This window comes from Rhamphochromis sp. 'chilingali' (assembly GCF_963969265.1).
Source record: "Rhamphochromis sp. 'chilingali' genome assembly, chromosome: 15".
In the NCBI taxonomy this organism is placed as follows: domain Eukaryota; kingdom Metazoa; phylum Chordata; class Actinopteri; order Cichliformes; family Cichlidae; genus Rhamphochromis; species Rhamphochromis sp. 'chilingali'.
This window is the reverse complement of record NC_137942.1, coordinates 24,851,734-25,113,056: the sequence shown is the minus strand read 5'-3', so window position 1 is coordinate 25,113,056 and position 261,323 is coordinate 24,851,734. Positions and strand designations below refer to the sequence as shown.

The 261,323-nt window shown below is 41.7% G+C and overlaps 9 protein-coding genes, 2 long non-coding RNA genes and 1 pseudogene across 15 annotated transcripts; 8 read left to right on the top strand and 4 right to left on the bottom strand.

Moving 5' to 3' along the window:
- Positions 1 to 2,127: 2,127 nt before the first annotated feature.
- On the bottom strand, positions 2,128 to 6,225 carry tob2 (transducer of ERBB2, 2). The gene is made up of 2 exons (XM_080905295.1): positions 6,048 to 6,225; positions 2,128 to 3,734 (listed from the first exon to the last, which is right to left on the bottom strand). Exon 2 carries the CDS (start codon positions 3,530 to 3,532, stop codon positions 2,321 to 2,323), a length of 1,212 nt encoding a protein of 403 aa, XP_080761421.1. The 5' UTR covers positions 3,533 to 3,734; positions 6,048 to 6,225; the 3' UTR covers positions 2,128 to 2,320.
- A 5,574-nt stretch (positions 6,226 to 11,799) lies between these two features.
- On the top strand, positions 11,800 to 17,226 carry znhit1 (zinc finger, HIT-type containing 1). The gene is made up of 6 exons (XM_080906522.1): positions 11,800 to 11,971; positions 14,835 to 14,932; positions 15,465 to 15,540; positions 16,072 to 16,151; positions 16,238 to 16,407; positions 16,797 to 17,226. The coding sequence occupies exons 1-6, from the start codon at positions 11,947 to 11,949 to the stop codon at positions 16,816 to 16,818; spliced, it is 471 nt and encodes a 156-aa protein (XP_080762648.1). The 5' UTR covers positions 11,800 to 11,946; the 3' UTR covers positions 16,819 to 17,226.
- Positions 17,227 to 18,598: 1,372 nt separating this feature from the next.
- Positions 18,599 to 20,298, top strand: LOC308411833 (zinc-binding protein A33-like; annotated as a pseudogene). The gene has a single exon. The product of its transcript is annotated as a zinc-binding protein A33-like (transcript).
- A 37,642-nt stretch (positions 20,299 to 57,940) lies between these two features.
- LOC308411850 lies at positions 57,941 to 59,564 on the bottom strand. Of its 2 annotated transcripts, XR_013974456.1 has the most exons (4): positions 59,405 to 59,564; positions 58,855 to 59,068; positions 58,618 to 58,726; positions 57,941 to 58,498 (listed from the first exon to the last, which is right to left on the bottom strand). It is a non-coding gene; the product is annotated as an uncharacterized lncRNA (long non-coding RNA). The 2 variants fall into 2 exon arrangements; XR_013974455.1 differs by having other exon boundaries at positions 58,618 to 59,068.
- A 33,624-nt stretch (positions 59,565 to 93,188) lies between these two features.
- Positions 93,189 to 134,540, top strand: arhgdig (Rho GDP dissociation inhibitor (GDI) gamma). Its single transcript, XM_080905551.1, has 6 exons — positions 93,189 to 93,770; positions 117,860 to 118,033; positions 118,693 to 118,776; positions 126,858 to 126,934; positions 131,501 to 131,564; positions 132,250 to 134,540. The coding sequence occupies exons 1-6, from the start codon at positions 93,698 to 93,700 to the stop codon at positions 132,444 to 132,446; spliced, it is 669 nt and encodes a 222-aa protein (XP_080761677.1). The 5' UTR covers positions 93,189 to 93,697; the 3' UTR covers positions 132,447 to 134,540.
- Positions 134,541 to 138,406: 3,866 nt separating this feature from the next.
- On the top strand, positions 138,407 to 226,896 carry LOC308410825. The gene is made up of 2 exons (XR_013974269.1): positions 138,407 to 138,702; positions 224,836 to 226,896. It is a non-coding gene; the product is annotated as an uncharacterized lncRNA (long non-coding RNA).
- On the top strand, positions 141,179 to 147,501 carry rpusd1 (RNA pseudouridine synthase domain containing 1). Of its 2 annotated transcripts, none has more exons than XM_080905168.1 (6): positions 141,179 to 141,266; positions 142,682 to 142,905; positions 142,990 to 143,113; positions 145,537 to 145,639; positions 145,793 to 145,894; positions 146,095 to 147,501. In XM_080905168.1, exons 2-6 carry the CDS (start codon positions 142,718 to 142,720, stop codon positions 146,511 to 146,513), a joined length of 936 nt encoding a protein of 311 aa, XP_080761294.1. In that variant the 5' UTR covers positions 141,179 to 141,266; positions 142,682 to 142,717; the 3' UTR covers positions 146,514 to 147,501. The 2 variants fall into 2 exon arrangements, with proteins under 2 accessions (XP_080761294.1, XP_080761295.1); XM_080905169.1 differs by having other exon boundaries at positions 141,185 to 141,266; positions 142,665 to 142,905.
- Positions 151,645 to 169,053, bottom strand: clcn7 (chloride channel 7). The gene is made up of 25 exons (XM_080904470.1): positions 168,808 to 169,053; positions 167,580 to 167,657; positions 163,362 to 163,427; positions 162,890 to 162,955; positions 162,616 to 162,748; positions 162,361 to 162,470; positions 161,884 to 161,964; positions 161,735 to 161,797; positions 161,527 to 161,610; positions 161,261 to 161,354; positions 160,325 to 160,389; positions 159,990 to 160,106; positions 159,841 to 159,895; positions 159,283 to 159,343; positions 157,879 to 158,020; positions 157,035 to 157,128; positions 156,782 to 156,954; positions 156,378 to 156,429; positions 156,145 to 156,272; positions 155,410 to 155,495; positions 155,161 to 155,293; positions 154,808 to 154,867; positions 154,546 to 154,722; positions 153,173 to 153,253; positions 151,645 to 153,034 (listed from the first exon to the last, which is right to left on the bottom strand). Exons 1-25 carry the CDS (start codon positions 168,919 to 168,921, stop codon positions 152,948 to 152,950), a joined length of 2,400 nt encoding a protein of 799 aa, XP_080760596.1. The 5' UTR covers positions 168,922 to 169,053; the 3' UTR covers positions 151,645 to 152,947.
- ptx4 (pentraxin 4, long) lies at positions 170,382 to 173,886 on the bottom strand (the record flags this gene model as incomplete). The annotated part of the gene is made up of 4 exons (XM_080905653.1): positions 170,382 to 171,064; positions 171,357 to 172,360; positions 172,583 to 172,761; positions 173,761 to 173,886. The coding sequence occupies 4 exons, from the start codon at positions 173,884 to 173,886 to the stop codon at positions 170,382 to 170,384; spliced, it is 1,992 nt and encodes a 663-aa protein (XP_080761779.1).
- On the top strand, positions 175,053 to 182,693 carry slc2a6 (solute carrier family 2 member 6; the record flags this gene model as incomplete). The annotated part of the gene is made up of 8 exons (XM_080905883.1): positions 175,053 to 175,168; positions 176,757 to 177,028; positions 179,309 to 179,405; positions 180,238 to 180,337; positions 180,534 to 180,727; positions 180,846 to 181,021; positions 181,198 to 181,493; positions 182,383 to 182,693. Exons 1-8 carry the CDS (start codon positions 175,124 to 175,126, stop codon positions 182,691 to 182,693), a joined length of 1,491 nt encoding a protein of 496 aa, XP_080762009.1. The 5' UTR covers positions 175,053 to 175,123.
- On the top strand, positions 190,775 to 195,530 carry LOC308411420 (uncharacterized protein). The gene is made up of 2 exons (XM_080905294.1): positions 190,775 to 195,184; positions 195,425 to 195,530. The coding sequence occupies exon 1, from the start codon at positions 190,962 to 190,964 to the stop codon at positions 194,952 to 194,954; it is 3,993 nt and encodes a 1,330-aa protein (XP_080761420.1). The 5' UTR covers positions 190,775 to 190,961; the 3' UTR covers positions 194,955 to 195,184; positions 195,425 to 195,530.
- litafd (LITAF domain containing) lies at positions 203,220 to 208,472 on the top strand. Of its 2 annotated transcripts, none has more exons than XM_080904468.1 (5): positions 203,220 to 203,362; positions 206,799 to 206,848; positions 206,949 to 207,038; positions 207,133 to 207,334; positions 207,590 to 208,472. In XM_080904468.1, the coding sequence occupies exons 2-5, from the start codon at positions 206,803 to 206,805 to the stop codon at positions 207,705 to 207,707; spliced, it is 456 nt and encodes a 151-aa protein (XP_080760594.1). In that variant the 5' UTR covers positions 203,220 to 203,362; positions 206,799 to 206,802; the 3' UTR covers positions 207,708 to 208,472. The 2 variants fall into 2 exon arrangements, with proteins under 2 accessions (XP_080760594.1, XP_080760595.1); XM_080904469.1 differs by having other exon boundaries at positions 203,225 to 203,362; positions 206,952 to 207,038.
- Positions 226,897 to 261,323: the final 34,427 nt, after the last annotated feature.

Genomic DNA, 261,323 nt, shown 5'->3' with positions numbered 1-261,323 from the left:
ATATGGTGTACAAGGTACAATAAACATTCAATACTTTATTCTGTACATCTTTATTTACATCTCAATTTGCATATATTCATGTTATTTTTCTGAAAAAATAACTTCAGCATGTAAGAAACTAAACAAAGAATCTCAACATAAGAACTTTTTATACACATATTCCTGGACTCTGCATGTCTTATACAAATGTTTTAGTGATCATTTTCAAAAACTAATATAAAAAAATAAAAAAAAATGGTGGAAATAGATTCAAGATCAAAAAGAAAAAGAAAAAAAAAAGCCTTTTCCCTCACAACTGTAACATTTACAGAGGTGTACACTTCACCCACTCATTCCCTCTGAAACAAAAACAACTAAAGCTTGCTGCATATGACAGTAATGCCACATTGCAAAACCAACATGAGGACAAGACAAGGGTCCTTCTAGTACAAAAATATCTATAGTCTGAAAAACATTAACAAAATAACAAAAAACTAAACTAAACAACCAGCCAACCAAGAGTGAGACTGACTGCATCTCTTTCCCGTTTGTGATGCAAATGTAGCTCATTGGAGTTTCCAAAGCATTTCATGACATCTGAATAAAATGTGCAACAGCCAAACGGAGGGCAAAGGAACGGTTCGGCATCGGGAGCCTGGTAATAAAGTGCTGGACCGCTGGACGTGGACATGTGGAGGTTACCCTTCTCTTTCAGGGACGAACCAACAATGACATCAGGCCCCGCTGTTAAACTGCACCAATACAAACATCAGATCTCTGACAAGCTATCCAGTGACATGACAGATGCCACAGAAGAACACTCCTCATTGCATCTCTGTTCGCATCACTGCAGCTGGGAAATAAATTTAAAAAAAAAAAAAAAAAAAAAGAAAGAAAGAAAAAGAAAATAAAGAGAGCAACCTGAACTGTACAATTCTGGTTTTTCCTTTGCAACAGCCGGAGGAGCAGAGATCGCTGGAGAATTTTAAGAGGACTGAGAGAATAGTGAGCCTTTGGCTTCAATACCATTTAAGCCCATCAGAAACGTGCTCTGGGTGTTAAAGCGTTGCTTTCTAAGCCAGTACACCCTGAATGGCACAGGGGGCAACAGAACCCTCTAGCTGCTTCTCTCTCTTACCGTCTCCCTCCCTCCCTCCTGTCCATGCAGAGGAAAGCCTCTCCTTCATAGTCAAAGTCATGCTAAGCCATTTATCACAATCCCTAATGCTGAGCTACTGCTGCATTCCCACCCCCCCACCCCCACCTCTCATCCTTCCTGCCTGTTCACCTTCATATGCTGCTGACTGGTGTATGTTTGAATATGTGTGAAACCATAATTTGCATCTTTATGTGCACAACTGGCCTAATCAGCAGATGGTTATCGCCTTAAAATTCAAAAGATTCATTTGTTTTCACATTCATAAAAAAAGGTACCTCCCCCACCCCCAAATCCATTTTGCTGACCTTCACAGCTGCAATTTCCCTTGACAGGTACAATACATTCAACTACATTACTCTTAGCGCCTCGATTCTCCCCTTAGCTGCCCTTGCTTCATTGAAACCCCGGTCACGTGCCCATTCCAGCTGATGATAACCTGCTTTCAACATGCGTCCACCAACAAGACTTGAAATATGCCCGTGCGTCAGGTTGTTTCAAAGGTAACAGGGCTTCACTGTGCAAGCAACGAGTCTCTCAATCACTCTGAACCACGACCAAACAGAAGCGAACTACATGCACAGAGAGCAGAGCCCCTCCACCAACCCCACCCCGTATTTGTGGCAAGTAGGGCAGAGCAGATTGCAGAGCAAAGTGCTGAGTTTTCCACAGCCGTCGTTCCCTGCAGGACTTGGCAAAGTCCTTTTTCACAGCATGACAGTGCAGTGCAAAATGGAGCTATACTAGAGTCCACTAGACTACAAGTCCCAAAAAACAAGAAGAAAAAAGGAAAAAAAAAAACTCACATTAGCATTCATTGCAAAATCATAAACATGAAATTGGAGACGGCAAAAAGGTGGACAAAAAAAACAACAACAAAAAAAAAACAACAACAAAAAAAACAAAAAAAAAAACAGAAGCACCCATTCCAAGCCAACACAAATACAAATAACGGGTAACAGCAATGGACACAGGAAGTAGGAGCAGGGTGGGGTTTGGGGCGGGTTATAGAGATACCAAACAAATCACACTAAATATTTAGTGGACATTGTAAATCTTTGTAGTAAAACTAATTCTTAACACACATTAGTATTAGAACAATTTGTTAGAAAAACTGAAAATATCAGGAGGGTCTTTGCCGTACACCCAACTGCTCCTGCAACAATTCTTATTACAAATGAAGGCTTAGTTGGCCAGCACGACAGGCTGGAAAGACTGGCTGGGATATTGCAGGTTGTAGCTTCCTAAACCCTCAACAAATGGTGGCTTCTCCATGTAAGAGATCCCTCCACTGCTGCCAATGATGCCCACGCTCTGGGCAGGAGGGCTGGAGAACGGATCAAATGGTGGGTGGGTGTTGATAGTGTGCGAGGGCTGGAAAGGGCTGGTAAGAGGCTGCATGGGCTGGGTGTCTGCATCAAAGTAAAGAGGGCCTGGAGATCCAGGGTAGACAAACTCTTTGGCGTTGGGGGAGAGCTGGCTGTGGATGGGACCCCCGAGGGAGTGCAAGGAGAGAGAGAGGGGCTTGTGCTTAAGCAGCTCTGGTGCTGAGATGGTGGTAGGAGAGCGGGAGAGTATCCTCTGAGATGGTGGTACGATGACACCAGAGCCTGCAGACCCTGACCCGGCCCCACTGCACTTCTTCATTTTGGTGGAGCCGAATTTGGTGGCGGCGAAGCTGGCAGTGGTGAAGGTGATTGGCTGTGGACGGGCAGCAGGAAGAGCAGCAGGTGGCTGCTGAGTGGAGAGGTAGGGCAGACCGCCGCTCGGAGGAGAAGGAGTAGATGTGTTGGAGGAATGGATGCTGGGATCGGTGGGTGTGCTGGAGCTGGGGTAGCTGAAGATTCCAGGGCAGGACTGGGCAGATAGGGGTGTGGGAGAACTGGAGAGGGATGGCATTAAGGAAGGAGATGCCTGACTTCCAACTGGTACAAACACTTGAGCATCTGGATTAAAGCCCAAGCTCTTGGCATCCTCCATCTCTGCATCTAATTTAGCCTCTCTGATGACCCCTTCGGCCGGCTCGCTGTCACAACCGAGGCCAGGGGGGGACTCCAGATAGAGCACTTTCACCGCACCCTTCTCTCCAATCTGGTAGGACACCTCATAAGGGTCAATCCACACGCTCAACTCTGCAGGAACATTTGCCCGCACCTCCTCCGTGTCCAGCCCACTTCTTTTGGCAGCCAACTCCACCACAGGGTCCCTCGGTGCACCCAGGTGAATGCAGCGGAAAGCAGAGCCCCTCAGTGGGGCCTCGGGGTACCAGTGACCCTCAAAACGAGAAACTAGTATCTTCTCCAGCTCCTCGCCAAACAGGTCGGCTCGTCGACGAGGCAGCTTGTTGTACAGGTAGGACACGATGAAGTTGAGCGCGACCTTCACTTCCAGATGCATGTCTGCACCGGGTTAGTGCCAGTGTGGGAACAAAGTGTTCAAAGGGGATGAGATGAAAGTGAGGCAATGCAGTGGCAACAAATCTTTTTGTCCCCCTCTGGCTTATTGTGCAGTGTTTGATTCTTTTAGTGTCACCATGGTAAAGGCACCTTGAAGGCAGAGGCTGCAGGTTACAGGCTGTTTTGTGTTGGCAGGTCCTCAACTATGAAGACAAGAAGAGAAGAGCAATATAACTTTGTGTGAAAATGAGGAATTTGTTTTTTCAGCTGATCTCTCACAACAGACAGTTAATGTGGTATTTTTGGAATACAGAAAGACGGGGCTACAGGGGGATTGTAATCAGAGTATTATTTTATAGTGAGCTTTAAAAAAAAAAAAACTCAAGTCTTACATACAAGACAATTACCCACACATAATGCATCACAAGAGAAGAAATTCCTGCCACTACTTTCGATACAAAAAAAAGAAAAAAAAAAAAAGCCAAAATCCTAATGGAGTCATAAGCTTCCAACAACACTGAAAAATGCATAATACATGCACCTGCCAACCAGTGCAAGCATCGGGATATCTATTCAAATGCCTACTGGTATTTTTTATTTTTTTTAATTACAGTAGTGATATGAAGTATAACTCCTGCATCCTGCAATCCTAAAATTTACCCTTTTATATTTCCTGTTTATCAGCCTCAGGGTGGATGTAACAGATGCTGTGCACTTCGTAAATCCTGCATAATCTGAATGCAATTGCATGAAGTGCTTCTTGCTTTAATACACAATCGTACAAGAGTCCACTCGTCACCATGCACATTCCCACTGAGAGCAACATTATATGCATATCATAATACAAAAGGATGTACCGGAGAAGATGTGTAAAATGGAAGGACAGTTAGCCGACTCCACAGAACACAGTTTCCCAGAATGCACTGAATGTGTTCAACACCACCCCATCTCCCTCCCTTCACCTCTCCTCCCCTCCTCCTTCCTACATGCACACAAACAATTCACTCACATTCACTTCCCTGCCAGATGGGGATTCGGAAGCTAAGATTAGAAAAATGCCTCAGATTAAAGGTAATTCTAATGTTGCTACAGATAAAGCTGCACAGCCTGCACGCAGGGCTGCAGGGGTGACACAAAACCACAGGTCTTGCATTTTTCCCCTTGCATAAAAAAGGGTGACATTGAAGGATAAGATGGGGGCTGTTAGGATGAGGCTATAAGTAGGGGCCCTGTTTTTGCATCATCTGAGGTGCAAATTCCTCACCTTAATAACGAGTTACACTGACAAAGAAAGGACTGCACCGGTCTTTTACCTGAAACAGCCATCATCAGTGTCTCCAAAAACCTTGAGTGCACAAACCTCTAAGCCACCTACTGCATTTCCAACCTCTCATTTAAAAAAAAAAGGGAAGCAAGCAGCAAGATACACAAGATCCAATGTCAAACAATGACATTAGAGAAACAGCTCAGCTGTTGTCCACAGATGTGTGGCTTTCAGAGTGAAATCTGAGGAATACAAACAAGACTCCAATCTTTCCACAGACACAAGCCCCACCACCTTGCATAACTGAAACATTTGCATTTTCACTGGCAGACTTGATTCTAGTCTTGTTTTCCTTCTCGTCAGGTCATCAGCAGAATCTGGGGTGGTATTTTTTGTTTACATGCAGGCATTAGTACAGCGCTGACACAGTACTACTAAACATCCACTATATACCAGACAAGCGGCACAGCTACACAATTTGCTATGAAAATAACAAAAACAAAAAACCGTGTATAAGGGCAGCAGAGGGAGGCCTGCATGATTGCCTAGAATAAGGATATGAATGTTGCAGGAATTTGTACTCGTGTCCCTCACTTACCAACAGAAATTAAACTGTCTGCTACTTTAATTTTCCTTACGTTTGGAATTTTGTGCACATGTGCCTCCTTAAAAAAGAGACAAACATGGACAAATGTCTTCAATGTTTGCAAGAACGCATTAAGGTCTACCTGGAGAAAGGATTAGTGACATTTGCGAGTCAAAAGGCAGTGGACCAGAGAAGACATTGGTTTAGCTGATGTGCAAGTGTTGAAGCCTTCCCTGGCAAATTGTCGCTGTAAATTAAATTATAAAGCTAATTAAGTGATGAGCAGCCTATCGACCAAGTATCTGAGGAACGAAGGCGGCAGCCCCCCCTCTCTCTCTCTCGGCATAAACACCCCCGCAAGCACAGCAGAAGGAAAATAAACGTGAGCTGAACACACTCCGGGAGGCTCGCTTTAGCTAATCTATAACGGGCTCGGGCAAAACAAAAGCTGTGTCTTTCCAGGGGCTCAACCCTGTGCACCTTCTCTAACGGACAGCTAAAGCTTCTAGAAGAACAATAACAGCAACATCCCGCTGTCAACAAATTTTATATATTTGTTTACATTTTTTACAGTCCTTGCATTATCAGGGACTGTAACATCCAGTCCTTTTTTATTGAACATAAAAGCAACCAATCCCGCGCACCGGCTGACGGTTAATTACTCACCTAGCTTCACTGATGTACTAGCTTGTCTTTGTTTTTTTTAAATTCCCTTATGAGGACTCCGATTTCATGTGTCGACTCACTGGTTCAGATGCGAAATAGTTTACATTTTTTTCACCATCATAAATATATATATTTTTTCTCCCCCACAGCTGCCCAAATAATTGAAAGCCTCTCCAAGGTTTCCCCACTTTGTCTTCAGCTGACAGTTTGCATGGAGGGTCCAGTAAACTTTGCTGTTTGACAACCCAGCGTATTTATACAGTGTGACTCGCCCACACCCCCGTGACGACAGGGACTACTTTCTTCCCATTATTATCTTTTCAACATAGCGGTTCTGACGCTCCTGTCGAAGCATAATGTGCTCCTGTCGCCACTATATTATTATCTGTATTTCATAGGTTTAGTTTATCCAAATTTAAGCTGATAAAAATAAAAGTGACTCCTTAATTTCTGCTCAAATAGCATGGTGTTGATTAATCAGTTTTCTCGAATAGCCAAAAAGCCAAACACCCCACTGTATAGTCGGGGAGTGCGCTTTTCCAGCTATTAGAACATTATAAATGACCCAGCGCGATCTAGTTTCTATGGTGGAGGGATATTTGTAGTTTCATATGGTGCTGAACAATTTACTAAAAATATAAGCAGTGACAGCAACAGAGTCCTAATTGGCGGAGATAGGGGAGGACCCTCACCTTATTGGACTACAGCCGCTAAAGCGACCAGACTTTCATCAAGGGCTTGTGGGAAATGGTGTTCATGTTGCAGAATTACGTGGTTAAGATAGCAGTAAAAATATTGCGCGTTTGTTGTTTTTCTCTTTCTCTTTTTCTTTTAAATTTCATTTAAACAATTATACAGTTATGTATATGTAATATTTTTTCATATAAATGACAAAAAAAACCCATAAACCGAAAACAAAGCTGAAAAGAGCAAAAATTAAAAATGAACAAACAAACAAAAAACAAATAAACAAATCAATATTATTAGTTCAAACATTTCTTTAAAATTATTTTACATTTAAATGTATTGAATTTAAATGTAAAATAATGCTATTGAGCATTTTAGTTCCCCACTGTGTGTGTGTGTGTGTGTGTGTGTATATATATATATATATATATATATATATATATATATATATATTTTATTCATTCATTTATTTATTTATTTTAAACCTTTTAGCTGGATGTCAAACAACACAAGACTCTTAAGCATATTTATTTAGCAAATTTCGCAATGGTATAAGCATCAGCAGTACGTTTAACTTGAGTAATGATGCTAGTAGAAAAAACTGTCAACTCATGTTTTTTAACAGATGACTTAAAACACTAAACTCTAATATCACTAGTTTATTTTAAGTTTATAAGAATATAAAAACTGGTAAGATGGTGAGTTTTTCTTCTCACTGCCGTGTGTTATGTTGTAGTATCCATTTATCGTGTATGCTACTTAAAAATGATTACAATGAAACAACTGTGAAAATGTTTCATTGTAATCATGAAATAAACCAGATTTTTACTGTCTGCATCTTTTACTGTTTTTCTGCTTTTGTTTACACCAACCTTAACAAAACCCACCGACATCCAGAGTTACCTCACTAACAACGTGGAGCAATAACAGTGTACTTAGCTACTTTTTTTCCCTAAACACAATCAGCTGACTGAGAGAAATGCCTGTAGCTCTCCACTTGGTCAGTGTGAACCTTGAAGATGTATTCCATAGACACCTTATACTTGTATTGCCTTCACTTACATCCGACACTACTATGTTCTATTTAAATCCAGGTTCCTTTTATAGTTTGCAGTAAAAAATTTTAAACCATTGCTCAACGGACCAGAAGTGCAAGTCACTCTTTACTGACACATTGTAGATAAGCTTGTTTTCGGACAACACAACTAACACCCTCACACACTCTTTCATTTAGAACTTCACATTCACTCTTTCATTTAAAACTGAGATTCTAAGATGTAAGCAGAAATGCTCAGCCAGGAGCATGTATCCCCACTTTCACAATCCTTCAAAAAAAGTAGCACAAAAAGATAACTGACTCAACAATGGTAAATAGAGCCACCCTAGGCTGATATTTAAGCCTCTGATTGAAGAAAAATGTGTTTAATAATTCAACAAATCTCCCACCTTCAACGCATGTACATTTAAATTTTGGAACAGGCTCAACATTGCTGTTGTTTAATGTTTTTTAGCTGCTCTCAAAAGTCATCTTATGGCTTTAATACTTCCAGCTGATAAGGACACTTACTGCATTTCAAATGAACGCCCAAAGGCTTTGAATATTCACTTTGTCTGTAATGACAGTATCAAGCTACAAAGCAGTGTTTTTACTAAAATTCAACATTTTCAGATGTCTGTGTTTTGTTTTTTGTTTTTATTTCACTGTAACAACCCCCAGAATGCAATTTTTTCCCCATTTTTTATATCTTGTGCTTTTGTAGTGAGGGTATCGTTGTCACTGTGTTTTGTACTACCAGCTGTTAAAAGAGCACATGGGGGGGAGCTCTGCTTTTACTTTGAGCAGTCTGTTTTTATTTTGTCTAGTGAGTGTGTATTTTCAAAGGAGATCTGCATCAGTTTGATTCTGTTAACACAAACTTCATGTGAAGTTCACAACAGAGATAAAGAGATTTAGAGTTCATTGTGTATCTAAGACATCCCTGCAGTTTAACCAATAAAAGTGGGTATCAATTGCATAGCAGTGAAAATCTCATATTAGGGTCCATAAACAGTCTTGAACTAGCAGAACAGGAATGATAAAATGGTAAATGGCCTGTATTTGTATAGCGCTTTACTTAGTCCCCAAGGACCCCAAAGAGCTTTACACTACATTCATTCACACACACGTGATGGCAAGCTACATTATAGCCACAGCTGCCCTGGGGCGCACTGACAGAGGCTGCCGGACACTGGCGCCACCGGGCCCTCTGACCACCACCAGTAGGCAACAGGTGAAGTGTCTTGCCCAAAGACACAACGACCGAGACTGTCCGGGGCTCGAATCGGCAACCTTCTGATGACAAGACGAACAGCCAACTTTTGAGCCACGATCGCCCCTGCAGGAAAAAAATGCAATACATCTGCACCTCTGTATCCATGCTAGTGCTGACCCACAATGCAATGGTTGTGCTCTTAGCTAAGCTCTGGTCATGTGACCATCACAAATTCTACCTCAACCAAACTTCACAGCACTTTGCACCTTATAACTTTTAACAAACACTTATTTTGTAATCACATATTTTAGACAGGTTTTCAATCAGTGCTGCCCTTTTTATTATCTTGTCTAATACATTTTAACTCTTTCCAACAAATAAATGAACTAAATTAAACATGAATCTATCACAGAAAAATAAACACCTTTATTTAACTGTCTCACAAAGTAGAATAACAGTGATTCTAATAACAGGAGTCACTGAGAGCCTGTACAGAGTCTGACTTTCATGAGTGTGTGAGTGTGCGTGCGTTTAGATATCTTTCTGGGAACCAAAAGTGGGAATGTTACTATACTGATGTGGACCAACAGCTTTTTATGGGGACAAAATTCTGGTCCCCGTGAGTTTGAAGACATGTTTGAGACTCAAAATGTGGTTTTAGTGTCAGGGTTACAGTTAGGTTATGTTTTTGATCAGGGGTGTGTGTGTGTGTGTGTGTGTGTGTGTGTGTGTGTGTGTGTGTGTGTGTGTGTTAATGAGAGCACACACAGGACACTAGACACTGATCTCTGAATTTTTTACTTCTCGCCTTTGGAAATTCCACCATAGGCATGAAGGAGAGATTGGAATTACAGATTGGACTTTGATTTGGTTTTATTTCTGTTCACCATCATCATCATTATCATCATAATTACTGTGTTGGATTATAATTCTGAGAAGGATTTCGACTTCCATTATTCTCAAGAAGATTCTCAAGACTTCCAAGGTTTTCTCAGCTGATTATAGCTTTGAGAGAAGTGGGATCAATCAAGGAATCCTGCTTTCCTGATTAATTCCATGAACACAGAGCACTGAGGTGGAACACATCTTCTCACCACCAGCCTCTCCCCCCCTAAAGACAAGAACAAAGTCAGAATTACCTCAGTGGGTTAATTAAATAAGTTGAATTGAGGTGATTTGATTATTCTTTATTATTCTTTTTATTTATTTTATTTTGCTTGGCTCCTGCCAAGCAGTTGTAATCAAATCCAAACTGTGGACATTCCCTTTTAAACCCTTGTAAAACAATAAACATATAAAGCTGGGTATAAATCTATATTAGCCCAAACAGCTCTAATAGGTTGCTCTAGCCTTTAGCTCTAACCATCTCAGATCAACAACTACCACGATTTAGAGAGGAGTGGCCATAATAGATATGATTAATAAGATTTGACCTGCAAGGCTTCTCGGGTTTCTTCATATCAGGGCAAGCAGGGAAGACACCTGGATGTCAAGGCAGTCAGGCTGGACGAGTCTCCTCAGTCCCCTCAGTACGAGGGAGAAAGGATAAACCGTTTTGAGCCGTGTGACGTATAAAGTGACGTTTAATGACCAGAAAAAAAATCGTCTTTTACGTTCCAGACCTGAGAGCAAAGCTGCACATGTTGGGGAGGTTGTCACAGGAAATTATGCTCCAGGCCCGAGAACGTCGGGAGTGCCTGTGCAACGGAGGGACGAGGCTTACTTCTCTTTAGTTTCTATATGAATCAGATCAGGTTTTCAATGCATGCAGACATAAGTGATGTAAGTCTCAGGTAAAACTACTGATATCTCTTAACTGCTGCATCATTTACAGAGCAAAGCTTAGCTGGACTCTCAGCATTAAGAAAACAGTGTCTGTGTCTTTTCCTCCAGGGCTCGGTCCTCATTAGAAGCGAATAAGTTACATTTAAAAGATCAAAACAGGTTTCCCAGGTAAAATATCTTACCTTTACTTTAGATGCCCCTCCCAAATATAAAACACAAGATAAATAAGTTATAACAATAAGCTAAAATACATTTAAACTTATCAGAGACTGTTTTTGTTTGCTGCACATACTTTTCTGGACTCTGTTTTTCTCACTTAAATTATTGTGAAACCTCTTGAAGCTTCCACAGTGATGATGATGTACAATCAGGCAATTCAAGGTTTGTGATGTTTTTATGAAATTAAATGTGAGTTTTACTAATTCACAGAACTTTACATAATGGCTGCGCAGTGACTTCAGCATGACCTCTTTCATTACATCTGACTCTTCTCTTTCCCTCCAGCCTGGCAGCTCCATCATTCACCACATCATTGTCCAATGAAACCACTATAACTGAGTACAATATATCATCTCCAGGTGGCAATTCTACTATGGTGGCCCTGAGAGGCCAAACAGACTGCAACTTAAGAAAACATCCGCAATAAGAAAAACACTGCAAAAGAACACAAAACACAACGGAAATAGGAAAAAACAAAACAGAAATAGGAAAAAACAGATTTCCAAAGGCACAAGGGAAGTGTTTCTGGGGAGACAATAACCTGACGGACCAGTTGCAGGAACCCAAAACATGCTAGGTGTGTTTTATCATGATTCATATAAAACTGATGACAGATTTTTAGGCTAATAGTTAGGCTTACACACTTACCTCTCGTCTTTTCTTTCCTCACAAAAACGGTAGATCCTCCACTTCTGTTGAGTGTCTCCCAGCGCAATTCTTAGCATATTTTGGTACAACAGACTGAAGAAAACGCTCAAACTTTATTTAAAATAACAAACATAAAACACTCACTTCAGAAAAAAGTAGAATTAGAATGAAGTAGAATGAAGATCAGCCATCAAAATCATCAAAAGTTGTCACCCTTTAATTGTCCTATCAGCGGTCAAGATGACAAACGCGCTTCGTTTGCTCTGACAGGGACTTACACGGCCGCCGTACAGAGGACGTGAACAAAGATGGTGCTGGAGAAGAAAGGTTCCGGTGAGTGTTGGTCTGTTTGAACTCTTCTTTTGAATATAAAACACTGTCATGCAGTCAGACGGTGTAAAAACACTTTAACAGAGAGCCCCTCTGTTGTTCTATCTTCTTTAACTTGGAGCTCACAGGGGAAACGTTGGTTTTAAACTCAACTCCGGTTTGCTGAGCGGTTCGTGTTGTTTACTGTTAATGTTATTATTACTGTTTTTATAGAGCTGCAGGGTTTTATTCTAACATATACATGTTAAAAAGGAATAGTCCAGTTATTTAAAAAAAACCCCAACTTATAGGAGAGGATCGACCGTAGGTGATGTTACTTTACGGTTTATTTAACCAGGACCACCTGAAGGATTTTGGGTGTTTCACTGAAGTAAAAGATGTTTTTTGGGCTCCAGCTGTGAGCCGAATTTAAGTTAAGTACTTAACTGGTTCAGATTTTGTTTGATGAGCTTCCAGACAATAATACGAGAACAGAATGAGATAAATTTAACGTTTTCACAGTGCGGTATGGTTTGATTGGAAGGAAACACTAAAACTACTAGTAAAGGGTAATTCAGGGACACACCAGCCAGCTTTTTCCAGTCCTAAATTGATAGCAGGCTTTTCTGCTGATAGTTTCTCCTTTCCCTGCTCTCAGTCTCACTGTGAGTGCATCTCCTCACACACGGAGTGGAGCAGAGAGCAGGGCTTGCAAAATCGCTAGCCCGACGTCCCGGGGCTAGCGATTTTTCCAGTCGGGCTACCAAAATCTATCTCTGCCCTGCCCGTCGGGCTATTGTAGGAAGGGAAAATATATGTCAATGCTTTTGCATTCTTTCGGAAATGTAGCTTGGTAATTATGTCATTGGCATCGGTGAGCCACTGTCAATATGTGACATATTGAAATCGCGTTTGAGTTTGCGCTTGTTTTTTTGCTTTCACTTTGCAATCGCGGGAACTGTGTATAGAGAGCGACAGCACTGATTGGTGAGTGATGATAATTTGTGCACCAATTCCTCTGACATTGTCTTATCAATCGTTAGCTTACTATGCAAACATGACAAGTGAAATCTCCCGCAGCAAGCTTAAACATATGAGAGGTTGATCGCACAGAGAATCGCTGACCTGTGTGTGTGTGTGTGTGTGTGTGTGTGTGTGTGTGTGTGTGTGTAAAAGCAGCAGGATATATATTTTAGTTCTGCTGAGCCAAATAAGACAGGTCAGGGTGAAGAAGTGACAGCCAAAGAAAAGCTTACCACCAGCCACCGTACAAATCAGACTATAAGGCAAAAAGAAAGTGCAGCTTTATGGTTTCATGGACAAAAGAATTTCTGTGGCTGCAATATGACGAGCTATATAACCGGGGCTGCACATAAGTGGTCCGCAGGTGCGCATTCGCTGTCAAAAAAACAAACAAACACAAGATATGAAGTTGCAACGCGTGTTTGCATACATAAGATTTTCTGGAGGACAGACATTTGTTTAAAACTCTTAAAGATGTCGAAGAAGCTCCTTTAAGCAATTACTTTGGTTTTCCTCCACCTCCAAACAAATGTCAGAAGGAGTCCGAACCACAAAAGAAGCGCGTATTCTCGGAAAAGTGGTTGCAGGAGGTGAGCTGGCTTCAAACAAATGATGAACGCACAGAGATGTGGTGCGGAATGTGCCATGAAAATCCCACTCTAGCGGACAAAAACAGCGCTTTTTATATGGACGCAAACGCACGTTGCAACTTCTTATCTGGTGCGCGTCTTTTATTTTGACAGCGAATGCGCACATGCGGACCACTTATGTGCACCCGTGTAAATAACATAATGTTCTGCCGGGTGTGTTGTTGGTTTTCTCTCGATTTCTGAGTCGATAAGCGCCTTTGTTACTGGGACCAGTCATTTTAAGAAAGGCCCCCATTAGAACCCATGAGAAATGCAAGAAATGCATTATTGCTCAGTCTGCAATATCTTTCCCAGAACAAACACCAATTGCAAATAACATACGAAAAATAAACCTGAAAAATCTGTTTAGAACAGCGTACTATGTTGCAAAGAGTGAACTACCACTGGCAAAATTTAGCAGTCTTTGCAAACTTCAAAAAGCAAATGGCCTAGATCTTGGTTCCACTTGCCTCTTACCCGTGACTTCAGTGGAAATTTTAAATTCAGGATCTGACACAGACGGATTCATGTCCTACACAGTTCTTACAAGTTCATAGAAATTTCTGTTCAATTAGAACCAAGTATTTGAGTTGATGATTGTAATTTTTATACAATGTTGTAATTTGTTTTTCAACAATTTTTTGATTAATGTTTTGTTTCCTTTACAATATTATACTTTAATGTATAATATTGTAAAGGAAACAAAACATCAATCAAAAAATTGCTCTCTTTTTTATTCGAACTACTTACATTTATTTTGGGCTACCAAAAACTGAAGAGTCCCTGCCTGAAGGGCTACCAGGGATTTTGAAATTTTGAGAGCCCTGGAGAGAGATTCTGAACATTATGTTGCTGTAAGTGCATCAAAGCTTCCTCCCAGGAGTCCCACTGAACGTGAAGAGAAGGTGAAGCCGACAGGGAAAACATCACCATCACTGGAGCTTTTCAGCATGGTCACACTCTGTGTTTAAAACTTTTGCAGACCCTTAAGCTGCTACTGTGGCAGGTTTGAAATCCCTTAAACTGCTGAGCCTTTGAGCTTTCAGCTGTTTTTTCCTGCTCAGAATGAACCTCTGTGAGGTGACTGTGTGCTGTATCACAATTAGCAGTCCTGATGATTTCCCTTTGGTTTACATGCTGGAAAAACTACACAGAACTTTATAGAAATGAGCTGAGTCGATGGGTCTTTTATCACTGATACCAACTGATGGAAACTGTGTGTTTGGATCCAACAGCTCGGGTGGAGGCTGGTCAGCGCAGAGTTTTGGATGAAGCCACCAGACAGAGGAGGCTGACCCGTCAGCTGGAGGCTCTGGAAAAAGACAACTTCCAGGTCCGTGTCTGTAATTTAAAGTTGACTGACAGCTTTTCTGCTCTCACTTCCCTCTAACATCCACACAGAGCTCCACTCTGTACACGGGGATCACTTCATCCACCTCGCATTCACATAGAAACAAGCACAGGTGGAGATTTTAAGCAGGACTTCTTTAGAAATCCTCTAACATTGAATTGTGCAGTTCGGGCGACTAATCAGAAGAAAGCTCAGAGCTCTCTCTGTGTATGTCACACATTATAGTAACCTGTAAGGCGCATGAGCTGCTTGATCACTGATGTTCTGCTTCTGTCAGGGTCAGAGGTCACAACCCTCTAACCCTCTTTCACCATCTCCAGCTGCTCGATGTGGCCTTAGAGAAACTAGAAGTGGTGAATGAACATAGGTAAACATGGTGTTGCTATAATGAAATACAATGATTTTAAACATGTCCACCTGTTAGTGATGCTGATTGGCTCATGTATGTCTGACGGGCTGTTAATAAACAGTCTGTATTATTGCTTAGCAATGACATCTTGTTTTGTGTTTCCAGGACGACCCTCTGTCCTCCCTTCCTCCCCCAGGTCCTACTGCCCGCCTACCTGCATTCAGTGAGTCTGAAGAACCAGGTGAGTTTTTCACCGTCCAATGTGCACATGAACCCTACACTTTTGACACTTTTTACACGGTAGCTGCTGAAATCTTTATTCCTTGAAACTTGAGTAGCTGTATATAGGCTGGTACTTATAAAATACTTTTCTACTCTAATTAAGTATTCAAAGCACTTTTCACATGGTTCACACAGCTCTGAGATTTCTTGTATTCACAAATTAAGGCATATTGGACAATTCGAGGTTCATCATCCTTCCTGATGATACTTTGGTATCCAAACTGGAGAAGCTGAGGTCTAAACCACTGACCTTCTGATGAGCCACTCTCCCTCCTGAGCCACAGCTGGCCCAACAGTAGTGATTAGAAGTGGAAAATTACAACCAGATCAAATCCTGTTTAAAAACCTGCAAATATTTTTCCATTGTCACCACACCGACCAATTTAAAAACTGAAAAGTCCATATTAGGAAACGTGTTTGTGATTAAAAAATCTTCCAAAAAATCCTCTAAACATTCTCTGTCCTCCTTCTTCTCTGTCTGTGCGTCCAGAGAAGAAGAAGAGAAAGACGAGGGGCGACCACTTCAAGCAGCGTTTCAGGAAGAACTTCACCACGCTGCTGGAGGAGGAGGTGAGTCAGACGCCCTCTCTCCTCTCTCTGATTGGCTGAAAGGTGGTCGTTAGCTGACCCACTGTCTCCTCTCTTTTGATTGATAGAATCTCTCAGAGAAGCCAGAGCCTAACTACCTGTCAGCGGCGGCCCCGCCCTCCTCGCTACCTGCACGCCACTTCTGCTGCGTCTGTGGGTTCCCGTCGCACTACACCTGCACCACCTGCGGGGGGCGCTACTGCAGCACCAAGTGTCTGTGCACACACAGAGAGACGAGGTAAACACACCACATGTTTTTTGGAGATCTGGTTGCTCAGGTTAGATAGATGCTCAGCATCAGTTACCATGACGATGTACCAGGTCAGAAGTTTACCTCATGTCAGCGAGTTACTTCTCCAAAAAAGGGCCGCCTCTTGTGACTGGATGGATTTGATTTTGATGGTCTTGGTTCAGTTTTGGAGGGTTGCTGTAAGAACTGGAACCACTAAAAGCAGAATGAGGACACCCATCTCTAAGATACGGAGATTATCTGCAGGATCAGGCTCATTGAAACAGACTTTAAACACTCTTTGACGCGCTGTGATGTCACCATCTGAAGAAACTGGAAAATCTCCTGACCAGAGTTCATGCTTAACAACATCTTTTTTCTCCTGTGTGTCTCTGCAGGTGTTTAAAGTGGACGCTCTAACTGCCACTGCCCTGGTGATGGAGGTGAGGGTTGCATATGGGATGCATGAAACTGCATCATAAAGAGAGTCTGAACCCTTTGTGCCTCTGCTGGCTGCTGTGAGAGCAGCTGGACAGAGACTGACATGTGCAGGTGGACAGGAGGCTTCTTGTGATGTCGCAGCATTGCAGATTCACTCGGGAGATTTGGCTGCTTCAGTATTTCTGTATATTTTTCTTTACTCTGTCAGTTCTTTGTTTACCTGTCATAACTTAGCTCTGGTGCAAATGAAGATACATGCACGCGTTTGTTGCATCATCATCATCATCATCTGAGTGGGCAGAATCAGATTAATTGTAAATATCTGTGTAACTTTAATGTTTTCTTCATATTTCAATAAATCAGATCTGATTTCTCACAGTCTCCTAATCCAGGACTCCTACTCGATCTACAGCATCCATCTGCAGTCATGTTTCTGTCTCTATGAGCCGCTCACATCACTAGAGATTTTTCTAAGTACAGGTCATTCCACATTATTTCATTAAACGCCTCCCACCTGACCATCAAACATCTGCCTGAAAAAAATTCCAGCAGAAAATTTTAAACAACATTTCTTACAAACTCAAATTGATTAAACTTTGCTTCAGAGAATAAAGAGGCAGACTTAAAGTCAAAGATTAAATTCCATCTAAGGCTTAGATATAATTTAATCTTTGACTTTAAGTCAAAGCTTAGATTCTAAGCTGTTGTTTGTGTCAGACAGAATTTGATGCTGGCGTTGGCCTGATGGAAGAGTTACAGTAACTCAGGGGTGGGCAACTCGAGGCCTCAAGGACCGGTGTCCTGCAGGTTTTAGATCCTTGATCCAACACAGCTGATTCAAATGGCTAAATTACCTCTTCAACATGTCCTGAAGTTCTCCAGAGGCCTGGTAGTGAACTAGTCATATGATTCAGGTGTGTTTACCCAGGGTGATGTCTAGAACCTGCAGGACACCGGTCCTTGAGGCCTGGAGTTGCCCACCCCTGCAGTAACTGCTGGTTGTTCAGTGAGAGGAGCCAAAAAACACACGTTTACAATCCATTTCACTTTTATATAAGTCTGAAACAAAAGCTGCCAAACACCTGCAACACTTTATTTTCTGAGCTTCAAAAAAGGTCTTTTGACCTGCAATAAACACCTGCACTCTGCTGTCACACTCACACATTTTTGGGATAAAATATCTTAATTTCAGGAGCAGGCGCACGCCTCCAAACATGCCCTTTTCAGTTCTTATCTATGTATATGATCCCTCAGCTCTACAAGCTGTTCGTTGTGGTTTTCCTGTCCCCCCTTCAGTCTTTTCACTTCTTCACCTCTCGGAAATAAATAAATAAATGGGGATCTGCCAGGCCCAGGAGCCGCCGCCAGTCCTCTCCGAGGCTTTCCCCAAATCACAAAAATACTGTCAAAACTAAAATGAGGATGTGGGCGCACCTGAGTGAAATAAGTGGAAGTTGAATGAAGCTCCACCCCCTCATGTCACACTTCTGAGAAGAACGAGGAATGAGGCTGTTCCACTTCTTTATTAAAGACAGACGCACAGACTATCAGACTGAGTTCAGAACAAACTAGCTTCTTCCTGTGAGTCAGCTACAGGAGAGAAAAGTGGAAAACTCCAACACTGCTGCTTCAAGCTGCTGAGGCTCCACACACTGAATGTGAGTTTGAGCAAAAACACGACTCAGTGAAGCAGAGGAGGGAGGGGAGCCAGGACTGACTGTACTTCCTGTCTGCTGTTTTCAGCTTCACTACAGACTCAATGGCTTCCAGATCAGAGGAGGATCTCTGCTGTCCGGCCTGTCAGGAGGTCTTCAGAGATCCTGTTCTTCTGTCATGTAGCCACAGCTTCTGTAAAGACTGTCTAAAGAGATGGTGGAGAGAGAGAACAACACGACTGTCCAGTTTGTAAGGAAATATCAGTGTATGAACCACCTTTAAACCTGGCTTTAAGAAAACCTGTGTGAGTTGTTCTTACAGGAGAAAGATCAGAGAGCTTCAGAGGCTCTCTGCTGTCTGCAGTCTGAGAAACTCAAACTGTTCTGTCTCGACCATCAGCAGCCAGCGTGTCTCGTCTGCAGAGACTCAGAAAAACACACCAAGCACAGATTCAGACCCATCGATGAAGCTGCACAACAACACAAGAAGGAATTTAAGGAAACTCTGGAGGCCTTAAAGAAGAAGTTAAAGGTTTGTGTAGAAGTTCAAGTGAAGTTTGATCAAACAGCAGAACACATTAAGGTCCAGGCCCGGCACACAGAGAAGCAGATTAAGGAGCAGTTTAAGAAGCTTCACCAGTTTCTAGCAGGCTGGCCGCACTGAGGGAGGAAGAGGAGCAGAAGAGTGGGATGATGAAGGAGATGATGGAGGTTCTGGGCAGAGCGATAGCAGCTCGTTCAGACACAGAGCCACAGAAGAGGAGCTGAGAGCTGAAGGTGGCTCATTCCTGCACAACTACAAGGCTGCAGTGGAAAAAGTCCAGCGCTGCCCCCTGCTGGATGATCCACAGCTGCCCTCAGGAGCTCTGATAGACTGAGCCAAACACCTGGGCAACCTGACCTTCAACATCTGGAACAACATGAAGGACATGGTCTCCTACACTCCTCTCATTCTGGACCCAAACACTGCTCATCCAGACCTTATCCTGTCTGAAGATCTGAACAGTGAGAGAAGGAGCGAGGCAGCGGCTTCCTGATAATCCAGAGAGGTTTGATTGGTTCTATTCTGTCATGAGCTCTGAGGGCTTTAACTCAGGGACTCACAGCTGGGATGTCGAGGTTGGAGACAGTACAAGCTGGATGCTTGGTGTGGTAGAAGAGTCTATCAAGAGGAAGGGAAACACAGAGTCTGGATTTTGGGGAGTAGTGGTCTGTTTAGGTCAATACTCAACACGCTCACCATCAGCTGGATTCACTGCTCTCTCGGTTCAGAAGAAGCTCCAGAGGATCAGAGTGAATCTGGACTGGAACAGAGGAAAGCTGTCGTTCTCTGGGCCCAATACTAACACACACATACACACCTTCACTCACTTTCGCTCACAGGATGTTTCCATTTATTCAAACTGGGGATGATGTGAAGGTGTTGCCGTTGAAGGTGTCAGTGGAGCAGATGAGTTGAGGATGATTATATTTCTCATGTTGTTTCCTGTCAGTGAGTTGAAGCTGTTAAACTGCAGCTGTCCTCCTGCTGCCTCTTGGTTCCAAAGCCCTTTGTTTCTTTTTTAGTTCTCACTGTTCCTGCTCTCCACCTTTTCACATTGAAAATCATTTCACTGTTTCTCACTGAATGACTCCCCAAACCAGATTTGAAATTCATCAAGTTTCTAATCATTACAAGTGGTTCATGTTTCTATTTGATGTGTGTAAATGGAGATGATTTAGTTTGCTGGGATATGGACTGACATGTGTTGAATGGGAGGAGCAGATTGTTGTTGTCTTCTTGTCTGTTTATGAAAACAAATATATTGTTGAAACAATGATTAATTTTTAACTCCACATATGAAATGTTTCTGATATTTGAATTCTGTTTGATTAGAGACTTTCATCATAACACAAATGAGATTTTAGTGTTTTACAGTTTTTCGCGATTGCTTAAACACATTTCTTGAAACTATGCCTCATATTCTCAAAACAGGATAGGGCGAGAGGCGGGGTACACCCTAGACAGGTTGCCAGTCTGACACATAGAGACTGACAACCATGCACTCACAATCATGGGCAATTTAAATTTTTCAATAACCTATCCCCCCCATGCAAGCTCCACACAGAAAGAGCCTGGCCTGATGGTGGAATTGAACTCAGGACCTTCTTTCTGTGCGGCAACAGTGCTAACCACCGTGCTGCCTGACATCGGTGCAATAAATTAAAAACAATATTTCCAAAACTGGCAAGTTATGTTGCTTGTGGTTCTTCCCCTCAATGTGGGCAGCACACACAGTGCTCTAATTTCTCCCCTGTACTTGTGCCAGTTTCCCACAAGTACATTTTTGTGAGTTAAAATCTAACAGGCAGAAGGCAAATGCATTTGGCACGATGTTGGTGCAGGCGACTATAAATCGCACTGTTCACACAAACACAAACCCTGAGGCTTCATGCATTAAAGAAATGCACATTTACATTCCATGTGTCAAAAAAGAAACAAAAAATCCAACTTAGTTTAAAAATACACAAAAAGGTGAAAAGTGTGTTTTGCTGCGTTAACTCAAGTGGAGAGTAAACATCAGCCGTCATTAAAATATGTTCAGAGTTTTGCAGACTGATAATGATGCATCTCCTAAATCATGACACATTGATATTTACTGCATTTGTAATGTGAATGTATCAGTATTGGTAGTACCAGTAGTAAATGTATATACTTGGTGTTGGATGGATATCAAAATTTGCAGTACGACACACCACTAACATTTAGTGGAGTCTGTGAATTATTTTAAAAGCAGTTTGGAACTTTTTTGTTCAAACATCCTTTCTGTTGATAATTTCACAGAACTTTCTGTTGTTGTTGTTGTTTATTTTTAAGCTACCTCTCCCTTATCCTGCTTCTGCCACAGGTTTCTTCCTGTTAAAAGGGAAATTATAGATTTTGCATCTCTGTCATAGATAGCATGGCCAATAAGGGCTGAAAGTCAAGATGTTTGGTCCTGAAGATGTTTCCCAAGTGACTCCTGAAAAACAGCAGCACAGAGAAACTTTCAGCACCTTTAGCAGCAATAACTTGAAGCAATGGTTTTCTGTTTGATTTTATTGCTGTCTCGCATCACTGTGGAGGAGGAATTTCGACCGACTCTTCTTTACAATGTTGCCTCAGTTTATTGAAGTTTGGGAGTATTTGTTTATGCACAGCTCTCTTAAGGCTGCACTAAAGGCTTTCCATCAGGTTGAAGTCTGAACTTTGTCTGGGTCATTGCATTGACTCTAGAACACTTTGGTATAAAGAGAAATTCATGGTGAACCCAATGACTGAAAGGAGCAGAGGTCCTGTGGATGTAAAACAAACCCAAATCATCACTCCTCCACCACCCTGATTGACAGTTGGCTTGTGTAGCTACCAACCATGGGGTGAACAATGGCTGATGTTTTTCTTCTTTGAGTTGTGTTAACAAACATCTTAAAGCTTTAGACCTGCAAAACCTTCTGTTTTTATAGACATGTTCAACACTAGCTGATGATAAGTCAATCTAGAGCATTTGCATTAACGTCTGTTTGCTTTTTACAACTTCAATTCTTTTTTCACTCAGTAGGTGGCAGCAAACTACAAACAATGGCTGCATTTTACGCTCATCCGTTTTCATTAGAGGCAGAACTCAGAAGCACATCCAGGTTTAGGTCTACTGCTTGGTGCTACACAAAAACAGGCTGAACAGACTGAAACTCACATGAACTTTGACAAATTGAAGTAAGAATGTCACTTCTGCTCTTCAGTTTTCTCAGAAATGCCTACACCTAAACCTAAACCTACGGATATGTTCGCGAACTTTTTCTCTTAGTCTGGAAATACTTAGTTAGCCCATTACTCAATTGAATTGATTATCATGACCCTCACTAATAGTCACTCAATAAGTTAAGAGTAATGTGCAAAACCCATTAACCAAAGCAGTATAAATATTTAAACTTTTAGCAAATCCAGCAGCTTAATTAAGTGATCATATGGTCAAACGGCTCGTCCATTTTTAATATATCCCACATAGGAGAAGAAGAGCAGTCATGGAGTTTTTGCTCCTCATGTTTTTTTAACAAGTCCAATAACCTGATAGATGTTTGCTGAACATTGTGGTTTACATCAGCACCTACATTAAAACATAAAAACCCTGTTTTGTGTGGGCTGCTCAATACCATAAAGCAAGACCTCTGAACATCTCAGTTTTTACACACACACACACACACACACACACACACACACACACACACACACACACACACACACACACACACACAGTGTTTTATGTGCTGTTGTCTGTACCGTTGCCTAAAATAGAAATGTTTAAAACTTCTACATGGATGTCACATGATACAGTTGTCAAGATGGCCGAGCGGTCTAAGGCGCTGCGTTCAGGTCGCAGTCACCCCTGGAGGCGTAGGTTAGAATCCCACTTCTGACATCATGCCTTTACCGATTTTCCCGGAGGAACCCACCCAAGTTCCTCTGCAGAGCTGTGCTACAGAGCAGAAGTTCTATCTAATCTAAGATTCTGTGTGGTGCAAAGCAAAAATAAAAAACTCCCTCCAGGCAGAAGCGCTCCATTTTTGTATGTGGGGAAAACAACACACACCGAAAAACCCAGGAGACAGGCTGGCACCAGAACACCAGGGATGTGCCCCGAGATGAGTGTGAAAATGTGATTATCAACAAGCCCACCTGGGCTTCAGGTAGGCCGCACGCTTGTCCAGAGTTCACTTTGTCTTCAAGCGTTTTAATTTAAAACATAAACTGAGGCCTACCCCAAGCTAAAAGAAGGCAGATTATGTTCTCAGACAAAGCAAGCAATGAGGGCGAAGCAGAGAAAGTACCTGCACAATACATTCACATAAATCAAAATGGAATTTCTTTGAGGACACAAACATCTGGGGAGTAAACAGCTGTTTCAATACCTAATCACAGATTGTGCTCTCTGTTGTACACATTTTTAGTAAGGCATAATTAACTAAAAGGCTAGAGAGATGAAAGGATGCCAAGCTGATACCAGGCCTCAGTCACATGGATTGTTTCTTAAATTCTGAAATTAAGTGGACATGCAAAAAGATCTGACACTTCATATATTAAACTGACGAGAGGCTGTGTTCACCCGAGAAAGCTCCCAGAAATTTGAGCAAATGTTGGCTGTGAAGTTTTTACTCAAACCAAATTGCAGGTCAGTTTAAAGCGGAAAATTGTGCAAGTAGTCCAAACTAAACCGTTCTTGAGATGCAGAAATGTTCTCACACACACAAAAAGCAGACGACTGTGCCTCCAAACAAATGCTTGTAACATAAATGATGAAAACAGTAACTGCAAAGTTGAGACTGAACAGTGTTACAGTTAAAGAGCTCCTTCAGTGACTGACTGCTGCATCCTACATGCATGAAGGAGCGTTTCCGCAGGTCCTTCCTCCCTGCAGCTGTCAGACTGTACAATCTGCTCCCAACAATCATAGATGTTTACATCTACGCTGTAACTGCAATAATTTAATCAACCGATTCGCACTACAACCTGGTTTACCTCTTATCTGTAGTTAATTTAATAACTGTACAGTACTCTAGTACTCTGTTTATAGTAACCATTGTCCTTGATGTAAATATGTAAGAAAAATTGTGTGTTTCTGTTCTGTGTCCTGTTTGTTGTATATGTGTCTTTCTGGCTGCTGTTACAACCAAATTTCCCCTTGTGGGACAATTAAAGGATTATTCTATTCTTCTATTCTATAGCCAACCATTCAGCTGACTCATTGGTGATTGCAGGTTTCATTATAGAAGAATTTCAAGGAGAAGACAGACGGCAGGGAGTCAGAAACGGGGGATGGAAATGCAAGATGTTGAGGACAACTTATGAGCCCAGGCGTCAGGTGTGAACAACAACAATAACTGGGCTGCATTTAGGTGTACAGATCACATGACCATCAAAAGAGCAGTGTAGGGGAGCTTTATGGACACAAACTGGGAGAGGTGGCATGCTCAGCTGACCAGTAGAATACCACACTAGACTTTCCTCCGGGAGGGTTGAGGACCCTGTTGTGGGTGCGAGGCTTGGGTCCCAGATGAGGCTCGTGGTTCTTCAGCTAAGTGTCATCAGGAAATGAGGATGGCGTGGGCTCAGGCTCCAAGGGTGCCGAGACAGCAGCCGCAGTGGCAGCGGGTGGCTCTTCCTTGACTGGTGCATCGGCTGGGGGTGTTGTTTCTTCTTTCGCCTCAGGCTGGCCAGCTTTGGCTTCAGGAGCTTGATGAACTGAAGCAAACACGCTGACATGTGATATCAAATTGGACACAGCCACCGTGACCTCACCCCCTGGTTATTGCACTCTGTGTTGTGTGTAGTGTGATGGACAGTGGCGTGTCTAGGAAATTTTTGTTGGGGGGGCCAGGTAGGGGCACAGATTTGGAGAAGGGTGGCAGATGTAATTGGCAGATAATGTTTAAAAAAAATTCTACCAACCGTTAACCATATTTCAATAACCCTGTAAACCTAATAACCGAACGTGCTTTTAACTCTTATTAGAATGAGATTTTAACCACTACGGTGCAAAGTTTTTAGATACTGCGTTGATAAAGTACAAGAGATACAATCAGTGCTTTGTCAGTGTTTACTCAGCATTCAAGGACAGCAATATTTGCATAGTATTTTTACTGACATATAGTGCACATATGTTTTGGGCAAAAACATTTTTGAATATTAAAATATGAACATTTGTAACAAACAATTGACAAATTAGCCAATGCAAAACTTTATCTGCCTGTTAAAAAAAGAAGATAATCTTCTCACAAACTGGTGTTTGATTTTGAAACAGGAAAAAAGTGGGGAAACAACTGAAAAGACTAACATTTGAATAAAACCTGAAAGCAAGTAAATACTTTCTATGCTGCCTTATGGTAAACTTTGGTAATATTGATAAAGAACAACACTGGCTGATGATGAAATACAGTCAGCTGGCATGGTGACACTGCAAGTATTAACCTGCAGGGCTGGACCGGGACAGAAAATCTGGCATTTTGACTAGAGACCGGCCCACCAGGTATTAAAGCCATAAAGACTTTGAATGAAAACAAACGCTGTTGTGACAGTGATGTACAGTCTTTTTGGTATATGTATGATTTCTATATATTTTACGTCAGATAAAAACTTTGATTGTAAGATTTAGATAATTATTTAATAAAAGCTAGATATTTTAAATGAGAATAAGAAAGAAAAGTATTTCTTTGTGCCCCCCTTTCCCTGTTAATGCCCTACCTGGCCCCCTGGCAACACTTTCCTAGACCCGTCCCTGCACAGTTACCAGCTGTCAGCTGCTTAGAAAAGGATCCTGGTGTTATTTGTCTCTCAGAAACAGTTCATAACTTCCCTTCAACTCATTCATGTCACCTAAAAGGTAAACCTGTTTCTCCATCACCTGTTCAACTCTGATGATTCAGTAAGGACATCTCCTGGTTTCATCTTCATGTTTCTCTCTCACCACATATCCAAACTGATATCATGACCAGCAGCTTTTACAGCTGTGGCTCCAGCAAACATCAGCTGATACTAGAAATTAATATTAAATAAATTCTAACAACAGCTGATCAAGCTTAAACGTGCTGCTGTTGTTTAGCGCGACATCTGCTGGTTTCCTGTTTCTGGCACAAAGTGGGCGATAAACAAACAAGAGAGAAAAGCTGATCAGCTGATCATTGATCAGTTTCATGATTGAAGTAGCAACAGGAGAGGGAGGGGGGAGAATGAGAGGAGGCAGCTGTGCAGCGTAATAACAGAATAACTCCAGCTTTGTGTCTTTTTTTCATTATAGCGAAAGTACGGGAGAAACTGCGTCTCTTCTCAGCTCAATACAAAACGTGTAATATTTTCTATCAATGAGGGACCATTCCATTTTTTTAAGGAGCCGTTGGCAACTATACTAACTAACCTTATGAATAAAATAAAGTTCACTATCAGTAACATCATAGCACCCACCCAACTGTATATAAACTCCGTCATGCTAGCTAGTAGCAGTACGAGTTATTGTAACTGACTGTAAAAAGTCAGCACAACGAAAATAAACTGCACCTAAATTTGGTTTATATCTGACCCAGATAGACTGCAGGTCATAACTTCTTACCTGAAGTTCAGTTCACCTGACACTCGGACCGGCGGCTGCCTCGGGGCTCTCCTGCCTCGGGGCTCTCCTGCCTCCCCTTCCCTCATCCACCTGCTGGCCTCTGTGGAAGCCCCGCCATAGCCACCACCAAACAACTGAGTTATTTTTACACATCGACCTGCATCTGGGCAATCCACCACCTCTCATTGTTCATGCCCTTACAAAAAAAAAAAAAAAAATAAGTCACCGGGCATATGCCCGGTATGCCCGATGGCCAGTTCAGGTATGTTAACCTGCAACCAAATCTGCAGCTCCATACAGCAATGTTACGACTTAGATTATATCTTATAACTCATAACTCTTATGTTAGCTGCCCTCAGTAGCATACTGTCTGAAATATTCAAAGGCTGCAATAATTCTTTAAGTGTTATTTTTTCCTTGGTATTCTAATTTCACCGAAGTTTACTAAACTCAACAAACTTAATATTACTTACCGGGACATTTATTCTGTCCTCATTTTCTTTCACCGAAAAATTGCCTCATGCGGTGCCATCTTTCGTGCTTGGCTCTCCTACCTTTGCTAACGTCATGCACATAGTGCAGAAGCCGATGCTGCATTCACTTACACTCGGATATCTGAGCTTCACCGTGAAAATCGTACATTTGATATTTGATTGCATTTTATTGTTTTACCTTTGGGGTGGCCTGGGGGGGCACAGGCCACCCCGCTGGACATGCCATTGGTGATGGACACCACCATGTTGATTTTTTTGGATCAAGAAGTGATCATAATTAGACAAGAGCATGGAGTACCAATTTATCATCTAAAGCCAGAAAGCTTGAGTTTATGTAAGACACCACAAGCCCTGCCATTTTCAAGTCCCGTTCACTAACAGAGGAGGGTTAAATCACATATTTGTTACGTTTAAGATCAAAGTGGAAATAATAAGCGTTTAAAAAAAAATAAAAAATGCAGGACGGAGGACAATTTATTGAGACTATCACACATTTTTATTGTTTGTATGGAGCTATATGCAGTAAAGCAGAGAAAATGCACAAATGAGAACATAAAAAGACCGAAAATTTGTTTTGTTTTTTCCCCTCTTTTTAACTGACTCATTAACTAACTTCCTAAACAACTAAATGCCATGTTGCCATATCATTTTTTGATTAGTCGACATTTATGGGCAGAAATCTGTGCCATCAGAAACTGAATTTGAATAAGTTCAATTTGAATTTGAATTGCTCAGATTGAATCTGAATTGTAACTTGAATAAATGCTTTTGAAAACTGAATTTGAATTAGTCTAATTTGAAATTGAATTTATGGTTTGAAAATGATCATCACTAAATTGAAATTGAATTTTATATTTTGAAAATGAATTGATTTGCTTTGAAACTGCATTTTATCCTTTAAAAATTCAGCTCTCGAATAATTTCAGTTTCATTTCTCACCATTCAGTTTCAGTTCTACAATTCAATTTCAGTTCCAAAATTCAGTTTTTTGGAACTTACATCCGGTTCCGGTTCAAGCGCAGATTAATAGAACTACGTTTTACTAGCGGACCGAAAGTGTTACCGACGGGAATCTACAGCGTCTTGAGCTGAATTAAGACTTCAGAAGTCATTCGTCATGTCGAATGACCAGCGGATAAACTCTCAGGTTGGTAATAAATGTATTACATGTATAAGAACAAGCGTCATGTTAACAAATGATAGCCGTACAGTAACTTTTATGCTTATTGTAGCTGTTAGCTAAAAACGCTAATTTAGCGTAGTTTGCCCTGAATTCAGCTTTGACAAACAAATATGATCGACTGTTTCTAGTAGAATTCCAAAGTTGTCATCTTGTACCCTCTCAGAGTACCCCCTCTGTATGCTTGCAGAGACCCCTACAGTAGGGAAACATGCAAAACGGTGCCCAAACCATTTTAGTTTTATTTATGTCTTACACAGCATCCCAACTCTTTAGCTAACTTAATAACTTTAGCTAAAGTGAATAGTTAGTGAGCTATGCCGCTTTGCTAGCTAAAATACCGGTGTTGGCACATAAGGACGCTGTCATAGCCTGTCAATGACGTTGATTAGTTGTGCATCATGTTTCACCCCCGTCTTTCACCCCCCTCTTCCTTTCTCCCTTTTCTTTTCCTCATTTAAGTCCGTCCCGTATCTAGCAAGTGAAAATAAAAAATAAATAAATAAAATAAACAATAAAATATGAATCAAATAGACCATTACGGCAAGGCTGGGATGGTCAATTTGGTAAAGTAAATCTGTTGGGCATCTTTTCTCGCCTTTAGACAATAATTCTGACGGCAAAAGAACCAAACGGGACAGGCAAAAAAAAAAAAAATCAATGCGAGGAACAACATCAATCCTTGCAGTATTGGATTGAGGGCCTATTGACATATAATACATAGCTAAAGGATCAAAATAAATTTAAGGATAAAACTGTGAAAGAATTAACAGATGAGAAAGATCAAATGGGCAAAGTAATAGACGACCAAAAGGCCCAGAATATGGAGATCAAACGGAAATTGTCATGATCTAAATCGCCGGCTGACATCGACCCTGCTGACAAGGAACAAACAAGCCTTTTCAGGAATAAGGTGGAAAAGGACGAGAGCTACATCAACAGTGTTCTGCAGCTGTGCAGAGTAAGATCCAAATGAATCCACAGCAGTCCACCTAGTCTTACTATGATGCATGCTGTCTGGTTGGAGTTTTGGGTTGATGCATGTTGGCGGGATGGTTGCTGGCTTTATGGATGGTTGGGTTAATGCAGGTTTGTTGGTTGGATTGATATTGAATGGATACATGTTGTTTATGGATGTTGTGTAGCCCAGGGTTACAAACAGATAAAAGTAGAAACCTTTTGTTAGAATTATTACACAAGTTGTTAATGCATTTAAGTTAAAACATTCAAAGCTAAAAGAGACGGAGAAAACTCTGGCTGAACTTAAAGAAAAACATGAGGAAGAAGTCGAAGTCCTGCAAGGACCGCTGGAAACAGAAAAAGAAAAGGTTGCACGTCAGGAATTTCACAACAGCCAAGTTGTTGAATTGTTATTGAAACGCCACAAAGAGGGAAAAAAAATAAGATGCAGCAATTTTACGACGAAAATACTAAAAAACTCGAAGACAAAGCTAATGCTGAAAAAACAAAGTTAGAAAAGGTCATAGAAATGTATGATAACCAAATAGAAAAGCTTGAGAGAAGAGTAAAAATTACTACAGGTGTGACCGCCAATGCAGTGAAAGAACGCGAGGAGGTTTTTTTTGCCCTTTATCCCCGTCCCTCTTCTCCACTGTTTCACCCCCCTCTTCCTTTCTCCCTTTTCTTTTCCTCATTCAAGTCAGTCCCATATCTAGCAAGTGAAAATAAATAAATAGCTTTTTGTTTACTTTTGTATTTTGTTGCAAAGGGACAAACTGCAGAAATTGTAGGTGTATAAATAAGTCTAGTGGTGTCTTCTGTATATCTTCCAGCTCTTTTGTGTGCTGCGTGTCATTGTGTGATGCTGACTATATGCCCTAGCTGTGTCCTTTTGGCTGCATTCTTCTGACCAAGCCAAGGCCTATTTACTTTTGTATTTGTTGTTTAAGCCACATAAACACTGGAACATCTTGTAAACACAGTTATAGTGGAGAAAAGAAGCTAGAAAAAAAAATTAATTTTATTTAATCTAAATAAATTATTATTATTTTTTCTGAAACATGAAGAAGGACTTGAATTTTGTGTTATTTAAAAACACGTATTTAATTATTATTCAGTGTTGTGTGTGCTAGCAAACTGCCAGCCTTAAACCTAAAAAAACCCCACGATTTTATAGAACTAGACAATGCATTTCCTGAAGAAAATTTCAATGTAATGATTATTTATCAATACATTTTGTATTTAGTATTTAGTATTATAAAGTAAATGCTGACCACACAAGTTTCCTTCTGGATTAATAAAGTTTAAAAAAATATCTGTAAAGTGTTATGAAATATAAAAATGTTTTTGTTGAGAATATGTCCACACAAAATAATTAAATAGGGCATTTTCTGTTAATTAATAGAGGTTTTCTGTTTTATAATTACACTGCAGTTTGGACGATGAGCTTCTGGAACGTTTTTAGGCATTTGTTCACATTTTGGAATTTAATCCCCAAGAAACATAAAGATTTTCTTCTTTTATTCCACCAGCACTCCATTATCATGTACACTGTAAAATCTAACATTGTGTTTAATTAAAAAATGTAAGGATATACTAAACTCAATTTTTTTCAGTTTGTTTAAATAAGTTACCAGTAGTTTTTATTCAAAAAGCTGATCAACCCAGTTTATTTGAGTTGTCTTGAATTGGAAAAACTAAGTAAGCTAGATATTTTGCTTCTCAGTGCAGGCTTTTAAAAGATATGGTTTGAAAATGCCATGTCACTGCTATCCTCCTCGCTTTGCACAGATTAGTCTGCATGTTCATGGCACCCACATTTTTTTATTGGATTAGTTTGAGCAAACCTGGGTTCTAGTGATGGGATTTCCGGCTCTTTTTAGAGATCCGGCTCTTTCGGTTCGGCCCCGAACCGGCTCTTCAGGTTGTTTTGTTGCTTTAATTAATTTATTATTAACAATAATATAAAATTATGCACAAAAGGAATTACTAATGTTAAAAAAAGTTTTATTTATATATGTTTATATATAAATATATGCGGTGGCCCCTAGAGACAAAACACGTACAAACTCCAACACACATTTCTAGCATGAACTGAACTTCCAAAGCAGAGCTACTAGATCACTTAAATTACACAATTGAAAGCATGCGTATGGAGTGCCAGGACTGCCATAATGAATTAATTAAATACACCATTAAATAATTAATTAAATGTGTCAATAATTAATTAAAATTGGAATTAATTAATTAAATAAATAGTTATGACACATGTAATTAATTAATTATTGACACATTTAATTAATTATTTATGTATTTCACATTTTAATTAATTATTGACACATTTAATTAATTAATTACTGACACATTTAATTAATTATTTATGTATTTCACATTTTAATTAATTATTGACACATTTAATTGATTATTTAATGATATATTTATTTATTTCATTTTGGCAGTCCTGGCGCCTGGCTCTCATCATGAAATAATTTTATCTGTCAGCCTCACCCATCAAACTCAGGGGGCGGGGTTAACGCTGCCCATGCAGCTTCTCTAACATTTGATTGGTTGCCGTGCAAAGTAAGTCAAAACAGGTCGATCCTAGATAATCGATTGCTTGTGTAGACTTGGGGCAGCCAGGTATCCCAGAATGCAGATCAAATCACAGGCAGCAATGGTGGTGGTGTAGTTTTAAAATACCCTGTTTTTCTGTCACCAACTACACTTTTAACAGTGTTTTAGCCGCGAATGTCGCGACGTATGTCTGGTCAGGTTGTCAACATAGAACATGTTTGCAAAAGTGCTCAGATGTTTTCAGAGATTTCACTAGCTCTGCTAACAATTAGCATGCAGAGTGCACCCAGGGGGTTACGTTAACCGGTTTGTTTACATATTCCACTCTCCGTGTTCCACATGTTGCATTCGCAGATTCTCATTTTCACCGAACGATCGTCTCTTTCCGCCTGGTCTTGTGTCTCTGTGCTTCTGTAACATAAAGAACGAGCTGACATTTTTCTCACGAAACCAGCGATCAGCTCAACAGATCCTCAGTTTACCTGCATGCATCCTCCTCCTCATCTGTCAGCTGTTTAACACCTGCTGCTAATTCAAGAAACACGCCTACGTTACCTGGTGATAGTCACAGTTTAACTGGGCAGCCGGTGCTCGATATAAAGCAATGTCAGCGCATTTTTCTGCACAAGATAAGTAAATATAGTGTTTTCCCCGAGCGCAGAGCTGCTGGAGCTTGTTTCCTTACAGAGCACTTTATAGGCGAACCAGCTTCATCAGCGACTGATGTCCAATCACCGGCACACAGCTTTGAAACCTCAGCTGAGTTTTAGCTCTCAGTGGTTAAACGCTGGACTTCATTCACTCAGGTTCTGTCTGTCGGGTCACGTTTACTTCGCTGTTTTATTTACAACTGAGCAAATCGGTTTGGCTGAGGTTAAAGTTACGTTTCATAACTGCATAGTTTCACAGACGTTTAACGGTTCACTGGCACATGTGTTAGACTGAACTATCATCTAAATATCATCTGTTTTTTAATAGTTATTCAACTGTATTCTAAGCACCAGCTGTCTGTTAGAATGTGATTTTTTTTTCTCTCTCTGTTGGCAGAGGTATAAAAATGCGCAGGAAATTCTGACGTGCATGGCGAACTTCACCGACGATATTTAGGGAGGAATAAACACACATCAAACATAAATGAACCATTTGCCTGTCTCCATAATTGAGAGCATTTTCTCTTCTTATGTCAACACTCTCTCTCTCTTTTTTTTTTTTTTTTGCTTTTTCGGTCATGTTATGTTTACCTGTCAAAGGCTTGTTACAAACTATGAAACACATCATGCAGACTTCAATTTTACATGTATGATCTTAAAACAGGACACAGCCACTATACGTGCTGGCCTCATATCAAATGTGAAGGCAGACTGAGTCTATGTTTGACGTTTGTTTATATCTAATCTTCCTTTTCAAACATTTAAACAGCAGCGAGTCTGCAGCTGAGGGAATACAAACTCAAATTGTCGGAACAGGTTTGCTCGTTTCTTGGATTCATTTGGTGATTTATTAAATGTATAACTGTTATTCTAAACTGCTGCTGAGTCTCTTACACTTTTCTTTATGCTGTATATTTTCACGTCTCTGGAATAGTTGGAAGTTAGATAGTCAGCTGGGAAACTTTGTGTTAACTCATGGAGCTGAGGATATCGTGGATATCGTGGATATGCTGACCTCGCTGCGTGGTGTACAGAGCGAGGTCAGCATGATTAATATTCACAATAAAAATATTAGCCGAACATCATGAAGTCTGTATGTGTTTCATAGTGTCGAACAACCTTTGTACAGTTAAAGCCAGCAGTTACTACATGACAGAAACACCAACGTTATCTCTTTTATGCGTTTATAGCTGATGCTGTGTAGAGGGTGTTCCTCTCGACTGTGCTGGCATATCTCTTCTTAAGATCTTGACTGATACGTTGCTTGATGTTTCTGACCAGCGCTGTGTCACCAATGTTGTCTTGGGTGTCGTGCAACAGCTGTGCTAGCAGCGGTGCTACGAGAGACAGAGTAGGATTCTTTTCCTCAGACATCACAGTAGTCGCGACTTGCATTGACTTCAAGGCCCGGACAATTTCTTCAGTGTTCCCAATATCCGTCTCGTTTAGAGTAAAGATATCTGTGCTACTCTTTCTGACTTCGGGAGACAGCAGCGCTGCACAAATCGCAGGTTGTTGTTCAAGGAAACGCTGGAGCATGTCATAAGCACTGTTCCATCTCGTGCAGACATCGGTCTTGAGCTTGTGAGTCGGGAGCTGTAACATTTTCTGTTTTTGCTCCAGAGCGTGGTTTGCCACTGTGCTTCTATTGAAAAACCCAGTTATGTGCCGCACTCTTCCCAAGACCCTGGCTACTGCAGGCAGGTTTAAGGCTCGTTGTGATGCCAGATTGAGCGTATGGGCGAAACACTTCACATGCAGGTATCCCGCTAGCTGAGTGGCAATTGTCATATTAGAAGCATTGTCGGTGACAACCACCAGATTTTTGTCGGCAATCCCCCATTCCTGTGCTGCATTTTGCAGGAGATTTGCAATGTTCGCTCCGGTGTGACTTTCATGTAATGTTCGAGTTTGGAGAACGTAAGACAGCAGTTGCCAGTCCGCTGTGAGATAATGAGCTGTTATAGTCACATATGAATCCACAGCCTGCGAGGTCCATGCGTCGCAAGTTAATGCAACCCTTTCTGCTGTGCTCAAACTTTCCTCAACTTTACGCTTCACATCTATGTAGAGATTGGGTACAGCTGTGTCCGCGAAAAAAACGTCGTGATGGTATCACATACCTGGGTTCCAGCATCTTGATCATGTAAGAAAAGCCCTCGTTTTCCACAATGTTGTAAGGACGCAGGTCTTTGCAGATGAAGTACGTGATAGATTGTGTTATTTTCTTAGCTCGCTCTGAATTGGGAGATAGCTTTGCTAAGCTAAGAGTGTCCAGCGTTGGTTGATTTTTCAGTGGAGCTGATTCAGAGCTAGCTTTCCCGTCCGCGGTTAATGCTATTTTTGGATGGTGCCGTGTAAGATGGGCCCTCATGTTCGTAGTATTCCCAGAGTACTTTATTTTCATACGACACACCTTGCAAATCCCGTGTGTCATATCCATCTCATTTGTTCCATCCTTGTTAAAAAATCCAAAGTACGTCCAGACATTTGATTTAAACGCAGATGGCGCTTTCCTGATCTCTTTTTCTTCCTCCATCTTTGTTTGATCTATTTTCCCATGTGCTGACCTAACCTCTGCTGACCTCACTAGAGAAAAAGCTCAACCGCACCATCTGGTGGACTGGAAGTTTTTGGAACAAAATATCGATATCTGCTGTCCCTGTATCGATACATTATTAGCAAACAAAATATCGCGATACTACGCTGTATCGATTTTTTCCCCCACCTCTACTGATTACTGATCAAAAACCCAAAGATCAGATGTTAAACAGATTTATTTGCTCTCTCTCCTCCTTAAACATGTTTTTAATGTTAGTTATAATTCAGAATTGGCGACTGAAACATGTAGGACACATAAGAACATCAGGAAATAAAACACCGATAAATATAACCTCAGTAAAAGAAGTCAGCGGGGGTTACTACAGCTGTGTACCGGGGCCTGCGCTTTGTCGGTGGGATTGCTTACGAGGCGAGCGGGTCTATCCCACGCTTTGCCGTGAGACTGCGCAGACATCTCCGAAATCATCGAAGCACTTTTGCAAAGAGGCTGTATCTTGACAAACCGACCAGACACATGAAGATTAAACCACTACATTCTTGGCTAAAAAAATATTAAAACGGTATTTGGTGACACACAAACAGGGTTTTTCAAAGTTCAGTTCTGTTAGCTTCCACATGCCGGTTGTTGTGTGCTAGAAACAATGGCCACCAGGCCAAAGTAATGGTTTTGACTCGATCAGCGTTAACCCCGCCCCCTGAGTTTGATGGGTGAGGCTGACAGATAAAATTATTTCATGATGAGAGCCAGGCGCCAGGACTGCCAAAATGAAATAAATAAATATATCATTAAATAATTAATTAAATGTGTCAATAATAAATTAAAATGTGAAATACACAAATAATTAATTAAATGTGTCAATAATTAATTAATTAAATGTGTCAATAATTAATTAAAATGTGAAATACATAAATAATTAATTAAATGTGTCAATAATTAATTAATTACATGTGTCATAACTATTTATTTAATTAATTAATTCCAATTTTAATTAATTATTGACACATTTAATTAATTATTTAATGGTGTATTTAATTAATTCATTATGGCAGTCCTGGCACTCCATACATGTGTGTATTGTTTGTGTATTTATACACAGGCACTCATATATATTCAAATAATTTAAAAAAAAGTTCATTTACCTGTTACTACCACACACCAAATCCGGTTGTTGGTACTTGCTGGCTTGTATAGCCACAAGATAACAAAAGCTCAACACTGCGCCCAGCATCCTGGAGCACTTCTGTTGTCTTTTGTACGTGTTGAGTTTTTACGTGCTTCTGAGTTTTTACGTGCTTCGGAGTTTGTACGTGTTTTGGAGTTTGTACGTGTTTTGGAGTTTGTACGTGTTTTGGAGTTTGTACATGCTTCAGAGTTCGTACGTGATTTGAAATTTGTATGTGCTTTGTCTCTAGGGGCCACGGTAAATATACTTTTATTTATTCACGCCACATAAAATGTAATAAATAAATCATATAATACAAAAATCAACTATTCACATTTCAACTTTTAACTATAAATTTTAAGCTTTTTTCGTTTACAAATTTAAAGTGAAACCAACACAAAAACCACAAACACAAACCACAACACAATTAAATATAAATTATAATATGAAAACAAAAAGAACATGCATATTCTCTGTCATATGGGCCCGCATGAATAAACTTTCTGAATCCTACCGAAAATCGTTATGGATGATTACTATCCGGTTGTTCAGTGATGACGCGACGAATCCTACTTCCGGGTCTAAAGTAGTCTGTGTTTAATATGGCTTTTGTGTTGTTAACATGTTTAATGTTATGTATTTTCTTCTATTTGATCTCAAAAAGCTCCTAAAACAGTCAGTGATCCCTGTTGACCTCCCTTGGCTTTTATTACCACTAATCATTTATTTAAGCTCAGTTTTTAAAACCTTAGGATGTAACTACAGCCCAGCCCATGCAGCAGTATATGAATGACTAACCTCGTATTGTGGATGGATTATCTCAGTTGTTCTCCTGGCTGAAGTTTGGTCCTTTTACAGCATCCTGCCATGCGATTATATTTGTTCCTGACCACCGAGAACACTCACGTTAACTTTTATCGAGTGGAAAAAAAGTTAGCTTGTTTATATTATGCTAACATAGCTGTGTCGGTAGCGGTCACGTAGCACATCATTATATACCAGCTAGCCCAACTTCAGTAACCCTACAAACGTCACTGCTGTTTAGTTTTCTGTCTTCATTTATGCTGGAAGTGATAGCAGAGCTGTACGTTTTAATTTGTTTCCAAAACCCCGCAGTCAGGACATGCTATATTGTATTTAGATAGAAGCTAGCGAGCTAACTCCCTGCTAACTTCTAACTCTGTTAAATGTCATAAATTCCGTTTTCATGGATGCCTGGATGTTAAACTCAATTGTTACACCTGGTAGAGCAGAACGCTGATCATTTTATTAAAGACGAAAGAGTTTTTCAACTCTCAGTAATGCCATAGTGATCGTTTGATATATCGTTAGCTTCATAGCATAAGTGCCTAAGTCATTTTTTGGTCAAATTGAGATTTTTGCCTAACTTTACTCCCCTACCACTGCTGCATCATCCTGTCCGTCTGCCTATGTCATTGGCCAAAAATGACTTAGGCAATTATGCTATCAAGCTAACGATATGGACCTGCAGTGGAGTTTAGACCCAGACACAGCTAGTGACGTCAGACTGAACAATCGGATACCTTTCTAATGTGACGTTGTTGTCCCTGGCTCTCTTTCTCTCTCTCTCCCTCTGGCTCTGTTCCTGTGCTACTGAGTGTAACTACCGCCCCTCCCCCCTCTACCCAGCGTAAAGCACAAGGCTCGCGTGCAGAGTGAAGCGGGGGAAAAAAAGTGCGAGAGGCTGAGAGAAAGAAAGAAAGAAAAAAAACCACGTGACGGCTCGCGATAAGGAACCGGCTCGCGTCTTAATGTCAAAGAGTTGGCTCTAAGAGCCATTTCGTTCGCGAACGACCCATCACTACTGGGTTCAGATGGAGCAGCTTGAGCTCAAGAGATAATTTCTGTGATTTTTTGCGTGATACTCTGGCTTGGAAGTAAACTGTTTTTGTACCTTCTTTCAGTTTAAAACCAGGTTTTGAACTTGCTAGCTAGCCAGCTTGTTAGCCTAGCATTAGCCTAGCATTGCTGCTGCTTCTCAGCTCATGTTACTTAGAAAATTAACCCCACAACTTTAAAATTCATTTAAAAATTGCTCAGTGACATTTTCTGTTGATTGTTTGAAATTGAAAAGTGAGCAGCTATTAGAGCAGCGGTCCCCAACCCCCGGGCCTCGGACCGGTAGCGGTCCGTGAGTCGTTTGGTACCGGGCCGCGAGAGTTTAGGCTCAGGTGTGAAATGTATAGTTTTCAGGGTTTTTATCGGTTTTCAGTGTTATTTTGTTATCGTTTTTATCGTTTACTCGGCTTTCCTTGGTCTTTTCACATGTGTTATGAATAAATCTTCTTTTTTTCGGTACCGGTACTAGTTTTATTTTGTTGTATTTATCTGCGACACCTTAAAGGCCGGTCCGTGAAAATATTGTCGGGCATAACCGGTCCGTGGCGCAAAAAAGGTTGGGGACCGCTGTATTAGAGGACAAAACTTTTTCGGAAGGTGCAGCCCTTAGGGGTAGGGACTTTTTTTCTATCCATATTTATGTTTGGCAATATGTAAAAAATTTCCAGCCGACATTCGTCAGTCCAAAAAAGGATAATAGGCGATATATTCGCTCCCGTGACCTTTTGATGGGTGAAGCAATGTAAAGGAAATTATGTCTTTTCTGTTTTTCTAATTTAAGCTTGAGTTGAATGTCTTTCACTCTAGATTTTAGATGACCTATCTCTTATACTTCATTGCCAGCCTTTTCAATAATTTGGTTCACTGGTCCAATGAGCTCCTGTCTTTGTTTGAATAAAGTGAAAGACTTTACCATACCATACCATTGTACTTCTTTTGAAACTATTCAAGCTCCTGTTTTTTTATCTAGTAAAGCTGTCTCTAGATATTTGCATCTGGTACATAGACAGTTCAGCTGTTTTTCAAGAAACTCCTTTGTTATTCCAACAAAGGGGATGCCTTCCACACCGTCTACGCATTTCTTTTTCAAGTTGAGGAACATATCTGTAAATTTCACCTTTTCTTTTCCCGGAAGTGAACTGCATTTGGAAATGCCTTTCCAAAGGACAAAATGCACTGTACAGTTCTTCTTGGAAGTAGTGCTCTTTCTTCTCCAGCCAATTAGCGTTGTGTATAAATTTTTCTCTTTGCTTTATTGTGGAGCACAGTTTCTCTTCGAGACCCACCTTTTCAGCCAGTGCCTGATTGTGTGCCGTTTTTACCTTATGCCTGTCCACTGCTGTCTTTCTGTGTTTTTCCTTTTCTGTGCATAGGGCCTTTATTAGGTCATTGCGCGATATGGCAGCCTCGCTTCTGTCAGTCTGTCCCAGGGCAGCTGTGGCTACAACCGTAGCTGCCTCCACCAGTGTGTGAATGTGAGAGTGAATGAATAGTGGCATTGTAAAGCGCTTTGGGTGCCTTGAAAAGCGCTATATAAATCCAATCCATTATTATTATTATTATTATTGCATTTTTCTTTTTCAAAGAAACAAGTTCATCTTCGACCATAGCCTTTATTTTCCTTTCAAATGCCAGAGCCCTAATGTTTCTCTGACATTTGCGTTTGATCTCCATATTGTTAGGGTTCCTGGGTCGGTGACCCAGTGTTTTGTGTTTTTGGTTATTTGATTTTGTTATCTCTTTATATTCTAGCTTTGCTTTACGGGTTTTTCTTAAGTTAAGGTCCTCTGGGTGGGGTTTGGTTAGAGTTTTAGTGTTTTGGTTTTCTGTCTGTGTTCCTTTGTTGCTGTCTTCCCTGTCTGCTGTATTTCCACGTCCAGTCAGTGTCGGTGTCTGCCCTGGTCCCACGTCTCTGTTCCCTTTGTTTTAGTGCTTGCCTGTGAGTCTGTGTTATGTTTCCTGTTTTACTTTGGAAGTCCATGTCTGATGTTAATGTGTCTGGTTTTGCTTCCCCTGGTCTCGTTAGGCCTGATTTGCCCCAGCTGTTTTTCCCTCCTCTTACTCATTCCCTGATTGCTCCCTCTGTATTTAAGCCCTGTGTTTCTCTGTGTCCATGTTGCGATCTACCGTTTATTTTGCTGTGTGTTTTGCCAGTCCACCGGTGTTAGTTTATTTTGAGTTTTTCCCAGTTATGTTATGTTTGCGTTCAGCATTAAAGCTGTTTTGGTTTAAGTTTGTCTCTGGAGTCTGCATCTTGGGTCCTATCCCTGTCCGCACACAGCCGTCACACAACACATATACTGGGCCTTTTGATCTTCTATTACTTTGCACATTTGATATTTCTCATCTGTTAACTCTTTCACAGTTTTATCCTTAAATTTATTTTGGTCCTTTAGCTATATATTATATGTCAATAGGCCCTCAATCCAATGCTGCGAGGATTAATGTTCCTCCTTGCGTTTTTTAACTGCATTCATGGTAACACTTTTACCAATTTTTATTTCATTCTCTAGCTTTTCTATATAATTATCATAAATTCCTATGACTGTTTTTAACTTTGTTTCTGCAGCATAAGCTTTGTTTTCGAGTTTTTTTTGTATTTTCATCATAAAACTGCTGCATCTGATTTTTCTCCTCTTTGTGGCTTTTCAATAGTAAGTCAACAATTTGGCTGCATCGTTGGTCCATAGAAGCGTGATCCGTTTCTTATTGATTGTATGTTGTTTTTGTTGTAGTATTCAAGTTCTGTTTTAAGCTTTTCAACTTCATCAATCATTGAATGGAGTCTTTGGTTGAACTGGCTGGCATATGTTTCTTTTTCTTTTTGACTTTTGCCTTTTAAACGGTTAACCTTTTTTTTTTTTTCCCCAAGATATCAACATCACCGTCTTTATATAATATATTTATATTTATCATAGAGCTGGGCGATATAAGATTTTTTCATATCACAATATGTTTTTTTTCCATTTCAGGCGATAACGATATCTATCACGATATAAGCCAAATAACTATATTTGTAAGATTTAAATGTGCCGTTGCTCACAAGTAAAATGTGAAATAATCAGCTTGTTTTGATTTAAATATTTATTTCCCATAATAAGTTCAACAGGGTAGATGTACTTAAGGAACATGAGACTTTTTCAGATAAATAAAGGCAAATATTGCAAACTACACAAAAGCAGCCGCTAAAGCGTTTAAGTTTCAAAATAGAACAAACGAAACAGACTACTAAATTGTCAATTCCACTTAGAAACAAAATATTAATTCTAAAAATAAATCTTAGTTTGTTTTACAGAAGATCAGACAAAATTGACTAACTTTTGTCAATATCAAATAAACTGAGAACTAAAAGGAAATTCTCAATCTCTCCTTGTTGTATAGCTGAGCTTTTCAAACAGTTTTAACAGTTACTTTAGTCTGACAAAAGGCGAATGACGAATTAGGGCTTCCAGTCAGAGATTGAGCATGCACCGCTTTATTGTATTTCCAGACTTGCTTTCGGCACAATTTACAGTGCGCGCTACTCTGTTTCTGTCAGACTTGAAATAGCCGAAATACCTTCACACTACGGAACTTCTATGGCTTTTCCGTTCGACAATCTCTCCGGCATTGGAACCATCATCTGTTTTCTCTTCGGTAACCTTCAGTCACGCTCGGTTGATTTTTCTCTAGTCAGTGGCTGTGTCCCAATTAAGAGACTGCACGCTTGAAGTACGCGCACTACGCGTACTACGTACGGTGCGTACTATAAGTACGAGAAGTGCGGAAGTGAGAGGCTTGTGAAATGGGACGGTATACGCTTCGTCGCGCTGTTCAGGTTGCCTAGCAACCATGATACTAACCGCGAGACACGTTACATACAGCTTTGTTTGACAGAAATGAAGGAGAAAAATGTTTTGTTGGTCATTCATTTTTGTCATGACATCACTTTAGTTGAGTATCTGAGGCTGAGACCACGGGACTGTAAAACATGATTGTTGGGCTTCATTCCTGTGCTGAACAGTCATTTAAGATTAGTTAGTAAATAACAATTAGTTAATGTTGTTCATGAGACTAAAGTCATCTCACTGTGGCAATGTAAATATAATATGGCCAATATTATAGTATTGTCAGATTATTATGATATATATATATATATATATATATATATATATATATACATATACATATATCACTGACTTTCAGCTTGTTGTGTTTGTGGATATATGACTGACTTTAATTATTACACATTCGCACATAAATAAGTGACGTCATATTCAGTACTTTTGACAGTTCACTCTTCGGCCGCTCCATCTTATTAGGGAAATTCCACATACATAAATGTAAATTTCAAAACTCAAACGACATTTTTAATGTCCGCGACACTTTTTACCTGAATAAATGAAAGCTGAATAAAAGTCACATCTGATGAAAGGAAGTTTCTTTTCGGATCAAAATGAATTGATCTCATTCATGAGAGAAACGTTTGACAGATTATATGACAGCAAGTCATTTACATCTGTTACCGTCAATTATTTTTTGGCAAATACCAGAAATCACTTTGGCAAACGATCACTTTTTGGCACAACACTGGGCACCGGTCATTAGAGAACATGAATGATTATTGAATATTTAGTATGCAAACAGAATGACATAAATCTCTAGCATTCTGCACTTTATTCAAGGAAGTTAAGTAATGTGTTGTCTTTTAAAAAGACAAAGGTGCGAGTGAATTAAAGTTGGATGTTATGTTTTGTTCACAGTGCCTGAATATATATCATGGTCAAGAAGGACTTCAAATGAGCCCTTTTGAGTCAGATAAATAATAATATAAGTAGTGATTTTTCAAAATAAAAGTCCTATGAAGGTTTTATGAATTTTCTCAGTCACCTTAAACAGTTGTCCAAACACACAGTGGAATATATCTATAATACACAGAAACACAAACTTGTGCAGAAATTACATTTTAATCATCAAAGTCACATGTGAACTATTTACAGAAAATCATATTGTGGGATTTTGACTTTTTGCCCATACGCAATGTCAATTTTTTCAAGTCCGTCTTCGTTGGTTGATGTCTCCACCATAGGACGATTCAGTCTCTCCCACAGCTTTTTTTTAGTGCTTCTCCCCAGCTCTAAACTGTAGGTATGTTTGCGGCCATTCTTGGACCTGCAAGAAGAAATTCAATCAAAATGATGCATGTGGTCAAAAACCATACTGTAACCATTTTAGAGCTGGCGATTTAAAAAAGTGACAGGACATTTGGAGACAAACGTACGTCAGCATGCTATCTACCACCTCATGGTAGACTCGCTGATAATCTTCCACTGAGAGGTTGTGGATTTTTAAAGGGCTGTCACTGGAGCTGGTTGGCTGGTGGTCGGTACTGCATGGCTCGGGTCTGGGGGGCAATTTTTTTGCCACTGGCAGGTCATCATGTGAGATTGCAGAGGGAGGCACTGGATGCTGGGCTTCGCTTCCTTTTCCGGGGCTGACTGACTGTTCTGTCACGGTGCCGGGGCCTCTGGGTTGAATTAACAACCTGGGGAAAGGTCAGAAGCACACAAGGGAATGTCAGTAGTTAATAGCGACCTCATTTTTTTCAAACAAGACAAAAATCTAAATTTGATGAACCACAATGAAGTCCAAACTCCAAAACCCTCAAATGATTCTGTTCCTGAAATTTTACACATCCAACCTGGTCCTTGCTGCAGCACGGTTGTTTCCTGCTGGCTCTGGGTTTCTTTGCATCACGGGCCTGGCATGCAGTGTTTCTCTTACAATAATTATGGTCTTTGAGGTGATCGGGCACAGTAAGCTGCAGGTATACACAAAAATGACAGTAATGCAGACATCAGTTAGTAGCTCATGAAACATTTAAAAAATAACAAACCCTTTCATATGTCCATAAACTACTTAAACCACTTGCATGGTTGAATAACTTGTCCACAGTGATTGTAACGACAAAAAATATCCAACATGTTCACATAAAATCATAAGAACTAAAACCAGGACAATGCATCAAGGTCAGTGTAATAAAAGACGTGTCAACTTATGGGCTCGTCGTGTTAGAGCTTCACTGCTGCATACCCCCAAATGACATGTCAAATAATAATTTGCATAAGCTAAACAAACACCAAAGTCCATGTTGTATTAAACTCTAATTTCTGTTATAATCATTGCTGCTTATTGCCGTTTTTGAACAATGCAGATGCACAAAATACCTTTGTAACTGGCTAAGCTTGGTCACGTGTGGCACTTATATGGTTTAAAATGACATGTAGGATATAAAGAAAAGCAAGCTACAATAATAGGAGAGCCCTGCCTTGTGTGTGGGGGGTAATGAGTTCAAGATCATCATTGGCTGTGGTGTAATGAGGGACCTCTACCCAGAGGTGACTGTCTTGTCAGGTGAATAATTGTAGCATAAGCCACAATGAAGAAGGAGATTAAAACTTTAGTTTAAAAAGCCCAAAAGCAGAAGCTTTGAGGATTTTAAAGATGATCACAGTTACATGTGGCTCCTGTAAACATGTGACAGTGTGTACATTTGAGAATTCAGATGATGCTGCAGAACATGGCTTGCATATTTGTAAATAAACATTTTGGGGATTAGCTTTTCTACAGTGAATAAAGTCTCAGTGTTTACTTGTTTTATTCCCTGATTTTAGTTTTAAATACAAAATAAAGGCCCCCAATCAGGAACATGCACAGCCCACCCCCCCAAAAAAAGCTAGAAACAGGCCTGGTGATCATTATGCACTTGAGTTAATTCGAGATGTAAGATACTCTACTTATTAGCAAAAACTGAAAATTTTTATCCCAGCTGCAAACTTTGGTGACATGTCTGCCACAAGATCATTTAATACACGCAAAAGAAAACGTTATTATAGGTAACATACTAGTTTAAATGACTTTATGCACAGTTTACCCGTTTACAGCTACAGTGCAACAGTCTAACATGCAAGTATAACTCCCACATGCACAGGCCTAAGTTTTAATGCTTTTTATCCACATTTATGTCGTCTATATTTTCATGTTGCCCTGTTGCAAAGTGAACTCTTTCTGGCCGTCGAGTAAATATTCAAAACTTATTGAAAATGGTCATAAAATCTCACATTTTTCCATGATGGATGATGGTTGCTGGGTCGCTTTCCTCCGTGACATGGGAGTTGGACACTTGTAAGGCTGCAAGAAGTCTTGAGCAGAAAGTTGTCTTACTTTTGCAGAAATTTGCAGAAATCCCTTGTAGCTTTGCACAACACGCCGAGTGAAATCTGTCTGAACTATATGGAACGCCAGGACTGCCATAATGAATTAATTAAATACACCATTAAATAATTAATTAAATGTGGCAATAATTAATTAAAATTGGAATTAATTAATTAAATAAATAGTTATGATATATGTAATTAATTAATTATTGACACATTTAATTAATTATTTATTTATTTCACGTTTTAATTAATTATTGACACATTTAATTAATTAATTATTGACATATTTAATTAATTATTTATGTATTTCACATTTTAATTAATTATTGACACATTTAATTAATTATTGACACATTTAATTAATTATTTAATGATATATTTATTTATTTCATTTTGGCAGTCCTGACGCCTGGCTCTCATCATGAAATAATTTTATCTGTCAGCCTCACCCATCAAACTCAGGGGGCGGGGTTAACGCTGATCGAGTCAAAACCATTGCTTTGGCCTGGTGGCCATTGTTTCTAGCACACAACAACCGGCATGTGGAAGCTAACAGAACTGAGCTTTGAAAAACCCTGTTTGTGTGTTACCAAATACCGTTTTAATATTTTTTTAGCCGAGAATGTAGTGGTTTAATCTTCATGTGTCTGGTCGGTTTGTCAAGATACAGCCTCTTTGCAAAAGTGCTTCGATGATTTCGGAGATGTCGTCCCAGTCTCACGGCAAAGCGTGGGATAGACCCGCTCGCCTCGCAAGCAATCCCACCGACAAAGCGCAGGCCCCGGTACACAGCTGTAGTAACCCCCGCTGACTTCTTTTACTGAGGTTATATTTATCGGTGTTTTATTTCCTGATGTTCTTATGTGTCCTACGTGTTTCAGTCGCCAATTCTGAATTATAACTAACATTAAAAACATGTTTAAGGAGGAGAGAGAGCAAATAAATCTGTTTAACATCTGATCTTTGGGTTTTTGTTCAGTAATCAGCGTGACCTGTGTATAAACACATAAAAGAGATAACGTTGGTGTTTCCGTCATGTAGTAACTGCTGGCTTTAACTGTACAAAGGTTGTTCGACACTATGAAACACATACAGACTTCATGATGTTCGGCTAATATTTTTATTGTGAATATTAATCATGCTGACCTCGCTCTGTACACCACGCAGCGAGGTCAGCATGTCCACGATATCCTCAGCTCCATGAGTTAACACAGAGTTTCCCAGCTGACTATCTAACTTCCAACTATTCCAGAGACGTGAAAATATACAGCATAAAGAAAAGTGTAAGAGACCCAGCAGCAGATTAGAATAACAGTTATACATTTAATAAATCACCAAATGAATCCAAGAAACGAGCAAACCTGTTCCGACAATTTGAGTTTGTATTCCCTCAGCTGCAGACTCGCTGCTGTTTAAATGTTTGAAAAGGAAGATTAGATATAAACAAACCTCAAACATAGACTCAGTCTGCCTTCACATTTGATATGAGGCCAGCACATATAGTGGCCTCAGCAGGCTATTACTGAAATACACGTGCTATATCATAAACTATGATATAAACAGGGAGGTCCTATTAACATGTTTAGTTTTAAAGGACACCTTCCTGCCTTTAGTCTCATTCATGAGCAGTATTAGTTTTCTTCTAACATCCAGAAGTCTGCACCATGTGTTTCATAGTTTGTAACAAGCCTTTGACAGGTAAACATAACATGACCGAAAAAGAAAAAAAAAAGAAAAAAAAAAGAGAGAGAGTGTTGAGATAAGAAGAGAAAATGCTCTCAATTATGGAGACAGACAAATGGTTCATTTATGTTTGATGTGTGTTTATTCCTCCCTAAATATCGTCGGTGAAGTTCGCCATGCATGTCAGATTTTCCTGCGCATTTTTATACCTCTGCCAACAGAGAGAGAAAAAAAATCACATTCTAACAGACAGCTGGTGCTTAGAATACAGTTGAATAACTATTAAAAAACAGATGATATTTAGATGATAGTTCAGTCTAACACATGTGCCAGTGAACCATTAAACGTCTGTGAAACTATGCAGTTATAAAACGTAACTTTAACCTCAGCCAAACCGATTTGCTCAGTTGTAAATAAAACAGCGAAGTAAACGTGACCCGACAGACAGAACCTGAGTGAATGAAGTCCAGCGTTTAACCACTGAGAGCTAAAACTCAGCTGAGGTTTCAAAGCTGTGTGCCGGTGATTGGACATCAGTCGCTGATGAAGCTGGTTCGCCTATAAAGTGCTCTGTAAGGAAACGAGCTCCAGCAGCTCTGCGCTCGGGGAAAACACTATATTTACTTATCTTGTGCAGAAAAATGCGCTGACATTGCGTTATATCGAGCACCGGCTGCCCAGTTAAACTGTGACTATCACCAGGTAACTAGGCGTGTTTCTTGAATTAGCAGCAGGTGTTAAACAGCTGACAGATGAGGAGGAGGATGCATGCAGGTAAACTGAGGGTCTGTTGAGCTGATCGCTGGTTTCGTGAGAAAAATGTCAGCTCGTTCTTTATGTTACAGAAGCACAGAGACACAAGACCAGGCGGAAAGAGACGATCGTTCGGTGAAAATGAGAATCTGCGAATGCAACATGTGGAACACGGAGAGTGGAATATGTAAACAAACCGGTTAACGTAACCCCCTCGGTGCACTCTGCATGCTAACTGTTAGCAGAGCTAGTGAAATCTCTGAAAACATCTGAGCACTTTTGCAAACATGTTCTATGTTGACAACCTGACCAGACATACGTCGCGACATTCGCGGCTAAAACACTGTTAAAAGTGTAGCTGGTGACAGAAAAACGGGGTATTTTAAAACTACACCACCACCATTGCTGCCTGTGATTTGATCTGCATTCTGGGATAACTGGCTGCCCCAAGTCTACACAAGCAATCGATTATCTAGGATCGACCTGTTTTGACTTACTTTGCACGGCAACCAATCAAATGTTAGAGAAGCTGCATGGGCAGCGTTAACCCCGCCCCCTGAGTTTGATGGGTGAGGCTGACAGATAAAATTATTTCATGACGAGAGCCAGGCGTCAGGACTGCCAAAATGAAATAAATAAATATATCATTAAATAATTAATTAAATGTGTCAATAATTAATTAAATGTGTCAATAATTAATTTAAATGTGAAATACATAAATAATTAATTAAATGTGTCAATAATTAATTAATTAAATGTGTCAATAATTAATTAAAATGTGAAATACATAAATAATTAATTAAATGTGTCAATAATTAATTAATTACATGTGTCATAACTATTTATTTAATTAATTAATTCCAATTTTAATTAATTATTGCCACATTTAATTAATTATTTAATGGTGTATTTAATTAATTCATTATGGCAGTCCTGGCGTTCCATAGAACTATACCAAAAGATGCAATGCAAATAGAACCTGGAGACGCATAGCAACCACGCAACCTGTCATGTTAAATCACGCATTTTTGTACCTACTGTTAAAAATCACTGTAACAATTGTTTTTAGTGAGTTTTTCCCTCAGTTCAACCTCACTTATGGCGGCTTTTTTAATATTTAGGCATCCACATAATTACTCCATCAAAGTGGTGCGTAATGATCATACGAAAATACGTCAAAACAGAGCAAAAGTGGTTTTATTTGCCACAGCATATCACAGCAGCTCATTGTATTTGAAAACTACTGGATTTCATAAGTTGTGCTTATTTTATAAATGGCCCGGAGAGTAGCAAATTCTCTCTTTCTACTCACTGTACTGAACCCGCTGCACTACCCACTTTCACCAATAGGTGTCACCCTTTTACCGTGGAACCAGCTATGTACAGCTCCAAAGTCAATCGCTAGAGAGATCTGTTGCAGTAATAACTTCTTTCCAAAAGGTGTCTGTATAAAAATCTCTGTTATGCTCTGTTAGTTTGCAGTGCCTTAGTCTGTGGTGACATTTTTGTTGGCTCATGCTCATGAGTCTGTCCCAGCCTCAGAAATGGATTTAAGATGTTTTAGTTTGATATATCGCCCTGTGGTCAGTTTTTGACATTCGTTTTGTTGCGGTCTTCAAAACAGAAAACAGTTACATCTGAAAGAAGATTTTAAATAAAACAAAAAGGGACAATTATATAATACATAATAATACATAAATGTAAATTGTCTGTTTTTTATACAGCACTTTTCTGCTCCACTTGCACACTCAGAGCACTTTATGAAACATGCCTCATTCACCCATTCACACACACATTCATACCCTTTTATAGTGTTTTTTAAATAACATTGACATGCATTCTCACTCTATACTGTTTATGGCATACAGTATCTGCTTTGTTGTTGCATCACTAAAAGAACTTTTTTTGGTTTATTTTTTTGGTTTATACATCTGAGTTTATTTCAGATTGTGGGGGGAAAGAAAATGAGAACACAAACCCCAGCTCATCAGGGGGTCTGAAACAGGGATTTTTTAAATATTATTTTATTTTAGTTGCTGAGAGGCCACAAATCAAATCATTGCACTGCTGACATTTGTGACATAGTTTTGACTTTTTTATTTGATTACATTTTGTATGATGGATTATGCAGAAAAAGTAGAATTGGGCTGAAAGGTCTATTGCTTTATTGCCTATTCAGGTTGTGTATCATGTTTTAAAAAAGTAACTGAGTAACTAACTACTTTTGAAGATAAGCAGTCAGTAAAGTAACGGGATTATGTTTTTTTGGAGAAGTAATCAGTAATTAGTTACTAATTATTTTTTTTCAAGTAACTTGACCAACACTGGTCATCATAACATCAAACAGGGGTAACTTAATGAAACCCTTGCATTAGAAAAATTTAAAAGATTGTTTAACTTTTAGAAATTAGTGAAATGTGTAGTATAAAGACGGTGACCTGTTTACTTAAAATTAGCAGCAGGTATTAGACATTGACCAGACAGATCTAAGGAGCCATGATATCTTTAAAACAAAACAAAACAAACAAAAAAAAAACAAACAAAAAAAACTCCAGAAAAACAAAAAAACCTCCTAATAAATAAATAAATAAATAAATAAATAAATAAACATAGAACATAGGTAAACAGGATATTTGATGTTGCCAGAACTTTGCATATCACTGTACAGTGATCCAGTGACAGATTTGACCCATTTATACATCATTTTATTTATTCATTTATTTTTTTGTGACCTTATAATAGTTTTATTATACTTAAATCACATATATTGGTGTTTACTTTTACTGTAAGTCTTATTACTGCTAAAATTAACGGAATAATTCAATATTTATAATTTATTTAGTTTTAATTGAGTTGCATACAAAAAATGTGCAGAAACCACCACTAGTTAGAAGGCTATTTGTCTACTTCTTGTTACATAGTTACAATTTCGATTTACTGTTCTTTCAAAAGTGGCTGACTGACTCAAAAATGTACTCCCTTTTGTTTTGGAGCTGTCTACTGTATTAGGATGTGCTCGATTCAGAGAATTAACTAGAATGAACTTAAATCTTTGAAAGGAAGTGTAAATGTTTAGCCACATTCTGTTATTACTGCATTATTATAGCAGCGTCATCAAGTACTGTAACACTAGGACGTGCTACAGTTTGATATGTAGTGAGTAGTGAGCTCTATCGGCTTAATCCTAAGCTTGAGAATGGTGTGTTGAGAGTGGGAGGTAGGCTTAGTAGAGCAGCTATGCCTGAAGATGCAAGGCATCCCGCAATTATAGCCAGGGATCTGCATATTTCTGACCTAATACTTCAACATGTACATCAGAAAATAGGGCATGGTGGACGTAACCACATGCTGTCCGAATTGCGGCAAAGGCATTGGGTTCCAGGTGCAAGCATTGCCATAAGGAGGATTTTGGCTAAATGCATAGTGTGTCGCAGACTTCATGCGGCATCAGGATGTCAGATGATGGCAGACCTTCCACAAGATCGCATCTCACCCGATGAACCTCCATTTTCTCGGGTTGGAGTGGATTGTTTCGGACCCTTTCAAGTTAAGCGTGGAAGGTGTGAAGTAAAGAGATATGGAATTATCTTTACATGCCTGGCAGTGAGAGCTGTGCATTTAGAGGTGTTGTCATCTTTGAGCACAGACTCTTTTATCAATGCGCTTCGTCGATTTATATCAAGGTGAGGTCAGGTATTGGAGATACGATCGGATAATGGTACAAACTTTGTGGGTGGTGAACGCGAGTTGAGAGAGGCAGTGGAAGGATGGAATCAGGCACAGATTCATGAGATGCTGCTGCAAAAGGGCATAAAGTGGATTTTTAATCCTCCTGCTGGTTCCCATCATGGCGGTGTTTGGGAACGTCTCATAAGGTCTGTCAGGAAGGTGTTAAATTCCATCTTGAAAGTGCAGGATTTGGACGAAGAAGGCCTTTGTACAGTTCTTTGTGAGGCAGAGGCTATTGTGAACAGTAGACCAATAACTAAAGCCTCTACTGATCCTAATGATTTGGAGGCCTTGACTCCTAACCATCTGTTGCTGCTTAAGACCAAGCCATTGATACCACCAGGAGTGTTTCAGAAGGGGGACGTGTATGGACGACGTCGATGGAGGCAAGTTCAGTACATGTCTGACCTCTTCTGGAAGCGCTGGGTTAAGGAGTACCTGCCCCAGTTTCAAGAGCGTCAGAAGTGGCAGAGAATCGGACGGAACTTCATTCCTGGGGATGTGGTTATTGTTGTCGATGATTCTGCGCCTCGTAACTCTTGGGTGACTGGAAGGATTGTGGAAGCAATTTCTGACAGTAAAGGACTTGTACGTCGGGTTCGTGTTAAAACAAAGACTGGTTATTTGGACAGGCCGATCACTAAAGTGTGTCTTCTACAGGAAGCAGAAGAGTCATGAAGATTGACTTTTTCCAAATGTCTATTTGTATTAATGTGTATTTGTTTATTTTGAATTTGTATCTTTGAATGTTTTGATAAAGGATAGATCATGTTTATCAATATGTCTCCTACCATGGTAAGTATGATGTAATTATTGCTCTAAAATAATTAGGGGCCGGTATGTAGGAGCCATATGAGTTGTTTCCGTCTGACTAAGTGGGTTGGTTTAAATGGACTCACTGTATTGGTGCATGGGTGTGGGGCGTGTCTCATGGGTGTGGTATAAGATAAATGTGGTTGCACTCACTAGTTCACAGCACCTGATGTGATGAGCAGAAGGTAGGGTGAGCACGAGGCAAAACTTTCTGTTGACCGCAACATGTTCGTAATATTATCGCAATATAAATGCAAATTGAACACAACGTGATCGCAACTTGAGCGCAACTTGAATGATTTGATATATTTGACTGTAACTTGATGGTGTTTAGGGCTGCCACAAACGATTATTTTGATAGTCGACTAGTCACCGATTATTTTTGCGATTAGTCGACTAATCAGATCATCATCCATTGGACGTACAGCATACAGCTTATTGCACCAGCAGCATCTGGTCTTATATAACTATCATTAGCTTACAGCTTGAAGTGTTTGTGCTAACTAAAAATAAAGACAAGATGGTAGTTTATTAATTTTTAATGAAATTTGCAGATTGTTTCGGTGAAGTTTAATAAACTCCTTGCTTTCTAAAATATAACAGGACACCGGAGTATATTATCCAGCGTCTCAAACTTCTGATGATCAGCTGTCTGCTTGAAGTTTATTTAGCTGTGCAAAAACTATAACTTTAATCTTAGCCAAACCGATTTACTCAGGAACAAATAAAATACTAAAGAAAGCCAAACAATAACATTTTAAGTTATCTAAGTGACTTATATATCATGTTTAACCTGAGTAGCGAAAGACAGTGGTGGGTTTGAAAACGATTTGCCGGGAGTCCGGTGTTCTCACGGCTCTAGTTAGCCTTGCCCCCGCCTAGCTAACGAGCTAGTGGGTAACAGACGTCTCCGAAAACGTCGGAGAGCTTTTGAAAATATGTGGTGTCTTGATAAACTGAGCAGATATTTGAGGTTTACACAGCTACATTCTCGCCTGAAAATATGTTAAACGTTTATTTTGTGACCCAGAAAGAATAATAAGAGTAAAGTTAAAACTAACTAGCTGCCGCCATTGTTGACAACTGCGCTGGGTTGCGCTATGAATTCTGGGACACAGCTTCTTCTTCTTCGGGGTTTAACGGCAGCTGGCATCCTTGTACATGCAGTGCTGCCATCTTCTGTTTCAGTCCGTTATTACACCCTTAAATCCTACTACTCATTCCTGCGTCCTTTGTGATCTTACAAAGCTTCAAACGATGCGTCGACTATTAAATTAGTCATCGACGATTTTAATAGTCGACATAATCGTGACTAGTCGACTAATCGTGGCAGCCCTAATGGTGTTTGTATATTTGAGTACTAATTGATGCCATAGACCAGGTTGTAATTTGACATAATAGTTAGTGCAGTTATTGATAAGTTGCAGTTATTTGTTTGTGCAATCTGTGCGTTTGTTTAGTAGATAATCCTATGTGCCGATATTGGACGGTTGCATGTGGAAATAAAGAAGCAAATGATACAGAAGTGTATGGTATGCGTTTATTGTTGCGCGTCATCAGGGTCCTCATGTTTAGCCTGCCGCGGCCATTGGTTGGAGTAGCCGCAACATAAGCTTTATCAAGTTATCACATATTTGCAAAAGTGCTCCGATGTTTTCAGAGACGTCTGTTATCCGTTAGCTTATCTGTTATCTGTTAGCTTGTAAAGACCTTATATACATTTCTGACATACAAAAACAAATCAGCGACCAGTATAGCCACCTTTCTTTGCAAGGACACTCAAAAGCCTGCCATCCATGGATTCTGTCAGTGTTTTGATCTGTTCACCATCAACATTGCGTGCAGCAGCAACCACAGCCTCCCAGACACTGTTCAGAGAGGTGTACTGTTTCCCCTCCTTGTAAATCTCACATTTGATGATGGACCACAGGTTCTCAATGGGGTTCAGATCAGGTGAACAAGGTGGCCATGTCATTAGTTTTTCTTCTTTTATACCCTTTCTTGTCAGCCACGCTGTGGAGTACTTGGACGCGTGTGATGGAGCATTGTCCTGCATGAAAATCATGTTTTTCTTGAAGAATGCAGACTTCTTCCTGTACCACTGCTTGAAGAAGGTGTCTTCCAGAAACTGGCAGTAGGACTGGGAGTTGAGCTTGACTCCATCCTCAACCTGAAAAGGCCCCACAAGCTCATCTTTGATGATACCAGCCCAAACCAGTACTCCACCTCCACCTTGCTGGCGTCTGAGTCGGACTGGAGCTCTCTGCCCTTTACCAATCCAGCCACGGGCCCATCCATCTGGCCCATCAAGACTCACTCTCATTTCATCAGTCCATAAAACCTTAGAAAAACCAGTCTTGAGATATTTCTTGGCCCAGTCTTGACGTTTCAGCTTGTGTGTCTTGTTCAGTGGTGGTCGACTTTCAGCCTTTCTTACCTTGGCCATGTCTCTGAGTATTGCACACCTTGTGCTTTTGGGCACTCCAGTGATGTTGCAGCTCTGAAATATGGCCAAACTGGTGTCAAGTGGCATCTTGGCAGCTGCACGCTTGACTTTTCTCAGTTCATGGGCAGTTATTTTGCGCCTTGGTTTTTCCACACGCTTCTTGCGACCCTGTTGACTATTTTGAATGAAACGCTTGATTGTTCGATGATCACGCTTCAAAGCTTTGCAATTTTGAGACTGCTGCATCCCTCTGCAAGATATCTCACTATTTTTGACTTTTCTGAGCCTGTCATGTCCTTCTTTTGACCCATTTTGCCAAAGGAAAGGACGTTGCCTAATAATTATGCACACCTGATATAGGGTGTTGATGTCATTAGACCACACCCCTTCTCATTACAGAGATGCACATCACCTAATATGCTTAATTGGTAGTAGGCTTTCGAGCCTATACAGCTTGGAGTAAGACAACATGCATGAAGAGGATGATGTGGACATAATACTCATTTGCCTAATAATTCTGCACTCCCTGTATGGAGAATCTTTTTTCCACAGGTGTTTGGGGAATATCACATGAATGATCTTGGTGATGTGTTATTGTGTAATGAATTTTGTACAGTAGCTATGGCTCCGATCTCAGACACAGGATGGGCCAGGTTGGGTATGTACGGTCTGTTTATGTGGGGCTTCAGCTTTTATATCACAGAGGCAAAATAAAGGAAGGTCAGGCACAAGTAGGGCTTTTTAAAGATAGTGTTTTTATTTGCCGTCATAGATCTATTATAACTGCACATGTGCATCATCAACTACAAACCTATAAATGTGTTGAACAGCCACACCCTGAGTGTGCTTGACTATGAGATCTTTGATACAGTTATTTTAACAGTTCTTTCTTTACGATACATACAAACAAAACTGAGTAGTCTTCTGATTCCTAATCTTCTTGTCATGCTACTTCATGAAGTGTTTGAGCTCACCTTGCTCAGGTTGTTCTCAATATTTGAGCCTGTATCTGGGACCAAGTCATCTTTGAACTGATCAGCCAGAGAGGCAGTCTCTGTAAAAGAAGTCACTGACTGACCTTCAAGGCCACTTTTCTCCAGGTATGTCTTCATACGGTGGCTGTAAAGGAGATAGAAATTGATGTGAGACTGAAATAATGAACATTTTCTTTTAAATGTCAATTCCACTGTAGCCGTTGCATTGAAATGTAGTTATTATGTGATTGCAATGTTCAAAATTTGGTGTTTAATCTGGATTCATGTTGTGTTATCGCCACCTACTGGTGGGCCTGAGTGTGGCGCTTTGTGGTGCGCATGCTTTGGGGTGATGCTCAATTAAGCGCACATTACACCAGAGACTGAAGGCTCGAGCCAGAAAGAGAATGCTGGCTTGTGTAAAAGGTGGAAATATAGAAGATATGGACTACAATTGCTCATGAATGTTCAGTAGAAAGGCGCACACTGTATGTTGGTGCATTTACTTTGTGTGTATGTTTTATTTGAGTTGTAATTTTTGTTCTGCTGATGTAATATCCGTGTTTTTCATTGATCATTTCACCATAGTTTTTCACGGTGTTTGCTGGTGAAAAGAAGATTAAAATACTGACTGAACATCAGCTGGAGCATGGCCCTTTATTCTACTTCGAACATGAAAAACCTTCAGGAGCAGTTACAGTAAAAAACGTGGCCTGTTATGGAGCGAGCAGCCAGAGCCCTGCACGCCATTCTTCCAAGACGGCAGCCCACGTGGAAGAGTAGACTGTGTGTTCTTACATCAGCGAAACATTTGAACTGCATAAAGAGATCTAAGAAAAGGCCAAAAAGAAAATTGTATGGTGTAGATATTGTACATTTGTTCATTTATTGAAAGTTTATTACTGTGCTGTTTGATATTTAAGGTAGTGTACTCTGGGTAAGTTTCCTTTTATTGTTCTAAGTTGTTGGTTCAAAACATTGTAATGGAGCAGAGTGCACAAGAAACTCATATCCTTGAGCAAATACTTATAGCCTTAGAAGATGAAAAGGCACAGTTAGAAAAGAAATTAGAAACTGAACTTGAAGATGCAGAAAGAGAAGAAGTTGAAGCACGCATAGGAGAAATTCATGGAGACCTTGAAATACACAAAGTAGGGCTGCCTCAGCCATCATCTAAACCTGACGCAGAGGTGAGACGGACAGACCGTCAAAGGCAACTAACAGAAAAAATGCGTGAGTTTAAACAGACAGAGATAACAAGCAAAGAAAGAAAGTTTATGTCAACATATGTAAACTTTAAGGCAGAAATTCAGCTCACTAGGTCCAAACTTAAAGAAGAATGTTCTAAAGCAAAATTAGCTGAAATGATCAAGTCAGTAGAAAAATGTGAGTTAGACCTACAGCAAGATTATGTGGCTTTACGTGCACTGACTACACCATCTCAAGATATGAGAAGAAAGATGGATAGCTGTACTTCAGTTTCTGCTGAGATGATGATACTTCTGAAAAGGCGTTACGCAGATGTTGACAAACCTACAAACCTATAAGTTTGATGCAGGAGCTGTAAAAGAATCACTCCTTCAGTTACTCCAAAGAGAAGGTGCAGAATCAATTTATGGCTCAACTGTGTCTAGAGCTGGAAGAAATAGCCAGCACAGCCATAGTCAAAAACACATTTGAAAAACCTGAGAAAGAACAAAAACGTCTGAAGGCCAGTGTCCTGGTGACATCAGCAAATGGGTCTAAAGATGTGAAGAACACAACTACAGTTCAGAGCAACAGAAAATCAAAACCCAACCCTTCCTCAACTCAGAAGAAACAGCAACTTGAATGTATCTGCTGCAAGAAAAATCATTTTACAGGGCTCTAGAGTGCGACCAATTTGGTCGCATTTGCGACCAATTTGGTCGCAAATGCGACCAAATTGAATTTTTTATTAATCTGCGACCAGCTTTGAATTTTTTAATAATATATATTTTGTTAATATTTTGGCTATGGTGTCTTGTTATGAAATGTAAAAGAGTAAAAGTGTTTTTAGCAGGTGCTTCAAAGCTAAGTTTGACTGGGAAACTCAAAGCTCAATTGGCTGTATCAACAGAAATTCACTGCAGCCTATGTAATATTTCATGCGTCATAATTTATTCTACTCTATCTTGCAAATACATATTTGTGTGGCAATGTCATGCACAACACACATAACTATTAGATCCTTAAGATCAAACCCGTGTCATTGTTTTGGTCCACTGCAGTGCAGTAGTCAAAAAAAAGAATAAGTGAAGTGTCCACAGATAGCCAGGATAGAGCCCAGAGTGTTAATGTTTAAAATGTATAAAAATATTATTGATTACAATTCTTTACTGTTAATATCAACAATAAGCTTTTTATTTTGAAATTACAAGTTTAAAAAAATGCTGTTACATTTACATTTAATGCTGTTTCACTGTAATCATTTATTATAAGTATGGACACAGAATCAAGTGAACAACATTTTGAAATAAGTTTAATTGGAATTTTGTACTATGCAAAAACAAAACAACAACAACAACAACAACATATTAAACAAACACAGCCAGTGCCTTCATTTGTCCATTACATGTCAAACATAGCACTGACCCTTAGCCCCTGATCATCAGCACATGCTTTCAAAAAGAGCTCCATGTCCTTTGCAAACTGAAAAACAAAGAGGAACAAGTCCCTTGCTCCAGTGTCTTCTTCCTCTGACATGTCTCTTAAGACCCTCTGCTGGTCCCCTTGATTTAAGGACAGATATTTGGGCATTGTTACATGTGCCTTATTTTGGACAGCCCACTGCACAGCAGGACGCAGATCTTCAACAACTGCTGGCTCCTGTGTCAGGCAAATGGGGATGAAAACATAGTTATTTCTCTGTTGCAGAACAGTTTTTTAACAGTTATTCAAATGTCACTAACCATGTAATTACACTACTGTTTAAAGTGAATACTGACCTGACTGACTTCCTGGAACTTGCGCTTTTTCAGTCTGAAAATGGGCACGTGTTGTCCTTCAAGCACAGCTTTGGCTTCCTCTCTCCAGTGTGCAAATAGCTTGCCAGAGCTACGAAGAGTAAGGCCACAGTGAGGGCATGTCATTTTCATGGACTTTCCATCAGCTGCAGTTTTATTGAACACAGAGGGTAGAGCTTATGAATGTTCTAACAAAGACTCAGAAAATGGTTCAGATACCGAAGACAAAACCTTGGGGGGGGGAGACGGGTCTCCTCGAAGAGTTCAGCGGGGAGCAGTCCTGATAATGGTGGCTGACTTGGCATTGAAGAATGCTGACAAGACAATAAATGCCTTGCCATATCCCCACGCCGTATGATTGTAATCTTACAGACAGGGCAGTGAAAGTGTCCTGTTGTCCTACAAGGCTGCCTGCACCGGCATATCATTTTATCTGTAAGAGAAAAAAACAAACAAACAAACAGATGTAATTTAAATGTAGTTGTATAGAATGCAATCAATTTGTCTAACAATCAGATTGTACATGTTAACAAAAACATCCAAGCCAACCTCAATAATGAAAGCAAAATGGTATGGATCACAAAAGTTATGTCAAGAAAAGTGGTGAAAAGTAAATAAAAATATATTTTATAAAAACACTATTTTTGTTGCAGATGAATGCACTGAACTGTACAATATCAACAGCAACTTTTAAGTCAACAAAGATACTGCAGAAGTGCTTAAAAAAGTGCATATTTATAACTATAAAGTATATTTAATACAAACATACCTTTTAAAGGCAAAGCATTTTTTATATGCACACTTAGATGCTCCTCAATCTTTGCCCTGACAGTAGGGCTGAAAGTGGGGCACAGAGGGCAGTGAAAGAGTCCTCTGCAACACGTGTTGCATTCCTGCAATTCTGGCTTTAAGCCTGAATTCCAGATTGATGTGTGCATCTAAAACACAGAGAGAAACAGATAAACACCATATACACATTTAAGTTAAGGTTTTAGCAGAAATAACAATTTACACTTGGCATGTAATAGATTTGGGAAGAAAATTCTTGAAAAAAAAACCCCAAATATTTTAAAAGACACTTTAATCTGTGAGATATGTTTCTATTGACATATAACAGTCAATTGAACAGAGGCTAACTAAAATCTGGGCAATAAAAAAGCTGTACAGAAAAGAATGACGAATAGAAGTATTGATAAATATATAAATCTGTTTGTGACGAAATTTGCAGTGTTGACGCTAACCAAAGGTGTCACAAGTACACACGTTCCTTACTACAGTTTAGATACCTCTGTTTAGAAAGCACTGGCTCGACTTTTTAGTCAAGTCGAAGTAAGAAGTACAGGGTCTAAAATATAATTTATGTACAAAATTTTGAAGTAATCTTGCGTCCAAAGCACGCGTGCTGATTTACAAATGTACGGATTACAAAGTACAGATACGCGTGCTAAAATGTGAGAAGTAGAAGTATAAAGAAGTATACAGTAGGCACAAAAAAGTACAGCAGTAAAGTAAAGATACCAGAAAATTCTACTTAAGTACAGTATTGAAGTATTCGTTATTTTGCATCTCTGACGCCAACAATAAATCATACTATAAATGTGCAAAGTTTACAGCAATGCCGCTTGAAGAAAAGAAACAGTTTATTAGGGACAACAATATGTGCTTTGCTTGTCTGCGAGTCGGCCACATTTCCAAAAACTGTCGACAGAGAGCAACATGTAATGTCTGCAGACGAAGCCACCATTCTCCTCTCCATGAAGATCCTCCACTGGGAGATGAACCTGAACCACCATCAGAAGAGGAGAATGCAGCTACCGTATCGTGCAGTGTGAGAGTGGGCAACAATGATTGCACTTCAATGATCGTTCCAGTGTGGCTTTCTTCATCAGCGAAGAATCAAGAGACATTGGTTTATGCTCTGCTAGACACCCAAAGCAGCAACACATTTATTGACCAAGATATTTGTGAAAAGATACAGGCAAGCAGGGAACCAGTGAAGCTAAAGCTGACAACAATGACTGACAGGTGTTCGATTGTACCTAGTCAAAGAGTGGATGGACTGAGGGTAAGAGGGTACAACTCAGAAAAGTACATTGACTTGCCACCAACTTACACTCAAGAGTACATTCCATTGGAGAAACACACTATTCCAACTCGAGAGACAACAAAAAAGTGGCCCCATCTGCTCAGCATTGCAAATGAAATGCCAGATCTCTTGGACTGTCCTATAGCTCTTCTCATTGGTTACGACTGAGCAAAGAGCTCTAAAACCAAGGGAAGTCATACCAGGAAATGATTATGATCCCTATGCAATAAAAACAGACTTAGGGTGGAGTATCGTGGGAGCCATTAAGCCATGGAAAAGTTCGATGGAAGCAGCAGGGATCTGTCATTGTGTCACAGTAAAGGAGCTGCCATCTGTCACACCTGCTTCTGTGATTAAAGCACTTGAAAATGACTTTCTGGACACAAACCATAAAGAAGGGAATGTATCTCAAGAGGACATTCAGTTTCTAGAGATGCTGAATGAGAACATTCACTACAATTGAGGAAGGCCATTTAGAAATGCCTCTGCCTTTTAGAGAACGCCCACAGCTTCCAAATAACAAGCAGCTTGCAATGTTTCGTTTGAAACGTTTAAAAGGAAAAATGGATAAGAACCCAAAGTACAAGGAAGACTACATCAAGTTCATGAATAGTGTCTTTAAAGATGGTGATGCAGAGGAAGCAGATGGCACATCAGGTAGTAACACATGGTACATTCCGCACCATGGCGTTTATCATCCCAGGAAGCTAGAGAAAATTCGAGTTGTTTTCGACTGCTCTGCTAAACACGAAGGCATCTCTTTAAATGACCACCTACTCACAGGCCCAGACTTGATTAATGCTCTGGCAGGGGTTTTGTGCAGATTTTGAGAGCATCAAATAGCAATTATGTGTGATGTGGAAAAAATTTTCATCGCTTCCATGTCAACCCAGAGGATCGAGACTTCTTAAGGTTTCTGTGGTGGAAGGACGGGAATACAGATACTGAGCCTAAGGAGTATCGCATGCAAGTGCGCATTTTTAGAGCGGCATCATCACCGGGATGTGCTAACTATGGCATGAAGTATCTCGCCAGGGAACAAGAAAAGGACTACCCACTGGCAGCCAGATTCATTCACAAAAACTTTTATGTGGATGACGGGCTAATCAGCATTGATTCAGTCAGGGAACCCAAGCAGCTGGTCTGTGAAGCACAAGAGGTCTGTGCAAAAGGGAAACTGCGCTTGCACAAATTTGCATGCAACAACAAGGAGGTCGTGAGCATTATCCCAGAAACAGAACGAGCCAGCAAGACCAAAGATGTAAACCTGAACTACTCTGTAATTCAAATGCAAAGTGTGCTGGGAGTAAAGTGGAACATAGAGGCTGACGTGTTCTCATTCAGTGTAGCCCTCAAAGAAAGGCCAGCCAACCCCCCCCCCCCCCAAAAAAAGGCCAGTCTCACTCCCAATTCTTCTAGTTGCATGCTGAAGCTCTACTTGCAACCTTGTTAAGTTCCAACCATGCAAAATATGATTTATTATTATTATTATTTTTTTTTTTACCATTTTTCAAGTGGTCTTAAACTTTTGATCGAGACCGCACTTGTTATTAATCTCTGGCTCTCTTTCACAGCATGTCCTTTGTCCTGTCTTCCTTCTCTCACCCCAACCGGTCGCAGCAGATCGCTGCCCCTCCTTGATACATGAAGATTGCCCCGGTGAGGTCGGCTGCCGTCACGACTGCTCCGACCACTTTTTCTTTGTCTTTGTTTTTTAAGTTAGTTTTCAGCGTTTCTAAATCGGCAAAATCATCACCATTGGGTACATTAGGTATGACAGTGACACTCTTGTTTCTATTGGTATACAATGTACTCACAATTCGAAGTTTTTAACTCCGGATCTGAGCTGGCCGAGTGAGATCTCGAGGGAGAACAAAGGGAAGCGGCGGCGGCCTAGAGGGAAGCGAGCCGGCGTCAGGAACAGGCTGAGAGCTCGTGCACACCGCACACCTCTGCCTAGCATACTGCTCGCCAACGTCCAGTCACTGGAGAACAAGCTTGACGACCTCAGGGCCAGGATAAAGTTCCAGAGAGACATTCGGGACTGCAATCTCCTCTGCTTCACCGAGACATGGCTGAACCCAGCAGTGCCGGACCACGCCATCCAGCCGGCCGAGTTCTTCTCGGTTCACCGCATGGACAGGACACGGGACTCGGGGAAGTCAAGGGGAGGCGGCGTGTGTTTAATGGTGAACAACAACTGGTGCAACAGTGCGAACGTTGTTCCTCTCACACGCTCCTGCACACCAAATCTGGAACTACTGTCCATCATGTGTCGTCCTTTTTATCTACCTCGGGAATTTACATCGGTCATTGTAAGTGCCGTTTATATTCCACCACAAGCGGACACGGTCACCGCCTTATGCGAGCTGCATGAGGCACTCACACAGCACCAGACACAACACCGGGACCCTGCGCTTATTGTGACGGGGGACTTTAATAGCGCCAACCTCAAACGCGCAGCGCCGAACTTTTATCAACACATCACCTGCCCCACCAGGGGTGAAAGGACACTGGACCACTGCTACACTACGGTCAAGGACGGCTACAAGGCACAATCCCGCCCTCCGTTTGGCAAATCTGATCACGCCGCCATCTTCCTCATGCCAAAATATAAACAAAGGCTGAAACAGGAAGTTCCGGTTCAGAGGAAGGTCGTGCGCTGGACGGATCAATCGGTGGCCGCGTTACAGGACGCACTCGATGACGCAGACTGGGGCATGTTCAGAAACAGCTCCGACGATGACGTCAACGTGTTTACGGAAGCGGTTGTGGGATTCATCGGGAAACTAGCGGATGATACCGTGGAGACAAAGACTATCACAACGTTTCCCAACCAGAAGCCGTGGGTGGATAAAACCATCCGCAACGCTCTGAGATCCCGCACTGCTGCCTACAACACGGGACTCACAACGGGGGACATGGACCCGTACAAAGCCGCGTCATATAACGTGCGGAGGGCGGTGAAAGAGGCGAAGCAGCGCTACGGGAGGAAACTAGAGTCACAACTCCAACAGAGTGACTCTAGGAGCCTGTGGCGGGGACTAAGGACAATAACGGACTATAAAGCACCAACAACCGGTATGACGAACGCGGCCGTGACTCTGGCAGACGAGCTGAACACTTTCTATGCTCGCTTCGAGGCTGCAGCTAAGGTCTCCAACAATGCTAGTGTTAGCGGCGCTAACGGCTGCAGACAGGAAGATACTGCCAGCACCGGAAACGTGCTCGTCATCTCCGAGCATGAAGTAAGGAGAGCCTTCAAAAGAGTGAACACCAGGAAAGCAGCAGGACCAGACGGCATCCCAGGTCGTATCCTAAGAGACTGCGCATACCAGCTAGCTCCTGTGTTCACTGAGATATTCAACATCTCTTTATCTCAGTCGGTGATCCCCACATGCTTCAAAGAGTCCATCATTGTTCCTGTCCCGAAGAAACCCCACCCTGCTTCTCTCAATGACTATCGCCCTGTAGCCCTCACCTCAGTAGTGATGAAGTGCTTTGAACGCCTGGTCAGAGACTTCATCATTTCTTCACTACCAGACACACTGGACCCACTACAGTTCGCTTACCGTCCAAATCGTTCCACAGACGATGCCATCTCTCATCTCCTCCACACATCACTCACTCACTTGGACACTAGAAGGGGGAATTATGTTAAAATGCTCTTCATAGACTACAGCTCTGCATTTAACACCATAATTCCCTCCACACTCACCACCAAGCTGGAGCATCTGGGACTCAGCTCATCTATGTGTCAGTGGATCTCCAACTTCCTAACTGGCAGACCACAGGCAGTAAGGATGGGCGGACATGTCTCAGCCTCCACCACTCTCAGCACTGGAGCCCCCCAGGGGTGTGTTCTGAGCCCCCTGCTGTACTCTTTGTACACATATGACTGTGTGGCCACTACCAGCTCCACCACCATCATCAAGTTTGCTGACGACACCGTCGTGGTGGGCCTGATCTCTGATAACAACGAGACGGCCTACCTGAAGGAGATTAGGAATCTGGAGAACTGGTGCCAGAGGAACAACCTCCTTCTAAACATCAGTAAGACAAAGGAGCTGATAGTGGACTTCAGCACTAAGCAGGAGAGGAACTACCAGACCCCCGTCATCAACGAGTGCCCAGTGGAGAGAGTGGACAGCTTCAAATACCTCGGAGTTCACATCACGCAGGACCTGTCATGGTCCTGTCACATCAACACCGTGGTGAAAAAGGCCCGACAGCGTCTCTACCACCTCAGACGCTTGAGAGACTTCCAACTGCCCTCCAAGGTGCTCAGGAACTTTTACTCGTGCACCATAGAGAGCATCCTGGCGGGAAACATCTTAACCTGGTTCGGGAACAGCACCATGCAGGACAGACGAGCTCTACAGAGGGTTGTGCGGTCAGCTGAGCGCACCATCCACTCCGAGCTCCCTGACCTGCACTCAATCTACAGCAGGCGGTGCCGGACCAAGGCCAGGAAGATTGTGAAGGACCTCAGCCATCCCAACAACAGACTGTTCTCTCTGCTGAGGTCAGGAAAGCGATTCCGCTCCCTGAAGACCAACACAGAGAGATTGAGGAGGAGCTTCTTCCCGCAGGCGATACGGTCTCTCAATCACACCACCACACAGTACTGACCCACACATATGGTTCTTACACACACACTGGACTTTCTGCACATTGTTTTTGCACACATTGTTTTTTTGCACAACACTGGTCACTATATTCTTCATTTCCGGTTAATACTTGTACAGTTGCTGTTATTGTGTATATATTTATTTATATTTAGATTTCTTCATACATTCTTATATAGTTCTATATTGTGTATTTTGTTGTACAGTTATTTTATTTTCAACTTTAATTTATATATTTTATCTTATTCCTTCCCAGTTGAATTTGCCCTTCATTCTAGTTTGTGTTGTGCAGTTATTTCATTTTTGACCTTAATTTATATTTTATTCCTTCTTAGTTAAATTTACCCTTTTTAATTTTTCATATTTATTTCCTATCTTATTCATAGCCTTTTCCTTTTTTGTTTTCTTTAGGTCACGAGCAGTTGTCCAAGCATTTCACTGCATATCGTACTGTGTATGACTGTGTACGTGACAAATAAAATTTGAATTTGAATTTGAGCCTCGTTCTTCCGGCGGTTTCTTCCTGTTAAAAGGGACTTTTTCCTTCCCACTGTCTATATGTTTTTCTGTATATGTATTATTGTAGGGTCCACCTTATAATATAAAGCGACTTGAGGCAGCCGTTGTTGTGAGTGGGCGCTGTATAAATAAAATTGAATTGAATTGAACAACTAACTTGAGCAAACTAATCCGTTTATCCTGCACTAATGTGCAGAGGATTTTCATGCAGTCTTTAAATAGCACATTTATTCTACATCAGTTTGTTTTACAGCCCGTTTCAAAATATATTCCAAAAAATATTGTCACATGTACAAATCCAATGTCTGGCTTAAGAACATGAGGACTTACATGTAAGCTTCAAATTGACAGTTTATCAAATTCCACTTACCTTTAAATCTAACCTCTCTTCTTTCTCTCCTGTCCTGTTTTTCTTGTCTTCCTCCGGTTGAGTCATCAGCACCTCTTTTTCTTGAGGACACTGAAGAAGAACCACCTGTCTAGAAGAGATGGACTGCAGAGTGAAGGGCCAACTAGTGCTCAGCATCTCTGGATCCCCTTTATGACTATTGGAAAACCATTTCAGGTGACAACATGAAGCTCATTGAGAGAATGTGCAAAGGAGTAATCGAAGCGAACGGGAGCTATTTTAATTAACTTAAAATATAAAACATGTTTAGAGTTATTTCACACTACATAATTCCATATGTGTTCATTCATAATTTTGATACTGTCACAACTGGGGCAGCAGCCGTGTGATGTGTGGAAGGAGGACTCAAATGCAGCACTTATTCAGATGTGAGGGTGATTTATTAAGAATATCAAACATAAAGTGGGGATGGCAAAACAGAACTATTAGTGATTGCCCGCTTGAAGCTGAAGCTCCGGTGCGTGTGTCAAAAAAACCAACACACTGCTTCAGAAGCACTGTGTCGAAGCTTGATTCGTTTGGCCAGAGTCACGTGATCAGTGACGTCCGAAGCTTCATTTAGAGCCTAACTGCTTCGGTATCTGATTCAATGGTTTATAAGGAAGCGAATCATTCCCAGGATTTGTGGAGTGTTTTGATGGTGACAGGAAACCACTGATCATTCCACTGAGAGATTTGGAGCTAGCGAGGAATAAAGGAGGTTCTGTTGTGTGGGAGAATTTTGAGTTGATTTTTGTCAATTGGGTGGGTTTTCCAGCTTTGTGTTCTGGCCGTTTGCTTTTGTTTTGTGCGTGTTTATTATATCTGAAAACGGGAAAAAGGTAAAATGTCAAAAATCTGCTTCCATAATATAAATATCATTAAATAACTTTAGAAAAACTTCCACTTGACTCTTTACATGTAATGTTGTAAAAATATATATATTATTGTTTAATTAATCTGAAAATGTTAGTCTGCCAAATGTGCAGCAATTGAATTTATTTATTCTCTTTATCTGATCGTTTGTGGGGCCCAGGTAGACTGTATAACTGCATCTCTACCAGTTTCTCTGCACTCCAGCCTCTTCTGTTCCATGTGAAGGGATTTTCCTTAAGGCAGGAGAAATTATCTCCACAAAAAGGAACAGGTTCAGCCATCGCACACTAGAACAAATTTTCTTTTTAAATAAAAATGGAAAAGGGTTACCTTAAATGCATCATGTTTTTAATTTGCAAGTTCATAAGCTGGACAGACCTGGTGCACCTAAACACGTAGTGAGTGTTAACTCAAAAGACACGACGTCGTACTCTCATTCACAGCGCTTTATTCGTTCCGCCATTTTACATACGGACCACAACAACAACACATCGCGGGCAACCGTACTCTCGCGATAAAACAGAAAATAACAAGTTAACAATCTCCCTCTTTCTTAAAAAAAATAAAATAGGAGTATAAACACACCCCAGTAAACATTTGTATACACACCCCTGTAAACATTTGTATACATATATGTATATATTTATATAAACAAAAAAAACATTTCAAAAGTGCTTAGCTTTACTTAAAGCATACTATCATTGCACACAATAAACAATGGTACATTTGAATGCAAAGACAACTTTGTAGACAAAGGATTACAGTATCCAGAGTCCTTCATCTAGCGCCTTTAGAAGGGTTAAAGGTGAAACTCCCTTTTTCGTCAGACAATCAGCAAGTTGAGATTTTGAATCTGACCAACAAACCTGTCTGATTTTCTTGGCTTGTATGAGCTCTTTAATGCTGCTCATTTCTAGCCTCAGTCTCTTCTCTGTAACCTGCTTAGTAGACTTGAGTGCATCAAACAAGGAATGATTATCAGTTACACAGATCAAAGGAAGAGCGTTTAGACCAGTGTTACCAGTTGTAAGCTCAGAAAAAAGTGTTGCCAGGAAGACAGCACTGTCTATTCCATCTGACATGGCAAGAGTTTCTCCTGCCAGTGTACTTCTGACCACGCGCCTGATTTTTTTAGACTGCCAGAAGAGAGGACAAAACTTTCCTCCTTTACCCATAAGGACGATTAATGCCCCTCCTTGAGTACCGCCATCAGGAAGGTTGCCAAATGAAGCATCACTGAAAACAACCAATGCCAAATCCTCACTGTTACCCAAGTGCTGAAACTTAAGAGTCACTTTCTCTGCCTTAAGTTTACGGATAACTTTGTTCACTTCATGAATAGACTGTACAGTTGCATCTTTGATATTAGATCCAAGGCTACATGTGTCAAACATAACATCAGGCCTTGTTTGTTTGGCAACCCACAAAATCTGTCCTATTTTTGACCTGAGTTGCTCACGTTCTGTTTCACTTAAGGGAGCCTCCCTCTGTACAGCCCGTGCTGCTTGTAGCTGAACCGGTTGTAGGTTGTCAATGTAAAGTTGTTGATGCACCTCTATTACATCATTAACTGTACAAATGTCCATACCAACATAAGAAAAGCTGTCATGTTCTTCACGGCCCACAAGGAAGGTAGATTTCAGTACAGGAATGATATGAGTTGCAAAGTGACTTGAACCAGCCCAAAGGAAATCATCAACGTGACATGCAAGCACTCCTGTAACCTCAGATTGTTCATTCTGCCAATAGAACACTGCAGGATCAACCTGTGATATTTTACCACCAGTTTTGAGCATAATGTCTTTGACCTTATTGTACCAATAAAGTGAAGCATCTGCAAGTCCATAAACACACTTTTTCAGTTTCCATAGAACATTGTCCTTGCCAGCTTCAGGTGGGGGACGAAGATAGATGTCTCTTGACAGTTGCATTCCCTGCAAGAAGGCAGATTTAATGTCCATTGAATTTACTCTCCACTTGTTTTGACATATCACAGCTAGCACCAGTCTGAGGGACTCAGACGCACACGTTGGAGAGTCTTTCTGTAGTTCTTTAGTATTTACCTCTTCAAACCCCCGTGCCACAAGTCGAGCCTTTGGGACAACACCATTAGTAGTTTCTTTGAGTGTACAGACCCATCTAGTAGACACACATTTTTGACCCAGGTCTTTCACTTCATCAAACACACCATTACTTTGCCAGCTCTCAATCTCCTGCTGCTTAGCAGAATCAAAGGAAATATCTTTTGTTATGAGTACATCTGCATCTCTGTTTTCAGCTTCAGTGCAAAGACCATCAACAAGTGACATGTCTACAGCTTTCTTTTCACCTTCACTACCATCATGCTCAAGATATTGCACATTGTACCAGTTTTTGTATTGCCCTTTTGCTTTTCCCGCTCTGCCTAGCACTCTGGCTGTGTGTTGAACACCGTTGTCTCTGTTGGTAAAAGCAATCAGCTGTCCTGATCTTAACTTTACATTTGCAGAGACATGATCAGTGGGTGTAGAGGGCTCATTTGCAGTTTGTGTGACAGACATGTTTTCTGTAGTGTTAGTTTCTCTGTCAATAGTGATGTCTTCTTCCTCACTAATACTCTGTTCCCCATCGGGTGTGTCAGTGTCATCATTTTCAACTGCGTCTTTGTTGTCATCATCAGTAGTACTGTGTGGTTTTTGTTTATCTCCAGTCTGTGAATCCACTTTAGTCAATCTTGACTGGTGTACTCTTACAAGAGTCCCCCCATGTCTTACAAATACAACAGTTCCATCCTGCCCAATAACTACACCTGGACCCTTCCACTCTGTACAGTCGACTCGTTTGTAGTATACTTTATCTCCTGCCTCATATTTGTCATCTGTAGGCCTAAGTTGTTTGCGTAGTGCTCTCCTGATCCTTTCTGAACACTCTGCCTCAGTAAATGCTTTTCTGGAAGCATGTAATGCTGAGATATGTTCAGCTACTCTTGCACTTACAGTTGTGCCCTCTAAGGCAGGTGGCTTATCCATCAACACAGAAGGAAGGTTGGGGTTTTGGCCAAACACAAGTTGATGTGGACTATAACCATGTACATTAAGCATACTGTTTTTGGCCATAAGGGCCCAGTCTAGCGCAGTGTGCCAGTCACATCCTCGTTCCTTTTTTACCTTCAGGAGGATTTCTGTAAGTGTCATGTTATGTCTCTCCAGTAGTCCGTTGCTCCAGGGACTATACCCCGCCGTTGTTTTTACCTCAATGTTGAAGTTTTCAGCCATGTCCCGAATGTCTGTGTTGTTGAACTCTCCGCCGTTGTCTGTGTAGAGCCGTCTGGGGGCACCGTGAATGCTTATCCAGGTGTGAATGAAGGAGTTGACGATCTCTGCAGCTTTCTTTGTCTTTACGATGCTGCCAGCACTGAAGCGTGTGAAGTGGTCGATGATGTGAAGGTACCACACATTGGGCTCCAGCTCATGTAGATCCATCGCTACTGTCTCATTATACTCAGAAGCCAGGGGTAGACCAACAGCAGGTCTCGGCTTGGTTTTGCAATATTTCTGACAAATGTCACAGTCACGAACTATCTCTTGTAGAATAACTGCACATTGTTTATCTGTATTGCCAGAGCTTTGGATGAGCCTCAATATCCTCTCTGCAGATGCATGACCAAACTGCTTATGAAGTTTCACAAGGACTTTCTGTTTCTCTTTTGTAGACATTTCAGCAGTTACCATGAGAACTTCATTTTCATTGCAGCTTTCTGTAGTATTTTCATCTCTAATGTCCACACAATAGTGTCCCGAACTAGTGAGCTCTAGGGGAACAGGCTGCTTGAACATGACAACACTGTCATTCTCCATGTCTAGAACAGTCCCTGCTTTCTTGAGAGACGTTTTGCTCAGTAGTAGTGGAATGTCAACAGGAACTACTTCACTTTCAATGTCACATTTTGTTTGTCCAATTTTTGCTGGAAGTTTCACTTTTCTGCTGGAATACACTACAATACCATCCCCAAAGCGAAATGGTCTGGAGCTGGGGGTTTCTGATTGCAACAGCTTGTTTACTTGGCCTTGGCTGAGGTCACGCATGTAACTATCTAGCCACTTCTGACCACAAACTGTACGTGTACATGCAGTATCAATAATGGCTGACCCCAGTGCCTCAGTCAGGAAGATTTCAGAGTCTGTCATTGAGGCTTTAGTGTACAAGGTAATGTTACACTCCTCCACTTTCCCATCTTCAGTTAGCTTTACTTGGTCACCATTACGATGAGGACAGTCTTTCGCCCAGTGGTAAGTGCTCTGACAAATAGCACATCTTGTTCGCTTGCCAAACTTGTCAAGTGGGTTGGTACCTTGTAGTGGTTGTCGCTGTCCACTCTGCGACGAAGTACCGTTGTTTCGTTTGTATTTGGGACCTTTTTGTTCCGTAAGGAAAACTGCTTCTTGGTTCAGTTGAATTCCGCTGAAAACTCCGGTTACTTTCCCTCCGAAAATCCGTTTCAGTGCAGACTTCATAGACGCAAACGTTAAGTCCGTGCACGCTGTCAGTGCAAGCTGTCGACTTTTCTCATCAAGACAAGCTGTATCTAGAAGCTTAAATGCTAGCACAGCGTCAGGCAGCGTCATGTTGTACTTTTTCATCCGGTTATAACGCTGTTCAAAGTCTATAATGTAGTCTGCCATGGACACGCTGTGGTTCTTTGCAATGGAGTCAAAACACGAGTAGGCTTCATAAGCGCGGTCTTTCTCTTCTCTCTGAAACACCGCGTCAAGTTTTGCAAGTAGTATTTCCATACCGTCATCTTTGTCTAAATCTTCCGCGGGTATCTCCATGGCCGTTTCTCTGGCTCTTCCCTCGAGGCCCAGCGCCACCGCGAGTGCCTGTTTCTTTTTATCCAGCTCCGTAACCCGTCTCCAGATATTGACTTCATTCTTCCAGCATTCGTATGGCCTGGCTTCATCAAGCTTTGGTGGTACTTTGTAATTGGAAACCATCCTCTGCTACCAATGTTAACTCAAAAGACACGACGTCGTACTCTCATTCACAGCGCTTTATTCGTTCCGCCATTTTACATACGGACCACAACAACAACACATCGCGGGCAACCGTACTCTCGCGATAAAACAGAAAATAACAAGTTAACAGTGAGGGTGTGCTGGGAACGTCTAGCAGAGGCCCCAGTCCGCGAGATCTTCAACGCACACCTCCGGCAGAGCTTCAACAGCATTCCGAGGGAGACCGGGGACATTGAGTCCGAATGGACCATGTTCAGCGTCTCCATTGCCGAAGCTGCTGCATTGAGCTGCGGCCGCAAGGTGGTGGGTGCCTGCCGTGGTGGTAATCCCCGAACCAAATGGTGGACACCAGAGGTGAAGGGAGCCACCAGGCTGAAGAAGGAGTCCTATCGGGCTTGGTTAGCCTGTGGGACTCCGGAGGCAGCCGACAGGTATCGACAGGCCAAGCGGAATGCGGCTCGGGCAGCGGCTGAAGCAAAAACTCGGGTGTGGGGGGAGTTCGGAGAGGCCATGGAAAAAGACTTTTGGACTGCCTCGAAGAGATTCTGGCAAACCGTCAGACGTCTCAGGAGGGGAAAGCGGTGCTCTACCTGCACTGTGTATAGTGCTGGCGGAGCGCTGCTGACGTCGACTGAGAAAATTGTCAGGCGGTGGAAGGAATACTTCAAGGACCTCCTTAATCCCACTGACACGTCTTCCGAGGAGGAAGCAGAGTCTGGGGATGAGGGGAATGACCCGCCAATTTCCGGGGGCGAGGTCACTGAGGCAGTTAAACAACTCCTTGGTGGCAGAGCCCCTGGTGTTGATGAGGTCCGCCCCGAGTTCCTGAAGGCTCTGGACGTTGTAGGGCTGTCCTGGTTGACACGCCTCTGCAATGTTGCGTGGAGATCAGGGGCAGTACCTGTGGACTGGCAGACCGGGGTGGTGGTCCCCATCTTTAAGAAAGGGGACCGGAGGGTGTGTTCCAACTACAGGGGGATCACACTCCTCAGCCTCCCTGGGAAAGTCTATGCCAGGGTGCTGGAAAGGAGAGTTCGTCCGTTAGTCGAACCTCGGATACAGGAGGAACAATGCGGTTTTCGTCCTGGTCGCGGAACACTGGACCAGCTCTTTATCCTCTCCAGGATACTTGAGGGTGCATGGGAGTTTGCCCAACCAGTCTACATGTGTTTTGTGGACTTGGAGAAGGCATTCGACCGTGTCCCTCGGGGTGTCCTGTGGGAGGTGTTGCGGGAATATGGGGTGTCTGGCCCATTGCTACGGGCCATTCGATCCCTATACAACCGTTGCAAGAGCTTGGTTCGCATTGCCGGCAATAAGTCGGACTCGTTCCCGGTGGGTGATGGGCTCCACCAGGGCTGCCCTTTGTCTCCGGTTCTGTTCATAATTTTTATGGACAGGATTTCTAGGCGCAGCCAAGTGGCGGAGGGCTTTCGCTTTGGTGGCCTCAGAATCTCATCTCTGATTTTTGCAGATGATGTGGTTCTGTTGGCTTCATCGGGTGAAGGCCTCCAGCTCGCACTGGAACGGTTCGCAGCCGAGTGTGAAGCAGCGGGAATGAGGATCAGCACCTCCAAATCTGAGGCCATGGTTCTCAGCCGGAAAAGGGTGGAGTGCCCACTCCGGGTCGGGGATGAGTTCCTGCCCCAAGTGGAGGAGTTCAAGTATCTCGGGGTCTTGTTCGCGAGTGATGGGAGAAGGGAGCCGGAGATCGACAGACGGATTGGGGTGCAGTAATGCGGACGTTGCACCGGTCCGTCGTGGTGAAGAGGGAGCTGAGTGTAAAAGCGAAGCTCTCAATTTACCGGTCGATCTACGTCCCTACCCTCACCTATGGCCACGAGCTGTGGGTAGTGACCGAAAGAACGAGATCGCGGATACAAGCGGCAGAAATGAGCTTCCTCCGAAGGGTGGCTGGCCTCTCCCTTAGAGATAGGGTGAGAGGTTCGGCCATCCGGGAGGGGCTCAGAGTAGAGCAGCTGCTGCTCCACATCGAAAGGAGCCAGCTGAGGTGGTTCGGGCATCTGACAAGGATGCCCCCTGGGCGCCTCCTGGGTGAGGTGTTCCAGGCATGTCCCACCGGGAGGAGGCCCCGGGGCAGACCCAGGACACGCTGGAGAGATTACATCTCTCGGCTGGCCTGGGAACGCCTTGGTATTCCCCCGGACAAGCTGGAGGAGGTGGCTGGGGAGAGGGAGGTCTGGGCCTCTTTGCTTAGGCTGCTGCCCCCGCGACCCGACCCCGGACAAAGCGGATGACGATGGATGGATGGATGGAAGTTCATAAGCATTTTCCTTTCTATTTTTCCTTTCTATTCTACCCCCAGGTCAAAAATATGTCTGGGGAAATTTCCCTAATATAATATTATTTATAAATACACCCGTCCACTGCCAGACTGCAACCGCACCTTATGTACATTCTGTAGTATTCATTCCACCTCATTTAATTTCTGTATTTTATGTATATAAGTTTAGATTAGTTATTTATATTTATATGTGTGTGTGTGTGTGTGTGTGTGTGTGTGTGTGTGATATTTACATTGCTGTGCTTGAGAGCCACCATCTACCGGAACCAAATTCCTTGTATGTGTCTGCACGTATACTTGGCCAATAAAGACGATTCTGATTCTGATTCTAGCGATTAATTGCATAAGTGCATGGAGGCAGGACCTCACAGCTGAAGCATACTCCATAATGTGTTGTACATTATTATATGTATATATTATATGTAACGTGGTATTTTTCAATTATTGTATTTACCAATATCAAGAAGTCACAAGCAAAGAAAGACCACACCATGGTGCATAACAAGGAGAGTTTACTGGTCAAAACTATTTATTAAACAAATAAAACACATTTTTTAACCACCAAAAAATACACGTTCAAAGCAACACAACGGTGGCCCAATATCAGACAGAATTCCACTCTGTAGAGTGGGCAATCTTAATGAAGCAGTTGGTTTTATTTTGTGGATTCAAGCTGCTCTTCATATTTTAGGCCACCAGATGTCACCAGAGAGGACTGTGTTGAAAAGCTTCGAGTAATGAACCATTTTTCAACACAAGCTTCAGTGCTTCAGAAAGCTTCATTTGACCATCATTAAGAACTACGGATGAACTAAACTGGGAGAAACTAAACCAAAGAGTAGCAAACCTGAACATGAAGGGAGGACAGCAGGGAGAGCACGCAGGGGATTCACAGAGTAATGCAGAGTACGCAGGGTAACACAGAGGATGAACACAGAGGACATGACGAGGAACTGAGGGAAACACACACTATAAATACACAGAGGGACACTGGGAAATCACACACAGGTGGGAGACACAGCTGGACCTGATTAAACTGACGAGACAGGGGAACACTAACACCAGGGACCAACAGAGGGAGCACAAACCCAGAAACTCAGTATCTAAAATCCCAAAACACAAATCATCCCAAGACAGCCCACAAATAATAATGAAAATAATAACAATAAATACACCAAACACAAAATCACTGAGTCATGGACTCAGGATCATGACAGATGCCTTGGGTGAGAATCTACAATATAAATAGTCATGAAAATAAAATGAGAAGGTGTGTCCAAACTTTTAACTGGTAGTGTAAGTAAAAATTTTAATAACAATGTACCATATTTTGTTTATAGGTTGGTATAACTTGCACTGCCAGACTGTACTCACACAGTTTATGTTTGGCAGAGTGGTCTTATAAAAAGTGGCCAGCTACTGTAACTGCTGATACACTGTTTTACTGGATATCTTCAGGACATTTGAAGAGATAAAAACTGTTGCAGCCAGTTTCCCAAGGTAAGGATTTCTGCAGAAGTTGGAGAGGAGGACTTGTCGCTTTGGAAGGGTAAGATCGGTGTGGACTAAATAATAATAATAATGGATTGGATTTATATAGCGCTTTACAATGCCACTATTCATTCACTCTCGCATTCACACACTGGTGGAGGCAGCTACAGTTGTAGCCACAGCTGCCCTGGAGCAGACTGACAGAAGCGAGGCTGCCATATCACGCCATCGGCCCCTCTGGCCAACACCAGTAGGCGGTAGGTGAAGTGTCTTGCCCAAGGACACAACGACCAGGACAGAGAGTACGGGGATCGAACCGGTGACCTTCCGGTTACAGATGCGCTTCCCAACCCCCTGACCCACGGTCGCCACCTGACGTGGTAATCCAAGTGTACCTGTTTTATTTAACTGATACAATGACAGTTGTAAAGCATTTTGTATGCTTGTACTTTGTGCTGATGCTAATTGAAAACTGTACAGATTTTAGCAATCAAAGTGGTGTGTCGTTTTATACTTCATTGTTGCCATATCTGTGTATTTAAAACACTGTGAGTCGAATTGGTGAGTCGAATTGTCATCTTGGTTAATCTTTTATTGTTACCTTTTTTCATGCGTTTATATTTAACAAAATGGATATTAAAAACTATGAAAGTTGGATGTAACTTCCTTTATTTTTGGATCTACAGTGCGTGTTCGATTGTTCTTTGCCAGATTTGTGATGACAAGATTGTAAGTCTGTGTGAAGATATAAAATGTTCATGTTTGAGGCAGGAAGGATTTAAATCAACAAGTAGAAATTTGTTTTTGTCACGGCTGAAAGGCAGAAGTAGGAAAACGGACTCAAATGCAGACTGAGACGGAGGCACTGAGAAACGTGATAACAATACTTTATTTACAAACTTGAAAAGTCAATGATGTACTGTGAGCACACACATACACACGCGCATATATATATATATATATATATATATATATATATATATATATATATATATATATATATATATATATATATATATATATATATATATATATATATATATATATATATATATATATATATATATATTAGGGGTGCAACGATACACAAAATTCACGGTTCGGTTCGGTTCGATACTTTGGTGTCACGGTTCGATATTTTTTCGATACAAAAAAAATGTTCATGCCTTTTTAATTTGTCATTTATTATAATTATAAATATATATTTTAACTCAAAAGTACAGTTTTTAAATTTAACCCTAACCCTTGTGCGCGTTTTTTATTTTGACAGCGAATGCGCACCTGCGGACCACTTACAGTGGGGCAAAAAAGTATTTAGTCAGCCACCGATTGTGCAAGTTCCCCCACCTAAAATGATGACAGAGGTCAGTAATTTGCACCAGAGGTACACTTCAACTGTGAGAGACAGAATGTGGAAAAAAAAATCCATGAATCCACATGGTAGGATTTGTAAAGAATTTATTTGTAAATCAGGGTGGAAAATAAGTATTTGGTCAATAACAAAAATACAACTCAATACTTTGTAACATAACCTTTGTTGGCAATAACAGAGGTCAAACGTTTACTATAGGTCTTTACCAGGTTTGCACACACAGTAGCTGGTATTTTGGCCCATTCCTCCATGCAGATCTTCTCGAGAGCAGTGATGTTTTGGGGCTGTCGCCGAGCAACACGGACTTTCAACTCCCGCCACAGATTTTCTATGGGGTTGAGGTCTGGAGACTGGCTAGGCCACTCCAGGACTTTCAAATGCTTCTTACGGAGCCACTCCTTTGTTGCCCGGGCGGTGTGTTTTGGATCATTGTCATGTTGGAAGACCCAGCCTCGTTTCATCTTCAAAGTTCTCACTGATGGAAGGAGGTTTTGGCTCAAAATCTCACGATACATGGCCCCATTCATTCTGTCCTTAACACGGATCAGTCGTCCTGTCCCCTTGGCAGAAAAACAGCCCCATAACATGATGTTTCCATCCCCATGCTTCACAGTAGGTATGGTGTTCTTGGGATGCAACTCAGTATTCTTCTTCCTCCAAACACGACGAGTTGAGTTTATACCAAAAAGTTCTACTTTGGTTTCATCTGACCACATGACATTCTCCCAATCCTCTGCTGTATCATCCATGTGCTCTCTGGCAAACTTCAGACGGGCCTGGACATGCACTGGCTTCAGCAGCGGGACACGTCTGGCACTGCGGGATTTGATTCCCTGCCGTTGTAGTGTGTTACTGATGGTGACCTTTGTTACTTTGGTCCCAGCTCTCTGCAGGTCATTCACCAGGTCCCCCCGTGTGGTTCTGGGATCTTTGCTCACCGTTCTCATGATCATTTTGACCCCACGGGATGAGATCTTGCGTGGAGCCCCAGATCGAGGGAGATTATCAGTGGTCTTGTATGTCTCCCATTTTCTGATGATTGCTCCCACAGTTGATTTTTTCACACCAAGCTGCTTGCCTATTGTAGATTCACTCTTCCCAGTCTGGTGCAGGTCTACAATACTTTTCCTGGTGTCCTTCGAAAGCTCTTTGGTCTTGGCCATGGCGGAGTTTGGAGTCTGACTGTTTGAGGCTGTGGACAGGTGTCTTTTATACAGATGATGAGTTCAAACAGGTGCCATTCATACAGGTAACGAGTGGGGGACAGAAAAGCTTCTTACAGAAGACGTTACAGGTCTGTGAGAGCCAGAGATTTTCCTTGTTTGAGGTGACCAAATACTTATTTTCCACCCTAATTTACGAATAAATTCTTTACAAATCCTACCATGTGGATTCATGGATTTTTTTTTCACATTCTGTCTCTCACAGTTGAAGTGTACCTCTGGTGCAAATTACTGACCTCTGTCATCATTTTAAGTGGGGGAACTTGCACAATCGGTGGCTGACTAAATACTTTTTTGCCCCACTGTATGTGCAGCCCTGGTTATTTAGCTCGTCATATTGCAGCCACAGAAATTCTTTTGTCCATGAAACCATAAAGCTGCACTTTCTTTTTGCCTTATAGTCTCATTTGTCATAACTTTTCCGTTTTGTGGTAAGCTTTTCTTTGGCTGTCACTTCTTCACCCTGACCTGTCTTATTTGGCTCAGCAGAACTAAAATATATATCTGTCTGTGAAGGTTCTCAGTCATCCAGGTCATCGTAGTCAAATATAAATCCTGCTGCTTTTACACACGCACTCACATAAGCTCAGCGATTCTCTGCGCGATCAACCTCTCACATGTTTAAGCTTGCTGCGGGAGATTTCACTTGTCATGTTTGCATAGTAAGCTAACGATTAATAAGACGATGTCAGAGGAATTGGTGCACAAATTATCATCACTCACAGATCAGTGCTGTCGCTCTCTATACACAGTTCGCACGATTGCAAAGTGAAAGCAAAAAAACAAGCGCAAATTCAAACGCGATTTCAATATGTCACATATTGACAGTGGCTCACCGATGCCAATGACATAATTACCCAGCTACATTTCTGAAAGAATGCAAAAGCATTGACATATATTTTTCCTTCCTACAATAGCCCGACAGGCAGGGTAGCCCGTCTGAAAAAAATCGCTACCCCCAGGACGTCGGGCTAGCGATTTTGCGAGCCCTGTATCTGATTGAGGAATCACTCATCTTTGGAAAAGAGAGTTTATTACAGAGAAATGCCTCTTTCCAAAATAAAAGCTATACTATCCGCTTCTTCTGGGCTATATTCTCAGCAGCATAAGGAGAATCATGTGCTAACAGCTGTCTAAATGACTCGGCTAAAGTTAGTAGCATGCTTGTTGTTTTTGTCTTTGCACTAGGATGATGTCAGCGTAAATGTGCAGTCATATTCGTTGTGTTCCCACTAGTGCTTTCAGGTTAATCTCGTTGAAATGACCTTAACGCCACAACACGGCAAATCTCCGTTAACGAGCTACCGCCGATCGCCCCGTGCATGGGGCTAGACGGCCAACACGTTAACGAGCTAACTGCGCTAACACACTAGTTCCCACCCATGTAATTGAGCATTGCATGGCACATCCAACATACTGTTTTACTTTAGTCCATGACTCGCTTACCTTCAGGGTCATACGTCACATGAAAACCAAAATAATTCCAAACGCCAGATCTGAATGAAAGTGGGGAACGTCCATGTTGCAAGGAGAGCTTAACTTCTGTCTTGCTAGCTTGCCCTGCGCTCTTCCTTCTGACTATGCTGTCTGTGTTGAGCGCTCAGTGAATCTGCGTTCGACTGCTCCGCCTAGGGTCGACAGTGCAGCCTAGGCGGAGTAGTCGAACGCAGATTCACTGAGCGCTCAACACAGACAGCATCGTCAGAAGGAAAGTTGATAAAATAAATTACAAATGTTGTATTGTTCGATACATATGCGTACCGAACCGAAAGCACTGTATCGAACGGTTCAATATCGATACGAATATCGTTGCACCCCTAATATATATATATATATATATATATATATATATATATATATATATATATATATATATATATATATATATATATATATATGTGTGTGTGTGTGTGTATATGTGTGTATATGTAGTTGGAGAGGGAAGATAGTCAGAACTGAGGGGATCGAACTACCAGAAGGCAACACTGCAGACATCGAGGACAGTTAGAAGTACCTGGGGATCCTACAGGCAAATGGAAACCATGAAGAGGCTGCTAAGAAAGCAACCACCAAGTACCTTCATTTTGTCACTCCTGGCTCTCCATACGTACATACATAAATACATACAGGACAGCCTCTTTCCTTGTTTTCTACAGTCATTGACTGCAGCGCAGAACAGTGGGTGGACACGCATAGTCATACTCACAGTGAGATGTGACGACATGTGTCGAGATGTGTCGCTCTTCCAAACATTTTTTTCTCGGTAGCAGAATTGTCGTGCTCTCTCTATACTGATAGAGAACAAACATGCTGGCAACAAGATGAAACTTTTTATGCTCTCTGGTTTGAGAGTCACAGTTTAATGACTAAATTAGCGCCTATCTGACCCGAGCGGATTGACGGATGCAGAAAGTAAAATTCAGACTGGATATAAACATCTTGATCCTCACTTACACATGCGCTCTTTGACAGCAAAGGGACAGCAAAGGGGCAAAGGGGCAACAATTACTGGTATATAAAACTCACCTCAGTCATTACTGTACAGTTGCGTCAAAAATATGAAAACTCCGGAGTTATTTCTGCCTTTTCCTTGTAACTGCCTCTACGAAAGGACATGAAAATGGTAAGAGACTAATCCTCAGTAGCCTAACTGCATTCAAATTTACTGATCGGAGAAATTTAAAATAAAAATCATAAATTGCACTTTCAGCTAAATGTATATACAGTGCTGTAAATCTAAATGTTACGAATGTGAAATTTAAACTTTATAAATCCAGAATATAAAAGATAATAATAATATGGGGGATCTGGATTACTCAGATTATTAGATACGACTGTTAAAGTGAGACTTCTTTCAGCTATTACCGACCTACATTGCCAGAAAGAGGAAGTTTATGATCTTCCACCGTAGTTCTTTTTTGCACCTACGGGTGGTGGTATTTCTGTGGACCAAAACGAAGTAAAGTCTGTACTACTTAAATTCACTCACAGTTTAACATTTCTTTTCAACCACAACGAAAACTGTAAGTCAGAAGAAGCAGCATATGTAAGAACAAACTATAACAGCTACTCAGCCACAACTTTAAATATGTTTGATTATATGGTTTCCCAAATTTCTTAGATCTCTTTAGTGTTTTAGGGAGAAAAGAGAGGACAGTGGCTCTTATTAGTGGTTCTTATTAATGATTCTTCTTCTTCTTATTAGTATTATCATTATTAGTTGTTGTAGTATTGGTAGTAGTTATAACAGAAGTATATACAACTGGAGAATTTAACAGTGAATTAAAGAGTTTACTGTATCAGTCCTGTGTATTTCCACTATAGAAAAATCCTTTCTGTTAGAGGAAGGATTAAATGCATCCCTTGGCCAGCGGAAACAAACAAACAAACAAACAAACACACAAACAAACAAACAAGCAACCAACCCGCTGCACTCAAGTCTGCTGTGTCCTGAGTGAGGGAGAACCACAGACACAAATGTCATATTACATATTTATACCACTGAGGCATGCTGGGTAACCAGTTGACTTATAAAAAAGAAAGAAGTGAAATTACATCAAACTGAAAAACACAAAAAGCATCTTTTTAAGGACCGAAGCAGCTGTAATGCTCTACATTTGCCCCAGATGTGTTGACCTTTTTTTTGAACATTATGAACATTATTCTGTCTCTGGATTTATTTGATTCGACGATTTTGTCAAAGTAACATTGCTGCACTCACTATTATTACTACTCAGTTACATGTTTCTTATATTTTATTATGTTACAGATTAAGTCATTTGTTCATACTTTGTTCTTTCTTTTCAGTCTTCATGTAGGTCAGGTGTGGGGAAAGGCTCGCCTAGCATTTCCTCATTTTAAAGTGCTGATGATGTCACACATGATATTAGCAGGTTGAACCAAGAGGAGGGGTTTCTTTTACTATAGAAATGCTTCCTTTTGTTTGTTTCCAGGTCCGAAGGGATTTGTTGAATCTTGTTTTTTTCCTTAATACAGCCATTTAGTTGGGTAAATGTGCTAATCAGAAGTGTGAGGAGGTTTTTGTCATTTTTAATCAACTATGTAGAGTTTTAGATCACTCAGCCCAAATGAGTGGCGCTGGCCGGACTAATTGAAGGGAAATTGCCGGCCCTATATATAGCCAGTCTCTGCAGATTCAGAAGAGAGAGGAGAGGTAATCTATGTTACCAAACCCATGTACTTTTGAGTTTTGTTTACTGAGTTACTTTGGGGGGAAGTTTTATTAAGTTTCATGTAGGATGGGGTCCGCTGTAAATAAATTGCTCACCTCTGGAAACCCAAAATGTCAGCTGAGTCTGCTCCCCTACCACCTTCCTTGATGTTCGAGTTTGACTACCTCACACTGCTCTTCGAGAGTAGATTTTAAGTTTTTATTCGATTTTGTGAAAATGTTTAAATTATTTTATTTTATTTTTTGGATTTTGTGACAACAAATTGAATCATTATTTTGAACTGTTTTATATTCAAAAACTGTTATTACCTTGGATCTGCGTTTTTACTTTTTAGACATTGGTCCAAGTTGTAGGTCTAATGAGTGACTTGTGTAAACAGAAGTAAAACACGCAATATTAAAAAGTGTAAAATGTGTGATGATTGTGACACACTGACCTGTCAAAACTAAACGAGTCTCGTGGTCATTTCACAAAGTATGACATGAGATCAGTGAATAAATCTTTTTCATATTTATAAACTGTGTTTTTAGAGTAATGGAGGTTACCTACATATGTTTTAGGACTATTAACTTACTTAAACACAAGGATTAAAATATGCTTCATCCTTCAGGGCGGGGAGTTGTCACAGTGGTGGTCCCAGAAGGAAGAGATGCCATCTTACCCTGCTCCCTCAGCACCAAGATGAGCCTTCAACATGAGGTCTTTGACTGGAAGAAAGATGGTCAGAAGGAGGTGTTCCTGTACTCTGCTCGCGACGAATACAATAACGGACGTCCGGGACAAGACGAGCAGTTCAAAGGTCGGGTCTCACATTTCTCAGAAGAGTTGAAGCTTGGTAACGCCTCCATAGTCATCAGAAACACCAAGCTGGTCGACAGTGGAGAATACTCCTGTATTATTCCACATCTTCACCCAAAGCAACAACGTTTCAACATTAAAGTCATCGCTGGTGAGTTTTTCAATTTTGAAAACATCCTGAAAACACGACTAATATTGCTGCTTTACGCACTCCAATAATGTAATAACAGAGTTCTGCATTTATGATGTGACCTGTGAAAAGTTTTAGAAACACAAAAATGGAGAACTATTCCTTTAATGCTGAGGTGGTTCTCACTGTTAGATTGTACAAATGTAACTACAAAGCAAACAGCAGGAGATAAGCTGATGATGCAGAGTGAAAACGTGTTGTTGTTGCCTTTTAGAACGTGTTTTTAAGGACCGATCAGGTGACGTCACAGGTGAGTGATGATGTCATTTATATCTGCGACGTGTGCTGCAGCTCTGCAGGCCTGAGCATCATTTGAGAATTGTTGATACTGAACAGCATAAACAGTTCAGTAAATCAGTGTCTGTGATGCTCTGCTGTTAAACACAGATCAGGAGAAATGGTGTTGAACCCTGTTTTTGATCCATGACCCCAGTGTGTGTAAAATGTGAATAAAAATAAAATACCACAACTGAATTAGACTTCATGACAAACATGTTGGTGAAACATCTGGACTGCATGCTTCCCACTTCAGCATCCAGACTCTACAACTATGAAGCCATGTTTTTTTTTAATAGATCCAGTATGCAGTTTAGGATCTTGGGGAAGTATAAGAGGCGTGTGACTGGACAATATGTTACTCTATTGAGGTCCTTTATCACTGTGACACATGAATTTGAAGCTTTATTCAGAGTTCTGTGTGTAAATGAGTGAATGGTGCACAGCCTCTGGGTGCAGAGTTGTAGCACACAGGCAGATGTAAACATCAGTGACATCGTCAGCCTGTTGATTTCTCCACCTCTGTCTTTACGTCTGAGACGCTGTGGATTACAGTCACATGACAACACTTGCCTGTAACAGCAGTGTACTATAGTACTGTTGTTTACAGCCAAGTGATCTCAGTCTTTATTACATTTGTATTATTTTGGTTTATCTGAGTGTGAGTTAGTTTTTTTATATTGAATAATTTATGTAAAATTTCATGAACTGGTTTTGTTTTAGGAGGAGGCCCCAGAGCAGACCCAGGGCACGCTGGAGAGATTATATGTCTCGGCTGACCTGGGAATGCCTTGGTGTTTCCCCCTGATAAGCTAGAGGAGGTGGCTGCGGAGAGGGAGGTCTGGGCTTCTCTGCTTAGGCTGCTGCCCCCGCAACCCGGCCCCGGATAAAGCGGAAGAAGATGGATGGATGGATGGATGGATGGATGGATGAGAGGACGCTTGGTGAGAAGGTCGGTGTGATTATTCATAAATGGAAGAAATATAAAACGACCATCAATCGGCCTTGTGTCCAGAGCATCATGCAAGATCTTGACTCAAGGGGTTAAATTATCATGAGAAAGGTGGAGGAATTTTACAAAATTACACAGGAGGAGCTTGTTAACCAGAAACACCACTGGTAACACACTACGCTGTATTGGATCCAAATCTTACAACACTCGTTTAAGTGCTTTCACAGTCAAGCTGAAAAGGGTAAACACCAACTAGCCCATTGGCTGGGCTGGATGTGCTTTACAGGTCTACTGCTCTACTGGTCTGCCCAGATCTGGTGTATATGACGGTTAAATCTCCCACGAGGCCTTTTTTGAACCTGTGAGGTGAATCTATTAAGTCACTGTGACTTTCACCTACACCATACCTACAGTTTGTTAATATGGTCACAACAAGTGAGAACAAAGAAAACAAAGAAAACAATCTGGAAGTGTGGGTTGGGTCTCGTATCAACAATTAGGGCACTAAAAGTAATCAAGAATAGTATTCTAAAGTAAGGGCAAGATAAGATAAGATAAGATAAGATAACCTTTATTAGTCCCACACGTGGGAAATTTGTTTTGTCACAGCAGGAAGTGGACAGTGCAAAAGTTATGAGGCAAAAATTAGAATCAAAAATTAGAAGTCTGGAGTTCATCATTATATACCCTATTAATGTGTAGATTTGTGCATCATTACAGCTCATACGACCCTCTTCTTCCTTTGAGAGGTTGCTATTCTCATCACCTGACCAAAAAAACCTCTGAGTCATTCCTCTGACAAGCTGGATTATCAGCCCTGATTACTTTCATACTTACTCAGTTACTACCAGTGTTGGTCAAGTTACTTGAAAAAAGTAATCAGTAACTAATTACCGATTACTTCCCTAAAAAAGAAATCCCGTTACTTTACTGATTACTTATTTTCAAAGATAATTAATTACTTAGTTACTTACTTACTTAGTTACTTAGTTACTTTTTAAAAACACAATTTACAACCTGAATAGGTGATAAAGCGATAGATCTTTCAGCCCAATTCTACTTTTCCTGCATAATCCATCATACAAAATGTAATCCAATGGAAAAAAAAACTTGTTTTATTAGTTTTAACCTTTTAACTTTATGCATCAAGCAAAAATTTAATTATATGCAAAATTCTCTGACTGGAAGAAAATTGTTTAACATTTAAACTTATTTTCTGCACATTCCAGCACATAATTATTATTTTTTTGTGTGTTTACACTCACTCTTTCAAATAGATGCAAGTAAAACACAGCAGAAAATAAATAACATCAAAGACTAGCGGTCCTGTTGCTCTATTTTCACCGGTAAAGCAGGAGTAGGGTAGGCGGAGGTTTACCCTGGTGCAGGTGTGGCGCAGTGGTCAGTGGAAGAATCCACGAGTTTCTCTATGAGTTTCCCATTACATGGTAGCGCACTCGGTGCTTGCTTAGAAGTTTAGGGTTTTTTTCGCTGTAAATAGAAGTTTTCTTCCCACGCACAACGGACACTAATGTTTTTGTCACTTTTTATGGAATCAAACTCAAAGTAAGGTCAGTACTTCCACGCTTTAAACGCTGAACGCTCATACTCTCTCCTGCACTCGATATATGATCCACTGTTGATCTGCACACAGCTGTTGTCACGAACGTCGCACTCGCTTATGTCACTGTCATGAAACATTCTCGCAAAAAAAAATCACAGTTTTAGTAACGCAGTAACACAGCGTTCCTACGGGAAAGTAACAGTAATCTAATTACCGTTTTTGCAATAGTAATCCCTTACTTTACTCGTTACCTGAAAAAAGTAATCAGATTACAGTAACGCGTTACTGCCCATCTCTGGTTACTTCTTTAAAAACACCTTTGTGCTGATTCATAGATTCTTTCCTGTCACATTCTTTTCCCTCCTGAAATTATTATTCAGAGAATTAACACTGGTGTTATTCACTCTCAGTCTGACTAAATCTGCTGCTGCTTATGGACGAATGAGCCTCAAATGAGACAGGTTATTCTTTCCACGCTAAAAAGAAAGAGATAAATGCCCCCTCACCAATATACTGTCGGAAAACCATTTAGACCCTGCTCATTCAGGCACCCCAAGAGTATAACGTACATAGTGTTTCTCTCTGTGTGAGAGAGAGATAGAGAGAGGCAGAAAGCAATTATTTCAGCTCATGTAGCCGCAGCGTAATGGAATAACTTGCCAAATCAAAGCAGATTACGCTTGCGAATCCATGTGATATCGGTTCGTGAATTCAATTTGAGGTGTGTTACACTGTGTGATAATTGCATTTTCTCATTTCTTTTAAATTACATTTGATTGTGATTTCATAAACAGCAAGAGGGATAACTAGGACTGTTTGCTGCAGGAAGAAACATTTATGTAGATCTGGGTTGTCCAAACAGGAAATTAAAACTTAAGACACAACAGCTTCTGACAAATTTTACACATGTTAGAAAGAGGAAAAGAAAAAGGAATCACCAAACTTACATTTACAGGAAATGCTCGATCAAAGTGTAAAACAAGTGATTTTAATCATGGCACCTATTTCCACGTGATTTAACCAAGTACAATAACCCATTTTTGACCATGTCAAACCAACACATTTGGCATTTGGTGGTTTAATGTAATCAGATTACGTTGTATCAACGAAGTATACTTTGTTAGTCAAGGCAATTACTGCTAGTCTTGCTTAATGAACCAATATGGGGGTTGACGATTTCATGGAGGCAAACAATCATTTGCACTTACATTCATGGGTAATTTAGAATCACCAATTAACCTAACTCTAATTGTGTGAATGCCATTAGGCATTCACACTATAGTGATCCTGTTTCTCTTTAAAGTTTATTCTACCTTATTGCAGTTGCTCAGACCTTTGCTGGTTAACTCCTCCCTCATTTTCAGCTGATTTTCACCATTCAAACTTTAAACTGTTCTGCGCCTTCTGCTAATGCCTGCTGTATCTTGAGACCAGGAGGCGCAGGTTCGAATCCTATCTGTGCCTCTTGCTGCACATCTTCTCTCCCTGAGTTCTTGACACTCTTCAGTGTAGGCTTTCAAATAAAGCAGTTTTCAGCAGACTTCAACACAGAGTTTTCAGCAGGTAGTTGTCCGTCTTCTGCTTTTTTCAGATTCCACTACACTGCATTCATGCAGGAAATGCAACTTTTTGTAGTTACACACTGCAAACCAGACAGATTGTGGATTTGAACCCTGGCTCTTCTTGCTGGGAGGCAACAGCACCAACCATCACGCCACCACGCTGTCAATCCAGGCTTACCAAAACTGGGAAAGCTATGACTACAAGGCTTGATGCAGAATTTTCTGTACGTTTTTGTCCTTGACAGGTTAAACCACAATAAATTGCGATAGCATAAATGTGGTGTGGGTGTAGTTGTCTGCCTCTTAAAACTCCAGCGATTTTCCTGCTGTTTGACATCTAATGTGATCTTGTGAGTCCAGGTAACTCACATGTGTCAAAGTCAAGCCCCGCGGGCCACATCCGGCCCGGCGTACATTTATATCCAGCCCGCAAGATCATTTTATATATATTTATTATTATTGTTATGCATGGCCCGGCGATATAAGGCGCTAATAAAACACAAACTACAGATCCCATAATGCAGCGCTGCGGCCTCCTTGCCAAATGCTAGGCTAACTGGGAACATTCCCGCGTCAATTAGCAAACTTCTGTTACCTAGCCCCTCACAATGGCGAAGAGAAAAGTTGATTCTGAAAACAGAGCCTTTCAGCACCGGCAGCGGGAGGCTGAATTTATGTTTACAGACATTGCTGGTAAACCTGTATCTTATTTGTGGAGCTAATGTGGCTGTAATTAAGGAATTTAATTTAAAACGGCACTACAAGACAAAACACAAGCTGAAAAACCGAAATGCAGAAACTACAGAAGGTAGGAGAGCTAAAGAAGAATCTGACATTTCAGCAGAGCAAAATCACAAAGTGAAGCTGTTGTGAAAGCAAGTTTTATTGTCAGGACGACAGGAAAATACATTTTTTAAAACGTATTTCAAAGTGTTGAAAGATTGAGCGCTGGTGTTGAGCAGGATGTAGGATCTAGTAAAGATGCAGGAGGAGAAATGTACCAGTCAGTTATCAGCATATTACTGCATCACACACCAGGAAACGCTGTGTGGTAAAGTCCTAAAAATGGAGCATGTAATGATCACCGTAACGCAAACCGTACATTTTATCTAAACTAAAGGTTTAAATCACCGTCAATTTCAGTCTTTTATGTGGGAAATAGATTCAGAGTTTGCCGACATTCCTTATCATACAGAGGTCCGTTGGCTGAGTTGGGGAAAAGTTCTCAATCGAGTTTTTGAGCTCAGCAAGGAAATCTGTCAGTTCATGGACATGGCATGTATTATGCGGTGAAGGCATTTCAAGTGAAGCTGTCACAAATACACCAGTGCAACTTGCCTCACTTTCCCTGTTGCCAAGTAATGTTAACATGAAATTATTTAGTTCTTTGTTTGTTTTGCAAGAAAAAATCTTCACCCCCCCCCCCGCACAGACACATCCTTCAACACCTGGTATTCCCAGACAGTCTCCCATCCAAGTACTAACCAAGTCCAACCCTGCTTAGCTTTGTGAGATCACATCCTTCAACCACACACACAAATTTTTTGTTTTTGGACTCCATTGTGGTTTATTTCACACCTCAAACATTTAGTAAACAATTAAACAAATAAAAGTAAACTGCAATAATTTACAGGTAGCAATAAAATAAACGACTAACTCTTTTACGCTACATCCACACCTACACGGATATTTTTGAAAACGCAGCTGTTTCTATGCGTTTGGGCCTTTCGTCCACACGTAAACAGCGTTTCAAATCACTGAAAACTCAGTTTGTGCGTTTATGTGTGGACGCGGAATACAGACTTCGTCACGCAACATCAAAGGTATGTGCCTTTTTTCACGTCACGCTGTGCGCCACATTGTTTACATGAGATGAATTTCTACAGTGGCTCTGTGCAAAATGAGTTTAAAAACATGATTTGGACAGGGGGAAGAAATTACGGCAGGATCAGCCTGATATTAGCGAGTGCTCCAGATGCAGGGAAATCTAATTATGTCGCACTTGGCACTTGTGCAGGTGAAGCCAAAGGGAAGATATGCTTCACCATATTTTCTAGTCTTTGACTTGGAAGGAAGTTGTTTTGGAAACATATTTGGCGATGCTTCATCTCCTGCTTTGCGTTTGTGTGGGAGCCCTGTCAAAAACCTGTCCATTATGCCAGCAGTGTCCAAGAGTTCCCTGTTTGATTTTTTTCTTTTCATACCACGCCCTCCCTGTAATAGCTCTGCTATTCCTGTTTGAGGTGAAATACGGTTACGCTAAACCCTGGGGGGCCCTTCCACCGACACACTCTTTATGACCTCATTCATGGCTGGCGTGTTCGAGCACACATTTTATAGATACCACTCGCCCCACTACTGCTGCTGATTTATTTTTCCATAAAGTGATATGAATATAATGAGTTTATGGAACAGCTTCTTTAGGACAGAGGCTCACCGCAGACACTGACGGGGGTGACTGTTCGGGCGAGGCGGTGGCATTAAATCAGATTTTACTGCTGTTAACCGTTTGAAAATGACAGATTTGCACAGACACGACAAACCTTAAGATGAAGTTTGATGGGATATTTTTCATGGAAGGAACAGCTTCAGTGAAATGTGAACTTAGTCACAGATCCAGGGACTTACGTTTGTCAAACATAGCCTGTTTGGGTGCATGCGTCTGGTTTTGTTCTAAAATCATATATAAAATAGACATTTTTTATAATGTGAATTTATTGTGTTGTGGGTGTTTTTGATTTTTTTCCCCACTGATTGTTGCTTGACTTTAAAGACTGGCTCTAATGGGAAAAACATGTAAGGGCTGGCATACAGACTGGAATTGTGCAATACAGTTAAATATATTTGGAGAATTGTCTAAATTTGAATTCCACAGCTTCTGTCTAAACAGTGTTTTTATTATTATATCATGCCCTCACCCCAGAATATAAGCTGTTGTCCCCTTACCAACCAGTCCGCAGCCTGAGATTGTCAGGAAGGAAACAACTTGCAAGAGAAAGTCCAGCTTTCTGCATCAATAAACCCTTTCAAGTTATTGTTGAAGACGTATTTTATAAGAATGTGTTTGTAACATTTCTTTTTAAAAATTTTATTCTTAACTTAGATTTTATTCTTAACTATTGAGTTATTCCTGTTGCTGTTTACTTGGTTTGTTTCAATCAACAACTTCTCTCAAGCTGAAAAATTAACTGCAGTTCCTCTAATGGCCACATGAGTATTGGCTCCCAGATACAGGAAGCATTAGACGTGCTTGTAGCTTCAGGTCTGAAAAATGAAACCAATACAGAAGTGTCTTAAACCTGCATTCTATCTAAAGACCACCAGATGGCGATAGCTGTGTTTGCAAAAAGGCTTCCAGTCCTATAGAAGTCTATGTGAAAACAGCTTTCTAACTTGAGCCCTCTAAAGACTTTCCTGATGAGTTTATGGGCTCAGTCATTAATTTTGGGTCAGTGAATTAAAAAGTTACATCTATTTTGTAAATTTTGGCCATACTATGTTTCAAATTGGAGGGCAAACTGCAGTCTCAAAGTGCTTTCTCATTAGCAAACCAGTCAATCATGAATCGATAGTCAAGCATTCAGTACCACAATCAGACCCAACTCTCCTCTCAAGATGGTGGAACAGCGAAAACGCTCATCTTGAGGCTTCAAAATGGCACTTTAGGTGACGTAACAATGACTATGTCCACCGGTTATACAGTCTACACTCGCAAAATAAGCAATTAGATTATCACTGTCTGCTGTTGTGACGACTGTATGAGAGTTTGTAATTTATTTATTCTTTTTTTTTTTTTTTTTAACTTTTCTATTTTGTTAAGGCTCATAGTTAGGGGTGTGGTCACTTTGATCGGCAGGTATTTCAAGAGTTGTAGCTAGCTGCTTTCTGCAAAGACCTCACATTCACTAATTCGAGTTACTAAATCATGTTGGTGTTGTTGGCCTCTTCCTAATCATTGTAATTGGCCTTCAGCTCATCCAAAAACTTTTCCTGAAATTTTTGCTGAGTGAAGTCCAGTGCCCTTTTGCTCTGTTATCACTAGCTTAGCACTAGCAAGCAACCGCTGATAGCTAGTGCTAAGGTGGCCAAAAACAGCAAAGCAATGATGCTTCAAAATGCCAAGTCCAGAAATCAGTTGCTGAAGTCATGGTGGCAAAATGCATGTTTGATGTACCATGTTTGATTTTACTCAGTTTTATTCCAGATGCCAGCCTCTGTATTCATGCATGACCACATGCAAAACACTTTGTAATGCTGGGTTTTGATAAGCGCCAAGCTAATAAACTTCCTTTTTTATTATTACTGTCATTCCTGATGACTTCAAACAACATCATGCAAACTGCTAGCAGACTCTGAGAGGGTGAGAAGCAGGGAAATAGAGAAGTTGCCTTCAGTAGTATGTTAGGTGACAGCTGGACAACCCCTGAATGACAAAATAAGAAGGCATGTGTGCGTAGACATGAGTGAAAAGGAGTGTGTCTGATTATCAAGTGGGGGAAGCAAATCCTTTTGTATTCTCCAGCACCACAACCTCCCTCGTGGCATCAGAGGTATCTGAAGAAAAGATAGGGAGCCAAAACAGTGATATATAAAAAAGACTGAAAGACAAAGAATGACAGTGACCGTCGTGATTGAAGCATGCCGCTGACAGGGCGTGGTCACTTAAAGCCAGAGGGAGATAAAGAACAAGATGAAGCTGAAGGAAAGGGGAAGTGAGATAAATAGGGAAACAGAGAGAGAGTTGGCTTGACACTGTGATACAAAGGTGAAGGAGGAGAGAGCGGACGCCACGTGAGAATTCGTAAAAGTAATGAAAAACGAAGAGGGGAATTGAAAGCATGAGAGAGTTGGAGGGGGCGCGAGGAGTGAGGTGTGGAAGAAAGGAAGGAGGGGATGCAAGGAAGAGCGGAGGAGGGAGGGGGAGAGTGTGTGTGTGTGTGTGTGTGTGGGGGGGGGGGGGGTAAAAGGATGAGCTCATTGCAGTCGCTGGGCTGATGGCATGAGGAGGGGAGGGAGGGATGCAGGAGGGGAGGGGTTCCATGCTTGTCTGCGAATCGATAGCCAGCGTCTGAGCACCGCACACACTCACACTCACACACACACTAAACTGCAGACAGCTCTGCCGGCTGAGCCAGCGTCTGCCTACCGCTGTTCTTCCAGCACCCTTACTGCATCCAGAAACAGCTGACAGCATCCTCAGCCTTTAGATCTCTTTTTTTCCTTTTGTCACTAAACTCTAGTGTATGTAAGACTAGAAGCAGCGCAGAAAGCCGGCTGCTTCTCACGTCTGCTGCTTCCCTTCCCTCGACCTCCCTCCACCCTCTCACTCTCTCTCTCTTCCTAGCTCACACACATCCTATCACATCCACACCCACATCCAAGGATACCTCCTTGCTTCCCTCTGCTGTTTCTCTCACGCCGGACCTCTTTCTCTTTAACCCTCTACACCTGTAAATACGTATTTCTTGTTATTTCCTCAGAGGAAGAGATGCTTGCCTGACCTCTTTTCTTTCTATTCAAACACTTCTGTGGATTCTTTTTTTTTTAATCGATCCCTGCTCTGCCACTTTGTTGCTACCTGTGGAGGTTCTCTGGTTCTACTTCAGCCTGCCGTCTCACAGAGTAAAGCCCCGCAGAGAGGCACCATGCTGGGATTGGATGTGTGTGAGTTTGGCGGTCAGGTGCTGGAGCTGCTCTGGCTAACTATGTGCTACAGAGGTGAGGCGATGAAGAAGTGCACGCGAGCGTGTGTGTGTGTGTCTTTGTGTGTGTGAATTAATGTAACTTCAGTGACTGAAGTTAATGTTGCTGCTAATCAGTTATCGATTTGTGCTGAATTTTCATGATTTAGAGATAAAATCTAATTTCTGTGTGTGTGTTTAAGAGATGTTCATATGTGTATGTGTGTGTGTATCTGTGAGTCTGTGTGCAATTTGTCTCCATTCTTCCGGGTGTGGACATTTTTATGTCTGACATGAAGCGCTGCCAAGACAAGCCAAAGGTGGCAGATCAATAGCTATTGATCACATCTTACAGTATCCTGCGCGTGTCTCTTTGTGTGCATGTGTGTGGCTTGTGTATGCATGCGCATGTCTTTATGTGCATCTGCATGCATGCTGCCAGCTTTTGACATTTTTTGTAAAAATGTGTCTGTTCATTAATGGGAATGGTGAGGGAAAAAGGTGTGTGCGTCAGTGTGTGGGTGTGTGTGCATTTAGAAGGTTACACAGAGTATGCAGGAGTCATATTACATCACCAACGTTCTGCATTACTTTTAACAGCATCTTCTGCATTTGCAAAACTATAATAAATGCAAGATAAAACTGTGCGAGCGTGTCTGTTACACTGCAGTATTGTTGAACCCTGGTGCAGTACCAGATGGTGGTAAAGCGCTGGGGTTTCCCTTCACACAGGTGTGTGTATAAGTGTGTGTTTTATAAGGTTTAGAAAAGAAAAACGAGCATGATTTAAGGACAGAGCCACAGGAGCGGTGAGAGTGAGGTCTCTTAAGTGGAGAAGTAATGTGCTTCAGAGCCAAGAAAGGCACAGATAATCTATTCTATTAACTGTATGAATTTCAAACAGCAGTTTGACATGATCGTGCCGCTCCAGGTGTGCAGCAGTGTTTCTCCTGCAGACTGAATGCTCAGTGCTTCAGTTTCGGGCGGCCTAAAGTTCAGCTGCTTTTCATTTCTCGAACTGAAGACAGTTTTTCTCTGTTAATCTACCTTTAATTAGGATTTTCAAAGTAAAATTACTCGCTCATGCTTCCATGCCTTCATTTAGATGCATTCATCATATCATGTCCAATATCCTTAAACATGCTACACTTACTAGTTCCTTACAATCAAAATCTGACTGTGGTAATCTTTGCATCGTTTCTTGTTGAAGATAAATGCAAAAAAAATCTGCACCCTGCATCCTCTGTACATTTTTTTCCCTGTGGATATGACACATCAAATATCGTCATTTGGCCAGGACAGAATTTTGAGGACGTGTAGGAGAATTTGATAGGAACGTGGGAGGTGACTGAGTTGGAAGATAAACGGCAAGACGAAGGAGCAAAATGATAAAGCTAGGATGAATGGGAAGCATATCAGTGGAGTTTGTGGTGGAAAGAGAGCGAAGAAACATAAGAGAGCAAAGAGGGAAGGTGGAAATGGTTAGAGCAGGTGAGGAAGAAACTGGGCAGAAGGAAGATGGGGATTTATTGTATTGGAAAAAAAAATAAACATCACCAGAAAACAAAGAAAGCAGAGGGATACCTTGAGATTGACGTGTTCTGTCAGCAGCTGTTACCTGGAAAGAAAAGGGAGCAGCTCACGATATTTTACAAAGAGTGTTGTGTGTATGTGTGGCAGATACAGAGAGAGACACTGGATGAGTGGGTGAGGCCCAAGTGGCTGAACGCTTTTCCTGAGCTGTCAATCAGCAAACACTGTCTCACACAGCGAGCAGCAGGCCTTGAAAATGCCTCATGGAAATCTCTTTTCTTTTCTAGTCCCTCTGCATTTTATAACCCACGTGATTCCCATGCTTGCTTCCCCCTCTTTTCTCGTTTATACTGTCACTTTTTTCCTTTTTTTCCATCTGAATAGAGCTGATGCTCCATACCTGCCTCCTTCTTCCTTCACGTCTGCCCCTCTTTTTCATCCAAATATTCTTTATTCTCTCTTTAGATTCAACAACATAACTTCCGCGTTTCCCTCCCTAATCCTTCCCCTGTCTTGCCGTCTCTTGCTCACTTCCACCACTCAGGTCTGCATGCACACATGCTGTCAGGTGCCAGATAAGAGATCTAAGAAAACCACTGTATCTAATAATAATAATGTGTATGTGTTAGTCCCCGTAGGGAAATTACTCCTCTGCATTTAACCCATTCACACAGTGAAGCGGTGGGCAGCCACCAATGCAGCGCCCGGGGAGCAGTGTGCTCAGGGTACCTCAGGGTAGCTGTTCAGTGGAGTCGTACCCCGACCTTCGATCATGGGGCAACCACTCTACCTACTGAGCTATCCCTGGTATCTGTTTACGTTCATCATCCCGCCTCCTTTTTTTTGTCCTATTAGTGATAAATGAGGTTTTTATGGGTGAACAGACACATATGAGGGCAATCAAGTCAGTCAATTAGACAACCTGCTGTCTCATCAAGGCTGACAGAGCAGCTGTGGACATATTACTGCGCCTGGGTGTCTGTGTGTGCGTGTGTGCCAAACATTAACAAAAGAGGATGATGATTAAAGGGTGCAGGTTCATTTCCCCAGTCTGCTCATATGACTAAATTTGCGAAAGCCAGTGGATAATCAAGCATAATGATACATTAGCTTGCAAGGTAAAGATGCCATTGCTGTGTTAGCAGTAATACAAGTTGGATTGGGAAGACAGACGCCCTCTCTGCTATTAGGATTCAAACTTTCCTTTTTGATAGAGCGTGTAGTTAGAGCTGGATCAGGTGACCCTGAATCTACCATTAGTTATGTTGCTATAGCTTCAGGCGGCTACTCGACCTGCTATGATGGACGGAACAGTTCTTCTGTAGTCCATATGTGTCCATATACCACAACTACATATTTAACATTTGCCATAATTAACACTATGTTAACATTTGTCTTCTCCCTTTTCTTTTCTCTTCTCTTTCTTTCTCATTCTCTTCATCCCAAACCGGTCGCAGCACATGGCCTCCCTGAGCTGGTTCACAGAGGCTTCTTCCTGTTAAAAGGGAGTTTTTCCTTCCCATTGTCGCCAAGTGCATGCTCATAGTTGGCCATCTGAACGTTGGGATTTCTCTCTTATATTGCAGGATCTTCACCTTACAATATAAAATGCCTTGAGGCAAGTGTCGCTGTGAAATGATGCTAAATAAATTAAACTGAACTGAACTGAAATAATAATCGTAATTGAACTACATTTAATTATCGCAACATTAAATATATGGCAAACCTTAGTTTGTGAATTTTCAAGAATACGGAGCTCAGCAGTCCTTCTGCAGTCCTTCTTTTTTTTTTTTTTTTTTTTTTTTTTCTAAATGACATCAGAAACAGCAGTATGCGACATTACGTGATGGCAGAGCTTCAGTTCATCCTTTGTCATTTTTTTTTTTTTAATAAATAGGACAGGGGGAATGAATGAGAGAGAGAGGGGGAGAGAAAGAAAGAAAACCAAAGGGGAGAAGAGACGGTGAGAAGGGGGGGGAAGAGAGAGAGAAAAAAAAAAAACTCCTGGGTCACCTGTATGGAGAAAAAACAAACAAACAAACAAACAAAAACAAACAGAGGAGACAGCAAACAACAAAGAGCAACATAATAATAGAGAAAACAAAGCACCATCACAATAAACTAGCTAGTCATAGATATCAGTATTTACTAAGTAATAAACGATATTGTGCAGCACGCAAGATAGACAGCGCACAGTGTGCTTTGAGGCAGCAGCCAAGAAAGCTTTAGTCCGCGTCTGTGAATACCCATGTGTGCATACCTGTGTGGATCAGCATGCTTGCATTCCAAAGGTTTCTCCATGTAATGATCTGCTAGGGAGTGTGGGGGGGCCACAGCCCCGTCCTCCAGGGTGTGAAGCGGGTATGGAGGAGATCAAAACTCCAGACATCCAGAGGCCCCCAGAACACAAGAGACCATGGAAGACCAACAGAGGGGCAGCCGCGCCACTGTCCCAGTAAGAGCTGAGGAGAGTCCCAGATGAGGGCTCGCCCAGCAGCCGCGGAGCAGAAGTCAGGGGGAGTTGCAGTGACGCGCCCGTGAGCTCCGCCGGCCCCCAGCTGCGCCTGAGTGACCGAGCCCTAGGCCGAGAGGCCGGGGGCACCCCACCTCCAAAGGGGCCCAAGCGAGCCCCAGGCCCCAGGCCCCGACAAGCGGCCGCCAAGGAGTGAGCCGGTGTGCACCCGGACGCCCACCCCCAGACACAAAGAACCACCAACACACCGACACCTGAGGGAGTCCGCCACCGGCAGGGGAAGTGGTGGTGGGTGGAGATAGGCCTCCAAACCTTGGAGGGCCTGAGGTGTCCCCAGAGAGGTGGCGTCTGATACCCAACCTGACATATAGACACAGACATACAGGCACACACAGACACAAACATCCATTCCCACCCTCATGCTCTCATATGCACTCACTCCACACTCAACCAACGTGGAGACAGACATAAAGAGACACTGTACACACAATCACACTCCCCAAGCGTACTCTACAAACCGGGTCTAGGTACCCTTGCCCCTGGAGGGGGGAGTTGCACCCAGACCCAGGTGGTGTTACCCTTTTCCCTGCGGTGGGGAGAGGCAGACCACCCCGACTCCGCAGCAGCAGGGAGGCCCCACACCCCAGACCGCAGTCGGACGGCCAACTCCTCCTACTAGCCCTCCCGCTCCAGCAGGCCGCAGAGAATGGGGGTGGGAGAAGACTCCAAACCTCCCTCCACCCGCTCATTGTAGTGTTGATGCATATGTGTTCTAAGGTGCAATTAAAACCCAGGAGGGCATGGAGCTACCTGCCAAGGAGCAGCAGGTAAGCGCATAGTCCCTCCTGCTAACCCTCAATGACTAAGTGTATTTAAAATTGAGAGGTGGGCAACGACGTCAGGGGTGAGGTATACACCCTGATGGTGATTTGGACTCCGTGATTGTGCCCACCCCCAAGATCCTATATGTATGTGTAATGAGAGTGTGAATAATGTGAATGTCTAAGTTGTGGGATAAAATTGAGGCAGAGGCAGCCAGAAGGGGACGGGGGGGGGGGGGGGGGGGTAGCCTCCTCTGCACCCTGGTGACATACCCCCACTCCAAGGCCCTGCATGTGTGGGTGGTTGTGGAGGAGCGGGAAGAGGGAGGCAGCTGGAGATGGGGAGGGAAGGAAGGGAGGGGCAGGTAACCCCTCCCTGGGGCCAGCTCCCCCGCTGACCCCAGTAGGCACTCCCACCCTCCGCGACCCGCCAGGGAAGGGGGGCCCAGGCCCATCAGACCGGGGCCCAGTGCAGTAGCGCCCCCCGGCTCCACAGAGCCCTGGACAGTCCACCCAACCCCACCACAGAGAAAACTGCACCCACCCCACCAACCACACATCTTCCAGACTACATAAGACGGTAAACGCCCAGGCTGAGATCTTCCTCCACCTCTCCTGTATCTCCCCCTCCTGCAGAGAGTTCCTGAGAGAAGAAAGCTCCTGCAAGATGTGACCATCCCCCCCACCAGTTGAAGAGCCCCCCAGGCGGCTCGATGCACCGGCGGCACTCTGCTCCAGGGCCGGGCCCCCATGCACCCACCCGCCCACAACCCCGGCAACACACCAACCAGGACCCGAGCCCCCGAGGCCCGGCCCGGGCCCCAGCCCAGAGACGGAGCGCCCCCAAAACCTCACGCCCATCCCGGACCCACCCAGGGGCAGCCAGGTTGCCAGGTCAGTAACCCACGTCCGTCAGCACAGACCCTCCCCTAGCCCCGCTGCACGCAGCCGCGAGGAAACAGTCACCTGAGAGCCAACAGAGCCCTCAACCGGACGTGACCGCTACCCCGGGTTGAGCCCCCCAAGGAAGATGCCTCCGGGGAACCCCCCGACGCCCTAAGCCTGTCCCTACCCCCTCACCAATCACAACAGTGAAGGCGGGACCAAACTATGACCCCCCACCCCCACTAGGTGATGGAGCTGATAAAAGGGGCCCAGAGCAATTGATCTAATGTGGTGGCAGAGGCTGTGTCAAGACTAATGTAATCTAATAGATAATTTCTATATTGGTTAGAATTAAGATTATTTTTATTTTTCCAGTTCATGAGGACTGTTTTCTTGGCTATGCATAGGGCAGTGAAGATCATATGGGCTATATTCTTTTCTGAAGTGACATTATCTAAGCTGCCCAACAAACACACTAAGGGGGAGGTTGGAATGTTACATTTCAGACATTTTGATAAGTCTTCACATATCTCGCGCCAAAACTTTTGCACTGGTGGACAGAACCAAAGAGCGTGGATGTAATTGTCTGGTGTATTGCCTTGACAGTGTGAGCAGTTGTTGGAAGATGTAAAGCCCATCTTGAACATCCGATGACCTGTATAGTGCACTCTATGAAGTATTTTGTATTGTATTAATTGCAGACTGGGATTTTTAATTAATTTAAAAGTTTTTAAGCAAATCTGAGACCAGAAGTTTTGGTCTAGGTTGACTGATAAATCTGCTTCCCACTTTGCAGTAGGAAGGGATATTGATTCATCTAATTTAGAAAGTGTTCTGTATATTTTAGATAATAATTTGGGGGATTTAAGAGTAAGAAAATGTGCCGCACTTAGTGGTGTTTGTAATTCAACTTGACTGAGGTTAAATTTCTTTTTTACTATGGATTTAATTTGTTGATATTCTAAAAACCTTGTCTTGTTGATCCCATATTGTTCAACTAGTCTGTCAAATGGAATAAATTCTGTTCCCTCTAATATATGTTCTAAGTATTTAATTCCTTTACAACTCCATTCTGGGAAATTAATCATATTATTGTTTTGTAATATGTCAGGGTTATTCCAGATAGGTGTACGTTTGCATGGGATTAATGAAGACTCCGTTATTTTTAGAAACTCCCACCATGCTGTTAGAGAAAAGCTGATGTTGATACTTTTAAAGCATTCATGTCTTTTGATGTTTGAGCTAATAAATGGTAGGTCTGAAATCTCTAGATCCTTGCATAGTGCCTGTTCAACATCTAGCCAGGGCTCAACTAAGAAGGTATGTTTTAACCATTCTGAGATGAACTGAAGCCTGTTGGCTAAGAAGTATTGGTGAAAATTAGGCAGATCTAATCCTCCTCTATCCTTGGTTCTTTGTAGCGTTTTTAAGCTAATACGCGGGGGTTTATCTTTCCAAAGGAATTTGGAAATATATGAATCCAGAGATCTGAACCAATCTTGTGATGGTTTGTTAGGGATCATCAAAAATAAGTAATTTATTTTTGGCAAGATCATCATTTTTATAGTGGCGACCCTTCCCATGAGTGATATGGGTAAAGATTTCCATCTAGTCAGATCGCCTTCTACTTTCTTTAGAAGTGGGATGTGGTTTAGTTTAGTTAAGTCTGAAAGCTTAGGAGAGATATTAATACCTAAATATTTAATATTTCCGGATTGCAGTGGGGCAGAGGAAGAATTATGGAAGGAGCAGTTAATGGGGAGAACTGTAGATTTTGGCCAGTTAATTGAATAATCTGAAACTCTTGAAAACCAGTTTATTAAAGTAATTACCTCAGAGAGGTTGGTTTGTGTGTTTTGCAGAAAAAGCAACACATCATCCGCATAGAGACTGATTTTATGTTCTATGTTCTTACATTTTATGCCCTTAATTGTTGTAGCCTGTCTAAATGCTGCTGCTAGAGGTTCGATAAAAATTGCAAAAAGTGAGGGGGAGAGTGGGCATCCCTGTCTGGTGCCCCTCAGGAGACAGAAGCTGGAGGATGTCTGGTCATTTGTTCTGATACGAGCCATTGGGGAATTGTATAATATTCTTATCCAGTTTATGAAAGAGTTTCCAAAACCAAATTTGTGTAAAGTTGCGAATAAAAATTTCCAATTAACTCTGTCAAATGCTTTTTCTGCATCTAGAGATAATATTATGGCTTCGATGTTTTTATCGTATGAGTAGTCTATTAAATTAAGTAATCTACGAGTGTTTGTTGAGGAGTGCCGACCTTTTATGAAACCAGTTTGGTCAGGATGAATTAAGAGGGGGGTCATTTTCTCTAATCTCTTTGAGAGAGCTTTGCAGATTATTTTAAGGTCTACATTTAAAAGAGAAATTGGACGATAGCTTGAGGGAAATAAAGGGCCTTTGCCTGGTTTTAGCAGGAGACTAATGTTGGCAGAATTCATATTTGGTGGTAGTCTGCCCTTTTCCTCGATTTCCTGCAACATGCTGTGGAATACTGGTGCCAAAATTGTCCAGAATTCTTTGTAGAATTCTGCAGGGAAGCCGTCTGGACCTGGAGCCTTATTATTGGGCATACTTATCAGGGCTTCCTGGAGTTCACTTGGCGTCAGTGGCGAATCCAGTTCCATTGCTTGACTGTCTAGTAATTTTGGAAGAGTTACGTTGTCAAGAAACAGATCAATTTCATTTTTAGATGGGTTTATTTGTGGTGAGTATAAAGTTTCATAGAAATCCCTAAAAATGTTGTTTATTCTTCCAGGATCATATATTGTGTTCCCCGATAAATCTTTAGCAGCACATATAGTTGTTTTTTCTTTATTTATTTTTAGCTGGTTAGCTAGAAATCGACCTGATTTGTTACTGTGTTCAAAATTCTGCAAGCGAAGTCTTTGTATAAGGAATTGTGTTTTTTTATTAATAGTTTCATTTAATTCTAGTTTTGTTTTGCATATTTTGTTCAATGTTTCCTGATCTTGGTGGGACGCGTAGGCTTCTTCTAGTGATTTGATGTTTTTTTCTAATTCCTGAATATTTTTGTTTTCTTCTTTCTTTTTGTGTGATGAGAAAGAAATTATTTTACCTCTCATCACAGCTTTCCCTGCTTCCCATAGAACAGAAGCAGATATTCCGGGAGTGTCATTAAAGTCTAAATATGAAGTCCATTCCTTTTTAAAGTATTTAATAAAGTCTTCATCTTTAAGTAGTGATATATTAAATCTCCAGTTTTTACTTGGCGTAGTATTATTCTTGTGCATTAGTGTTAAAGATACAGGAGCATGATCGCTGACAGCTATAGGATGAATCTCAGTGTCTGAAATGTCACACAGCAGTGAGCTGCTGACCAAAAAATAATCCAGACGAGAGTAAGAGTGATGAACATGCGAGAAAAAAGTATATTCCTTACTGGTGGGGTGAAGAGAGCGCCATGCATCGCAAAGACCAAAGTCGCTCATATACTGTTTGATTATATTTGTGGACTGCCAATTACGCTGAGTTCCTGTTGTGTTGAGCCTATCCATTTCTTCATTTAGTCCAAGGTTGAGGTCACCGCCAAGAATGAGTGTGCAATCAAGGTGTTCAGAGAGTGCACTAAAAAAACCGTGGAAGAATGAGGGTTCATCAACATTTGGACCATATATACTAACAATACATAGTTTTTTGTTCAATATTGATAGTTTAATAATTAGAAATCTACCCTCTGGATCTATAACTGTATCGAGTACTGTAAAATTAACATTTTTATGTATTAAAATTGCTACTCCCCGTTGTCTAGAATTATAACCGGCTGCAAACACGTTAGGAAACTCAGGTGTTTTAAGTTCATTTAAACCTGTGACAGGTTTGTGAGTTTCTTGTAATAAAACAACATCTGCCTGTAGTTTTTTAAGCTGGTTAAATATTTTTAACCTCTTTCCTCTGGTGCCAGCTCCATTTACATTCCATGTGACAAACCTCAGCATGCCCTTAATTGTGCGTGTATGTTTAATGATGTATGCTGGGTGTTTCGTTTAGACAGGTGGAGAGAATATGGAAACATCCCTTGTTTGTAAATAGAAAGAGAAAAAGAAGTGTGGTGAGAGACTCCATAAGTCTGACTATGTGTGTGAATATTCACTAATATGAACAAGCGTGGCTTGCTTATGTGTCCTGCAAGTCTGTGCGTGCTGTGAGGCTGTTGTGAATGTGCTGCCGTTGAGCTGATGTGTTTGCGTGATCGTGTTGTGAAAATATGGAGAAATAGAGGGTGTTGTTTGTAGGTGAGTGGGGGAGTAGGTGACCACAGCAGTGAAAGACAAGAGAAAGAAAGAAACCACCTGAACTGTGAGCAACAACAACAAAAAAGAAACGAAACGGAAACATTCCAATTAAAGCAATGACGGAGGGTGACGGTGTTATATCTGCTATGACATCCTACTGATATTACTAGGTTAAACACATTTTAAAGGAGAAAGTGTGAATGAATAAGAAAAGAGTGTAGCGGGTTCTTATCTGGAGTGCAGTCAGTATAACCACGGTGTGGTGCCGGGGTCGCGGTACAGCTGTCCGTCCACGTAGAGCCGGTCCACAGCGATGACAGCACGGGAGCCTTTCTGGATAAAGCTACGTCGAACTGGGAACAGGACCTTGCGTCGTTCCAGGATCTCTTTGGGGAACTTCTGCAGTCCTTCTGATGGTCAGCAGGGGGAGACAACAGAGGGAGAGCATCAGTATGACAAAAAGGGGCACCTGAATTTCGACTTTATTTATTAGAGGTTTGTTAAATTTCATTTTTGTTAAATTTATATGCAGTGAGTCAGGGTTTTTTTTGCTGAACAGCACCATGGTGTTATGACCACAAGCGTCTTGGAACTGGAGGATGACACATTGACTTTACTTTCTGGCAAAAGCCAGCACTGCTCTTTCTTGTTACTTTTTATTTACTTACTAAATTGAATGAGAATTGGATCACAGCCACTAGGGGGATATACTGCCTAATGTCAGAACAAATTGCATTAGTTGATTTCCACATTTATGTTTGGGTTCATTTAGAAGGTATGGTGAAAATGACATTTTCAACCTTTCAGCCTCTTTTGACTTGGCTCACATATAAGGAGGAATTTTCTTGATCCAGCAATCAGCCAATTTTGTCTCATAATAGAGATTTATTACTGATGCTGTCCTGCTTGAGATCTGGGTTTTGACAGAATAAGCGGGTTTACTGAAAAACTTTTGATGGCTGCAGATGGCGATGATATGAAGAAACCCCACATTATGATTGCAGTCAATTTTGATTTAGTTTAGGAAAACAGATGTAAACAATTTAGCATGCATGGTGTTCTTCTAATAACAATAGCACACTTTATAGTTTTTGTCATGAGTAAAAGAGAATTTTCAGAGGTTAAAGGAAGTTGAGCACTTTGCAAACTGCAGGTGAAAATCATACTGAATGATGTCTGCAGTGTCATTATGTTATTTCAAAGACGGACTGTCACTCGTGAATGTGCCAATATGACCAGCAGCTGGTCTCATTTATTTGTCATCTCAGCTTTTCATCAGCAGGGCAAAACGGGGACAGAGATTACAGTGCTTTGCTGGTTAGCATGATTAAGTGTTACGAGTGTCTCCAGTGTTGACAGGATGTCTGCATCACCCCTCTGAAATCGTAGAGGTGACGGATCAAGTGCAGTCATTTGTGGCAGGAGAGACCACACTCTGCCAGCAGCTCCACAGATGGAAACAAACCCTGCCTGCACAGTCTCCCGATATGCTTTTACAGCCTTTTTCAGTCATATTATAGCTGTTACTGGCTGTGCAGAGGCCTGTAAGCTTCCTTTTTATTTTCAGCTATGTGTGTCTTTTTGTATATACAGTGGGGCAAAAAAGTATTTAGTCAGCCACCGATTGTGCAAGTTTCCCCACTTAAAATGATGACAGAGGTCAGTAATTTGCACCAGAGGTACACTTCAACTGTGAGAGACAGAATGTGAAAAAAAAATCCATGAATCCACATGGTAGGATTTGTAAAGAATTTATTCGTAAATCAGGGTGGAAAATAAGTATTTGGTCAATAACAAAAATACAACTCAATACTTTGTAACATAACCTTTGTTGGCAATAACAGAGGTCAAACGTTTACTATAGGTCTTTACCAGGTTTGCACACACAGTAGCTGGTATTTTGGCCCATTCCTCCATGCAGATCTTCTCGAGAGCAGTGATGTTTTGGGGCTGTCGCCGAGCAACACGGACTTTCAACTCCCGCCACAGATTTTCTATGGGGTTGAGGTCTGGAGACTGGCTAGGCCACTCCAGGACTTTCAAATGCTTCTTACGGAGCCACTCCTTTGTTGCCCGGGCGGTGTGTTTTGGATCATTGTCATGTTGGAAGACCCAGCCTCGTTTCATCTTCAAAGTTCTCACTGATGGAAGGAGGTTTTGGCTCAAAATCTCACGATACATGGCCCCATTCATTCTGTCCTTAACACGGATCAGTCGTCCTGTCCCCTTGGCAGAAAAACAGCCCCATAGCATGATGTTTCCACCCCCATGCTTCACAGTAGGTATGGTGTTCTTGGGATGCAACTCAGTATTCTTCTTCCTCCAAACACGACGAGTTGAGTTTATACCAAAAAGTTCTACTTTGGTTTCATCTGACCACATGACATTCTCCCAATCCTCTGCTGTATCATCCATGTGCTCTCTGGCAAACTTCAGACGGGCCTGGACATGCACTGGCTTCAGCAGCGGAACACGTCTGGCACTGCGGGATTTGATTCCCTGCCGTTGTAGTGTGTTACTGATGGTGACCTTTGTTACTTTGGTCCCAGCTCTCTGCAGGTCATTCACCAGGTCCCCCCGTGTGGTTCTGGGATCTTTGCTCACCGTTCTCATGATCATTTTGACCCCACGGGATGAGATCTTGCGTGGAGCCCCAGATCGAGGGAGATTATCAGTGGTCTTGTATGTCTTCCATTTTCTGATGATTGCTCCCACAGTTGATTTTTTCACACCAAGCTGCTTGCCTATTGTAGATTCACTCTTCCCAGTCTGGTGCAGGTCTACAATACTTTTCCTGGTGTCCTTCGAAAGCTCTTTGGTCTTGGCCATGGCGGCGTTTGGAGTCTGACTGTTTGAGGCTGTGGACAGGTGTCTTTTATACAGATGATGAGTTCAAACAGGTGCCATTCATACAGGTAACGAGTGGGGGACAGAAAAGCTTCTTACAGAAGACGTTACAGGTCTGTGAGAGCCAGAGATTTTCCTTGTTTGAGGTGACCAAATACTTATTTTCCACCCTAATTTACGAATAAATTCTTTACAAATCCTACCATGTGAGTTCATGGATTTTTTTTTTCACATTCTGTCTCTCACAGTTGAAGTGTACCTCTGGTGCAAATTACTGACCTCTGTCATCATTTTAAGTGGGGGAACTTGCACAATCGGTGGCTGACTAAATACTTTTTTGCCCCACTGTAAGTCTGCGTGTGCATCCCAGAGGTCTCGTTATAGTATTAGAACAGAGCAGTGACAGAGTGTCTCAAAGGACTATAGACCCCCCCAGCACATCAACACTGAGGGCACACACGCTCTGTCACAGACGTACATCGAACACACAAAGAAGAATAAGTGTGTTTCTGACACAGTGAACAGTTATCTGGGTTAAGAGATGAGGGGGCAGACAGGAAGCAATTATGCAAACAGACGCAGGAACGTCGTGGACGTGAAACTTTGATTACTCACAATAAGGTTCCTTTTCCATTTACAAGACAATGCTCCATTTGCGATATGTTATTTTAAATAAATATCAAAAGAAGATTTATTTTTTTAACCTGGATTTTCATCCCAGAGCCTCCATTGTGTAGATGAACAGCTCATTTGTCCACAATCCACTCCAGCCTGCAGCTTTTTAAGAATAGCTAAGCTAAAACGAAAAACTGGAAATATTTTATATCGCAGGCCGTATTCAACCCACTTAGATCTTAAGTGGGTCAGACCAGTGAAACTCCCCCTTCTGTCAGTGTAAAGATGTTTTACTACGCATTTAATCGCTCACATATCTTTTTATAAGAAAAAAACGTTTCCACAGTAAGTTTCAGTTTTTCTACATGATAAAGAAATGCTGGTGTAGTAAATGGAAGAAATCTGTTAGCACTGTAAGTAACAGATGTGTGGTTTAAAAAAAATTCTACTGAGGACTCACTATAAAAATTACACATTTCTACTACATTATTCTACATAGTGAAAAACAGGAACTCTTCTCATGTTATTGTTTATTTACTATTTAGTTACTTTGGTTTAGTATAAATGGCCTTCAAGGAGGTTTTTATTGATAGGAAAAGTTGTAAACCTTATGAAAATGGAATTAAAAGTCAAAAATATTTGCTCTTCTTCACGTTTTCCAAAGCAGTCCAGTGTGATTGGGGTCTTCAGCAGGCCAGTTCTGGCCCTCTGGCCATATGTTTGACATAAATGGAGGTTGCCACATCACCCATTATTAGTTTGGAAGCCCAGAGTTTGGCATCTTGAAACCAGATGTCAGAAACACAAAGTCACTCACAGAGAAACCTGACGCTGTCATGTTAAATCAGCTGAGAAGTAATGTTTCTAATTGTTTTTATTGCTATTAATTTCTGCTAAACCTTTAAAAAATGATCCGAAGTATATCAACTATACTGTAGATTTGGTAGACATGCATCACCAAGGAACCAATGAAAGAACAACTTTAATGCGTGCACTCATGTTTGTGACTCATGCCTCCATTAGTATACATTTCAGCTCTCATGTGTTCAGTCCTCTCTGTATCCTCCTTCCCCTGAAGCCCCCTCTCCTCCGCCAAACAGATTGCTGTGTTGACTTTCACTAAACATGTTGGTTTAGCTGTAAATGCCGGCAGATGTGTCTTGTGATTCTACTTACATATGCAAGGCTTTAATTCTTCCTTTAAACACTATTAAACTTTGAGATTTGACTACTGGGTTTTTGCATTTTAAAAACTGAAATTTGCATTTATTTAAATAAAAACGAAGAAAATAAATAATGACAGAGTGACTTAAGTATCAATTTCTGTTTCTCAGACTGTAGCTAGAGGCACCTAGAAATTCGCATGAATAATAAATACCTACTCTGTGGAATAGCAATAAAGTTCATTTTAGGGGTGACGAGTATCTTTTGTTTCTTTGAAGCACTCTCTTCATCCTTTTTCTAAAAAACAAGACAAAAACAAACTGAAAACATACATTCGATACACCAAAATCTGTGATTTTAATATTTATTTTAAAGGGCTGGTTCTAACTTGTAGCGTTTAGCAGCGAGTATGTTCAGTGAAGCTGACGATAGTTTGGAAAGCAAGTGGGTTAATGATGCAGTTTTATGAGCATCAAAGAAAATCCACCAGTAAATACCACTTCACAGATGGGGGCTGAGACAGTTGGAGGACCACATGGACACACTCTGATTAACACAATATGGGAAGTTTATAGCTCTGCATGTTTAGATTTAATGAAGCTTCTGAATCACTTTTGGACAAAAACAGAGCTTTTCTTTCTGTAAGATTTTTATCTTTAGAAAACTTTGCATCTATGTATTTTGCAGCAATGTCACCATAAGAAACCAGATTAACTGGGACAGATTTAATATAACCTATGTCAAAATGTAACCTGTTCAAACAGAGGAGATATTTTGCTAAGCTTGACAAGTTTCCATCAAATGCTACAACTTCAAAAGGAATCCATGTTAAAACACTCAGGCTGTTTCACTGTGGACTATATCCTGCTTTTTAAAATAAATGGTAATTGATTCAGTTAGTGTGACAGGTCAGCAGTCTGGAGATCAAAGAGGAGCTCTCAGATGTCAGAGAGGAAACTGGTTTAAATAGCAGCTCAGAAACACGTTTGCCCTGCAGTGTGTGTTAATGTACGAGCACGTACACACTCACGTGCTGCTTGTACTGCAGGGTTTCATATGTAAATACAGGTGGCTGAATCATTCATGAAGACATGAACCATCCATATATTACATGCCACATGATTTTAAATGTAACTATGCAAGTAAGAGAGATTTTTACCAACAATGTAAAATGATTTACTTAGGTATTGTATTAAAATAAAACACTCTTCAACTAGAAAGTTTGCTTAGTCTCACTGAATGATGATGAAAATCATTGTTTGGGGGTCAGAAATGACTATATTTAGATTAAATATGGACAGCTAAGTTAACTTACCTCAGCTAGTTAGCCAGTTGCATCTATGGTACAAACCGTATGCCAGCTGTGTTTGGCCAGGGCAAGCAAGGCAAGACATACTTGCCTAGTGAATTTAAAAATAGCAATCATTAAAGCGTACTAAAGTGAAAGCAGTCGCTCTCCTTGCATCTCAAAGGTTTGTGCCATAAATCTTCCTTTTTGCATTCATCCTTTAAACTATTGCCATCTTGTGGCACATGCAGCTATTGTCTCTGGAAACAGGTTTAACTCTGCTTGACTTGGAGACAAAGAAATATGTCAGTTTTCTATTAAAGGGAGGACAGCTTTGTCCGGTTGAGCACATGCATTGTGAATAAATCTGTTATCTTTGGTGGGAGACTATTGAGAGACAGTAGTGCTAGATAAGCTGGTCCGGGTTCTGCTGAAAATAAAATCAGTCACTAGTAAAAATTTAAATGAAGAAAAACACATAACCATAATTTTTAATCTGTAAAAGTCATACCACTGTTATATGCTAATAAGTAACTAGATCAAACTAGATCATTAAAAGATTGAAGGGTCTGTTAATTAACCAAGCTAAGGTTCATTATTTGTTACATAATTGTATTATTATTATTATTATTATTTTTATTTTTTTGTGTGTCCCGTTTGGATCTTTAGCCATCAGAATTGTTGTCTTAAGGCCAAGAAAGATGCCAAGCGGATTTATTTTACCAAGTGGATCATCATGGCCTTGCCATATTGGTCCATTTGATTGACCTTTATTATAATTAGGAATTTATTTTATTTTCAGTTGCTACAAACGGGACAGACATGACTGGGGGATAGGACAGGGAGAAAGAATGAAAGAAAGAGAGGGAGAGAAAGAAAACCAAAGAGGAGAAGAGACGGTGAGAAGGGGGGGAAGAAAGAAAACAAACAAACAAACAAACAAACAAAACACCTGGATCACCTGTATGGAGAAAAAAAACAGAAGAGAAAGCAAACAACAAAGAGCAACATAATAAAAAAAACAGCACCATCACAATAAACTAGCTAGCAGTAGATAACAGTAGATACTAAATAATAAACGATATTGTGCAGCACGCAAGATAGACAGCGCACAATGTGCTTTGAGGCAGCAGCCAAGAAAGGTGTAGTCCGCGTCTGTGAACACCCGTGTGTACACCTGTGTGCATACCTGTGTGGATCAGCATGCTTGCATTCCAAAGGTTTCTCCATGTAACGATCTGCTAGGGAGTGTGGGGAGCCATAGCCCCGTCCTCCAGGGTATGAAGCAGGTATGGAGGAGATCCAGGCCCCAGATATCCAGAGGCCCCCAGAACACAAGAGACCAAGGAAGACCAACAGAGGGGCAGCCGCGCCACTGTCCCATACATAATTGTATTAAAATACTCCTGTAGGCACAAACACAGCCACGAGTTCTAGTTCAGTGAGTCAAATTAACTTTAAATTAGAGGTGACACAGGTACCGGCTCCACAAGTAGGTCAAAGAGGCCATGTCCCTAATAATGCATATCTTCAGGCCTTAGCACATTTTAAAAGGCAGTGTTATATAAAAAGAACCAAGGTAATTTAATCCAAATCTGGTATTGGACTAGGCTCTGTGCTTGTTTTTTATTCCAAGGTTGGGCATCTTAACATGGGAGTTTGACTTCAGCCTGAAATAGACATTTAAGGAACTGTAGTTTTGAGAACTCCACTTCTGTGTTAGTGTTGGCGACTGTTGCTGTCCTAGTCTATAATGCTTCACAGTATATGCATATTTAATGTTAAAATCCAGGAAAAGCTCTTGGCGGTTTGGGAAGTAAGAAATTGTACTAATTGATGTTGCCAGTTATTTAAAAGCATGGCAGTTACTCTTGAGTTTGACCTTGTGAGTAAACTTTCTTACGATGAAAAGTGTAATGACTGAATTTTTAGTGGCACATTTAGATAAAATGTTTTGATGTGCCTAAAGTCACCTGTGGTGCTTTGTGGCAGCTGTTTCTAGCCTCATTACAAGCCAATAGGCCAACAGCGGCCTGTGTGTGTAAACTTTATGTTGTTCTCGTCCCTGCGTGGGTTGTCTTTGCAGTTTAATTTTCCTGTCAATATAAACATGACTGGTTCTTTGTCTGTGTGTGTGTGTGTGTGTGTGTGTGTGTGTGTGTGTGTGTGTGTGTGTGTGTGTGTGTGTGTGTGTGTGTGTGTGTCAGGCCTGTGACTGACTGGCTGTCTGTCCACTCATTCAGTGTCAACTGGGATTGCCTCCAGCCCCCTGTGACACTGTTAAAAGGATAAGTGGGTACAGCAAATGGATGGCTTATTACTTACTCGCTTAATTAAACAACGATGACTAACTACAAATGAAGAAATCATGTGTCAAGTCAAGATCATTGCTTTTAGTGCTCCATAACTATTAACATTAGTGTGGTAAGTGATGATAGGGAATTAGCTGTCTAGCAATAACTTAACATGGGTTCAGGAAAAGAATATAACCATTAAACATCTCGTTTTACAAACATATGTGCAGTATTAAAGCTGATTCACGATGGCTCTCTTGCTGTATATATGGTCATATAAAAAAGATGCACTTTAAGGATGATGTCACTGAAAGCAGAGTTGAAAGTGTTGCCATGGTAATAGGTGAAGGCAGCCGTGTTTGGCCCTGACTGGGTGGGGTGCTACTGTAAGTAACAGACACGCATTCAAAGGACAGTGCACAGGTACCGCTCAGTTTGCGTGCATCTCTGTGTTTTGTGTGTAAGCAAGTGCGTTCGTTTGTGTACTCCCCCATATCATCCAATTACCTCTACACACAGCTCTGGGGTGATGTACACTGTGTCATCTCATTATGAACAGTAAAAACAGAACCAGAGGTTATTACACGGGGCTGTTACTGGGCACTAAATAGATGTGCGTGGCACAGTTTGTGTGCGTTTTCTCTTCTACATATAATTGGGGTCTAGAGGTATGCATTGTGCATCTGTGTCTCTAACCGTGTTATGTCTCTATGTAAGAAATTATCTTTCTTCTGTCTCAGTATGTTTGTGTGTGTGGGGGGTGGAAGTTAGAAAGAATGTGCTGCTAACTTCAATCATAAAATGTAATTTTTTAAAACAAGAGAGAGAGAGATTTTATTCCAGCATGTCCAATATGACTGATGGGCTGTGATGAAATATAAGCAGCATGAATAAAACGTTTGTCCATTAATGAGAAAATGTTTTATTGTCTTCAAAGCTACATTATTCTTTGTAAAGTGGTTACAAAGGATCAAGGATATCTGTATCAATCTAAAGGGGAAATTAATTTTTTTGTACAATCAGCAGAAATCACATAACCATCAAACAAAATGCAATAAAAAGGCAATGCAACATTAAGAATACAGGGATTCATTCAAAAGACAAATGTCAGCTGGGATGTATAGGTTTTTGAGTATATTTGTATATATTTGCACTTTGCCATATGTTATCTGCAGCCACACAGAGGCAACTTAAATCCTTTGATAAGGAGGGGCTTGTAGAGGTGGACTAAACAGGCACCCAGCAATATGATCAATATTATCAGAATACTTCACTGACTATGCGATATGACTGCGATTGTAATTTAAACCATTTTCTTCAACTCCAAATTATGTCAGTTGCCAATATCTGAGTATCCAATAAAAATGATGCCAGTTCAGTTATTTATTTGCTGCAAAATGAGATCAAATACACCAACACTGTCTCTAAAACCTGTCATTAATTTTGCCATAAGATGAAGTCAGTTTGCTATCAGTCTGTCATTGAATGGGCTCAAGTTCGCCATTAAATGCAGCGTGTTTCTGATTATAGAGCAATTTACTGAAATAAATCATTGAAAATCACCCATCGATTGCTCTCTACATGGACAGAAATTCACATTTAGCTATTACATTTGTACTCAGCAACCTTCCTGCTCTACAGGAACATAACCAGATTATAACCAGCTGGAAGAAAACTGAGCCAATTCCCCCAAGATGTGCTCATTGACAAAGACTCATTCAGACTGATGGCAATAGGTTGGCAATCTGTCTGCATTTATAACTTAGGCAGCAATTATGTGGAAACCTTCAACAATCTCTGAGAGTGACTGCAGTCAGTCCAAATCAAACTGGAACTGTTTGCAAGGTTGCCTCTATCAGGCAACCTGTGCAATCACCTTATGATCAAAAGTAGTTGTTAGTGAGCAACACACTCAATCGCTGGGAAACCCTTTAGTCACAATTAGTAGCAGAACATAAATAAATCCAGTGCGCTCATCAGGCAGTCAGTGTCCTAACCTTGCACAGGCAAGGAAGGTCTTTCAGGGTCACATCTGCAAGTTTGCTGCACATTGTACGTAGCTTGAAGTCTGTTTTTGTTTTTTAGGTTCAGTGACCCGCGACCAAAGAATGTCTCATAAAAGTGCTGTTGACATGAAAAAGAAAAGCTTGTGATAAAAGTATATGCACTAGCAGGCTACAGCATCCACCTGAAGCTCAAAGTCCAGCTTATAATCAGTTCAGACTCCACACATGTATCCTTTATCACCACAGGGGAGGTGGTTATAGGCTTCTTCCTAAAATCCACGATCATCTCCATAGTTTTTGATAAGTCCAAGAAGGACAATTGCACTCCCTACTTAAGAATATGGTACCTGGCTTTCACACTCATTAGTATAGAGCACAAACAAAATCATCAAAAGAACATGTTCCTGTGGTGGTCCAGTGGAGGAAAGAAGATTAGAGAAGATTGGATAAAATGCCATCAACCATCACATGCTATAACCAACATATCAAGTCAGGATCAATGATATGAATCCTCACAGGTCTCAAATAGAAATATAAGCTGAAGAAGAATTAAATTAAAAAAGGGTGCAAAGGTTTTTGCACCCTCTAAATGTGCCAGAATCATATTTAGTAGAGTGCCCAATACATCATGAAAATCCTGCCTGACCTACAGGCAAGCTGGAACACATTCAGATTTGTATGCACTGATATAGGAGATTTAAGAACTACAGGCTTGTAGTCATCAGTGACTGACAACAGGCCCGTAATGCCATCGGGGCTTTTCTTGCCCTTCTCAGCCCAGAAAAGTTTCACAACCTGCACACTGCTTTGCCCGGGAGCTACATGAAATCAGTTCATCAGGGCCCATTCTGATGATTCACCTGCATTAACAAGAGAGAAAAAGGGTGTAAAGTGCTTTAGAAACTTTTAAGTTCTGATCATTTTATCACATTCACTAATCTAAAGTTTATACATAAATGTTTATACATAAATGAGCTCAGGGACTTTGTGGTTCCTGTGAAAGTTCTGGGCTTAGTAACTAGTAGCATGATATAGTAGTTGTAAAGGCAAGTTGCCTCTTGTTTGTCAAACAATATTCTGTGTTCGGAGTATTTGTATGTGGAATTTTTTGCCTTCAAACCTAGAGCCTGATTGGGATAATTTAAAAATTTTAAAATTAAACTGAAACGTTGTTATAAATACCTAACTAGCGACAGGCAATCTAGTTTTGTTGTGGGGTGTTGCCTGGTTCATATAACACATGTGTCCCTATGTAAAAATAAACTAAACTTAAAAAAAATTAATTAATTGATATCTAATGTACAAAATTCTACAACCTGTTTTAGACGTTTTGTACATCCCTGTAAATATGAGCCAGTGCTGACAAGCTTTCATGTATGTGGCATTATCTGGTCACATCCTTTCATTTATATAACTATTCCGGCCCGCAAGCATCGCTCTCTGGAGGTGCACATGAGATGGAGATGCTGAAATGAAATTTTGGCTTGCAGAACACATTATCGAATGTCTGTAAATTTCAGTATTGAATCAAAATCCCTGATGAAATCAAACTCCGGATGGATGCAGCCAGCAGACTTATGTGGAGTAAAAGGCATCATATAGCTGACATGAAGCAATCCTGCCTGTGTTGCCTGAGAAATATAACAGAAATATTTACTGCAGAGGAAAGTTGCTGACAGGGTTGTTCTCCTTACTTGCAATTAGATGACTGTCAGGCAGACAGTTATAACTGGCTTCTTGATAGTATACAGGTGCTTGTCAAACCTAAGGTATTTTGTAGGTCGGTAATTAAGGGCTGAGTACGTTTCACATTTGATACCTGTACCAGTACTTGGAATTTAGTACTAATTACTTGTTTATTGGTACTTTACTTGTTTTAGAATGATAGAGTGCAAATTTTTGCTTACAAAGTAATTCCATATTGTCTGATAATGTCAGTGATGTTGATGCCATTGTCACAGTGTTTGCGTACAACAGTATTAAATAGTAATCTTAGACAACTATTGCTTACTGTATACTTAGGTTTTAGGCATACTATCTCACATATGGTTAACATGTTTAGCGTAACTAGCATGCTAATAAGAAATTTCAGTGCCGCTAATGTAAAAATGTTAACCACACATATTTCTGATAACAGCTTATTAGACTCCCTGGACAACATGTCAGTGCATGAATAAACATTTCTTCATCATCATGTGCTGTGGGTTCAACTTCTTAAAAGTTGGAAGGAGGCATGCTAACATTAGCTAACATTTGGCTACCAGGTTACCAAATACAATACACCCTTTAGCTTTTATTTATTTTGTACTTGACCAGGCGTTTCTTCAGATTAGATGTGTTGCCATGGACAGCATTGCGTTTTACACTACAAATGTTTCAGAAGTGCTCATCTGTGTCAAGTTTTGAAAATTGTAATCACAACTGAGATTGTGTTTAGCTTGCTACCGCTACCATTGCTCTGTTTGTTTGTTGCTATTCAGTATGTGGATAGCATGTGAACAGTATGCTCTACAATATGAGACAAATAAAAGGCTATATGTAAGCTTGTTTCTGCAACTGAAAGAAGGAAAAACATTTTTCCCCATCCACAAGTAAAAATTTCAACTTACTAATGTAAACTTTCTGGGAAAATGACTTGAAATTAACAAAATAATTTTAACCTCCTAAGACCCGAACTCTTTTATGACATGCATTTTTAATTTCCCTTTGCTATTTGGGGTGATTTGGACCTGATGAATGTAAAAACAAAGAATTACCTGATTTTTTTTTTTTTTTTACCTCATTTTTGTTTCTGAGAAAAATGAGATCCAAATAAGAGGCCACTGATTTTAAATTCTGTTAGAACAGTGGCAGTATAATGTCCTCGTAAGTGGATATCAGGCCAAATTTAGACAAAATTTAGACAACCTAAAATGTCACATATGTGGACGCCAGGTCCTAGGAGGTTAAAATCTAATAAGTTAAAATTTTGACATGGCAATGTTTGTTTTTTTTTAGTAGCAGAAACAAGCTTCCAAAATAAATGGATGAAATACTCAGCTAGAAAATATATAGCAGCTAGTTTGTGCTAATACGGTCTCTCAATCACACCACCACACAGTACTGACCCACACATACAGTTCTTACACACACACTGGACATTCTGGACATTGTTTTCACTTCATCACTTAAATCACTTTAAGCATATTTGCACTGCAGAAGACATAATGTGGATTGCACAACACTGGACATTATATTCTTCATTTCCAGTTAATACTTGTACAGCTGCTGTTATTGTGTATATATTTATTTATATTTCTTCATACATTCTTATATAGTTCTATATTGTGTATTTTGTTGTACAGTTATTTTATTTTCAACTTTAATTTATATATTTTATCTTATTCTTTCCCAGTTAAATTTACCCTTCATTCTAATTTGTGTTGTACAGTTATTTCCTTTTTAACTTTAATTTATATTTTATTCCTTCCTAGTAAAATTTACCCTTTTTAATTTTTCATATTTATTTCCCTTTTTAATTTTTCATATTTATTTCCTATCTTATTCATAGCCTTTTCCTTTTTTGTTTTCTTTAGGTCACGAGCAGTTGTCCAAGCATTTCACTGCATATCGTACTGTGTATGACTGTGTACGTGACAAATAAAATTTGAATTTGAATTTGAATTTTTATTCCTGCTAATGTAGTGCAACTGCAAGTAAACACATCTAAACATTAATAGTCCAAAGGTGTGAAGTGTAACAATATTCACTTTTTAAAAACAGCCTTTTTTAGTGTTAATGGTTTAAATATGAAAAAAAAAAATAACATGATGATGACAGTGAGTAAGTGGGGGTGGAAATGTACATGATATAAACACTGGTCCCACCCAGCCTGCAAACTGCAGGAAAATGTGCATCTGTAATATGATATTCTTTCTTCTTTCTCAAAGGTCTGATTGCTGAAAAGAATGACTTGCCCATCGAGGAGGAAGATGATGAGCGAAATCTCAACTACAACCCTCCAGCTCAAAAGTCCCTGCAGGAGATTCAGGAGCTGGACAAGGATGATGAAAGTCTGGTGAAGTACAAGCAGACCCTGCTGGGGCCAGAAGCAATGATGGCAGGTTGGTGTGTGTTTATTCTTTGGCCGTGGAAGAGGAAGATTCATGAATCACGCTGGTGCCCAGTCTTACTGCAGCTTTATACTTTAATACTATCCACTTACAACAACAATTTGTGATGCACAAACCTGCACATACACACACACACACTTCCTACGGACCTGCTTGTCTCAGCATCTCTAACCCAGCAGCCAGTGTTATGGCAGCTGATATCAGTACAGCTCTGACTCCCTCACTGCTGTAACTCAGCACCACCTCATCTACAGCTTAGTAGCATTGAATTCTGTAAGAAAGGCTATAATGAGACAATGGAAAAGCAGCAAAGAGAGGGGAAATGACTTTATCTTCGAAGAGAAGCTGTATGCTGAATACCGAAACTATCTCTAAATACAAGCTTGGGACAAGATGTTTTTCTAGTGCTTCTAAATGTTAGATACTGTATTTTAAGATGCCTTTTGATACTCCAGCATTAGTGCAATGGCCAGCCTCTGATTACAGATCAAATAAGTGGTATCTAATGTGGCCAGCTTGTTCATTTTCCCTGCTACTGTTCATGATGTGGAGCTCAGTCAATCAGGAAAAAAAGAAAAGATGAAAACTGAACAAACAAAAGCCAAGCAGGTACTTGAATTCTGCAATAATGGACTGTTTCTCCTCTTCAGACGCCTCTGGTCCTAATGTCAAGGTGACCAGATTGACCCTGCTGTGCGATGATGCACCTGAACCAATTACTATGGACCTGACAGGTACCCAGTGCCTCTGTTTTGTCACTTCTTCACTAAACTACTTTTTCTCTCTAACCTTGTCCAGCTGTGGATACGATATGGTGTTGCTGTTCACTTAAACAGTTTAGTGCTTTGCCCTGAAGCAAGGCATCCCATCCCACTGTGCTGCATTTTTTGTGCAGTAAGACTGCAGTGGGTGTGCCAGTGCTCGAGAGAGAGGAGACAGCTAGATGTTTGCTTAGTGGACATACTCTTTTTTTTTTTCTCCCTGTGGCAAACTAAGGACAGAGAGTGATCTTTCTCATATTTAATTACAGTGTGTGCATGTGTTGAATGGTAATTGTAAGTGTATGTCACTTCCTATAAGAGACATCTGTGTGTGTGTGTGTGTGTGTGTGTGTGTGTGTGTGTGTGTGTGTGTGTGTGTGTGTGTGTGTATTCACAAGTCTGATATGCATGCGCTGTATTTAAGTGCATGCCGGTTTGCTTTCCCACCCTGATGTGAGGATTTCCCTGCCTGTTACAATCACAGTCACTCATACATGCACATTCACACACAGCTAATAAGAAAAGTCACCTGGTTGCTAGGCAATGCTGATTTTGTACTGTGCAGTTCCCACTAATACAAATGCAGAGCGATGAAAAGCATCTAGGAGCACTTGTTTCAGAGTAAAAGGCTCTGCTGGACTGTATGGAGCTTGAAGAGCATGCTATGTTTCCACATCTAAAGTTTTCAAAATGAAAACCATTGGAGTAATCTTGGGCTAAGCTGCCCATTAAAAGAAACACTGCATTACAAAGTGGCAAAGATTTTTAAAGGACACGGCATTGATTATGTACAAGATGTTCAGATAGACTCAGCTATCCAATGACTAAAGCTGTTTAATGTCTACTGTGGCCTTGCAGGAGCTGAATGAAGTGTGGGGCTAAGGTGATGTCATAGTGAGTCATGAGTTTATTTCAGCGTGGGCTGTGGAAACCTTTATGACAACCTGCAGGTGTGGAATATGTATGAGTTTGTCAGGGAAACAGGCTTTAATGAGTGGTAATAACGCAAATTATGGAAAATGCAGGATACTGTGTTTACCAGGTCATAATTCCTGTACTTCTCCATAGAAGTGGAATTCAAACCTCTGGAAATATCTGGAGAACCATTTCAATACAAGTGAAGACTCGGGGAGTAAAGGTTCCTAAAAAATTATTTAATTCAAGCACTGCTCTGAAAGCTTTTGTTACAATAACATTTATGCTCATCATCATAGCAAGCGGACAAAAAAAACCTTAATAACTGATAATGGAGGCCTTGCTTTATTCATTCCATCCCAAATCTGTCGATTTCGAGAACGTTTGCAGATTTGCATAAAAATGTTTATAATGCAAAGATTGAACATATATAATGAATGCTGTGAAATTTTTAGCTTTATATATCAAATACTTTTAAAGTTATATTTGTTTTGAAAAATGGTCCAAAGACCCCCTTTCAATTTTGTTGGTTTTTTTTGCTGTGGAAATGTTTGAACATGTTGCAGTCTTTTATCCTGTCTTCTTTCTCTCACCCCAACCGGTCGCAGCAGATGGCCGTCACTCCCTGATCCTGGTTCATCCGGAGGTTTCTTCCTGTTAAAAGGGAGTTTTTCTTTCCCACTGTCGCCAAAGCGCTTGCTGCTATTTCCACTGGGGTCATGTGATTGTTGGGTTTTTCTCTGTATTATTGTAGGGTCTACCTTACAATATAAAGCGCCTTGAGGCGACTCTTGTTTTGATTTGGCACTGTATAAACAAAATTTAATTGAATTGAATGAATACCTCAAAACCATCTTCACTGATCTTTCTTGCCATCAAAATGAATCAGGATCTGTAATTTGGGACAAATGCATCAAAAAATGTCTGATAACTGGCTAGTTAATAATATATTAATATAATATAGTCCAGCACTAATAAAAAAAAGTCACTCAATGACAATAATTCGGAATCATGCTTATTTCAGTTTCACAGCACTGTAAAATAAACCACTTGGAATATTTTTCAAGATCAAAGTTACAACAATGGAAAAAAAGACATTTTCATTCAACTTCCACGCTGGATTGAGTAAATATGACAAACTGTACTACAAAAACAAAAATTTCCGTTCATAATGTAAAACCCGGGTCATTTTATCTCCATCTGTGTAAACTTTGGACAAACGTTGGATGATTGCTGTGGAATTTTAGCATTATATAACCTTTTCTTTATCTTTGTGACTAAGAATTTCATGGTAAAATTTCATTTTTCCACATGCTTTTGTTATTGTGAAATGTAACTATATACCAGAAATGAGTTCAAATATGGCATTTGAGTGCACACTGCTGGATTGAAAAAAATCTTTGAACTATCCAACACTTCAACATTTTTTAATGTACCAAATGACTGATTCTGATTCATTTTGATAGTAAGGAGGACCAGTGGATATATCAGTATTTAATCTTTGAGATATTCATGTTCATGTTTTGAACTAAAAAGAAGAAGAGAGATTGGCGAAAGCATGACTCTACAGAGTAGCTGCAGTATAATAACACTATAAGCCATGCTGGTATCATGTTGCAGTCAGATAGCTAAAACCACTTCAGTGGATGCATTAGAGATCCCATTTTGCACTCTAGGCTGTGTTTGTATATGCACGCGCGCGTGTGTGTGTGTCTGTGTGTGTATATGTGTGTGTGTGTGTGTATTGATGTTACAGAAATGGAGAGGGTTGGAAAAAATGTAGGGTGATATTGCACAATAGTAGAGTTTACTGACCTGACAGTGTGTGGGGAGAAGAGAAAGCAGACACTCAGCCTGACTGCACGCTTGACTGGTCATCCCATCAGGGACCTTTCACTTTTGGCAAGGTTACTTGGGTCCACATCCTAACCTTAACATCTGAAATCATAGCCGTCCCTTCATTCACCCAGAGGGTGTGAAATTTATCTCGTATATCAAAGTACCCAGTCTCTGTCACAACAACAAGGTGGGTGGAAAGCAGACTTTGCTCTGTGGTCCAGTTACATTATCTAATATATTATTCTATTCTAACAGGATCATATACAGTCATGTGAAAACTCTTTTTCATCTTTTTCAAAATCCTGTAGGAGAATGTCTGGCCTTCTGTTCATGTCCTAAGGCTAAAAAAAAACCCAAAACAAAATGAAGATCTTTGAGCATCCCAGTCAGCGTTAGGATTCTAATCTGACTGAGATGCTTTGGCATGACCTTCATGTTCAAAAACCCTCCAATGTGTCTTAATTAAAACAATTCTGCAAAGAAGAGTGGGCCAAAATTCCTCCACAGTGATTTGAAAGACTCATTGGCTTCTATCAGAAACACTTGATTACAGTTCTCCCTGTTAGGGGTGGCAAAACCAGTTATTAGGTTTAGGGGGCAATCGCTTTATCACACAGGGCCATGTAGGTTTGGATAACTTTTTCCTTCAATAAATGAATCCATTATTTAAAAACTGCATTTTGCATTGATGCTGGTTATCTTTGTGTGACGAAATGAAACATGTATATGTGACAAAAATGCAAAAAAGTAAAAAATCAGGAAGGGGAAGAGCTTTAGGTAAAACTGGCCTGTGTATTGAACATTGATTTTGTTTAATCACAACTAAATGAAAGGAATAATATAAATCAAAGAACGTGAATTGAAAACCACGTTCTTGCTCACATGCACTTATTTAATGTTTCTTATTTTGAATAAACCATCTTCTACTTATCCTGCCAGTCATCAACATCTCTTTACTGTTGCCATCCATTTCAGTTTTAATTGAATGACACTTCTTTGTATTTTTTTTTCGTCATTTCTAATTAGTTGAGTGAGCCTGGGTGTTAATGCACTGAAACACAAGAAATGCAATTGTTTCTGCACAAAAATAGCTTTTTAAGGGTTTTTTTTGTCTCAGTGGAAATAGCAGCAAGACTATCAGGTATATAGATAGAGATTTTTTTTTCCTGTGAAAAGTATAATGTTTAATAATAAATATCTTATAACCAAGTAGAAAAGTCTAACTTAAAGCTCTAATATATTGTATACCACATATTGCACTCTGTGTGGCCACACTGCACAAAGCAATATCCGTGACTTTGACATTTGGTGCTTTGGTGTCCTAAATGCAAGCACTGGCTTTGTTAAACTTTCATGTTCCCGGGGTTGTTTTGCTGAGCGTGCATGCTGCTGCGCATTTATTCAGACACACACTCGACACCAAGCAGCCTCTGCAACATTTATTATATTCTGTGTGTCTTATGTCAGTGATACTTCAAGGGTATATCCTTTATGTGTAATGCATATAATAAAGTCGACTGAGAGTGAACAGAAAACATGATGATTTATTCAAAAGAACTGGATGCTAGCCTGAATATTTTACCTCAGCTGTTTGAGCGTCAGAGGATGAAACAGAGGTGAAAGAGGATGAGCACTTTTACCACAAGCTGGTGTCTAATGTCCGAATGTTTGCTCTGCAACGTGTTACTGATTCGTTTTTCTGTGATTTGAGTGCTCCACAATTATCATATTGTCACATCTTATACTTATCATATCTATTAGCTAAGTAGCTGGCTCCTTATTTCTGAAGGGATGACTCGTTTACACCCTATATGACACAACCCCACCCCCCCATTTATCCAAGCTGGGGGCCAGCACAAGGAGGGTCCTAGCTTGTGAACCTGTGAAGCTGAGATTGTGTCTCTTTCTGGTCTTGAACTGCAGATGTTTTGCGTTTAAGATGAAGATGTTCGCCACATTGGCTTGAAAAGGTGCCAGGGCAAAAATGCAATTCTTAATAACAACATTTCAGGCCCCTACTGTCATTAGCTTGCTAATAAAAATGCTTTAAGGGATGAAGGTAAAACATTTTTAGACATTTTTTATAGCACTGCTTGATGTCAAATCCAATTTCACCCAGTAAATAGCAGGCACTGAATGAAATTTAGGCCATTTATTTTAAAACAAACACACTAAAAAAAAAAAAAAATTATATATATTATTATAATCTTTGGCCGCCATAAATAAAATGTTAATTTTCGTAATCCATCACTTTGTATTAACCTGGGTTACACTCCTCCACAGAGAAGCAGGAATTCACCATAAAAAGTGGTTTTCTAGATAATGCAGTTTTAAAATAACTGGAAAAAAACATCTAAAATGAATGATGAGGTGGGAAGTGTTTGATGAACTGACCCATTCAGAATAACCTTTGCTGCTAATGATAAACGAACCCTGGACTACACACAGAGGCATAATTGTGTAGGCAGTGTTAACAGATAGTGGTGTAATCAGTCAATTATAGCCCTGACTGACATGTATCAACAACCACTGGGTGGATGTTTCTCAAGTCAGCCCAGTGTGATCCTTTGACTCTTATGCAGCACCAGGATCGGGTCAAAATCATAACTTATGCAGCTGTTTTGACATTTTTCTCGCTGCTGTGCCGCTACACATCCGCCCAGCTGTTAACTACTAATGACTGCTTTGTATACGGCTGGTGAGTTTAATGTGCGCTAATGCATCATATTTAATATGAAGTGTGCATGAATTTTAAATGAATAACTAGTCTGAAGAATGTGACACAAGCACGTGTAGCTGTTAGATTAATGGAGTGGAATAAAAAAAGTAGAAGGCTTCTCTATAGTATGATGCTCATGTAGCACTGCTGTAATATCCATGTATTATTATTATTAAATAAAAGATATAGATATGATTAACCCTGCTACAGAATATAATTCTATAATTGACCTTTGAATTAGGTCAGCAACCAGAATGACTACTTAAAACTGACTAGACAAAGAAAATTACAAATTTGTGATTTTGTGGCATAAAAAATAACAAGCAGTGATCGCCATTGGTGCAATATGTGCAAAGTGTAAGGTTTAGGCTTGTGTGTGTGTGTGTGTGTATCCTTGCATGCATACTTGCTGGTGTTCATACCTGCTTGTGTTTTTTTTGCAAGAGAGAAGGGGGGGAGAACAGGTAGACAGCTTTCCACATTGACCTATTTTCTCAGTCAGACGCTCCCAAGGGTGGCCAGCTTCTTTTCTCTTCTCTCTGTCTCCTGAGACGAGAGTAGGGAGAGGAAGGAGGTGCACAGGAAGGTAGAAAGGAGGTTATATGAAAGGGAGGGTTACAGGCTGCAGTTCAGAGAGGGAGATGAGTCCAAAGAAATGAGACAGAAATAGAGATGGAGAAGCTACCGAGGTAAATGGCATGTTTGGTTTTTATCTGATGACTTTATCTCGCAGCAACAAGAAGCTCCCAAACCACAAGGGGATGTGCAGATTGTCAAAATTAAGACATAACCACATACTGTAGGAACAGTTAGGCGTTTATATTTATTTATTTATTGCGAATTTAAATGTACATCTACGTGGATTTTTAAGATGTCTTGCTTTGATTCTCTGACTGCCTCACTTCTTCCTCGCATCATATCACTGCTATCTGTTTTTTTTATTTGCCCCATTCTTCTATCTCTCCTTCATCTCCTCCTCCTTTGCTTCCTCTTTTGTTTCTCTTTGTCCATTAGGAAGCACTCAGGACTGATGGTTTGGTTTAAATTGACATATAAAGTGATTAGGCAGTGGATGCATTTCTGATTGCTCTGTGCTTTTTCAATGGGCCAGGATGCTTTGCCACCACTGCAGTATGAACTCATTCAACCACACCACACAACTGAGACACTTTTACTATACAAAGAAACCATACTGGTTTTACCCAGTAACAATAAATAACCAGTATGTCAGAGTTCCTTTAAAGGTACAGTCAGCAATTTTTTTCAGGTTATTTCATAATTTAAAAAACACAGTACATAAATTAGTCATCTTCCAAGAAATTGATGCGTTTTCATAGGTTATTTTATGGAAAGTGCCATGTTCCCTCCAGTCAACCTACAACTGACAGGTTATACAATACCAGCCAGTTATACAGTAAGCTAACAATATGCCTGATAATATTTGGATAGAGCGTCCTTAAAATCGCACTTTCTCCTTGATTATATTCTCACATCCTATAATAGTTTATTCATTAAGCATCAGAGTCCAACAAAGTTATATCGACTTCCAAGAAAGTTTCATTAATACCAGCTAGCAGCAGGTAACAGATGCTAACAGAGACTAACATATGCTAACAGAGGCTAATTGTTTTAAGTCACTTCTTAAAATCCACTTGTTTTGATTGGCCACAGTGTTTGACTGAGAGTTGTTTTTGTATTGTATAATGTATAATGTTAAGTACTATTCTAAAGTGCTTTATAACTAAAAGTTAGCTTGGTTTGGCTAACTATGGCAAAAACAGCAGCACCTGCTGACAGAAAAGTTCTCAACAACTCACCTCAATATTATTGTCATTTGTCAGAAGTGAGCTGCGCTGACTCTTTGACTTCTTTCACAAACTTTTACAGCATCCTCCCAAATAAACAGACATAGACGCTTCTAGCACTGATAGCTGAGGTAAACGGTGGACTGACAGCCTTTCACAGATAGTGGCAAAACTTAGCTTTGCTAAATACACTCAGAGATTTTATGGTGACTCTGGGGTTATAGTGTTAAATATTGCAAAATCATTAATGGATTATAAATGTGTTTTTTATTCCATGATTTATTAAAATATGTTGAAATATAGCATGTAAAAAAGTAGCGAAGCACTCTAACCAGCTGTGTCCGTGATGGGGCACATCTTTTTGGTTTTGGCTGCCAAAAACATGTTTGTCCTACATCAGCTACCATAGCTAGGATTATGTGCTTTAATTGGGAGGGACAATCTGCAATCTACTAACATCTCAAGGGGAAAATGTTATGCACTATAACTTTAAGCACATTTTCTTTTTAAATTTACTCATTCCGATTTAGCAGAAAACATGAGAAGACAATTCTGGGAATTCACTGGCATCCCTCTTTAAACAATTATATCATGGTGGTCATATTATGGTGCAATTCTCCAGTTGCTGTGCAAGTCAGTAAGCTACATTTCTGGATATGTAAGAAGCAATAAGAGGGTGACCCTTCTAGTCATTTTACATGTGGAGTGAGTGATGTCATACATGTCATGTGGTCCATTAGGGATGTTTTATTGTTTCTTTGTTGTTGATTGTGCAGGAGACCTGATCGCTCTGAAGGAGAAGAGCTTCTCCTTACAGGAGGGAGTGAAATACAGACTAAAGATACACTTCAAGGTAAGTTGGAAAGATACAGTCGCACAGGATATATTAAGGATGGCGAGCCTTAGTGTGGGTTACTGTGTGTGTGTGTGTGTGTGTGTGTGTGTGTGTGTGTGTGTGTGTGTGTGTGTGTGTGTGTGTGTGTGTGTGAGAGAGAGGGGTGGAAACAAACAGATGGGAAGGTATCTACTGGAAGTGATTAAGAGGTGGAAAGGGAGACACAGTGCTGAGTAAGCCACCACGTGCTATAAAATCAAACCACCAAAATCAAAGCAGACCATTATCTTTTTTTAATGGGCTTTTTCAGTGCTGCTTAATTTTATAGTGCTTGTAAAGCTTCATGCTGGAGATGAAACCCTTTTAATGCTGTGGAAATAAGACTCGGTGGGAGTTTTCACGTTATCAGCTGTCTTTGTTACGTGAACACTGAGAGGCCAAGGGCAGAACTGCAGAATATGGCAGTTTGCACCAAGACGTTTTTATACAGCCAGCTCACTGGAAGAGTCTGTCCATCTTGATTCTTTGCTGGCAGTGGATTAGAGGTCACTTAGGTGGAGCCATTGGAGGAGCACACTCAAGGTTGTGATCCACTCTGACACACTGAGGCTCAAAGGAAGGATACACACAATAATTTCTCAGGGAAGATTTGTCAGTTTCTTTTTCTCCGGAGCCCTTTCATTAGCTTCCTTTCTGTCACTGCACTGTGCTACACATTTAATGCTTTCGGGGGATTTTCCACTTCAACAAACTCTTCCAGTTTCATGTTTTTTTTCTGGGCTTTTATCTCTCTTGAACTATTTTCTCTTCTAACTGCATTAGCTGAATGTTCCTCTTTGTGGAAGCCCATTATGGTTTACCCAGACATATATGACACTAACAGCTCCATTTTCATATGTTTCCATCATATAAACCACATTTGAAGACATGCATCAGTCTCATAGTGACCTCTCCTCAGTTTTACTCTAATGCACAAAGACTATCAATACATATTGTAAGTCTTTTTGATTTATAATTTGTCTTTGCAAAGGGACAAGGTATCTGTCAGCCACAGTACAGGATACAGTGAGAACACTGTGTTCAAAGGATATCGTGCACAACTGACTACATCTCGTACTGTAAAATTATAAGGAGACAGAAACAGGTAGGGTAATTTTCCACAGCTGTCACTTCTCACACTGTGGGAAATTGTCCACTTCAGTAGCTTTTGTACTACTGGAAGTCCTCTGTGTGGTTTAGTGGAGGCAGCACACATAACCAAAATATTCTCCCACTGGCGCCTTCACACAGGTTTTGTGCTAGATAGCCGGCAGGCTAAGTTCGGAGTTGTGGTGTATGTGTGAAAGTGACTTTAATGATTGTGTTGATGTTGTAAATTCCCCTGAAAGGATAACGTTGCTATAAATGCTGCAAATGAACATTAAATTTTTATTTGAATGTGTTTCCGTGTTGCCAAGTGCATGCAGAACTTTTTTTCTACACTGAACAAAAATATAAACGCAACACTTTTGTTTTTGCTCCCATTCCCCATGGGATGGACGTAGAGACCTAAAATTCATTCCAGATACACAATATAACCATCCCTCCCAAACAGTGGTCACAAATCAGTCCAAATGTGTGGTAGTGGGCACATCTGCTATATTGAGATAATCCATCCCACCTCACAGGTGTGCCACATCAGGATGCTGATCTGACATCATGAGTAGTGCACAGGTGTACCTCAGACTGCCCACAACAAAAGGCCACCCTGGAATGTGCAGTTTTGTCTCACAGCAAAATGCCACAGATGCCACAAGCAATGAGGGAGCGTGCAATTGGCATGCTGACAGCAGGAATGTCAACCAGATCTGTCGCCCGTGCATTGAATGTTCATTTCTCAACCATAAGTCGTCTCCACAGGCGTTTCAAAGAATATGGCAGCACATCCAACCGGCCTCACAACCGCAGACCTCGTGTAACCACACCAGCCCAGGACCTCCACATCCAGCAGGTTCACCTCCAAGATCGTCTGAGACCAGCCACCCAGACAGCTGCTGGAACAATTGGTTTGCACAACCAAACAATTTCTGCACAAACTGTCAGAAACCGTCTCAGGGACGCTCAACTGCATGCCCGTCGTCCTCATCGGGGTCTTGACCTGACTCCAGCTCGTCGCCGTAACAGACTTGTGTGGGCAAATGCTCACATTCGATGGCGTCTGGCACGTTGGAGAGGTGTGCGCTTCACGGATGAATCGTGGTTCACATTGTTCAGGGCAGATGGCAGCTGAGAATGTCCCAGTTCTTGCATGGCCAGCATACTCACCGGACATGTCACCCATTGAGCATGTTCGGGATGTGCTTGACCGGCGTATACGACAGCGTGTACCAGTTCCCACGAATATCCAACAACCTCGCACAGCCATTGAAGTGGAGTGGACCAACATTCCACAGGCCACAATTGACAATCTGATAGACTCCATGCGACGATGTGTTGCACTGCATGAGGCAAATGGTGGTCACACCAGATACTGACCGGTTCTGGGTCCCCAGACCCCCAATAGCGCAAAAAACTGCACATTCCAGGGTGGCCTTTTGTTGTGGGCAGTCTGAGGTACACCTGTGCACTACTCATGATGTCAGATCAGCATCCTGATGTGGCACACCTGTGAGGTGGGATGGATTATCTCAATATAGCAGATGTGCCCACTACCACACATTTGGACTGATTTGTGACCACTGTTTGGGAGGGATGGTTATATTGTGTATCTGGAATGAATTTTAGGTCTCTACGTCCATCCCATGGGGAATGGGAGCAAAAACAAAAGTGTTGCGTTTATATTTTTGTTCAGTGTATATGTAAATGTAAAGAAAAAAGTAAATATCTAGTTAGTTATGTTTGCTCATCATGACACCAGTAACAAACCAAATTCCTCCTAGTTTATTTGTTATATTAATAAGCCTGATGATAGCAGTGATTTAATTCAATTCCTTTCCTCTGTCTCTTTTAATAATGTTCCTTTAATCATTCAAATGCTACCCCGCCCAGCCTCCACACTCTCCTCTCCTCTTCCCAGCATCATCATCCTTTCCTGCCTTTCTCTTGCCTCACTTCCCTGTTCTCTTCTTTTTCACTTCATGCTCTGCCATCCACACTTCCTCACACCTCTAATCTCTTCCTTCTTTTCTCTGTTACAAATAAACCCCTCAACGTTTAGCTGTCACATTCACAATAAACACCTGAGGTGATGAAAATGTTTTTGAAACCAAGTGAATTCCCCAGAGGGTAACTTCATTAATTATTTGCCACAGAAATAAGAAAAGGTCAGAACTCAATTGTAGTTTAGCTGAACTTCCCTTGAGTCAGTAGGGATAGTAGTTTATCGCATTTTTAAAATTCGGTGGAGCTGATTGTAAGACAACCAGGAGCCAGCTCATCTATAACCCTGCATAGGTCTCATTGTCTGAGAGTGCGGGGAATACTATTGACCTGGAGATGAAAGCTAAACATTGCTGTTATGATACAGAAGTAATTTGAATGAATCACCAGGAGCGAGTCACCCTATCACCTGGATCTTTATTGAAAAGCAAAGAGTAAGTAAGCCTAGAAAATAGGTCAGTGTATGTCTAAGTGTGAATGTGTGGAAGTACTGGGCTTGAGGAAGGACCCAAGAGACCTTGCCCTGAAGGAAAAGGTAGAGGTGGGTAGAATAGCCAAACAGCTCAGGGAATGAGCAGCTCAGCTGTGCTGCGAGGACACCTGCTGGGCAAAGATTATCACTGCAGTTTGCTGTTACATTTAACGATGGTTTACTTCATTGATTGAATGTTTAAGGTCCCACAGACCTTATGTGTGTGTAAGGGTATGTGTAGAAATAATGACAATCCCAGAATTTCTCTCTTTTTTCCTTGAGACTAGTATTTTTTTCTCACCTCATTAAAATGTAACGAATAAAGTGAAACTTATAACCCATTTTGTGAAATGGATAAAATACAAGCTAATCAACACAAATCTGCTTAAAAAAAACTACTTATGGGCTACTTATGAAAAAAATTATTTAATTTGCCAAAAGGATGCTGGATAGCAGTAAATATCCAGTAGCAGAAGCACTGTAATGATGGATGTATTGACTGAGGAAGGATGCTGCTACATATTACACGAAGCTGTTTTTTCCAGCTGTGGTCTCATCTGAATAAAAGGTAATTGTGTTTTAAGGCACTTTGCATAGTGAGTGATGAGCAATTGTAGTATCTCTGTTTGTGTCCCATGTTAGAAGATCTGGACTAAATTAGTCCACATAAGATTACAAATCTCAGATATGTACATTTTGTTTACGTGTCTGGTATTTTTTCTTTAATTACTTCATTTTCCTTTTGTACATAAAAATGTGTTTCCATTAATGTAGCAAAGATATCCTTAAGGTTGTGTGGAGATTTCTTTTTTACATCGGTTTATGCTGCATTATGCATTATGTGAATTAGACACTCTCACTTACCTTTTGCTCACTGAGTCAGTGTGAACTGATTTCTTTTTTGGGGGTGGGGGCAGCCTGGAAAGAGGAAATCACAAATTAATGAACATGTTTGAAACGATGTGTGTCTGCAGGTGAACAGAGAAATCGTTTCTGGCCTGAAGTACCGTCAAGTGACCTACAGAAAAGGAGTGAGAAGTAAGTTCAGTCATGAAAAAAAGTGCTGGAACACACGTCTTAACCTTTGAATCCAAGTTAAGAGGTGGATCCTATTGCCACAGGTGTGTAAAATCAAGCATCTAGCCATGCAGTCTGCCTTTACAAACATTTCTGAAAAATGGGTAATTCTAAAGGGCTCACTTAATTCAAGCATGGTGCACCAAGTCAGTTCATTAAATTCTATCCCTCCTAAATATGTGACGATCATCTAAAGTGGTATTATTGCAAAGTGGAACCATTAAGTAACCATAGCAACTCAGCCACAAAGTGTCAGACTATGTAGAGTTAACGATGGGGGTAACCAACACGCTGATGACTCAGCGACTGCAGAGATCCAAACCTCCCCGGGCATTAACATCAGCACAAAAACTTTGTGCAGGGAGCTTCATGGCTGAGCAGCTTCTGCATATTGTCCATATATTGTGTTTGAATGCAACTAAACATCCATCAACAAAGACACTGAACATCAGTCAGTGAAATGGACTTGTGTTTTTATTTTTTATGAACAAAATATTGTATGTCACATACATATTGTACAAAAATAAAAGTACAGAAGGGTGAAAATGGCACCTTTGAAATGTTTGCACTGAATGCACAGATAGATTGTTAGAATCAGAGAAAAGGTTGTTAGAGAGCTACATGCTCTGTTTGTGTCTCTTCACAGTGAACAAGGCGGTGTACATGGTAGGAAGTTACGGCCCACGCGCAGGGGAGCAGGAGTTTCTTTGCCCGATCGATGAGGCAACTAAAGGCGTGATGTCCCGTGGCCAGTATCAGATCAAGTCCTGCTTCACTGATGATGACAAGAACGTCTACTTATCCTGGGAGTGGAACCTCAATATCAGCAAGGACTGGAATTAATCGATTGGGAGTGTGTGTGTGTGTGAGAGAGAGAGAGAGAGAGAGAGAGTGTGTGTGTGTGTGTGTGTGTGTGTGTGTGTGTGTGTGTGTGTGTGTGTGTGTGTGAGAGAGAGAGAGAGAGAGAGAGAGAGAGAGAGAGAGAGTCTGTGTGTGTGTGTTAGAGAGAGAGTAATAATTCTGCTCTCTTTCCTTCTTTCACGTCTATTCTTCATCCCCTCTTGTCTCTGTCATCTTCCGCCACATTTCATGAGAGCTACCTTGCAGTGGCCAAAACAAGAAGTTTTCTAACTCTCCTCTTCCACCTTTTCCCTCCTTTTCTGTTTAGTGCACTACACGCAGGCCTCCAGAAAACCACGAGTGACTGAGACTTTTAGAAAAGAGAATGCCCTCTTTCTCTGCTATTGTTCAGAGTTAACCACATGCTGAAATCTCCCTTTCCGCTTGCTTTCAGTTCCTTCCTCATGGCGTGTGTAGGCAAGTAATGAAAGGGTGTTTAATCCGTTCAAGGCACAAATCCAATAAAATATAAACATGGCAAAATCATTTTTATAGCTGAAGGGAAACAAACTCCAGAGACTGCTGTTGTGTCCAGTAAGTAAGGTGGATTTATTCTTTTTTATTTTATCATTATAGAGTTAACTGGGACAAGATGTCCTGAACAGCTTGCAGCAAACATTAGAACAGGTTTTCTTTTATAGCAACATCACAACAACAGTCGCCTCTAAGTGCTTTATAGTGTAAGGTAAAGACACTACAATATTAGAAAGAAAATCACACCAATTAAACAACCCCTATGAGCAAGCACTTGGCCACAGTGGGGAAGAAGAAACTCACTTTTAACAGGAAGAAACCTCCCGCAGAACCAGCAGGAGAGATTTCGGATTCACACATCAGAGCATTTCAGGTTTAAAAAGCAGAGATACAGACAAAAGAAGATGAGAGGGGCAGGCACATGCCGGTGACAGGAAAGGTTGTTTGGTCCATTCACAGAGTGAACTCGGCAGCAGGGACAGCTCATCGAGGCAATTAAGCACCAGATTAGCTGAAAAAACCTCAAAGTCACAAAGTGCACCTGTGGTACACTTTCCTCCTTAAAATTAGGGAGACTTACACTTCAAGATTGTATCTCACATTTCTGCTGCAAATGGTTGAGAAGCAACTACAGAAATATAAACAACTCAGAACCAGTTTAGAGTTTTCATCTGTTTCTAAGTAATACAGCGGCTGATGTCTGGGTGTCACTGGGTGGGAGAGAATAGGTGTGCTTATAACATGCGGGTTATAACAGTGTTATATACCAGTGAGGGACAAGATCATTGTTTACCCTGTCCACCCCTGATTTAATAGAATAGAATAAACCTTTATTATCCCACGGATGAGAAATTTCGGTGTTCGGTGTTTAACATTGTAAGCTTTAAGGATAAGAGATTTTTAGGTAGTAACTTTCTTTCTTTCTTTCTTTCTTTCTTTCTTTCTTTCTTTCTTTCTTTCTTTCTTTCTTTCTTTCTTTCTTTCTTTCTTTCTTTCTTTCTTTCTTTCTTTCTTTCTTTCTTTCTTTCTTTCAAGTTTCAATTTTCAATTTTTTAATTTTTTGGGACCAACACAATTTTTAGTGCACATACAATTAGAGATAAAATTAGAGGTTTTAACAGATAAATACTATTTATAAGTCTAATGTTATTTGTAATTGCTACCAGGGATAGGGTGGGTTAGAAAATAGCATTGCCAATCTATTACATCTTTAAAAAAAAGAACACTGTTGGTTTTTAATCATTTTAAAGAAAAAGCCTGGGGAACTGAAAGAAGGATCGCCTGTGGTGTACCTGCAAATGTTTTTTAAATGCAGCCAACAAAGTTAAAAAAGGAACAATTCAGTTTCAAATCATTATTAAATTAATAATTAAATACCTTTAAAGGTTAGCTTATGGCAGATTAACCTGTAGAGACCGGAGCAGAATTAGCACGTGTGACAGACAATGTGCTCAGTTTTTTCTCATTTAGCTGAAAAATGTTCCCAATGATAGCTCAGTAAAATATAACATCAAACACTCACAAATATAGATCTTTGAACAGTTGGCTATGGTGGGGAGGAAGGAGGATGGCTGCATTAACGGGAAGAAACCTCTGCCGGAGGTTTCTTCCTGTTAATGCAGCCATCCACCAGGACCAGTTGGGAGTAGGAGAAAAGAAAGTAAGAACAGCACATATTTAGCATCACCCTTAAACATCTGTAATAATCTTGCACAAATGTAAATTGGCGCTATTTGTCGTGAACAAATGTGGGTACTTTGTATCAAAGTTTAGGAACTGTAGGTCCAAAATTTCGTGATTTTAAAGATACTGAAACAACAGGTGTCACAGCCGTACCTGCTCCCAACATACAGCAAACGTAATTGTGCCTCTGAACTGGCATCATACACTTAGAAACCCACAGGGCATTACTTGGAGTGAGAGACTGTGGCAGCAAAATAGGATACATTTTAATTAGGTGCATTTAGATCATTTAGATTCACTGAGACTGTATTTGCTGTCTTTCTTAACATCTCCGTTTTCTGTTTTCTCATATGTTTTTTTTCTGTTTTCTGTTATTGATTATAATAACTTTTCACATATTCTCTCTTCCCCTCATAATGGTGCGTCATCTCTCCTAAACCCAGATTACACTCCAACTAAAAAGGCCCGACCTTTTTGCCTTTGTTTTTCATACACATGCTGTTTTAACTTTTGTGTTTGCTATCGAAGCGCCAGTTCTCGCGAGACTTTGTGGCATGTTTTATTTGAAGGAGCAGACCAATGAACGACTGGAACTGAACTGTGTATATTGTAGAAAGAGATGCATGTAAGTCCTTAAGGATTTGATACGCTTATAAACTAAATTAAACCTTTCTAAACCTCTCTCTTATACCAAGGACGTAAGATGTGAATAATATTCAGCTTTCGAGCTTGAATGTGAGAGCAGTAAATCAAGGGATAAACTGGTGTCCCTTAAAAAATATGTACTATCATTATTGTGTCAAGTCTTTGGATATGATATTTTCATTGTAGCTGAACATATTGAACTCTGAAGTACCATTTGAGTGAATCATCGTGGTCTAAGACTAACTGTAAATGTTGGCTTGTTGGGTGTTGCATGGTTTAGCAAGAATCTCTCTTTCTTTTTTTAAGGATTTAATGTGATTAAAAGAAAAAAAAAATATTAGCGATGCGATATCCAGATGTCAGTAGTGGTCGTATACTGCGGATACAGTATTTACGGGAACCATTTGTAAGGCACAGATAGCAGAAAGGAAAAAAAAAGTTTTCTGGATCTGATGCCTCAGCCTGTAACAATCAAGTGCTGCATCTTTAAATATTGGTGTCAAATCTAGTATCCTGTATCTTTTAATAAAGGTAATTCAAACCGAGCTTTTTGTTTGTCTTAAACCCAAGTCTGCTTTGCAGAAATTGAATAGCAGGTAACTAAGTTGTTCTCGTGACACGCTCATGTATTTTCACGCGATCGTGTTGATTTTTTCCAAACATGGTGCTGTTCTTTATGGCCAAACATCTTCACTTTAGTGTCGTTTGCCTAAAGGACATTGTTCCAGAAGTATTGTGGTTTGTTCAGATGTAACTTTGCAAACATAAGTCAAGCTAAAATGTTGATTTTATTGGAGCTTTCTCCTGGCAACACTTCCAAACACGCCACATTTGTTCATTCTTTATCTAATTATACTGTCATGAACTTTTATATGCTAACTGTGGCCGGCAGAGATATAACTGTTGGATTTTTTGCAGGTTCCTCGAACATTTCACAGTCTAACCTTGGGAGGAATTTGCTGGGACACTCTTTGGAAGATTGTGGAATTGTCAATGGTCCAGACCAGCAAACTGCCAAAGCTTCTCCGTTCAGAGTTTCTCACACTTCCTGATGATCTGTGAATCAAGTGCATGTTATTAGCAGCACCTGGCTCCTACTTACTCCTTAATTTCTACAAAAACATTAAGGGTGTGAAACTCATTTTCACAGGACTGTAACAGGGTTGGGAAATTAGAACAAAACAGCCTTTTTTGTTCAGATTTAGCGCATTGCATTGATTTGCATATCATTTTATTATCAATTGGTCTTGAAAACACATGGCAAAGTTTAAAGAGAAAAAAAAGAAGCACAGGAACACATGCCTGATACCATTTTTAATATACATAGAGGGAACAACATGGCCAGTAGGACCTCCAGAAAGTACAGTGCTTCAACACAGCTACATACTTTTTTTCTTCTCTGAAACACAGGCGCTAAATGGCTCATTACAAACCCCTCCAAGTCTAAACGCACTTTAAATCCATCTTCAAGTATCCATGTCTCTGTTTCCTTACTGACACTTTACAGCTTCTTGATTTTTGTTGGGCAAAATGACAAGCAGTACAGTCCACACTATTTACATATGTAAGATGGCCTCGCTTGTCTGCTTATCCATTCATGAAGCTTCTGTCACGGTTCATCCCTGAATCAGTCAGTCACGGCGGTGGTGGTGTTGTTGCTGCTGAGGGCCTGCTCTAGCAGGGCTCGCTGGGCGGAGGCAGGCAGGTAGAGGAAGGAGTAGACCAGCGCCAGCAGCAGCAGAGCCAGCAGCAAAAGGAGACCCCAGTCCGACGTAATTATAGGCTCATCACAGCGAGCCTGCAAAAATGACTTATTATGCATGGTGGAGAGGCGGCTTAAAATACTCACGGCAGTCTCAGAAAGTAATCCTACAGAAATAAATGCAAGGTCAGAAAAATTACACCTCTCAGAGTTGGAAAAAAATGAATACCGCTTATATAAGCTGTGTCCTTCACGCTTTATCCAAATGATATAAAATAAACGGTATCTAGACAGCCTGCCTTGTCACGTCTCTGGGCAAAAAAAAAAAAAAATCAGTTTGAGAAAAGACCTGTAAAAATGTTCGTATTATGGCCGGCAAAGACTTTTGCACCAAACTCAAAGTGGTGCAGAAAAGATCAAAACAGTTCTAAAAAGAAAAAATACATCCAAGATAGAGAATGCTGGTTAGAAATTAAGCAAATCCAGAGCAACAAGGAATCTTTAGATATCTTTTTTCACACAATCCACAGTAAGGATGCTGAAAAACTTCCTCTTACAATATCAGTATTGATGCTTGCCTCCTGCACAGTATCTGCCAGCTCATCCTCTCTCTGACTGAAGCCTTTGTGTTAGTGCCACGTGCATCTGTGTGTAAGCATGTGTGCCTTCTTATCGGAGTGCATGATCTGCTATGACATGTTACGAAACAATAACCAGAAAAACAGCATCACAGCAGCACGACTGTATCCAATTCTCCAGCATTTGACTCAACGCACACACCAATTATATAATAAGTCTTCATCCTCTTAGCTCAACACACATTATTACCTGTCTGCGTTCAGGGATTACTCTCTGGAAGAGCCTGTGCTTTATTCAACCAATGTGTTTCAGCACGTAATGTTCCAAAGAGTCTTCACTTACTATATTAGCTTTGGACCCGTGAGGAGGTCAAAGCGTGACAAGATGGAGAAACGTTTTCTTCACCCCATCTCTGAATCTGAGCCCTTTGTCTTCGTCCTCTCGCACGTCCTTGCTCAGGTGCCCTCCAATGCCCCTGGATGTGCCGGGGCAGACTTGAACAAAGCGCATAAACAAAACGTGGCATTTCATTACCTCAGCTGCTCACAATACTGGATTGTCACATGGACCCATCAGATTAAAGTCCCGAGGTGAAGGTGAGGGATTATGAACATCACAGTAACTGTGGACTGACCTGAAACGGTACCACAGGGCAATAAATAAATAATAAAATGAGACAAATGCAATAAACATAATCCGCTCACTCCAGTCCAGATGACAAGCTGTTTGATAAGATAAGATAAGATAACCTTTATTAGTCCCACACGTGGGAAATTTGTTTTGTCACAGCAGGAAGTGGACAGTACAAAAGTTATGAGGCAAAAATTAGAATACAATAAGAATAAATACAGTACACAACTGTACAGAATAGAATAAAATAAAATACTATATACAGTAGAATAAAATAAAATAAATATACAATAAGATAAAAATAGAATACAAATACAAATACTATATACAACTGAGTAAAAATACAACGATGACAGAAAGGATTATTGCACTTAGTATTATTGCACATGTGTGGATGTGTGTGCTTGATCAGTTAAAGTCTTTATTATGGAGTCTGACAGCAGTGGGGAGGAAAGACCTGCGAAATCTCTCTGTCCCACACCGTGGGTGCCGCAGTCTCCCACTGAAGGAGCTGCTCAGTGCTGTCACAGTCCGCTGCATGGGGTGGGAGATGTTGTCCAACAGGGATGACAGCTTAGCCGCCGTTCTCCTGTCACTCACCACCTCCACTGGGTCCAGAGGGCATCCTAGAACAGAGCTGGCCCTTCGGATCACCCTGTTCAGTCTCTTCCTGTCCCCAGCAGAGATGCTGCCGCCCCAGCAGACCACACCATAAAAGATAGCAGAAGCCACAACAGAGTCATAGAAGGTCTTCAGGAGTGGGCCCTCCACTCCAAACAACCTGAGTCTCCGCAGCAGGTACAGCCTGCTCTGCCCTTTCCTGTAGAGGGCGTCTGAGTTATGAGTCCAGTCCAGTCTATTGTTCAGATGAACACCAAGGTACCTGTAGCTGTCCACAGCCTCAATGTCCATACCTTGGATGTTCAGTGGTTGCAGTGGAGAATGCTTGTGCCTGCGGAAGTCTACCACCAGTTCCTTGGTTTTACTGGCGTTGATCTGGAGGTAGTTCAGCTGGCACCAGTCCACAAAGTCTTGAGTCAGACCTCTGTACTCCTTGTCGTCCCCATCAGTGATGAGGCCGACTATTGCAGAGTCATCAGAGAACTTCTGCAGAAAGCACTGGGTGGAATTGTGGGAGAAGTCTGCAGTGTAGATGGTGAAGAGGAACGGAGCCAGAACCGTTCCCTGTGGGGCCCCCGTACTGCAGACGACCCTGTCCGACACACAGCCCTGAGTCCTCACATACTGTGGTCGGTCGGTGAGGTAGTCCAGGATCCAGGTAGTGAGGTGATGGTCCACTCCAGAGTTCACCAGCTTGTCCTTTAGAACCGATTTGATTTGATTTGTAACTGTTCAAAGTTTTCAATACAGTTGTCATAGGGCTAAAAACCAAACATCAGGAAGCTTCTTCCTCACTCTCTTCGCTTGGCTTGGTAATAAAATCACAGGTGAACCAACAGCGTGCCTATAAATAATATAGATGCTTTATCTAAAATACCACATCTTTAAATCCTCTGATGAAGGACAAGTATTTCCCATTCATTCTCTCTACTCTTTGTGCAGACGTCTTGAGCTATTCCTGATTTCTTTATAATTTATTTTACTTCCAGACTTTCTTATCATTTATTAAGGCAGTGGTTCCAAAACTTTTTTTGCTAGGGCCCCCTTTGTTTTACAAGAAAAATGTTTGTGCGCAACACATAATTTGTTCCCACCTCTGTATTTGATTCTTGGAAAAATACCAACGATAACACAATTTGACAGGAATAAAATATTATTTTTGCCCCAAAAAGCTGATTCACAAAGAGCTGTTAGCTGAAAACTTGACATATCCTGGCCATATGTGCAGTGGATCCTTGATAAATTTGAGGAAAGTGGACAAGTGACGGATGAGAAAAGCAACAGCGGGCTTCTAAAAAATATCTGCGCCAGCTGAACTGTATTTGAAAGTCATGTTCTTAGGAAATAGAAAGACATTCAGACCTGATTCGTGACCTGAGAAATCTGTCTGTTCACTTGAGCCATCTACTGTTCACTGAAGCCTCACCATGAATGGTCTCTATTAGAAGGGTGGCTATAAAGAAGCCATTTTTAAAGAAGCGAAACAGGGGAAAAAGTCTGAGGTAAAAACCCAGCACACTGGACTGGACTGAAAGAAAGCAGGTCTGAAGGAGTGATGAATCCAAACTGGAAATCTTTGGTTCAATATGTAGGTCAGGAGAGAGTAACAACAGGCAGTATCTACAGGATCTTGTTGAAATTATGAACACAGAAACGTATGGTCAGATATTGATCCACCACGCATCCATCTGGAAAGCATCTGATTGGCAACAGCTTCATCTTTCAGCATGACAATGATCGCAAACACACATACTGTGCGGTAAAGGCATACCTGGATAGAAAAAACACACAGTCGAACACTATCAGTCATGGATTTTCCTCCCCAGAGCCCGGACTTCAACATTATTGAAGGATTGTGTGATCATCTTGATAGAGAACAGAACAAAAGGCAAAAACATCCAAAGAAGAGCTTTGAATGTCCTTCAAGAAGCCTGGAGAACTATTCCTGAAGACTGCTTAAAGAAATTACAAGAACCCTGCCTAAGACAGTTAAAACTGTGTTGAACAATAAAGGTGGTATTATCAAATATGGAGTTTCACGCTTGTTACAATTGTATAAACTGATACATATCTCGTATACTGTATTTCTCTGTATGTTTTAAAAGGTCTCCTATTTCAAATTTTCCAAGCAAAATATGAAGAAATAAGGGGCGGTTCAAGACTATTGCACAATACTGGAGACTTTTAATCCTTGAACAAAGTAAACCAGCAACGAGGTGAATCATAAAATGTTTGTAAACGTAAATCGTTCATGTATGGTGAAATAAACACCGTCATACACGGGTGGTGGCGCTGTGCACCTTTTAAGCTAGTCTGACGACCCAAAACACGCACGAAGAAGATGAAGCGCATGCGCAGTGCAGTGCGTCACAAGCGGCTATGTTTACATCTGTTGAAAACATTTATCACTTTTTGGGTCCTTATTAACGGTAAGTTTTCCGGTTATATTAACTATGATAAGAAAGCCCTATAACCGGGCTTTCTTATTCAGAAAACATATTTTATCATACAACACAGGTTAGTTGTCTTATGCTAATAGCAAACCACTAGTTAGCAAACTAGTGGGCGCATGATTTACTGCCACACGCGCAGGTGGATGGGATGCTCTCACGGCCAAGGAAACGTCCTCGAATATAAGACAGGCTACGGCCACCGGTCTGTTCTCCTCACAGCCGTAAAGATGGTTTGGCGCACTGCGGTTGAGGCTCTGGAGGCTTTTTTGAAACTACATAAACGTTCAGGACCTTTCGACCTTTTAACTCCTCCATTCTGGGTCAAATCTGATCTTTTTTTTAAAAATTTGACAGCAGTAATAATAAATAATTAAACATGAATGTTATTGTTTTACCCTGAAATTCGACGCATTTTCCGAAAGTTACACAAAATACGCAAAATGAAAGTTGAATCCCAAAAATATTGTTGTACACCAAGTCTATTCAGGGTCAAAATTGAGCTGTTTCTTTTCAGATGAATTTCAGATCTAAACCTGGAAAACCGTACATGTCAGGTCTGTGTGTATTTCTTATGGGAGAGCGCTGACAGAGGTGAAGGCAGAAGCTTGATTCAGTCATGAGAACTGTCACATCTGCCCAGTTTCCCAGAGAGACAGGCACCTGCTGGTTTTTAAAGGATCGTGGAGGACTCTTCAAACAGTGTAATAGTAAAACACCATAATTTTGCACATAAGGAGTTCAAACATAGGGTGCCTTGAGAGATTGTACCTTGACACAGACACGAGCATGGTAGTAGGTTGATGAGCACTGTTGCATCAGAGCAAGGTTTCTGGTTTAACTCCTGCAGGGCTGTTCTGCATGGAGTTTGTATGCTTGACCAGCTCTAGAGGTACCTGGACTGAGTTTCCATCAGGTCCTCAAGCTTCCTTCCACAGTCCAGAAACATGCATGTCAAGATAATGTGCTGTATGAATGTGTACTTAAGATGTTAGAAGACCTTTGAGTGATCAGTAAGCCTAGAAAAGTGCTGCACGAGCACAGCTATGTTGCATATCTATGCTGGTACTTATGCTTTGCACCTGCAAGCACAAGTATGCATAATGTAACAACAAAAAACTTAAAATCCATTTATTCCGAGTTAAATGAGATTAAAGCAGAAATCAAAGAAAGTTGTGAGAAACACTTGTGCAAGACCCAAACATGCAAGGTTTCATTCCACTGCCTGCTAGTTTATACTAATCAAGTTTTATGCTCTATAATTTATTGACTGTTGAATTAATATAAGTGGCATCTATGAGGTTTTTTTATACTGGTGAGAGGAAAGTCTTTAGTACTGTACTTCAAATAAACCCTCAGTGACATGTGTCACGACAGCGACTTTGTCCCTGCAGGCCTGCAGCGCTTGTGCCAGTTAATCACTGCACACGATGAGCACGGAGCCCGCTAGCCTGGAGAGCCTGCGTGTACTGTATCACAGTGATGACTACATCGTGGTGGACAAACACTGGGACATCCGCATCGACAGCAAGATGTGGTACGAGACGAACACCGTACAGGCACAGCTTCGCCACCGCTTCCCTCAGCTGGCTGACCCACGCACCTACTATGGATTTCGGTCAGAATCCCTTTACTTCCTCTGCACTTGTCAGATGTTCTTGGTAGCAGGAGTAGTCTTATTGTTTTCCTCGTCTCTCACAAGGTTCTGTCATCAGTTGGATTTCTCCACAAGTGGAGCTCTTTGTGTTGCCCTGAATAAAGCTGCCGCTGGCCGGGCTTACCGCTGCTTCAAGGACCGCACCGTGACCAAATTCTACCTCGCTCTGGTATGGGCTGCAAATACAGTGAAACACATGCAATTGTGTTCTGACACTTTAATGAATTTAATGAGTTTTTAAGCGTTTTTTTGTTTGTTTGGCTGTTGTTGTTTTCTTGCTGTTAGAGTCCCTTAATCCATAGCATAATTACTGACAAAGATAAAATATTTTTTATCTTTCAGAATTTGATAAATAAAAATAGAGTAAAAAAAAAATGATAACAGGAAATAATATAATAAGAGTAAAAGAGATAAGGATACAGTAAGTCAGATGGCGCATGGGACATAGAAATGTACAAGATCTGCTGGATAAATTATAACGAGCTCATGTAAGCACTTATATGTGAGGAAGAATATTTTAAAATTGATCCTGTACTTCACAGGAAGCCAGTGCAACGATTTAAGAAGATGATCACGCTTCTGTGTGCCTGTCAGGGGTCTAGCAGTTGCATTTTGAAAGAGCTGCAGTTGTGTTATAAGTGTTTTGCAGTAATCCAATCTGGATGTAATAAAAACATGAATGACTTTTTCTAGTTCAGAATTAGAAAGAAATGGCTTAACAGCTGCTCTGATCTGTGCGTCTAATTTAAGAGAGGAATCAAACAGAACAATTAAGTTTTTTTTTTCTGAGGCTTAAGAAATGATGCCAGCGATCATTATCTGAAGTGATAGTGGAAACTAGGGCTGGGCCATATCATACCGTTCACTGTAACACCGGTATAATGTCGGGCAATGATAGGAAAATGAAATATCGCGATAGAATATGGGTAAAATGTGCATGCGCAGTGCCTTTGTTTTCATACGCACATGGCGGAAAAAGCATGGCGGCGACGGAGAATGAGAAGGGTGAAAGCCGATCGTTGAATTAAATGGATGAACCAGAACTGGTTTGTAAAATTGCTGCAACTTCAGTGGTGTGGAACTGGTTTACCTTTCGTCCGTCAGATACACAACAAAGCACTATTTTTGGTAGAGCGTGCTAGCGGGCCGTCGTTATTACCGTGTTTTTTTGGAAAATACGGCACACTTAAAATCAATCCTTTGATTTTTCTGAAAATCGACAGTGTACCTTATAATCCCGTGTGCCTTATGTATGAATTCTGGTTGTGTTTACTGACCTCGAAATGATTTTATGTACACGGCGCTCAAAAATCTGTCAAATGTTTTAGTATGACTTTGCTAAGCTACAAACCCGCACCGTCAGAGCATGACGGCTATCGTAGGCAGGAGCCTCGCGGAGTGATACGTACTGTGCTTCAACATAATAGTAGGGCTGTGCGATATGACCAAAATCTCATATCCCGATATAAGACATCTATCGTCCCATAACGATATAAATCACAAAAATTTAACATTTTCTGTAAATTCTGTGAATCTCGTGCAGCTCGACTTGCGTGAAGTGTTTCCAGCTGGGCGTCGTGTACCTGGAATTGAGTGTTTTAACCGATGCATGAAACGATACATTTAGACATAAGTTGTAACGGCAGCCGTTTTCTTTGTGAGTATTTATTAAACAGTGTACTGCAGGGAAAAGCCTGTTCTAACGTTTGAGTCTAAGGTCTATTTTTTAGCACCTGACGGCTCTTTTTTAATTCTCACCCGTAAATACTCGGCATACTGTTTCACTTGATTCAGTTTATTTTGAAAAGTCTCAACAGGATCTTGAGCTTTATTGTGAAAGGTTTATGTGGAAAATAACCTCTTTTTAAGTTTTGTGGATATTATACATGGTTATGCTGAGGATGTGTCGGCCAATTTCCACTGGAAATGCCTTTTGGTTAAACTGTCAGCAAGGAATTTGCATTTGCACGGTAAAATTTTTATATAACTTTAATGCACATAAAAACCAGCTGCTTGTTTAAGTGAAAATACGTTGATGGGGTTTTTTTTTTGCACTAATAAAGTTGTGGAGTTGTAAAGTAATTTGTCTAGTGTCAATTATATCGTCAGTTATATCGTTATCGCAAATTTTCAAAAGTATATCGTGATAAATATTTTTGGTCATATCGCCCTGCTCTAGTGGAAACTGTAACTGCCTGATGAATCACTAAAATTTCAGTTTTATTTTAAGGTAGATGTCAGACTTCGCAAAAGAAAACAAAAGAGGAAGAAGGCCTTGAACCGGCCACAGTGTGGGTCATCAGATTCAGGCTACTTCCCTAAACTATTATGAGTAAGCTAACTAATAGAACCAAAATTTCCAGCTCAATTAATGATTAATAGGACCTGACGAGTACTGCCGAGTTAAGGTAGAGCAGGCAGAGAGAGAGAAAGAGAGCTGACCTTCTGTTCTTTGACCAATCAGCACGAGGGATGAATGAGAGAGGAAGGAGAGCAGGTTAACAAGGATTGCAGAAAAGAACAATAACCAGATGATGGATGTGCGGGTGCTCTGAGACACGTGTCAGTGAAAATACACTTTTTACTTTCCAGATACGTGGGGCGGTCGAAGGAGAGACACACACTGTGGACTTCTCCATCGGCAAGAACTCCACGGAGGGAAAAACACATATGATGTGTGTTGAGGGAACAGAAGGTACTTAAACTTGGCTTGGTTTGAGTCTTGTGAGTGTGAACAACAATGAGTAGAGACTCTGACATTTATTCCATCTGGACATCGTGTTGAAAGTAAATCATTAATTTCCAGCAGTTGTTTGAATTATATTCTGTTCTTTCCTTCTGTGGTCAGGTTGTGAGAACCCCAAGCCTTGCCAGACTGAGCTCTTAGTGTTAGAATATGGGTTATATGACGGAGACCCTGTTACCAAGGTGCTGCTGCAGCCTCTCACTGGTAATTGCATTTGTTTCAAAGGAGAAATGAAGATTTTCTTCTTGCAGAGGAAAGCTTAGCTTCCATGTAAAGATGGCAGTGCCAGGCCTGGGTTTTTGTGTTTGTTTGTTTTTTTTAACTGTAACATTCATTTAGAAAGAGGCAAACACTTCCTAAAAAGTCACCCTCCCGCTGCCGCTCAATTTTCCTTTTCTTCTCAGGTCGAACCCACCAGTTAAGGGTCCACTGCAGCGCTTTAGGCCACCCTATTGTCGGGGACTTCACCTACAGCTCGGGAACAGACAACTCCCCGTACCGCATGATGCTGCACGCACACCTCCTCCACATTCCCCTCGAACCTCAGCCACTGCGCGTCACTGCCGGAGACCCTTTTGTCCCAGCGGTTGATCCCAAGTGGCTCCCGCAGTGCTCATTAAGGACACTAGATGCCACTGTGGAGGCCCTGATACACCGCAGGGAGGAGGAGGACAGGAAGATTAAAAAGGAAGAGCAAGAGAGAGCGAGAAAAGAAGAGGAGGATGAGAGGAGAAAACGAAGCAAGGAGCAGAGCACCGAGGAGGAGAGTGAGGAGCAGAGGAGACAGTGCCAGCAGTGGCTGAGTGAATGGGCTGGAGATTGATTTATTATTACTATTATTATCATTATTACTTTTCATGGGTTTCGCGTCTCCTCGTGCATGTTGAGCATGCATTTTATTTGAGTGTCCACATCTGTTTCATTTCAGCTGCATCTTGGTGGTTTAACTCCTTTACGTTCTCACAAACAAGTTAAGATCACAAAAAGGCATGTGTGAACATAGTTTATGCTGCACTACTGGAATGTCCACACTATACCCACTGCAAGCTGCGAAACAAGTGCCTTGCTCAAGGTCAAGTTAATAAGAGTTCCTTGTTGCTTATTTAATTTTAATGTGCCAACATTATAAGAAATTGGCCTTTTTCTGAACTACAAAAGCAGATGTTAGTTTCTCCCAGAAAAAAAACTGTTTTTAAACTCGTGTGATTGGTTATTTATGATACAAAGCACTCATGAAGTCCCACATGAAACATACTGTATCTGTAAACACTACTCAGCATCCTACCCAGGACTTTAATGTTTGTGGGCAGTTTTACAGCTTTATGTCTGTTTTAGTCCAGTACAAATACCCTCACTTGCCACTTTGTTAGGTACACCCATTCAGCTGCTCATTAATGCAAATATGGGATCAGCCAATCGCATGTCAGCAACCCAGTGCATTTAGGCACGTCAACATGGACAGAAAGACCTGCTGAAATGCAAACTGAGCATTGTAATGCTTTGGAAGCAAAAATGGGCCCAATCTGGTACTAGCAAGGTGTATCTAACAAAGTGGCCAGTGAGTGTACAGAGCACTGATGTGGTGTACAAAGTTCATCTGTCCACTATTTCTAATAATGGCATGAAAAATTTCTATTTTTCACACTATTATTCTACAATTTTGGGGGGATTTTCCCCCTTAAAATCCCATCAAGTACCACAAACAACATTTGAATTTCAAACTGGTATATATGATTAAAAACTTGGGATCAGCTATATTTATGACTTTGATTAAGAAGCAGGGTTTGAACATGCCAATAAAATGAATAAAGTACCTGGCTGCCTGATGTGTTTTTTTCCCCCTCACTTCATGTTTGGATCCTGCTGATCAAATATAATGAAGAGTTGTGTAATAGATGAAATCTAGAAGTGTAAAAATAACAACACTGCGGACTGAATTGTTAGATTTGCAAACCAACACAATTTCAATCAGTGAAAAACCGTGTTGTGACACAAATGCCCTTACACCCCGAGCTGTGGCGTCCTCAGTGGATCAGGCTCGTTCTGGTGCATTCCACGGATCCTGGACTGGCTTTCAATCTTGGAAGTTTGGAGGCTGGATCAACATCTTGGTTTACAGTCATGTTGCTCGAGCAGCTCATGAGTATGTTTTGCATGTAGTTGGGGACTGTCAGTATTTGGGAGTTTGCTTGGTCTGCAGCAGTGTTTGGGTAGGTGGTCCATGTCAATATTAGAAGCACATAAGACCCAGGACCCAAGGTTTCCCAACAAATTGCTGCTGAGGTAATTAAAAACTTCTTTTTAGTCCAACACAATTGTCCATCAAGTTAAAAAAACAAATTCCAATCAATGTGTCTGAAATAACAGAAAATGATGGTTATTATCAGTTGCAACCAGTGTTGGGGAGTAACGGAATACATGTACCGCCGTTACGTATTTAAAATACAAAATATGAGTAACTGTATTCCGTTACAGTTACCGTTTAAAAAGGTGGTATTCAGAATACAGTTACTTTGTTGAAATAAATGGATTACACTGCGGTACTTTCCTGTTTCATTTTGTCGCGGGTCAGGACTGTTTGGGTTTTGTTTGACAGCTACGTTCTGTTGTTCCAGGCAGCAGCGTTACGGTTGCCATGGTTACAGGGCAACGCTCTCTCTCTCTCTCTCTGCGACTGTGTGTTTCCTGGGTGAGAGAGCGCCTTTTCGTTGTTGTTGTTGTTGTGCTAAGCTAACAGGCAGAATGCTACAAGCATAGCTCTAAAGAATGTAGCATCATGGGCAGTGTAGTCCGTGTTGCAGGGAGAATGGACTGCCATACACGTTATGGGTCTGAGCGCGAGGAGGGAGAAAAAGGGGAGTGGAAAGGTACGAGTTGTCGTCGAGGAAAAACGGGAGCTGGAAGCATGTAAATATAATAATAACCACTGCAGTCAAGAAGAGTGCTTGACAAGCCCAGTTGTAAGCAAGCTATTAAGACTCGACTGTACACCGTGTTCGTGTTTTCCTCCGAAAACAATAAGTTCCGTTGGAGCAGTCTTTCAACGCCTCTCTCTGTCTCTCGCAAGAAAAGTTGACCCACACAACAAAGTAAAGCTATTTTTCGGCTACGAGCCGACAGGGACCCCGCCGTATTAGTCAGAGGTCCCTTTACTACAGTTCGGAGTCGCGGACCTTCAGTAATAGTAATAAATCACACAGCAATAGTACATTCACGTTGTTGTAAAAAGCATGATAATATATTAAGTAATCCAAAGTATTCAGAATACGTTACTGTCATTGAGTAACGTAACGGAATACGTTACAGAATACATTTTGGGGCATGTATTCTGTAATGGAATACATTTTAAAAGTAACCTTCCCAACACTGGTTGCAACTAATGGAAATCCTAAATAAGTAAATATAAAGGCACAGCTTGGGAGGAAGTGAGTCAGGGATTCTGCAGGAAGATGGTTGGACTGGACCTTTATCTTTCTTGTTACCTGATCTTTCTCACAGTTCTCAGCTTTATGAGATGTCATCAGTCCAGATTTTCTAAGGACACTTGTGATGTTTGGCTCTTGCAACGTACTTGGCACTATGTTTTTGTTATCAGTGTCTAGCAATGCTCACATGGAAATGAACTTTGATTGCATTACATTTAACTTTCACAAATATGCTCATTTGGGAAAAAAAGGTTTTAGTGAAAATAGTTGCAAAGCGTTTATGTGAGGGGCAGCTCCACCTAACAGTAACACCTCTGACTGCCTGAGACAATTTTCTCAAGCTAGTTTATATCTAGCTTTTCCCTTACACCTAGTGGACACAGACAGACGGGTGGTATATGTTTGAAAATGTAAAAAGAACTGTTTTGCGGGGCCACTTCAAAGGATCAGTAATGAACAAGTTCTTCTATACCCTCCCATCCTGCTGTACAAACTGAAAGAAGCCTCTTTTGTTGTTTTTTTATTTATTTACAGAAATGATAACACAGTTCAGTAACATAAGTTTATAAAGTGCAGTGCTAAAGAAAGGCCAGTTAAATCTAAATTTAACTGACTCCCCATAAGCGAGATCTGAATGACAAGAGAAGGGCTGCTGAGATTGTGGAGTAACCGGGAGGAGATCAAGACGTTCAAGCATTGATAGAGAATCTTCTCCAATGTTCCTGAAGAGGGTGGCCTCTGTCTGGAGTGCATTGGGTGCAGCAGAGGAGGCCAATAATGCAGATGAATTCATGAGAAGAAGGGTTGGTCTGATTTTCTTGAAGACCGGTGCAGAGGTTACCTGGTGAAAGGAATGACACTGAGGCTGAGTGGGCAAGGAGACGGCTTCACACTGATTCAGAAAAATCTATTTTCTGCTCCTCCTTTGAGAGCGACTTCCACTGTGAATAGAAGATCACAAGAACACACTGTCAGCTCGTATACACAGCCACACTGCTACTACACATGACTACAGGACAGCTGGTACACATGCACATTAAGAGATGCATAAATATATTCAGAGTTACACACTTACTCTCTCTCCCACAGCTGCATTCACAGCTGCACTGTTACTGATATTTAGCTCTGCTTTGACCTTTGGCCTCTGCTCTTTAAGGTACAGCATGAAGGCATTTGGGGGCTTCTTAATGTAAGCCTGGTCTGTACCCTGTTTGGTTTGATGCTTGCTGCTTCAACAGGAATAAAACCCAGAGTGAGAGCATGTGTTACCACCGTGTACAACTGTGAGGAAAGTACTTTAAAAACACGAGTAACGCTGTGAAACTGAATGTAAGGCGACACCATTAAAGGAGGCTGATTTTAATAATTCACACACACACCTGCAGATCAGTGAGAAAACGCAGCAGAGAAACTGACTTTGGAGCGCAGCTGTGGGGTGGAGGAGCTGGAAGAACAGCTGCTGTTGTTGCCGATGGGATGTTGTTTACAGGCAACTGATACAGTAGATTGTGTGGAGAGATGGAGAAGGACAAAAATCCATAATACTGACACTTAGTCCAGCATTTCAAAGACTAATAATGATAAACAGCACAGAAACATGCAAACTAAACTGTTTTTCTTTCATTAGCCTGAAGCATCCAACAGGTTCAAGCACCTTTATCAATAAAAATCTAACGACAACTGTCTGAGTGTCTCACCTGTCCTTGGCTAGCTGTGCCTGGCTGACTGTACATGTGAGATGGCTGCATGGTGATTGGAGCAACTATACATGAACGTTGGTGCTCAGACAGAAGAGCGGATCTCAGGAGGGTGTAGGTAACAGATCCTCTACTCTGCCTGCTGCTGGGTGAGGCAGGGCAGCTGGTCCAGCAGGGAAAGCAGGAGGAGGAGGTGGGGAAAAGGGAGTGGGAGGGTTGGATGTTTCCCCCAAAATATTAACAAACACATCTTCAAGAGTGCAAGGCACCCTTTCTGACTTCATTCTTTCCCAAATACGACCCAGCTCTTCCCTGATGTCCATTTTTGGGACAGAGGGTTTATGTGCTGCTGTTCTGTGTCTGGGATCCTGTGACAAACATTCGTAGAAATTTGATCCTCTTAGACTGGGACGGACATCTTATATAATACAGAACTAAACTAAGGACTAGTATTTTGTGCAAACAGTTGACTAGTAATTACTCGTTCATGTCAGGTGGGTGGTAATTACTACAAGTCACTGCAGTGAAAGCACAGATGCCCAACAATGATTATTGGCAGTAATTATTAAATTGTATCTTTTGGGCCAATTAATTGAAGTGAAATAATTTGCGATGGCACACTGGTATACTACTATGGCACAGTAGTTGAAAACCACCGGTCTATGGAGCTTGAAAAGAAAAGTGCCTGGACTCATTCTTAAATGTACAAAAGAGTTGTATGATAATAGTTAAAACTTTATTCATTCACAAAAAGGTTTATCCATAAAATAGAGCAACATTTGCATGTTTACATCTGGAAGGGTAAAAACAATAAAAGCCCAAAGAAATCGACAACACTGCTGACTGAAGTGTTAGAAATACAAACAGACACGATTACAATCAATAAGAAAAATGTGTTGTCAGGGTAGCAAAGAAGATATGTGGCACACTATTGTTTACATTCATACAGAGCTCCAATAGGGACACTCGTGGGAAGTCTTCAGTAGCAGGTCAAAGTGCAAACCTTCAGAGGTGGAAAAAGTACCTTTGAGTACCAATCTAAGTAGTACAATAAATAACAGCAGTCTTTCAGTGCAAAACTACACAAACACAGATATCATTGCAAACCTTCAGTGGTCGGTAGCTGTGCTTTAAACCAGCTCTTGAACACGACAACTCACAATCAGATTTTCTAAGCAAAACACTTCAAAGTATCCTGTAGCGCAGCAGCAGGAATATAAAATCTGAAGCACACAATCTGAAGCAAGTTACCATCCTGTACACCTGCATTTCCACAGCATCCAGCTACACAACCTCATGAAGGAACTAACATTTAACAGTTTATGAAAGTAGGGAGGCAGAATGGGACTAACAACAGTAGAAATGCACTAAGAAAATCCTTTGGGAGCTGATGGTTGGGGAGTGGGTTCTCAGGGGTGATCCGATGGGTTCCACGGATCCTTGACTGGATTAAAAACTTGGAAGTTTGGAGGCTGGGTCAACACCTCGGGTTATTTATCATGCTGCTCATGAGTATTTTTTCCATGTAGTCTGTTACAATGAGGGAGCATGCTCAGTCTGCAACAGTGTTTCCCAGCACAACGCTGCTGAGATGAGTGATTCACTTCATCCGTCACTGGTTTAAATGCTGTGGCTAACAATGCAAAATATTTTCCAAGTTAACAAAAATTAAACAGATTTGTTTAGAATATAAGCAAATTGATTTTCATTCTAACTGATCCAGTCCAACTTTATTTGGGGCCATTGACGTGCGTGTGTGTGTGTGTGTGTGTGTGTGTGTGTGTGTGTGTGTGTGTGTGTGTAAAACTCTGTAAAAGTGTGTGAAAAACTAAACAACCAAAACGATTAAGAATAAAAGACAAGAAAGTCAAGCATCATTTGTTGCCTCAGCGCAAAAATCTGGTGAATTATTAAATAAAATACAGTTCCTGGAATTATCCTGGAAAAACTATTAATTTGAATCCTTTAGAAGAAAATGCCGTCACTCAGCGTTAACAGAGGGGTGGATGTTTTTTAGAATTATTCAAAAAAGAGATCTTTGGCCCTTGAAGGCGTCCTTCTGGGCTGCCAAACGGATGGTCAACAGCTTCTGAGGCAACATGTGGTCAGTCTATGGGCGTGTGTATGTGGGCACACTATGTCTGGGCAAGCTGCAGCTCCTCCAGCCCATGTTTGCCCAGATGATATCTGGCCAAGTCCTTCCTTGTCACCAGTCCAATCACCTGCAGGAGGTGACAAACCAAAGAAAAAAAAAAAAAAACTAATCAGGACAATCATCATAGCAAAATAAATGTGAAGTATGTGGGGAAATACAACCAAACAAAAATCCTTTACACTGAAACATAAACACACCGTCTTACCCTGTTCACATCATCTGCCACCACCAGGTGTCTCAGTCCCAGGGCTCTGAACAGCTTAAACACACGGGGGAGTGATGTATCCTGCAGACAGAACGATTTGTTAAAGTTTGACTCAGGGCTGCTCAATTAATCGAATTTTAATCGAAATTACGATCTGGGCTTTCAACGATCATTAAAAATGACTGAGCCGATTATTAGCACCTCCCTCGTGCTTTACTCTCGCGCTGCTCCGTGTGGCAAATCGAGCGCACCTCTCGTTTCGAACACGCGTCGCAACAATTAAGAGGACCCGAGGGAAGCTCGGAAAGCTAAGCAGAAGTTATTTGGAGAGGAGAGGATATTTTTGCATCCCAGCCACAAGCGCCTCATCAGAAATAGTCTTCAGCACTGGTGGAAATGTTGTCAAGTGCCTGCGTGCATCCCTGAAGCCTGATCATGTCAATAAGCTGGCGTTTTTGGCTAAAAACCTTTGAGAGGTTGCAGGAACCATGTTTTGTTGAGCCGTTTTGAGATTGTATGGGACTTGGGCCTACTAGTTTTTATTTATTTCTTATAAAAGTTACTACTTTTAGTAAGTTAGTGTCCCTATTTTAAATTTGGTTCAATTTCTTATTTATGTACTTTATCTTTTAGCTATATCTGTTCTTAGTAACTTTGTTCTTATATTCCCTTTTATTGTTGTATAATTAGTGCCCTTAACCTAATGACATATGTGGTACTTTGTTAATAGTCTTTTATTTATTGTCTTAATTTTCCTGTTTTTATTGTAAAGCACTTTGGTGTACCACTGGTCTTTTAAATGTGCTATACAAATAAAGTTGTATTGTACTTTCAATGTTTTATTTTATTTGTGTTCAAGCAGCAACTTTAGTTGACATACCTCAGTGTCAGTTTGATACAATTGTGCATTGTGTGGCTACACAGCTTGCCTTGATGTTTGGTTATTTGTATGCATAAATATTATGCAGTATTTTGAAGTTCACTAAACATAGATGTTTACATTTTTCATTTATTTTTTATATTGCAAACATTTGCACCGTTATCAGTATTTGCACACTATTTTATATTATTTGTTTTGACAATCTTTAAAGCCATTATTCAATACATTGTTATTGTTAAATAAATATCGTCAAATAATCGAGATCTCAATTTCAGTGAAAATAATCGTGATGATCATTTTTGCCATAATCGAGCAGCCCTAGTTTGACTTCATTCAAACAAAACATCAAAAACCATCCTGAAAAGCATTTTAATGAAAGAATGAAAAGAAAACTGTAAACCCACAAATTTAACATTTTGCAGCAGCAGTCTCAACTTACAAGTCTAATCAAATTTGTTGGTGCTTGCACAACTGCAGTTACTGCATCTGTTACCTGTGGTACAGTGTAAGGTGTTGGATTCATAAACTCAGTGAGGTCCATCATGCATTCTCTCTCGTCCTGGGAGACATGGATGCTTTGGATTGGGGGAAAGCGGGGGTAGGCGTCTCTGAAGTCTTTCAGCTGGAGCTTCCTCTGAGACAGCCGGGACCGGGCCAACTCCACAAACACCTGGCAGGAAAGAAGATGGTGCAAACTGGCCTAACTGCAATCAGGTTTTACAGGCTCTCGTATCAGATCGCAGATCAGCTGTTACCTTGTGTTTGAGAAGAACAATCAGCTGAGAGCGCAGGATGAGACCGCAGAGTTTTGCTGGCTGAGTGAAGAGGAAGGTGTTAATAATCTCTTACACTGCAGGGCAACATGTCTCACATTTTTCTCCTGCGTCAACTCCAATCTGCTCTTAAAGTAGCTTATGTACTTTGCTAAAGTGGTGCCAAAAATTGACACAAAGAGACACAAAAACAACGCTTTCCACGGATTTGACTACAAACACCTTAACACGACCTTTTGTTAAGAAACAAAACCAACTACTTAGCAGCGAGCAACCCTTTAACACCTCAAACACAAACTTTCAACAGAAAAACAAACAAACATTCAAACAGTTACCTCATCACTATCCAAAACCTGCACGACAACAGGGAAGCCATTGTGATTTGTTGATGTGTTGCTAAGGACGTCCACGATTGTTCCCACCTTCTCTATCCTGTTGAAGCAGGTGACTGGAGAACTCATCACCTCTCTGGACAGCGAGGAGGACAATGGTGATAAGAAGGTAAACAACAAGAGTGCAAGTACTGATTATAAAATAAAAGAAACAGTGAGAAAAACAAACACAAGTTCATCCATCCATCCTACCTGGCAGTCAGCCAGTGGGAGGTGGCAGGAGCCTCCCAGTGCAGGAAGGGAACACTCTGCAACTTGATGTGAATGTCGTATAAACCCTAAAGCAGGAAAATAAGAGTGGTTAGAGATGCTGTCTGTGCCTTACTTTCCTATCATAAACTGTACACAGTAGATCCAACTGCAATTTCACCAGCAAGGACAACATCCTCAATTCAATCCGCAAGGTTTCTTGAAAGGTTACAGTGGTTGGATTCTACTCTCTAAGCCTGAGACTGAGGTTTTGTGGAAGGCCTCAGTGAGGACTTCCAGGCCGACCAAACCCCCGGGTACAAATGAGTCGTGTAAGAACTGAGAAAAGCGGGGGGAGGGTTGGGCACGAAAATGAGAACAAAAAGCCTACAGTGCAGGAAGCCAATGTATAGGTATGGAACCAGAAGGTAAGTGTCTGAGGCGTGGTCGTGACGTTCAGATAAATCTCCAATTATTCCAGCAGGTTAGGACAAAGTGTCTGCTGTCAGACAAACAAAAACTTTATTTTTTATCTCCTCTCAACAGAAAAGGAAAATATAGGTTTACAAAAGACTAATGTATTAAATGAAATTGAAATTTACGCTAAATGCATTTACTAAGCACTTGCATTCAGATAAAATACAGTAGCATTTATTATGCTGGGATCTGATCACCCTACACTGGACTAACTTCAGCAGTGTGGAGTGAGGAGTAGGTTGTGTCTGTGACTTCACTCACCTCCTGAAAGTAGTCTCCCACTATTTTGGCAATCATGAGAACGAGCATTATGGGAAGGCCGTATGTGACGTTTCCAGTTGCCTCCACCATGATGACAGTCAAACTGAGAGTCATTCTTACAATGCCACCTGCAGAGAGGAGGAAGTATGCAGCACATTGTAGAACAAATTTAAATATTTACAACAATATACATAAAATTACAAAAAATTTTTTTTAAAGTGACAGTTACTCACCTAACTGTGCTGCAGCTCCAATCAAAGCATATTTACCAGGATCAGCCCAAATCTATGAAAATACATGGAGCAAAGTCTTTAACACATGTTAATTGGCATATTAGCTTAATGTAACAATAATCTAGACAAATTAATAAAAATATGCATTTAACATGTTTCAGATAACACCTATTTCCCTATCCCATATTTTTAATAACACAATAATGCTAGCAAGTTTAGTAGGAAGGTTTGTGAAGTAATTAAAAGTTCTCTTTTTTTTTTTTTAAATAAAGACTATTTTCTTCCACTGCTTTGCTAATACTGTCCATGATACCGGTCATGTTAACTTGTTGGGTCAGCTCCATTAAATTTAGCTAGTTTTCAAAATGGGAACTAAAACAAATGTCACTGTGAGGAGCACCAACCGGGCTAGTGGGAGTGAAAGAGGCAAGCAGTATCCCACACAGCCTCCCCCAAGCTGCTCCTATTAGAAGAGACGGGATGAAGACACCAGCAGACACTGCCAGGCCGTATGTCCAACACGCCAGGAAGAAATAGGTCAGAGTAAACAAACCCAGTGTCATAGGGTTGTAACTTCCTTTAAAACACAAACAAAGAAAGTAATTAGTGAGAGTATAATGGTTTAAACAAAGTCACTACAATAGTGCACCATCTTACCCGGCTGATAGTGGAAGAGACTACGAACGCTTCTCTCAGGAGTGTTAAAAAATGCTGTAGCCATGGAATTATACTCGCCATCTGCACAAAACAACTAAACAGAGACAGAAAAATGATGCATGGCACAAAATACTCAAGAGCCACAAAATGAAGGGCTTAAGACAGAAACAGAAAAACTGCTTATCACGTCTGATTTTATTAGGAATCGGATGCCCACAGTGCCTAAATACAAACATGATGTCACAATTTTGCTACCCAATCAGAAGTGAAAAAAAAAAAAAAAATCTATAAAAGCATAAACTATTATAACATTTAAATCTGGTATTGCTTCCATCATCTGAGCTTCTAATCTACAGCTAGTCTCAGTCACAGTGCACTGAACCAAAACTGTTCCCGGACATTCTGTTTTCTAATTAGCAGCAAACATGGGAATGATTGAATATAAAAGAGACATCTGAATGTCTCAACCAATTTTCATGGTAATACATAAATTCTTAAAATGTTGCACTCTATGAGAGAAACATCCTGCATCCCCTTAGATCCCTTTAAAGTACCGTTTTTACGCCATGCTGGTAAACTTTATTGAAATGAAACTTTACTGTGAGGTTAAAAAGTAGGAAGTGCCAAGGATCATTATGAGCAGGGTCCTCTACAAATCTGCACGTGCTGGTCTTAATTTGCTTTGTCACACATTTCACCATCTCCCCGTCCATCTTAAAACTAATCCTGCCCGGCTCTGCTGTAACACTGTGACCCATATTTAGCGTTATTATGCATCATCATCTAAATCGAAAAAAGCAGCGAGAGAGTGTTTTCAGTCAAGTGGAAACGAATGTGGGTGTACCTGCAGTGAGTACTCCTCATTGCGCTCGGGCCCCAGAGGCTGACAGTCGTTGGAAAAATAAATCATGGTGAATGACACTGCTGCGGTCACAGCAGCCACCAACAAGGCCTCCATCACTTGCAAACATGGGCGATGCACATACCTAACACACAGACACATAAAATTTAGACATTTTCATGTACAACGCCACGCCCTAATCTGCTCTGCGCTAAAATGCTGACACATTGCTGATCTCTCAGTTTGGACTTTCCCAAATAAAAAAAAGCAGCTCTTAGTCCAATAAAAACAGATGAGAGGGAAACAAAGCTTCTTTGACTTTGTGTCTCTTCAGGCCATGTGACTGGAAATGTCGAGTGTAATTACTGCTCAGAAATGTGACAGAAATACAAACTTCCTTAGACTCAGACCAGAGGAGTTATTTTTAGAAACAAGACCGTCCAGCCAGGCAAATATTTTATTTTCAAGTTTATCTTTAAAGAAATATTAAAGATAAACTTTGTTTTGTTTTCAGACTGCTTCAATTAAGTCTTTCTTTTTTTGGTTGTTTTTTTAAAAGGATCCATTAGGCTTATTTGGAGGGTTAAGAGTTGCATATCAAAATTTTCCTCATTTATCTTATACTGGGCCTGTGCAGCACCTCAGTGCACTCACAGCCTCGAAACAAGCCATTAAGCAGTTTTAGCTCCTCACCACAAGTCATCTCTCGTCTTACTGGTTACTCTCGCACACAGAAGGAACAGCAGGTAAGTCGGGTTTCTGCGCTTACAGACAGAGCCGTGTGACTGACGTGACCAAATCGGGCATGCCTCCTCTCTCCCTTTCTCTTAATACAGACTTTCCACCGTGGAAAGAGTATAAAAATTGCAGATATGAAATCAAATCCTCAGACCACCTGTTTCCCCATTTCCTGTCAATTAATATTGTAAATAAACTGACACTCATTTATTAAAAATCTGGTGTCATGACAGTTGGATTTAATGTTTTGATTATGATTGAGAATGAATAAGCATTAGCAAACTACACACAGTGTGTATTATATTAAGATCTGAGTACATTTATATCAGCCAGCTCCAGAGCAGGAAGCCAGGAACACTTCTCAGTACGAGTCGTCTCCCACATTAGTCAGCCTCCCGGTGATCGTACCTGTTCTTATACTGAGGCTATTTTTACACATGTCAATCACAAACTTCCGAGAATCCATTTTAAGTCTTCTCTTAAAAAACCTCATCTCGCACCCCACCCAGTCTGTGTCAACCAACAACATTTTCAAGCTCTCCATGTGATGTTTTTGTTGGCACAATGCACACACATGCTCTTCTTTATTCACAACCTTTGCTGAAATATTTCCTTTCTGAGTTAATGACAGTTTGGTTTGCATTTGCTTGAGTCCTATCTAAACTTTACCTGATCCTGAAGATAGTCAGCCAGTAGTTGAGTGAATTAAAGAGCGCTCCCAACAACCCACCTGCACAGGACAGGAACGGAAACAAATTAATGAAATGAATAAACAGGAGCGATAGTGTAAGTGAAATAGAACAGTGGTATTGTCATCAGTCTGAGAAACATTTAGAAGTGACACCCACTGGGTGCAGGACTGATGATCGATTTGCAATATGCAACTCTCAGGAAAATAAGAAGAAAAGAAAAATATTGATCAAAGAAACTGGAAAGGTTGGATGCAAATGAGTGTGACTGATGAGTTGATGCGGAACTGGCAAAGAATTAGACGATGATTCTCATTCCTATTCAGTGTTTGGGGTCTCTGATTATGCAGTGAACTATTCCCGAGCAGCTCATGTTATGTGTTGGGGGGCACTGTGCTTCTAGGGAAGATTAGTGGCAGGAAATGCCACCTCTAGGCATCATTGGTTTTAGGTTGTAGCTGATAGTGTATACCAAAATGGACCACATGAAGAATTGTGCATATTTGTAGAAATTAAAAACAAAACAAAAAAACTTTACCTAAAGCTCCCATACACATGAACAAAGGAATCTCGTAGTAGTAATAGGCCACACTCTGAAAAGAGACAAAAGTCGGTGCTTTTACATTGACCACAAAAATTAATTAACCTCAAAAAGCACACTGTTTATGTTTAATGTAAGTCTCTTACATCACTTTCAAAGCGTCCAAAGTTAATGAGACCTGGATTGGAAAGGTCTCCTGGTTTGCCATGATAGATACTGAGGAAGAAGTTCAGTGTGAAGGTGGAGATCATGGAGGCAAAGAACTGCAGAGGAGGAGAGCAAGCATTTAGGAGATGTAGGAAATACTAAAACTTATCCACTTGTGTTTTAATCAATCTTTTAGCCAACTTTTTAATTTTGTTGTTTAAGCGACAATGACAGTAAAGATATTCAGTTCAATTTATTAGACTTCTGGATGAAATGCTGTTGATTCAACATATTGTGCTCACTAATAGGGGTTAATGCTCATTTCATGACTTACTATCCTCCATGTGAGCATCTGGTTCCAGAAAGAAGCTCCCTCCTCTAGAGAGAACAAAACTCCGCCTGTCGACCACAGAAAGAGAGTTTAGAAACCAGAATAGCATTACATTTTTATATATTCATTTTGTTTGTTTTTTCCTTCAGACTGAAAAAGTGACTTGGAGAAGTGACAAAACACACTTGTGTGCAGACCAAAACAACCACACAGAGACCCTTCGGAGGAGGTAGTGTCAGTTTGTTTATGGTGTGAACATGATCCAAGCCAACTACCAGGTGTATGTTAAAGTTTGAGCTTAAAAATGTCCCGTTGCCCTGTGTGCTTTGTATTCTCAACACAAGAAGGTGCTATAGATGTGCAAACGTCTGTACGGGTTAACAGCTAGCTGTTAAGTAAACATAAATTACTGGTTTTCTCACACAGCACCTTCTTCTTGTATTTAATTTTTATTAACCCTATTATTATTTTATTAACACATCTGGCAAATGAGTGGACTGAACATTCTCATGTGGTTTCCAGTGACACATTTCAGTTCACTTGGATTTTTCTGTGTGAAAACAAACCAAACCACAGGGTTAATCTACAAATTTTTACTCAGCTGATTCGGACCAGAGTAAACAAACTACAGGTGTGATAACACCCTTAAACTAATCCAGAGTTAGCAAGCGTGATCACAGCAGCACTCTTCACACGATAACCTGATCAACATGCACAAGGCAGCTTTATAATCACAGCAGGCAGTTATCAACAGACTAATAAGAGTATGTCAGAGGGTTTCTGTAGATCCCAGTGCATCAAATTTAAGACTTCTAAAGATCTTATTATGCAAACTATTATTTTTTGTTTGCTTTTAGTGTGGGCATATATAATCATACTGTTGTAGAGCTTAAAGCAGCTAAACTTCACACACAGCAAAAGCAGATTATGTGTTTTTACCAACTGGTGCCCCAAAAGCAGCAGAAACTCCAGCAGCAGCTCCAGCAGAAACAAAGTCCCTCTTTTCTGTGTCTCTCCGGAAGTATTCAAACATCTACACAAACACGCATATATTTCATATTATTAACCACTCCTATTGTCAAACACACACAAACTTAGTATATTATGATATATGGAGTTTGTCACAATGTCAATCGATGTGACACACTAAATATATACTGTGACCCACAAGCATGTTAGTGTTCAGGATCTCAACACACGCTTACCTTGAAGTCCCGTTTTAAGGAGGTGCTTCTGCCCTGTGAGACTCCCGCAGCTACAACACCACCAGAGTGAATCATGGGACCTTCCTGACGATCGTGGGCAAACAAGAGGACAGCTTTAAAAGCTTTTTTAAAAATGTGTTTCAAATGTGTTTAGAACACAGTTTGAGTGTATGTTTACAAAAAGATGAAGGATTTTAATATAGTTTACCTTTCCAACAGCAAGACCGCCAGCTACTGAACATATAACGCCAATCACTTTCACCACCAGCGTCTACAAAGAACAACGGGACATAAAGATGTAAAGGTGGATCTAGTGTAGCCATTATTCTAAGTTACTGGTATTTTACGTGGCCGTACCTTGAGCCGTACCACCCTGGGAATCTTGACTCCATTTAGGTAACATTTTATCTGAGGAATACCACTTCCAGCTGCTATTGGCTACAAGAGAAAGAACAGGAAAAGATACATGTGAAGACTCGTGGTACACACAGTGCCTCATCACATGCTAGTAAACCGCACTGTCACAAAAACAGAAACACATTTAGCTTAAATTATCAGTATTTCAAAGAAGGACTCAGACATTGACAGACGTGCTATTACTAACCAAAAATCTTCACTTCCACAACGATTTGAATAGTTTGTAGCTAAGGAATATGTAATAGAGCAACAAAAAAGGGGAAAAAAAGCAAAAGCTTTTATGTCACACTTCTCCAAAACCCATTCTTGCACTTGAGGAATGTTATTATTAAACCACACAAATGGGGAAGAAGTGGTTCCAATTCAAAATTTAGGCTAATCAGAAAAGGTCAAGAATATTTTTGCTTTCTGTCTTACCTCAAAAAACGCAACCATGATGCCCCCCACCAGGACGAAGGCACAGTTGAGAACGGCCCAGAGGATGAGAGAAATAGACAGCCCACCCACCTCTGTAAACTTTTCAATGTCTGTGAAGGCTCAGAGTCAAGGAAGTGTCCTTTTTTTCCTGAAATCACTTGAGTGATTTGGAGAAAAATTAAAGTTCCTTAAGCCTTGCATATTTACGTGGTACTAAAAAATAGGACTAAAAAGCTGTACACGTCTAAAGGATACTCTCTTTAATAACTTGATATTTGTACCCAGCCAGTTTCTCCACCATAATGTCTATAAAACAGGCGATGAGACCCGTTAGAATGCCAATCAGACCGCAGATTACCCAACGACTGATCTCCAGACAGCGGAAACCCTAAAAACACAAGATGAGAAGACAAGAAGTGATGCAGGATAAAGCAGCCAGACACAAGACTCGAGACAGAAAGAAAATAATGGAGTTCATACAGAGCCCAGGCAAACTACCATTTCTGCAAAAGATTCCTGCACCACTCACCATGGGACTCATTCTTCTCTCCTCTTCAAGAAAGAGCTGGTTTTCAATGTTGTCATAATCCAGACTCTACAATGAAACAGACAGATGAATACATTTCATTTAATCAAATACATCTGTAAAAAACAACAACACCCACACAAAAGCTCTTCCTGCTAGGTTCAATTGTATAATCTATTTAAAGAAACTGACATCCAAAAATCTGACCAATTTTTGTGTGCATTTTTTAGATGTATATACAAAATTTCAAAGACAATACAAAGCATATCTCCTGAAGTACTGACAGTTCCACTTTGCTTAAGAACATTACAAACAGTTGCATCTTTATAGCTGGCTCAGTCTTTAGTTTCTTCCTTAAGATGGCAAAAAAGGACATTTTCACTTCTTGTGAAAACATCAAAGTAACCAAGTGTAATCCAGCTTATTCAAGACTTATCAGAAACACAGGATTCTGATTGGTTAACAGCAGTTTTACCTCATATTTAAGTGACAGCAGCTTCTCGTTGTGTGGGATCTCTTTCGGTCGGCCCCTAATAGGGTCCTGCAGGGGGCGAGGAAAAAAAAGCATTAACGCATCACCTCTGACCTCAGTTATGTGGCTGGAAACTATTTTACTGCCATTAAAACATTTTACATACAGCAGCAGGGAGTGGAACAATGAATCACAAGCATCAGATGCATTTTTTCTTACTCAGAAGAAAATTAGGGGACAGGTTTGACAATCAAAAGTTTTCTTAACAACTCAATCCCAGCCAGTTTCTCCAGAAAGTCTACATCATAGCTGTAACCACAAACCCCTCTGAAACACTACAGTGTAACCTACGCCATAACCACACATGTACTTCTCAAGAAATGAAGCTACAATAATAATTGTAGCATCAATCATAATCTTAGCATCAATACAAGGAATCACAGATGACAGTAAATTCCTGGTGGATGAATTGCTGATGAATTGTAAAACGCGCAATGGCAGTGCCTTTGTTTTCATATGCACATGGCGGAAAAAGCGTGCCGGCGACAGAGAGTGAGAAGGGCGAAAGCGGATTGTTGAATGAAACGGATGAACCAGAATTGCTTTATAAAAATGCTGCAATTTCAGTGGTGATGAACTGGTTTAGCTTTCGTCCATCAGATACACAACAAAGCACTAATTTTGGTAGAGCATGCTAGCGGACCTTCGTTATTACCGCGTTTTTTGGAAAATACGGCACACTTAAAATCAATTCTTCGATTTTTCTGAAAATCGACAGTGCCCCTTATAATCCCGTGTGCCTTATGTATGAATTCTGGTTGTGTTTACTGACCTCGAAATGATTTTATGTACACGGCGCTCAAAAATCTGTCAAATGTTTTAGTACGACTTTGCTAAGCTACAAACCCGCACCGCTTGATGGATTGTCGGAGCATTACGGCTATCGTAGGCAGGAGCCTCGCGGAGTGATACGTACTGTGCTTCAGCATAGTATTACAGTATTGTGTGTGTATAACCTCTTTTTAAGTTTTGTGGATATTATACACGGTTATGCTGAGGATATGTCGGCCAATTTCCACTGGAAATGCCTTTGGAAATGCCATCAGGCAGCCTTCACACCTCCAACGGCCCCAACAATAGAGGCACTTTGGACACTAATTCCCCCACCTCTCCCCCCTCCATAGAGCCATCACCACCTTCAAACTGTTCACCTACAACACCCCCCTCCTCACCCCACACAAAAGAGGATTTCACACCACCTCCTCCCACCACAACTCTTCATATTCATGAAGCAGATGTGAGGAAGCAGTTTAAGAGTCTGAATGCTCGAAAAGCTCCCGGCCCAGACGGTGTGTCTCCTGCCACCCTCAGACACTGTGCAAACGAGCTGGCCCCAGTGTTTTCTGGCATTTTCAACTCCTCACTGCAGGCATGTCATGTGCCTGCCTGCTTCAAGTCCTCTACCATAATCCCTGTCCCCAAGAAACCTAGGATCACTGGACTAAATGACTACAGACCCGTGGCTCTGACATCTGTGGTCATGAAGTCATTTGAGCGCCTAGTTCTCTCCCATCTCAAGACCCTCACGGCCCCCCTCCTGGACCCCCTGCAGTTTGCATACAGAGCCAACAGGTCTGTAGATGACGCCATCAACATGGCCCTACACTTCATCCTGCAGCATCTGGACTCCCCAGGAACCTACGCCAGGATCCTGTTTGTGGACTTCAGCTCTGCCTTCAACACCATCCTTCCAGACCATCTCCGAGGCAAGCTTTCCCAGATGAATGTGCCTGATCCCATCTGCCGGTGGATCACTGACTTCCTGACGGACAGGAAGCAGCATGTGAGGCTGGGAAAGAATGTCTCAGACTCTCGGACCATCAGCACCGGCTCCCCTCAGGGCTGTGTTCTTTCTCCTCTGCTCTTCTCCATGTACACCAACTGCTGCACCTCCACCCACCAGTCTGTCAAGCTAATCAAGTTCGCAGATGACACCACCGTTATTGGGCTCATCTCGGACGGGAATGAGTCCGCCTACAGGAGGGAGGTTGAACGTCTGGTGTCCTGGTGCAGCCACAACAACCTGGTGCTGAATGCCCAGAAGACAGTGGAGATTATTGTGGACTTCAGGAAGCACACAGCCCCACTCCCCCCCATCATCCTGACTGACACCCCCATCACCTCTGTGGACTCATTCCGCTTCCTGGGTACCACCATCACCCAGGACCTGAAGTGGGAGCCCACCATCACCTCCGTCATCAAGAAAGCCCAGCAGAGGATGTACTTCCTGAGGCAGCTGAAGAAATTCAACCTGCCAACACGGACGATGATGCAGTTCTACACTGCAATCATCGAGTCCATCCTCACCTCCTCCATCACCGTGTGGTACGCTGGAGCCACTATCAGGGACAAACAGAGACTGCAGCGTGTTGTGCGCTCTGCTGAGAAGGTGATTGGCTGCAGACTCCCATCTCTGCAGGACCTGTACACGTCCAGGACACTGGGGCGTGCAGCTCGGATCTCAGCTGACCCTTCTCACCCTGGACACAGTCTGTTTGACCTGCTCCCCTCAGGCAGGAGGCTCCGGTCCATTCGCACCAGAACCTCTCGCCATAAGAACAGTTTCTTCCCCTCTGCTGTTGGACACATGAACAATAAACGTACGACTGTTCCCACCACTAACACATGACCCTACGCTGTGTTCACTGCATCATTCCATGTTTGGCACTGATCACCACCTGCACTCATGTATATATCTTTCTACGTAGCACTTTTAATTCTTATTCTCATGTATATATCTCATGTATATCTCATGCACATATCTTTCTACGTAGCACTTTTAATTCTTATTCTTACTTTTATTTTTTCATGTCTATTTAAGCGCAATTTATGACAGTATGTTTGCACTGAAGCACCGCAGCAATTTCCTAATGTTGTAAACCTGCTCAACATTTGGCAATAAAACCCTTTCTGATTCTGATTCTTTTGGTTAAACTTTCAGCAAGGAATTTGCATTTGCACTGTTAAATTTTTATATAACTTTAATGCACATAAAAAACAGCTGCTCGTTTAATTTGAAAATACCTTGATTTTTTTTTTTTTGCACAAATAAAGTTGTGGAGTTGTAAAGTATCTTGTCTAGTGTCAATTATATCGTCAGTTATATCGTTATCGCAAATTTTCAAATCTATATCGAGATAAATATTTTTGGTCATATCGCCATGCTCTAACCTGGATGATTGAGAACCTACACAGATGGGGTTTTTTTGGATATTCAGTGACCTCCACTGTCACTCCCTTCCCTATTCCAGCCCACTTGTTAGCTAATCAAACTCAGCAAATGCATACATCATCCGCTTCCCGCAGCGAGACGACAGGATCTTGTGAGGCTACACAAGAGCACATCTGCGATGTGTGAAAACCCCTCTCCCTGTCCAAATATAAACACGTAGGCAGAAGGACACATTTGCAGCACCATAAATTACGCTTTAGCTTGCCATCCATCTGTGCAGCATGCAACTAAGTAAAGAAATTACTTTCACAGAGCCACAAACAAGCTGGAAATAACATTTTGTTTATCATACTCAAGCAAATCACAAGCCTGAAATCATATTCCAGCCAGTCAGCCAATGAAAACATAACTGAATCAGATGGTTTGTGTGAAGAAGCAGAACAGATGGGACATCCTGTCGTGCTAACAGAGGCTCAAGTATCAGTATGTGGTCCTGTGTGTCAGAGTGTATGTATGAGGATTTCTTGTCCTGGTTTAAGTATCCTAAGCCTGCAAAGAAGTAGTTAAGTAAAATGTAATGAATGAATGTAATGAACATATATTCAAATGCATGGACTTGATCAATTTGCTATTTGCAGTGCCTCACAGTGGAAACCAGCAGACAGTTTCCAATCACGTTCCCCTAGTGAGTCAAGCATCACTGGACTATTCTGGCTGGTGAGCAACTAATTTCTGTGTAGGTTTTCCCAAATCATTCAGAGGGAAGCAGCTCAGTCTCAACCTTCAACTTTATCTCAGTCAAGGCATTGGCACAGTAAACAAATATGAGCATGTGGCTGAATTGCATTAGTCACAACTGCAGTGATTTGCTGGGGAATGCTGGGAAAGATTATCGTGGTCTAAGAGGCTAAAACAAGAACTGCTAATAAAGGGAAATAGAAGAGAAAAAGACAAAGAGAGAGCGGAGATGTTGGGAGCTCAAACTTTACCTCTTCTGATGTTATATCATCTTCCAAATCCACCGTGCTGAATCTGCCTATCCGAAATACACTGCCTGATCCGGACAGCTAAAGACATCACAGACAACAACATAAATATATGAGTATGGCCATGTGTAGGACTTTTCAGGATGATATGTTACATTGTTAACTGCTGGTATCCATTTAAGAAACTAACACAAGAGTCTTCTCCCCTCTCCTTGGAGACTAAAGTCTATTTTTGGACATCTTTTGATGTTGGACTCATATGAAATTATACATGTCAGGTAAGATTTTTAAGAGTAAGAAGCTCTCTATTGCTCCCTTTATTGAAGAAATATTCGACTTCAAAACAAACAAAAAATCTACAACAGAAAATGCACACAAAAAGCATGTTCTTTTCCATACCTGTACATTTTCTGATGCAAATGAGAAAACATCCATTTTTGGATGCGCATATTTGGAAGGGGATTAACGTGAGACTCTACTTTCATGTTGGCTAATGCCACACAGGCAGAAACGGTAACAGTAAAAAAGGAAGTTGGATTTTCCAGAATATTTCAGTATTACTCTGACAGGCAGACGTCTGCAGGTCTTGTAACTGGATCGTGCTGGGATAATCACACTTCCCAAAGCAGTCACATTACAGTTTACCTGTAGCCCAGGTAATCCAATTTGTCCCAGGATGTTTTCCAGCGTCAAACAGGTTAGGAAATAATGGAAGTAACAGCGAATGACTAGCAATAATCTGATTATTTTCCAGGAGGACTGAAACAAATTATGAGCATCAAGTACTTTATTTGAATAGGCCTAATTCTATTACTTTCGCCCTCTAAACCCAGTCACAAACAAAACTTGTGGTTGCATTTACCATCCAGAATTGCAAACCAAAACACACTCTGCATGTTTGGTGGTTTTCTCTTGTTTTGATGTGTACTCGCCGTCTTCGTGAATTCTTGCACACTTCCATCCTCAATTCATTTGACTTTATGCTCAAATGCACTCTGGGTCAAGTCATGTTGCTGCTATATGAGTAACAGTCACCAGACATCAACAACACCTCAGTAAAAACTGTGTGCGCGGCCGTGCATTAAAATGATTAAAAGCATTCATAGCCCATGCAGTATTTATAAACATGAGTCAACATAAGCTTAGGATAGCTAATAAAACATGACACAGCATCTTCTTAGGGAAGCAGCGGAGGTAATAGCTGTTAAGGTAAATTAGCCACCATGCTAACCTGTCTGGAAGGTTTCGGTATCTCAGAGCCGTTGAGTAACGGTGTCCCCTCCCCGGTCAAACCGGAGTCGTCGCCCCGGCTGGACCACGACACTTTCTTGGTGATGTTAGCCATGGTGGCTCCCCGCTAATACGCCGAGCTGTCAATAGTTCGCTTCATTAACGTCAGCCGTCGTTGCCTAACAACTATTATTCTCTCTCAACTCCCCATGATCATTTCTGCAACTCGTGACGCTTTGTAAGGTTCGCGTGCAGGGTCAAAAACAATCCTGGGGCGCGTTGGCTGCTGGGATTTGACGTTTTTCAGTATTTCAGACTCCAGAAAGTTATGGCAAAAAATTATATTATATTATATTATATTATATTATAAACAATAATTAGGTGACTAAAGACTGTATATGGAAGTAAACTGTATTATTTTCATCTGAACTCTAACGCAGCCAGACTTTACCATTTCAGAGGAAATGGGAGTGCCTTTAACTTGTTGCAGCTCCAAAGTTTGTTCCCTTCATTTTAAATATATATAATAATAATACTTGTTAGTTAACATGTCTACAAAGAACGTAGAGGTTATGCCTGTTATTAACACCTGTGCAGTGGTAAAGGGGTAAGATGCAAAAAATTGTTTTGAATCAAGAACCAGTTCGAGATTTTAAAATCCTGCATACCTCCAAGCATATCAGTTCCTTTTTATCAATTTTTTCTGCACTACAATTATTTCAAACTTACATGTAATGTAAATAGTTTTGATGAACCTGAAAAACTGTCACTCAAATTTTTTCCACATGGAAAACAAAGGAAAATAAATAAGAAGATTTTAAAAATACATAAAGCTAAAAAGTAATTAATAAGGAATAGGGGCATAAAAGAATTGCTAATGAAAAGGGTATCAGTTTGTGAAATACCATAAGCTTCATTGTTTCATTTGATTTAGCTATAACAATGTGACTTGCACTTGCAGAGGGAAAGCATTGGATTCATGGAGAGTCATGGAGAGCGGAGAGTTTTTATTCATAAGAACATTATTGATATTCACATAAGCTGCTAAAGTTCAGTTTGCTTGATACATTGGCTATTAGAAAAACAGGCAAGAAACAAGGTAAATAGTAATAAGTAATAATTATATGTGTAGCATGTATCATACTGTGTATAGATTTTAATTTTAGAGTAACACAGCAAAGGCAGCAGGCGTGAGTAGGCATATAAACTTAGTTACAGTCTCTTAGTTAGTTTGCGGCACTCGCTATTATAACGCTAGTTTTGAAAGTAGTTTTAACATTATAATTATATTATAGTTTGTTTCAGTAAGAATACTTTGAAATCTTTATCAAAGCATCCTTTATATTTGTGTAGCTATGATTATTATCACATAGAGTGGATTCTGGCATTCTCCAGCTGTCCTGGTCTCAGGCTTGACCCTGCTACAGAGTCCACGAATAATAATACTTCTATAAGTGCTGTAGTTAAAGTAGAAACTGATAGCACGGTAGTGTTTACATTCACAGACATAAACTTTACACAAAAAAAGAAAAGAAATTGCTTAAATGATCACTGCTTTTTTCCTTGATTAGATCATCAGCCACAGTACTCTAAACAATCACAGGCCACATGATGCACCGCCCCATGCACCTCCTTTATATCCTCCATGCCAAGCACCACTCCTCTGGGCACACCTCTTCCTGCCACTACTCCTTCTACCTCTGATGGGCTAAGCACCCGGTTCCATAACCTGAACCCAGCCATTTGCCCAGCAAAACCCTCTGCAGGATCAAACCCTCCACCAACAGAGTCCTGCTCCTGTCCCAGCACCACAGATCCACCTCCGGGAACCTCCCAGCCCTTCCTGAAGTCAGAGCCTGAGGAGGCGAGGAGGTGGTCATTGTAGTGCCAGAATCGACCGTGGATAGAGGACCAAAGGACACAGACATGATGCCAGTGAGTGTCCAGAAGCGGTGACACCTGGAGACGACGATACACGGGGTCTCTAATGACAAAGTCCAGAGAGGGTGAGGAAGAAGGTGAGGATGGAGAAGAAACAGAAAAGGGTGTAGACGAAGACGAGGACCTATGTCCGTAAAGAACTAACTGATTGTCACTGTCATCGGTGGCATAGGAGAGCAGCGTGCCAATATGTGGTGTCTCCACACGAAGCCACAGGCACAGAGAGAGTTCAAGAAGAGCTGGTAGACTCAGGGAGAAGGTGACATAGTTTTCTGCTGAGGCCGAAGGGAACAGCACCATGGAGTCCACGTTACAAACTGCAGACAGAGAAAGAAGACGCATTCGAATTCATCTAAACATGGTGCCAACACATACACATGAACAAACTGAACAGTGCATGGAAAAGCTAAAATGTTGTATGAATGCAACATCAAACTGAGCTAAACAGCAAAAACAGTTGCATGAGAGGCAGTACATGAAAGATAAAAGAGGGTTTACGCAAATCTATAAACAGTAAATGTGATGCTTTTCACTCGATGATAACATGATACAATTTTGAAATGTTTCTTTCTTTGACTTTTTCAGTATCTGAGTAGATACTTTACTTACTGGTTGCATCCCTCTTAGGAATTGGCTGTGCTGGGATCTTGTGCTTGAGAGGAATTTGCAGAAAGTTATGAATCATCGTGTGCCTTTTGTCCTCCTCTCCTTCATCCCATCCACTAACACTTGGCTTATAAGGCCGAAGAGCCTCCGGACTGGTCCTGTTCTGTATGTCTTCTGGTGTATAATGGTTTGGAACACGGGGCAGCATCCTAGAATGCTGTTCGGGGTCTTGTAAATGTGGGGTTTCCTCAGGATGTGAATGGGAATGGGATGGTTGCTGTACTTGGGGATCAGTCTGGCCCTGCAATTGAGACAGAGCCTGGTGGGTGGTGTTGATGCTGGGGAGAGTTAGCTGATGCTGATGCTGGGAAGGATAGGGCTGTGTCTGTGCCCAAGTTTGGATCTGGACCTGGGGCTGCGAAGGGTCTGGATGTGTTTTAGGATTTTCCTTTTGGACTTGTATTTGTAGATAAGACTCTGGCATCTGAGCTTTTGAATGTTTAGGCTGCCTTGCTGCATGGAGTTGGTCTGGCTTAGTTTCATGATCAGTGTCCGTCTGGATTTGGCTGCTTTCTTGCACTCTGGGTTGGATATGTCCTTCCAGAATCCTTCTACGCTTTCCTCCTCTATTTGTCTGACCTCTTCTGCATGGTTCATTGTATTCCTGAGGTGTGATGTTGGAGCTAACAGGCTCTCCCATCTTCTGCCTTCCATTCCCGTCTAGGACTTCACTGAGCCGGCCCTCGAGTTGGACCAAACGTGTTGCCTGGTTTTTCAGGGATTCCAGCAACCCTTTTAGTCCAATCAGCAACTCATCACGCTGGATTTGAAGAGCAGCCAGTCTCTCCTCTTGACTTCGGAGCTCTAGAGTGAGGTCGAAGAAGTCCTGATCAGGATCGGCTGTCATTTTTTCAGTCTGGTGGCAGTTCTCCCTTAACTTTCTTTCCATTGAAGTCAGGCGACCCATCAGCCGCTTATTCTTCTTCTCAAGCTTCCTGTTTGTCTCCCTGTGGTGACAGTGTGAGAAAATATTTGATTAGGTATTCTTGTGTTCTTGCTTCTCAAATCCAGCTTTTAGCATCAGACTAAGGATGAACTGCTACATTTTATCATGTATGGCATGTAAATAGCTGAATGACCTGAGAAATTACAGTTCAAAACTAATATTACTTCTCAGTGCAGCCCTTCCAGTCTCCCTGAACAGAACATTTACCCCTGGTTGCTCTGACCTGAGATCCTCTATCTCCTGTGTTGTGCTTTGCTTTAGGTGTTCCAGGTCCTGTGATACATGGTGGTAATGGTCGTTCAGGCCTTGAACACGCCGCTTTAGCGCCTGCAAGGAACTCCTGTTCTGGTTCAGGGCCAGCATGTTCAAACGGGCTCGAGTCAAAGCCTGGAACTGTTGGAACTATCAGGGAAAAAAACGTTTTCATGAGTCTTCCTGCAGATGTTTGCTCTCTGACCTCAAGGTCAGGAAAATACTGAAAATCTCCAGTAAATACTGAAAAACACGTGTCACATGGTCGTGACAACTGATCATCGGGTGCTGCAAGAGATTTTCCATGATTTCAGTGCTTTTACAGCATGACTAATAACATGTATGACAGCAGAAGAGAAACAGTATTGCGAAACAGATATTCAACTTTAATCTGATAGTGTCACATAAAAAGTAAACAAACTAATAAAAAGCAAATGTTTGTGTTTCTTTTTTAACCCTCTCGTGCATTTATTCAACAACATTCACCCCCAACTACTCGCAGCAGATTGCTGCTCGGTCCTGAGCCTGGTTCTGTTTCTTTCTTAAAGGTGAGTTTTTCCTTCCCGCTGTTGCCAAGTTCTTGCACATAAGTGGTCATCTGAGTTATTTTAGGGTCTTTACCTTGCACTATACAGTAAAGCACCTTGAGGTGACTGTTGCTGTGATGCTGAGTCATTCCTGTACAAAAATGTCAAATTCCGCGATGATGCTTTTTGATGCTGCAATGAAAGAAATGCCAAAACTAACATGGAAGAACATTTCACAAGTGAGGTGTTATTTTGATTTTGATTTATTTTTGGTCATATGGCTATAGTCCTATATTTCAAACCAAACTTTTTTGGATCAGCTGAAAATTATGATGATTTTCAGATTGTGTGGAGACCTCCCTATGGGCCCAGCTCCTTTACCTTCAGAACAGCCCTGATTCTTTGAAAACAAGAACATTTGTGGCCATATTGAAATGGTAGTACCACAGCTTTTGTGACTAGTGAACAGGGATGGATTTGAGTTAGCATAGGATATAACTAGCACATAAAAAGTCATTTAAAATAAGCCGCATGCATGCAAAGGCAAGTAAAAATGTGAGTTTATGATACTACAATAAGTACTACTGTATATTATTTGCAATATAGGTAATAAGGGACTGACCTGCTCATTAAGTCGTTGGAGTTTCTGGGAAACTGGATCAAATCCCTGCACCTTTGCAGTCTGAAGCTGCAGCAGAAGCGTGTAAACCAGGACCTGCATCCAGATGCCCACCACGAAGCTGCACATGGTGCTGGGCAGTGGAGCAAGGATAGATGCAAGCTGTCAGTCTTTGTCTGGGAATGTGTAGTTGAAGGAGAAGAGAACGACATAGCTGAAAAGGGTTGGTCTTGAAACACACTATGTGAAAACAACACTTTCCACAAAATCACTGGGGAGCTGGGAGGAAATGCAGATGGCTTCAGCGGGTGCTCTGCTTCTGTCTTTCTCCCTCTTTCACTGTCAAATACAAATTAATAAACACAAAAGAGAAATGAAGTGCCCGCAATAATCGGATACACAATATTTATTAAGTGTGTTATTATAAAAGCACATTTATTTTTATTTAAAGTGCTGGAAATGGTCATTCAGCTTTGGATATGAAGTTTAGATTTATTAAAAGCTTTCATGAACTTCCTCAAAACACAGCAATCTCAAAATATATTCTCATAAAAACATATTTTGGTTAACTGAAGTAAGTTCGCAGGCTTTTATGTGTGAACTTGTCTGTGTATGTAGCTGTAAAACTCATGATGTGTGGGCTGAGGGAGAAGCAGCTTGTACTTTCTTCTTCCCCTTGATTCTGCCTGGGGGGATCTGGCTCTCTTCATCTTCTGCTTTTTGTGCAAATGACCCAATCCAGGAATCCTTTTGCAGAGCCCTCCCTTCTGCTTTAATTCTTATGACTCAGTTGCAACACTGCAGCTTTAATCCGCAGTGCTAAACATGGAGAATCTCATTGCATTGATGCCAATATGCTACTTTAAATACACGCTCATGTTAAAGTGAAGTGTTCCATCAAAAGTTACACTGTTTTCCACATGTGAAAGTCTAGTGCAAACAGAGGTTTTACTTTCGCTTTCATTCTGACCTCCCACAAGTCCCACATGCAGCGTCAGTGCCTTTGTCATTTCATTGTCTCACCCTGGAAAGCCCTACACGGGCTCATTGGCCACCAGAAGATCGAGATAATGCTTTGATCAGACTAGATGCTGTGCCGTACTCTTTTTTAAACAGACTTGGCTGTACTTTTATTCAGCCCTTTTCGTCTCCTTTTAGGTTTGTTTTGTTGTTTTTTTAAGTCCTTTGTTGAAAGCTGGGCAGTGTATTTAGGCACACTGTGATAACGTTTTATCACACGGTGCTTTTGCGGATTTTTGTATCTGTTTTTTTTTCTTTTAAACAACAACTTCAGTTTCTTTCGTGTGGAGGATCATCAACGGTCAGAATCTTGAGTCCAGTTATAAAAACCTCCCATAAAGCAAACATGGATGAAGTGACTCCACTGCTGCCAAGACAATCAACATCCCAGGTCTGAGCTCACTGATTGTCATTTGAAATCCTATAAGCTTAAAAGATTTAATGCAGAAATAAGATCATGTCTACATCACTTTGTTTATGGTCTAACTCATTTCTCATTTCAGACAGACAGTATTTTTAAGCTGTGTTTATAGTGTGGGTGTCGAGCTGTTTTAAACTCTGAGTTTATGCAAATTATGTGAATAAACTAACCGTTCAGTGCAGCAGCTGAATGGAGATGTCTATCTGCAGCCTGACGGTTAACAGTCCAAATCTTTCTTTGTTTGACGGTAAAGTTGACATGTGTGAAAAATAAAAAGCATGATTTATTTTACAGTGTGATTCAAAACTCTGATGATAAATGAAAACTTGGCCTGAGTGAAAGAAATCCCACCTGTTACTATACTGATTTAACTTTCAATGAGCAACACAAACATCCCATCCTCTGACTTTGATTTGCTCATTGCCGAAATGTTGATTTCTCCATTCCAAGCAAACCGCTCATAGCTTTGTTTGTCTGACTGCAGTGTTGCATTTTAGGATGACCTCAACAGGAAAATGAAACAGAAGTCAAGAAGCTTGTGAACTCCAGACAACTTGCTTTATGTCACTTTCTTAACTGATTACTCGAGAATATTTCAAGGTGAATCCAGAGTTTCTTGTTTTGAATTTTTTTCCTCCACTTCTGGAAAACACCACAGAACTTTCGTTAACTAAGTTCAACTGGTTTGATTACTTTTTGCTATTTTTGCACATTTAAATACAGAAAATACACAAATCTGTGCGTGACTTCTCTTCTGTAAGTTAACTCATCACTTCCCACCTCCCTTTTCTGTCATGGTCTGTGAAGAGAGAATTGTTGAAGGCAAAAGAACTCAGACTCAAGATATCTTATACATGTGCACACATGGACGACTCCCCCTCATCGCCCGATCCATCCTGCAGCAACGTGTGCAGGACAGATATGAGCCAGATGGGTTTGGCTCAGTGTCCCATTTTTGTATGGCAGGGGCCTGATTGATGATAACTGAATACCAAAGCTTTCATTTTCTGCTTTTCAACCCTTTTGTTTCATGTGGTCACTTTTCTTCCCAAAAATCCAGCTGAGTTGCAACTCTTACTGGTATGTGACTTTTAATTAACCAAACTGCTTCACATAGGTTTGTTTTCCTATACCTAAACTCCTTCCATCTGTATTTTGTGAGACGCTCAATCTAAAATAGTTTCCACAATACTGCTTTCTAGTTATTCTACTGTCAATAGAAGAACTGTCACCAGTCATGCAGGCAATAATCTCATCCTTCATTTATCTTTGAAACTCAAAACATCAACCAAACAAATATAGTTTTTAAATATTAGATATATTTTTCATTATTCATTATTATTTATATTAATATTATATTATTTTTATTATTATATATAATCCCCCCCCCCTTTATATCTACTCTCTGGACAACATGCTGATTTTTAATTTATTTGGGATGACAAACCTCTCAGACACTTCCACACCTATCATTGATTCACTGAACATCCAGATCAGTTTCAACTATATATGTGCAGTTGATCTTGTGTTTGAACGTGTCCACACCTCTTTGTCTTAGATTAAAAACTCTGGACTGTACCTGGCCGCATTTGCAGCGGTCCTGGGGAACTTCAACTCTGGTTACTCCCTTGTCTACCCATCTCCCGTGCTGCCATATTTCCAGAGTCCCGACGCCGACCCTCGGCTCAGGATGAACACCGAGCAGGCCGCCTGGTTCGGATCTATCTACTCCCTAGGTGCTGCAGCCGGGGGGCTAGGGGCCATACTGCTCAATGACATGATTGGACGAAAGCTGAGTATTATGATGTCGGCGTTGCCCACAACTCTCGGGTTGGTCTCAGTCACAGCATACACAACACGAAGCCCTCTTTAACACTTTTAACAGACAGATTTGCATAGAACAGAATAGAAAAAATAGAAATGCTCTGTTATCATAGTACACATACAACAAAATTGTGAGTGCTCCACACAAACTGTGCAGGAATAAAATATAAATAGTATGACAGCAGAACAAGAGGAAGATTATAGCATATATTATAACATTGGTAATATTGTGTAAGTAGATCATTTATTTCTAAATTCTGTACTTTGATGCTATGACATCCAAACTTTAATAAACATTTAAAAACCTAAAATACCACTGAAAGCACATAATGCACTAAACTGGGATGAACTGGGAGCCAATGGAGCTGTTTAAGAACAGGTGTTATATGTTCAGTGGATCTAGTTCTGAAAATAATACGAGCAGCTGTATTTTGAACTAACTGCAATTTATGGAGGGATTTATGAGGTAGACCATAGAGAAGAGAATTACAGTAACCCAGACGAGATGTGACAAGAGCATTGACAAGTACGGTGGTACTGTGTGGTGTGAGTGAGGGACGAAGACGGTTAATATTACGGAGATGAAAGATTGGAACACCTCTATGAAAGCAGAAGAAGAAGAACACAATGCCACAACCATCCCAGGAGTGAATGTCTCAGCAGATTAACTCCACTGCTCAGAGAAACTGCAAAAAACCCAAGAGCTAAACCTCAGACAGGCCTCAGTCAGCATGTTAAATGAGCAGGGCTGAAAAATGATGGCTTATTTGGAAGGATTGCCAGGAGTAATCTTCTTGTCTTGGCAGCACTGCTTAGGTCTGCAAAGTTGCACCTGGTGATGTGTTTCATGAATATTACACTGTAGACTATTTATTTATTTATTTATTTATTTATTTATTTATTTATTTGTGTCCTGTTTGGATCTTTAGCCATCAGAATTGTTGTCTTAAGGCCAAGAAAGATGCCAAGCGGATTTATTTTACCAAGTGGATCATCATGGCCTTGCCATATTGGTCCATTTGATTGACTTTTATTATAAGTATGAATTTTAATTTTTTTTCAGTTGCTACAAACGGGACAGACATGACTGGGGGATAGGACAGGGAGAAAGAATGAAAGAAAGAGAGGGAGAGAAAGAAAACCAAAGGGGAGAAGAGACAGTGAGAAGGGGGGGGGAAGAAAGAAACAAAACAAAACAAAACAAAACAAAACAAAACAAAACAAAACAAAACAAAACAAAACAAAACAAACAAAACACCTGGATCACCTGTATGGAGAAAAAAAACAGAAGAGAAAGCAAACAACAAAGAGCAACATAATAAAACCAGCACCATCACAATAAACTAGCTAGCAGTAGATAACAGTAGATACTAAATAATAAATGATATTGTGCAGCACGCAAGATAGACAGCGCACAATGTGCTTTGAGGCAGCAGCCCAGAAAGGTGTAGTCCGAGTCTGTGAACACCCGTGTGTACACCTGTGTGCACACCTGTGTGGATCAGCATGCTTGTATTCCGACGGTTTCTCCATGTAACGATCTGCTAGGGAGTGTGGGGAGCCACAGCCCCGTCCACCAGAGTATGAAGCAGGTATGGAGGAGATCCAGGCCCCAGATATCCAGAGGCCCCAGAGTACAAGGACCTGAGGAGGACCACCAAAGGGGGGGGGGGGGGGGGGGGGACCGCGCCACCCTCCTGGGAAGAGCTGAGTAGAGCCCCAAAGGAGAGGTCACCCCGCAGCTACGGAGCAGAGGCCAGAGGGGGTTGCAGTGGCGTGCCTGCGGGCTCTGCCGGCAGCCAGCTGTGCCAGAGAGGACCGAGCTTCAGGCCCAGAGGCCAGAGGCCTGAGGGCATCCCACCCCCCGGAAGGAGCCCAGCCGGGCCACAGGCGCCCGGCCCCGCCAATCGGCCACCAGGAGTGAGCCGGTACATACATGAGCGCCCAGCCCCAGACGACAAGGACCACCAACACACCAACGTCTGAGGGCATCAGCCACCGGCAGGGAGTGTGGTGAGGGGAGATAGGCCTCCGTACTTTAGAGGGCCTGAGATGTACCCAGAGAGGTTGAGTCTAAGACCCAACCTGACATATAGACACAGACGAACAGGCACACGCGGACACAGACGTGCATTCCCACCCCATATGCACAACCAAATACTCGGCACTCACCCAACGTGTAGACAGACACAAATAGACACTGCACAGACAGTCGCACTCCCCAAACATACTCTATATCCCTAGATTATTTATTTTGAATGAATAAACTGTGTATGTGTGTCTCAGGTACATGCTGATGGGAGGAGCTATAAACTTGTCCATGCTCCAGGTCGGCCGTTTCCTAACTGGCGTTGCCGCAGGGATGACTGCAGCATCCATTCCTGTAGGTAACCATGGTTATTATAATTTTTTGTATTCTCTGAGTCCCTAATACGTATATGGATACCTGACTACAGCATCCTATAAAAATGTTGACAAAAGTGTTCAGTGTTCCCAGAAAAGTATTAAGAGATTGCAGTTAATTCATCCAGTTTTAAAAACACTGCATTAAAACTAGATAGACAGTCACTAAAATGAATAAATCATGTGTGAGAAAGCATGAACATAGTTTGTCTAACATGTCCCTCATTAATGGGATAAGCTACACCATTGGTTACTTTTATGACAAGTGCAGAACTGAAAAGACAAGTGAGCTTAAAGTAAATTTGCATCATCAGAGCAAACAGGTTTGTCAGGAAGGAAAAATCTAGTGTCCTGTAAAGCTGGAAATATTGTTAAGTTAAAAAAATGGAGTACGGAATCTCACCTAGACCCACAGAGCATGGATGCATGAGCTAAAACAACTTTGAGAATTTCCACATGCTAAAGAAACTAGATGTAACTATTATAATGGTAAGCGCCTCTTCTCTTCTCTTACATATTTAATTAAACACTTAAACTTTATGCACTTGATATAAACTGAATGTATATCAGTCAAGTAAATTTCACTGAATATTTTACATTTTACGTAACACAAATTACATGTGAACTTTACATGAATTCCAGAATTCCTTTTATGTTGAATAACTTATTTAGCAGGTGTGCTTGTACCGTCTTTGTGAGTCATCTCAGTGTAGTTGAGTTGCTTTTTGGAGACACTACTGGCATCTTTTGACTTACTCTCTGAATTTGTACTAGTTGACTTTATGCAACTGTGATATTATGTGTGTTTGCAGGTTTACATCTCAGAGATCTCCCACCAAAAAGTGAGAGGAGCTCTTGGCTCCTGCCCTCAGATCACAGCTGTAATTGGGGCCCTGGCGCTCTACGCTCTTGGTAGGAACAAACCAGTGCTGGTGCATACCTAGTTATGCCAGCTTTATACATAGTTAGCTGTCTTTGCTAAAATTGGTTGTGCATCTTACTTTTCTTGCTTTTAATGGTATTCTCATATAAAACCGTGTTGTGATGTTTTAAGTGGTGTATCTTAAAAAAGAAACTGCCTCTCTTTTTTTTTGTATACAATGGACAGGTCTGGTGGTGCCATGGAGGTGGCTGGCTGTGGCAGGCGAGGTGCCAGCTGTGTTGATGGTTGTGCTGCTGGCGTTCATGCCCTCCTCCCCCAGAAGGCTCCTCTCAATGGGCCGGCAGCAGCATGCTGAGAGGGTGCTCCGCTGGCTCAGGGGAAATCAGTATGACGTCCAGACTGAGCTCCTTGCCATACAGGTAAATAGGCAAGCAGTTGATTTACTGGGTTTCATTGGAGATGAATATGAGACACCTCAGTATACATCCTACAGGGTTCATAGACATTAACACATTTGTTGTAACTCCATTAATGCAGCACAGCATCGACACACAGCCCAAAATCACATGGTCTCAGCTGGGAACACCAACCTACTACAAGCCAATCCTGATCTCAGTGGGGATGCGTTTCCTGCAGCAGATGACAGGCATCACACCAATCCTGGTTTACCTGGAGCCCATCTTTAAAAAGAGCAATGTCCCCCTGCCACCCAGGTTGGTGGTTTATTTCCCATGTGGATTTTATTGTTTTTAGCCTTTTGTGCTTTAATGATAATAACACAAATGATACATCTAATTAATCATTTAAATTGACTTTGAAACTCAAGAATAATCACGAAACACGTCGAGTTCGTCTTTAAACTCCATATCTGTGTTTCTGTATCTGCCAGGTATGATGCTGCCATCGTGGGTTTGGTGCGCCTCGGCTCTATTGCCGTGGCAGCTTTTCTGATGGACAAAGCAGGACGCAAGGCTCTGCTGTACACATCGAGCATGCTGATGTTTTTGTCCTCTCTGACTCTCACCATGGTTTCTCACACCACACCTTGCCCTCCTGGCCCTGCTCCTCCAAACCACACCGCTCCGGACTACACCTCCCACAATGACTTTGGAAGCACTTTTATGAGCAATGCCCAAACTGCAGGGAGCGTCTTGCCGATCATTTGTACCGTTGTGTTTATATTTGGTGAGTTCTGAAAGCAACAGATATTTAATTATTTGTTTCTGGCAGTCAGTGACGTGGTAGTGAGAGGTGCCAAGGGGGAAGCTGCATCCATAAAGTATTTGAGTGCGTCACACAGACGTAGACTGCTTATCAGTGTTAAAAACTCGACCATGCAGAAAGTCATATTATCTGTAAGATTATACAGTGAAAGTACCTGAAAATCTGTTCTGCCAATATGGTTGAATTTGCTATGGCGGCGCCAATGACTGTATATCAAAGATGGACTTGAGCAGTTTGGGGTTTTTAGGTCGTTGTTTTTCTAGTGTCAGCCTCAAGTGGTCATTTAAGGAACTGCAGGTTTTGACACTTAAGCATCAGCTTTATTTTTCAGCAGCAGAGATTACTGTTTGGTAACAAACGCCATAAACAATTAAGTTAGCATTTAAACAAACACATGTATACTTTTATGGGTTGTAGAGGAGAAACTTAGTAACCTGTCAGGCATGTGCTTTGTGTAAATTACATCAGAGGTGTTAAATCATCAGCTCTGTTATATTTCGCTGTTGGAGCCTCATTAACAGACTATGACGTGTCAACATTATATCCTCATAAAAATATGATGGACAAATATGTTGTCACACCTGCTCAGCTGAGAAAACCCCCAATGATTTACATGTTGTAGCATTAGCATGCTGCAACATTAGCGTGCTTCTTCCCTTCAGGGGTTTTGTTTTCAGACGTCGTTAATCACACCTTAAAGAAATGTCCCAGTCTGAACATCCTAAAATATGCTGTCTCTGTGCTGTGACTGTGCCTGACAAAGGGCGTCTGCTGCTTTCATTGTCTCATGATGTCATCTTCTTTAATGTGGGCTGTTAGCTTTATTATCACATTGTTGGTTGTCTCCTAGGATACGCCATGGGATGGGGCCCAATCACATGGCTGCTAATGTCAGAGGTGCTTCCACTGGCTGCCAGGGGTAAAGCTTCTGGTGTGTGTGTCACCATCAGCTGGCTGACGGCCTTCGGGCTCACGCACGGCTTCACACACTTAGTGGACACGTACGGCCTGTATGCGCCCTACCTGCTTTTCACGGTGGTGTGCGTCGTCTCTCTGCTCTTCAATGCTGTGTGCATCCCAGAGACTCGCAAGCGCTCGCTGGAGGAAATAGAGAACTACTTCAGGACGGGACGCACGTTCACCATCAACCAGTCCAGTTGAGGCCTGCATCAGTCTCATTCACATGATGTACTTATATATGGGGTGCCGTTTGTAAAGTGAAACATGCTGAAATTAACGGCAACATTTTTCCACATTTAGCTCAAAACAAGTCATTTTTTACAACATTTAGTAAAATATTAGTAACTTTTCATATTTAAAACAGAATTTTAAATGTTAAATCTAAATGTTAAATATTCAATCTAAATGTTAAATGTTAAATCTAAATATTATATTTAAATCTAAATGTTAAATGTTAAATCTAAATATTATATTTAAATCTAAATGTTAAATGTTAAATCTAAATATTATATTTAAATCTAAATGTTAAATGTTAAATCTAAATATTATATTTAAATCTAAATGTTAAATGTTAAATCTAAATATTATATTTAAATCTAAATGTTAAATGTTAAATCTAAATCTAAATCTAAATGTTAAATCTAAATGCTAAATGTTAAATGTTAAACCTAAATGTTTAGGCTAATATGCAAATTTATTGTACGGATCAACGGAAATACCGAAATAAAAGCTTCCCGAAAACCTCCGGTGCAAAATTGTGTCTGCTCCCCCCCTCACTTCTCCCCGCCATGAGCTGCTTCACTTCTTGCCTACGAACATGTCCAGCGATTTTGCTGGACATGCGCTGCAGCGATTGTGAAGTGGAGACTGCAGCTGCTAAGAGTGCACTACTGCTGAACCTTTGGATGGCCGACAAAACGGATCTTCCGATGTTTTCAGCTAAATCGCCGGACGTGCTTTCTCATGGTCTGGTTATGGCTGAATTCCAGTGGAATGACGGTCCCGCCATAATAGACGTTCCAGCCATGTGTTCCAGCCCTAAACCAAACTTATCCCTAACTATAACTTTACTAGCAGTTAAATGACGTAAAATAGTGTTTTCCAACGCGATTTTTAGAAAATGAACGAACATGTGTAGATTGAGTCCAAACGGTTCTCATGTGCTCTCCTTTTTCCGATGCCGTAATTTAGGAACGTGTTGGGTACCCGAAAGCATAAAATGTTGACAATTTGTCACCTAGCGAAAATTATTACGCTTTGGGAGTGAGAACGTGTCTGACCACTACCGGCACACTTTTGCACCGGAGGTTTTCGGAAAGCTTTTATTTTGGTATTTCCGCTGATCAGTGCAATAAATTTGCATGTTAGCCTAAACATTTAGATTTAACATTTAACATTTAGCATTTAGATTTAACATTTAGATATAGATTTAAATATAATATTTAGATTTACCATTTAACATTTAGATGTTAATATAATATTTAGATTTAACATTTAACATTTAGATTTAACATTTAAAATTCTGTTTTAAATATGAAAAGTTACTAATATTTTACTAAATGTTGTAAAAAATGACTTGTTTTGAGCTAAATGTGGAAAAATGTTGCCGTTAATTTCAGCATGTTTCACTTTACAAACGGCGCCCCATACTTATAAAGCAGGCATGGGGGTCTTAGAAAAATGATCTGAGAGCTTGAGAGATTCCAATCAATCAAACTTAACCATCATTAAAGACTGATTTCAACTAGCTAAAAATAGTTATCACCAGCTCAAGTAGGTTCCCATTTAGCACCTTCATTAAAGGTCAGAGCAAATACACATAACTGACAATTTTAACAGCTACATTTTATCATATGATTACTTTATCATCTAATCATCTATTTTTCATCTAATTGTGGTAATAATTTTTATACACTAGTCTAGAATAATTACAAATTACAAATAATATACCTCTGATTGTTATTTTGTAGATTTATATATGTCAGACTTCCAGCACAGCTTGGAAGCACTACTGTATGATACACAGAGACGAAACTACTAACAAACAAAGCTCTAAACTAAACTTCCCAGAGGAAGTGGCCAGAGGGAGAGCACAGCAGTAGGTCCACAGAAACATTTAGTAGAAAAAAAAGACAATTTTCTACAAATGAAAAAAAAAAAAACCCTTCTGTTTTTAATTGCGGGACAGTCTGATGTGCTTTTTCTGTCATTTTACAAATGTATTTCTTACAATTTCAGCCCAAAGAGTAATGTTGACAGCAATGTTTGTCTTATCACTGGAATAATTTAGACATACTGTTGAAGATGCCCTTCTGTTTTCTTATTAAAAATATCTGAGGGATTAAATGTGCATTTAAACTTCTTTACATTGGCATGAACAGCGAGTTTAAGAGGTGCAGCCCACTTGAGATCAAAGCTGGCCTGCGATGTAAAATGAATTTGACATTCCTGATGTAAACCATGCATTTTATTTATTTGAACACATTTTGCCCCTCCCTTCTGTCAAGGGAAAATTGTATTTAGTAGTCAGTATAATCTTTTAGTGATATAAGTTTGCATATGGTAGAATACTGCATGTAGTTATTTGTATTAGAAAATATTCAACCATGTATACTTAGAGGCATATAATCAATTGTGTAGTGACAGGATGTGTGATTTTTAGCAGGCTTGGTTCACCCCCACATCCTGGGAGCATGGGAGAGTTCGTACCTTGTCTTATTGTTTTACGGTAGGATTAACGTAGCTATGCTTGTTTTAGTCCAAGTGCCTTTTGGCTGGACTTTGAGACCAGCAGGTTTAGGGAAGATTTTATGGGGCCACACACACACACACACACACACACACACACACACACACACACACACACACACACACACACACACACACACACACACACACACGCACACACACACACACACACACACACACACACCCAATGAAGTATAAAATAAAGACCGGGGCAGTTTCTCAGGTGCGAGTCTCAGAGACGTTCTGTGTGTTTCTTTTCTCTGAGTCTTTACTGAAGAAGTGTTTTAGAATATATTCCTTAACACCTTCCTTCCCTCCCCATCTCCGGCTGCCTCCCTCTTCCTGCTCCACCACAATCACCCACACATGCAGGGCCTTGGGGTAAAGGTGTATCACCTTGGTGCAGGGGAGGCATCCCCCCCTCTGTCCCCTTCTGGCTTCTTGTGCCACAATTTTATCTAACAACTTAGACATTCACATTACTCACACTCTCATAACACATACATATAGGATCTTGGGGGTGGGCACGCTAGACGGACTCCAAAAGACCATCAGGGTGTGCACCTCACCCCTGGCGTCGTTGCCCACCTCTCAATTTTAAATACACGTAGAGAATTTAGGGCTATCAGGAGGGACTATGCGCTTACCTGCTGCTCTCTGGCAGGTAGCTCCATGCCCTCCTGGGTTTTAAATGCACCTTAGAACACACATGCATCAACACTACAATGAGCGGGCAGAGGGAGGTTTTGGAGTCTTCTCTCACCCCCGTTCTCTGCGACCTGCTGGAGCGGGGGGGGCAGGAGGAGGAGTTGGCCATCCGACTGGGGTCCGGAATGTGGGGCCTCCCTGCTGCTGCGGAGTCGGGGCGGTCTGCCTCTCCCCACCGCAGGGAAAAAGGGTAACACCACCTGGGTCTGGGTGCATTTTCCCCCTCCAGGGGCAAGGGTACCTAGACCCAGTTCTTAGAGTACGCTTGGGGAGTGTGATTGTGTATACAGCGTCTCTTTATGTCTGTCTCCACGTTGGTTGAGTGTGGAGTAAGTGCATATGAGAGCATGAGGGTGGGAATGGATGTTTGTATCTGTGTGTGCCTGTATGTCTGTGTCTATATGTCAGGTTGGGTATCAGACACCACCTCTCTGGGGACATCTCAGGCCCTCCAAGGTTTGGAGGCCTATCTCCACCCACCACCACTTCCCCTGCCAATGGTGGACTCCCTCAGACATCGGTGCGTTGGTGGTTGATGGGCGTCCAGGTACACACCGGCTCACTCCTTGGCGGCCGCTTATCGGGGCCTGGATCTTGGGGATCGCTCGGGCCACTTCGGAGGTGGGGTGCCCCCGGCCTCTCGGCCTGGGGCTCAGTCACTCAGGCACAGCTGGCTGCCGGCGGAGCTCACGGGCATGTCACTGCAACTCCCCCTGGCTTCTGCTCCGCGGCTGCTGAGTGACCCCTCATCTGGGACTCTCCTCAGCTCTTTCTGGGACAGTGGCGCGGCTGCCCCTCTGTTGGTCTTCCTTGGTCTCTTGCGTTCTGGGGGCCTCTGGATGTCTGGAGTCTTGATCTCCTCCATACCTGCTTCATGCCCTGTAGGACGGAGCTGTGCCCCCCCCCCCCCCCCCCCCCCCCCCCCACACACACACACACACACCCTCTAGCAGATCATTACATGAAGGAACCTTTTAAAAACAAACGCGTCCATGCTCACAGGTGTACACACGGGTGCACACGACACCCTTTTTGGCTCCTACCTCAAAGCACACTGTGTGCTGTCGATCTTATGTGCCGCACAATAATGTTTAATATTTAGTATTTACTGTTATATTCCCATATATCATTGTGATGTTGTTTATTGTATTGCTCTCGTTTTCTTCTGCTTGTTTTCTTTTTTCTTTCTCAACAGGTGATCCAGGTGATTGATATATGTATTCTTTTTTGGTTTTTTGGTTTTTTTTGTCTGCTTATTTAGTTGGTTTTTGGGTTTTTTTTGCCCTTTATCCCCGTCCCTCTTCTCCACTGTTTCCCCCCCTCTTCCTTTCTCCCTTTTCTTTTCCTCATTCAAGTCTGTCCCGTATCTAGCAAGTGAAAATAAAATAAAGAAATAAATAAATAAATAAAATAAACAATAAAAGATGAATCAAATGGACCATTACGGCAAGGCTGGGATAGTCAATTTGGTAAAGTAAATCTGTTGGGCATCTTTCTTTGCCTTTAGACAATAATTCTGATGGCAAAAGAACCAAACGGGACAGGCAGAAAGAAAAGAAAAAAAAAAAAGAACACACTTTGGCTAAAAAAGTGTTGACCGGCAGAATGTCTGGCAAAGAAGAAGAGCACACTGCCACCTGGTTTAGTGCAGCAGTGGCAGGTGTGGTGCAGAGACATAGGGAAACATAGGGCAGGGACTCCACCTTAAAAAATTATTTTGTTCGTGGAAGAATCATTCTTGAAATCACACACACGGTCTGTTGGCACTTATAGAGCTCCGGCAAAGGCTTAAAGTAATAATAATAAGTGGGAGCATGTGCATGAAAACTTATTAATCAATGCATTGAAAAAGTGGGCTGTCAGCTAAGGGCAGAAAACGTTGGCATCAGGCTGGATGTGACTCAGCAGGCCGAGTCACATGCCGCAGGGCGCAGTCAGTGTTCAAGGTTTGGGTCTGACTCACCGTCCAGTGTCACCACATCCTCCCAGTTGTTTAGTAACATCACAGAAACGAACACACACGATGCTTTGCAAAAGTTTAAGGCGCTCTGAGTTAAGTGTGAACCTCTTCTGTGGAAGCTGTCTCAGTGTCTCCTCATGAAATCTCACATTGACCTCACTGTGTTAGGACCCAAACTCTAAGAGTGGGACACCATAGGTCACAGGGCTTCTTGTTCTTCTTGTCATGCTGCAGGGTGAAATGGGAGCAACCGGATGCTTCCATGAAGGTTGTCAAAGCATCTTAACTGCCTAACTTGAGTGACAAGCGATCAAAGAATGCTTGGGAGCGGTAGGGACACCTCGACACACGTGTGTGACACAGTGTGCGATTGTGTAGGGATGTTTAGAGACGTTAAACACCCACATTTGCGAGGAAGGTTACAGGTGTGTTTAATAACTGAGGTATTGTTTTTTCCAATGCGAATGAGTCCAATTAGGTGACACATGCGGTTTGCTCCTTATAAAATCAAAGAAAAGCTTTGTGGAAGCTGCTGTGTTGAATGGTGCGAATCTATTGATCTCATTTTTTACGTATAGATTGGAATTAAATCACTTATAGACAGATTTATAAGAGATGGCACACAGAAGGATTTCCAAGGACCAACCCTGTTATGTTACTGCTTAGTTAATTTCATGTTTTAAATGTTAGTAAGTGCGCCGCCCTGCGGTCCCTTTAAGTCGATATTTTGTGACAGTAGAAGAAGAGTTAGACAGGAAGTTCATGTTTGCTTGCGATGCTGCTTCAAGATGGCTGCTCCACATTCGTGTCCTTCTTTGGGTGTTTGTTAAAGCATTGTCTGTAAGTACTCAATGGTAAAGCAACGAGGCATTCAAAGTGCTGTCTTTATGTGTGATGGACCACAGTTAGCAAGTTTTCTATGTGCTAGTCATATGTAAATGAGATCGCCAGTTCATATGCTAATTAACGGTGCTAATCGTCATGTTAGCTCTTCGAATGCATTGTTAGATCATTGGTACATGTTGTTGTTAACAGTACAGATTATTAATGTACATTTCCACATATGTTTTATTGTTACAGTTTCACAAAATGAAAGAACCAGTAAACTTCTCAAGATCTCATCTATTGTCTGGAGTTCCTGGGTTCATGTTTAGCTGTGTGGATAGCTAGTCAGACTTCTAGCGAGGCCATTTACAGTGAAAAGACAGCACCACAGCAAACATCATAGCTACAGAAGCCACCGCCTGGAGCTACAACCATCCTATAAGCTAAGTAAAGTATACGGGCGGACACAATCAAAATACAACAAATCCAAAATGTCTGAAAGTAAATCCTCCAAAGCCGAGACAGAGTCAGTCCGTTCCCACAAACCACCATCAAGAGCAGGTTCGTCAGCTAGCATTGAACTGCTCAGAGCAAGAGCAAAGGCTGAAGCTGCCCAAACAAGAGCCTCATATACAAAGAAGGAAATAGAAATTAAAGTCGAGCAAGCACGCTTACAAGCTACTCTTGACGCGCTGAGAGCGGAACAAGAGAAGGAAGCTGCCATAGCAGAAGCTAATTCTTTAGAAGCTGGTCTACTTGAATTAGGCTTCGAAACACGCAGTGTAGCTTATGGGCCACCCCTATCTGAGAGCAAAGAAAAACGCACTGCGCAGTATGTTTTGGAACAAACAGCTATCAATGCAGCAGAATCAACAGCCCCAGTAAAAACTGAATACAAAGACCCTACACCCGCCTTTCAAGAAATTGCTATAAAAGAAGGAAACAAAGCAAACTGTGCTGCTACTCATAACGAACTGTACAAGCCCCCATCCACCAACTACAAAGAGTTTACACCTCTTGTTCAGACACCATATAAATCCAGTTATACTCAGGGCAATGAACATGCCCCGAGCCAACACACTTACGACCTCGCCAAATATCTAGCCCGCAGCCAGCTCATTACTACAGGCCTTACCAGCTTTGATGACCAACCCATGAGTTACTGGGCATGGAAATCATCTTTCAAAACCGCAATAGCAGGGTTAGACCTTTCACCAGGAGAAGAGCTGGATTTGCTGGTGCGCTACCTTGGTAAAGATTCAGCTAAACAAGCCAAACAAATGAGAGCTGTCAATATCAGATGCCCTGAAGTTGGTTTAGCTATGGCTTGGGACAGACTTGAAGAAATATATGGCTCCCCAGAAGCTGTAGAGCAAGCTCTCTTTCAAAAGGTCGACAGCTTCCCTAAAATCACACTTAAAGAGCCTTATAGACTCCGTGATCTTGCCGACCTAATGTTAGAGCTAGAGACAGCCAAGTTGGACGGTTACTTACCTGGCTTGACCTACTTAGACACATCAAGAGGGATCCAAGCGATAGTCGAAAAATTGCCGTACAATCTACAAGAAAGGTGGATGAATATTGGTTCAAGGTACAAGCACGATTATGGCGTCAGCTTTCCCCCCTTTACTGTGTTTGTCAACTTCATTCGCACTGAAGCCAGAACACGAACTGACCCTAGCTTCAGCGTCCACAGCCCTAACCAACCCATAACATCAGAACGAAGACACATGCACGAAAGGTTCTCCAAAGGACCCATATCTGTTCACAAAACTCAAGTACAGGACAAGGCAGATGCAGAAAAGTCTAAGTATGCTGTGAATCCAAATAAACAGTGCCCAATTCACAGCAAGCCTCATCCTCTGAAAAGGTGCAGAGGGTTCAGAGAGAAACCCTTGGAAGAGCGCAAACAGATCCTCAAAAAATTAAACGTCTGCTTTCGCTGCTGCTCATCTACTGACCATTTAGCCAAGAACTGTGAATCAGAAACCACGTGCACTGAGTGTGACAGCAAAAATCACGTTTCTGCCCTCCACCCAGGTCCAGCACCATGGGAGTCTAAATCGCCCCCTTCCCCACAGCAAGGCGGGGAGAGAGACAAAGCAGACACCCAAGAAGTCACGTCTCGGTGTACTGAGGTGTGTGGGGAAGGAGTGAGCGCCAGAGAATGTTCAAAAATCACACTAGTGAATGTATACCCTGCTGGACACAGAGATCAAACAAAGAAAATGTATGCAATCTTGGACGATCAGAGCAATCGATCGCTGGCACGTTCCCAGTTCTTTGATGTTTTTCAGGTCCAAGGAGAGAGTCGCCCGTACATGTTAAAGACGTGTGCCGGACTCACAGGAGTATCAGGGAGAAGTGCTTCTGGCTTTATAGTAGAGTCAGTGAATGGAAAGGCAAGTCTTCCTCTGCCAACACTCCTCGAATGTAACGAAATTCCAGATAACCGCTCTGAGATACCAACTCCAGAAGCTGCCCAACACCACGCCCATCTACGACAGATTGCCAACTTGATCCCGCCATTAGACCCAAATGCTGACATACTACTACTGCTGGGACGAGACATGCTTCGAGTTCACAAAGTCCGGGAGCAGATAAACGGCCCAGACGACGCCCCATTTGCTCAGAGACTCGACATGGGTTGGGTCGTGGTAGGTGACATCTGTCTCGATGGAGTGCACAGACCCCCACACGTGAATAAGACTTTCATACTGGAGAATGGCCGTGCAAGCCATTTTCAGCCATGCAACGGTCAAATAACTGTTAAAGAGACATTTACCAAAGCTCCTGAGCGCAGTCACAGCCTCCCAAGCCTTCCTGTGTCAGGATGTAATGTGGACAGCATTGGTCAGCAGGTCTTCACACGAACAGCGGATGATCACAAACTTGCACCATCAGTTGAGGATATGCAGTTTCTCCAAATAATGGACTCAGAGTTCTATCAGGGCAGCGACAATAGCTGGGTTGGTCCTCTGCCTTTTCGATCGCCTCGACAACGGCTCCCGAACAACAGACAACTAGCCTACGATCGCCTTATGTCACTCCGGCGCACTCTTGAAAAACGACCTGAAATGAAAACACACTTTCTGGAGTTTATGGAGAACATGCTTACCAGAGGACATGCTGAAGTGGCACCAGCTCTCAGTCAGAACCAGGAATGCTGGTACCTCCCTTTGTTTGGGGTTTACCATCCAAAGAAACCCGCCAAAATTAGGGTCGTGTTCGACTCAAGCGCCCCACATGAAGGAGTCTCTCTCAACGACGTGTTGCTAACAGGCCCCGACCTCAACAACAGTCTTGTTGGGGTGCTCATAAGATTCAGAAAGGAGCAGGTGGCCATAACGGCGGACATTGAACATATGTTCCACTGTTTTGTTGTCAAAGAGAGCCACAGAGACTTTCTCCGCTTCTTGTGGTACAAAGATAACGACATGTCATCTGAAGTTATAGAGTATCGCATGCGAGTGCACATTTTTGGGAACAGTCCCTCCCCCTCTGTCGCCATATATGGGTTGAAGAAAGCAGCAGCGACTGGTGAGCTAGATTTTGGGATTGAGGTGCGGACATTCATTGAGCGAGATTTCTATGTCGATGACGCTCTCAAGTCATTTCCTACTGAAGAAAAGGCCATACAAGTTCTCCAACAAGCTCAACGGGCTCTTGCTTCTTCAAACCTCAGACTACACAAAGTAATCTCCAACCGCCCTACAGTCCTAGAAGCTTTCCCACCAGAGGACAGGGCAAAAAACATTGGAAACTTAGACCTGTGTGCTCAAGACTCGCCAGTGCAACGCAGTTTGGGGCTGCTGTGGAATGTTGACACAGACACCTTCACATTCAAAGTTGACAATGAGCAAAAGGCCTTCACACGTAGAGGTGTCCTCTCTACTGTCAACAGTCTCTACGACCCTCTGGGGTTTCTCGCTCCAATCACAATTCAAGGCAGACTGATTCTTAGAGAACTTACCAGCTTGACGGACGACTGGGATGCAGCACTCCCAGACAACATGAAGGCAGAGTGGAGCAATTGGAAGGACTCACTTCAAGATTTAGAAGATCTCCAAATACCACGCCCCTACACTTCTCTCTCTACATCTGGCGCCCAAACCAAAACACTTTGTGTATTCGCTGATGCATCCGTGAAAGCCATTGCAGCTGTCGCTTACATCAAACTGTCTACTTCGAACAAAACAGAAATCGGCTTTGTGTTTGGAAAAACAAAGCTAGCTCCTCAAGCCGGCCTCACAATTCCAAGACTAGAGTTATGTGCTGCAGTGCTTGCAGTTGAAGTTGCGGAGCTGATAGTAGCAGAAATAGACATCATGTTTGACGACATTGAGTACTACACTGACAGTAAAGTCGTGCTAGGCTACATCCACAATCAGTCACGAAGGTTTTATGTGTACGTGCATAACAGGGTCCAACGCATCCTCCAATCAACATGCTCCAACCAGTGGAGGCACGTTCCATCCGAACTCAACCCAGCAGATCATGGGTCCCGCTCCGTTGCAGCAGCGCAACTGAGCAGCACAACATGGTTTAAAGGGCCAGCCTTTCTCCTCAAACCGTCCGCACAGTCGCAATCTCCAGTCACGTTTGACCTTGTGGATCCCACTCTTGATACAGAAATACGTCCGCTGGTGACAACAAATCTGACACAAATCGCAAGGTCAACAGTAAGTTCATCCCATCTTGAGAGGTTTTCCAACTACAGTCCTCTCCTCAGAGCAGTTGCCCGCTTGACCCACATTGCTCGTTCCTTTGGTCGATCCAACCAAGCATCCAGCTGTCGTGGTTGGCATCTCTGTCAACCCACAGTGGAAGAATTGGAAAATGCGAAGGTCTGTATCATAAAGAGCGTTCAGAGTGAGTGCTACGAAAAGGAAATAAAGTGTATTCAGGAAGGGATCCCTATTCCCCCCTCAAGCAGTCTTTGGAAACTGCATCCTATTCTAGATAGCAATGGACTCTTAAGAGTTGGAGGCCGAATCATACAATCTGAACTGGGTATCGACACCACTCACCCTCTCATCATCCCTGCCCGACACCACTTGGGAACGCTCTTAATACGGCACTATCACGAGACTGTGAAACACCAAGGAAGACATTTCACGGAAGGTGCCATTAGAGCTGCAGGATTCTGGATGGTAGGAGCCAAAAGGGCTATCAGCACAGTGCTTTTTAAGTGTGTCACATGCAAGAAATTGAGAGGAAAAGCGGAATGTCAGCAAATGGGAAACTTACCATCTGAACGAATGCAAGTTGCACCCCCCTTCACATATGTGGGTGTAGACGTGTTCGGGCCATGGGACATTGTAACCCGGCGCACGAGAGGAGGACAAGCTAGCTCTAAAAGGTGGGCCGTGATGTTCTCATGTCTGTCAACAAGAGCAGTCCATATCGAGTTGATCGAATCAATGAGCACAGACAGCTTTATAAATGCTTTAAGGCGACTTTTTGCAATCAGAGGCCCAGCAAGACAACTAAGATCGGATTGCGGTACGAACTTTATCGGCGCCTCTCGGGAACTGAAAATGGACGGATCGAACATGTCAGTCAAGGATGTCGAAGGCTACTTAAGCAAACAAAACTGTTCATGGATCTTCAACCCACCTCATGCATCCCATATGGGCGGTGCCTGGGAGCGGATGATTGGGATTGCGAGGCGTATCCTCGACTCTATGTTACAGGACTGCAAAAGAACACTACTAACACATGAACTGTTTTCAACATTCATGGCAGAAGTCTGTGCCATCATGAATGCTCGCCCCCTGATTCCTGTGTCCACCGATCCTGAGTCACCCCTCATCCTCACGCCGTCGATGCTGCTCACGATGAAACCAGACTCAGCAGCGCCACCCCCTGGTGACTTTGGAAAGGGGATATTTCTGAAAGAACAATGGAGAAGAGTACAAGGTCTCGCTGACATGTTCTGGTCCAAATGGAGACGGGAATACCTTCATACTCTTCAGTTGCGACACAAATGGCAGGACAAGAAACAAAGTCTCAAGGAAGGAGACATCGTTCTGCTCAAAGACATTCAGGTGAAGAGGGGCGATTGGCCCATGTGTATCATAACCAAGACTTTCCCAGGGAACGATGGACTTGTCCGGAAAGTCGAAGTAACTACTTCGCACTCAGGCGATAAGAAGACTTTCTGTCGTCCTGTAACAGAAGTGGTTTTGCTGCTGTCCCCCGAAAAGTTTAGTGACTGACAGTTTAATGTGGGATTGTTATAATCCCAGGCGGGGAGTGTTATGTTACTGCTTAGTTAATTTCATGTTTTAAATGTTAGTAAGTGCGCCGCCCTGCGGTCCCTTTAAGTCGATATTTTGTGACAGTAGAAGAAGAGTTAGACAGGAAGTTCATGTTTGCTTGCGATGCTGCTTCAAGATGGCTGCTCCACATTCGTGTCCTTCTTTGGGTGTTTGTTAAAGCATTGTCTGTAAGTACTCAATGGTAAAGCAACGAGGCATTCAAAGTGCTGTCTTTATGTGTGATGGACCACAGTTAGCAAGTTTTCTATGTGCTAGTCATATGTAAATGAGATCGCCAGTTCATATGCTAATTAACGGTGCTAATCGTCATGTTAGCTCTTCGAATGCATTGTTAGATCATTGGTACATGTTGTTGTTAACAGTACAGATTATTAATGTACATTTCCACATATGTTTTATTGTTACAGTTTCACAAAATGAAAGAACCAGTAAACTTCTCAAGATCTCATCTATTGTCTGGAGTTCCTGGGTTCATGTTTAGCTGTGTGGATAGCTAGTCAGACTTCTAGCGAGGCCATTTACAAACCCGTTGACCCTGATTCAACACCAGAACCAACACATGAGCTTGTTAGATGAGCATTCCTGGAAGAAATAGTTACAGCAACACTAAAGTCTTAACACACACAAACCACAAAAAGGTACAAGTTCCTCAAGATGAATGTCCTCTTCGACGGCCTTTTCTTGCCTGCAGCTGAGGCGTTTCTATCACATTGTTTAACGTAAAGCAATTCTATAATAGATTTCTTTATTATCCATATTTTGCATTTTATGAACTGTTTTTTGGACAAATATACACAAAATGAACAACAAAATAAACATTTTTGTAGCCCTGCAAAAGTATCTCATGCTTTCTTTTTGCACCAGTGTGTACTGTAGGTCTGAAACATGTGTAAGAATAATGGTGACGGTGTAGGGTTACATTTATTTGCTCCAGTCACCTTAGGCACTGTGAACCACCAGTAACAACGGAGCAATTTATATTCCCTGTCTGGTTGGCGAGTGGTTATTAGAGGTTGATGGACAAGCCTCGGTTACACAGGTCTAGAAACCAGTCAGAGACTTTCCTGGCAACCACCAGTCACTAGGGAAGAACATGTATTCCCCAATCAATTGGAGAAGGCTTCGTTGGGATTGCTTTGGTTGCTAGCAGATTGCCACGGTTGTATTTGGTTGTAGTGACTTTACTGCAAATATTCACCAGCTGTAAAACATGCAACGCAAACTGGAAACAGGGATCATTAACCTTTAAAGTAAAAGCTGCACCTTTTCAAACATGTTGGCAGCAGCGCTGTGGCACAACTTTTTTCCTGTTTCTAGTTTGCGTCACACTTTTTTACCTTTCATTACCACTCTGCAAGTCGTTAGTAGACAACTTTGCGTCTTTCATGCAAACTATGACAATCTGCTAGCAACCACAGCAATCGCAGGGAAGTTTAAATGTGTCTCACTTTCTTTTAAGACTTGCTGTACACTGGCGGCAGTAATATTATTTTAGGTTTTTACTATCATATGAAAATATATATATGTAATGGTATCTGTTGCTTTAACAAACTATGATTTAGACAAACTACAATTCTATGATTGTACATTTGGTAAAATATTTATTTGATCCCCAGCTGAATTTTTAAGTTTGCTCACTTACAAAGAAATCAACAGTCTCTACATTTTCTGATAGTTTCATATTTCTGGGGAGAGAAAGAATATCAACCAAAAATAAAATAAAGAAAACACTCATTGTATAAACATTAAGAATTCATTTGCATGTCACTGAGTGAAATTAAGACTTGATCCTCAAATAACCTTTTTGGTTGGGGGTGGTAAGACGTTTCTTATAGTTGGTCAAGTTCGCACACATTTTTTTTACTTGGCTGCCACTTGACAACTTGAACTTTCATCTCGCTCCACAGTTGCAGATGCTGTTTCAGATTGAGGTCTGAAGACCAAAACCTTAATGTAATTTTTCTTTAGACACTCTTGTTGCCTTGGCAGTATCTTTTGGGTTTTGTCATGGTATCCATCTTCAGTGTTGAGGGACTTTACTTGGAGTAATACGCAGCCCTTTTGTTCTTCCAAACATGCCAGGTCAAGTTGCTGTCAGAGAGTTTGATTTTGCTTTCATCTCACCACAGTACTTTCTCCCAACCTTCTTTCATTCATATATATGTTTATTGGCAAACATAAGTCAGGCCTGTACACGTGCTGTCTTGAGCAGGGGATCCTTGGGAGCTTGCAAGATTTCTGTCCACTATGGCCCAGTATGTTACCAGTGGTGCTCTCGGTGACTATGGTCCCAACTGCCTTCAGATCATTAACAGGCTCCTCCTGTGCAGTTTTGAAAGGTTTGGGATCATCCACCACCTTTCTCATGGTCATTCTTATCTCATGAAAAAGATCTTGGATGAAGTTCGATTGAGAGTGCAATTGGTGGTCATTTTAGATTCATTCCATTTCCAAATAATCACACCAATCTTCTTGCTGATGGTCTTGTATTCTAGCCTTGAGTAGTTGTACAGTTTTATCCCTGATGTCCTTTGAAACTTTTTGGTCTTGCCGGTGGTGGAGGAGAGGTGGAATGGAAGAAACCGATTCTGTGGACAGATGTACTTTATGATTGATTGATTGATTGATTGATTGATTGATTGATTCTTCCTGGGTGAGGTGTTCCAGGCATATGCCACTGGGAGGAAGGCACATCTTTGTCTTGGATCTCCTCGCTGGAGAGATTATATCTCTTGGCTGGCCTGGAAACACCTTGGTGTTGGATGGATGGATGGAGATTGTAATCGTTGTGCCTCATGGGCAGACAGCCCCTCTGTGGGAGGCAAAATTCTGTCTGGGTTATAAGAGATCAAATACTTATTTCACTCATTCATATGAAAATCAGTTTAACTTTTGTGTAATGTTTTTTTTTCTTAATTTTTGGCTAAAATTGTGTCTCCCTCCATTAAAATTAAACAACAAATAAACAATAAATATAAGATACTGTAATTTTTTTTCTATAAGTGAGCAAACTTACAAATTCAGCAGGGGTTCAAATAGTTATTTCCTACACTGTGATTCATAACCTGTTCTGAATTTCCCATTAGTTAGATCCCTGATTATTAGGCCGTCTACTTAAGACTGAAAACAAAAGACTAAAGGCTAAAACCTTGATAGCCTTGTTTTCTTTATCAGCAGATCTAAACTTTCTGGTACTAGCAGATTTACATCTCAAACCCACTTTAGATTATTCTCACTTTAAATGACCAGTTTTGTGAGTAATACTATAATACTAGGTCATACAAATTTTAATCAGCTCTAACTGACAGAGTTTACTTCCCTTTGTTCCCTGCAGTCTTCAGTTATAAAACTGGAATTGCAAAATGGGCTGTTACCATTATCATTGTCATTATTATCATCTTTAACATTGTGCCTGGCTAAAAGAAAGGATCAAATTGGATGAACCCCTGCCCGGGCATTTCCTGCTCTCAGTTTATATAAAACAGGGCAATAAACACAAACACAAATTATATTGGAAACCCATTCTTTCTAAGGAATGTCACACTCTTTGGGGATTGGTCAATCGCTGGAATGTTGCTCATCTGGCCCATCGAAACATACACACTCTCATTCACGTACAATTACCTCACCCACTTGTCATAATTCAGACACACCCAGCACTCTCACCCATACCTGTACGACTGACGTTCCAAACGACTGTTTTGGGATGAGGATGGGATAAACAAACCCAAATAAATATATGTAATAGTTTTAATGAAAACTCTGATATTGCATTGCAACCCAGGATTTCCTTTATAGTGCAGATTTTCCTCAGATTCCTCTCAATCCCAGGTGTTATCAGTGTTCCCCTTATAATTCATTTTCCCATGCTTCAAAACTGAAACATTTCACCATGTTCTACCTTTACATTTTCTATATTTTCAGCCTGTTTCATTAAAATTTCCTTGACCTACTTGTAGCATTTAGAATATGTGCTTCATTAGTCTACAGCGATGAAAGGTCAGCGGGGTCGACCCTGTCGAAATGGGTTTCTGTGTTGGGAAACAAGCTGTAAATCTCACACCACAGACATGTAAGGTGCACTCAGGTATGTCACTGAACCCCCAGGTGTACTCTGCAACCCAGTGACGAACATAAAAATGTGGTTAAACTGCTCTAAGGTGCTTTGGAAAAAAAAAATCAAATCTTTAAGAACATCTTGTAAGCTGAAATGACGCCAACATGAAAAAAAAACAAGAAAAAGAAAAAGAGGCAGTTCTTACCGAGCCCCCCAGGGGACATGGGAGAAAAAAAAATTACGGAGGAAAAAAAAAATTAGGGAGGAAAAAAAAAAAATTAGGGAGAAAAAAAAAATTAAGACGGACTTTTGCGAGCGCTCGCAATACTTATTGCGAGCGCTCGCAATACTTTTGCGAGATCTCGCAAAAGTCCGTCTTAATTTGTTTTTTCCTCCCTAATTTTTTTTTTTCCTCCCTAATTTTTTTTTTTTCCTCCGTAATTTTTTTTTCTCCCATGTCCCCTGGGGGGCTCCGTAAGTTCTCAGGTTTTCACCCGCATTACACAAAAGGCCCGCAGGGGGAGAAAAAAGTACTACATTTGCTGTGAGTCACTGAAGTGAGGGCACTTTTTTATTTATTTTTATTGGCAAACCCAACACCCCATCATTCATCCCCTTATGTTGCCTGCTAAAAACAACAAGCAGCTGAGCTGGAGGGTTTGAGTTTTTCTTTAATCTTTTCAGGTTTTTATATTAAAAAAACAACAAAATTCCATTTTTATCTAAAGAGTAACACTTGTAACACTACACGTGTGCGAAGAGTTGGAAGATAATATCAAAGCAGATCATATTTGTATTTAATGTATTTATTTGAGACTGGTGTATTTGTTTTTAACTTTTAATTTAAAGAATATTTTTTGTTGTTTGAAATACCTGAATCTACTCAAATTAGTAAGCCAACAAGACCACAATCACACTGACATCACTACAAAACTTTCACCGAGCTCCGAGGCCTCCAGCCCAAGTGCATGGATAAAAGCAGGGTCTGAGGTGACTTAACTTCTACCACTCAATACCATTAAACATATTTGCAACAGTAACTAGACTGTATCCTCTTTGTTCCAGTGTCTCCCAGTCTCAAGCTTCATTTATACACCATATGATCTACTGTGACGTCACTATCAGTTTATCCCACAGCTTTTCAGTCGGGTTGAGGTCTGGGCTGACCAGGTAATTGCAACTTCTTGACACTTTTTTGTTTTTCAGCCATTCTGTTGTAGATTTGCTGCTGCGCTTGGGATCACTGACCTGTGGCATGAACCAGTTTCAGCCAACCTGTAGCTGTTGGACAGAAGGTCCCATATTTGACTCTAGAGTAAGTTGGCATACGGAGGAGTTTATGGTCGACTCAATGAGTGCAAGGTGCCCAGGTCCTGTAATCTTTAACCTCCACCACCGTGCCTCATAGTTTGTCATGTTCTTTTTAGAAAGCAGATGCTTTCTTCTGGGAACTCTTCCAAACAAGTCATACTTGTTCAGTTTTTTCAGTCTTTCTAAATGTACTGTCAGGAACATTTTTAACATGTCTGATAAGTAGCTCTAGGGCTTTTTCTCTGAGCAATGCACAGTCTGAAATTTTGGGGAACTTGCTGGGTTGCTTTCTCCTGTGAAGATTGTGATATCATGTTCCCATACACCTGAATCCTTCAAATCAAATCAAATCAAATCAAATCACTTTTATTGTCACATCACATGTGCAGGTACATTGGTACAGCACATGTGAGTGAAATTCTTGTGTGCGAGCTTCACAAGCAACAGAGTTGTGCAAAATACAATAATGTAAACAAGCAAAATACAAGAATGGCTACATCTGAAACTAATAAATATATGTACAATATATAATAGTATATGCATTTCTGGATGTGTATACTAAATATTTTTCTACGTGTGTGTGTGTGTGTGTGTGTGTGTGTGTGTGTGTACACATATTTTACAAATTAAATAGAGTAAACAATGAATAGAATATATAAAATAAATAAAATAAAATATACAGAGTGAGACATGTGCAAAACAGTGGCATTACTGTACAGTATGGAGTGCATAATGTTAAAGTTCCAGTAGTGAAGCTGAGGTGTCTATGACGTGTTCAGCAGTCTGATGGCCTGATGGAAAAAGCTGTCTCTCAGTCTGCTGGTACGGGACCAGATGCTGCGGAACCTCCTTCCTGATGGAAGTAGTCTGAACAGTTTATGGCTGGGGTGACTGGAGTCCTTGATGATCCTCCCCGCTTTCCTCAGGCACCGCTCCCTGTAGATGTCTTGGAGGGAGGGAAGCTCACCTCCAATTATCCGTTCAGAGCACCGCACTACTCGCTGGAGAGCTTTGCAGTTGTAGGCGGTGCTGTTGCCATACCAGGTGGTGATGCATCCAGTGAGGATGCTCTCAATGGCACAGTGATAGAAGGTCCTGAGGATGCGGGGGCTCATGCCGAATCTTTTCAGTCTCCTGAGAAAGAAGAGGCGCTGCTGCGCCTTCTTCACTGTTTTGTTTGTGTGTACTGACCACGTAAGATCCTCAGCCAGGTGTACGCCAAGGAACCGGAAGCTGCTCACTCTCTCCACAGCAGCGCCGTTGATGGTGATGGGGGTGTGTACTTCTCTGCACCTCCGGAAGTCCACTATCAACTCCTTTGTCTTTGCGATGTTGAGGGTGAGATGGTTGTCTTGACACCAGTGGGTCAGGGCACTGACCTCCTCCCTGTAAGCCGTCTCATCACTGTTGGTGATAAGACCCACCACTGTAGTGTCGTCCGCAAACTTCACAATGATGTTGGAGCTGTTAGTGGCCGTGCAGTCGTAGGTGTAGAGTGAGTACAGGAGAGGGCTCAGTACACACCCCTGTGGAGCACCAGTGTTCAGTGTGACGGGGGATGAGGTGATGCTGCCCAGTCTGACCACTTGGCGTCTGTCAGACAGGAAGCTAAGGATCCAGCTGCAGAGGGAGCTGCTCAGTCCTAGATCCTGCAGTTTCCTGTCCAGCTTCGAGGGAACGATGGTATTGAATGCTGAGCTGTAATCTACAAACAGCATTCTCACATACGTGTCTCTCTTCTCCAGGTGTGACAGGGCAGTATGTAGTGTCAGGGCTATGGCATCATCAGTGGACCTGTTGTGGCGGTATGCGAACTGTAGAGGGTCCAGTGAGTCGGGTAGTGCAGAGCAGATGAAGTCCCTGACCAGCTTCTCGAAGCATTTGCTTACGATGGGGGTCAGGGCTACAGGTCGCCAGTCGTTCAATGAGGAGATGGTGGAGGATTTGGGTACAGGGACGACGGTGGCCATTTTGAAGCAGGCTGGGACTACAGACAGAGAGAGGGAAAGGTTGAAGATGTGTGTGAACACTCCAGCCAGCTGAGCCGCGCATGACTTGAGGACGCGGCCGGTCATGCGCGGCTCAACCAACCAAATCAACCAAATCTTCTGCTTTTACAGGCATTTTATTTTTTTTATTTCCTGTTAGGCCTACTGACTGGTCCTTTCAAAAGACTCCTAGAAATGCTCCTTACTACAGCCTCAGGCCTGGTTAGATTTCTTTATGGTCACAATCCTCCTGGATGCAGAGTGAGTACCAAGGGGAGGTCACTGGTGTAAGACTGTTTGAGTCTGTATGTTAAAATATCCTTGGACAAGAGCCTGGAATTGCCTTCTATACACCCATCAGTGTGAATGAATGATAAAAGGCACATGAGATAAAAAGCTGAATTAAAATGTTAGTCCAGCATAAGAACCCTGCCTCTTGCTCCATGAGAGCGAAGGGGCTCCAGCCAACCCTATGAGTCTTTTTGGCTGTCAGATAATAACCGATTCAGTGTTATTGATTGATGAAATAAAGTCTGTTAAACCTCTTAAGGTTTCTTTTGATCCTCATCTTCAACTTTTCTGTGTTTTTTAGCATTCTCTAAATTCTTGTAATATGTGTCACTTAGAGTTTGTTGATGGCCAACAGATCAAATTCCAGGACAAAAACAATTCTACAGCTCAGTCTGCCTTACAGGGAAACAGGTTAGTCTGACTAAAGTAACACACACACACACCCTCAATAATCTCACAGAAACAAAGAACATTTCAAAGATGACGACCAGTTCAGCCTTTGAAAGCTACAATCAAAACCATGGAGTGACTCATCACCACAGCATGTTCGTGGTTAAAATGGTGGAGGTGGAGCTTTGGGTGTGTTGGGAGAGGTTCACCTACAGGTAGAGGGACAGGTGGAGATCTTAACCAGAATCTGTCTGGACTCTGCATCAGCAACAAGCTCATCTCTGCATTTTGACAACAACCCAGCCAAGGTAAGTCTGCCAGACGTTTGTGTGTTATAGGAAGAGAACAACGAACTGTGTTCAGGCTGACGGAGTGGAGAATCGGGTTTGGTTATTTTAATGGGAAGGATTCAAAGAATTGAAAACTGAAGACATAAAAGGACACGACAAGAATAAGAAAGCCAGGTTTGGGATTTTCTGACAAGTGAATTTAAAGTGAGTTATATCGCACAAAAGACACCAATTGGAAATCAAATATCACATGATTAAAATTCAAACATTGCATAAATCACACAAGGGAACAGAAATACACAGGAGCCAATATTGATTTTTATTTATGCGCATGTTTCTGCTAATCTGCCAATGTTTTCTTGACTTTTTTGTTGTTACTTCAAAGACTGAGGTTGTGCAGCATAATGCAGCTATAAAGGTATGTTACACTGCACCTTTACAAAAAAAGGGTTCACTCTAAACGCTTTAATTCAGGATTTACCATGAACATTACTGTCTGACTGACTTACATTCTGGACCTGCAGGGACATTGAATTAGACTATAACTTAGCGCATTTGACAGAGACGGGGCCTGGTGTAGGATTCAAATCATCTTCATGGGTAAAATTTCAGGTGTTACGTTTTAGATTTCTTGACGTACTTCAGCTGGGTCTTGAAAAACCATCATAAGTAACTGATCCAGAGTGAGAGTGAGGACGGTCTTTGCAGCAGTTGCTATGGCTGACATGTAAACAATGTAAAAGATTGCATTTTGAATGCAGTGAAAGGACATGCATGTGCACATAGTGAAAAAGTTCCTTCATGTTGTTGTAAATAAATATATACATTTGTTCTGTATCCAAGTATTTCATTTTCAAATTGCTTTTAGGGGATTTCTGTGATTGTTTTGGCTGATTATCAAAGGTGAACTGAAAATCAAGGTCAGAGAATGTGATGATTGTTTAATCAGGGAATTTCCAGATTTAAACTGCCCACTGATTCATCAGCTGAATACTGAAATGCATCATGGAAAAAAAAGAAAAACAAAGTTCCCTCCCTCTCTCACATGGAGACACAGGTTTGACCAGCACCAGAGTCTCGGTGAAGCCACGCCTACAGCAGGGTGTTAACTCATATGTAACAAAAAGTTCTACTCTGCATCTCATTCAGTTTCACTGAACTCATCATAAGCCCAAGACTGCACTGCATATTTACCTAAAACCTACCTGCTTAATTTCCATGAATTTCCTTTTCCCCCCAAAAGCATACGTACATCCCATGCTAAATGGTCCTTATGTGAAGGGAAAGAACTCTGGGAAGCTTCTGGGAAGAACTTTATCCAATTAATGTGCCACCGGTTATTCCGAGCACAGAGATCCAGCAAGAGAAAAAGCAGCACATTAGATAACGTTACTGCTCCTTGTTAACAGTCATCAAACATATTGTATTTCTGCAAAAAAAAAAACCACAATAAAAATCCTGCTCTCTCACGACCAAATTCAGAGGGTGTTGTAACAGTTTTGGCTGGCACACCCAGAGGGAAGCATGCAGCTCAGTCGCATTCCTGCGCCATCATATGGGTGTATACAAGTTCTCAATGTCTATGTGTGACACAATGATAAAGCAGTCGATCAGCTTCTGTTCTGAATCGGACTTACCTAGGCTGGTGTAGCAGGTGGAGACATTAAGCAAGACCCAATAATGTAAATAATACATTTTAGGGTGACGTATCTTGGTTAAGGTTAGGCTAGTGTGCTGCAAATGTAGTGAGGGAAACAAGGCTGTTTGTGTAAGAGAAACAGAAAACCATTCAGAGAATGAATGGTTGATCAAGGTAGCGCCCAGTTATTGTGCATGTCTGTGTGGAAAGAGAGAAACGAGAAAAGTGAGACAAAAGGAAACAAGCTGAACGCAGAGAGGAACGCGCGAGTATACTTTAAGCTCTGTGATCCTCCATCAAACCAGTCACATGACTTCTGACTGTCAAAGGGCCTTTCTCACACTGCTGGAGCTTCAGAAGCACAGTGAGGATGTAATAGAGTGAATAAATGAATGTGTTCAGTTTGGGAATGACTCTGTAGAGTGGATTACATTTTACAGGCAAACATCCAAATCTATAAAATACGTCTGGCAGCTGTATATGGACACATTTAAATTACAGCATGCTCTTCCAGAGGGAGAGGTGTCCAGATAACACCGGAAACAAACAGACATTTTTTATACTGTGAGCCATGCGGCATCACATTTGTGCCTTCTATCATAAGAATACAGATTATGTTTAAATGATGTAACATCAAATGATTTTTCACATCCTATCTCTGAGCTTTAGATTGATATTGATATAACGACTGATTGGACAGTGATGCTTTTTGGCAGATATTTCAGCTCTGATTTTGACTTTTACTCAATCTATGTTCACATTCTCTTAGCTTATCTTATCATTTATCTCCACTTCCTCTGGCTCGTCTTATCATCGCAGCCGACACTGGTCACTGGTCGGAGACACCAGGAGCACTTTTTGGATACCAGCAGTGTGTATCGGAGATGATTATGTCGCACGTGCTCTACACGCTCATGAAATATATAAATAATCACAATAAGGTTGTGTTACACCTGGCACACAGCATCCATGTAACTCATACAATCTAATACTTTAAATATCAGAGCCAGCGTTGGATTTCTTTACCTTTTGGCATGTACCTTGGGGGATGGCACCTGCTTCACACGTGGAAGCGTTTTGTTATAATATAATTAGAAAGACTTCACTCAAAGTTTGTTAGTCTCAACATCTGTTTTTAAAGTATTAAAGTCTGAATTTCAGTATCATCTCAGAGTATACAATTAAATTATCCAAGCAGTAGATTCCACTGTTATTTATTTCCTACTGCTACTACATATATAAGATTGTCACATATGATACATATACTTTTATCAAGTACATATAGAAAGCTGTGCACACGAAATGCCTTACGAGTAACATTTCAGCCGTACAAACGAATGAAACATTAATTAATTCAACAAATATCTTTGGGTTTATGTTGCATTTAAGTCAGTAATGTAATTTCTCTGGTAGCCTGATATTATACATGAAATGGGAAAACAAAGCACTAATGCAATTCCAAGGATTTTCTTTTAGAAGGAGGTCAGAAAGAAGTTTCTGTGAGCAGCCACACCTGAAACAGTCCAACTGGCACTCAGACGCTCCTAGGCGTTTCCCAAAAGCTGCTCACATGAAAGGTCCCTACAATGAAGGGCTAGATATGTGTCAGACAGGAATGAGAGACATTTTCATGGTGACCGAACTGGCAATGTTTCAGTTCAATCGCCAAGGCTTTGGTTCCCTCTGGTGGCACAAAGCAGCATTGCATTTGTCTTGAGCATTGGAAAGAAAAAGGGAAAGCAGAATCACAGGAGAGATCTCAGGTATTTGGCCCTGACCGCACCCTTCATTACAGTCCTTTTTGTTTCTTTGCAGCAAAATGAGTGCAGACGGAAAAAAGGAACCCCCTCCCTACATCATACCGGGTAAGCCCACAGCTCACACATGCTCAGTCAATATTCATGATCATTATCGTCATCTCCTCACCAGCTTGATTCTTTCCCTTTTCCTCTTCATATGGTCCAGTAGAAAGTCAAGGTGATGGCGTGAGAGTTTACCACCCCCACACTCCTTTCACCCCACCCTCCACGCAGACACAGCAATCTGTCACGCCAGGTATTCTTCTCACACCTGAGTCTCACACTTTTTAGAAGATTTAAGGTAAACATACTGTTGTTCATTGTTTTGCGTGTTTCCTGTCTTCTCTCAGTGTACACCGGCGGAGGGGGAGGCGCAGGTCAAGGTTTGGACTCTGGAGAAGGCAAAAAAAAGTTTGTAAGCTACGACATGGGACTGGGGACTGAGTCCGGCATGACGACCTGCGCTTCCTGCCAGCAACAGGTTATGACCAATGTCACCTACAAGGCAGGAACGTACGCCTGGCTCATGTGTTTACTCTTCATTTGCTGTGGGTGAGTGGTTTTAATCAGTTAGCTTCTTTTTAGCGCCCCAAGGCTTTTGAACACAGATCTTCTTTGTTCAACTCTGTTACTTGATTTTTATCAATTTTATCTCTTGTAAATACACTGCATACAGCACACTTCAAAGGATGAAGTGGAAACGTTCTTTCTTTTCATGTCTGTATATGCATGTAAAAATGTAATAAAGAATGATCTCATCTGCTGTATGACAGCACGACTCTAACCTTCTGTGTGCGTGTGTTGCAGGTTAGTCCTTTGCTGCTGCCTGATTCCGTTCTTCATGAAGAGATTCAAGGATGCTTACCACACCTGCCCACGCTGCAACAGAGTGCTGCACGTTGAGAAGAGGAAATGCTGTAAATGATGAGCACCAGGGCTGATATGGCACCGTAGAAATAAGAAATAGCCTCCTGTTACCTTTGTCTGTGTCTTATGGTCAACCGGTAAAAAAAATGGCATTTTCTCAAACTGGCAGAGAAAGGTGACAGGGGTAAATGCAGCTTGTTTCTATGGATGACAAAGCCAAACATGAATGACTTCTATCAGATTATTAGGAAACAGACTGGGAGTGATTGTGTTGTCCGAGCTTTTGTTTGTTTTTTTTTTTTTGCTCTGGCAAGTTACAGAACACCCCATGCACTTTGAAACTGTTATCATTATACTCAGAAAATTTTGGATGCGTAATGTTAAAATGAAGGTTTGTACATAGAATATATTGCATGTTTTATGCATAACGGGATTGCACAATTTCTGAATAAATCACAGCGGCAGTAAATTACACATTGAACGATAAAAGGGTGCAGAAATAAATATATTTGCTCATCTCCAGTTTCATGAGTCATTGCTCAGTAAACTGATACACAAAGCATACTGGGTTAATGTCATATTTGCATATGTGTCACTCAGGCAAGGCAAAAACAAGCTTACAGTTTGTTATATTGGAGTGCTGTAAATATAGTTAAGCCTTTTGTTCAGACTATTTGAATGTATTCATTCATTATATTGCAAATTACAATGCAAAAGTAAACCCCCCCACCCCTGGAGGATGAGCATGCTCTATTGCTCTATTATTTACTACTATTAGCTCTATGATAACATTATTTCTCTAATAAAAACAGATATTACAGAACTCTGCTGTGTTTGTGTTGGTTCTTCTTCTCTCTAGAAATGTCACATCTACATTGATGGAGTACTCAAAAAAAGTAATGCATTTACTCATTGCCCATCTTGAACATAATGCAGTATGATACTGCCAGAGAAAGTCATTTGTTACTGTGCTTGTTTTATTACTTTTGCATTACTTCGTAACATGCCCTGAAATGCACTGTCACGCAGTTAACAGTTAACAATGAAAACATTAGTCCCACACACTTACATGAATCCCTTTCCTGTTTAGGACAGACATACAATCTTTTCTTTTTAGTGTTGACACAGAGCAGCTGAAAACCAGACCAAAGACACTTCAAAGCAATCGACACAGTCATTCTACTGTATAAACGCAGTAGAAACGGCTTTGTTACCTGTTAAAACTAGGATGTGGTTGCTGGGGTGGAGCAGAACTGTAGTTACCAATAAGTAAGTACAGATAACATAAAGAAATTAACTGTTTTGCAACTTATAACTGCGTGATTTTACCTACTCTTGTGTTCTACATTATAGTCAATCCTTTTAAAAAATTCTATTATGATTTATTTTCTACCATGTCTCCTGCTCTCTTGGTCAGATCTCTCTAAAAAAGGACACGCTTTACCTGAATCAATAAACAATGTATAAAGTCAGAAAAACGGATTGCAGCTTCAACCTTGTAACAGGAATCTTCTTTCTGTTTCAAAAATGACTTGATATCACTCATGACTTGGGATGGGTATCGTTTAAGTTTTATCCGATACCAGTACTGTTACGGATTCAAATATTGGGGATGGATACAAGAGGAAAAACCACAATAACAACACTGGTCCGGCCGGGTTGAGTCAAACAATGATTTTAATGATCACACGCGTGGGAGATGGACACCATACGCAGACAGCATCAGATCTCAAAATGGTGGAGCATTGATCAAACTCTTATAGCCTTTAGTGGCCCCCACCTAATCATAAAAGCCTAAACATTCACATTCTTTCTCTCACACGGCGCCTAAGCTACGACCTTGGCTCCCTGTTTATCTGCTCCTGCTGAGATGGGGCAGAAAACTCCAGTATGTTCTGTTCTCTTCTAATCAGACAAATAAGGCGATGACTTTCTGCGAACAGTATTTCTTATAACTCAGCAGTATAATGCATCATAAAACAATATCATTCATCCACAATAAATCAGCAGTCTAATGTAATGCAAATCAGTTTAACAAATGCAATAGTTATCACCTTCTTCTAATTCAGGAGAATAATGCAAACTAAAACTACATAATAATTCACAATCTTTAATTAGGGGTCTAACATGGCATAAAATAATATTATAATCCCACAGTACCAAACTGGTACTTTTGAAACGGTGCCGGTGCTTGAACCGGTGCTTATGATGGTGTTTGCTAGTTCACCTTACATGCATTAATTTAATCACGTGGTTAGCCTACTCAACGTAAATTACACACGAACAACATTAAGCGACTCACCCAGAGAAGAACGGCTGCTGCTGCCATCATCATCCGTCATCATTTCTGCTACACTGACTCTCCTCTTCGGGTTCTTGGGGGATGTTGCTAACTCCGGTTCCGATAACAGGCACCACACCCGCAGAAGATGTGCTCGGTCTTGCAGCAAGCTATCAAATACGGTGCATTTCTCGGCTTAAAAAACCCCCGCTATGTGTCGCCAGGCATTTTATCAGATTCGAGGTGTTACCTCATTTGCACAGTATCACCTTAAAGAACTTGTTGCAGAGTTTGCATCTTTTGCTGTGAAGTACAGCCAGACTTTTGACCGCTTCGCCTTGGGCATTTTTAATCTGTAGCTCTGCTCTAAAAGAAAGTACGTACCTGGGCCCGCCTACTACGCTTGCAAAGGTAAAATGATTGGCTAGAATCCAAAGTGTATGACATCTCAGGGGAAAAAAGAACACCGAAATAAATAATCGTAACGATTACGTAATAATCGTAATCGGCCTTAAAATGCAGCTTTTAAGGCTGCAGTGTCACGGTCTGGCTGGCAGACCGTGGGGAGATGGGGAAATAGGACCCAAACGCCGGACTCTTCAGTGCAACAGTGTTTATTTACAAGGTGGTGAAGTAAACAACAATAAATCCCCAGTTTCCCAGACTCCCGTGTAGTGTCTTCTTCCCAAAAGTCCCCGTGTAGTGCTCTCTGCCCCAGTGTCCCTGCACTCCCCGTGCTCACTGCTCCTTCTCGTCCCACACTCCTCCTGAGGGGAAAACAATAGAGGCAGCCGTTAACACTTATCCCAGCAGGCATACACTCACACTTGACTTGTTTGAAGACTGACGTGTAGTCAAACGCAATAATCCAGCGTCGGTGGAAGCTCCATCGCTCATCTAAATAGCTCCCCCGACGAGCCCAGATGAGGAGCAGGTGTGCGGCCAGGACTTCGGGTGTGGCCAGCCCTCAAGTTAGACCACGCCCCCAGGGCTGAAGGTGCCTGTAATTTGGCCACAGCAGAAAGGCAAAACACACACACACACATACCTGCCTACATACAGATGTGCATAGGGGCAGTGCAGACAACACACCAAATAATAATAATAATAATAATAATAACAACAACAACAACAATAATAGTCACAGTCCCCACTGCCCACGGACCCCGAGTCCCCAGAGCCGGGTCCGTGACATGCAGACCCAATTGGGATACAGTTTGTATGTGCTTTGGAGTTTGTACGTGCTTTGTCTCTAGGGGCCACCGTATATATTTATATATAAATAAAACCACAGGCACAAAACACATCTGTGGCAGCCAGAATTCTTGTTGGGTTGTAGGGGATCAAATCCTTATTTCACTCAGTGACATGGGGATCAGTTTATAACTTTAATGTTTGGACCCTGTCTCAATGCTATGAGCTCGTTTGTTATGTTCCAGCATTTTAACATTATATTTGAACAAGTTTATCAATTTTAGAAATGTCACCCATCCATAGTTTCATTGTTAATGGGTGACTGGTGTAAGTGCCTTGAGGAAAATATCTTACTTCAGCAGTTCAACAGCACTGCAAACTTAAGCCTTTCCAATTACTGTGAAGTTAAATCAGTGTCTTCCTAACAACAATTTTTGTAACGGCTGAAGTAGTTGTATATAAGAGGCTCTACCATTAAAAGTTGTGTTTATAGTTTATATCCTTACTACAGGAACAGCCAGCAAACAGTAGAGTCTCATAATGGGAGATCAATCAGAGGTATGCTTTCAACGTAATGAGTAGATCAGTCTGCTGCACTCTGGACAAATCTGGAGACTGTGAATTTCTATCAGTACATAATCTAACATACTTTTTAATGTTAAATACAGAGAATCTTTAATGACATTAAGGTAACATTTCAGTGGACAGTTTTACAGATTACATTTTAATATGTCAAAGCAGCAAAAACACATGTAAATAATAAAGACACATAAAAACAGAAACATAAAAACAGAAGGACGCCTAAAAGGCTCAGTAGTGACTTTCATCTCTGCCCCGGTGCCTTTATTTTGTTAATGCACGTGTGTTGCATTAACAAAATGAGGAGGCCTCGGTCTGGAGTGGAATGATTGGAGCAGAGGAGGCCTATGATGGAAATGAATCCATGAGGGTTGGTTTGATTTTCTTGAGGACCAGTCTAGGGAATTTCCCACTGAGAGGAGTGATGCTGAGACTGTGTGGGGAAGGAGACGGGCTCAGGGTGATTCTGTTTGAGGAACTTGGTGCGGTAGAGGAGATCAGTGGTGTGAATGGAGGGGACTCCGGGTGAGAGGCAGGAGGTGTTATATTCTGGTCTCATTCACGACTGACTCCAGAATATCTATTTCCTACCCAACGGGGTAGTAAGGTTTATTAAGAAGTCATGCCACTCAGATTGACCCTCTGCCATGTACAACAATAACATACAGCCTAACAATCTGGCCCAACCCCGACTTACTTGTGTTCCACTCTAAAACGTCCGTGCAGCAACACAATCCATTGTGGAACAAATCATCTTGCAAACAATAATTCACTTTATTACAGGAGGGACTAATACATTTTCACACAGGCACACTGACCGGGTTCAGTGTGTTTGGCATTTGCACCAGTACTGTGTTCTGATTGATTAGGGTGTTAACACCTGGCTGTGTCTGTGGCTGGCACACCCAGACTCTATCCAGCTGATGTGGTTCCTTCATCGCTGAATTAGAAGATGGCTCTGTTTGACTTGGTCTCATACAAGGTTTTTTGGCCTGCTGAGCGTCCTCTTAAGGTTCAGAAGACACAAACAAAAACACAATGGTTCTTTTTTAATAGATTTTTGACTTTTTTCCCCGAAATATTCTCTCACCTTTGCTGCAGTTGCGATCTCTGACTCTCTTCCTCTTTTTGCCCTAAAAACAAACACATCAGAATTTTCCTGAGCTGATACAAACTCTCTGCAGTGACTGTTTCATCATTCAGTGCAGTGAAAGGCACATGCATGAACTGTATGTTGGCACTTTGGACATACATAGTTCTCTTTGGTTGACCAATTCGGATGTTCTGTGGCGTGATGACATCTTTGTGTTTCAGCCTCGTCAAAATATTTTTTCTGCTCCTTCTTTGAGAGCGACTTCCACTGTGGATAGAAGATCACAAGAACACACTGTCAGCTCGTATAAATACACAGAAACACTGCTACTACAAATAACTACAGGACAGCTGGTACACATGCACAAACAAGAGCACAGAACATTAAGAGATGCATAAATATATTCAGAGTTACACACTTACTCTCTCTCCCACAGCTGCATTCACAGCTGCACTGTTACTGATATTTAGCTCTGCTTTGACCTTTGGCCTCTGCTCTTTAAGGTACAGCATGAAGGCATTTGGGGGCTTCTTAATGTAAGCCTGGTCTGTACCCTGTTTGGTTTGATGCTTGCTGCTTCAACAGGAATAAAACCCAGAGTGAGAGCATGTGTTACCACCGTGTACAACTGTGAGGAAAGTACTTTAAAAACGTGAGTAACGCTGTGAAACTGAATGTAAGGCGACATCATTAAAGGAGGCTGATTTTAATAATTCACACACACATCTGCAGATAAATGACAGATACCTGCAGATCAGTGAGAAAACGCAGCAGAGAAACTTACTTTGGAGCGCAGCTGTGGGGTGGAGGAGCTGGAAGAACAGCTGCTGTTTTTGCCGATGGGATGTTGTTTACAGGCAACTGATACAGTAGATTGTGTGGAGAGATGGAGAAGGACAAAAATCCATAATACTGACACTTAGTCCAGCATTTCAAAGACTAATAATGATAAACAGCACAGAAACATGCAAACTAAACTGTTTTTCTTTCATTAGCCTGAAGCATCCAACAGGTTCAAGCACCTTTATCAATAAAAATCTAACGACAACTGTCTGAGTGTCTCACCTGTCTTTGGCTAGCTGTGCCATTTTTGGGACAGAATTGTTCTCTTTCTGGGATCCTGTGGCACACATTCATAGGAATTTGAACTTCTTAGACTGGGACTGACATTTTATATCATACAGAACTAAACTAAGGACAAGTATTATGTGCAAACAGGACTTATCAGTTAAAGTCAGTTAGTAATTAAAATATGATATGTATTTTATGAAGAAGTCAAATACCAAAAAGTACATAATATAGTGAACGGGTTGCAGTTGTTCATTAGAAACATTGAAATAGTTCATATATATATATATAGTCAAGAATCTACATTAATTATCAGAGATATAATATTTAACAACACTAACAAGTTATATGACAGTTTCATCTGATTCAAAGCATTTTTTTAACCTTTTAGTTCAGATTTAAGTCAAACTGTTACAAATTTAAAATACTGACTTGTGGGATTTAATACCTGATTATGCTGAACTATAATGCAGAGAGAACTATTTAACAGCAGTAGTAAAAAGGTACACTGCACGTACAAGTTTTACTTGCATTCCTGTGATAACCTGATGTTGGTATGATGCACTGAAAGAGATTAAATCATCTCTAACTGTGTGCTGTGTGAAGGAAGTTACTGCTTACAGATTTTTTCAAATACTGCATATTTTAAAGTAAATCTTTCTCATAATGCCACTGCATCATCTGTTTTGAATTTTAATTAAATTCTTGGGTTTTTCCTGTGAATTCCTGACTTTACTGCTCCATTAAACAACATCTCAATAACTTAAACAGACCTTTTTTTCCTTTGTGTTCAAGTTGAAGGACCCAGTAAAACACAAGATTCAGGCACATTTTTGAAGAAAAACTAATTGTGGGATTTGAAAGAGTCTAGTGTATTATTAAGATGTATGAACCAAATGACCTTAAAACTACCTATATAAGTACTCACCAAAAATGTTCAGTGTAGTTTCAGTTGTTTTGTTGTTAAATCTTGTTTAAAATTGAAGTTTGTAGGTTTTCTTTTTGAGGCTCTGATGAATATGTTTTCACACGATGACGTTCAAAGGTGAAGTGCTATCAGATTCTCTAGGTCAGTGGTTCCCAAATTGTTTTTGCTGGGCCCCCCTTTATTTTACAAGAAAAATGTCCCCCCCCCCCGCACACACACACACCCACACGCACGCACTAACACATCCTCCAACCACACACACACATATTTTGCTCAATTGTGGTTTATTTCACACCTCAAACATTTAGTAAACAATTAAGCAAATACAAGTAATCTGCAGGTAGTAAGAAAATAAACTACTAACTCTTTTACGCTACGTCCACACCTACACTGGTATTTTTGAAAACGCAGCTGTTTTGTCCACATGTAAACGGCGTTTCGAATCACCGAAAACTGAGATTTTTTATAACTCATTTTTTTCATTTACGTGTGGACGAGGAATACAGAGTTCGTCACGCAAGGTCAAAGGTATGTGCCTTTTTTCACATCAGCTGTGCGCCATGTTATTGTTTACATGAGATGAATTGCAGAATGGCAGATAGATTAACAGTATTTTGTCTCTGACTATCTTCAGGTTTTACACGCTTACATATAAACACGCAGTTACTGTCCCTCCATTTACAAAGGCAGAGGCGTCACGGTGTAATTATTTTACGTGTAATTGTTTTTTTTTCCTGTGTAATAATATTCAACATTGCTATCAATAAATTTTTCAAAAAAATGCCTCTCTGCGCAAAATGGGTTTAAAAATATAAACAGCTGTGGGATACTGTTTGTCCGTGATTTAGATACGGGGAACAAATCGTGGCAGGTACGGCCTGATATTATTTGTATCCCACTGTAACTTTACTGTATAAAGAGCTAACATCTCCAAAATGTCAGGAGTAGTTAGTCATTACAACAAGTGTTTGTGAACTAAAAATCAAGAATGTGGGATACTGTTTGTCCGTGATTTGAACAGCCCAGCGCTGCTCCCGACAAAGGGAAAACCAATTCTGCAGGAGAGACCTACCTCAGTGGCGCGGCTGCCCCTCTGTTGGTCTTCCATGGTCTCTTGTGTTCTGGGGGCCTCTGGATGTCTGGAGTTTTGATCTCCTCCATACCCGCTTCACACCCTGGAGGACGGGGCTGTGGCCCCCCCCACACTCCCTAGCAGATCATTACATGGAGAAACCTTTGGAATGCAAGCATGCTGATCCACACAGGTATGCACACATGGGTATTCACAGACGCGGACTAAAGCTTTCTTGGCTGCTGCCTCAAAGCACACTGTGCGCTGTCTATCTTGCGTGCTGCACAATATCGTTTATTACTTAGTAAATACTGATATCTATGACTAGCTAGTTTATTGTGATGGTGCTTTGTTTTCTCTATTATTATGTTGCTCTTTGTTGTTTGCTGTCTCCTCTGTTTGTTTTTGTTTGTTTGTTTTTTTTTTGTTTTTTTTCTCCATACAGGTGACCGAGGAGTTTTTTTTTTTTTCTCTCTCTTCCCCCCCCTTCTCACCGTCTCTTCTCCCCTTTGGTTTTCTTTCTTTCTCTCCCCCTCTCTCTCTCATTCATTCCCCCTGTCCTATTTCTTAAAAAAAAAAAAAAAAAAAAAAAAAAAATGACAAAGGATGAACTGAAGCTCTGCCATCACGTAATGTCGCATACTGCTGTTTCTGATGTCATTTAAAAAAAAAAAAAAAAAAAAAAAAAAAAATGCCTCTCTGCGCAAAATGGGTTTAAAAATATAAACAGCTGTGGGATACTGTTTGTCCGTGATTTAGATACGGGGAACAAATCGTGGCAGGTACGGCCTGATATTATTTGTATCCCACTGTAACTTTACTGTATAAAGAGCTAACATCTCCAAAATGTCAGGAGTAGTTAGTCATTACAACAAGTGTTTGTGAACTAAAAATCAAGAATGTGGGATACTGTTTGTCCGTGATTTGAACAGCCCAGCGCTGCTCCCGACAAAGGGAAAACCAATTCTGCAGGAGAGACCTACCTCGGCACTTGTGCAGGTGAAACCGAAGGGAAGATATACTTCACCATATTTTCTAGTCTTTGGCTTAGAATGAAGTTGGTTTGGAAACATATGCTTCATCTCCTGCTTTGCGTTTGTGTAGGCGCCCCGTGCTAGCAGTGTCCAAGCTTTGTTTTTTTTGTTTTTTTCCCTTTTCATGCCGCGCCCCCCCTGCAATGGCTCTGTGCCCCCCGTAGAGGGCGGGCCCCACACTTTGGGAAGGTCTGGTGTAGGGAATATTTTCTTGGCACGCTTTCCACCAACTGAGCATAGTTTAAAAACAACCGTTTACTACCTGAGTGTAGTTACTAGTAGAGCAGGGCGATATGGCCAAAAATATTTATCACGATATATATTTGAAAATTTGCGATAACGATATAACTGACGATATAATTGATGCGAGACAAAATACAACTCCACAACATTACTAGCACAAAAAGACAACCTTGCATTTATTTTCACTTAAACAAGAAGCTGGTTTTTATGTACATTAAAGCTATATAAAAATTTAACAGTGCAAATGCAAATTCCTTGCTGAAAGTTTAACCAAAAGGCATTTCCAGTAGAAATGGGCTGACATATCCTGAGCATAACCATGTATAATATCCACTGAAGTTAAAAAGAGGTGCTTTGCAACATTAAGCTACAGTGTGCAGTACGTATTTTTCGGACCATAAGGTGCACGGGATTATAAGGCACATTAAGCGAAACAAAGCAGTCAGATAAATCAAACTTTATTAAACTCATTCTTCTTGCTTCCTCCACTTCTGTACCATTGATTCATTAATGTTGAATTCTCTGGCAGCTGCTCTATTCCCATGTTGTTGCAGTATATTAAACATGTTAACAACACAAAAGCCATATTAAACGCAGACTACTTTAGAAGTAGGATTCGTCGCGTCATCACTGAACAACCGGATACCCAGAGAGACTCAGACAGCTAACTATAATATTTATGAAAACTGGTTCAGCCACTGAAGGGCAAAACTGGTGGTATCACAGTAAAGATTATTTTAACATTAACTAAAATGGAAAGCTTAAGTCATGTTAAACCTAAATAACAATTATTTTAAAAAATGAGTCAGCAAAATATTCTTGACTTGTCTGGAGACAGCCAAAACCAGTTAACAAATAAATTAATAATAATAATGGATTGCATTTATATAGCGCTTTTCGGGACCCCTCAAAGCACTTTACAAAGCCACTATTCATTCACTCTCACATTCATACACTGAAGGCAAGCTACAGTTGTAGCCACAGCTACCCTGGGGCAGACTGACAGAAGCGAGGCAGCCATATTGCGCCATCGGCCCCTCTGGCCATCACCAGTAGGCGGAGTGTCTTGCCCAAGGACACAACGACCGAGACTGTCCGAGCCAGAGCTCGAACCGGCATGTGAGTGAAGTTGGCCCCCCCACCTTCTTCAAATCCAACAAAAGTGGTATCAAATGTTTATGCTACGTTTGTGCTGGTTTGTGCTGCAAAAATTTTCGTTTGTGCTACTATCATTTTAAAGATATTAATGAAAATGTAAAGGTCAAAAGGTCAACCACCCCCCCCACATTACCCAAATTAAACAAAATTGATGCCAAACGTTTGTGCTACGTTTGTGCTGGTTTGTGCTGCAAAAATTTTCGTTTGTGCTGCTATCATTTTAAAGATATTAATAAAAATTTCTAGAGGTCATCAGCGGTCAACCAGCCCCCCCACATTACCCAAATCAAACAAAAGTGGTATCAAACGTTTGTGCTACGTTTGTGCTGGTTTGTGCTGCAAAAATTTTCATTTGTGCTGCTATCATTTTAAAGATATTAATAAAAATTTCTAGAGGTCAACCAGCCCCAGTGGAGTCACCTGTAATGGAGAGGACCTTCCAGATGAGGCAGGTGCAGTAGATCTCCTGGGGAGGGAGGCAAGAGAGGTCCCCACAATGCTCTCGGCTGTTCTCACTAGCCGTCGTCATTTTTTCCTGCAGAACCCAATGCAGGAGTCATACCACACAGTGATGCAGCTGGTGAGGATACTCTCAACTGTGCCTCTGTAAAAGGTGCTCATAATGGGGGTTGAATCTCTTGTGCTTCTCAGTTTGCAGAGGACGTAGAGTCGCTGTTGGTCTTCTCCACATTCAGGGACAGGTTGTTGTTGCTGTACCACTCTGCCAGATGGTTAACTTCACCCCTGTAGTAGATCTTGTCGTGGGTCAGCAGAGCTCAACACACATCCTTGGGGAGCCCCCGTATTCCGTGTTCTTGGGCTGGAGGTGTTGCTGTCGACCCGTACTGTCTGCCGTCTTCCTGTCAAGAAATCTAGCAGCCCGTTATACAGCAAGGTGCTGATCCCCAGCAGATCCAGTTTGTGAATGAGTTGCTGGGGAATGATGGTGTTTGTGGTGTTATCTGTTTAAGTATATCCGGTTTTATGGTGAAAAGGTGTTGGGTACCGGAAGTGACAAATAAAGGTCGAAGTTGTTTGCTCTACAAGGTGTCGTCTCTTTCCCTACCGAAAACCACGACATGGTGTCAGAAGTGGGATGGATGTAAGTGCCTTATCATCGGGGAGTGACAGCAAGCGACTTTGGGAGTGATAAAGAGTTTTCTCGAGACGAAAGATGTCGGACGAAGAAGCGGGAGCTAGCGCAACAGTTACGCGGCCTCGCACGCCACCGCCCCACCAGCGAGCTAACGGTGGCTACGATGCTAACGCCAACCTACCCCCGAATGCCACTTTCACCATCCAGCCCCCCGAGCTGTTCGATTTCTCGAAGCCACAGCATTGGGAAAAATGGATAAGGATGTTTGAAAGATTTCGACTCACAAGCAACCTACACCTTAGCTCCGAGGCTAACCAGGTGAACACTCTCATCTACTGCATGGGGGATGAAGCAGATGATATCCTCCGAGGACAAGCGTTATCTGACATACAGAGACAGCAGTATCAAGCAGTAAGAGACACTTTGGAGATGTACTTTGTTCCCAGAAAAAACATTATCTACGAGAGAGCCCGCTTTAATCAGAGAACACAGCAAGCTAATGAAACTGTAGACTCGTTTGTCACTGCACTTTACGCTTTAGCGGAAAACTGCAGTTATGGTGCGCTGCACGATGAGTTAATAAGAGATCGCCTCGTCGTGGGTCTGAAGGACATCAGCCTAGCGGAGAGACTTCAAATGGACAAAGATTTGACGTTAGAGAAAGCGGTTAACCAAGCCAGGCAGTCGGAAGCCATCAAGAAGCAGCAGTCGGCCATCAGAGGGGAAAATAAAATGGAAATAGACGCTGTGTCAGCTAAGCACAAGGAACAAAGGCATTCAACGTTCAAACCCCATGGAGATCGCAAATACACATCAAAGGACAAAACATCTAATGGGAGATCATGCTACAGGTGTGGGAAAACCCCTGCACATGGTAAAGATCAATGCCGAGCGAAAGATGTATTTTGTCACTCATGTGGTAAAAGAGGTCATTTCAGTAAAGTGTGTAAATCTGTTAAATCTGTGCATGTGATAGAAGCCGAAGAAAGCGATGTTACACCCGTGTTTCTTGGTTCTGTAGACGTAGGCTCAGATCCTTGGTATGCAGATCTCACTATCAGAAACCACAAGGTCAGATTTAAGATAGACACAGGAGCTGACGTATCTGTTATCCCTGCCCAGACGTTTTACAGCATAAACCAGAACGAGACAGGGTTATGCAAACCAGATAGACCGTTGTTTGGGCCGAGTGGTTCCCCACTTGACGTGTTGGGTATGAGCAGAGAAACACTTTGCAAAGGTGAACAGGGAATACAGGAAAATGTGTACATTATCAAAGATTTGCACGTAGCACTGTTAAGCAGGCCGGCGAGTGTCAAGCTGAACCTAGTGTGTAGAGCCGACAGTATTGACATGAATGTGCTGCACGAAAAATACCCGAAACTGTGTCAGGGTTTAGGCTTAATGCAACAACCTTATTCAATTAAGTTGAAGCCTGAGGCTGTGCCTTTTTCCCTGGCCACACCGAGACGGGTCCCCATTCCACTGTTAGGAAAAGTGAAACAGGAACTGGAAAGAATGGAGTCCATGGGAGTAATCAGCAGAGTAGAAGAACCAACGGAGTGGTGCGCAGGAATGGTCCCGGTGCCAGCAAAAAACGACTCAGTACGTATTTGTGTTGACCTCACCCACCTCAACGAAGCAGTGTGCAGAGAAAAGTACATCCTGCCTTCGGTTGAACAGACTCTAGGTTCTCTGGCGGGAGCTAAAGTCTTCAGCAAGTTGGACGCAAACAGAGGCTTCTGGCAGGTTCCATTGTCACCAGAGTCAGCACACTACACGACATTCATTACACCCTTTGGGCGCTTCTACTTCAACAGACTTCCTTTTGGAATAGCGTCTGCCCCAGAACATTTTCAGCGTAGAATGTCAGTAATCCTTAATGGGCTGCCAGGCGTGGTCTGTCACATGGATGATATTCTCATTTGGGGACAGGATCAGCAGGAGCACAATGCCAGACTGCACACAGTGCTCAGTAAACTTCAAGAGGCCGGCGTCACACTAAACATGCAGAAATGTGAGCTGAGCAAACAGGAAGTGAAGTTTCTTGGACACATCTTGTCTGCGGAAGGAGTGCAGCCTGACCCAGACAAAATTAGAGCAATCTCAGAAATGAAAGAGCCATCAAACGTCAGTGAAATGCGCAGCTTTCTTGGGATGGTAAACCAATTAGGTAAACCAAATCAGTGGGTTTGGAGCTGCGCACAGCAAAAAGCATTCAAGCAGCTGAAAGGCGATCTGACGTCAACTCCCATTCTTGCACTCTATGACCCAAACAAAGAGTTAAAACTGTCTGCAGATGCTTCCTCCTATGGACTGGGAGCAGTCCTATTTCAAAAAGAGGGAGAGCAATGGAGACCTGTTGCATATGCGTCTCGTTCTTTAATGGAAACAGAACAGAGGTATGCACAGGTGGAGAAGGAGGCGCTTGGATTAACATGGGGGTGTGAACGATTCAAAGATTTCCTCATCGGGAGACACTTCTCCTTAGAGACTGACCACAAGCCACTCATCAGCCTGTTAGGCCAGCAAGCCCTAACCGAGCTTCCACCCAGGATCCAACGATTCCGCCTAAGGCTTATGAGGTACAGCTACACCATCTCACACACTCCTGGTAAAGCACTCCTCACAGCAGATGCACTGTCACGTGCACCCATTAACCAAGACCCTGATTCAAAAGCTACAGCCGAATTTCTGGAAGACACAAATATTTATGTGGATGAAATTGTCAAATGCATGCCTGCTACCTCGACATACATCACACAGGTAAAAGAACAGTTAAAAACCGACAGCATATGTTCAGAGGTCATGACTTTTTGTCAGAGCTGCTGGCCAGAATATAGCCATCTCATAGGCCCAATTAAAGCATATTGGCCACACAGAGAGACCTTAACTGTACATGACAATCTGCTACTGAAAGGCACCAGACTAGTAATCCCCACTGCTATGCGCCACTCTGTCCTAAGTGCCCTACATGAGGGGCACCAGGGAATGTCTAGATGCAGAGAGAGAGCCAGAGAGGCAGTGTGGTGGCCTGGTCTGAGTGGGCAAATAAATGAACTTGTGAAAAACTGCACCATTTGCATCAAAGAGCGTACTAACCCAGCACAACCTTTAATGCCAAGCCAACTCCCGGAGAGGCCATGGCAAAAAGTTGGTGCAGACCTTTTTACACTCAATGACAGCAACTATGTGCTTTTGGTGGACTACTACTCGAAATTCGTGGAAATAGCCAAACTTACCCCCACCAGATCGGAAGATGTTATAGTACACCTAAAATCTGTCTTTTCCAGACATGGAATTCCAGAGCTTTTCTACACTGACAACGGACCTCAGTTTTCAGGACAACAGTTCAAAGACTTTGCAGCAACCTATGGGTTCAGACATGTAACAAGCAGTCCTAGATTTGCACAGAGCAATGGCGAGGCTGAGCGTCATGTCCAAACTATGAAAAACCTGCTAAAGAAGGCAAAAGACCCATATCTTGCACTTCTAGCTTACAGAGCAACACCATTGGCTAACGGATATAGCCCGGCGCAACTACTGATGGGACGGAGACTGCGCACGCCAGTTCCCCAGCTTCCTTCCCTACTCAATCCCAGCCTGCCCAATAAGAATACAGTGTTGGCAAAAGCGAGAGAGAGAAGGGCGAGGGACAGTGATGCGTACAACAGGAGACATCGGGCGACTGAACTTCCTCCACTCGCACCGGGGCAACCAGTGTGGATTACAGACACTAGGCGTGAAGGGACTGTCATCTCCTCTCACTCCACACCCCGCTCTTATATGGTTGAGACTCCTTCAGGAGCCATCAGGAGAAATAGACGTCACCTCCAGCCATTGCCAGAGTCCACACCAAAGTTACAGACCCCATCTACCCCCGTCAGTCCCAGAGAAAATACCCTGCCAGCTCCCAACCTATCGACGTCTACAACTCTGACTCCCAAGACAGAAGTCCCAGGTCTTGTCAGAACTAGAGCTGGCAGAGTTGTCGTAAAACCACAAAGATTGAACTTGTGAGATTAAATAAAGCAAAGCTTCTTGAGTTAAAAATAGAGTAGCTACAGTTGTGGTCAAAAGTTTACATACACTTGTAAAGAATATAACATAATGGATCTACTGAGTGTCCCGTTATTTCTAAAACTCTGATTTTTCTCTGATAGAGTGATTGGAACAGATACTTCTTTGTCACAAAAAACATTCATGAAGTTTGGTTCTTTAATGACTTTATTATGGGTTAACAGAAAAAAGTGATCACATCTGCTGGGTCAAAATTATACATACAGCAACATGAATTAGCAATTTTGGTGACTTAGAAAGTTGTCAGTGAACTGAGCTTCATAGCATGGCCTCTTAACTTCTTGTGAATGATTATGAGTGACTACAGCTGGTGACTTCTCTTAGACAGGTTAAATAGGGCTCATTGGATACAAACGCCCACAAATGCTACAATGGGAAAGTCAAAGGAGCTCAGCATGGATCTGAAAAAGCGAATTATTGACTTGAACAAGTCAGGAAAGTCACTTGGGGCCATTTCAAAGCAGCTGCATGTCCCAAGAGCAACAGTGCAAACAATTGTTTGTAAGTATAAAGTGCATGGCACTGTTTCATCACTGCCAAGATCAGGAAGAGAATGCAAGCTATCACCTGCTGCTGAGAGAAAATTAGTCAGGAGGATGAAGAGTCAACCAAGAATCACCAAAAGGCAGATCTGCCAAGAATTAGAAGCTGCTGGAACACAGGTGTCATTGTCCACAGTTAAACGTGTTTTGCATCTCCATGGACTGAGAGGCTGCCGTGCAAGAAGGAAGCCCTTGCTCCAAAAGCGGCACCTTAAGGCTCGACTGAAGTTTGCTGCTGATCATGTGGACAAAGATAAGACCTTCTGGAGGAAAGTTCTGTGGTCAGACTAAACAAAAATCGAGCTTTTTGGCCATAATGCCCAGCGATATGTTTGGAGGAGAAAAGGTGAGGCCTTTGACCCCAAGAACACCATGCCTACAATCAAGCATGGTGGTGGGAGTATTATGCTGTGGGGCTGTTTTGCTGCCAATGGAACTGGTGATTTACAGAGAGTAAATGGGACAATGAAGAAGGAGGATTACCTTCACATTCTTCAACATAACCTAAAATCATCAGCATGAAGGTTGGGTCTTGAGCGCAGTTGGGTGTTCCAACAGGACAATGACCCCAAACACACATCAAAAGTGGTAAAGGAATTGCTAAATCAGGCTAGAATAAGGGTTTTAGAATGGCCTTCTCAAAGTCCTGACTTAAACCCCATTGAAAACGTGGACAATGCTGAAGAAACAAGTCCATGTCAGAAAGCCATCAAATTTAACTGAACTGCACCAATTCTGTCAAGAGGAGTGGTCAAAGATTCAACCAGAAGCTTGTGGATGGCTACCAAAAGCACCTAATTGAAGTGAAAATGGCTAAGGTGAAGGAAATTGCCGTCCCGGGTTTCCTCCGTGGCGTGAGCGATAAGCAGAGTTTTGTCCTTTCCTTATAAGATTCCTAATTATTTAAAGTAACACTCAGGTATGCCGTTCAGCTGGGTTAGTTACGATATCGGGAGCAGTTAGGAGAACAAAGTGATACAGAAACTGTTCAGATTGCTTTCCCAGAATCAACTCAAAGGTTTATTTGATACACAGCAGTTTATATAGAGAAAAAAAGGTTCGTGTGTCGGCTTTCCCAGTTCAAACCGGTACAGACTAAATAAGGAAACGTCTTCCTGCCTTCTGAGCAAAGTATCCCTTGTGTAGTTTATCAGTTCAGCTATAATTTATGATCATCCCAGCAAAATACACTCCTAGACATAAAATACAGAGTTCTTTCATTAGTGAATTCTGAAACAAACCACCTAGCCTTTAACGAGCCTTTTTCTAAGAGATAAGGAAGGGAGGATGGGAGTAAGGAAGTGGTCTCATCTCTGTGGTGTTTTCGACCTTGGGGTACCAGCTTGTGAGTCTTACACATTAATTCTTGGGTCACAGAGAAAGAGAAAAACAACTAGTATATAGGCCTTATTGAGTAACAGTTTTCCTGTATAAAACAATATCCTGTAAATGCTTACCGTGGTATCAAAATATCATAACAGTTCTCCCCTTTTATCATGAAATGATAACATAGTATAAAGACAGAATGTAATAACATAATATAAAGATAAATCATAAACGTGAAACAAATCATAAATGTAACTAGTCCTTCGAGTGAGCTTAATATCAAAATTTTAAAAAGAAGAAAAGAAAAACAAGGAAACGTCATTCTCTTCTTGGACAACCGAGTAATTCACAATCTAATGCTCAATACATACATCAGGATCATCATTGATGACATCTGACACATAATCTGGGTCAATTTGTGCCAATTGCAAATACATTGAAGTAGCTGTACTAGTAGCTATACGGGTTATCATTGAACGTACACAGGGTACCACACAACAGACAATAATCATCAAAAACAAAATAATACATGCTACAATGGTTACAAAAGCTACAATTAGTTCCTTCCATTTTCCAAACGTGTCCTGCAGCCACTTGTCAAGCCACTGACCGTGACCTGCATTGGCTCTTAGTTCTATCTGCAATGCTTCAAGTTTATTCATAGCTAGTGTGAATGAACCGTTAGGGGCGGTATTATTGGGAATGAAAGTACAACAAACATCTCCGAACATCGCGCAAACACCTCCTTTCTCAGCTAACAGCATGTCTAAGGCCATCCTATTTTGCATGGTCATTAAAGAGGTAGCAGACATCTGTTCTCCTAGGGCCTTAAGGGCCGTATTGGTCAAATTAGTAAGTCTTTGCTGATTGTAATAAACATAATTGATCCAGGCTACATTTTTGTTTACCTGTATATGCGGTATTAGTGAGACAAACCCTGCGGATATTTCCCCTTGTGCCTTCAATTCCCTTGGTATCCCGCGTGGAACCCCTATAGCATCTATGTAAACGTTATGTGAGTAAGTGGAGCGTCTTGTACGTTTGCTAGATACAGGCAGATCTGAGGTTTGTTGTATTAGTAGTTCTTGAGCTAAAGTTACTAGACCGCAGGTACCGGTCCAATTTACAGGTAAAGCCACTCTAAGGGTATTATTGCACATTCAATAAGCATGTGGGATTGGTCTGGTCAGGCGCGAAGCTGTAAAGCCTTTTAATATGCCTCCCCAGTACGAGTCGTTTAGTGTGTTGGGCGAATGCAGGATTGTGGAGTTATCTGAATGCGTACTTATATATGCATATATATAAGAAAACATATGTCTATGTTGTGTCCTGTCAACACTCGCTGCTAGCCATGTTTCGTTACAGCGTGCTCCTGGAGAGTCAGAAAAAAATGTATAGTTTTGCGCGTCATAATTTATGTTTTCAAGTTTTGGTCGGTGTATGCATGTCATCAAGATATTTGGGTGATGGCGCACCTGTTTTGGGGGCGAAAGAGGTTCAGTGCGGTCTTCGGGGCGATTCATTGGGTTACAGGGGTGGGTAGAGTCGTTAATCATGCTAACATCCTTACTAGAGACTTGTCCTGTGTATATGAGTAGACAATCTAAAGGACTTAGTTCCACTCGCACCGCTTCAATCAGGGTTACTGTTAAGGGCCCCTTTTCATCATTTTTGAATAGCATCTTTGTCAGGGGAAAACCTGAGATTGGGTATCCCACTATAACCTGTTCTGGATTACCCTTTGAACAGACATAACAATTGCTGTTTCCTAAATCACGAGCAGCTGTTCTAGCATTTTCATACCAGGAGTTGACTCCTACTCTAGAGGGTGCATAAAATGGTTTATTAGTGGCGTCTATGTTGCCATTTACTGATTTTAGGGAACGTGAAGAGTGCATTAAGTAGGTGTCTCGCAAAATAGAGCATGAGGTATCGTCAGCAAAATATGACCTGCAGAAATGTGAACATGGTTGCAGTTTACAATACAACATAGCAAAGAAAAATCCTAAGGTTAATGCGATAAGTATGATAAATAACCTAAATATATAAGAAAAACAGTTCTTCAGTCGTCTTCTGGCCTGGTCCCAGGTTCGAGAGACATTGAATAAGCGCCGTATGATGACAATGGGCATTTCATTTTCTCCATTATCAGGATGGAGTGAGTCTAGCTTTATCAGGTTAGACATCATGTGGTACTTTTGGCTTTCTATTCCTGCTGGATGTTCGAGTACCTTGCTGTGGCTCTTTCAGACGTTGTGTGTTAATCAGTGATTGCGTGTGTACACTGGATCCGGGCGCTGGCTCGCCTGAGATGTCATCTACCCGTGTGTGTTTATTTGCTCTAGTTCCGGGCGCTGGCTCGCCGGAGATGTCGTCTGCTTGATCCGACGCCTGAGATGGTCCGATTGGGCTGGTCTTAACCCTGCTGGCATGAATCCACTGAGGTTGTCCGTCCGTAAGGATGCTGGTTCTCGTCACTGCCAGTACAGTCTGGGGGCTGGAAAACGCGGCCTCCCCGAGTGTTCTTGGTTTTAGTGACTTCACTAGTACCGCGTCCCCTGGTCTCCACTTGTGGGTTGGATCTGTGGAGGGGAGAGGCTGGGAGAGACAAACTTTCTGATAGTTATTATTCAGTGTTTCTACCAGATTGTGGACATAGTCGGACAATGCAGTGTCTATGTCCCCTTCCAATAGCGGTGCCCCTCTGGAAGCTGACCATGGTGTTGGAAATGGTCTTCCCATGATTATTTCAAATGGAGATAATTTGGTTGCTGCGGATGGAGTCATTCTAATCTCACAGAGGATTTGAGGAAGTAGTTTGATCCAGGTCATTCCTGTTTCTATCATTGCTTTAGTCAGGCGATTTTTTATGGTCCTATTCATTCTTTCTACAACTCCTGAACTCTGAGGATGGTATGGCACATGATATTTCCAGTCTATTCCTAGAGTTTTAGTACATTTTTGAATTACTTCTGATGTAAATGAAGGTCCTCTATCACTGTTAATTTGGTGAGGTATTCCGAATCTGGGTATTATTTCATTGCACAACTTTTGACAGACTACTTCTGCAGTTTCTTTTGAGGTTGGATAAGCTTCTACCCATTTACTAAATTGATCCACTATTACCAGTAAGTACTTGATGCTTCCTTGTGCTGGCATGTGTGTGAAATCAATTTGTAATGTATGAAATGGAAAATCTGGTTGTGGTAAATGCTGATGTTCTGCTTTTGGTCTTCCTACATTAGTTCGTGCACATGTTAGACAGGTTGCTAATATGCTTTTTACTGCATGCAATGTTTTCTCAATTACAAATCTTGATTTTATTGCCCCTATTACCCCTCTTTGTCCGACATGACTCACACCGTGAAAATGTCGGACAAGGACTGGCAGCAGGGAAGATGGGAGGGCAATCAAACCCTCAAGGTTTTTATATAGGCCATCTCTGTCATCTAAGGTACAGCCATTATTCTCCCAATAAGTGTAATCACATGCAGATGCTTGCTCTTGTATGAATTTTAAATCAACATTTGTTTCTAAATAGTCTGGGAGTGTAACAAGTGGCAGCTGTAGGGGCACAGATAATACTTCCTGTGGAGGTGGGAGCTGTGATGCAGCTGCAGCTTTGGCTGTCACGTCTGCTAGAGCATTACCTGTTGCTTCGTCTGTGTCAGCTGTACTGTGTCCTTTCGTTTTTACAACTGCAACGGCCGATGGCAGCTGTATAGCCTGCAAAAGTCTCTGCACAAGATCAGAATTAGCAATCGGTTTTCCATCAGCAGATCTAAATCCTCTTTGTCTCCACAATGTGCCAAAGTCATGTACGACGCCAAACGCATAGCGGCTGTCTGTGTAAATTGTCACACGCTTATCCAAATGGAGCTCACAGGCGCGTATTAAAGCCATGAGCTCTGCTTTTTGTGCTGAGTGAAATGGTAATGAGTGAGCCTCTAGTATGATGTCAGGCAATGTCACCACTGAATAGCCACAAAGAAATGAGTTGTCATTCGGCCTTGAACAGGACCCGTCCACATAAACCGTGGCTGAGTCTGGGATAGGTGTTTGTTCTAAATCTGGACGTGGTGCTGTCGATTCCTGTATACGTGTCATGCAGTCATGATCGTCAAGCCTGTCTGAGCCATCCTGTCGGTCAGAAGAACACAGCATATGGATCAATAAATGTGCTGGCGAATTGGGTGTGCTGCTCGCTTTTATGGTGAGGTTTGCTGTGGAGGTCAGTGTAGCTTCATAACCTGAGCGACGTTGTGCAGTCATGTGTTGTGTAGTTATGTTTGCTAGAATGGTCGTGACCTGGTGATTGGTGTGTAGAATAGTGTCATGTGAGAGTGTAAGCTTCTCGCAGTCCCTTATCATGATAGAGCAAGCTGCTACTGCTCTCAGGCAGGCCGGCATCCCCTGAACTACTGCTGGCAATACCTTTGAATAGAAGGCTACTGGGCGGTAGCCACTGCCATGCTCTTGGGCCAGTACTCCTGTGCAGGTCGTGCCGTTCTCTGTAACGTACAGATGGAAAGGTAAGTGGTAGTCAGGCAGACCCAAACAAGGGGCGGAGGTCAGCGCTCCCTTCAATGCATTGAAAGAGGCAGTCATTTCTGTGGACCACAGTATTCGAGGAGGCTTGTCTTTTTTGCAGCATTCACGCAGAATGTGGTCATGAAAAGAACAGTCTGGTATCCACTGTCTGCAATAGTTCACCATGCCTAAGAAGGACAGCATTTCCTTCTGTGTAGTAGGCCGAGGGACGGAGGTCACAGCTTTGACCCTGTCTGCAGTCATGGAACGTTTTCCGTGAGACAGTGTAAATCCCAAATATTGAACAGAAGTCTGACAGTACTGCATTTTCTTTGCAGATGCTTTGTGGCCAGTCTTTTGGAGGTGCTGGAGAAGCATGTGTGTAGCAGTTTGACACAATTCCTCACTCGGAGCACAGAGGAGGAGATCGTCCACATACTGGATCAGAGTACAGCCCTCAGGAGGAGTAAAGCTGTCCAGGGTAGCACGGATCACCATTGAGAAAGCAGCAGGGCTGTCTATCATGCCTTGAGGCAGACGAGTCCAAGTGTACTGCTTATTTCTATGTGTAAATGCAAATAACGGCTGTGTATCTTCATGCACAGGCACTGAGAAAAAGGCAGAGCATAAATCCACCACGGTAAAATGTGTGGCTGTGGATGGAATACATGTCAATATGCTGGGGACATCTGGGACCAGAGGTGGCAAAGGGATAATGACTGCATTAATTTGTCTTAAGTCTTGTGTAAAACGCCATACGCCAGGTTTGTTAGGCTTTGGCACAGGATTGACAGGAGTATTATATGGAGATACTGTAGGCTTTATCACTCCTGTAGTCAATAAATCTCCTATGATGACATCTAGGGCTGAGGCTTTTTCGACAGAAATGGGATATTGCTTGACATATACCGGCTTATTGTTTTTTAGCTGTGCGTGATAAGGTATACAGTCAATAAATCCTACATCATTCTCACCTTTAGACCACAATGTCATATTCTGGTATTCAGCTGGCAACGTAAGTGCAGAAATAGTACAGTGGATAGGATAGGTTAGATCTATGTGACGACATGGTGTAGTTATGTCATAACCTATGTCTGAGTTATGTGACAAAACCACTGTTTGGCCTTCACTTGTGTGAGCAGTTATCATGTTGTTGAACAGTGTGAGAGAAACAAAAGTGTGGCTCCCAGATATGGGATTACCTGGCAGTGGTTTTTGAACACGTCTTTGGCACAGTGTGTGTCGTGGAATACCAGACAAAAAGGTGTTGAGTTCATTCTCTGCTGAGCCGTCCAGCTGACACAGAGGCTGTTCCTTCTCCATGGTACATAAGGCAGAGAAAACATAGCTGTTATCAGTATCAGCAAACATTTCACCCTTTGTGTTAAATGAAATACACAAATTCATTTTTGCCATTAAATCTCTGCCTAATAAATTCACAGGCGAGTTTGGAATAATTACAAATGGATGATATGTGATTTCATCTGGTTTAGAGCCCCAACGTGTCTTTAGAGAATGAGTTTTAGGGCATTGCACTACAGTTCCATTAATTCCCATAGTGTTGATGCACACAGAGGACACAGGCCCATTATAGAATTTCCCAGACAGTGAACTTTTAGTGGCTCCACTATCCACTAAAAATGGGTATTTCTTACCATCTATTTCTACTTGTAGCATGGGCAAATGTTCTGTGTTAGGGGACAGCTGCAGATGCAGCATCGTGTGTAGTGCTTCACACTGCTGTCCCTCATCCTCACCTGGGCCTCCCTAGTAGCGACCCAGCCGGGGATTATCAGGTGATGGGAAAAGATCATGGTGAGAATTGTAACGCACCCTTTCCCATTCTGATTCATGCTCTGGGTGTCTGCGGTTACTGGAAAACTGAGCTAAATTTGCACCTCTAGCTTGTCTGCCTTGTGGGTTATAATGTGGGTTGTAAGGCTGCGGCCTAGATGTGGGGCCATTATTGCATGTTTCTTGTGGTTGCCAGTTACCTTGACTGGAAGAGCTCTGCTGACGCCTAGTGGCGGGAACTTGTACTGCGTTCTGTGGTCGAGGCGTGTGTGCCCTGTTGGTGGCTGCAAAGCGACACTCTCTGGACCAGTGTCCTACCCTTCCACAGTAAAAACAAACATCTCTATTCTTACCATTCCGTCCTCTGAAACTTCCTTGCTGTGCTGGAGCGGGTAGTCCTGCATACATTAATTTCTCACTTTCCTCTGAGCCTTGAACATCAAAATTCAACATCATCTTAACACTGTTAGCTTTTGTGATAGTAGGAAAAAGGTCTGCACTGGCCTTCAGTTGTACAAGCTTTAAGAAAGCATCTTTACTCAATTCGTAGAGATTATCAGTAGCTGTCACTTTTAGCAACTGAGAGCACTCAGGGTGGATATTGTTCAAAAAGGTGGTGATGAAAATCTGATCATTACCATCCTCTGGCATGCATGCCTCATCAGTCCAACAGTGCATAAAGCGTTTTATGAATACTAGGATAGATTCATCAGGCTTCTGTTTACACATAGTTACTGCATTTAAGTCAATTTTGTCTCTGGACATTGTGAGCAGGAATTTCTTTAGATTCTTAAAGAAATCGGCGACTTTGTCATTATTTACCCACAAAAACTCTACAGTTGTGGATGCTTTATCATGCTTTGGGTCTAATTCACCTATCTCTCTTATGAGTTGTGACTCGGTTACTCCAGGAATGCATTGACACAATATGTACCTGTAATCCGGACCACCCAAATGGTGATATCTGGTACTTCTCTGTAGTGCAGAGACAAAGGCTGTAGGATTTTTAAGAGGATTGGGAAGCTCTTTAATAGTTGTCACTAATTCTGAGATTTTAGGGGGCTGAATACAACACTGATCTCCTATTATCATAAAGGGGTAAGCGTCATTGACGTCACTAGATTTTGGGTTTGTTTGTTTACTACCGCGAGTGTTGGCGTGAGGACCTTTGTCATTCCGGCTTTGTTTTTCCTTTTTTCCTTTTAGATAAGTCTTTATTAAAGTTCGGGTAACAGGTATTTCTTTAGCTACCTCTAAACCTCTAGCTACGATATCGTGGCGTTTCATGTGGGTGTCTATTGTGGACACTGCCTGATGCAAAAGTTTTTCTTCATAGACGTCTAAATTGTTTTTCATAAGTTCCTCACATTCTTCTTTCAAAAGTTTTTCTCTCTTTCTATGTTCTGCTAATTCTTCCTCGCGGCGTATATATTGTTTTTCCTGATCTTGTTCAATTAGGTGTCTAAGATCCGTTGCATGTGATTCAGAGTTTTCGTCGCTTTCTTTTGAGCTGGTTGGATCAGAATGCTGACATTGTTTGCGTGCAGCTGCTGCAGCAACTATTAATTCGGTCTCATCTTCGTAAGGCGGCGGGGCTGTGGGCTGAATGGCTGAGCATGCAAGACTAGCTTTTCCCGCGGTAGATTTATTTTCTATGCTGGAGCCTGCACTAGTTTTATTTGATGTAAAAGTATCTACACCTGGTTCCGGTCCCTTTTTCCATAGCGGTAACATTTGATGCATCACGTCGCGGCATTCTATCATATATTTTCTACAGGACTTTTTAAGCAGACTACTTTTCTTATCACAAATGATATTCAACATTTCTACGGACCTGTTTTCTGGCGATAATCGTTCGGGATAAGGCTCCGGAAATAAATTAGAATGCATTGAACTTATAGTCCGTAAGTTGTAAACAAAGTCAGTCACATAAGCACTCCCGCATGTTCTGGATACGTAATCATGGAAGTCTTCGCCGATTCGTGGACGTGGGTTACACGTAACCGGAAATGGGAGTCGTACTGAGCTGTTGTTTGAGACTTTAAATTTAATTTTTTTTGGTTTTACAGGTAATTTTGATTTTTTATCGGACTTGTCTGTGGTTTTTGAATTATTCTGACCCATGTTCAGTGATTTCCAGAGGGGTTTACACGCTTGAAGGATTTATGTTAGTATTTTCGCTGCGGCACAGCTGAGGTTACTTTAAATTTATTGCTAGCAATTTTTTGTTTGTGTGAGCAACTCTCACTTAGCGAGCAACTTCTCGCTTAACGAGCAACTTCTCGTAAAACAACAGGCAACTTCCTGTGTCTTTCTGCTTTTAATTTACTGCTTTTAACCCTTGTATGGTAATCGGGTCTGTGAGACCCGTTTTCAGTTTTCTTTCGTTTTTTTTTTTTTTTTTTTAACAAAATTAAATTTAATTATTTACTAGCTTTCTGTGAGTGAGCAACTTCTCACTTTTTAACGTACGTTTCAAGATAACAGGCAACTTCCTGTGTCACTCTTTGGTGAGCAACTTCTCACTTAACGAGAAGTATTTAAGACAACAGGCAACTTCCTGTGTCACTTTTTCTGAGTGAGCAACTTCTCACTTTTTAACGTACGTTTAATTAAACAATTAATTATTATTATTATTTTTTTTTTTTTAAACAAAATTAAAATATTCAAGACAACAGGCAACTTCCTGTGTCCACCAACACCACACAAGGGTTAATTTACTTTATTCGGGGACTGAGGAAGTCGTCAGTGTATCTCTCTGGATCACTAAGTGAAACTTCGTCAGCATATCCCGTTTTTTTATGGATCGATCACTGAGAGAGGTATAATAGGTCTTTATATAAATATGAAAGACGCATATTTACCTTCTGTCAGCTATCCCACTTCTGACACCAAAATTGAAGGAAATTGCCGTCCCGGGTTTCCTCCGTGGCGTGAGCGATAAGCAGAGTTTTGTCCTTTCCTTATAAGATTCCTAATTATTTAAAGTAACACTCAGGTATGCCGTTCAGCTGGGTTAGTTACGATATCGGGAGCAGTTAGGAGAACAAAGTGATACAGAAACTGTTCAGATTGCTTTCCCAGAATCAACTCAAAGGTTTATTTGATACACAGCAGTTTATATAGAGAAAAAAAGGTTCGTGTGTCGGCTTTCCCAGTTCAAACCGGTACAGACTAAATAAGGAAACGTCTTCCTGCCTTCTGAGCAAAGTATCCCTTGTGTAGTTTATCAGTTCAGCTATAATTTATGATCATCCCAGCAAAATACACTCCTAGACATAAAATACAGAGTTCTTTCATTAGTGAATTCTGAAACAAACCACCTAGCCTTTAACGAGCCTTTTTCTAAGAGATAAGGAAGGGAGGATGGGAGTAAGGAAGTGGTCTCATCTCTGTGGTGTTTTCGACCTTGGGGTACCAGCTTGTGAGTCTTACACATTAATTCTTGGGTCACAGAGAAAGAGAAAAACAACTAGTATATAGGCCTTATTGAGTAACAGTTTTCCTGTATAAAACAATATCCTGTAAATGCTTACCGTGGTATCAAAATATCATAACATAAGGGACATGTAACCAAATATTAGCACTGCTGTATGTATATTTCTGACCCAGCAGATGTGATCACTTTTTTCTGTTAACCCATAATAAAGTCATTAAAGAACCAAACTTCATGAATGTTTTTTGTGACAAAGAAGTATCTGTTCCAATCACTCTATCAGAGAAAAATCAGAGTTTTAGAAATAACGGGACACTCGGTAGAGACATTATATTATATTCTTTACAAGTGTATGTAAACTTTCGACCACAACTGTATGTTTCTGCAATAGGTTCTAAGAAGTAACGAAAGTACAGTTTCCCTTACGCAGTAAATGTTTCAATAAGTTGTTGTTTTCTGAGAAAGGAGGATGTGGTGTTATCTGTTTAAGTATATCCGGTTTTATGGTGAAAAGGTGTTGGGTACCGGAAGTGACAAATAAAGGTCGAAGTTGTTTGCTCTACAAGGTGTCGTCTCTTTCCCTACCGAAAACCACGACAGTGTTGAATGCTGAACTGAAGTCTATGAACAGCACTCTGACATATGAGTCTCTCGTGTTCAGATGTGTGAGGGCTGAGTGAGGGGCAGTTGAAATTCCATCATCGGTTGAGCGTTTTGACCGACCGGTATGCGAACTGAAATGGATCCAGGTTGGGGGAAAGCGATAATTTGATTTGATGCATGACTAACCGTTCAAAGCACTTAACTTAATAATGATGGAGGTGAGTTTGACAGGACGGTAGTCCTTAAAGCAGGAGATAGATGACTTCTTGGGTACAGTAATGATGGTGGAGGCTTTGAGGCATGTGGGAACGACGGCCTGACCCTAGTGACGTGTTAAAGATGTCTGTGAAGACATTTGTGAGTTCCACAGCATAGTCCGTCAGTGCTTGTTCAAGGATGTTATCAGGACCTGGAGCTTTGCGTGTACTGATTTTGGCAAGGGATCTCCACACACTGTCTGGGGATTGTGTCACCACGGTCTGTAGAGTGGGCTTGTAGTCTGTGATGGTTTGTATTCCTTGCCACTGCCTCCAAGTATTTCTGCTGTCGCTGAAGCTTTGCTGTAGCTGATGCCACGTGACAGGTTTGCCCTTGCTGTTCTTAGACTCACCTAATTCCCGGCTCCGAAGGCTGCATTTTTCAACCTTAGGAGCATTTAAACCTGACCTGTGAGCCATGGTTTCTGATTGGCCCGGACAGTGATAGTCCTGGTCTCTGTGACATCATCGATGTTTCTGTATATTCCTGAAAGTCTGTGGTGTTGTCGTGTGTGGCGGCCTGTGGTGGAAAAGCAGTGCCTCTGAGGACCCTTCTGGCCACACCTGTACCTGCTTACGAACTGGTTTGGTGACTTTGAGCAGGGGCCTGTGGGAACCCATGGCACACCTAGATTTCTGCCTGTACTGACCCTTATGCAAAATAGGTGGAATTAAGACACAGTTCCAAAAGCAAACACAACTGATCAGTGCTGAGAGTGGTCCTGTTGCTGAGCTTGGGATGATCCTGTAATCTCTTATGAACGACCTCCGACGCTTCTATGACTGGGATGCAAGTGAAGACAGATGTAACATCTCTCTCTCACTGTACATGTACTGTTTATAAAATTAGGGAAACATAACCTGCACAAACAAAATAATTTGCTGGACAAATGTTTGACATCAATTTTGTTCGATTTGAAGAAGGTAGGGGGGGCAACTTCACTCACGTGTGTTTGTAAGGTTGGGGAAACCTGCAGTCAGCTGAGACTGAAGAAGTCACTTGGATGAGTGACGAAACGTTTCTCCAACTGAAAATGTCCAGATGAACAGAATCAACCTTTTGGGATTTACTTACCTGGATGATTAAGCACGCATCAAGACGTTATTTTATTAAAATAGCTCGTCCACAGAAGGACTGGTAGCTCCCCTTACGATAAGGGTTCAGATCGCGCGAACAGGTGTGAATGTGAATGTGTGTGTTTAGTTAGTTTGTTTGTTTGCTTGTTTTAATCAATTTTAAATCATGCTTTTTATTTGTTTTTGTTTCTAATGTCTCTGTAAATGTTGAATTTTGCTATACAAATAAATTTGCCTTGCCTTGCCTAAAAATTTTAAAATGTTAGCAGCACAAACAAAAAATTTTGCAGCACAAACCAGCACAAACGTTTGACATCAATTTTGTTTGATTCCATTAATATGGGGGGGCTGGTTGACCTTTGATGACCTCTAGAAATTTCTATTAATATCTTTAAAATGATAGTAGCACAAACGAAAATTTTTGCAGCACAAACCAGCACAAACGTAGCACAAACGTTTGATATCAATTTTGTTTGATTTGGGTAATGTGGGGGGGCTGGTTGACCTTTTGACCTTTACATTTTCATTGATATCTTTAAAATAGAGGCAGCACAAACGACAATTTTAGCAGCACAAACCAGCACAAACGTAGCACAGTTGATTGACACCCATTTTGTTTGATTTGGGTAATGTGGGGGGGCTGGTTGACCTCTGATGACCTCTAGAAATTTTTATTAATATCTTTAAAATGATAGTAGCACAAACGAAAATTTTTGCAGCACAAACATAGCACAAACGTTTGATACCACTTTTGTTGGATTTGAAGAAGGTGGGGGGGCCAACTTCACTCACATCGAACAGGCAACCTTCCGATTACAAGAGGAACACCCAACTCTTGAGCCACGATCGCAATTCTTTTGCGATAGTGGCATTAATTAACAATTTAGAAAGAATTAACGATTCTTTCTAAATAAAAACGCGGAGTCTTTTGAAAAACATTTTAATAAAAGGAAACATGAGTTTTAATACTTACCACAGAAATGTGAAGGCAGTTTCTCCAACTTCAGAGTCCAAAATCCAGATGAAGCCTGAAAGAAGCCTAATGGCTGCTCTTGCGCTTACTTTTCCCTCCTTTTCAGGTTCTTTTCCCCACAATGCATTGCAGTAGTTGAGTAGTTTACTGAATTTTCTTTTACAGTTTGTGTGGTGAGGCAGTTAGATAATATAATTGTTCGAAAGTAAGACAAGAAAGAATGTTCAATGTTAAAGAAAAAAAATGACATTCAAACTTTAGTCTTAAAAATTTTAATCTAAGGAAAAGGGGGATGTCATGTACTGACACATGGCTGTCTTAATGTGATGACTTTTAAACTGGATGTGCTGGTCCGAAGGAGGCCCCGTTACATGGCTAGTTGTCAGATCGACAGCATTCAATAAAGCAAGAGAAAGACCGTGCTTTATGTCCTGATTTAATTCAGCGTGCTCTGCCTAATTCAGTAATAAGGTGGGCACACAACAGTTACTACTACTTTTACATGCATTACCATGTGGACCTACGATCAACACTGAAGTTCCTTCAACGGTAAAATTTCTTTTATTATGGATTTATTTTTGTGCTTACGGAGATAAATTTCTAATAAAAATGTTATAAATGCAGCAGCTTATTGAGCTTAAATACTAACCTTCATAGGCTATTGTAAAAGCTCAAGGGATCGCTATTTATTCAAGTTTCAAATTCGCGTTTGTAAAATAGTTTAAAGTCAGAGTCCTCAAAAATTGCACATAAATCACTGTACTGAAGAGTTTGTAACAAATTTCAGGTGAATTTCACTCTGTACAACTACAACGGGGAAAAGGGGAAACCTTTTTATCAAAGGCACAGTTAAATAAAGTGACATATTTCTCAGTACAACGACTTTATTATACACGTTTCGTTTGTTTATTATATTCATTTTTTATTCATTCATTTGAATATTTTTATTTATTTTTCCTGAATAAATGTGATTTCTTTTCTTTAAATATTTTTTTTAAACGGAGGGACTAACTCACTTCATTTTAACAAAGGAAATAAGCAGACTTAATTAACGTGATGAATTTTCTTTATGGCTTTCAGTTACTTGTTGTTTATAAGGAGGCGAATTCATGATCAAAAAAACATTACATATTACAATAATTCAATAATTAAAATACTTATGATTAGAAACTGCGAAACTAAATGAGAATTATTATTTAAAAAAATCTGATAATTATAGGAAACTTATTCTGAATCACTCCGCGTCGCCTGCGTGACCCTGGGAGTCAAGGTGACGAGGATGACGTGTAGCGCGGCAGGTATAAAAGCAGAAACCAACGTTCGAAGTTGGTTTTCACATGAGAGTGCGAGCAGGAGGTCTGTTTAATAGCGCTGTGAAAACCTGTTTGTTTCCAAAGTTTTAAAACTAGTGCTTGAAACGAGGATTCAAACGCCCCAAAAATGAGCTGGAGTGGAGTACGGCACGAGCGGTACCTGCTCTCCCTTGGTGTCACCCGTATTCTGGATGAGCGCTATGGTAAAGCTTAGTAACCTAATAAGTATAATAGAGTATTTAGGCAAACAAATACACCTTAGACTGGCCTTTTATTACTTTAAAGTGAGGAAGATTTCATGAATAGTGGCACCAGCCACTATTGATTTCATCAATAGTGGCTGGTGCACAGATGTGACAGTGATTGCTCAGCACTGCTCTTCCTCTCTGGAATATCTTTTTATCCACTGCAAACCGTTTTATTCTCCGCGGGAGTTTGCTTCATTCATCCTGGCCGCTGTTTACATCCCGCCAGACGCAGATGCGCAGGCAGCTCAGAGCGCACTCGCGGAGCAGATTCTCCACATGGAGCGGACATTCCCGGACTCTCTCATCATTGCTCTTGGGGACTTTAACAAAGCCAATCTGAGCCATGAGCTTCCCAAATACAAGCAGTATATTAAATGCCCGACCAGAGAGGAGAGGACATTAGACCACTGTTACAGCACGATCAGCGGGGCCTATCGCGCGGTGCCCCGCGCTTCACTCGGACTTTCTGACCACGCCATGATCCACCTAATCCCCGCGTACAGACAGAGGCTGAAGCTCTCCAAACCTGTCGTGAGGACTAAAAAACTGTGGAGCAACGAGGCTGTGGAGGAGCTTCGCACGTGTTTGGAGTCTACAGACTGGGACACATTGAAGGCTGCTTCTAACAGCTTGGACGAGTTTACGGACACTGTCACCTCCTATATCCACTTCTGTGAGGACAGCATTGTGCCATCACGCACCAGGGTGAGTTATAACAATGACAAACCCTGGTTTATTCCTAAACTCAAAAAGCTGTGGCTGGAAAAGAGAAAGGCGTTCAGAAGCGGAGACAGGGACTGCTACAGAGAGGCCAAGTACAGGTTCACTAAAGAAGTGGACATTGCTAAACATCAGCACTCTGAGAAGATGCAGCAGCAGATCTCAGAGAATGACTCGGCCTCTGTGTGGAAAGGTTTTAGGAATATCACAAACTACAAGCCTAAAACCCCCCACTCCACTGATGACTTGCTCTTAGCCAACACCCTTAACGACTTTTACTGCCGTTTTGACGAGCCACCAGGCAGCCTTCACACCTCCAACGGCCCCAACAATAGAGGCACTTTGGACACTAATTCCCCCACCTCTCCCCCCTCCATAGAGCCATCACCACCTTCAAACTGTTCACCTACAACACCCCCCTCCTCACCCCACACAAAAGAGGATTTCACACCACCTCCTCCCACCACAACTCTTCATATTCATGAAGCAGATGTGAGGAAGCAGTTTAAGAGTCTGAATGCTCGAAAAGCTCCCGGCCCAGACGGTGTGTCTCCTGCCACCCTCAGACACTGTGCAAACGAGCTGGCCCCAGTGTTTTCTGGCATTTTCAACTCCTCACTGCAGGCATGTCATGTGCCTGCCTGCTTCAAGTCCTCTACCATAATCCCTGTCCCCAAGAAACCTAGGATCACTGGACTAAATGACTACAGACCCGTGGCTCTGACATCTGTGGTCATGAAGTCATTTGAGCGCCTAGTTCTCTCCCATCTCAAGACCCTCACGGCCCCCCTCCTGGACCCCCTGCAGTTTGCATATAGAGCCAACAGGTCTGTAGACGACGCCATCAACATGGCCCTACACTTCATCCTGCAGCATCTGGACTCCCCAGGAACCTACGCCAGGATCCTGTTTGTGGACTTCAGCTCTGCCTTCAACACCATCCTTCCAGACCATCTCCGAGGCAAGCTTTCCCAGATGAATGTGCCTGATCCCATCTGCCGGTGGATCACTGACTTCCTGACGGACAGGAAGCAGCATGTGAGGCTGGGAAAGAATGTCTCGGACTCCCGGACCATCAGCACCGGCTCCCCTCAGGGCTGTGTTCTTTCTCCTCTGCTCTTCTCCATGTACACCAACTGCTGCACCTCCACCCACCAGTCTGTCAAGCTAATCAAGTTTGCAGATGACACCACCGTTATTGGGCTCATCTCGGACGGGGATGAGTCTGCCTACAGGAGGGAGGTTGAACGTCTGGTGTCCTGGTGCAGCCACAACAACCTGGTGCTGAATGCCCAGAAGACAGTGGAGATTATTGTGGACTTCAGGAAGCACACAGCCCCACTCCCCCCCATCATCCTGACTGACACCCCCATCACCTCTGTGGACTCATTCCGCTTCCTGGGTACCACCATCACCCAGGACCTGAAGTGGGAGCCCACCATCACCTCCGTCATCAAGAAAGCCCAGCAGAGGATGTACTTCCTGAGGCAGCTGAAGAAATTCAACCTGCCAACACGGACGATGATGCAGTTCTACACTGCAATCATCGAGTCCATCCTCACCTCCTCCATCACCGTGTGGTACGCTGGAGCCACTATCAGGGACAAACAGAGACTGCAGCGTGTTGTGCGCTCTGCTGAGAAGGTGATTGGCTGCAGACTCCCATCTCTGCAGGACCTATACACCTCCAGGACATTGCGGCGTGCAGCTCGGATCTCAGCTGACCCTTCTCACCCTGGACACAGTCTGTTTGACCTGCTACCCTCAGGCAGGAGGCTCCGGTCCATTCGCACCAGAACTTCTCGCCATAAGAACAGTTTCTTCCCCTCTGCTGTTGGACACATGAACAATAACCATATGACTGTCCCCGCCACTAACACATGACCCTACGCTGTGTTCACTGCATCATTCCATGTTTGGCACTGATCACCACCTGCACTCATGTATATATCTATCTACGTAGCACTCTTAATTCTTATTCTCATGTATATATCTCATGTATATCTCATGCACATATCTTTCTACGTAGCACTTTTAATTCTTATTCCTACTTTTATTTTTTCATGTCTATTTAAGTGCTATTTATGACAGTATGTTTGCACTGAAGCACCGCAGCAATTTCCTAATGTTGTAAACCTGCTCAACATTTGGCAATAAACCCCTTTCTGATTCTGATTCTGAGTGTGAACATTTCAGGTGAAATATGTCAAACTTTAGAAACATCAGTTTTGGTTTGAAAAATGCTAAAAAACAAACACACACTCAATTTAATGTATGCGCCATGGAAACGACGTCAGTCATTAGAACCTGCGGGAGGCTGACGTCTGACGTCAGTGCGGTCATCCTGGAGTCCTGTTTTTGTATGTGGAGGGTTTGAGTTTACATGTTTTAGCAACTGGCCCTGAATTAGACGATAAAGTTAATAAATTACGAATCTGTATAGAAGCATGATGGAGCTGTGAGAGTTCACAGAGGCAGTCGTTGCGTTTATAAAGCTGGGAAATTTTGAGGGAGGTTAGGGAGTCCTCGGAGATGTGGCCAAAATTTGATCTTGCACGCATTATGTGCAAAATCAGTTATAGCTACTGATGCTGAATCAAGTATATCATATTTATGTGAGTGCATTGAGTATTGCCGTGTCTGTACAGGTGTCCAGATGTATGTTATGTGCTCGGTGAGAAATTGAAACTGTGTGCATGCAATAAGCAGGCTGGAGGTTTCTCACCTGACTTTAGCTGTTTTATTTCCAACAGACTGATGCTTAAATAAAATAAGAATAAGTGCTGAACATGAATTCATTATTAAACATCACTGAAACTCTATGCAGCCTTACTGACAATGTGTCCATAATTCACAAATATTACGGATGACATTCATTTATCATGAAATGTTGTTCACAGTCACCAAGAACACACAAAGTTATTCTTTACTATGAGCTGTACATTTTTAATTTACATGCAGATAAAATGTGAATTTGCAAATGAATTCTATCAGCAGGACATTTTTACTGTTTAAACATGCTAACAAGCAGAGTTTGGTGCTGTGATCTTTGGTTTAAAACATGAAATTTAGTCATTTACAGTGCAAAACCATTTTTCTCACCTTCTACCAATCTTAAGGCTTTCATAAAGAGTGAGTTCTGCTGCGGGCCTCTCATTGCCTGTGTGTAGAAATAGCATATGATGATATAAAGCCATGTTTTGACATTTAAATCCGTAATTTGTCTGATTATGTCACGATTAACACAGATGATCTTTTTGTTTTCTTGTAGCTGAGCTGGTGAGTCCTGTCAGCGTACGCCAGATGTTCATCTCCAACCTGAGGAACCGTCCTTTGAGCCCCAGCCATGTGGACTCTATGAAAAATCTGGTCCTCTCCTTAAACCATAACCTGGTTACGGGGACGAAGGCGTTTCCTTATATTGCCTTCAGGGGATTCTTTAACAAACTGCTGCTGACAACACCTTTCACCCATGTGCCAGAGAGTCAGTTGGAGAACACCACTCCATCTCCTCCTACCAACTCACCAGCTGGTTTAATGGTGCCGCCTGCAGGGTCCCACATCCATTCACGGTTCCTCACACCTCTGCTTCCAGAGAAGGCAGATCTTTCTGTCCTCAAGGCAGATCAGAGGAACTGCGTCTGCACCCTGGATGTCGACGGCGACACCATCACCAGAGTCATTTCCACTGTGTATTCCACAGAGGAAAGGGAAATGACAAATCGATGGAGAGTTACGGACTACACCTCTGACGGCAGAGTAATCATGTCTGTGCTCTGCCAGTTTCTGAAGAGGTTTACACAGGGTGCAAAGAGGAAGCCTGCAGAGGAGGAGAGCAGCAGCAGGAGCCCCACTCCACCAAGGAAACGTCTCCGGCTGTGATCAGTAATGAAGCCTTTCCTGGACATATGGCATATGGATGTTTCCTCGTGCTTTGGAGCAAACTCCTCATGTCTGCGCTGTATCTGGAAAGGCTGGAAACACCTCTCCATCTTACACAGAGACCATCATGATGCGGCTAGTCTGAGGAGTTATTTCTGTACATATGTATATAGTTTTTTTTTTTTATTATTGAGATACACAGGTCAGCGTTTTCAGTGCGTCTTGCACTTTTCTTTTTTTCTTGGTGCTGGCCTGTGTGTTTGATATGACTGCAAGGAATACAAGACTGACTTTATTATATAATCTGTGTAAAATGAACCAATAATCCACGAAGACAGTGCAAAGTGTAAATTATCGTCTGCTGCATCTCAGACATTGGCGAGAATGAACAATGTGGTAAGTAAAAAGTAATGTTCTGTCTCTGAAATGATATCCCAAAATATTAGAAAACATCTTGTCACGGCTGCCGAGGCAAGCTGTGTGGAGTTAGAAGAAGGACCCAAGATGCAGGCAGTGGATGAGATGCCGGTGAGTTTTATTTACAGAGGTGTAGTGGCAAACAAACAGTGGGGCATAACAAATAACTGAAGACACCTAAACTGGGAGAACTAAAAAAAAATAACTGACCTGGGAGCATACGACAATGGGATGAGAAGCAGAGAGACGCAGACGAGGAACAGGACACCATGGAACACAGGGTAACACAGACTGACACTGAGTGATACAGACGAACCAGCAACAGGCAGGAGAACACACAGGGCTTAAATACACACACGCACCAGTAATCAGGGGATGAGAGACAGGAGGGCAACACAGCTGGGAGGAATCTGAGCTGATGGGACAGGGGAAACGTAAACTGAGCACACTCACATATGACACAGACCTTCACAATAAAACAGGAAACTCAGACACATGGAACCAGACAAGACATTGAACTAAACAGACAGATTCACAAACAGATGGGGTGACACCATAGACAGATAGATACAGACGCAGACTCAGAGGCAGACCGAATATAACACACAGAACTTAAACAATCATCATCATCTAGAAAATGATAACAAACTAAAAGCGCTGGGTCACCGACCCAGGACCAGAACAGTACCCCCCCCCCCCCCTTAAGGGCTGGCTCCAGACAGCCCAGCAGAAACACAAAAAACTGACCAAAACAAAACAGAAGACAACCCGACCAGGGCGGGCGGAGGGGGCCCAGGACGGAGGGACAGCGTCAAAAAAGGCCCAGACGGTCAAGTTCAGGGGGCCGACCTGGAGGCTGACAGCACAGGAGGCCAAAACAGTTCAGTTCCGGACGCCGGCCACGCGGAAGGCAGCGGCGGCAACGGAAGTCTGGAAGGCCCCTGCAGCACCAGGCGAGGCTGATGACGCGGAGGCTGGACCAGGCGAGGCTGATGACGCGGAGGCTGGACCAGGCGAGGCTGATGACGCGGAGGCTGCAGCTGACGAGGATGAAGACACAGAGGCTGCAGCTGGCGGCGGCGTGGAAGCCGGAGACGGAGGTGCTGCAGGAGGCGGCGGTGTGGACGAAACTGTGGATGCAGCTGCTGCTGCAGGTGTGGATGAGGCTGCTGGTGGAGTAGCTGGTGGCTGGACGGGCTCCTCGGGCCCCCCAGCTGACGAGGAAGGTCGCTGGACGGGCTCCTTGGGCCCCCCAGCTGACGAGGCAGGAGGCTGGACGGGCTCCTCGGGCCCTCCAGCGGAAACAGTCTCAGGACCAGTGGGCACAGGGGCCCCTGGAACACACAGGACTAAACCAGTAGGCACGGGGACCTCTGGCAGGCACAGATCAGAACCAGCAGGCACACGGGCCTCTGGCAGGGACAGATCAGAACCAGCAGGCACACGGACCTCTGGCAGGGACAGAACAGAACCAGCAGGCACGGTGTCCTCTGGCAAACACATAGCAGGCTGCAGCTGCACAGAGCATCGACTCTGCTCAGGCAGCGACAGCCGGGTGTGGCCCTCAGCTGGCTTCCCAACCTCCAGGGGTCCAGAGTCTGCTGGGGGCTGAAACCCAGCCTCTGGGGAGGCCCCGGAGTGCATCACAGTCTCAGAACTGGTCAGCTGTTGAGGGACGACTACATTATTAACTGGTTTGTCTCTCTGCTTACAATGGACTGATGAAAAACAATTCCCTTCGGATAGCATAGATTCAGCTTGTTGTACTGGAGGAGCTGGTGACACAGGACGCAGGGCTAGTGGCTGCTGAACAGGAGGCTGAACTGATGATAGGGCTAATGATTCCTCTGCCAACTGAGCTACAGACTGGGCTATGGATTGTAACATGGTTTGTAATAAGTCTGGCTGTGATTGTAATTGAGCTATGGACTGTGAGGCTGAATGTGTTGGAGGTGGCAACTGAGCTGGAGGCCGGGCGGCTAACGGAGCTGGAGGCCGGGCGGCTAACGGAGCTGGAGGCCGGGCGGCTAACTGAATAAACACAGCCCCGGAATTAACAGTCCCAAAGTCTGGTGAAACAGAAAGAGTGTCTTTTTCACTCACCACAGCCGGTGGTTCTGAAGTCCCACCACCCGGCTGTGGGGTGAGGCGCCTATGACGCGAACGTTGCTTCCTCCTCGGAGAACGCTCCGACAGGCCGGGTAACTCCACATCCGGCAGTTCGGACTGCATATCCTCCGGTGGGCTGAGCAGATGAGCGGTAGGGGGGTGAGGGTGCAGCTTGTTCAGAAAGAAATTCTGAACAAGTGGGTGAAGTGAGCTGAACAGCCAGGGGAGACCGGAAACCAGTCGCTCCAATCGATTAGCTAGGGCTTGGCGGAATCCCTTCTCCTCATGCCCCAGCCATAAATTAATTAAACGGTCCACAGAATAAATAATATCCTCCCGGAGCTCCTCGGGCGGGTTGGATGCTGCTGGGTCCATTGTGGCCGGTTCGTACTGTCACGGCTGCCGAGGCAAGCCGTGTGGAGTTAGAAGAAGGACCCAAGATGCAGGCAGTGGATGAGATGCCGGTGAGTTTTATTTACAGAGGTGTAGTGGCAAACAAACAGTGGGGCATAACAAATAACTGAAGACACCTAAACTGGGAGAACTAAAACATAACTGACCTGGGAGCATACGACAACGGGATGAGAAGCAGAGAGCCGCAGACGAGGAACAGGACACCGTAGGACACCGTAGGACACCGTGGAACACAGGGTAACACAGACTGACACTGAGTGATACAGACGAACCAGCAACAGGCAGGAGAACACACAGGGCTTAAATACACACGCACCAGTAATCAGGGGATGAGAGACAGGAGGGCAACACAGCTGGGAGGAATCTGAGCTGACGGGACAGGGGAAACGTAAACTGAGCACACTCACATATGACACAGACCTTCACAATAAAACAGGAAACTCAGACACATGGAACCAGACAAGACATTGAACTAAACAGACAGATTCACAAACAGATGGGGTGACACCATAGACAGATAGATACAGACGCAGACTCAGAGGCAGACCGAATATAACACACAGAACTTAAACAATCATCATCATCTAGAAAATGATAACAAACTAAAAGCGCTGGGTCACCGACCCAGGACCATGACACATCTAGTCCAGCCTAGAAGTAATAAATGCATGAAGTAGTTTTTCAGCGTCACTCTGAGACAGGATTTTTCTTATTTCAGAGATATTACACAAAGATTAGAATTGGAAGAAATCAGTTCTAGATATTTGTTTAATATGTGCATTGAAGGACATGTTCTGGTCAATAATGACTCCAGGGTTCCTCACAGTGTTACTGAAGGCCAAGGTAATGCCATCCAGAGTAAGAATCTGGTTAGATACCATATTTCTAAGATTTTCAGGGCCAAGTACAATAACCTCAGTTTGATCTGAATTTAGAAGCAGAAAATTAGAGGCCATCCAGGTCTTTATGTCTTTAAGACATTCCTGCAGTTTAACTAATTGGTGTGTGTTATCTGGCTTCATGGACAGATAGAGCTGGGTGTCCTCTGCATAGCAGTGAAAATGTATACTATGCCTTCTGATGATACTGCATTTAAATTGTAAACAGAATTGGTCCTAGCACATCCATAGTTAACCTTAGATAAATATGATACAAACCACTGCAGAAATCAATACCTACAGGATGCTCTAATTGCTTTAATAAAATATTACGGTCAGAAGCATTGAACGTTGCACTGAGGCCATGAGAAGATGATGTGTAACCTTCACTAAAGCTGTTTCTGTGCTGAGCTCTGAAATCTGACTGAAACTGTTCAAATAAGCCATTCCTCTGAAAATTATCTGTTAGCTTTTTAAAAATTATTTTTTCAAGAATTTTTGAGATAAAAGGAAGGTTGGCGATTCGCCTCTAACTAGGTAGGACAGCAGGGTCAAGAGATGGCTTTTTAAATCAGTGTTTGGGTTTTTTTTGTGTGTCTATGTACAGAACAGAAGTCTGAACAGACCAACGACCTGCCAGAGAAATCCTCCTCCAAGCGCTCTGCCTCTCCATCCGTGGAGCTGCAGCTGAACGCTGGCCGGCTGCAGCTTGACGGTCTTCCTCCGGGGACTGGAACTACAGGCCCTGGTCTACGAGTGGCCCAGGTACGACTATTGGACCGCAAAACCAGCAGCAGGCCAAACAGCCGACCTGGGACTCCAAATTCCAACACTTCATCCACCCCAACCCCCTCAGAGGAGCAGAACGATGGAGAGGGCCTGGACCAACTGCCCCCACAAGCACAGCGGCCGAAGCAAATTATAGTAATGGAAACCACACTCAACAAGAACCAGCAGCTGTGGAAAAGACAGCAGCTAGCAAAGAATTAGAGGAGAAATTAAGAGAAGTTTTAACACATAAAATTGGGGCCAACAGACTTGTGGAGGTTGGGAAGGCGTCCGGAGCATCACAACAAAAAGGTGAAACAAAACACACAAAATGTGAGAGAGAGGCACATGTTAGAGAAATGCCTTGTTTGAGAAAAAAAAAAAAAAGTTAAATTAGCCCACCTACAAACGCAGATACACGCAATGAAGAAACAGCTTACACCCATGAACACGTGAAGATTTTCCAGCAAGTTTAAAGCAGTGAAACTTAACATACACGTGTTGTTAAATAATAAAGTTTATCCACTACTAACAAATAAACTCTCTGGGTTGCAGGACAACAACTTAACTTCAAAAAAGGCACTGGTCTGACCAACCAGTGATAACACGACAAATTCAGTGGTTAGAAAAGTCAAATTGTGACATATTTTCTGCTGATTGATTAATACAAGTGATTACTAGATGAAAGAAAATTCCAATTTTTGTGCTTTTAAACACGATCTTAAGAATTTTAACATGTACCTGTGTTGTCCTGTCAGCTTAGTGGGTCACGAGTTGATTATATGGTGAGAAAAAACAAAAAAAGGGGGAGAGAAGGCTGACACAGGGCCTGGTCCCGTTGTTTCTCCCCTCTCTGAATAACGCAGCCAAAATAACATCATTTTCCTGTTCGTTTGTTTTTGTTTTGTGTTTGTTTTGTTTTTTCTCTTTATACTTGATTACAGGCTGCTTTGCCGGAAAGCCGAGGCTGACCCTGGACTCTTGCTCTCCCCTCCACCATCGTTGCTCACTCGTCTACCATCTTTGATGTGACCCTGACCAAATGCTAAAGCAGCTGGACCCACAACAACAACTGGAAAATGTCAACAGTGCTGCAGGAAAATGATCTCATGCAGCAGAGACGGAGAGAGTTAAATACAAGGCCCGTTTCACTACACGGGGAGATTTCCGTCAGCGTCTCTTCTTTCTGAGAAGACTGAGAAAGGCCTGGCTCCCACCAATGACTTTGACCACCTTCTATAGAGGAACTATCGAGAGCATACTGAGCAGCTGTATCACTGTCTGGTTCGGGAACAGCACCATGCCGGACAGACGAGCTCTACAGAGGGTTGTGCGATCAGCTGAGCGCACCATCCGCTCCGAGCACCTTGACCTGCACTCAATCTACAGCAGGCGGTGCTGGACCAAGGCCAGGAAGATCGTGAAGGACCTGAGCCATCCCAACAACAGACTGTTCTCTCTGTTGCTGTGTACGTGACAAATAAAAATCTGAATTTGGAAAACGAGGCATTCGCAAAGCCACCAGCATTGTGCCTGATCGGACACACCCCTCTCACACACTCTTCACATTCTTGCCATATGGAAAAAGACAGCTTCAGCTGACAGAGCTGTGACGAGACGCCCATTAAGCCCGGAGGAAAAGTGAGGCCGAGCAAGACAATGCTGACCTTAACAACTCTGCATTAAAACTGTGCAGGACAGTGACGGACCAACACGGATGATCGGGCAGCAAAAAGTGCGTGCCAGAGACAAAAGGAGGCACCTCGAAATGAACAAAAGCACCAGGAGAAAATAAGCTGAAGGCACAGGTGTCGGGGCTCGGCCAGGAGCTGACCTCTGAGAAGAGCCGAACAGCAGAACCGCAAAAGGCCGTGGAGCAAAGCAAGGAAAACATCAATGGAATTCAATCTGACTTATACGTCAAGACTCTGAGGTTTCTGTCCTCAGTAAGAGCTCAAGGCATCAGAGCAGAGACTGACCATGGCTCAAGAGGAGCTGGTTGATAATCGAACCCATCAGGCCTGGAGTCCCAGACACAGGACTTGAAATCAGGCTGGAGCTTGCTGGAGCAGGAGGTTGCCAAACCTGACGAAAAAGCTCCAACAGCAGGAGCAAGCCCTGAAGGAGCTACAGAAACAAAAGGGTCAAGTTAAGGAGGAGCAGAACAAGGAGAAGATGCAGGACACTGGAGAAAAGCACTGCCTCAATTGGGGCCAGAACCAGTATGGACAGAACTTTGAGCAGCAGCACCAACGGATGCAAACGGACTGAAAAGGAGGAGGGCAGGACTCCAGGGCACGCTTCAGGCCGCGGTTTACTCAGAACACCAGAACAGGAAAGTGATGAACACAAACACCCACACAAACACACACATCTACATGCATTGACTCAGAATGAAGAGAAACACACATATGAACATATGCACTCGTTGATTGAGTGAGAAATGACACACACACGTGCAAAAAATCGAAATGCTAATTCAATTCACTGAGAAGTGATCCACACACACACACACACTGATGCAATGAAAAATGCTTTACTAACAAATGCTGCACACAAACATCCAAATATGGAGTCGGTTACAACAATAAGAACTCATTGATTGTATATTGGTTAAATGCATTTCATGCCACACAGAGGGGATCTGTGTAGATTTAGGGGACAAGGTCTAAAGTAGCACAATGTCTGTGCGTGATGTCTGTGTATGGCTCAAAGCCTCCACTGAATTGTTTACTGTGCTTCACACAGCCTGATAAGGAGCAGTGGTACAGAGTGAAAATGATGAGTGAATGATGTGAGTTTTATTTCGGAGAGAATATGAAAAGGTTGTGTTGATTTGACTCAGTTGTTTAAGTTTCTGCCAAAGCAAAACATTTGTGTGCAACCAGTGTCCACTATTGAATTAAGCTAATCCAACATGTTTTTGTCAGTGCAAAAAGGAGTTACGGTGCCTGTATGCCTACACAATATAGTGTGTGAAGTTTTGGTTGACTTTTGGGTTTTGTTTGACACTAGGTTGATTCTATCAGTGAGGTTTGGATTGTTCTCTTTCCCTAAGAGAGAGAAAGATGGTTTGATCTTTGGACATGTTCGCAATGGGCCCCAGTATCTGTTATTATATGAGTGTTTTATTGTTTACGTTTGTTTTTGCTTTTGTTACAGTGCACTGAGATAAGAACATCTGAGAGGTAGGATCCACCGGTGGTTATATTTTGGTATTTTGTGAGTTCCTGATTTAACAAATCAGCTCTTTAATCCAGGCCTGAGAGATTGAACTTTAAAGCGCTATAAAATATTCTTATTGAAAACAGTTGCAAAGTATTTTTTCTCCATGATTATAATGGGCTTGGGAGAAATTCACTTATATGGGACACTGATCGAATGAGAAGTCCTGAGCCTAAAAGGATTGCAGCGAGTCAATCCAGTCCTAAAACAAGGAACTGTTTCCTTTAAAATGATGACGTCATCTTGCTGGTGAGGGAGGCTCAAATAGGTTGCGCGTGAGACACCATTATCAGCAACTTCTGGTATGAATGTGTGTGGATGTATGCATGTGACTGGACTGTCACGGACTGACGACTAAAAGTTTTAACTGACTTGGTACTGAGACAAACACGGTGCCGACTTTAGGATTAGTGGATGTTCACAAACAATTCACCCAGTCTGTAAAAGAAGGGTGGATGTTTTGTCTTGCTTTGTTTTGTTTTTGTAATAACAGAAGAATGACAGAGACTAAAGGGGGAGGCTGTAGCTTCACAGGAGTGTGAGCTGCAGACTGAACCCTTTGGTTGCTAATTTTGAGTTACTGATGTTTGCATTAAGAAAATTGTGTTTTAATAGCTGTGTTTCGATTAATGTATCATATTATATGGTTGGGAATGTTAAATGCTAAAGTGAAGAAAAGGTTTGATTCCATTCATGACTGAACATGTTATTATTAACCATAGTGGGTCACTGTAAAGAGTCAATTAACTTTTATAGAGGTAAAAAAAAAACAAAACAAAAAAAACCTCCACCGAGGTCTAAGAATAACAGGGGAATGATAGACAGCCACACTCAAAATGGAGATATGTAATGATAAACACTGGTCCCCGCCTTTTGGGCGCTTCTGTCATGGTCCCCGTGCCTGCTCGGCTGGCCCTGTATGGCTACATGTTATGTTTTGTCTTTTCTCTCTCTCCTCTCTCTCTGCTCGCTGCCTGGGCGGAGCTCATTGTGAGCTCCCGGCCTCCACCACCTGTAGGCAATCACCTGTGGCTCCTCACCTTGTTTGCTCCCGCTACTTAAGGCAGTGACTGAGAGCACCTCGCCGCTGGACTATTGAATAACGCTCGTCAGTGCTACTTTAGCCTCAGCCAGTTTTGAGCTCTGTCCGTGAAAGTTCCGTGCTAACCCTTGTTCTCTGTATGCAGATTTCTCGTGTTTGGTTTGGAGACTCTGGACGCTTTTCCCGACCCCGCTCTGCACCCCTGGGAACCCTGGCCCCCTTCTCCTTCACCTGTATATAGTGCACCTGGAGTGTGTAAATAAACTTGTTTTTCTGAGATTTCAGTCTGCGCCGAGTCCTCCCTGCTCCTCCGTGACAGCTTTCTTGAAGTAGTCAACAATTGACTTCCAAAAAAAGAAGTAGTCAACAATTTAAAAGTAAGATAGAATAACAGGGGCATGTGCTGAGGGGTGGTGCTGCACAAGAACAAGAGTAAAATAAAGAAAATATTGTTTTTAGTTTTGAGAAGTGCAAATTAAAATGTACCATTACACTCAGAGGATCAATATGAAGTTCGATATATGTTAATTTTGAATGAAGTACATGATTGGTGACTGTTTTGTCCTGAGCTTTTGTTTTTACAGCACCTGCTTGATCACACCAACAGTTTCTCGCCACCGAAGAGGGGTACTTGCAAAAAATAGAGAATGGGGAGGAATATCATCAAAACTGGAAAAAGGTAATCCCGAAAGGGGGTGATAACGCCATAACTTTCACTTATGGTCAAATTCTCAAAATTTGACCCCGAACTTGAAAAATTCTTCAAACATTTAGAGACAGAGTGGAGATTTAGATAAACATAATGTCACAAACCACATAAGGCTGGAGCATTTGAATCGATAAGATGGTGAATTGATAAGCAAAATGTTGATCATGTTGATTATGTTTATTCCAGTGTGCAGAGCAAAATTATTATTATGAAAGACAACAAATGAAATAACGAAAACTAGAAGTGGAAAAATTTGCGTTAATGGAAATAAAATCAAAACAAAAAGGAAAACTAACCAAAACTGTAATGAATGTTCACAAAACTAACTAAAATTAACTAGATTTATAGCAAAATATGTTTAGTTGCATTGATAAGTATTTTCATTTTTTCTTTTTCTTTTTTTCTTTTTAAGATAAATCAAGAGTGTTGGGACGGTAAAATAAACACATTACAAAAACAAAATTGTTTTTAACTAATTTTATTTAAATTTTACAACATGTGCACTACAGTGCACAAGGGGAGTTCATTGATCACGAATGTGAAACTAACAACATTCAAGAGCTATTTAAGAAGATTACATGTTCCTCTGAAATTTTTGTAAGCAGGATATTAAAACTTATTTATATAACAATATCATAAAAATGTAGATTAGGGATCAACTTAGAAGTCACTGACACTTCACTAGCTGTAAGCCATTGGTTCAGGAACAAGTGATTGCACTGGGCTTTCTATTTCACAAAAGTTAATTCGTTTATGATATCTGAGGAAGTACTGTGATTGTTTTTATTTGGAGACACAAAGGAACATTTGGCACTTCCCACATCTCACATATGTTTTACTGTTGCACCCAACCATTCTACAACTGAAATGCCTTGGACTGTTAACCATTTCAGGCAAGTGGAGTGAACCATATTTTGCTACACTCTTATCTGATTGGGGCTTCCTTTTCTTGATTTCCGGAGAGAACTTTTCATTATTGGTATTATTCAGGTCTTGTTCACATGTTTGTCCCTGGTTTCTCAGCCAAGAGGAGCTTGAACTCCAGATACTGGGAGTTCTGTTTGCACATTGAGATCACTGGTAACTTTTAGCAACGACGTGATCTTGTAGAAACAATTAGATGTCATGGATTCAGCTATAATTGCGACTCTTATTTTTTACTTTACTGGAAAACATTTCTGCATTTTACCCATATTTTATTTTTAACTCAAAATCAAAATTCCAGATTCTCCTACATGTTGGTTTTGGACCAGATAGGACGACAGTTTTCAGGTGGCCCTGTGTCTTTCTCTATTACATCTGCCACTGCATCTTGATAATCTTTGTGTGGTTCTTATTGGGTTGTGACCCTCTCGTGTCTGGCTCACATGACTCGCATCCTCAGAAGAATCTATGCTTGAATCTCGCTCAATTATTCTGCTATGAATTCCCCCTGAATTATGAATTCTCTCTGCCTTTGTCAAAGAGTTGTCTATTAGGAAAAAGTGAAATAAATATAAGTACAAAGTCCCAATGTGTAGAGCACACATTAATAAATTAGTCATGTTCTCCGTGAAACTAAATAAGTTTAATCCTTAAAGACCCCTCGAATTATTTACTAGATGTTTATTTTTGAAAATTAATCAAAACCTGAGTTTAAAAAAAAAAGAAAAAGAAAAACAATTGGCAAGGCCACACCCCCACACATGTGATATAATTTTAAAGGTACTGTTGTCCTCTCTAAGAAACATCAGGACTTAGAGGAGTGGCAAGTATCAGAATCAGAATCAGAATCAGAATACTTTATTGATCCCTGGGGGAAATTATTTTTTGTTACAGTGCTCCATTTTAAACCAACATTAAGACAAGACAGACAATACGCTAACTAAGAATAGTACAATATATACATATATATACATACATACATACATAAGTCACTTATAAATAAATATTTGGAAAAGAAACATGTGTAGCTGTAGCAGCAAACAGTGTGTTAAGTGGATGCGTTGTACAGGGAGATGGCCACAGGCAGGAATGATTTCCTGTGTCGTTCAGTGGTGCTTTTCGGTAATCTCAGTCTCTCACTGAACGAGCTCCTGTGACTGACCAACATGTCATGGAGTGGGTGGGAGGTGTTATCCAACATTGTCTTTATCTTGGACAGCATCCGCCTCTCCGACACCACCTTGAGGGAGTCCAGCTCCATCCCCACAACATTGCTGGCCTTACGGATCAGTTTATTAAGTCTGTTGGCATCTGCGACCCTCAGCCTGCTCCCCCAGCATGCAACAGCATAGAGGATCGCACTGGCCACCACAGACTCATAGAAAATCCTCAGCATTTTCTGGCAGATGTTGAAGGACCTCAGTCGCCTCAAAAAATAGAGACGACTCTGGCCCTTCCTGTAAAGTGCTGTGGTGTTTTTAGCCCAGTCCAGTTTATTGTCAATGTGTACTCCAAGGTATTTATAGTCCTCCACAATGTCAACACTGACCCCCTGGATTGAAACAGGGGTCAAGTGTTTCCTGGTCTTCCTGAAGTCCACGATCAGTTCCTTGGTCTTTGCCACGTTGAGCTGCAGATGATTCTGCTCACACCACGTGACAAAGGAGTCGACCACAGCCCGGTACTCTGTCTCATCATCCCTGCTGATGCATCCAACCACCGCAGAGTCATCAGAAAACTTCTGAAGATGGCATGTCTCTGTGCAGTGGCTGAAGTCTGTGGTGTAGAGGGTGAAGAGGAAGGGGGAGAGGACAGTCCCCTGTGGTGCCCCTGTGTTGCTGATCACCTTGTCAGACACACACTGTGGGAGACGTACATATTGTGGTCTTCCTGTCAGGTAATCAACAATCCAGGACACCAGAGAAGCATCCACCTGCATCGCTGCTAACTTATCACCCAGGAGGGTCGGCCTGATGGTGTTGAAAGCACTGGAAAAGTCAAAAAACATGACCCTCACAGTGCTCGCCGGCTGGTCCAGATGGGTGTAGACACGATTGAGCAGGTAGATGATGGCGTCCTCTGTTCCGAGACGAGGCTGATAAGCGAACTGAAGGGGATCCAGATGTGGTCTTACTATGGGTCGCAGCTGGTCCAGGATGAGCCTTTCCAGGGTCTTCATGATGTGGGAGGTCAGTGCCACGGGCCTGTAATCCTGGGGGCCACTGGGACGAGGCGTCTTTGGTACAGGGACGAGGCATGATGTCTTCCACATCACCGGGACCCTCTGCAGACTCAGACTCAGCATAAACAGTTTATGAAAGACTCCACACAGCTGGGGGGCACAGGCCTTGAGGACAAGGGGACTCACTCCGTCTGGTCCAGCAGACTTGCCTGAGTGAAGTCTCCTCATTTGCATCTCAACCTGGTATTGAGTGAAGGTGATGGGTGGGGGAGGGGTGTCAGGAATCTCACAGGAGGCAACATGTGAAGAGAGAGGCTGGCACAGTGGTGTGGCTCTGGATTCCAGGCTGACTGCAGGTGAGGTTGTGGGGGTGGGAGCAGACACTGTGGTGTCGAATCTATTGAAAAACAGATTCAACTCATTGGCTCTATTCTCACCTCCCTCAGCTCCCCTGCTGTTGGTTGGCCTGAATCCAGTGATGGTCTTCATGCCCCTCCACACCTCTCTCATGCTGTTCTGCTGGAGTTTCCACTCCAGCTTCCTCCTGTAATTGTCCTTAGCCTCTCTGATCTTGTCCTTTAGTAACACCTGGACCTTCCTCACCTCCTCTTTGTTGCCCCCTCTGAAAGCCCTCTTCTTGTTGTTGAGGAGGGCTTTGATGTCCTTAGTCACCCACGGCTTGTTATTTGGGTAACAATGAACAGTCTGAGCTGGAACAATGGAGTCGGTGCAGAAAGTTATGTAGTCTGTGATACACTCAGTAAGCCCATTGATGTCCTCGGCGTGAGGCTCACAGAGTGTTTCCCAGTCGGTCACCTCGAAACAGCCCTGTAGTTCCGCTATTGCCTCCTCTGACCACCTCCTAACAGTCCTGGTGGTCACAGGTTCCCTCCTCACAATTGGCACATAGCGGGGGGTGAGGTGAATCAGGTTATGATCTGACCTACCAAGTGGGGGGAGGGAGGAGGAGCTGTATGCATCCTTGACGTTAGCATACAGTAAGTCTAAAGTTTTCTCTCCCCTGGTGGGACAGTCCACATATTGTTTGAATGTTGGTAGTGTATTGTCCAGTGATACATGGTTGAAGTCACCCGAGATCACAATAAAGGCACTCGGGTGCTGAGTCTGTAGCCGAGCTATGGCAGAGTGGATAGTGTCACATGCAGCTGTGGGGTTAGCAGAGGGGGGAACATAAACAGCCACCAAGATGACGTGAGAGAATTCCCTGGGTAAATAATACGGCCTGAGTCCAACAGCACACAGTTCAGTGTCCGGGCAACAAATCCTTTCTTTGATTGTTATGTTGGCAGGGTTACACCACCGGTTGTTAACTAAAACAGCAAGCCCACCTCCTTTACGCTTACCGCTAGCGATGCTGTCCCTGTCCGCCCGAACAGTGTGGAAGCCTTCCACGGAAGCATTCTCATCGGGAATGACCTGGTGCAGCCATGATTCGGTGAAACACATCAGGCTACACTCTCGGTATTCCCTCTGACTCCGTACCAGTGCTGAGAGCTCGTCGATTTTAATTGCCAACGATCGCACATTTCCCATCACGATAGACGGCAGACACGGTTTAAACCTCCTCCTCGCTTCGAGCCTCCGCTGTCTCACCGTCACCTTTTTTCTTCTCTTCTGTCCTTGACCTCTGCATCCCCGATGTGTTTTCCTCCAAATTTCAGCTGGTACTTCTGCGGGCACTTCTGCGGGCCTGGCCAGCGAGCCGGCCGGCATCAGGGCGATCAGCTGATCTCTGGAGTAAACAGTCCGTGCGTGTAGGAGATGTGCCGCGGTCCCGTTCCATGATAAAAGTAACAGTTCCACGGCCACCAGAAGAACAAAAACTCTCTCAATCCACATGATTGAGTAAGAGATAGAAAACGGAGGAAAATACAAGTCAGAAAAAAAAAAGAATACGTAAGAAAAAAGAGCTAAACTAAGAGAAAAGCAGGAGCGACTGTAACAGGCTGCATGCTGGTTGGCGCATGCGCACTTAAGTAGAGTATGAGAGCTACAAGCAAAAACTAAATGTGTACTACAGTGCGCAAAAATGAATTACTGGGCCATCAGGGGGTTATGAGGGACATCTATAAAACTAACAATCCCACAAACCTCGAAGTGCACTTGAAAAGCTCACACAAGAAGGTTAACCTAGCTTACCTTGAAGAGCTCATCAGGGGGAGCACACTCCCCCTCCTTGAGGAGCTCCCCCACTCAATCCGCATCCCCAGAAAACAGCTAACCCCAGATAAGGCAGCGTGATGTATCCCGAGATAACAGGACTGGGACATCTAAATAAATGTGTGAAACAATCGCCTTCAAAAAGGTTATCAATTCACTTCAACCAAAATTAGGAACACTCGGTGCGGCAAGAGTTAATAGTTATTAGTCTCAACACCCAAGGATAACCAGAAGAGCATGACTGATATGATGGAACTGGGATTTGGTTACACTTAAGTTTTGCAAAACACAACTAAAACTATAACTGAAACTAATCAAAACTAAGCTAAAATTAAGGATTTTCAGAAAATAAAAACTAGACTAAACTAGCAAATGATTGGTAAAAACTGATTACAACTGCCATAGAATTGAAAATCTGGAGGCAAGACTAGAAAAAACACAGAAACTAATGAAAATTGCAAAATGGTTAAAACCCTGGGGCGGAGATTGGCAGATCTGACCAGGGAATGTTATAAAATGGATTGTCAGGACAGTCAGCGTTAAAGCCACTTTCAGTCCATACTAGGATGGCATTGGACATCTTCGGGGCCGAGGAGGGTTGGTGTGACCAAGGTGTGGTTTGGCTTGTTGTATGTATATTTTGAGATCATGTGGCTCTGGATGGACCAGTTACCAGGGCATGGAAGGAGGACAGACTCATTAAATGAGGAGAAGGAATTTCCTGGGATTGGAGATCCTCTGGGTGAGTGGTTGATTAAAAGCATGCATAAAATAGAAGTTATCTGTTGTTATTGATCGGTAATAGATTGATAATTGGCCACATTTACAGCTGTATTGACTTGTTGTGGACGTAGTCGACTTCGGGTTTAAGCACTTTAATTAACAGGTTGAAAATAGTGACATTAAAGAAAGAGTATGCAGCGCCACCCTGTCAGACACAGGTGATGGTGGAGCTCACTGATGAATCAGGTGAGCTGGATTCATGGCTGATTCAAAACTAAGATCCCCCTGCTGTGGTCAGTAAGGGGAGAAACCAGGGGGAAATAAAATTTAAAAGAGGCATCTATAAACGTTTATGGGTCAAGTGAAACGGGATAAAAGGGGTTGTTTTACTGTTATTTTAATATCAGCATTATTAGTGTATGAGAATCATGCAACAAGCATTGCATCGATGATCATTTATTGAAGCTTTTGACCTTATATATTATAATATATTTTCTCCTACTGTGCATGCTGCTGAGTGACTGCTGCTCGTCAAACACATTTAATTGCAATGTTGACCCTGTGCTAACTTGCATATGACAAATAAATCTGAAAACTAAAACTAAACAAAGGAAAGAAGGATGGAAGGAAGGATCACATGCATTGTCACAAAGGAAAGAAGGATGGAAGGAAGGATCACAAGCATTGTCACAAAGGAAAGAAGGATGGAAGGAAGGATCACAAGCATTGTCAGAATGCATTGTCACAAAGGAAAGAAGGATGGAAGGAAGGATCACATGCATTGTCACCAAGGAAAGAAGGATGGAAGGAAGGATCACAAGCATTGTCACAAAGGAAAGAAGGATGGAAGGAAGGATCACAAACTTTGTCACAAAGGAAAGAAGGATGGAAGGAAGGATCACATGCATTGTCACAAAGGAAAGAAGGATGGAAGGAAGGATCACATGCATTGTCACAAAGGAAAGAAGGATGGAAGGAAGGATGACATGCATTGTCACAAAGGAAAGAAGGATGGAAGGAAGGATCACATGCATTGTCACAAAGGAAAGAAGGATGGAAGGAAGGATCACAAGCATTGTCACAAAGGAAAGAAGGATGGAAGGAAGGATCACAAGCTTTGTCACAAAGGAAAGAAGGATGGAAGGAAGGAAAGATCACAAGCTTTGTCACAAGTGCAATACTTTAATTTTCTGCTGCTCATTCCTGTGCAATATCCCATCTGCCCTCCCGTCATATTTCTTTTCAAGATTTTCTTATTTAATCACTAATGTACATATATTCATATTTATAGATACATATATATTCAGTCATCTTTTCTCTTTTACCATGTCTCTCTAATATTTTGCTCCTTACTATTTTTCTATTTTCTTTATTGTTTTATTTTATTTTAATATATTTTCTCCTACTGTGCATGCTGCTGAGTGACTGCTGCTCGTCAAACACATTTAATTGCAATGTTGACCCTGTGCTAACTTGCATATGACAAATAAATCTGAAAACTGAAACTAAACTAAGGAAAGAAGGATGGAAGGAAAGATCACAAGCTTTGTCACAAAGGAAAGAAGGATGGAAGGA

Bases quoted from the DNA above. Each gene is read 5' to 3' on its own strand.
- LOC308411420 (XM_080905294.1), top strand. From the start codon at position 190,962: ATGTATGCAATCTTGGACGATCAGAGCAATCGATCGCTGGCACGTTCC.
- litafd (XM_080904468.1), top strand. From the start codon at position 206,803: ATGAGTGCAGACGGAAAAAAGGAACCCCCTCCCTACATCATACCGG. The intron at 207,039-207,132 runs GTATTCTTCTCA...GTCTTCTCTCAG, and splicing joins ACAGCAATCTGTCACGCCAG to TGTACACCGGCGGAGGGGGA. The intron at 207,335-207,589 runs GTGAGTGGTTTT...CGTGTGTTGCAG, and splicing joins TTACTCTTCATTTGCTGTGG to GTTAGTCCTTTGCTGCTGCC.
- znhit1 (XM_080906522.1), top strand. From the start codon at position 11,947: ATGGTGCTGGAGAAGAAAGGTTCCG. The intron at 11,972-14,834 runs GTGAGTGTTGGT...TGGATCCAACAG, and splicing joins GCTGGAGAAGAAAGGTTCCG to CTCGGGTGGAGGCTGGTCAG. The intron at 15,541-16,071 runs GTGAGTTTTTCA...CTGTGCGTCCAG, and splicing joins CAGTGAGTCTGAAGAACCAG to AGAAGAAGAAGAGAAAGACG.
- arhgdig (XM_080905551.1), top strand. From the start codon at position 93,698: ATGCTGGGATTGGATGTGTGTGAGTTTGGCGGTCAGGTGCTGGAGCTG. The intron at 93,771-117,859 runs GTGAGGCGATGA...TCTTTCTCAAAG, and splicing joins GCTAACTATGTGCTACAGAG to GTCTGATTGCTGAAAAGAAT. The intron at 118,777-126,857 runs GTACCCAGTGCC...TTGATTGTGCAG, and splicing joins AATTACTATGGACCTGACAG to GAGACCTGATCGCTCTGAAG.
- clcn7 (XM_080904470.1), bottom strand. From the start codon at position 168,921: ATGGCTAACATCACCAAGAAAGTGTCGTGGTCCAGCCGGGGCGACGAC. The intron at 159,344-159,840 runs GTAAAGTTTTTT...TGTCCTGTGCAG, and splicing joins CATGTGTATGGGAGCTTTAG to GTGGGTTGTTGGGAGCGCTC. The intron at 153,254-154,545 runs GTAACAGATGCA...TTCTGTCTGCAG, and splicing joins CACCTTACACTGTACCACAG to GATACATCACTCCCCCGTGT.
- tob2 (XM_080905295.1), bottom strand. From the start codon at position 3,532: ATGCATCTGGAAGTGAAGGTCGCGCTCAACTTCATCGTGTCCTACCTG.
- rpusd1 (XM_080905168.1), top strand. From the start codon at position 142,718: ATGAGCACGGAGCCCGCTAGCCTGGAGAGCCTGCGTGTACTGTATCAC. The intron at 142,906-142,989 runs GTCAGAATCCCT...GTCTCTCACAAG, and splicing joins CGCACCTACTATGGATTTCG to GTTCTGTCATCAGTTGGATT. The intron at 145,640-145,792 runs GTACTTAAACTT...TTCTGTGGTCAG, and splicing joins GTGTGTTGAGGGAACAGAAG to GTTGTGAGAACCCCAAGCCT.